Raw genomic sequence first — 233,665 nt, 5'->3', positions numbered from 1 at the left:
CGACATTGGCCTCAGTAAACTGTAAAAAAAATAATTCAAAAGGGCACTTTTTTGGACAGAGGGCAGAGGGGCAGGTGCTTGAGCACCACCTCGTGTCTATCTGTGCACGCCACTGATTAAATATCTTCTCTTTGTACTGCATTCAATTGAATATTGGTCAAAAAGGATTTGCAAATCATTGCATTCTGTTTTTATTTATGTTTTACACAGAGTCCTGACTTTTTTGGAATCAGGGCTGTAATTACTTTTTTAAATAATGGTTTGTTTTGTTTGTTTGTTTAAAATGTAGTTGCGAAAATTACTGACAGGTGATGAATTCAACTTAAAAGCATTGGTTCTGTTATGTTTGAGGCAGCGTTTAGCAGGAATGCTTGTGCCCACGTGCCCTCTTTGAGGGGAGGGTGATGGCAAAGCAATGCAAGGTTTTATTCTATGATAAAATATTTCTATTCTGATGGGAATGGTAGAAATGCTGCAAAATGCATATTCATTAAGCCAAGCACACAAAACAGACATGTTTTACTGTGCTCATACAAAAGCCGCAATTCTCTGTAGACTATGAAAATCAGCTTGCATGTTTTTTGTAAGATTTTCATGTTTTATATCACAATCCTCTCACTCCCCCGAGTCACTTATTAACCACTGCTTTTTAAAGGCACCTAAATGCACACACACCTGCTCCAAGTACTAGTCTTGGCCAGTAGGGGTTTTTAAACCCCCCCCCCCATGATGGTTTTAGGTTCCTTGTTTTACTTGGAACTGTTTAGTGCTCTTTACCCTTTGCTAAGCCCATCGTAGTCTGTTTGCTTTGACTGGAACTTTGCATCTTCTCTTTTTTTACTTTGCTTTTCGATTATGGATTATTTAGTTAAGATGTAAACCTGTCATATGATTGTATACAAGCCTCCTCTTGTGTGTTTCTCACACACACACACAAAATCAGTAAACCAGGGCTTTAGTGTTTTTACATTCACAGATACGTTATCATAAGTAAAAAAAAAAAAGTGTAATAAGGTATTCATAGTGAAAATTAATAGCTTCATGCTATAGCTTCCTCTGTGGACTTTTCTGTTAATTTTGAATTTTTTTTTTCTCCCAGGGCCAGTATCCACTAACCACTTCTCCTTCATATCAAAACTCTTTACAGAGCAATAGTGCAAGTATAAAGTGACACATCACAGTTCATGGCTGTGTATATCAGAGGTGGTTAGAGTAAGCAACTTAAAAGACTGAGTTAAAAAGAATACCATAGTAGTGAGTAGTCACATGACTATATTGAATGTATGATTACACTGAACAAATGCATTACATTCAAAGGTATCAGAATATTAGGTATAGCCAAAATAAAAATTGCTTGTCTAATAAACACAGCATAAAACAATGTAAGTATTATTCAAAACAAATAAGTTAAATATTTTCCAAATAACATAAATTAAGGCAATTTTGAAACAGGTTAGTTTCATAAATTTTCCAGGATAAAGAGGAGAGAGATGAGAGCTGCAGGAGAGAAAGAGCTGAACAACACAGAGCCGTGTGTGTGTGTGTGTGTGTGTGTGTGTGTGTGTGTGTGTGTGTACTTGCTACATATTGAAGACTAGAGTACGATTTTTCAACAACAGAGTTAGGACATTTTTGGGAAGTGAGGACATTTTGGCTGGTCCTCACTTCTTCAAAGGGCTGTTTGAGGGTTAAGACTTAGTTTTGGTGTTCAGGTTAGAATTAGGTTAGGGGTAAAGGATAGGGTTAGGCATGTACAGTGGCATGCAAAAGTTTGAGCACCCTTACTGAAAATATCTGTTACTGTGAATAGTTAAGTGAGCAGAAGATGAACTGATCACCAAAAGGCATAAAGGTAAAGACGAGACATTTCTTTTCAGCGTTTTCTGCAAGATTTGTGTATTATTTTTGTTTTGTACAATTGGAGAGTGAAAAAAGAAAAGGAACACCATGCAAAAGTTTGGGCACCCCAATACATTTGAGTTCTCAGGTAACTTTTTACCAAGGTTCCAGACCTTAAAGTGCCATTCCACCATTGGATGTATTTTTTTGGCATAAAATACAATATATTTTATGACAACATGACTAGACAGAGAAATCTTTTAGCTTCAAAATGATATATCAAACATAATTTTTTGACAACGACAAGTATATTAATTTTGCGACCAAAGTCACCTACCCTTTTAATTTCTGCGCGGTAGTGAAACGTGATGTCATCGGCAGGTTCCCCTTCTTGTGTACCACGTCACATGTGACGTGGCACAGATTATCAGCAATGGCGGATAGAACGCGATTGTCAGCTTCGGAAAAGAAGCGAAGGAAAATAGCAAGTGATGCCCAAAGGAGATGGTCGATGGTGAATATCGGCACAGCAATCGACAAGTGGAAATCGCGTTCTATCCGCCATTGCTGATAATCTGTGCCACGTCACACGTGACGTGGTACACAAGAAGGGGAACCTGCCGATGACATCACGTTTCACTACCGCGCGGAAATTAAAAGGGTAGGTGACTTTGGTCGCAAAATTAATATACTTGTCGTTGTCAAAAAATTCATCTCATCTCATTATCTCTAGCCGCTTTATCCTTCTACAGGGTCGCAGGCAAGCTGGAGCCTATCCCAGCTGACTACGGGCGAAAGGCGGGGTACACCCTGGACAAGTCGCCAGGTCATCACAGGGCTGACACACAGACACAGACAACCATTCACACTCACACCTACGGTCAATTTAGAGTCACCAGTTAACCTAACCTGCATGTCTTTGGACTGTGGGGGAAACCGGAGCACCCGGAGGAAACCCACGCGGACACGGGGAGAACATGCAAACTCCGCACAGAAAGGCCCTCGCCGGCCCCGGGGCTCGAACCCAGGACCTTCTTGCTGTGAGGCGACAGCGCTAACCACTACACCACCGTGCCGCCCTGTCAAAAAATTATGTTTGATATATCATTTTGAAGCTAAAAGATTTCTCTGTCTAGTCATGTTGTCATAAAATATATTGTATTTTATGCCAAAGAATACATCCAATGGTGGAATGGCACTTTAATTAGCTTATTGAGCCGTGGCTTGTTCAAATTCTTCGTTAGGAAAGGTCAGATGATGCAGATTTCATCTCATCTCATTATCTCTAGCCGCTTTATCCTGTTCTACAGGGTTGCAGGCAAGCTGGAGCCTATCCCAGCTGACTACGGGCGAAAGGCGGGGTACACCCTGGACAAGTCGCCAGGTCATCACAGGGCTAACACATAGACACAGACAACCATTCACACTCACATTCACACCTACGGTCAATTTAGAGTCACCAGTTAACCTAACCTGCATGTCTTTGGACTGTGGGGGAAACCGGAGCACCCGGAGGAAACCCACGCGGACACGGGGAGAACATGCAAACTCCACACAGAAAGGCCCTCGCCGGCCACGGGGCTCGAACCCGGACCTTCTTGCTGTGAGGTGACAGTGCTAACCACTACACCACCGTGCCGCCCATGCAGATTTCAAAGCTGTATAAATTCTCTGACTCCTCAAACGTGTCCCTAATATCAACAGCCATGGGCTCCTCTAAGCAACTCCCTCGCATTCTGAATAATAAAATAATTGATGCTCACAAAGCAGGAGAAGGCTACAAGAACATAGCACAGTGTTTTCAGGTACCTGTTTCCTCAGATTGTAATGTTATTAATAAATGGCAGTTAACAGAAACAGTGGAGATCAAGGTGAGGTCTAGAAGATGAAGAAAACTTTCTGAAAGAACTGCTCGTTGGATTGCTAGAAAGGCAAATAAAACCCCCTGTTTGACTGCAAAAGACCTTCAGAAATTGACCGTAGGTGTGAATGGTTGTCTGTGTCTATAGTGAACTGGGCTGAATTCAGTGCTCTGGTATTTCCAAACAGAAAAGCAAAAAGGTATCAATAAAATACTTTAATAACGAATAACATTCTTGTTTTGTGGTACACTGTCAAAAAATATATTTGGTTATCAACCAAAACTGTCAAAATAGTACTATATGTACTGGTATGTAGCATTAGTTTAAAAAAAAAAAGTTTCTGACGAGAGAAAGAGAGTATTAGCCAATCATATTACAGTTTGCTTTGTTGTCATGGTAAGTAACCAATAAGTGAGTAGATTGAACATGTAGGCCCCGCCTTTTTCCTCTGCCGGAAGTCAGCGGCATGTTATTTTGCTTGTTTACTTTCAGTATTTAGCCAAGTTATTTTTCGCACATATGCAGGAAGGTAGAGTTTATTTTATTCTTTCATTTCCATTCTTTTGGAAAAAAGACAATCAGGAAGCGGAACTGACAATCCGAATAAATTAATTGTTGTTGTTTTTGCTGGATCATCACAAGACTGTAAAGCATGTGATGGTGAGTGAGTGATTGAGTGAGTGCTGTAGCGGCTTTCAGGGATGATTAGATTGCACTCGGTGAGGGGGAACCGTGTCTGAACACCGATTAAACGTGTAAAGAGTGAACGCTGCTGAAATGGTTCATGTGTATAACTGCCACCCGTTCGCCTGTCAGCGGATCGTCCCGGCGGCGCAGGAGCCCGGGCTGGTGTGCTGCGGCGGGGGCGCGCTGTTCGTCGTCTCTGCTGGAGGATGTAAGATCGAGGCGTATCACATGCAGCAGGAGGAATGTCCTCTCATCTGCCGCTTCTCCACCATGGGAACAGTGCACAGTATTGTGTACAGTCAGATCGGTGAGTCCAGAGGCGATTCTAGAGTCTGTTGTGGCCCCAGGCAAAAATTTCCAGGGGGCCCTTTTGACCAGTGTTTATCACCAATATGTTATAAATAATCTGACACCAATGAAAAATGTATGAAACCAAAGTTTTTTAAATTCCAAATGTGAAAATACAATGGTAAAGAACAATAAAAACAATAAAAAACAAAATAAATAAGCCCTCGGGCCCCCTGGGCCAGGGGGCCCCAAGCAGTTGCCTGCCTTGCCTATTCACAAGCTGCACGTCTGGGTGAGTCCACACTTTCCCCTTCAAAATATCCAGAGTCAGACAAGTAGAAAAGTTTTTCACTTTATGTTCAATAAATCTGACCTATAACTTAGTTTTCTTTCCTCACCCACAAATAGATAACCTTCCTTCCTTCCTTCCTTCCTTCTTTCCTTCCTTCCTTCCTATATTCTTGTCAGCTTTTGGTGAATCCTGACCCTATCCCAGGAAAACTGGGCATGAGGCGACACCTTGTATAGGATGCCAGTCCATTGCAAGGCATGACACACACACACACACAGTAGTGGTTAGCACTGTCCCATCACAGCAAGAAGGTCCGGGTTCGAGCCCCATGGCCGGCGAGGGCCTTTCTGTGTGGAGTTTGCATGTTCTCCCTGTGTCCGCGTGGGTTTCCTCCAGGTGCTCTGGTTTCCCCGACAGTCCAAAGGCATGCAGGTTAGGTTAACTGGTGGCTCTAAATTGACCGTAGGTGTGAATATGTGTGAATGGTTGTTTGTCTCTGTTACCTCTTTTCCACCAAATCAGTTCGAGGGCTGGTTCGGGGCCAGTGCTGGTGCTGGTTCACAACTCGTTCAACTTGCGAGCCAGCTGAGAACCAGTTTGCTTTTCCATAGCTCGGGGTGCTAAGGGGAGCCACGTCATTACGTCACTGTATACGTCAGTTATGTCGCTGCGTTTGCATAAACCTTGGCATGAACATCGAAGCAACAACAACAATAGTGGATGACTTCGCGTTTGTACAGCTGCTGCTTCTGGCTTTACGGTGCTTCATTGGGATCAGAAAACGGCAAATCCAATATGTTTGTGTTGATCGACAGGTTTTGAGTGGACGGTGATTACGTTCTAGGAGACCGGTAATAACCTAATAACATTTTGACTCTTACACTGAATGTGAGATGGTTATGTTAGCCTTTGTTATGAGCTAACGTTAGCCGGTGTTATGTCGGCTTTCGCGGTCTTGTTATTGTTGTTGGTCTTAACAACTCCACCCCCCCGCTGACGTAAGCGGTTCTTTCCTCTGGCCCAGCAAAGAGTTGGTGCTAGCCTGGAACCAGTTTTTCTGGCCCCAGAGCCAGTTCTTTGTCAGTGGAAACAGAAAACCCGGTTCCAAACTAAGCACTGGCCCCGAACCAGCCCTGGAACTGATTTGGTGGAAAAGGGGCATCTGTGTCAGCCCTGCGATGATCTGGCGACTTGTCCAGGGTGTACCCCGCCTCTCACCCATAGTCAGCTGGGATAGGCTCCAGCTTGCCTGCAACCCTGTAGGGCAGGATAAGTGGCGACAGATAATGGATGGATGGACACACACACACACACATATTCACACCTAGGAAGGAATTCGGAGCAGTCAGTCTGCTTGACATGTTTTAGTAGGTCAGAGGAAACCAGAAAACCCAAAGGAAACCAATACAGCCCCAGGGAGAACATGCTTGTTAGGTTAAAACACCTGTGTGTTATTTTTAGTAATGTGCAAATTTTATTTCCCAGGTATTACAGATAAGGTAGGCAAGGTTGGAGAAAACAGCCAGAGCTGCCACAGCTAGATTTTCAAAGCAACTGAAAAATCTCGCCTCCTTCCAAAGCCACTCCTCTAAACCACATGAACACGCATTGCCTGACTCCTGCTGGAGGATGCATCCATGAGCAAGAATGTTGTTTCACCCAAAACCAAAACAAACCAGCTAATTATCTGTCCAACAGAATGTCAGAAACCACTGTTTTAATTTTCAGGTAACTGGAAACTTTGGCTGGTCTTTCTCTGCAATTATTGTGCGACTACCTCGCTCATCATCATCTCACATCGTCCATCAGAGGGCATAGGCTGCAAACAGGTTTTCGCAAGTCCTTCCGGTTCTGGGCCAATTCCTCTATCTGTTTCCACTTCTTAGATTCGATTCGATTCGATTTGATTCGATTCAACTTTGTCATTGCACATGTCACAGGTACAAGGCAACGAAATGCAGATTGCATCTAACCAGAAGTGCATAGCAGTCAATAACACAAGTGTAATATGCAAATATAAATGTACAGGAATTACAGGGTATGGAATGGTATAATGATATGATAGATATTTACAGTATGAACAAATGTGTAATATGAATGAACTATAGTGCAATGGTATGATTTAGATATTTGCAGTATATACAAAACACGGTATGAATAAACAGTGGTGCAAATGGTGATAGTGCAGTGAAGTCAGTTCAAGTCAATTCAGTTTGTTCGAGGGGTTGGTGTGTGTGTGGAGGGGGGGACCGGGACCAGGACTGGGGGGGGCGGAGTTCAGCAGTGAGACAGCTAAAGGAAAAAAAACTGTTCCTGAACCTGGTGGTTTTAGCTCCTGTAGTGCCTTCCAGAGGGCAGGAGAGTGAATAGTTTGTGTGCTGGGTGGCAGGAGTCTTTGTTGATGTTTATGGCTCTCCTGAGACATCTCTTCCTGTAGATGTCCTCAATAGCAGGAAGTGAGGCTCCCACGACACGCTGGGCGATTTTCACCACCCTCTGCAGTGCCTTCCGGTCCGAGACAGAGCAGTTCCCATACCAGACTGTAATACAGTTGGTTAGGTTGCTCTCGATGGTACAGTGGTAGAAGTTCACCAGGATGTCTGAAGAGAGGTGGCTTTTCTTCAGAGTCCTCAAGAAAAAGAGATGCTGGGGAGCCTTCTTGACCAGGTTGGAGCGGTTGGTTGTCCAGATGAGGTCCTGTGAGATGTGGATCCCCAGGAATTTGAAGCTGGTCACACGCTCCACTGCTGGTCACACACTCCACTGCCAAGATTAGAATGTTTTTAATACCATTGTAAAACCAGTCCTGATGTACGGTGCAGAGACATGGAGAAATACTGTCACCACCCTGAGAAAAATCCAGGCCTTCAGCGTCTTACCGATCCTCTTTACATCTCCCTCTAGGTCCCTTCGCCAGGTGTTTCTCGGTCTTGCCCTCTTGCTTTTCCCTTTTGGGTTCCAAGTGAGGGCCTGTTTTGTAATGTTTGTTGCATGTTTACGAAGTGTGTGGCCAATCTACCTCCAGCATCTTTGGAGGATTTCCTTTTGTATTTGAGTCTGGTTGGTCCTCTCCCACAATTCCTTGTTGCTGATTGTGTTGGGCCAGTGTATACAAAGGATGGTGTTGATGGGTGTTGATGAAGGCCTGGATTTTTCTCATGATGGTGACAGTATTTCTCCATATCTCTGTGCCGTACATCAGGACTGGTTTTACAATGGTATTAAACATTCTAATTTTGGTGTTGGTGGTCAGGTCTGTGGATTTCCAAACGTTTTTCAGCTGTTGGAAAGCTGTCCAACCTTGCTAGCTTTAGCAATATGTCTGTCTAGCCTTGTGGAAGACTCTGGTCACGTACAATGAATGCATGAGCAGTGTGTACGCAGGTAGGCAGGAATGTAGGCCATCCAGTCATTTCATGTAGATCGATTGAAATGATCAGACAGGCTTTTTACAGCCCTGTGATTACCACAGATTATTATTTTTTTTAATTGTCAGAGCATTTGATTTGTTTATCATCATTCTGTCGGGATGTAAAGAGAATTTCAAGAAATGTAACAAAAATACCTCTAAAATAAATTGTCTAGCCTAGCTTTAATATTGTGGCATTATGTAGTATCAAGCATAGGCTTAGTTAAAAACAAAATAGGGCCATCTGACAAGTACTGGCCAATTTTTGTTATTTTTCACATATTTGTTGCCTATTGTTTCCTTGCCCTCTTTGGCTATACCTTTTGGAATCATACCTCTGCCTTTTTGGCACTTCTAGTATCAGCTTTCTTCCTTTCTATTCCCTTTTTAGGGGATTACCTAGTCACCATTGAGGAGAAGAATGGTGCCACCTACCTGAGGGCCTACACCAACTGGCGCTACCAAGCAGCTGAGAAGAAGCGTGTAGGTGTTCGTTTGCTCGGGCACCTCATGCGTGGTCCGGTTCTCCATGGTACCCCCAAGGAACAGATGGAGATCGTAGAGATACCATTGTCAGAAACACCGCTCTGCACTGCCTGCTGCTCCATAACTGGTGCCCTGCTGGTGGCCTGTGCAAAGAGCCTGGTGCTGTTTGGTTTGAAGCGGCAGTCACTTAGCGATCAAGTCGACGCCCTTGACTTTGAGAGGCTCCTCATCCTGTACGTTTCTGGTTGGAGCCCGTTGCAGGTGGCACTCTGTGGTGTGTACGTGGCCTTGCAGACAGAGCTGGAGGTTCTGGTGGTGAAGCTGGAGAACCTAGAAAGGAGACGTACCTCAAATGAAGAGCATACACAGCTGCCTGGTGATGAATTGGCTGCAGCTGGTGTTACTGACAATATTGGTAGGCTTTGTTTTGTGTATTCTTTATTGCTGATGTAATTCTCTGATTTGCGCATAAAAGTAGAATGCAGTTTACTTAAGTATGCAACTATGGTGCATTAAATAATTCAAATGATCAGATGTGATGCTAAAATTTGAACAGTAATGTAATGCTTTTCAGAATTACAGGCAGTTGTTAACTACAGTTGTACTTTCTGAGAGGAATGTGTATCTTGGGTATTTACAGGTTTCATTTCATTTTTATCTAGATGTTAAAAAAGAACCACAGAGTCCCCTCGAGTCCGATGACTTCTTTATGTTCCCGAAGCATTTGGAGATGCTGGGAGATAAAGCAAAGGATTGTGGGGTGTCTTTGTCTTTAGAGTGGACTAGGATGGAGACAGAAGCAAGTGACAACGTGGGATTCACCTACATCCTGTACAGGTGGAAAAACACCAATGGCCAAGGATCTCCTGATCGATTTATGTACGTTATGGGAAAGTGGAAAGCATTTTTGTTGTTTGTCCTGTTTTTAGGAGGTTTGCCCCAGATTTCTTCCAGGGCTGCAGTGTGGAGGAGACACGCTTACACTCCCTACAGCTCCACCCCATGTACACTGGTAATCATTTTCCAGGTTACGCTCAGAAGACATCATGTTTATTTCACACACCATAAAGTTTTCTGGACTCTCCCTCTCATTTTGCGCAGGTAATCTGGATGTAAGCAGTGACGCTGAAAAGAGTGATCCTGCCTGTATGTTCTGTTTCTTTTCTCTGCCAAATGCTGGTTACATGTACAGCCTGAAGAACACCGTAGAGCTCATTTCTACTTACCAGTACCCGGAAAAAGCCCATCAGGCTTTGCTTTGCGACCAGTTTCTCCATGTCATCACACGGTAAGACAATATTGTTTATAGAGAAGGAAACCAAAGATTTAATCTTGCTGCAGAAGGGTTATGCAGCTCAATCAGGAAACGAGTTCATATTTTCCTATTATGGCACATTTCTGAAGTATTTAACTTATTTAATAATGATCTAATCAAACCGTTCATAGCAAACCAAGTTAGTTCATGTTGTCACTTACAGCACATTTATAGCAGCGAGTATAAGGCTTTCCCTCACAAACCTTTTCTTTCTCTCTCTATTAGTTTATAAGACAATAAAATGGAGCTTGTCATGTTACAGAGAAACCAGAAAGTGCAAAAAGTCCTTTGTCCTGAACACTTTCATATGGCAGAAAATCAGAGTTGGACAGGAACGAAGTACATTTACTTGAGTACTGTACTTAAGTACACTTTTTGAGCATCTGTACTAGAGTATTTTAAATTTTTTTTAAACTTATGACTTTAACTTCACTACATTTGAAAGGCAAATATCGTACTTTTTACTCCTCTACATTTCTATCAAGGTCCTCGTTACTATGAAGCAGCTTTGAAAGTGGATGTTTTTTTCTTTTCTTTTCTAAAACGTGATGGTTTATTCGCAGGTGACACTGAGACAGCCGGTCAGTAATCACTAGGGTCACGTCACGTCCATAGGCTGTATAAAATCAAGTTCAATGATTTCTCAGCAGTGTTACTGAACATGATCAGTTAATGGCAGAATGGAAGGAGGCGGTTCTTCTGGGGAATACACACGCACCCATGGCCCATGAACCCATCTCATCTCATCTCATTATCTCTAGCCGCTTTATCCTTCTACAGGGTCGCAGGCAAGCTGGAGCCTATCCCAGCTGACTACGGGCGAAAGGCGGGGTACACCCTGGACAAGTCGCCAGGTCATCACAGGGCTGACACATAGACACAGACAACCATTCACACTCACATTCACACCTACGGTCAATTTAGAGTCACCAGTTAACCTAACCTGCATGTCTTTGGACTGTGGGGGAAACCGGAGCACCCGGAGGAAACCCACGCGGACACGGGGAGAACATGCAAACTCCACACAGAAAGGCCCTCGCCGGCCCCGGGGCTCGAACCCAGGACCTTCTTGCTGTGAGGCGACAGTGCTAACCACTACACCACCGTGCGGCCCCCATGAACCCATGTTTCAGTTTTCTTAAAGGATTAAAGATTCGTTTTGTTTTAAATGTTTGCTTTGTTTGCCAAAAACGAACCACGTCACAGCCTACAAAAACTCGCTATCCAACCTGCGCAAGCATATTGAGGTCTGTAAATGTTTTATTCCAAGAGAAAGATTGCACTGAAGTTGTCTGTGCTTTTAGAGCTAGCAATAACACTGTAATAGCTATGCAGTCTGGGTAGTCAAATGACTTTCTATGGATTTTCCCGCCAAGCTGCCGTAGCCTTGTCCACAGCTAACATTAACACGTAGCTAGTTAACTTGGATACTGTTAGTTAGCATGTAAAAACAGAATTATACTAACATGAATAACGTTAACTTACCTGAAGTCCTTTCAGAAATATGTTTTAGCATAATCTTGCTAAATAGAATGTAGAAATCTTTCTTTTCTAGTAGCGTTAGCTACCCAATATGATTTTGAGTTTGAAAAGAGTTTGCTAGCATGTCAGGTGGAGTTTCACTGACTAGCTAGCTTAACATTAAACCACCATGGTGGCACAGCATGTGTTCATTTTGTGAATTCACATTTCTATCTTTTTAGTAATGGCATTAGATTTTGTAAGTGTTGTGGCAATAATACAACAATGCGTTGACAGAAAATGTACTTTTAATACTTAAGTATTTTTAAAAGCAAGTACTTTAACTTAAGTAAAAATTTGACTGTATAACTTTCACTTGTATCGGAGTAACATTTGACCAGTGGGATCTGTACTTTGACTTAAGTTGGGTACTTTGTCCACCTTTGTAGAAAATGTACATTTTAACATTTTAGTTTCCTGAACATAACTCTAAAACTATTAGGAATTTTTTCATGAAACCTGACAGTTATGCTAAGTGACTAGAGGAGTTGTGCCTTTTGACGTTTTGGAATTTCTGTGATTTTTTTTTTTTTAGTTTTTCCATATTTCCATGGCAACCAATTCAATTTCGGAAAATATGGAGTGGGGTTCCATGTGGGGGCCAAGGGGATATGTCATCTCCTGATGACTCTCTTGTTCTTAAAGCTTTACCTCTGATGGTTACAGTCACTGACGCTGGATATTTACTGCCATAAATGCTCAATAAACATATCCTTACAGAAAATTTTACCATCTCAATGATTTTATACATTTTTATTTGTTAAATAAGAGCACATTTTAAAAACATGTTTGTTTTTTTTTTATGTTCAGATTACGTGGATCGCCGACCATTCAGGATCTGCTGAATGAAATGATAATGTATTAGAACTAGCACATTTAATATAAACCTATGATTTGCATATATAGAAAAAAAAATCAAAGTTTTGACCAATCAGAATTGAGAATTGAAACAGCATTGTGGTGGGAAACGTATTATAGTTCCATCTTTAATCAGATTTGTATGTTTGCTGATGTATTTTTCGTATGTTACTGCTATCTTGGGTATATGTATTTTCATTATGTAAATTTCCCCCATGTTTGCAAGTTAATTGTTTTATTGGAAGAGATCTAAAGCAAAGACCTGAAGTCTCGCGCTACTCTTTTTTTTTTTTTTTTTTTTTTTTTTTTTTTTAGAAATGCTCTGCAGTGTTTCACTGTGAGATGCAGTGCCGTTGCTGCTCGAGTCGAGGACCCCTACATCGACACCACCATGAAGGTAAACAGGATGAGAATGTGGCCATGTCCTGCTAACTTCCTGAAGAGAAATTAGCAATGGCTGCCTCTTTGACTTAAGACATCTCTGTTTATTGGCTTATATACAGTAAGAGATGGATATCCCGTCATATGAATCACATATTTAGACCCATCAGTCACTTTAACATGTCTAGTTCACATTTAACATAACTTCAACATAATATCTGAAATATAAATACAGCTTTTCATGATCATTTGAAAAACAAATCAAGTACATACACAGGGGTCCCCCCCCAAGGGGTGTGTATTTGCAGGACCAGTCAAAAATTTGGACACACCTTCTAATTCAATGTTTCTTTATTTTTATCCTTTAAGGGACACTTCATGTCTTAAAGCAATGATGTTCTGTCATTTCTCTTTACTTAGTTCTTGACATAATATGGATTACTACAGTTGTGGAATAGGGCTATTTACTACATGTTTATTATTTACTGTTTGATCTCAAACACATTAAGAAGGCAAGAAATTGCACTAAATAACTTTTGACGAGGCACCTGTTAATTAAAAAGCATTCCAGGTGACTACCTCATGAAACTGGTTAAGATAACGCCAATCATGTGTAGAGTGACATCAAGGTAAATGCTGGCTCCTTTGAAGAATCTGAAATATGAAACACATTTTGTTTTTGTTTTTTAACACTTTTTTTTTGTTTGTTTGTTTGTTTACCAAATAATTCCATATATGTTCCAGATGTTATTTCATAGGGGAGGTACGGTGGTGTAGTGGTTAGCACTGTCGCCTCACAGCAAGAAGGTTCTGGGTTTGAGCCCAGCAGCCGGCGAGGGCCTTTCTGTGCGGAGTTTGCATGTTCTCCCCGTGTCTGCGTGGGTTTCCTCCGGGTGCTCTGGTTTTCCCCACAGTCCAAAGACATGCAGGTTAGGCTAATTGGTGGCTCTAAATTGACCGTAGGTGTGAATGTGAGTGTGAATGGTTGTTTGTGTCTGTGTGCAGCCCTGCAATGACCTGGCGACTTGTCCAGGGTGTACCCCGCCTCTCCTCCATAGTCAGCTGGGATAGGCTCCAGCTTGCCTGCGACCCTGTAGAACAGGATAAGCAGCTACAGATAATGGATGGATGTTATTTCATAGTTTTGATGCCTTCATTATTGTTCTACAGTGTAGAAAATAGTCAAAATACAGAAAAACCTATGAAAACCTTGACTGGTACTGTACTTGCGCAGCTCTGACAAGCTCCAGCCAGTGTTTGCGAATATCAGATTTTATACCACTCCACATCCTTCTGTATTTTCTGTCTGCCTGTCCAGGCCTGTCCTCCTTTCACTATGGAAGTTTGCGCCCTCCGTATTCAGCTGTTCATCGGTCTGAAGTCTCTGGGTCATGACGGGAATCACATTGTGCTGCTCACAGCTGCTGACGTTGAGACCAAAGAGGAGCCGGAACGAGCGACTAGAAGATCTGCGTAGGTCACTGACATGCAAATGTTGTCTTTCTCATCAACTGTAGTGCAGTTTATTAGGAAAAAAGGTCAGCAAAGCTGTAACATCTCTCTCTCGCTCTCGCTCTCTTTCTTAGCTTGGTATTGCCATTTTTTTCTTGCTGGCTTTTAGCTTTATTTAATTTTGCTTGGCTGGTCTGCAGGCCAATTCTTCAATCCAATAATGATTAATATTAAACAAATGATGGATGAAAAACAAATCTACATATGTAAGCAGTTTGATTTTATTTATTTATATACTTTTTTTAATTGAATCTAACTTTAATTTGCATACAAGCAATGCTTTGTAGTGTCTTTAATTATACCTCTCAGCATTCCTGACAAAATGGCAGTTTTCTCAACAATTCATGCAGATCATATGTGGTGTGATTATGTAAACAATCTCTTATTTCATGCTTCATGTGCATTGACACTTGGCGAATGCTCTGTATTGTAGCAAATCAAAAGAGCAGAATTCACTGGCAGGGATTTTCCTAGCGGTAGGTATAAATCCATCCACCAGCCCAGCTCTGGAGAGCTTCCTGTCCAGGTCGTTCCTGTAAGTCAGCCCTGTGTGTCCCCTCTAATCACCTACCGAACATAAAAACTTCCCCTGAAGTTAATGAAACGCTAATGTACTCCTGTCCGTGTGCTAATCCTGTGTGAACCTACCTAATCTAACATCTGTTATTTGGATTTGTTTTTTGTATGAAAATATTTTATTTTTGTGCAGAGGAAATGAAAACTGTTCTGGCACAGAGGTTTAATTGTGTTGGATTACATAGTGCAGTTGGATGACATAGATTCCAGAAAGCATTTTATTCCGAAAGAGAATAACAGCAGAAGACGAAAGGCAAACAAATTTAATTATCAGTAATTGCCTGAGTTGATTTAACTGGGTTAATATTATTAATCACGAAGTAGGACACTTATCAGCGGTTTTGCATTCACCCTGATGCAGCATGCTGATTTAATTCGGGGTCTTTAGGTGGGTGAGTCAGTGTTGTTTGCGTTTTAAAAAATTGGGTTGGTAGGTGTAGTTTGCTTAAAAAAAAAAATTGAACACTGAATTTGTTCGTAATCCTGGCTGTACTCTTCTAATGACCTGAAGCAATTTCTTTCAGTCATGCACGGCATAACTTCTCTTGATGAATTAACTTTTGTACCACATTATCCCTATAACTCAATTAACAATAATTTGCTGAAGACGAAGTGAATATCGGTGAATAATAATCTCGACTTCGTCTCGGTTATTATTCACTGAGCCTGAGGCGGATAATTGTCTTAGTATAAATACACAGGTGATCATTTAAAAAAATCATATTAAAAATAATTTATTTCAATCTTCAAAAGCAGCATGAAACGTAATCTGCTCAGACTTGTCACTTATCTATGCCAAGTCACATAAAATACAGGGTGTTTTCACAAAGTTTGATATTATTTGAGATGTAAATATCCCAGAAACTACATACTCTAGGAAAATGAAACTGAACAGGCTTAATCTTGAGTAATATAAGATTTATTCCTGAAAATTTAAATGAGAAATTCAAAGGTATGTGGATTCCATGAACGATTTCACAAATTTTCAATATGCGCGCCACCTGAGACACGGCACACGTCAAGTCGGTAGTCCAGCGCCTGCGAAACATGCTGCAGCATGTCTTTGGTAACAATCTTTTTTGGAAACTGTGCATTTTTTTTTTTTTTAGAGAATTCTCTCATAAATGCATGCTACACAGTCTTGTTCGACTGTGTTTGGGCGTACTCTAACACACACAACGCCTTTTCTTTTCCAGTGAATGGCATTTCTATACCTAAAAATAACATTAAACATAACATTTTAACCTGTTTCCACACATGCTGTTAAAATTTGAGGTCAGTTGAACTAGAATTGGCAAAGTTATTAGATTGTGAAATTATATCAAATTTTTTTGAAACACCCTGTACTTTTTGAAATCGATTTAAAAAAAAAAAAATCACAATTCCACCTTACCTTTGAATAGTTTTAGACCAAACTTCGTAGCATCTTTAGTGTTTTTAGGAACAGCATTTTCTTTCATAATTTCTAATTCTAATTCTTCCTCACTTACTGTGACAAAGCGATTGACCGCCATTTTGCTTGAGGTGATGATTGAGAAATCGTTTGAATTTCTCAACCGATTAGCACGCGCAATTTTCTATAATCACCTCCATATTTATACTAATCTTAAATATTAGAAGTAACTGATATGTGGTGTACAGTTGGGAAAACTTATTAAAGTCAGTGTGCTAATCTAGGTTCATAATTTAGCTTTTTACATCCATAGGAATGTGATCATGTAGTAAAAACTTTGTCAACTGGACTAAAATGAGAGAATACAGCTAAAGCAGCTTCTGTATAGTTTTTAATCAAAACATAGAAAATAAATCAATTAAAGGACTAGATCACCTTTGGACCAAATGGGTTCACCAGTAGAATTGTGCAGTGTGGCTTTAAAACCTTGAAAAGCTAGGGACTAGTTATAATGGTGCCAGATTATACTGAATCCAATGTTAGTTCCTTCCATAGAGGTGTCCTGATAGCTCATTGGTATTGTATTTATTATTTTGGTCCCAGATCCAAGAAGACCTCTGTATCAAAGCTAAAGGAGCCCAGTGAGACTGGCCACGGCTGGAACCTGTATGTGATAAGCACCGTGTCCACTTTGCAGCTCTACAGAGAGATGGTACGGTTTAACCCTGATCTGATTATGCTGTTTCTGCTTAATAGCCACTACATGTTTATTGTCATGTACATTGACAGACATGTACATTGACAGACATCAGGCACCAGGGCATGGCAATGCGTGAAAATACGCTCGGTCTTCTATTCAGAAAGTTCACCATCATTAAATCTCATCTCATGTCATAATCTGTAGCCGCTTTATCCTGTTCTACAGGGTCGCAGGCAAGCTGGAGCCTATCCCAGCTGACTACGGGCGAAAGGCGGGGTACACCCTGGACAAGTCGCCAGGTCATCACAGGGCTGACACATAGACACAGACAACCATTCACACTCACATTCACACCTACGGTCAATTTAGAGTCACCAGTTAACCTAACCTGCATGTCTTTGGACTGTGGGGGAAACCGGAGCACCCGGAGGAAACCCACGCGGACACGGGGAGAACATGCAAACTCCACACAGAAAGGCCCTCGCCGGCCACGGGGCTCGAACCCAGGACCTTCTTGCTGTGAGGCGACAGCGCTAACCACTACACCACCGTGCCGCCCCCATCATTAAATACCAAACATAATTTAATAAGAGATGGTCTGGGGCAGAGGTTCAGGCATTCGTATCAATGTTAAATAAGATGAAGGAGAATTTAGATATTCTCTATTATACCACAGCACTATTGTAGGTGTTGATTAATTTTCTATAACAGCAGCTCAGACAGTAGTTCCATCTCTAAGGTAAGGAAGATTTACTTTAATGACCTGATGAAAATATATTGTGACAACAAATTCACAGGGATTTGTGTGGCATCTCGAGTGATTTGTAATAGTAAATTTACTGCCATAGGAAAGTGTCCAGGACAGTTTCTCAGTAACATGGCAGGCTGCATTTTATTTATTTTTTTCTTTTATTAACCCTTATGCGCAATGGCGTTCCGTTCTGCCAGCGGGATTGAAATCAACTTATTGAACATTTTCAATCAGTATAAACAAATGAATTATTTTATTGTCACAAGTCTGTTATAAGATTAGTCAGAGCGCTGTTGGCTTTCTGTGTGTAGACTTTCATGACCCTGTGTTTAGCTGCTGATGAGCAGGGTGATGAGAAAACAATTAATGTTTAGTACAGAGATAAAATGGACAACACAGTTAAAGCTTGTTTGATAGTAAAACACTGTATACAAATGTCACCGTAACATTACCGAGCCTACTACAGTTGTGGTCAGAAGTTTACATACAGTGACATGAATGTTATGGCAATATTTGGGCTTTCAGTAATTTCTCTGAACCGCATCCATCTTTAATTTACAAAAAACACGAGAATTTGGTGCACAAGTTTTAATTTTCTTTGGGTTTTCTGAAATCAACACAGGGTCAAAATTATACATACAGGGTCAAAAATTTACATACGCTCACTTAGATTATTAATTCAGAGGTACTGAAACTTCCAAAGTGTCTCTTATCTTGCCAAGGCTGAGCTCTCTTAACTTCCTGTTAGGGATCATGATCAATTACAGCTGGTAGCTTCTCTATGGCTTCATAAAAAGGGTTTGTTTACAGCACTCACTTTCACAGTAAAATGGGAAAGTCCAAGGAGCTCAGTGCAGATCTGAGAAAGAGGATCACAGATGTACACAACTCTGGAATGTCTCTTGGAGCCATTTCTAAACAACTGCAAATTCCAAGATCAGTTCAATCAATTGTATCCAAGTTATTGTGAGGTGTAGTCACTTTGCCAAGCCACTTTGCTTTAAGAAAACCCAAACTGTCACCCTCAGCTGAAAGGAAATTGGTTTGGATGGTCAGGAACAACCTGGGAACCACCATGGCACAGCTCTGCCATGAACTGGAAGCTGATGGATCACTGTCTACAGTTCAGATCACCACGGACTAAGAGGCTGCTATCCAAGAAATAACCCCCTGCTCCAAAATTGACACCTTCAAGCTTAACTAAAGTTTGAAGCTGACCACACCGACAAAGAAAAAAGCCTTCTGGAGGAAAGCTGTATGGTCAGATGAGACAAAGATTGAGTTGTTTGGCCACAATGACCACCATGTACAGAGGGACACTGTGCCAGCTGGTGGTGGTGGTAGGATCATCATGCTCTGGGGCTGTTTTGCTGCCAGTGAAACTGGTTCATTGCACAAAGTGGATGGAATAATGAAGAAGAAGGACAACCTCAGAATTCTTCAGCATAAACCATCAGAAACTTGAACATGATTTGGGAGTTACAGGACAATGAACCCAAACACACATCAGAGCTGGTTGTGGAGGATAAAGTAGGCTAACATTAAGCTTAAAACAAGGCCTGACTTCAACCCTATTGAAAATATATGGATGGACCATGCTTATAAATCGAGTCCATGCCAAGAAAAAAAAAATTAATTGAACTCTACCAATTCTACCATGAAGAGTCGTGAAATATCCAACCAGAATTCTGCCAGAAGTTTATTCATGGTAAACAAGAATGTTTGGTCAAGGTGAATCTTGCGAAGAGACATTTTACCCAAATATTAGGTGTGCTGTATGTATATTTTTGACCCTGTATGTATAATTTTGATTTCAGAAAACCCAAAGAAAATTAAAACTTGTGTACCAAACTCTCGTGTTTTTTTTTTTTTATTAAAGCTGTATGCTGTACATTCTGCCACAGAAAAAGAACAGTTCAAAGAAATTACTGAAAGCCCAAATATCGCCATGACATTCATGTCACTGTATGTAAACTTCTGACCACAACTGTAGGTTTAAATATAAAAGAAAAACGTATGAAAAACTACAAATTCTTAAAGCCATGTCCACTTTCATATGAGCCAATAAGCATCATAGGAGTTAAAATCTGTTCTTTTTTCTCTACCCCAGTAATTTGAGACCAAAGGATTAAATATAAGGGAACTAGACAGGGACACTCTGAGTGCAAACCCCGCCTTTTCCCTATTAAAATACATTGGGCGAAAATTTCGAAGTTCTGCCATGACCTTGACCTTTGACCTCCAAAATTTAATGGTTTCCTTCCTGGGTGATTGGCAACACGTACAAAATTTGGTCCAAATCGATCCATTGGTTCTTGAGATATCTTGCAGACACACAGACAGACAGACAGACAGACAGATACACACACACACAGACTGACGCAGGTGAAAATAATAACCCCTCCGACTACTGTCGGCGGGGTTAATTAACGAGCTTTACATCTGGATATTTTACTTCATGTTTTATCACCTTTATAAAGAATGTTCTGTTTTCAGTCATCATATTAAATCTACACGGAAAGCTATGTAGGAAAAGAACAGCAATTTTTGCTTTCGAGCATCCATGTTTGAATCATTTTTTAAAAAAGCACTGGTTTCTGATTCTAGCACTCAAGCCATTTATAATGATGTTTTCTGATCGATCCTAAGATGGCCTTGTGAAAGCAGCCTAATTTACTTGTCATTCTCTCACATTTCTGAGAATTAATTGATTTACCAATCCTAATGATTGTTATACAGTGGTTAGTTCTGGTCCGCTAATTTGATTGGTTGAGTGTTGTACCAAGAGCACTGATATTCCAAGATAATAACACTGGAACGTTTCACTGTGTGTATCGCTGGGCTTGTCACATTACAACTCCACTTCCTAGTTCTAAACAGGTACGACTGTAATGTTAACGACCACATCAGTGGACATGGCATATGATACTTTTCAGGAATATCTCATCTCATCTCAGTATCTCTAGCCGCTTTATCCTGTTCTACAGGGTCGCAGGCAAGCTGGAGCCTATCCCAGCTGACTACGGGCGAAAGGCGGGGTACACCCTGGACAAGTCGCCAGGTCATCACAGGGCTGACACATAGACACAGACAACCATTCACACTCACATTCACACCTACGGTCAATTTAGAGTCACCAGTTAACCTAACCTGCATGTCTTTGGACTGTGGGGGAAACCAGAGCACCCGGAGGAAACCCATGTGGACATGGGGAGAACATGCAAACTCCGCACAGAAAGGCCCTCGCCGGCTACAGGGCTCGAACTCGGACCTTCTTGCTGTGAGGCGACAGCACTAACCACTATACCACCGTGCCGCCCACTTTTCAGGAATATAACTTTTGAATTAAAATATGAAAGCTCATTAGATGAAGATGAAAATGAAGAAGGGACAAGAATTTTACTGGAAGAATCTTTAATGGGAATGTACAAATCATTGTTAGCCAGTTAGTCAACGTGCTATAAAGTGAGTGTAGCTTCTTCGGGATCTGTTTCCGCAAAACTACAGTGGCACTGCGGTGGTCGAGTTCTGACTTCACGAGCAATATGTTATGTCAGTTGACATCAAAAAAAAAAAGTCAAAGTCCTTCCCACGCCTTACAGTACCTGGTATTCCTAGGCAGTCTCCCACTCAAGTACTAACCAGGCCCAACCTGTATGTGGCGCATCGGGCGGCGCCGATCTCCGTTTCCATAGCCCTCGGCCTCTCGCCTATTACATAGCTAGGGTTACAGTGGGGGGCTAGCCCTCTGGTAACCACGAGAGTTTAACTCCCCATGCACATCTGTATTGCAGCGTGCCTTGCCAGATGGCAGTAGGTACCATTTTTATAATGGTCTTTGGTATGACCCGACCGTGAATAGAACTCACAATCTCCCGATCGAGAGGCGGACACGCTACCACTAGGCCACTAGTCGGTCCTGTCAGTTGACATGATGTACATTAACAGGATAAAACTATAATAGGATCAGAAAAAATATCAAATCTGATCTAATACCAGGATGTTGTTTCGGGCTGGTGTTGGTGCTGATAACGATACTTAAATAATGGATTTGTTCAATCCTACATGTTGTTTTCATCTGGCAGGTGGAGTACAGTAAACGATATGAGCAGACCAACCCGCTGTCCCAGGACTGTGTTCATCTGCTGAGTGAAGCTCACCTGCTGCTCAGAGCCAGTCTGCTCTGTCCGACCGTAGACGGAGACCAGATCCAGGAAGCCTTCCAGGAGAGCTGTGCACAGCTGGGAGACTGCTTCAGCAGGTGGATCAGAGAAAACTGCTCTTTATCTGCCACACAAAACTATCATCTAGAACAGGGGGTTCAGATAAAATTTGTAAAGGTATAGCATGTTTAAATTCTTTATATACAATGGTCCGGATAAATAACCAACATGACTGAATGGTGACGGTGGTTACAACTTTTAGTGTTTAATGATTAGTTTATGGCTGTGGTTGAAGTGATTATTTTGTTTCCCACTGGAACTTCGTTTCCACTTTGGACTAGTACCACAGTCTCTGAACACATCGGTCATGAACTTGTCCTGAAACAGAGAATAAGAATACATCTCTGTCCAGTGGATAAAGGAAACATTTATAAATCTCTATGAAAATTCTTTCCTTTGTCATTGAGCTGTCTTCATGTAAATAATTTACATGAATGCATGATGGCAGCTGCAACAGAAAATCTAGAAAAGGCTGCAGTGTCTCATGATTTTAAAAAACTGAGCTGCCAAATGACGGCCTTTTTTTTCTTTTTTGTGCATGTTGATCAGTTCTGCTATGTTTTTCCCCACTGCTTGATTCTATCCACTGGAGTAATTTGCTTGGTCTGCATCCAGACTGCGGTTCCCCATTTGACTATCCCTGATCTAGATGTAGTTATGACGTGTGTGGTATGATGTTCATACAGTTATGTTCAAAATAATAGCAGTCCCTCAACAGTAGCAAGATAAATCACTGTTTTTGTTAAAATTTCAACCTTTACACCGCAAGCAAGTTTCTGGAGGGTATAGTAAAGGTATAGAAAACCAACCAACCCAACAGGCCTGCCGTGCATGCTACTGATTCTGTGAAATTGAATGATTAGCTGAAAGGGGTGAGTTCAAAAAAATAGCAGTGGTGAGTTCAATTAGGGAGGGCATTGATTTTGTGAAAAAAAAAAAAGGTGTTAACAGGTGGTCCTTATTTAAGGATCAAGGCAACTGACATTGCATATGCTGGCTGTCCTGCATTGGTCCTGAAAAACCAAGTAAAATGGGTCGTTCAAGACACTGTTCTGATGAAGAGCGGCTTTTAATCAAGAAATGGATAAAAGAGGGGAAAACCTACAAAGAAGTGCAGAAACTTATAGGCTGTTCAGCTAAAATGATATCAAATGCTTTAAAATGGCAGCCAAAACCAGAAAGACGAGGAAGAAAAAGAAAAACAACTTCTCGAATGGATCGGAGAATAACCAAACTGGCAAAGGCTCAGCCAATGATCAGCTCCAGGAGGATCAAAGAAGATCTAAACTTGCCTGTGAGTACTGGTACAATCAGACGACGTCTATGTGAAGCCAATCTACCAGCAGGAAGTCCCCGCAAAGTCCCATTGTTAAAGAAAAGACATGTGCTGAAGCGGCTACAATTTGCCAAAGAACACATTGACTGGCCTGAAAAGAAATGGTGTAATATTTTGTGGACAGATGAAAGTAAGATTGTTCTTTTTGGGTCTAAGGGTCACAGACAGTTTGTCAGACGTCCTGCAAACACAGAATTCAAGCCACAGTACACAGTGAAGACTGTTAAGCATGGTGGTGCAAGCATCATGATATGGGGATGTTTTTCATACTATGGTGTTGGTCCTATTTACTGCATACCAGGGATCATGGATCAGTTTGAGTACATCAGGATACTGGAAGAAGTCATGTTGCCATATGCTGAAGAGGAAATGCCTTTGAAGTGGGTGTTTCAACAAGACAATGACCCCAAACACACCAGCAAGCGAGCAAAATCATGGTTCCAGACAAACAGCATCCAACTAATGGAGTGGCCAGCACAATCCCCGGACCTCAATCCCATAGAAAACTTGTGGGCTGACATAAAAAATGCTGTTCATGAGGCAAAAGCAAGAAATGCAGAGGAATTGTGGAACATAGTACAATTGACCTGGGCTGCAATACCTGTTGACCGTTGCCAGAAGTTGGTCGACTCCATGCACCACAGATGCGAAGCAGTTATCAGAAACCATGGTTATGCAACTAAATATTAGTTTAGGATACTCAGCAAAGTTGAATTTTCAAGAATTTCTTAGTTTGTATGGTACATTTTTGAGTTTCCAAAGAAAGATGTCAACACTGCTATTTTTTTGAACATTACATTTCTTGACTTTCCGTGAAATATTATGAAATGTAATTACTTTTTCCAATTTTCTTGCTTTGAAATAGAATGTGCAGTATGCCCAATGCATTTGTGTTCATTAAAGTACAATTTATTTGAAGAATTTTGACATTTACTCGCCTTTTTAAAGACACTGCTATTATTTTGAGCACAACTGTATATGCTGTGTAACCAGTAGTACACTTGCAGTTTAGTTTATCTATCCATACACTCTATTTGTAGGGTCCTTTTTGAACACAGTTTGATGGTTTTCTTGATATTTCAAATAAAGCGTTTTGCAATGTAAGCACGTGATGGTGCCTTTTTTTAAATAGCACTTCTGGATGACTGCGTTTCTACTTGCTTTCTAGGCTGGATAAGCAGGATTGCCACTTGGCTCTTCCGTACTACAAGATGTCTGGCTTGTCAGTGACTGAGGTAATCAAGAGAAACACTGCCATATGCACAGGTCCTGTTCCACACTATGGGAAAGGCTTCCTCTTCTTCCTTAAGCACTCTCTCTATGAGGAAACCATGGAAGAGCTCAGTGAAGTAAGAAAACCACCATTTTTTCAATTAATTTAAAATAAAATTATTATATACAGTTAGGCATATAATGATCTATTGTGCGACGATAAATTGCGGTATAAATTTATGACTATTCAAGTCGATGAAATAATAAATGAAGCACGGTTCTTATCAGGCTACATAATGTCATAGTTTTTACTTAGATGTAATTCTGTTGTTTAGACAGCAGAGGGCACAATAACGTACAATCGAGGGAATGCGCATGACTTCACTGTAGGTGGAAGTAACACAGCTCTAATGCGGCGAAAACGCAAAAAAAGATCTAAAATGGGAAGGTGCTGTTGTGTGATTTGACTGGACAATAGGTTCACCAAGAAATCGGAGCACTCTTACAAACTGCTGAAAGCTAAAGAAAAGAAGAGAAAATGGAGGTAGTAGAAATATTTATAAAAGTTTATTAAGAAAATGCCTATTTGTCTCATCTCATCTCATTATCTCTAGCCGCTTTATCCTGTTCTACAGGGTCGTAGGCAAGCTGGAGCCTATCCCAGCTGACTACGGGCGAAAGGCGGGGTACACCCTGGGCAAGTCGCCAGGTCATCACAGGGCCGACACATAGACACAGACAACCATTCACACTCACATTCACACCTACGGTCAATTTAGAGTCACCAGTTAACCTAACCTGCATGTCTTTGGACTGTGGGGGAAACCGGAGCACCCGGAGGAAACCCACGCGGACACGGGGAGAACATGCAAACTCCACACAGAAAGTCCCTCGCCGGCCATGGGGCTCGAACCCGGACCTTCTTGCTGTGAGGCGACAGCGCTAACCACTACACCACCGTGCCACCCATGCCTATTTATTTTTAATAAAAGGAATATTTATTTAATAGGGGATTATATTTGACTGCAACCTTTACCAGTGTGAGCAAATTATTATTGTTGGTTATTAAGAAAATGAAATAAATGTTTTTTTCCATTTTAACAAAAGGAAAATGAAAGTTGATAAAGAATAGGAAAATAGATGTTGCATTTTTTTAGTAATAAAATTTTCTTCTTCTTTTTTTTATTTAATATAGTGGGAAATTCGAATCGTGAACCCAATATCGTCAACCGAAGTGTGAATTGAGTGAATCGTTACATGTCTATGTCCAATATATTCTATTTTATAATCTAATTAAAAAAAATATATATATATACTTATGCACTGGGTGCACATACAGCAGAAACCAAAAATCCACTGATTGTACGACCTTTGAAATAATATTTGATACCTTTAACTGGTTGAGAAATGCATGTGACGTTAAAGGATACCTGAATATACTGTATATACCATTTGCTTAATTTTCTACACTGCATTTCATTCAAATAATAACACAACAGAAACCGATATTAATGTGATAACCATTGCTATGACATTTTATTGAGAAGTAAAGTTGTTTGCGAAATGTAATCTTGCAACATTAGTTTTTCATAATGGTTGTAATTAAGGATACATCAATACTGGTATCAGGTATCAGTCTGACACTCTGCTTATTTATTCGTGTTTGTACTTTGTAAAAAATGCTCCGATACCAACATCTGATGCCACATGATACAGTCGGCTTTTGGGACATAGTATGAAATCACAGCCATCTGGACATATTTCACAATTAATGATGCTTTTCAGATGAAAGCAGACTGCAAACTATGCTCTGAGAAAGTATCAATAGGAGGTGCTACAGCATATTACTGCAATATATTTAACACAATAAAGCATTTTAGACATAAAAGTCCGCCTCATCATAACAGGATCAGGAATGTGTAAGGCAGATTATGAAAAGAAAAGTTTATATCTCCAGGAAACTGCTAACACCGTGTTGGAGATCTTCAGTAAGGCTGAGCCAGGCCAGCTCCCATATGTAGTGAGCAGCTCATTTATGAAGAACGCCAATCCCGCCTGTGCACGTGCACACCTGGAGCAGCTGGAGCTCAGTGGCGCCCCATCTGTCACAGTCACGCTGTGCAAGGCTGCTCAGGCACTGCGCTTAGGAGACTTGCACTACTACCAGCAGCAGATGGATCGACATGCTGAGGTAAGATTCAGCCTTCTGTCCAGTGTAAAAGGCAAGTCCCTGAAGGGGGAAGGATGTGACGCATGGAAGGCACACATTTGTGCTTACTTTTGCTGTTCATTCCTACTTTCTTTTGGTAAACTTTAGTCTGTGAATTTGCAAACCTTGTTTACCAATAGGTTCCAGGAATTTGCATTTCTGTGTTGCTTAACAGGTCAAATAATCAAAGCACAATAAAATGTGCCATGGTGCCATTTAATGTTTTATTTAAAGGACCCATGGCACAGTGGTTTGTTGATGCTTTAAACGGGCTCGTGGAGGCTTCCGGATGTTATATCCGCAGCCTTTCTTGAAATGAACCCTCGGCACGTAGATATAGCCTCCTGGGAGAAAGCCCCATTTCAGCCCTTTTCCCAGTGCGTCGTTTTGCTAATGAGAAGCATGGAGGCGGGGAAGGGTAGAGGGTGGGGGCGGGCCATGGGGGGAGGGGCTTGACCAAGCTGCACACACACATACTCGCTGCTATCAGCGCCTGTAGCCATGCTGCTAAGACAAAACCCCGTTCTCCCTTGGACTCCTTTCGTAAACTCAACGTGACACAGAGAAGAGAAAGTGAGAATGTTCGGAGTGGTAGTTTACGAACGTATAATACCCTAGGCTTGAACACACACTCCATAACCAAAGAGGATAGAAGCAGCAACTACAGCAACATATCGCTTATCCAACAGAAGACATGCATTGCGGAGCAATAGTCAAACATAAGCTCATAAGTTACAGTCAATTTCCAGACTAAACTCAGTTTAACAGAGCATGCTGCATGCTTTTTGGTTTTGTAGCGCAGAGTACCTGGCTAACTGCAGGAAGCGGTTAGCTGCACAGCTAATGTAGCCATTGCAAGGCTAACGCACCGATTTGAAAACACGGCAAAACGACTTAACAGTTATACACTTACTTGTTCGGTGTTTGTTGCTGATGCGGCAGGGATGCTTGGTACGGACCCAGGCTTCAGTGACAGTTGATGTGCAAAACCTGCCCTGTACTGTCCCAAGTTGTGGAAACATTCATCAGGAAAATGCTTCCGACAAACATACACCGTCTTAGGTAGACTCGACGGCGTATTATTGAAGTAAATAAAATTAAGCCACTGCGTCTTCAGGGGCTCTCCCGTCGGCAGTAAAAACAGACTCTTTTCTGTGTTGTCACATCCATGTACAGCGCAACTTCCATGTTTCGCTCGCTTAGGTGATGCCATGTTGTTGTGTCCTCTATGGTCTCCTCACTACAACTGGGCGGGCAATCCATACAGTGGGTGGGAATCCAGAGGGGGGGCGTGGGGATCATCTCCCTTGCTGACGTAGTAAAGGGAAGAGCTTATCAACGCGCCGTTTTGACGCGCCATTCTCAAATGTTGGGCAAAGTTTGGTTTACACATTATGAAATTTCTAGCCACTGGGGTGACTTAAGAAGGTCAGAGGAACTCATTTTAACATTTAAAAACCTCAGAAAGTGAAAATTTCATGCCATGGGACCTTTTAAGGGTGTATCTTGTTACTTTATAATAATTATTTTTATGTATTGAGTATTTTGTGTGGGGCGGCACGGTGGTGTAGTGGTTAGCGCTGTCGCCTCACAGCAAGAAGGTCCTGGGTTCGAGCCCCGGGGCCGGCGAGGGCCTTTCTGTATGGAGTTTGCATGTTCTCCCCGTGTCCGCGTGGGTTTCCTCCGGGTGCTCCGGTTTCCCCCACAGTCCAAAAACATGCAGGTTAGGTTAACTGGTGACTCTAAATTGACCGTAGGTGTGAATGTGAGTGTGAATGGTTGTCTGTGTCTATGTGTCAGCCCTGTGATGACCTGGCGACTTGTCCAGGGTGTACCCCGCCTTTCGCCCGTAGTCAGCTGGGATAGGCTCCAGCTTGCCTGCGACCCTGTAGAAGGATAAAGCGGCTAGAGATAATGAGAATGAGATGAGTATTTTGTGTTCCTATTTGGACAGGCAAGTTATTTGATGTGTCTGATTTCCTTTTGTAATTATGCATATATATATTTTTTTTTTTTTTGCAAAGTCTGCACATTATATTATGTTTTATTTTATACTGCATACTCTACGCACAGCATGACTGGACTGCAGGACAAACATGTACTTCATAACATTTATACAAATTATAAAGTAAGCTTTTGCACTCAGCAAGTTGCTTATAGAGCTGAAGACGGTCTTTCTCTACCCTTGCTGTTTTGGCTAGATGCTGCAGGTGTACGGCTTCATAGAAGAGCCCAAGCTTCTTGTGTATCGCAAAGGGAAGGCTGTGGTGCCCACTCAGCTGGCACGGCATCTGAGGGACACCCAGGATGGCCTGCTGGTGGCTGCCATCGTGGCACTTCATGAGAACAGCAAGGTTAAACTGGAGGAAGCTGAACTCTTCTTTCAGGTACAGCGACTTGAATATGAAGCAGTGTCTTCTTCAAAAGCACATTGTGCATGGATAATGCTTTCTGATCTTTCTCTGTATCAGGAGTTGTGTAAGGATGCCACAGAGCCTTGGAGCATTCCTCAGCTGCTGGTGGATTTTTGGGAGGCTCTGCTGGTGGCATCGTCTCAGGAATCGATCATCCAGGAGCTTTTGTTTCACCTCACCTCTGTATACATCGAGCGCGTCATGTGCAGAAAGCACTCGGGCATTAAAGCACTTAAAACAGCTGAGGACTTGGTGAGATCAGACCCTAAATTCACACTGATATGTATACTTAAGAGAAGCAAATACCTGCCTACCTTGATGCATTTTGCATAGGAGCTCTGTGTTTTAACATGGGACTATGGTGCTACTCAATACACCATAAATAAAAGAAGCAGATGAGTCAATCAGTATGTGAATCTGGCATGATTGACAGTGTAGATGTTCTAAACCCTCTGATATTAACTAATTATTTTGTTATAACTGTAGCCTTGTTTGATTTATCCTCTCAGAGTAACTCCTGGACCTTTTTTTTTTTTTTTTCTTCCTTTCCAGATTAACTCCTGCTCTCACTATGGACCACTGTTCCCATGGTTGAACATCCTGACTCCTGCTCAATTCAACATCACACATGACCACCAAGAAGACCTTCAGAAGCTGCAGGTCTGTAACTCGGCATGCTCGTGTATGGGTAATGAGTAGTTTCCCTGCATGTAGTTGCTGTACAGTACATTCACTTGAATTAAACTTGTGGAAGCTTGGGTGTCATCGATGGTTTAGCCATAGCATATATGAATTTTCAGCTGCTTGCTCTGGTGACACACATCTAAAAACTATACTTTTCTTTTTACTCGGCTAAAGCAGTTATAATTTGCCGAATGGAAAGGTCAGTTCTAACAAGCAGAAAAAAACACAGGACATGAGAGAAAAAAAAATTGTGCCCTGGAATGGAATGCCTTTGTCACTATATACATGTACAATGAGATTAAAGCATCTCCAATAACAGTGCAAACAGCGGAGAGAGAGAGAGAGAGAGAGAGGAAGGGGGAGAGGAAAAAAAGGGGGGGTGTAAGGGGGGTAAGGTGCACAGTCTGAGATGTATGTGTTGTGTTACACATTATGGAGTGCGGTATTGCACATATATAAAGTATTGCACAGAGACAGTCACATTATAAATTATTGCACGAGAGAGTGACATTATAAGATAAAATATTACACATTATGAATTATTGCAAGGTAAGGTAAGGTGCACAGACTTGAGGTGTATGTGCTGTGTGTAAGGTGCACAGTCCTGAGGTGTATGTGTTGTGTGTAAGGTGCACAGTCCTGAGGTGTATGTGCTGTGTGTAAGGTGCACAGTCCTGAGGTGTATGTGCTGTGTGTAAGGTGCACAGTCCTGAGGTGTATGTGTTGTGTAAGGTGCACAGTCCTGAGGTGTATGTGTTGCGTTTCACATTATTGAGTGAGGTATTGCACATTATAAAAGTATTGCATAGAGAGTCACCTTATAAAGTACTGCACATTATAAAATAGTAAAATAAATAGACTATAAAGTCAGAGCATAGCCGAGTTCAGGGCGGTTATGGCTTTTGGAAAGAAGCTGTTTTTTCATCGATTTGTCTTTGTCCTGATGCACCTGTAGCGCCTCCCTGAGGGCAACAGGTCGAACAGATCAAAGCCAGGGTGGGCGCTGTCCTTGATAATATTCTTAGCTCTGCTAAGGCAGCGGGAGGTGTAAATGTCCATCAGGGAGGGGAGAGGGCAGCCAATGATCTTCTGTGCTGCCTTAAATACCCTCTGGAGCCTCTCCCTGTCTACAGCAGTGCAGCTGCCGTACCATACTGTAATACAGTACGTCAGCAGGCTCTCGATGGATGAGCGGTAGAAGGTCAGCAGCAGGTTGGAGCTTAAGTTGTACTTCCTGAGGACTCTCAGGAAGTGTAACCGCTGCTGAGCCTTCTTAATGACTGCTGCAATGTTTGCTGACCAGGAGATGTCGGCGGAGATGAGGACACCGAGAAACCGGAAGGTGTGGACCCTCTCCACATACACGTTGTTGATGTAGAGGGGGGCTAGGTCGGTGCTGTGCTTCCTGAAGTCAACAATGAGCTCTTTGGTTTTCTTGGTGTTCAGAGTGAGGTTATTTTCTGAACACCAGGCTGCCAACTTCAGGACCTCCTCTCTGTAGGCTGCCTCATCTCCCTTTGAGATGAGTCCGACCACTGTGGTGTCGTCAGCAAACTTGACGATAAGGTGGTTGTTGTTGTGGGTCGGACTACAGTTGTGGGTGTAGAGGCAGTACAGGAGGGGGCTCAGCAAACAGCCCTGTGGAGAGCCGGTGCTCAACGCAGGGCTGTGTGCTGAGCCCCCTCCTGTACTGCCTCTACACTCATGTTGATTTTATATTGATCTTTATCCTGTGAACTTACAAGCCTTGTTCTTGTGAACCACCAGAAGAAAAGAGGACTGGGCTGTAATCTGTGGTCAGGTGATTGAATCCACTCTAAAGGAGATGTTTCCATGGAAGCACTTCTATTCAGTTATTCTGTAATAATAATATACCATGAATGCAGTTGCATTCATTTCATTTCATTATCTCTAGCCACTTTATCCTGTTCTACAGGGTCGCTGAAGCCTATCCCAGCTGACTACGGGCGAAAGGCGGGGTACGCCCTGGACAAGTCGCCAGGTCATCACAGGGCTGACACATAGACACAGACAACCATTCACACTCACATTCACACCTACAGTCAATTTAGAGTCACCAGTTAACCTAACCTGCATGTCTTTGGACTGTGGGGGAAACCGGAGCACCCAGAGGAAACCCATGCGGACACGGGGAGAACAATGCAGTTGCATACTTCTGTGAAATAAGAAGATCCAGTATAGGTGAACTGGCCCTTAACGTTCATCTAACAGAGCTGACTCATTCATGAATGACGCATAATTAGTAGAATGTGTTGTTTAGCATAAGTGCTGTTAGCATCAACACATTTCATCCACCAAGGTTTTTGTTTTGTTTTATTTATTTATTTTCTGCCTGCTAGGATTTTCATGTTAGCTATGTTGGCATGTACCTCAGCTAAAGTCATACTAAAGGCACATTGAGGAATCAGTGCTAATAGACTAGGAAAAAAATCTCAAAAGGGGCCTAGAAAATGAGTTACGGGGACTCGAATGTTAGAAGTGGTCAAGTGGGTCAGATATGTTTAACATGTCTTGAACAAATTTAGACTAGTTGACCGTTGATTTAAAGCCTATTATGCAAATAGGGGGCATTTTCCAAAATGGCTGCCAGCAAAACTAGAAAGGCCTGGAGATATAGAAGTGGTTTCTAAATATATGTTATTGAGCATAATCGATCCAGTAGGGGTAATTAAATTTGGCTGGATGTGTCTGACATTCTGGATTTAAAAATGAGGATGAGGATCAAGCTGTGGAACAAATTCTACCTGTCCACCCAGTATATCATGTAATTTCATCTTGAACCTTGTCTTGTTGTCTCGATAGTTTCCCCCATCAATCCCAAACTCAAAAAGAAGTTCACAGTATCTGTCCCAAACATCAAGAATTGTGTATACTGCTCCATTTTTCATGCCATCTTTCAGCTCCTCTGCAACTTTTGCAATGCAGATTTTTTTTGTGGATGGTCACTATCTGAAGAGCTGGCAGTGTCTTCATGCTTTCTAAGGAATTGCACATAGCATTGCAGATGATATCTTACACCTGCAGCTATAAGGTCATTTATTCCAGCCAGTCTGCACCTCGTTGTGTAATCATGTTGTGCTGCCTTGAGTACTTTACTTGAAAGACCTATTGTTGCGACCAAGCTTGTTGGTTGCTTTGTATCTTCTGTCAAGAAGAAACTGAGATCAAAGTTGACAGGCTTTACTACACTTCTCAGAGTAGAGGATCTAGCTTCTTTCTGGATACATGGTGTAGCTTCTGCTTTCTCCTTCCTCCGTTTTTCAAGGTCCTTCTGCAGTCTTTTTATGTGAAGTGCACCTGTGAAAGTAGCATAGCACTCTTTGTGATACACAAACTGCCTCTCTTGGAACACATCCTTTATGGTGATGATACACGGGGCAACTTTTTGGGCAATGTTGCCGAGCAATGTTGCTGGCAACGGGCAACTAGGTGAGACACAGGGCAACTTTTCAGGGCAACTAACAATGGGCAACAACAGTTAGCAACGGCAGTTTACAGTTAGCTAAAAAAAAATCAATGTCTTAATTTTTGCTGTGACCATTTAATCAAGCTGTCTGTTGTTTTTTAGAGCTTTGGTGAGGTAAATTCCTCCATATAGAATATTAAAATAACAACTTACCGGCATAAAAACAGATGAGGAGTCTCTCCATCTCTTCACTCCACTGACACTGAGCGGCCGCCATATTTGTTTGAAATTTCTGATCCGAACCTCACCGGAGGTCACATGACTCGATACTCGCATTCTGATTGGCTTATCTCAAAAAGTTGCCAGAGATTATCAAAACCATTCAGAAAGAAACAATGTTGCCCAATCTCAATAGAAAAGAGTCAAAACGCAATTGCCCAGCAACATTGCTCGGCAACATTGCTCGGCAACATTGCCCAAAAAGTTGCCCCGTGTATCATCACCATTAGGTTTGCTGCTTGAAGTCTCTCAAGTTTCTTCTTCTTCTTCTTTACCTTTATTTAACCAGGAATAATCCCATTGAGATTCAGAATCTCTTTTGCAAGGGAATCCTGGCCAAGAGAGCAGCACAGTAGGTCCACATGAAGTACACAATTGAAAAACAAAAACATGAAAACAGTTAAAACAAATTGGCAAATCACATCATTACATTATAATCACCAGCTGCGTTCAGTAAGAGGACATGTGCATTCAGTAGTCAAATAGTCCTTGATCCTAGCTTTAAAATCTTCCATACTTGGGAGGTAATCCAGTTTAAGATGACTCTGTAATTTATACTAGGACGAGGGTGCGAATGCTTTAAAGACACTTTCACCAAAGACAGTTCGCGTACGAGGAATGGCGTACATTATCAATCTATCGAGCCGGAGACTACAGCTTTGGGTGGTGACTTTAAGAGTCAAAAGAGAACATAAATAAGGAGGCAAGTCACACAGGATGGCCTTATAAGGAAAACTGTACCAGTGTTCCCATCTACGATTGTGCAGAGAAGGCCAACCAACACTCATATAGGCTGCAGTGATGAGTACGAAAACCCGAATCGGTTACAAACCTTAATGCTGCATGATGCACTGAATCCAGCATTTTCAGAGAGGAGAGATTTGCATGCATGTATAAGATGTCACCGTAGTCAAGTATTGATAAAAAAGTTGCCTGTATCAGTCTTTTTCTCACACTAAAGGAGAAACAAATTTTTTTTTAGAGTTTGTCATAGTTATCTTCATCATTAAGTCTCTATTTTTTTCGCGGTCCAAATCCTGCGCTCTGATTGGCCGATGAGCAGATCCGTATCCTACGGTACGGACCCCGGTTATGGACCTCTGGCGACTCGCTCGTTTACAACAACAAACATGGTAGCATTTTTTGTCAACATTTATCTTTTTTTTTTTAAGATTTATTTATAAGATTATCAAAAATCTTGTAAATTTTTGTGAACATTTCTCAGGAGAATAGCATTAATTTTACAGCATGGATAGCGATGACGACAGTGTTCACAGCGAAAGCGAGTTTTACTACCCTGAGGAAGAAGAAATAAAATAGAACATTTCAGGAGAAAGCTAAAAACCTGTAATTTGCTAAAACCGAGCAAAAACATGGCTGAATCCTGAATGACTCCTATTTGTATAAATAGGGACATAGGCGGCAAAATGTAGTTGTTGTTTTTTTTCCTGCCATGGAAGTGCACTTGTATACTGAGGAGAAAGCCATTTGCATTACAGCCGTGAATGAGGATTCAAAATAGCATTAATTTTACAGCATGGATAGCAATAACGACAGTGTTCACAGCGAAAGCGAGTTTTACTCCCCTGAGGAAGACAAAATAAAATAAAACATTTCAGGAGAAAGCTAAAAACCTCTAACTTGCTAACGCCAAGCAAAAACATGGCTGAATCCTGAATGACTCCTATTTGTATAAATACGGGACTATATAGGTGGCAAAATGTAGTTTTTTTTTTTTTTTTCCTGCCATGGAAGTGCACTTGTATATCGAGGAGAAAGCAATTTGCATTACAGCCGTGAATGAGGATTCAAAATGGCGGCTCAGCTCGGGTTTCCCTTTCGGCCGCTCTCGTTTTCTGTTAGAATTTGGTAAAGAAAAAAATAAATATATTATTTACCAGCTTAAGGTCGGTCCGTATGGTGAAATACTGTGACCTCGGCCTTGAATACTGACCTCGGCCCAGAGGGCCTCGCTCAGTACTTTCAAGACCTCGGTCACACTATTTCACGATACGGACCTCCCAGCTGGTAAATAACACATGTCTTTCCTCTAGGGCTTTCAATACTTTTTCTAGTCCCTTTGATCCCAATATATTTGTTGTCTGGTTCCTATGAACAGTTTGGCAGAGGAAGCAGAGTCCCCAATTTGTCCTGATATCGATGCTTCGTTTTCGAGATGTTAGTAAACTTGGCTCCATTGTCTACAAGCTATTATAATACTAGTACTTGAAGCCCACACGTAGACAAACGAACAAGCATACAAGCAATTACAAGAGCACACACTTACCAATTTGTTATAAGCAGCCTAGACTATTTAATATAACATGTACATGCATGTCAACACATCTACCTAGTGATACTGACCCAGAGCCTGTGTTTAGAAAGTATTTGTTAGTACTATTTGGATGAAAAAAAATCATTTGGCCTTTATGCATTTAATACTTGGTCAACAGGCCATTATAGAGTTGAAACAAATTGAAATAACAGCCCACTCCAGTAATTGAAAACTAAAACATTTAAGAGACGTTAAAACTGTAAGGTTTCATTGGCCGATTTTTTTTTATTATTATTATTTTATTTATTTATTTATTTTTTTAAATGTGAAGTCCTTTTGAAAATTTATAATGGCTGTCACTTTAAAAATAATATCCTTGATTCAGAATAGATATTGAATGATAAAATTTGAGACACTAACTATAGGCTAGGAACTTGCGTATTGGAAGTCTATAGACAGATAGGTATAGTTTTGTCCATATGGCAGCCATTTTGAAAATAATCAAGATGGCTGACATGTATAGACTACTTTGCGTAATACCATTTAAATGGCTCCCATTCACAAACATATGTTTAGACACCAAATTTATATTCCTACTGCTTTTAGAAGCTGAAATATAAGCATATTCCTATTTAAGGGTGGACATTTTGAAAAACGCCCCTTATTTGCATATTAGGCTTTAAATCAATGGTCAACTGGTCTAAATTTGTTCAAGACATGTCTCATCTCATTATCTCTAGCCGCTTTATCCTTCTACAGGGTCGCGGGCAAGCTGGAGCCTATCCCAGCCGACTACGGGCGAAAGGTGGGGTACACCCTGGACAAGTCGCCAGGTCATCACAGGGCTGACACATAGACACAGACAACCATTCACACTCACATTCACACCTACGGTCAATTTAGAGTCGCCAGTTAACCTAACTTGCATGTCTTTGGACTATGGGGGAAACCGGAGCACCCGGAGGAAACCCACGCAGACACGGGGAGAACATGCAAACTCCACACAGAAAGGCCCTTGCCGGCCCCGGGGCTCGAACCCAGGACCTTCTTGCTGTGAGGCGACAGCGCTAACCACTACACCACCGTGCCGCCCTCAAGACATGTCAATAAACATATCTGACCCACTTGACTGCTTCTAACATTCGAGTCCCCGCCTAAGCGATTTTTTTTTTTTTGAGATTTTTTTCCTAGTCTATAAAGTGTAATGTGAACTCATTGTGCTGTTCTCCATATTACATGTTGTAGTCTCTGCTGTGTGGCCCAACCCTGGATGTGTCCTCCATTGTACCTCTACTAGAACAGCTACCTGATGCAGATAACACGGGCCTTAGTGTGCATGTGCTCTGTGCCACCAAACTTGGTCATCATGAGAACGCCATCGAGAAGCTACTGAACCGCTGCCCTCAAGCCATCGTCTCCTATGCCAAGCACGAGTTACACAGTGACAAAATGGTACACAGCTACGATGCTTGCTCACACACTACAGCTACATAACTAGGAAATGATTGTAAGAATTAAAAAAAAAATATATATATATATATTTCAGGTATAAATTATAGAATTTTATTTGCTGTGGGATCTTGGATTTTAAGCTTACGCCTGTTGCTCTGTGCAGGCTTTGTGGTGGCAGAAACTCTTTCCTGAGCTTTGTGAGAGGATGCGGCTTTCTCCTGGAGATGATGATTTTCTAATCACTGCTCTCAAAGGTAGTTATTTACTATATATCTTATTAATATACTACAACAGGGCTATTCAGCTAACAGCTCATGGGCCATATCTGGCCTTTGAGTACATTTTTACTGGCTTTTTGACTTGTTTTTTATTAAATGATTAAACTGGAAAATTTGCGTATTAAGGGATTTTCACATGGGAGGCAATAATTGCTTGTCTCACATTTATTTTCAGTAAGAGGCTAAAGTCATATGATACCCCTTTTCCACCAAATCAGTTCCAGGGCTGGTTCGGGGCCAGTGCTGGTGCTGGTTCACAACTCGTTCAACTTGCGAGCCAGCTGAGAACCAGTTTGCTTTTCCATAGCTCGCGGTGCTAAGGGAAGCCATGTCATTACATCACTATATACGTCAGTTACGTCGCTGAGTTTGCATAAACCTTGGCGCGAATATCAAAGCAACAACAACACGGAGAAGAAGAAGAAGCAACAACAGCAATAATGGATGACTTCACATTTGTACAGCTGCGGCTTCTAGCCGCTTAAAAATGGCGACCTTTTGCGGTCTTGCAATTGTTGTTGGTCTTAACAACTCCACCCCTCCGCTGCCGTAAGCGGTTCTTTCCTCTGGCCCAGCAAAGAGTTGGTGCTAGCCTGGAAACGGTTTTTCTGGCCCCAGAGCCAGTTCTTTGTCAGTGGAAACAGAAAACGCGGTTCCAAACTAAGCACTGACCCCGAACCAGCCCTGGAACTGCTTTGGTGGTAAAGGGGCATGAGTGGAGCAGCTGGTGGTGCAGCAAGCAAGCTCAAGTCTGAGAATCTTCTAAATTCTTGTCCACACCCAAAAATAAATATAAATGAAAAGTAACCAGGCCATTAGCTTTCCTGCTTCACTAATAAACGAATTTTGTAAAAGCAGAAAATGAGCATATGATGTGCATAATAATCAGATAATTAAATCACCATTGCTGATGAAAGAAAGCTAGCGAACATCCCCTGAGCCTGCCTTCACTGCTGTTGTTAATTAAAAAAAAAAAAAATTCTCACTAGGTAACAAATACAGTTCTGGTCTAAGATGTAAAATAATATGGGAGAGTAGGGAGACTTGGGACAAGTTTTTAGCTTTTGTAAATTGTGCAAAATTCTTTGCAGGCAGCATCGCATTCATATTGCACAGGCTTGTAGTACTCGAGTCCGACTCGTGCCCTAATTTTAAGGACTCGTGACTCGACTTGGACTTGAGCACTGATGACTCGGACTCGTGCATCAACTGCATTCGGACTCATAGATTGGAAACGAAGACTCTGATTTTTTTTTTCTTTATTTTTTGTAACGTGCCATAATTTGGCATGATATTTATATCTACATTCGTTTTTGTACTAATTTCATGCAAGAGTTTACCTGTCTTCACTTGTATTAATAAACACACCTTCTGCACTTGCATCCGTCTCCCAGCCATCTCTGACCAGGGCTTTGAACCAGAATTTTTTTCCTATTGGTTCGTTCCGAACAGAAACGGAATTTTAACGTTTCCGGTTTTGGGTTCCACCATTAAATAGACGGTCCCGAACCGGTTAGAACAAAAAAAATTTCGTTCCCGGAACGGTTAATTATGTTCCCTGTCAGCTGTTTAACAAATGGCTATAAAATTATGTCTCTGTCTCATCCAGCTTAAGCCAAATGTAGGCTAATTCTATTACAACCTTCATTAAATAAGACAAGAAATAATTCAAAACAATTATTATTTCAAATGTTGGCGATTTGGATTCTCAGTATGTCTTCCCATCTACACAAACAGAAAAAGTGCCAAAAATGAAAGATAATTCATTTAGTGTGTTACCAAAGGCTAGTCAGGCCCTATAGAGGGCTACCGCATGACGTCACCGCGCCGCGAGATTTTGTTAGGCGCCATATTGGAAGACCAAGTACACATCTATGCAAGTACATACATACATAAAACAAACTACACCTGAAATGTAGCCAGGGCCGGTTCTGCCCTAATCTGGACCCGGGTGCAACATCGCGCAACCCCCCCCCCACCCCACCCCACCCCACCCCCCCAAAAAAACAGTCTAAATCAGGACAACCATCACATAACTATAACTATAAACATTTTATATCAACTATTTTAACTAAATGGGCTATAATAAATAAGCCTGCAGGCAGCCACGGCGGGCTGCCTCAGAAAAGTAACCATTCAATGACACAACTGAAAGCCTGCAGCCACGGCGGGCTGCCTTAAAAAGTAACCATTTGTCCTACCTTAAAACTCGTTTTGCATTTTCTGCCTCCTTTTTTGTATTTTCGACCCTCCGTTTATTTTCTTTCCTTTTCTGAAAACCCGATTTGTGTCCAGACATTTTGTTCTGCTACCAACGAACTAACTCGTCAGGTCTCGTCTCTCGAGCCCGCGATGATTCCCGTGGGAGGGGCAACAATTGATACATTATTACAAACAGCCAATAGGGAGGTTGCAACGTTCAGGCTCTTCTTTGCTCAGACACTCAGTAATGCACTTGCTCACTTATTATCATGTGGAGACGTGATAGTAGTCCACCTTCCCGCTCTCTCCATTCAGTCAGCGAACGTCACACAGGAAGTGAACCCCAGTGGGTCATAGAAACTTGCGCAGGAGAAGAATGACTTTTTTATTTGTAGGCTACGGAAACTTTGAGGAACGAAATAAAAACCGGTATTAACCGGTTACCATTATTTTTAATAAGCGTTTCTGTTCCGGAACATAAAAAATAATAAAGTTTCTGGTTTCGTTTCTGTTCCATGTGAAATAGAAAAAGTTCCCGGTTTTCGTTTTCGTTCCTTGAACTGGTTCAAAGCCCTGTCTCTGACAGAATACTTCACACTCCCTGACAAAGAGAAGCACATTCATCTGTTCATTTGTCATGTTCAGGAACAAACTAATGTTAATGGCATTAAAACAGCCACCGTCAAATGGTGCGGTTGGAGTCTTGTTTTCGGGCTCGACTCAGATCAGTAGTGGACTCGACTTGGGCTTGACTCTAAATTTTTTTTTTTATGACTTGGACTTGAACGCTGGGAACTTGAGACTGGACTTGGTGACTCGACTACAACACTGATTATTGCATTAGAGAGTATTTACTATACCCTCTTACCACAACATTGGTTTCTCAGCTTGTCTTTAGGCTTCACTTTTTCTGTTATTATTTGCAGGGAGACATGGGACATTATGTTGGGAGACTTGGGACATCGTGGGGAGACATGGAACAAAAATAAAATACCCAGGCCTACATCTCGTCTCTCATCTCATTATCTGTAGCCGCTTTATCCTGTTCTACAGGGTCGCAGGCAAGCTGGAGCCTATCCCAGCTGACTACGGGCGAAAGGCGGGGTACACCCTGGACAAGTCGCCAGGTCATCACAGGGCTGACACATAGACACAGACAACCATTCACACTCACATTCACACCTACGGTCAATTTAGAGTCACCAGTTAACCTAACCTGCATGTCTTTGGACTGTGGGGGAAACCGGAGCACCCGGAGGAAACCCACGCGGACACGGGGAGAACATGCAAACTCTGCACAGAAAGGCCCTCGCCGGCCACGGGGCTCGAACCCAGACCTTCTTGCTGTGAGGCAACAGCGCTAACCACTACACCACCGTGCCGCCCCCCAGGCCTACATGTTTAATTTTTATTTATTATCAAAAGTTGTAACATACGAACTGTCTGAACACACAATGCTGGTACAGCAAGAGAAAACTGTCAGTTTACCCAAAACCTGACTCGACAAAACAGTTCCATTCTCAAGAAGGAATGAAATAAGCTTAATCCTCATGCAGGGACACACCCACATTTTTAACAAACATTTTAAACAATTTTATATTTGTAAACCACAAGAAAAAAACCTATAACGTGAACTGTCCCAACTCTCTACATCTGGTCATTTTGAGGAAAAAAAAAAAAAGAAATCCTTAAATGGTTTTCCTCAGAATTAAAGTTTAATAAATAAAATACTATATCTGGTAACTTGAGGCTACATACTTTAATTTGTAACAAATCCTGAATTCATCAGCGTACATTACACCAGAGAATGGAGGTGGAGGCGAAGTAGAAAATACAAGTTTTGGTTGACAAAAATATTGAACTGCACAGACCTTATTGCAGTGTATAGCTTCATGGCTCCAAAGGAAGTCGGTTACTCTAAGGGGTAACATCTAACTTCTGATGTAATCTAAAATCTGATTGGTTAAAAATTAATTATTCATGAGAAGACAAACTGTCCCAAGTCTCCCCTGTCCCAAGTTTCCCCGCTGTCCTCCATGTATGTAAAGTTGTGAAAATGAATTTGGAAATAGCCTTGTGTGTGTTGATACGATATTCATATGGCTGTTAATACAGTTGGTTTCATGATTTGATTCACATTTTGGGCTTGCAGAAGTCTGAAAAATGGGTCTACAGTACTGAAAGGACAAAAGATATCTGCATTTTAATTTCTTGATCAAACATCTTGAGGCCTCTTGGATGATGATGTTTTTTGTAAACAAATTGAATAGTCTTTTACGTACTATAAAGAGCAAAAAAGTGGGCTTCTCAGTGGGGGAGGGGATTATTTAGCCATTTTAAAGGTCATAGGCAACGGTCGGAGGTGAAATGTAGAATATCAGCTTTATTGTCTAGAAGAACGACCCAAAAAGCGAATTAAATCTTCCTGGTGTCTAATTTGCACCCTAAAATTGAATAAAATGCTTAAACTATACTGTTTTGCCCAATTTCCGAAGGTTTGTTTACATCTCACTTACGTGCACTTTCACTGCCAGAGGGCGTCATCGTTATGGAATCAATTTTGTGCCAAAATGTTCATACAATACTTTTGAAATATCAAACAAAAACGACAAATCAAAATACAAAAAAAAAAGTAAATTTTTTTTAGACTGGAAAACAAATTATTCGTGTAATCGTGCAAAATATCAGTGTATTACTCTTCAGAAACCTTTTATTTTTGTTCTGCGTCTTTCTCAGTTTTGTTTGACGTAATTTATTTTGGTTGCGATTCCAGCTTTCTCGTTTGCGCTCCCTGACTTTTTGCTTGCAGTTTTGGCACAAACTTCACGTGTGGGTGGGCTGTCCAGGAATGCATTCCCATTGGCTAACTTGTGTTTGACTGACAGCTACGCTCAGCCATTTCCTACTCGGATTCTGGCGGACTGTTTGACGAGTGACCGATCCATTGACGGTAAACAAGGATCGAGTGGACTTCAGTGGCGACTATGATATTGAATTAATTCAACAAAGTGTAAGTACAGGACAAACGTGTTGTATGTGTTGCAGTAGTGCACATTATGCAGATGTTTCGTGGCAAGTCAAATGTTAGCCTTAGCTCCACTACCCAATATAATAGCTGTCTTGCTAACGTTAAACACGCCTGCATAATGTGCACTACTGCCACACATACAACATGTTTGTCCCACACTTACACTTTTGTTGAATTAATTCAATATCATAGTCGCCACTGAAGTCCACTCGATCCTTGTTTACCGTCAATGGATCGGTCACTCGTCAAACAGTCCGCCAGAATCCGAGTAGGAAATGGCTGAGCGTAGCTGTCAGTCAAACACAAGTTAGCCAATGGGAATGCATTCCTGGACAGCCCACCCACACGTGAAGTTTGTGCCAAAACTGCAAGCAAAAAGTCAGGGAACGCAAACGAGAAAGCTGGAATCGCAACCAAAATAAATTACGTCAGACAAAACTGAGAAAGACGCGGAACAAAAATAAAAGGTTTCTGAATAGTAATACACTGATATTTTGCACGATTACACGAATAATTTGTTTGCCAGTCTAAAAAAATTGACTTTTTTTGTATTTTGATTTGTCGTTTTTGTTTGATATTTCAAAAGTATTGTATGAACATTTTGGCACAAAATTGATTCCATATATCGTGACATCATTTAAGCCAAACAGACCAAGAGCAGCTCTGTGTTTACTTGCAAACCGAACACACGTTCATTTATTTAACCACTTTCTAAATATCCTTTTTTTTTTTTTTTGCTGGAGAGAAACATACAGGGCTAATTTTCAGCAATTCAATAATAACATATACCAGGACATTTAATGGGGTTACTCACTGATGCGCACAGGGGCGCGCACACACACAATCCCTATAATAGAACGTGGATTCGTTTATATTGCGAATATAATGTATTGCTAATATTAATACAAGCATTATACTATTTATAGCCTACTCTAAGCGAGGAAATAACCCTTTTGTCTTATTTCCACAATGATTGTACAGGATCCCTCAGGATTCTTTACATGAAAAATTGCAAGCAAAGGTAAAAATGTTTACCTCCAATCTTCTCCTTTTTGCTTGAGCATTGCTGCTCCGTTTCTTCTTTGACTACTTGCTTTTGTGTTCGAATTTTGTTGGAACAGCCTCAGGTTTGAGCTTCTCTGTCCAACACTGACACCTAAACTCTCCAACAGATGGGGATTCTTCAAAAATGAACCTCCTCGAAGTGATCGGAGCACAGAGCGGCGTATTTACCCGGCTGCCAACCCTCTCGCTTCACACGCACAATCCACTCTCTCCTTCTCTTCTGGAAAACTAAAAACAACTTCTTCCTGAACCAGTCCCGTTGTTACAGTTCACTGCACAACAAAAAGGCATGGGTTTTTTTTTTTTTGGAAATTCCCGAACGCACGTCTGTAATCAAGCCAAACGGCAATGCAAATGCACGGAAGTGGACTCAACTCAAGCGGTTTGTTTGGCTTAAATGACGTCACACGCCGAGTGGTCACGGAAATAGCCGATGGAAATTCACCACAATCCACGCTAACTTCATCTCATCTCATCTCATTATCTCTAGCCGCTTTATCCTGTTCTACAGGGTCGCAGGCAAGCTGGAGCCTATCCCAGCTGACTACGGGCGAAAGGCGGGGTACACCCTGGACAAGTCGCCAGGTCATCACAGGGCTGACACATAGACACAGACAAACATTCACACTCACATTCACACCTACGGTCAATTTAGAGTCACCAGTTAACCTAACCTGCATGTCTTTGGACTGTGGGGGAAACCGGAGCACCCGGAGGAAACCCACGCGGACACGGGGAGAACATGCAAACTCCACACAGAAAGGCCCTCGCCGGCCCCGGGGCTCGAACCCAGGACCTTCTTGCTGTGAGGCGACAGCGCTAACCACTACACCACCGTGCCGCCCCCACGCTAACTTATTTTAATTATTACTTATGAACAATACTTCTTGGGACCAGAAGAAAATTACAGAGGGTTTTTTAACATATAAAGTTTCAAACATGCATAAAATTAAAACCGTTGCCTATGAGCTTTAAGTTGCTTCATACCAATCTGTGTAATTTTATTTGATTTTTTTTAAGAACTTCTGACAGTTGGTGGTGCTGTTCTTGGTTCCACAGAAGTTAAAAATAATCCACCAGTTATTAAAAGAAAATAAGATTATGTAGATGTCAAAAATGAGTTGTTATTTTTATGGGGAGTAGAGGGAGGACTCGGTCCTGCTAAGTTCTGGCGGACAGAATCTGGTCCAATTGACCTCCCCCTACTCCTTCAGTTAGTTGTTCATATACTGATGCAGGTGGCTAGCAGTTGTAATTTAGTCATTTTGAGGTCATGTGATATTTCTTTATTGGTGATGTGTTTGTAACAGAGACTCTGATGGTGGTGGCCAGTGAGCTGAACCCAGTAGAGTTTTTGGACTTGTTACCAGACGATGGTACTGCACACTTCTTCCTGCCTCATCTTCTGACATGCAGCCAGAGGCATCTCCTTATATGAATTGCAGGACAGTATACAAACTAGGAGTGGAACGGTATATCATATAAGCTAACACATGGGAATAAGATTGTGTGGATCTTGTCATTTGTGTTTAATTATATATATATATACCAAAATATTAACCAAATAACTACTTTACAGTTCTTTATCACAGTATACTGTCATATAGGTATATGTTATACCTGTGAGAGCAAAACACTACAGATAGAAAATCTTCTGTGTAGAATATGAGTTCAGGACCAACACAACCTGGTTGTGTTGTGAGTTTTGCTCCTACTTGCTGGTGTTGGTTAATCAAGCTCAAGAAATAATTTAACTGGATGTTATAAGCTGGTTTTAACTGGATATGAACAAGATAATTGTATTAACTTCTGGTATATACTACATTTACAAGTCAAAGTCCTTCCTGCACCAGTCAATGGCGCGCTTGGTGGCGCCGATCTCCGTTTCATAGCCCTCGGCTTCTCGTTACCGGTATATTACATAGCTAGGGTTACAATGGGGGGGCTAGTCCTCTGGTAACTGCTGGTACATTTCCAAGTGGTATAATAAAGACATAATATTTTGTGCTGTTGTATAATGCACCTCATAACTGGGTCAATTTAGTTTCCACTTTCCCAGTTAGTTCCTGGCCTAGAATGTATTGCTGAGGTGCTGTAACTACTAATCTGAGTATCTTAGTTCATATCCCTTTTAAAATCACAAATGTAAATAGTTTTTGCCCATTACTGCCTTGGCTATGAATTTCCAAAAAACAGTTTTTTCTATATTAGTAGACAATTTACAATACATTTAACAGTTATTCCACAAAATTGAGTCGTACATGAGCTGATAGCCGACGAGACACGTAGCACCAAGTTGGCTATACGCCATGTACGACAAGATTGAGTGGAATAACTGTTTTATTCTATCCACATTCACTGGATTTTGAGAAACAGAGCATTTTTATCTTTGGCAAATTTGATAAATAAAAACTTTATACAAAACGACTGACAAAATAATTTCCACTTAGAATGTAAACAAATCGGCGAAATGACAGTAGAAATTTGTGAAAGATGCTATAATAATAATAATTCCTGAAAAATTTTAAGAAGGTGCATTCTTACCATCAAATACTTTTTATTCCATATTTTGTGTGTTTGTTTTCGAGTAGAGCTTTTATTTCATCCTCGGTTGGTTCAGCAACACACTGCCATTTTGATTTCTCTACTCGTGGTATATGAGCTGATAGTCTAGTAGTAGAGTAGCCAATCAGAGTGCACAATTACTTATATCCAGTGAAAGTGGATAGAATAAACTCTGAATGACATTTTAGAATAATGGTCTAAATAGTGAATTTTAGATTTATGTTTTTTAAGAGTTTGTTTTTGGTTTCTCCATATTTCTGGAAGTAAATATGGAGACGCATATCTGTTTCAAGGCCTCTATTTTAAAGGAGGATGCCATGACAACAGAGAAAATAAACTGAATCTTCCAGTTATAGTAACTATTTTAGGTTTTTCCATTTAGTTTGAACTGATTAACATTATACACTCAGGTGTTTAATGTTAGCCTAGTTATGTTCATTTTAGCCCTTGGAAAAGGATAGACATGTCCAGATTTCCATTTGAAAATACTGTACAAGGAAACTGAAGATCCTGTGTAAGGGGGGAGATGTAAATTTGTCACGCTTCTGCCATGGATCACATGAATTTCTAGGCCATAACAGACAACATGACCGGTCAAAATATCGATCTAAAATTCAGTATTTGGGCCGATATTCTAAAATGTCATATTCTTCATCTAAATTTACCACTAAAATAGAAAAATTAAGGTGTTTTTTGTAAATTTGTATCCAGTTGAGTTTTAACACACTTGCCTAAACTCATGAATGAGCTGATCATCAAATCAACATTGCAATCATGTAAACTCAAGCAGGAACGACACTGTAATTAATACTGATTACACTGGGAACCAGTGCTGTGTTTTGTTTTGTTTTCTATTAATCTATGCAGGGCTAAGTACTAATTACTGGATTCCTCATTTATAGCACTGGAGTCTTTAGCTTTATAGGCTAAAGCAAGAGATGATGAGCAATATATGCTTTGTTTAGTTGCCTTGATGGTTATCACATGCTGTTTCCAGTCATCTTATGACACGGATGTTCGTATTTGCACTTTTAGCACTTCTCTGTACTTTATCTATTGTGTGCTGATATTTAAAATGCATTTGTAATGTCTTCTTTCTCTTTTTATGCTGTTTCTCATTAAATTAAATGCAAACTGTCACAATATATCAGCTGTATTATATTGTTCAGTCGACATTAAGCCATTGCAAATATAGCCAGAGCTTTATATAAATATTTATGTCTAACTTCTGTTTCTGTTCTTCACCCTTGTTTTTTTTTTATTTTTTATTATTAATTCCATTTTTAAATATAATTTTGGCATACAAGTTCACTTTGAAACAAGATGGAAAGAGCAGGTGCTGTATTTTTCTAAACGAACATGCACAGTAGCAATCCACGATAATACACTTGTGTACAGTTACCACAAAGATTTATTCATAATGCATTTATTCAAATGCAAATGTTTCGATGCTTGCAGTAGGTATTAAAGGTTACAGTAGGTATTAAATCATAAAAATGGCTGTGTTGAAGTTCTTCAGCTCTAACCTATGAATGCAAAAAAAAAATAACTTGGTTAAATTTGTATTATTAATTATAAGATCAAATATATGATAACAATCTGACTCTAGTAGATGCAATTCAACTTTTTATTGATAAAAATATTTTCATTAAAAAAAACTACATTTTTAGCATGCTTTATCTACTCTGTGATACTCTCTTGGACATACTGTTCACTGTGTATGTGGTCTCCATGCCAGATAGTACATGGTCAGCAACGTGGCAGTGCAGGAGCCAGGTGCCCGGGTACTGAGGGTACATTTTGACTGTCTGGAATGTGCCAGGGAATAAGTCGAACACATCATTGCGATGGACACCACTCACCTTGGGTTAGAGCAAGACACTCCATTATACAGGCCATGGGATAAAGTTGGTTAAAATAATTCTCAGACACAAGTGTTACAAGTAGGCAATGGGTTTTGTGCATGGAAGTTCTTTACCTTGTACTCAAAGCTGTGGGCATGGAAATGGACTGTGTGTATGTCTATTTCATTTCCCATTCCTATCAGGTACCAATACACCTTATCTCCTACTTTAACATTCAGCCCATGAAGGTTGCCAAAGACCAGGCCATTTATACCTACAATACATAAGCAGTAGCTGGTCATTGTTGTACCACTATTGTTATCAGGACTAGTTTTTATAACTAGTAATTGTAACCTTCTTATTTGGTATTCTCTTAAAAAGCTTGGGTTGGGATCCAAAAGATGAATGTAAGAACTTCGTTTTGCTTGTAACTTCTCATCTCATCTCATTATCTCTAGCCGCTTTATCCTTCTACAGGGTTGCAGGCAAGCTGGAGCCTATCCCAGCTGACTACGGGCAAAAGGCGGGGTACACCCTGGACAAATCGCCAGGTCATCACAGGGCTGACACATAGACACAGACAACCATTCACACTCACATTCACACCTACGGTCAATTTAGAGTCACCAGTTAACCTAACCTGCATGTCTTTGGACTGTGGGGGAAACCGGAGCACCCGGAGGAAACCCACGCGGACACGGGGAGAACATGCAAACTCCGCACAGAAGGGCCCTCGCCGGCCACGGGGCTCGAACCCAGACCTCCTTCCTGTGAGGCGACAGCGCTAACCACTACACCACCGTGCCGCCTGCTTGTAACTTATAAAATGATATGTCCAATTAGTAAGGTACATACTGTTATAGGAAAATAATCAATGTGGGCTGATGGTGGTGTGATGCAGGGTGATGTAAAGTGCAGATAACCATCCCAAAGTTGATTATTTTCCAATAACAGCACATACCAAAGTGTTTTATTCTTCCTACACTACAGCAATCTGCCAGTGTTCCATTTTTTTTGGTCTTGGAGGAATTTTTTTCTCCCCAATTTGGTCATTTGCCAATTCCCGCCAACCAACCAACCAACCAACTCTCCCCATCATGCAGCAGCTACCTACTACAGCAGGTGAATACGAACACATGCTTCTTCCACATCTTTTTGAATTGCTTTTCATGCTGCATCACAGGGCTGCTTAACTCCGAGAGAATTATCTGCCCTCTTCTGTATACATGAGCTCACAGGTGCCCACAATTTGCTCATGTCAACATGATTGTGACCAAGAGCCTGGCTCTTTGGTGTTGTGGTTAGGATGCAGGTTTGGTACCCTGTAGACCTGGGTTCAAGGCAGGACAAGGTGACTGTTCTCTTGCTTCACTACAGATGGTGTCAGAAGTGGGATGGCTTGCTGGGAGGCCATTGGAGGTGTTCCCTGTGTGTGACCTGTATGAGGGACCCCCAGGATAGGTGGCCCCTGTGTGAAGGACCCCAGAGATGGGTGAAGCACGAGTGTGTGGGGCACCCTGGTATGGGAGAAGTACGGCTGGGGGATGTGCACATGAAGTGCATGGGTGCGCCTCTCAAAGGGGAGGGCAGTGTGACAGAGTGCCTGTTGCTACAGTTGAGTATGTGCTCTGACTGCCAGACCAATGAGCCTGGCTCTTTGGTGTTGTGGTCAGGATACAGGTTTGGTACCCTATAGACCTGGGTTCAAGACAGGACAAGGTGATTGTTCTCTCACTTCACTACAATGATTGATTGAGAGTCACAGATAGTGTCACCAAGATGGACAGCCCTCTCATCCAGAAAGTAGCCTTGGCTCCTAACACAGCCATCTGTAGCTACAACAGTTGTTCCTTCATGAGCCTTTTTTCCTCTCTCTCTCTCTCGCTTGAAGTTCAGAGGTAAAACAATTACAGTTTGTTGTGTTACAGAGAAAGCACAAAGCCCTCCATCCTGAAGACTTTTAGGTGTTGGAAAACTTAAAGAACAGCTTTCCTTCTGAACAGCTTTACCACTGTTACAAATATAATGCAGTGATTTGCCTTGCACTTTCTATCAACACCTTCCAACCAGATTTGAGAATTTAACAGCACTATTATATAAGCAAAATTACATTCTCATTTTTTAAATATCCATCCATCCCATCCATTATCCGTAACTGCTTATCCTGCACTGGGTCACAGGCAAGCTGGAGCCTATCCCAGCTGACTATGGGTGAGAGTTGGGGTACAAGTTGCCAGGTCATCGCAGGGCTGACACATAGAGACAAACAACCATTCACACTCACGGTCAATTTAGAGCCACCAATTAGCCTAACCACATGCCTTTGGACTGTGGGGGAAACCAGAGCACCCAGAGGAAACCCACACAGACACAGGGAAAACATGCAAACTCCACACAGAAAGGCCCTCGTTGGCCACTGGGCTCAAACCCAGAACCTTCTTGCTGTGAGGTGACGGTGCTAACCACTACACCACTGTGCTACCCATTTTTTAATATAAGAAACAATATCATATTTGTCATTTTTATATCAGAAGTAAGGTTGTTCTATACTCACCATGCATTTTGTTGCTTTCAATAAATTCTTCATCCTTCTGTAAATTACTGGGAGGATTTTTCACATATGTTTTTATGTTGTCCTCCAGATACCAGGACTTATTCTCATCAAACGCCAAGAACAGCAATGCAAATTCTTCAACCCTTTTCTTTAACCCTAATGTCCTCTTCCAACTCTTCTGACAGATCACCAGTGGCCCAATCAGTCCACTGAACAAATCCTGTAAGAAAATCCTGTAGCGTTACATATTCCAGCCCAAGTCGGCCACAATTAGTATATGCCCTTGATTCATTTTAAATTGGTGCTGCACGTTCTGACATCAAAGTCCTACCTTGTCAACATCTACAGTTGAATAGTAAGCTCCAACATTGCATTCCTCCTGTTCAGACGTTGGGCCAGCAGTCTTAGGAATATACCAGGTGTATGTCTGAGTTTGACCTTGGCAAAATGGTTGACATGTATATATTAAGCTTATATGTCCATGGCCAAAACATGCAGTGCACATTACAGGACCCAAAGTTTCCCAAACAAGTAACAAATCTCATTAAATGAAATGTATGTAATTGTGTAAACCTAAACCATACCACTTTGTAAAACCCAGCAGAACATCTCCATACCTGGTTGGGTTGGGGTGACTTGAGGAACGTTTGTCTTTACTCCATGGGCATGTATAGAGTATGGCCTCTTGGCCAAGTTCTTGAAAATCACTTTTACTTCGTCTCCTACATCTGCATGAATCATAGGACCTGCAAGGTTCAATTTATACACAATGTATATGACAATTTTCTCACCACCTCATTGTAACACCACAATTATAAGTTGTTTCAGTGTAGCACTAAATGTTTTACCCATAATTCCTAAGTGAACCATATCAGCAGGCCTGTCCTTCAGCTTAGTGAAGGTGTCATCAGTATACTCTCTGTACAGGACTTTCTTGTATTTGGAGCCAATAAATTTCCCCCCTTTATTCAGGAATACGTTACCTGGGCTGTGGGAAAACATCATGAGATCACTGATTTGTGGTTGGGGTTACATAACTACTAACTTTTACTCGTCAACCAGTAATTAAAAAAAAATAGTTGTCTTTTCCATAATTAAATAATTTTTTTCTTTAAGTCCATCACTATTTTTAGGCTGCTGCATAGAATGCATCAAACCGCATTTCAGTTAGTATCCATACACAGGTTGCAAATCAAATTTCCAACTTTGCTGTTTTATAGGCTGCATTGTTAACGATGAATGTAAATAATCTGGATCAATACACTGCCCTCCATGATTATTGCCACCCCCCATAAAGATGAATAAAAAGGGTTTAAAAAAAATCCAACTTTTGGTGAAATTGCTTCATCTCGCAATGAAAAAATTAGAAAAATCCAGCCTTTAATTGAAATAAATTTGTTCAGACGAAAACAAATCCTTTATCAAGAAATAATTATTTTTAAAGGTCCCATGGCATGGTGGTTTGTTGATGCTTTAAACGGGCTCGTGGAGGCTTCTGGATGTTATATCCGCAGCCTTTCTCGAAATGAACCCTCGGCACGTAAATATAGCCTCCTGGGAGAAAGCCCCATTTCAGCGCTTTTCCCAGTGCGTCGTTTTGCTAATGAGAAGCAGGAGGTGGGGAAGGGTAGAGGATGGGGGAGGGGGAGGGGCTTGACCAAGCTGCGCGCACACATACTCGCTGCTATCAGCGCCTGTAGCCACACTGCTAAGACAAAACCCCGTTCTCCCTCGGACTCCTTTCGTAAACTCAACGTGACACAGAGAACAGAGAGTGAGAGTGTTCGGAGTGGTAGTTTACGAACGTATAATACCCTAGGCTTGAACACGCACTCCATAACCAAAGAGGATAGAAGCAGCAACTACAGCAACATATCGCTTATCCAACAGAAGACATGCATTGCGGAGCAATAGTCAAACATAAGCTCATAAGTTACAGTCAATTTCCAGACTAAACTCAGTTTAACAGAGCATGCTGCATGCTCTTTAGTTTTGTAGCGCAGATTACCTGGCTAACTGCAGGAAGCGGTTAGCTGCACAGCTAATGTAGCCATTGCTAGACTAACGCATCGATTTTAAAACACGGCAAAACGACCAGTTATACACTTACTTGTTTGGTGTTTGTTGCTGATGCGGCAGGGATGCTTGGTACGGACCCAGGCTTCAGTGACAGTTGATGTGCAAAACCTGCCCTGTACTGTCCCAAGTTGTGGAAACATTCATCAGGAAAATGCTTCCGACAAACATACACCGTCTTAGGTAGACTCGACGGCATATTATTGAAGTAAATAAAATTAAGCCACTGCGTCTTCAGGGGCTCTCCCGTCGGCAGTAAAAACAGACTCTTTTCTGTGTTGTCACATCCATGTACAGCGCAATTTCCATGTTTCGCTCGCTTAGGTGATGCCATGTTGTTGTGTCCTCTATGGTCTCCTCACTACAACTGGGCGGGCAATCCATACAGTGGGTGGGAATCCAGAGGGGGGGCGTGGGGATCATCTCCCTTGCTGACGTAGTAAAGGGAAGAGCTTATCAACGCGCCGTTTTGACACGCCATTCTCAAATGTTGGGCATAGTTTGGTTTACACATTATGAAATTTCTAGCCACTGGGGTGACTTAAGAAGGTCAGAGGAACTCATTTTAACGTTAAAAAAACTCAGAAAGTGAAAATTTCATGCCATGGGACTTTTAACAAAAACACATGCGCCACGATTATTGACATCCCTGCATTGAATACTTTGTACACCCTCCCTTTGCCAGTAAAACAGCACTGAATCTCTGTGATGACCCCTTGTGGTGTCATCTAGGGGGTGTATGTTCATGACCTGTCTTTCTTATGCAGGTAATTAGTAGCAACTCAGGTACTCCTGGGTTCGGTGTACTGAGTTTGGTAAAAGCCATCTTCAGATTCACTCTCGCTCTGACTTGACGACTTCTCTTTCTCTCTCTTCCCTTCTCTCCTTTGCAGGTGCTCTGTTTAGTTTATTCTGTTTTGCACCATACAACACCAGCACATGCATCACTCATCCACACCCTACACCATGACTTCTCTGATTATCTATTTCATGTTGTTTTAAAATATAATTTGGCTTCTTGGTTTTGCTTAATTTGGATTAATAAAATACTTTTGTTAAATATTTATGGTGGTGCACTTCCCTTTGTTGTGGCCAATGAGCCAGGTCATAACAGCCTCGCCTATAACACTTTATAAGGTTGGAGATACAGAGCAGGGAATCTGAGACCGTTCCTCTTTACATAATCTCTCCAGATCATCCAGGGTCCTCGGCCTTCTTTTGTGCTCTCTCCTTTTCAGCTCAGCCCACAGGTTTTAATGGGGCTCAGATAATGGACTGAGATAGCCATGGCAAAAGCTTGATTCTGTGGTCAGTTAACGATTTTTCTGTTGATTTGGACATGTGCTTCAGATCATTGTCCTGCTGGAAGATCCAGTGATGACCCAGTTTTAGTTTCCTGGCAGAGGTAGCCAGATCTTGATTTAAAATGTCCTGGTATTTCATGGAGTCCATGATGTCATGCACCCTAACAAGGTTTCATGAGTCTTTGGAGGAAAAATAGCTCCAAAACATCACAGAACTTCCACCATGTTTTACAGCTAGGATCGGGTTCTTTTCATCACAGCCATCCTTCTGTTTACACCAAACACACCTTTAATGTTTATTGTCAAATAACTCCATTTTTGTTCCATCAGCCAGTCAAAGTTGTTGTAGCGTTTCGCAAACTTCAGGCGCTTATGTTTGTGGTTAACTGACAGAAAAGGCTTTTTTTCTGGCAAACTTTCCAAATAATCTGTTAGCATGGAGGTAGCATGTGATGGTGGTTTTGGAGATTTGGAAACCCCAAGATTTTGTAATTCACCAACAGTGATTCCCCCCTTTTTTTTGCCTCCTCCTCACTGTATTGGGGGGGTGATAAATTTGAGTCCTCAAAGGTCAGCACACTTCTCCCTCATTTGGTTTGTCCGTTCTCTTATCTTTCCCAGGTTGATGGATGACTAAAGGAATTTGGCTTCTGTGTCCCCTCGTATTTGTACTCCAGTTAATCAGGAAGTCATGGATTACAGCCTGAAAGTTCCTACACACTCCAATCAACTCAAACATCTCATCTCATCTCATTATCTCTAGCCGCTTTATCCTGTTCTACAGGGTCGCAGGCAAGCTGGAGCCTATCCCAGCTGACTACGGGCAAAAGGCGGGGTACACCCTGGACAAGTCGCCAGGTCTCAACTCAAACATGTACAATTTAAATAGGAAACATGTTTCAGTTACATTGGGCTCATCATAATTTCCAGGGATGCCAATAATTGTGGAACATGTGTTGTTAAAAATAATTATTTCTTGTTGAGGGATTTGTTTTTCTCTGAATAAATAAATTATTTTCCAGCAAAAGGTGGATTTTTTCTAACCCTTTTTGCTTACCTTTACAAGGGGTGCCAGTAATTGTGGAGGGCACTGTAGATGTGCAAAATGATGCATTTATGCATCATATTACACTACTTAAGGATGTACCAATTCTTAAAATGCACTCGTATGGGCAAGCTAGGGGTTCATTGAAATCCCTGCTGAAACTGTGTGCGCGCAGCACAAAAGCTCCTTATTGCTTATTGATGGATAGAGGATGTGGTGTTTTGAGCTGGCATGCCCCACTAATCGGACTCTGATATAACTTTCGGATGAGTTCCAACTGGAGCGAGCAGGAGTGGGATTTAAAAAATAGCATTGTGTACACCTCTCCACTTCATGACATAAAAGTGTTATTGGTTTACTAAAGCCAAAGAAAATAAAATCTTGTACAGTTGAGTGTAGAATTGGCTTCCTCAAGTATGAAATATTTACAAAGTACATTTATAGTGCTTTCTTTACTGTCTGCCTGAATTTTCTTACCATCTGCCAATTTTTACCAACTCCTTTTTTTTTTCCTCCACTTTTCTGATTCATCACATCTAGCTCCCTATAGCAGTGGCTAGTGAATGTGTTCATTGTCTAGTCTCTGCCACCTCTAGTGTGTCAGTAAACCTGCTGGAGACGAGCAGACTACAAACATGGACAGCTCTGACTACAACTCCCAGCACACAAAGTGCCCTCTATCTCCCGCCTTCTGACTCTCAGCTGACATTCATTTCCTCATCACCTGTCTCAGTATTTAAACCCCAGCCACACATTGCGAAGTATTGTTCTGGTTTTTCTGTACATGCCTTGTTATTCTCTGACTGCCTTTCTGCCTGTTTGACCTTTGCTAGTGCTTTCTCGATTTCTGTTTTGCCCACGTTACTCTGTTCGCCGATCGCCTGACCCTAGCTTGTTCTTTGACTACGATTCATGTCTCTCGTTTTGGCTTGGTTTGCTATTCTAAAGCTGTCTTCCGCCGCATGTACATCCGTAAGTGCCTGCGTACTCACATAGTGGGTGATACCAGTATGAGGGTGATATTGGTACATGTGTTTGGAGTGCTGTTCATGGAAAAGTTTAGCTAGACCCTTCTCAAACCTTTTCTCAAACTGTAAACTCACTGATTTTAGTCTAAGTTACCCCATTGCCAAAACACAGGGTGAGCTGGTAGACCCTTGCCAGATTATTTTCTAGATTCCTTATTACTTGACTAAATCGATCAATAAATGTTTGAGATTTTCCAATTACCTTATTCTTGTGTCTGCCATGTTGAGTCAGTCGTGGTAATTCAGAAACTTTCAATTTACGGTACCAACACTTACTGGCTGCCAAAAATGGTCTATTAGCTTAGCTCGCTCAGATTGTGATTTTGATAGCTGGTCAGACTAAGCTGGATTTTTCAGCATGGACAACTTCCAAGCCCTCAGGTTTGCACCTTGCAGGTGAGTTTTTGGACCATTTTTAGAAAAGCAGTCATGCAAGAAGTGGCTCCTAAAGAATTTATGTATAATCTCAGCTAGTCATAACTTATAGTCTAGGACTTGGCTTAGACATGTACTGTATGCACATAATTTAGGAGAGGATAACTCAACTGTTATAGGCTAATTTGACCCCAAGGAATAACTTGGGATGTGTGCCAAAATGACTACCCGGGGCGAGCAGCCTGAAAATTACCAATCCAAGATGGCCACCGGTATTACGGTATTATTATTGTGTTACTCTTCATGTTCCTGACCCTGGTTTATGTGACACAAACAGTAATAATATAATGTTAAATGTTGTATTGTTGGCTGTTAAACATTTAGGCTGTCAAGATATTGCTGCCTACTAAAGTAGTAAGTTTTGTTTTGTATTCTTCATTTTAAGTTAACATTCCATTGATCATAATAGTATGATTGAAAATATAATTTCCTTATATTAATCAAATGCTTGCTTTCTTATACTCTCAAATTATGTGCATAGGTCTCCCGATTCCATGATTTCATATTTGAGGTAGGGCTATTCTGTTTTTTTCATGTTTTCTGTGAAACTGCAACTTTGGCCAATTTGTGGTGGGTTTTTTTGTTTTGTTTTAACCTTGCCCTTGACCATAGCTTGTTCCCTTTTCCTTCAATCATGAAAATTATGTCACTAATGGATTCCCCATACCCAAAAACCCATAAAATGAGGTATTGCACATACTTCTGTGGTGAGTGGTTCAAAAATGGATATTTTCAATATGGCTACTGGCAGCCATCTTGGATTGGTAATTTTCAGCCTGTTTGCTCCATATAGTGATTTTGAAGTTATTCCTTGGGTTCAAATTAGCCTATCACAGTTGAGTTATCCTCCCCTAAATTATGTGCATACATATCTAACCCAGGGTGGCACGGTGGTGTAGTGGTTAGCGCTGTCGCCTCACAGCAAGAAGGTTCTGGGTTCGAGCCCCGTGGCCGGCGAGGGCCTTTCTGTGTGGAGTTTGCATGTTCTCCCCGTGTCCGTGTGGGTTTCCTCCGGGTGCTCCGGTTTCCCCCACAGTCCAAAGACATGCAGGTTAGGTTAACTGGTGACTCTAAATTGACCGTAGGTGTGAATGGTTGTCTGTGTCTATGTGTCAGCCCTGTGATGACCTGGCGACTTGTCCAGGGTGTACCCCGCCTTTCGCCCGTAGTCAGCTGGGATAGGCTCCAGCTTGCCTGCGACCCTGTAGAACAGGATAAAGCGGCTACAGATGATGAGATGAGATGAGATATCTAACCCAGGTCCTCTACTATTAGTCTTGGCAAAGTTTTTACAGTTGTTAACTGGGCATCTGTCTTTTAACGTTAAACCTGATCCCAAGCATATTCTCAAACAGGAACATTTAATCATCTGTGTATTCTATTAAATACTCCAATTTTACTGGAAGATATTACCTATCTTTAAGGGTGTGAAACATTTTCTCTTCCCAGGTGCGGCTGGGAGAATAATCCCAGTCCACCTCTACAGCAGCAATGTAATATTTCTTCCGATGCCACATGATCTCTGACTGCTTGTCCCAGAAACTGCACTTCTCCACTGTGTAGTTCGCCCTCATACCTGCATGCTGTTCATCGGCACTCTGACAGATCACTTCAAATTGTCCTGTAGGGACCAGAGATACCAAGACAGAAAAATGCTTACTGTTAGATTTCAGCAATGGGGAACAAATGTTCAACAAGATAATATTTTAATTGTCATTGGTAGTGATATGTAAGAAATAAGGCACGGCAAGGGCATGCTTTTATAGAAAAATAATCAAGTGTAATGCCCATTACCATCCTGATTATTTTCCAGTAATAGCCCATTCCAAAGGGTTTTGTTTCACATACCACAGCAATTTGCCAACAATTACAATTTTTCATTTATTAATGAACTTCATGCTTTTTATCCATTTATAGTTACATTTATAGTTGTGCAACGTCCACAAGACAAATTAGTTTTTACATTATAGCAGCTATAAACAGCTGTTCCTTCATCAGTCTCTATTTTTTCCTCTGTCTGGAAGTTAATAAAACACAGGAAGTTTACTGACCATTACCAAATGCTGACACTGGAGACTCCATCCATAAATATTAAATAAACACCTTTTTACTGATAGAGTCACCAAAACAATTATATATTTTTCTTTTTTAAATGACCACATATTTTTAGACCATTTACTATTAGGCTTAACTTATGTGGATCATGTGCTACACAAGTTTCTGTCAATGAGTTGTTACTAGAGAACTGATCAGGTATTAGAACATTAATATAAAGTTGTGGCTTGTATAGCCGCCAGCACTACTATCGGAATACTGCTATAGAAAATGAAATGGGCCAATCAGATTTGAGAAATATGAACAGTGTTGTGGTATAATAACATTTAATGGCTGCATCAGAAAAAAGTAATGGTCTGTTTAAAGGAAAGCAGAATGAAAGAGAGTGAGCACCCATGCTGTCTGGCTCCATGATGACTGTATGTGAGATATGAGGGAATAAACTGATGGTGTCTCTCCTTGTTCCTCTGTAGAGGAACCTGTTGCCATGGAAGTAAAGTCCATGAATGTCCCCCTCTGATCCCAAAGCTGAAAGATGCCAAGAAACCTTGTTTCCTTTGCACATAGTCAGGCCTTGGAGATTTCCATACATGTATCCATTGATTGCTGCAGATACAATAAATATGGTGTAGAAAATTTTGACTTTTGTGACAACCCACATTAGGTTAGTCATTCAACATTTTTAAAGACTTACAATGCATCTTATTAGACAACTGAAAATCTTCATCATCTTTATTAACAGACTTGGGTTGTTTTGTGAATCTGTTAATGTTCTCGTCTAAATACCAACTCAGGTTCTCGTCAAAAGCTGTAGCAAGCAGGTGGAATTCTTTGTCCACATTTTTCTGCAATGTGACCAGTTAGTACCAGTTAAAAGTCCAAATGTAAGCAAGCATATTGAGTAACACTCTTTTGATCAGACAGCAAGTACTTTGTACTTACTTGTTTGCCTGCTTTGAGGGTTCTTTTTTTACAGATTAGGAGCGGACCAACCAGGCCAGAGTTCGTGTCTTTTATCGGGTCCACAGCAGAGTAGTACAAGTAGGTGAGACAGTCGGGATCATTTTTAGTTGGACCGCCATCTTTAGGCACTACCCACTCATACTTATAGGTAGTGCCAGGACGGACCTGGGCAGCAGGAAGAGGTTCAACAATTCCTAAAAATGCAAGCAAAAAGAAAAAAAAAAGGTTTTGTTCAATGCAGATATACATGCACTGAAAACTAACTAGCCTACTTGTTAAATCCATCCTATTGTTATTGGTAATGTATGTATTCACGAAATGGCTTTTGTGCAAATGTCAATAGCTGGCTGGTTGGATGTCATTAATACTGAAATAATATGGTTATCAAGGTGGCTATATGGCTGGATACCTAGACAGATTAAACTAAAATTTTCCTATGAAACCTCTCAAAGTTTCAAATGTTTTTAATACACATGGCTAACATTTTGTACTAACGCATGTGTCCAGAAGAGGTCAAATAAGTAAGTATATGATAGAATTTACCATCATGAAGTTGGCTGGCTAAGAACTAACTAGATCACATTAGACTTGCTGAAAAAAAAAATTGCAAAGAACTTTGCACAGAGGGTCTGTTCATACAACCAACAATACAACAGGACATGACTGTCAAAACATTTAAATTTAACAGTTACAGTGTCTTGCAAAAGTATTCATCCCCCTTTTGTTTGTCCTGTTTTGTCGCATTACAAGCTGGAATTAAAATGGATTTCGGGGGGGTAGCACCATTGATTTACACAACATGCCTACCACTTTCAAGGTGCAAATTGTTGTTTTATTGAGTGTGCGTAGGTATCCCCCCCCCCCAAGTCAATACTTTATAGAGCCACCTTTTGCTGCTATTACAGCTGCAAGTCTCTTGGGGTATGTCTCCTTTAGCTTAGTACATCTAGCCACTGGGAGTTTTGCCCATTCCTCAAGGCAAAACTGCTCCAACTCCTTCAAGTTAGATGGGTTGCATTGGTGTACAGCAATCTTCAAGTTATCCCACAGATTCTCAATTGGATTGAGGTCTGGGCTTTGACAAAGCTATTCTAAGGCATTTAAATGTTTTCCTTTAAACCACTCCAGTGTAGCTTTAGCAGTATGTTTAGGGTCATTGTCCTGCTGGAACGTGAACCTCCGTCCCATTCTCAAACCTCTGGCCGACTCAAACAGGTTTTCCTCCAGAATTGCCCTGTATTTAGTGTCATCCATCTTTCCTTCAGTCCTGATCAGCTTTCCTGTCCCTGCAGATGAAAAATATCCCCACAGCATGATGCTGCCACCACCATGCTTCACTGTAGGAATGGTGTTCTCAGGGTGTTGGGTTTGCACTACACATGGCATTACCCATGATGACCAAAAAGATCAATTTTAGTCTCATTTGACCAGAGAATCTTCCATGTGTTTGGGGAGTCTGCCACATGCTGTTGGCAAACTCCAAACATGTTTTCTTAAGCAACGCCTTTTTTTTCTGGCCACTCTTCCAGAAAGCCCCGCTCTGTGGAGTGTACAGCTTAAAGTGGTTCTATGGACAGATACTCCCATCTCCGCTGTGGATCTTTGCAGCTCCTCCAGTGTTAACTTTGGTGTCTTTGTTGCATCTCTGATTAATGCCCTCCTTGCCTGGTCTGTGAGTTTTGGTGGGCGGCCTTCTCTTGTCAGGTTTGTAGTGGTGACATGTTCTTTCCATTTTGCTATAATGGATTTAATGAGGCTCCCTGGGATATTCAAAGTTTAGGATATTTTTAATAACCCAACCCTGATCTATACTTCACAGCTTTGTCTCTGACCTGTTTGGAGGCTCCTTGGTTTTCAGGTTGCTTGCTTAGTAGTGTTGCAGAGTCAGGGTCCTTCCAGAACAGGTTGATTTAAGTGACAGATCATGTGACACTTTGATTGCACACAGGTGGACCTTAATCAACTAATTATGTGACTTATGAAGTGAACTGATTGGACCAGCTCTTATTTAGGGGTTTCATATGAAAGGGGGTGAATACTGATGCATATTCCAGATTTCTGTTTTTTCATCTTAATTATTGTTTGTGTCACAATAAAACAAGTGTGCACCTTTAAAGTGGTAGGCATGTTGTGTAAATCAAATGGTGCTAACCCTCCAAAAATCCATTTTAATTCTAGCTTGTAATGCGACAAAACAGGACAAACAAAAAGGGGGATGAATACTTTTGCAAGACGCTGTTTATGAAATTAAAAAAAAGCAATGGTAGGTTGGACTATGTTGCATGACCATCTCGACTACAAACTTCGCTACTCCATGTAATGAACAAACATGGCATGATAGGTGCTGTAACCAGTCTCTTCCAGCCATATAGTACAACAATGTCCATAATAACAAAATATAAGATATAGTCGCATAAAAACTCAGGCAGCGGAATGTGCAGATATGAGCATAAGCAAAATTAACTGTTCAAATTAGACACTGTAGGTGGAAAGACTGTTTAGATGAGAAAAGCGACATGGAAAATGGGCTATTTTGTCAATGAAGAAAAAACCCATAGGTATCGGCAGTGCTAAAAAATGACCTGTGGTGGCTTCACTATTTAGAAACATTACACTGTCCAGGGTTTTTTGCAGTTCATGACCTCGCCTTAATGCCAAATCCTAAAATAAAATCTGCTGCATGCATTCGAGTTTTGTTTTTTCAGTCCCTTTTACAGTACATGTACTTACTTGCTTCTTTTTTGAGTTCTCTAAGCTTTTTCACGGTATATAATTCTGCAAAAGTAAAACAAAAACGATGCAAAGTTATAGCAAAAGTGGTTTGATTTAACTTCAACAATAAGGATGGTTTTGAGTAATCACTTTTCCAGAACCTTCTAGAACATTGTGGTAAAGTGTGCCATCCATTTCAATGTTGTACTGTACTCCATGAGGCTGAATGCTGTAAGGTTGGCTTGCTTTATTCTTAAAAGTGACCTTAATGGTGTCCTCCTCCTCTGCCCTGATGACTGGACCTATGAGAGAAATCACAGAGCTTTAAAAGATTCCCAAAGTCATGCTATGTCTATGCTATCAAGTCATGGAACTCTGTGCAAATAAATATTGAAAGTCTGTGCTTAAAAGAAATATACATCTATGCTAACATGTCATGGATATCTATGCTAACAAGTAATGAATCTATGCTAACGTAATATGAATGTCTCTTCTGATAAGTAATGGAAATTTATGCTAACAAATAAAAATGTCTGTGTTAAAAAGTAATGAAATCAGTACTAACAAGTATTGAAAGTCTACACTAACGTCATGGAAATCTATGCTAATAAGTAATGGAATCCCATACATTAGCCCTAGTTTGAAACTAAAGAAGTCATCACCAGACTCCTCTCTTAGCTAAACAGTTGCTTTTAAGATAAGAATAAATCTATGCAAATTTTATTTATTTATTTGGCTAAGTAATTTACAATTCCCATTGTAGCACGAAACTGTACACTGTGTTTATTCTGTGCTAACTAGTAATAAAAGACTATGAAATAGATATCAGACTTGTCTATACATACAGTATATCCATATAGACTACAGATAAACAAACTTGTTAGATATGCAGACGCCAGACTGTGGAATTTTTATTTATTTATTTATTTATTTATTTATTTAGCCAAACATATTTACATCTCCTCTTGTAGCATACAATATTTAGTGAATATAGTAGTTAGGGAATAGCCTACCCAGAATGCCCAGGTGTTCCTCTTCATGGGTTCTCTCTTTGCGCTTGGTAAAGGTGTCATCTGTGTATTCCACATACTGGACCTTCTTGTATTTGCCTCCAATGCGATCATTAGAGTTACTAAAGAATATGCCAGCCACACTGTGAAAAGTGTGGAAAATTTTGTCTGAGCCTGAAGCACTATACTAATCGTTTGTTTGAGAAGTGAGAGGATTTAGTATTAGGCATGATTACCTGTCATCCTGTAGCTTCAAGCCAGTGTATTGGTTGATCTGTGTAGGTCCATAGTCCCAGATAACCTCCTCGGCTGCAATGTAGTACTGTCTGACTTCACCAAACGGTCTGGGCTTATGCACAGCCGGAAAACATTTCTTGATCTCAAAAATGGCCTGCATGCCCGCTAATGCAAACAAAAATTGCATCAAACTATGTGATAACATGCAGCATATTCTGAGCTAAGACATGTTTTTTCTAGTCATAGAAAGAATACTCATCACAATATGTCAGTTAGCATATCAAAAAACGCTTTGTCTATATCAGCAGTAATACATTAGATGCTTGTGTGTATATATAACAGGAGTTCCATAATTCTGAATAATGCACACTCGGAGGAGACATGCTTTCATATCTTACCCTCCAGGTGATCATTAACCTGGCAGCTCAATAGCCACTGTCCAGGGTTGTCTGCTTCCATCTCGACACTGACAAATGTAGCTGGGAAGAGGCTAATGGTGTCTGTCCGGTGCTGCCTGTCCTTTAAGATCTGTCCATGAAAGAATGCAGAGTGGACGTCCACCTCATTCCCAACCCCAAACAGGTGCCATTGAATTTTATTGCCCACGCACATGCTCAGGTCTGGCAAGTTGCCAAAGACATAACCATTAATAGCTGCAAAACAATGGTGAATTGTAAGTGGTGAAAACATTAAGCCTTGCCATTTCTCATGAAAATAATTCCTTAAAGCTAGACTGCCTTTCAGATTTTTCAAGTGTAGGTCATAAAAATAATTTTCACTGACACCCAGTTATTTTTGTTGAGTGGATTGAAAGCGACTGAATTCGAATCACAGCCTTCCAATTTTATTAGTTTTTTTTTAAAGAGAACAATTAATGAATTTAGGGCCACGTGGCCCTAAATTCTCCAATATTTTTTCCTGCTTCACCATGACCCAATTCAACATACTATGTTGTGCATCAAGTGGCGGGCTTTCCCCATTCGCAAAAGCCATTCTGGGATACAAATTTGAAACAGGAGAGAAAAATGAAGGACGTGTGTGAATGAAATGTGAAAGACCGACTACAGTAACGGAAAGTGAGAAGAAAAGATGTTATGTTGTGAAGGAGAAGAAATGCAGGACCAAACTAATAAATATTGGCGGTCAGCGAGCACCTCGGTGTGATCAGCTGTTCGTTTAGCGACAGAATGATGTAACTGTCAGTGCACGGTCAAGGTAAACCTGTAGATGCTGCTGTAAAACCCAAAAGAAGAAGGTAAACCTGTGCATGCGCACATGGACTTCCTCTGTCTGTTTAACTGTGCAAAGCAAGTGATTTCATGCACATTATTTGGTAGGGAATCCCCTCAAATTAAATAACTTCCCAGCCACAGAATGGCCTGATATTTTGTGAGATATTACAGAAATACACGCGTCACAATGACCAAATTTCAGAGGGAACTAAATTTCACCGATTTTATGAAATCGAAAGGCCATCTAACTTTAAGGGTTATATGGTGACTTTGAATCATTGACAATGTTCTGCTCACAGTGTATTTTGTTGCTCTCCTGAAAGTCCTCGTCATCCTTGTCAACTTTGGCTGGTGTTTTGCAGTAATTCTTGATGTTGTCATCCAGGTACCAACTGAGGTTTTCATCAGAAACAGTGAACATGAGGGTGTATAGGTAGTCATGTGATTTGTCACCATGTACATCCAGAGTACCTGAAGAATTACACATCAGATAATGCACACATAAGCAATTTATATGTCATTTGTTTACTAGATCCATACGGATCTCATCTTATCTTATCTTATTATCTCTAGCCGCTTTATCCTGTTCTACAGGGTCGCAGGCAAGCTGGAGCCTATCCCAGCTGACTACGGGCGAAAGGCGGGGTACACCCTGGACAAGTCGCCAGGTCATCACAGAGCTGACACATAGACACAGACAACCATTCACACTCACATTCACACCTACGCTCAATTTAGAGTCACCAGTTAACCTAACCTGCATGTCTTTGGACTGTGGGGGAAACCGGAGCACCCGGAGGAAACCCACGTGGACACGGGAAGAACATGCAAACTCCGCACAGAAAGGCCCTCGCCGGCCACGGGGCTCGAACCCGGACCTTCTTGCTGTGAGGAGACAGCGTTAACCACTACACCACCGTGCCGCCCCCATATGGATCTATTACACTAAATGTTATAATGCATGTTTAGTGTTGAGTTACAGTGGCGCTTGAAAGTTAGTGAACCCTTTTGAATTTTCGATATTTAAATAAATTTAAATTTATATATATATATATATATATATATATATATATATATATATATATATATATATATATATATATATATATATACTTAAAATATCATCAGATTTTCACACAAGTCCTAAAAGTAGATAAAGAGAACCCAGTTAAACAAATGAGATAAAAACATAATACTTGATCATTTATTTATTGAGGAAAATGATCCAATATTACATATCTGTGAGTGGCAAAGTATGTGAACCTTTGCTTTCAGTATCTGGTGTGACCCCCTTGTGCAGCAATAACTGCAACTAAACGTTTCTGGTAACTGTTGATCAGTCCTGCACTGGAGGAATTTTAGCCCATTCCTCCGTACAGAACAGCTTCAACTCTGGGATGTCTGTGAGTTTCCTCACATGAACTGCTCACTTCAGGTCCTTCCACAACATTTCAATTGGATTAAGGTCAGGACTTTGACTTGGCCATTCCAAAACATTAACTTTATTCTTCTTTAACCGTTCTTTGGTAGAACGACTTGTGTGCTTAGGGTCGTTGTCTTGCTGCATGACTCACCTTCTCTTGAGATTCAGTTCATGGACAGATGTCCTGACATTTTCCTTTAGAATTCGCTGGTATAATTCAGAATTCATTGTTCCATCAATGATGGCAAGCTGTCCTGGCCCAGATGCAGCAAAACAGGCCTAAACCATGATACTACCACCACCATGTTTCACAGATGGGATAAGGTTCTTATGCTGGAATGCAGTGCTTTCCTTTCTCCAAACATAACGCTCCTCATTTAAACCAAAAAGTTCTATTTTGGTCTCATCCATCCACAAAACATTTTTCCAATAGCCTTCTGGCTTGTCCACGTGATCTTTAGCAAACTGCAGACAAGCAATGTTCTTTTTGGAGAGCAGTGGCTTTCTCCTTGCAACCCTGCCATGCACACCATTGTTCAGTGTTCTCCTGATGGTGGACTCATGAACATTAGCCAGTGTGAGAGAGGCCTTCAGTTGCTTAGAAGTTACCCTGGGGTCCTTTGGGACTTCACCAGCTATTACACACCTTGCTCTTGGAGTGATCTTTGTTGGTCGACTGCTCCTGGGAGGGTAACAGTGGTCTTGAATTTCATCCATTTGTACACAATCTGTCTGACTGTGGATTGGTGGAGGCCAAACTCTTTAGAGATGATTTTGGCCCAATCCCAATTCTAATTTCTACCCCTACCCCTCCCCCTTCCCCTCCGCCTTCCCCTTGGCCCTTCCCCTTGAAACTGAGCTACAAGGGATAGGGCTTGAAATTCAACCCTTACGTATTGGGATAGCCCTTCAACGATCGCATACGTCATCGCGTACCTCCGTCAGTGTTTACGTTAGCAAAACGCGACGCGTCATTGGCTGCGACCAGCCGCTACAGTCAGAGCCAGAGGCAGAAATCTCTGCTGGCAGGGTGTGATTTGTTAACTAACACCACTGAATGGGATATCTTTGGCGCTTCGTGCACCACATCCGACAGAATGAGGTGTCAGAACACTCATGTAAACAATAAAAGCGAGAATAACAGAACAAAACATACGCAGTAAAGCAACCGAAAACAATACTCACTCCCAAAGCTTTTTAGCAGCAGCTTGGATTTCAGAAATCGCTGCTCATTCTCAGCTCGAAAGCGAATCAAGCGGCGTGTTTCCTCTGGATAACAACTTAAAACACGTAAATAATGGAGAAAATACATTTATGACAATCTTTCGCCGCGGGAACCGCCATCTTTCTGAAATCCGCATGAAATCTCGCTGAAATCCGCATGGCATTGTGGGAAATCACTCAAACCCCTTCGTTCGGAGTCTGCTCCAGGAAAATCTCCGTTTGGAGGGGTACAGAAGCCCTACGCCTTCCCCTACCCCTCTGCGTTAACTGGGATTGGGATACCCCTACCCCTTCACGTGAACGCGCAAAATGGAGGGGAAGGGCCAAGGGGTTGGTCCAAGGGGTGAAATGGGATTTGGCCTTTGTGATCTTTTCAAGCCTGATGAGCATCAACAACGCTTTTTCTGAGGTCCTATGAAATCTCCTTTGTTCGTGCCATGATACACTTCCACAAACATGTGTTGTGAAGATCAGACTTTGATAGATCCCTGTTCTTTAAATAAAACAGGGTGCCCACTCACACCTGATTGTCATCCCATTGATTGAAAACACCTGACTCGAATTTCACCTTCAAATTAACTGCTCATCCTAGAGGTTCACATACTTTTGCCACTCACAGATATGTAATATTGGATCATTTTTTCAATAAATAAATGACCAAGTATAATATTTTTGACTCATTTGTTTAACTGGGTTCTCTTTATCTACTTTTAGGACTTGTGTGAAAATCTGATGTTGTTTTAGGCCATATTTATGCAGAAATATAGAAAATTCTAAAGGGTTCACAAACTTTCAAGCACCACTGTAGGTATCCAAATAAAGTCCTTAACACACCAGATATGACATGAAATTGCAATGTGAAAATGTGAAACATTTGTGTGAAATTTTCATACACAGAGTATGCACATCTAGTCTGAAGCAAATTTTAAAATATTTCTGTTTCATGCTTGTTTCATGTTGGTTTCGCGCTGTGACTGTCAGTGTCCTGAGTGAATGATGGAATCGTCTAGTAGTGATGAACACATAATTATGGACATGCTCTCAAGAAAGAGAAAGTCTTGGGTACACCCATTGTTAGAACGGAGATGACAACAGGGAGAGTTTCATAATCTCTTTCAAGAGTTGAAGCTGAGAAACAGGATGCTGGGCAACAAGAAAGTAAGCAACATTCACCGTGTTGTGCGTTCAGGAGTGAAATATAGTTGCTCAGCACCTGGATATGAGTGATACTGGCACATAGCAGAGGCTTGCTGCTACCTACATTCAAGGCCGTTTTTCTGACTGGCACCCATGTCATCACGTGATGTCTGTTCCATGCAACAGGATCAGCTGATGTGCTTAGTCATGGTGCTAAAACTCAGAAAAATCGACTTCATTGTGAAAATAAAATGTTGCTTTTTTTCGCTGCGTAATATTCACATACTGTGTGAAAGTTCACATGATAAAAACAGTTTGAAAAAATATATCTATATGCAAATTAATTGCATGGAGAAAAAAAAACTACCCCAAGTGTCTAAAGGTCTTAACAATAAATTCTTCCAAAAAAAGTTTCCAAAACAGTGGCTCAGACCTTTAAAATAATCGGAATAGCCCCATGTTATACTCTACACTGTAAACAATTTGTCATAAAATATTTTTTAGATTTTTATAAGTCCTGTAAGGGTGGTGCAGTGGTTAAGACTATTCCAGCTGAAAGAGCAAAAAAGTCCATGTACAGATAGGCTAGGTCGCTGTTACATTTGCTAGCATGATATTTCAAATACATAACTCATATAGCTTACATTTCTCATCTTTTTAGTACTATCACACTTATTCTGTTACTGTTCTTATTCTCACTGTTCATTTTAGCACTTTTTTTAATGCATGATCTGATATCTTAGGCTTTTTGCGATCTAAAATGAAATGATTGCTTTAATAAATACACTTCGACAAATTCATTGATTAACCTTTCAAATTATCTCATCTCATCTCATTATCTCTAGCCGCTTTATCCTTCTACAGGGTCGCAGGCAAGCTGTAGCCTATCCCAGCTGACTACGGGTGAAAGGCGGGGTACACCCTGGACAAGTCGCCAGGTCATCACAGGGCTGACACACAGACACAGACAACCATTCACACTCACATTCACACCTACGGTCAATTTAGAGCCACCAGTTAACCTAACCTGCATGTCTTTGGACTGTGGGGGAAACCGGAGCACCCGGAGGAAACCCACGCGGACACTGGGAGAACATGCAAACTCCACACAGAAAGGCCCTCGCCGGCCACGGGGCTCGAACCCGGACCTTCTTGCTGTGAGGCGACAGCGCTAACCACTACACCACTGTGCCGCCCGTAAAAATATGTTTTTATCTTAAATAATCTAGTACCATGTGATATTACTAATATCACAGACAGGTCAACAAACCTTTTTTACATATAATAAGTGGCCCGATGAGTCCTGAGGCAATGTCTTTTGGGGCATTGACATGAGAGTGGTACACTCGGGTTAGGCAGTTCATGTCATCTTTGTCAGGAGCTTGAGAGGAAGGCAGCGTCCACTGATAGTTATATATCGTCCCAGGAGCCACAACATCATCAAGGGTCTCCTCTTTACCGGTCATGTCAGGGTACCATGCCCCTGAAGGAAATAGCACATATGTGACGCAATTTAAATAACTGAGATAAGAGGCAACTACTGTAATAAAAGCATAACATTGGGATAGTTGGTCTTAATATGCAATCTGCACTAGATATATGAGCTATCCTGTGTCCATACCTTCATTTGATTTACTGTAATTAATTCCATGGGGATGAATGGAGTATGTGTGAGAGGCCATGTTCTTTAAATGTACAACCACAGTGTCATCCTCTTCAGCACTGATGATAGGGCCGAGAAATCCCAACCATTTGGGCTTCTCTATCTCCTCCCTGAAGGCAAAGTCTGTGTACTGGAGGTACACCGCCTTCTTATACACACGGCCAATCCTAAGGTCACCATTTTCCAAAAATGTTCTTGCATGTCTGAAATATAGTAGATGTTTGGAAATTAAAACTGGTGGAGCTTTCCTAATGTACTGTATGTCTTTAACAGTTTGTAGCCAAGTTTTCACAAACACACTGTCATCATATAGATATCCTATAACAGACTTTGAAATAATCCATCAAGGGTTCTTTAAGTTAGTGCTCTAAAGAGATTCTAGTTGGAATCTCTTGAAAGGTAAACCAACTGCATTTGGCATTTATGTAGGCATTTATAAAGAACTGTGAAGAATTTCCTCTGCAAGACAATCCTATTACCAATTTAGGACATGACAAATTACAGCAAATGGGTGTTTGTTTGGTTTTTTTTTTGGATGTAAATGTTAATTTTATATAATGCATTTACAAACCTCCAAAGTTAGCGACAGTTTCTTTAAACTAAAAATTATTTACTCACTCATCTTCCTGTAGTGTTTTGTTTTGAATCTGGTTCTTCCCACTAGGTGCGTAATCCCACTCAATCTCCTTAATACCTATGAAATACTCCCTTATTACACAGGACACAGTTCCAACACAGCACAAAACCCCAATCAGGTTCCAGTGCAACCTCGCCATGGTGCTCCTCTGTGATTTGAATGTCAGAATCTCTGAAATTGCATCCTTTTAAAGGTAACAGAGACATGGCTGCTAACCAATAGCAGTGAGAGAATGATTGATTGACTTGTTTATCTCAAATGACCTGACACCAGGTTTGGCAAGGTCCTGATGGGAAATTTCTTCTTATTTTAATATGTACTCAGCTTGAGAGTGGTTTAATGCAACCACAACAACAAGACCCACACTGTTATGTACAGTGGCACTTGAAAGTTTGTGAACCCTTTAGAATTTTCTATATTTCTGCATAAATATGACCTAAAACATCATCAGATTTTCACACAAGTCCTACAAGTAGATAAAGAGAACCCAGTTAAACAAATGAGACAAAAAATATTATACTTGGTCATTTATTTATTGAGGAAAATGATCCATTATTACATATCTGTGAGTGGCAAAAGTATGTGAACCTCTAGGATGAGCAGTTAATTTGAAGGGGAAATTAGAGTCAGGTGTTTTCAATCAATGGGATGACAATCAGGTGTGAGTGGGCACCCTGTTTTATTTAAAGAACAGGGATCTATCAAAGTCTGATCTTCACAACACACGTTTGTGGAACTGTCTCATGGCACGAACAAAGGAGATTTCTGAGGGCCTCAGAAAAAGTGTTGTTGATGCTCATCAGGCTGGAAAATGTTACAAAACCATCTCTAAAGAGTTTGGACTCCACCAATCCACAGTCAAACAGACTGTGTACAAATGGAGGAAATTCAAGACCATTGTTACCCTCCCCAGAAGTGGGCGACCAACAAAGATCACTCCAAGAGCAAGGCGTGTAATAGTTGGCGAGGTCACAAAGGACCCCAGGGTAACTTCTAAGCAACTGAAGGCCTCTCTCACATTGGCTAATGTTCATGAGTCCACCATCAGGAGAACACTGAACAACAATGGTGTGCATGGCAGGGTTGCAAGGAGAAAGCCACTGCTCTCCAAAAAGAACACTGCTGCTCATCTGCAGTTTGCTAAAGATCACATGGACAAGCCAGAAGGCTATTGGAAAAATGTTTTGTGGATGGATGAGACCAAAATAGAACTTTTTGGCTTAAATGAGAAGCGTTATGTTTGGAGAAAGGAAAACACTGCATTCCAGCATAAGAACCTTATCCCATCTGTGAAACATGGTGGTGGTAGTATCATGGTTTGGGCCTGTTTTGCTGCATCTGGGCCAGGACGGCTTGCCACCATTGATGGAACAATGAATTCTGAATTATACCAGTGAATTCTAAAGGAAAATGTCAGGACATCTGTCCATGAACTGAATCTTAAGAGAAGGTGGGTCATGCAGCAAGACAACGACCCTAAGCACACAAGTCGTTCTACCAAAGAATGGTTAAATAAGAATGAAGTTAATGTTTTGGAACTGCCAAGTCAAAGTCCTGACCTTAATCCGATTGAAATGTTGTGGAAGGACCTGAAGCAAGCAGTTCATGTGAGGAAACCCACCAACATCCCAGAGTTGAAGCTGTTCTGTACGGAGGAATGGGCTAAAATTCCTCCAAGCCGGTGTGCAGGACTGATCAACAGTTACCAGAAATGTTTAGTTGCAGTTATCGCTTCATAAAGGGGTCACACCAGATACTGAAAGCAAAGGTTCACATACTTTTGCCACTCACAGATATGTAATATTGGATCATTTTCCTCAGTAAATAAATGACCAAGTATTATATTTTTGACTCATTTGTTTAACTGGGTTCTCTTTATCTACTTTTAGGACTTGTGTGAAAATCTGATGATGTTTTAGGTCATATTTATGCAGAAATATAGAAGATTCTAAAGGGTTCACAAACTTTCAAGCACCACTGTATATGGAGGAAAATTTTTTCAGCCAATGGACTGAATGTCAGTAAATCTCCAATACTGACAGAACTTATCACAGCCGTTATAGTGGTATGATCAGATAATTTAAAAAAAAAAAACACCACCTTGTTAAATGTCAAAACATTTGGAATTATCTGTTATCACTTTATTCTCATCTGTCTGATCTTCATACATGTTTGTATTTGTGGTTTCTTCCAGTGTTGTGCAAATGTGAAATTTCCAGTCTGTGTAAATTATTAAGGGGGCAGAATTCAGCTCATGTCTGCTTACTGGTCCTCCCAAAATCAATGAGACTACTGATAACACTGGTCACAATGGTGCATTGAGTTGAGAGACTTACAGTAGATTGTGATTTAAAAAAAACAAAAAACAACAATAAAATGGTTATTTAACATTGTAAGAACAGAATGTTCTAAATACTGCTAACTGAATTAGGTGTGTTTAAGCGATTTGAGCAAATGGCTAATCTAGATATAAATTGGGGTCCAAAAGTCTTAGACCATACAATTTTTTTTTTATTTAAAACTGGATATAAAACTGGGTGGCACAGTGGTGTAGTGGTTAGCACTGTCACCTCACAGCAAGAAGGTTCTGGATTCGAGCCCCGTGGCCGGCGAGGGCCTTTCTGTGCGGAGTTTGCATGTTCTCCCCGTGTCCGCGTGGGTTTCCTCCGGGTGCTCTGGTTTCCCCCACAGTCCAAAGACATGCAGGTTAGGTTAACTGGTGACTCTAAATTGACCGTAGGTGTGAATGTGAGTGTGAATGGTTGTGTGTCTCTAGTTGTGTGTCTCTATGTGTCAGCCCTGCAATGATCTAGCGACTTGTCCAGGGTGTACCCCGCCTCTCGCCCATAGTCAGCTTGGATAGGCTCCAGCTCGCCTGCGACCCTGTACAGGATAAGCGGCTACAGATAATGGATGCATGGATGGACATAAAGCATTTTGAAAAAATTACAGCAAAAAAAGGAAATGTTCAATATCTGAATATTCTTGAATACAGTGGTGCTTGAAAGTTTGTGAACCCTTTCAAAACTTTTTCAAAATAATTACAAACTGACTGGAAGCAGCTGATATGATATGAAAATTTTGTACTTACAGTGGTGCTTGAAAGTTTGTGAACACTTTTGAATTTTCTATGTTTCTGCATAAATATGACCTAAAACATCATCAGATTTTCACACAAGTCCTAAAAGTAATTAAAGAGAACCCAGTTAAACAAATGAGTCAAAAATATTATACTTGGTCATTTATTTATTGAGGAAAATGATCCAATATTACATATCTGTGAGTGGCAAAAGTATGTGAACCTTTGCTTTCAGTATCTGGTGTGACCCCCTTGTGCAGCAATAACTGCAACTAAACATTTCCGGTAACTGTTGATCAGTCCTGCACACCGGCTTGGAGGAATTTTAGCCCATTCCTCCGTACAGAACAGCTTCAAGTCTGGGATGTTGGTGGGTTTCCTCACAAGAACTGTTTGCTTCAGGTCCTTCCACAACATTTCGATCGGATTAACGTCAGGACTTTGACTTGGCCGTTCCAAAACATTAACTTTATTCTTCTTTAACCATTCTTTGGTAGAACGACTTGTGTGCTTAGGGTCGTTATCTTGCTGCATGACTCACCTTCTCTTGAGATTCAGTTCATGGACAGATGTCCTGACATTTTCCTTTAGAATTCACTGGTATAATTCAGAATTCATTGTTCCATCAATGGTGGCAAGCCGTCCTGGCCCAGATGCAGCAAAAACAGGCCCAAACCATGATACTACCACCACCATGTTTCACAGATGGTTCTTATGCTGGAATGCAGTGTTTTCCTTTCTCCAAACATAATGCTTCTCATTTAAACCAAAAAGTTCTATTTTGGTTTCCTCCGTCCACAAAACATTTTTCCAATAGCCTTCTGGCTTGTCCACATGATCTTTAGCAAACTGCAGACGAGCAGCAATGTTCTTTTTGGAGAGCAGTGGCTTTCTCCTTGCAACCCTGCCATGCACACCATTGTTGTTCAGTGTTCTCCTGATGGTGGACTCATGAACATTAACATTAGCCAATGTGAGAGAGGCCTTCAGTTGCTTAGAAGTTACCCTGGGGTCCTTTGTGACCTCGCCGACTATTACATGCCTTGCTCTTGGAGTGATCTTTGTTGGTCGCCCACTCCTGGGGAGGGTAACAATGGTCTTGAATTTCATCCATTTGTACACAATCTGTCTGATTGTGTATTGGTGGAGTCCAAACTCTTTAGAGATGGTTTTGTAACCTTTTCCAGCCTGATGAGCATCAACGATGCTTTTTCTGAGGTCCTCAGAAATCTCCTTTGTTCGTGCCATGATACACTTCCACAAACATGTGTTGTGAAGATCAGACTTTGATAGATCCCTGTTCTTTAAATAAAACAAGGTGCCTAGCCCACTCACACCTGATTGTTATACCATTGATTGAAAACACCTGACTAATTTCCTCTTCAAATTAACTGCTCATCCTAGAGGTTCACATACTTTTGCCACTCACAGATATGAAATATTGGATCATTTTCCTGAATAAACAAATGACCAAGTATAATATTTTTGTCTCATTTGTTTAACTGGGTTCTCTTTATCTACTTTTAGGACTTGTGTGAAAATCTGATGATGTTTTAGGTCATATTTATGCAGAAATATAGAAAATTCTAAAGGGTTCACAAACTTTCAAGCGCCACTGTATTATTTGTCACAGTTTAAATTTAAGCAAATTTGTGATATTGACCATGTTAACGCCTTTGTACAACAGTTCAGATTTTCTCAGATTTTCACTAAACCTTACCCATTCAAAATATTCAGGGGGCACAATGGATTTGAGCAAAGATGGATTTTCAGGTTTTGCACAATTTTGTGTTTGTGCCAGCTCAGGTCCATGTTGTAATTATAGCAAAAGCAGCTGATGCTATGAAATTCTGAAATTCAGGCAAATATTTCTGATATTCTACTTTTCACTCAAGTTATTGCTCATAACATATTTATATAATATTGTATTAAATTAGAAAAGAATACAAAACAGAAGCATTTTCACTAATTGTGGTCTCAGACTTTTGGAATCTACTGTAAGATATCACAGAGCTGAAAGCTGCTTCAGGTGAAACTAATAGAAAGTAAACCTCACATGTTCACAAATAGAGCTGCTCAATATTCAGAGTTTGTGTTACACCACCCCAAATTGAAAAAGTTGGGATGGTATGATGAAATTGAAATCATAAAACTGAAAACAATGATTTGTAAATACTCTTTGACCTGTATTACACTTGGAACAATACAACAGCATATTATTTGATGTTCTACCTCATGAATTGTATTGGTTTTCTTCAACATAAACACTTATTTTAAATTTGGATTCTTGCAACACATACAAGAAGTCAGGATGGTAACGCATTTACCACTTTATTATGTTGCCATTCCTTCTCACAAGACTTGTACCATTTGTCTTGCAAACAGGTCTTAAAGTGTGTAACAGTACTCTACTTCTCTACTGGGAACAGAAGGGACAGGCACCCTCTCCTTCCACAGCCATGTCTTTGTAATGTGTGTGGAATGTGGTTTTCCATTGTCTTGTTGAAATATCCCTGGAAAAGATGTTGCCTTGAAAGCAGATTATGTTGCCCCAAAATCTCAGTTGTACTTTTCTGCATTAATGCTGTCATCACAGATGTGCAAGTTACCTTTGCCAAGGGCACTGACAACCCCATACCATGGGTGGTCCATTTCATCTTTCATTCAGAGCAGATAGTGTCCATTTCTTCTTATCTCATCTCATTATCTCCAGCCGCTTTATCCTGTTCTACAGGGTCGCAGGCAAGCTGGAGCCTATCCCAGCTGACTACGGGCGAAAGGCGGGGTACACCCTGGACAAGTCGCCAGGTCATCACAGAGCTGACACATAGACACAGATCACCATTCACACCTACGGTCAATTTAGAGTCGCCAGTTAACCTAACCTGCATGTCTTTGGACTGTGGGGGAAACCGGAGCACCCGGAGGAAACCCATGCAGACACGGGGAGAACATGCAAACTCCGCACAGAAAGGCCCTCGCCGGCCACGGGGCTCGAACCCGGACCTTCTTGCTGTGAGGCGACAGCGCTAACCACTACACCACCGTGCCGCCCGTGTCCATTTCTTATCATTAAAAAAAGACCTGGAATACTGATTTGTCTGACCACAATACACATTACTGTGTGATGGTCCATCCTAGATGCCTTCGAGTCCAGAAAAGTCGATTGGTGTTTCTAAATGCTGTTAACATAAGGCTTCCTTTTTGCACAGTACAGTTTAACTGGCATTTGTGAATATAACTCAGTATTGTAGAGCTTGATAAAGGTTTGCCAAAGTAATCTTGAGCCCATGTAGTTATATCAGCTATAGATGAATGATGGTTCTTGATGCAGTGCCATCTGAGGGATCTGGAGATCACAGGTGTTCTGCGCCCTTGCCCTTTACACACCAAAATTCCTCCAGATTTCGTGAATTGTTTAATGATCTTATGCACCCCAGAGGGTGAAATATCCAAATCCCTTCCTATCTTTAAGGAACACTGTTTTTATTTTTAAACATTTTTTCATGCATTTGTTGAAAAACTGGAGCTTTTGTTGCTCCTTAAAGACTCGGCCTTTCCTGGATACTGATTTTGCTTCAAATCATGATGAAAATCACCTGTTGACATCACCTGTTTAAAATCACATCATTATTTAATTCTTTTACCTCATTTCTAACACTAAATTTCCCCATCCCAACTTTTTTTTGGAAAGTGTTGCAGGCTTGAAACACAGGAATGGATGTATATTAACAAATGAAATGAAGTCAACCAGACAGAACATGAAATATCCTGGGTTTGTACTGTCTGCAATGAAATACATGTCAAAGTATATTTAGAAAATCATCTCATCTCATTATCTCATTATCTCTAGCCGCTTTATCCTTCTACAGGGTCGCAGGCAAGCTGGAGCCTATCCCAGCTGACTATGGGCGAAAGGCGGGGTACACCCTGGACAAGTCGCCAGGTCATCACGCGGACACGGGGAGAACATGCAAACTCCACACAGAAAGGCCCTCACCGGCCACGGGGCTCGAACCCAGGACCTTCTTGCTGTGAGGCGACAGCGCTAACCACTACACCACCGTGCCGCCCCTATTTAGAAAATCACTGCTTTCTTTTTTTTTTTAAATTATCTGTATTTTTCATACCATTCCAACTTTTTCTGATTTGGGGTTGTATTTGTGTTTCAAATAAATATTCTTGGGGGCGGCACAGTGGTGTAGTGGTTTGCGCTGTCACCTCACAGCAAGAAGGTCCAGGTTCGAGCCCCGTGGCCGGCGAGGGCCTTTCTGTGCGGAGTTTGCATGTTCTCCCCATGTCCGCGTGGGTTTCCTCCGGGTGCTCCGGTTTCCCCCACAGTCCAAAGACATGCAGGTTAGGTTAACTGGTGACTCTAAATTGACCGTAGGTGTGAATGTGAGTGTGAATGGTTGTCTGTGTCTATGTGTCAGCCCTGTGATGACCTGGTGACTTGTCCAGGGTGTACCCCGCCTTTCGCCTATAGTCAGCTGGGACAGGCTCCAGCTCGCCTGTGACCCTGTAGAAGGATAAAGCGGCTAGAGATAATGAGATGAGATGAGATAAATATTCTTGAACTTAGTAAAAGTCATACATTTGTTCATCTAGCCATGTGGTTCTCTAATGTACTTGCATCCTTCTAAACTGAATCTAATTCTAAATAGAGCTGTTTGTGAATTGGGTTTGTGAAAAAAAATAACACACTAGTTTGTGTTGCTGGAATGGTGCGCACACAATCACTTTTCCAGTGGTTTTACAAGAGCATGGTTCAGGGATAAAAGCTCTTATGAAAGAATAGTACTAGCTCCAACAGCACTAATAAGGTTCCTGTAGCAAAGCCATACAATCCCATTATTATTGTGCACCTCAGTTATACTGCACATCAAAGCAAAACTAGTATATAAATCTAAAACATTTATTCATTTTAAGGCAACACAAACATCATAAAAATAAAAATTTACATATGATACATAGCATCAGGATTTTTTAACATCGAGAATTGGAAAATAAGTTACATTTTTAAAAAAATGAAGCACAGAGAAAACAAGAAATAAATTTAACAAAATTGACAGTGAAGTCATACAGTGTATATTCAGAACTTATAAAGCACGCTAGAAAATTTCTTATAAAAACAAAATTGTCTTGATTATATTCTAAGAGATGAAAAATATGTTTCTCTATTACTGTCTATGAACAGAAAATGATGTTACTTACAAACTTTTTTTTTTGTAGTTCTAGGTATCAGTTGCAGGTCTGAGTACAAGACAGTGGTTGTGTATTGGGGTTGATTGTGTTAGAATAATACAAGACTGATAAGAGCTGCTCCTGGTCAAGGTTCTTCATGCTACACTGACCCAGTTCCCAGATATATAGTGGTTTATTCTGTCAGGTATTTTCAGAATTTTTTTCTTTTTTCATAGCAGCCTATCATTAGAATGTCAATGTTAGTTAGGGAGATATGAGACGGTCATCCATTATGTCTTCAAGCACTCAGGCTATATTGCTGCTTATAGCAGCAAGGCCTGCAGATGGCGCTGACCAATCCGCTGATAAATTGCACAAAGCAAATGAGGAACTCGATCAGGCTGAGGCCTAGCAGGATGGACAGCAACGTCACATTCCACTCAACAATATGAGTAGGCTGTTCACACCGAGACCAGGATTCACGGGCTAAAAGGTAGCTGAGAATAAGAGGAAAAAAGAGCCAGGAAAGTGTTTAGCAACTGTACTGAATCCAACATTATATTTAAGTAAGAAGGAAAAGAAAGATGGTGTTTTCATACCTCATCCCATCCTTCTGGAAAGGAGTTGTCCAATTCGAATTGCTCAAGCAATGTGGCCCCTCTAGCATGGCCATAGCTGATATAACGAAGCAATAAGCAGAGCCGGCCAGGCCGATGAGAGATGCTAGCACAGAGCCACACATCTGAGCAAACAAAATGCACAGTTAAACAAATGAAACAAAATGGTCACATTAGCTCAGCTAGGGGGCGGCACGGTGGTGTAGTGGTTAGCGCTGTCGCCTCACAGCAAGAAGGTCCGGGCTCAAGCCCCGTGGCCGGCGGGGGCCCCTCTGTGCGGAGTTTGCATGTTCTCCCCGTGTCCGCGTGGGTTTCCTCCGGGTGCTCCGGTTTCCCCCACAGTCCAAAGACATGCAGGTTAGGTTAACTGGTGACTCTAAATTGACCGTAGGTGTGAATGTGAGTGTGAATGGTTGTCTGTGTCTATGTGTCAGCCCTGTGATGACCTGGCGACTTGTCCAGGGTGTACCCCGCCTTTCGCCCGTAGTCAGCTGGGATAGGCTCCAGCTTGCCTGCGACCCTGTAGAAGGATAAAGCGGCTAGAGATAATGAGATGAGATGAGCTCAGCTAGGTAATGTTTGCTAGCTAGCATATTTCTCTTTCAGCTTACTTTCCTCCTGCTTTTTAGGAGTTTAACCCACTGCTTCTGTTATCCTATAATTTTGTAAACAGAAAATGAGCTGAAAACTGGTTGCTTTAATACACTGGTTGTATTTTTTTAATCAGATTCTTTTGTTAGTGTGGTTTTAGTATTCAGTTTATTTAAAAAAAATGTAGCATACCAGTCAAAAGTTTGAACACACCTACTCGTGTAAGTTTTTCTGTTTTCTGATTATTTTCTACATTGTCGAGCAATAATGAAGACATCAAAACTATGAAATAACATATGGAACATATATGAAATTATATGGTAAATAACAGTGTAAAAACAAAAACTAAACAAAATGTTTCATATTTTCATCTCTTGTTTACCTTGACACTTTGCACACTATTGGCATTATCTTAACCAGCTTCATGAGGTAGTCACCTGGAATGCTTTTTCAATTAACAGGTGTGCCTCATCAAAAATAATCAGTGCAATTAATGTGTCTGAGATCAAACAGTAAATAGTAAATAATAAAAATACAGTAAATAGCCCTATTCCACAACTGTTGTAATCCATATGTCAAGAACTGCTCAACTAAGTAAAGGGAAACAACATCCATCATTACGTTAAGACATGAAGTGTCTTTTTTTTTAATTAATAAAAATAAAGAAAAAAACATTGAATCTGAAGGTGTGTCCAAACTTTTGACTGGTACTGTAGTTCAGGAAAGTCTGTAGTTTTAAGAACTACAGTATATGTAGGAGAAAATGTAAAAATTTCACCATGTGAAGGGTTTTCCCAGGCTGCTATAGAAATACATATAGAAATAATTACAATGATTATCTGGCAGGGTGCCACAGTGATGCAGTGGTTAGCACCATCACCTCACAGCAAGCAGGTTCGAACCTGCAGGTTGGCCAGAGCCTTTCTGTGTGGAGTTTGCATGTTCTCCCCATGTCTTTCCTCTGGGTTTTCCGGTTTCCTCCCTCAGTCCAAGACATGCGGATTAGGTCAACTGGCTACTCTAAATTGCCCATCGGTGTGAATGTGAGTGTGAATGTCTGTCTGTCACCCTGTCTTAGCCCTGTGATAGACTGGCAGCCTGTCCAGGGTGTACCCTGCCTCTTGCCCAATGTCAGCTGGGGTTGACTCCAGCTCACCCACAACCCGCAATGGATAATCAGTATAGAAAATGAGTGAATGAATAAATTATCTGACAACTCTGCTTCCAGTAAGTTTCTATATAATTACCAGGTCATTTTTTTTTTATGATGCAGATATACCAGAATCATTTCAATGGGTATAAGAGTAGGCAATGGATAGTGCAGTACTCACAGCACAGTTCTCTGTTCCATAGGAATAAGCACACTTCCCCATACTCAAAAAAGTGAAAGCAGCTATGAGGATCTGCAATCAGAGTAAATCCGTGATTAATGTTATATCTGAAGTGTTTGTTACAAAGTCGTGTCAGGCAGGATGCTGAATACAAAGATGTTTTCTTTTGCTCAAGCTTCATCACGAGCCCCAAAGCGCATGTTGGACAAACCCTGCATTGTCCGACATTTATTTTTAGATGTCCAATACCATTCATCTTCTGCATTTAAAGCACATTTAACTAGCTCTTTTTAACACCATGTATTTTGACAAAAAAAAAAAGAATTCTTGGGCTCTTATTTATATATGAACTCAAACTATATAAATGCCAAAGTTTTAAAGTCGGTACGTATACATGCTTATAAATAAGGACTCCTTAAAGGTTCTTTACTTAAATGTTCTAGCTACTTGGAATCATTAAAAAAAAGGAAATCCTCTGTTGGTTGTACATAGAATATGTTAGCTTTCCCCAGAGACACCAAGCAAAAAACCCTTTAGAGTTATACAAAGTAAATGTAATCTTTTTCTTTCTTTCTTTCTTTCTTTCTTTCTTTCTTTCTTTCTTTCTTTCTTTTTAACTGTTGGAAACCACCAATCACTAGCCCATGTTCTAGTTATTTCCAGAAAGGAAGTAAAAGAGCAAGATAAAGCTAAGTTCTCCATACATCACCTCCTGCACACCAACAAACTAAAACTCATATATATATAATTTTTTTTTTAAGCAAAGGAATAATACTCACTGCAATACCACCACCTCCTATTCCCATAAAGGACCACACGTACACACTCAATTGGCCATTCTTGACAAAATCCACTTCTCCATCAGGGAAAAAGAGCAACACGTTGGCCACAATGCAGCAGATGGCCAGTGGGATGAGAGAAAACCCTAAAGATTTGGCAAAACCCAAAGAACACATTTTCTGAGAGGAAAGAGAGTAACCCGTAAGTCCCAAGCACAAGCGAGCAGTGGCAACTCGGCTATAATCCAGGAAGGAAACTGAGGGAGGCAGAAGAGGAGTGTAAGCTTTTTAAGAGACCCCCCCCCTTCCCATTTTTACACCCACACACTCACTCATCAGATGCCTGAGGACTAGTATAAAGGATATGACACAATGTCTTCCATCTTGGACAGCATGAGCTGAAGTGCAACAAAAGAGGTTGTAGTGACCAGGACCTATTTACATTCTCAACATGGACGGAAACCCTCAGACAGATAATGTAACCAAGGCCCAATGGTTTTGGGAGGGGGGCAGGGAGGGTGATACGGTTGAGGTCTCGAACTTCTCTTTTCCCTCTAAGCAGCTGCATCCTCTCTAAGTTAAGAATGGAAGAATCTTCACAAAGGTCATTTCATACTGTTTAAAATAAACATCACACAATACACAGTATCTCAATTTATGTCATGATGAGGAATGAAAAGTTTGATCTACGGTAGCACTCTACATGGTTCTTTGGCATGTCTCTCTGGTGAAATAGGTTCTATGTGGTATCCTAAAACAGAGGGTTTCACTTTGAAAAAAATGTTCAATGTAGAACTTGTTTCTAGCCCCATGATAGATTGGTAACCTGTCCAGTATGTATCTCACCTCTGACCTGAAGTCAGGTGGGATAGGCTCCAGGTCACCCTTGAACCAAAATAGATAAGCAGTATAGAAAATGGATGGAACAATAGAACCTGTTTCTTTGTAGAACCATTTAACAGAGAATTCCCACTTTCAGAACAACCTGTTCAGAACATCCATTTAACTTTCACGATTGTGCGTTCTTAAAGCTTAAATATAATTTTTTTAGATTGCTCTTTGAAACAAACCATTAATAATTCTCTGTAGAATTCTACAACTCAGTTGGTGTAGTGGTTAGCACTGTCACCTCACAGCAAGAAGGTTCTGGGTTCGTGGGCGACATTGCTTGTGTGCGTGTGTGTTCACTGCTTCAGATGGGTTAAATGCAGAGGAAAGTGTACATGTGATGAATAAAGTTGTTGTTCTTCTTCTAAAACCATTAACCATCCAAGGATCCCTTGGAGAACCCTTTGTTCTAAGAATGTAAGAACAAGATCTCATGATAATTTTGTACAAATTCAAACAAAATTTGGCGACATGGTTAGATTTTGGTAAATCAAGAATAATGCTAAACCCATCCTGAATCCGAGCCTTAACAAAAGTAACATCTCATCTCCTCTCATTATCTCTAGCTGCTTTATCCTGTTCTACAGGGTCGCAGGCAAGCTGGAGCCTATCCCAGCTGACTACGGGCGAAAGGCCGGGTACACCCTGGACAAGTTGCCAGGTCATCACAGGGCTGACACATAGACACAGACAACCATTCACACTCACATTCACACCTACGGTCAATTTAGAGTCACCAGTTAACCTAACCTGCATGTCTTTGGACTGTGGGGGAAACCGGAGCACCCGGAGGAAACCCACGTGGACACGGGGAGAACATGCAAACTCCGCACAGAAAGGCCCTCGCTGGCTACGGGGCTCGAACCCAGACCTTCTTGCTGTGAGGCAACAGCGCTAACCACTACACCACCGTGCCACCCCGAAAGTAACATTTCATACAAAATCATAACATTAAACATGCGCTTGATGAACCCTGATTTCCTGAGACAATTCGTGATGGTGATCATACAGTAGATGGCACCAGATTCTTGCCCAAGTTAATAGGATACCTGTATGTGCAGGTTTTTATTTATTTATTTTCAAGATTTTTGTGACCTGGGAATGGTGGATAGTGTAAACTGGCATTAAAATCAAAATTGGTGGTGTGAACTAGAGAACAAAAACAATTACTGACTGGGTTGGATAACCTGCAGAACATGGAAAAAAACATCTAGCTATTCATGTACAGTGGTGCTTGAAAGTTTGTGAACCCTTTAGAATTTTCTATATTTCTGCATAAATATGACCTAAAACATCATCAGATTTTCACACAAGTCCTAAAAGTGGATAAAGAGAACCCAGTTAAACAAATGAGACAAAAATATTATACTTGGTCATTTATTTATTGAGGAAAACGATCCAATATTACATATCTGTGAGTGGCAAAAGTATGTGAACCTCTAGGATTAGCAGTTAATTTGAAGGTGAAATTCGAGTCAGGTGTTTTCAATCAATGGGATGACAATCAGGTGTGAGTGGGCACCCTGTTTTATTTAAAGAACAGGGATCTATCAAAGTCTGATCTTCACAACACATGTTTGTGGAAGTGTATCACAGCACGAACAAAGGAGATGAGCAGATGAGACCAAAACAGGACTTTTTGGTTTAAATGAGAAGCGTTATGCTTGGAGAAAGGAAAACACTGCATTCCAGCATAAGAACCTTATCCCATCTGTGAAACATGGTGGTGGTAGTATCACAGATTGGGCCTGTTTTGCTGCATCTGGGCCAGGACGGCTTGCTATCATTGATGGAACAATGAATTCTGAATTATACCAGCGAATTCTAAATGAAAATATCAGGACATCTGTCCATGAACTGAATCTCAAGAGAAGGTGGGTCATGGAATGGACTAAAATTCCTCCAAGCCGGTGTGCAGGACTGATCAACAGTTACCGGAAACGTTTAGCTACAGTTATTGCTGCACAAGGGGGTCACATCAGATACTGAAAGCAAAGGTTCACATACTTTTGCCACTCACAGATATGTAATATTGGATCATTTTCCTCAATAAATAAATCTCATCTCATTATCTCTAGCCGCTTTATGCTGTTCTACAGGGTCCCAGGGAAGCTGAAGCCTATCCCAGCTGACTACAGGCGAAAGGCAGGGTACACCCTGGACAAGTCGCCAGGTCATCACAGGGCTGACACATAGACACAGACAACCATTCACACTCACATTCACACCTACGGTCAATTTAGAGTTACCAGTTAATCTAACCTGCATGTCTTTGGACTGTGGGGGAAACCGGAGCACCCGGAGGAAACCCACGCGGACACGGGGAGAACATGCAAACTCCACACAGAAAGGCCCTCGCCGGCCACGGTGCTCGAACCCAGACCTTCTTGCTGTGAAGCGACAGTGTTAACCACTACACCACCGTGCCACCCCTCAATAAATAAATGACCAAGTATAATATTTTTGTCTCATTTGTTTAACTGGGTTCTCTTTATCTACTTTTAGGACTTGTGTGAAAATCTGATGATGTTTTTAGATCATATTTATGCAGAAATATAGAAAATTCTAAAGGGTTCACAAACTTTCAAGCACCACTGTATTTGCTAAATAGTGGATCTGAAATACACTTAACTGCTTGAACTCCCAGGTGGGTCCAGACATCACTCACTTCTGTTACTACACACCGATTTAGTTAGTTTCACTATAGTGACTGAACAATATGGTTTAATTTAAATGACTGTGTAATAAACAGGAAATTGACGGGGTTATGGAACATAAAGGAGCTTCTGGCTTGGAAATGTTTCTCGTGTAAAAATAAAAACAAAATCTGGGGATAAATGTACAAACTTTCTGTTCTCTATCAATATTTTCTCAATTATCAAATAACATGATCATTAAAACTATGGAAAACAAATGTTGTTGAAATCAAATCAGAATTAAATGTAATAGTTATTTAAATGCATCAAAACTAAAATAGTACGAAGACAGCATGTATTAGAACAAACCTCAACTATAATTTGCATCCGCTTTGTGGTTTGTACTGTGAACAGGGTGTGACCCTAGAACTAAAAATAAAACACTATAACACACAGTTTCAATGCTGCAGTTGCCCAGTCTATTGCTTGTGTGAACACTTGCTGGGAAATGTCTCCATGGAAAGACATCAGTCAGGATCATGAAGAAACACTCATGGGCTGCAGCACAGGTTCCTCTCGAAAACCTGGCCATGAAATGACTTTCCAGAGTTTTAATTCACTCAAGGAATGGCATTTCCCAGAGTCACAATATGAACAGAGGATAACTGAGTCATACAGGAGGTCACATCCCTCCACACCCCTTCACACACACCAACGCATACACACAGTGAGCCCTCCACCCCTGATTTCCATGCTTAAAAATGGGAAGCAAATTCCAAAGTGCTGATACACACAGTGGCAGGCAATGACAATGAAATAGATTCATTACGTGTTGAAAGAAAATGTCATACATCCACTAAAAGTGAGAAGACACAAAGGAGCCATTTTTATCGTACAATATTAAATGCTGGTCATTAAAAAAAGGGACTTACTTGTTCTTTACAATTTATTGTTCCACTTTTATACATTTTACTTATTACTCTTTCAATAATCTGCCATACTATGCCTCTACACACACACACACAATTTTTTTTAAGTAGCCTGTATACAGATCTAATATTTCAAAGTTGAATGGTACAATCAGAGAAGCAACCTACTCATTTACAAATAACAGGGACATCAATACTTCTAAGAGGTTTTTTTTCCCCTTCAAATATATAAATGTCAAAATGATTGGCACACCTTTACACATAAAACCAATTTAAACTCAATTAGCGATCAATTCTACACTACAGGTGAACAGTGAATCTTCACTGCTAGTTGACTGCTGACATAATTTGTAGTGGAACTTTTTAAAAATATTTTTATTGGACAATCCTTTCTTTATTGCGAGAAACAGCAGACCATTCTGTTATTCTAATATTTGTCTTTTTTTGTATAAAATCCAACATAAATCCAACAATTATCTAGCCTGGCAAGCCAGACTAAATGTGAATATTTAGTCTGGCCTCGATCCGTAGACATTTCCGAAGGGTGTGGGAGGAACAACCCGCTGTCTTTCAAACTGTCTCTGTGCGTATAGGCCAACGCTCTGACCAATCAGCGCAACAGTGACTGTGACGTAGTCAGAGCGACAGAAAGCAGTGGGGGAGGCCTTGAAATAAATAATTTTTCAAAATGCATATTAATTAACAGGTTCTAGATATTAAGAAGTTTGGAGATAATGACCACAAGTTTGGAGTCTGTACCACATACTTAACATACACTTTTTTTTTCAAGTGTTTTTCAAGGGTTTGCTTAAACTGTTTGAGAGTTTTTATTTTTATTTAGTGGTGTTTGGTGAAATAATTTCCCTTAAATTTAAAATAACGGGAAAATAAGAAACAATCAAAAAGTAATGTTTCAAAGCTGTTTATTAATTCTTCGTACTGCACAAATTAGCCCCATCCTTTTGGCTACGAGCGGAGCCAGCTGGTAGATCAGACTTTTGCCATAGCCGGTCGGCAAAACAGCGAAAACGTCCTTCTTGAAAAGGAATGAGCGGAGAGCCTCTTCCTGCTCATGTTTCAACGAAAACTCCAAGTCTAATTCTTCTAAAACTGATTCCAAAGCGGAGTCAAACGTGCGCTGTTCACTAGCCGTAGCCATCTTTCCTGTTGTGCTTTCTCCAGCGTCGTGCAGCCTTGTCATCACTCCTGCAAAAGCCCGCCCAAAGAATCCAAACAAAAACCTTGTGTTGTGATTGGTGGGCACGATTTGATGCCCGGGGTGTTTTGTTGATATGGTGCGAGGCTAGGCCCACTCGTAGGTAAAAATATTTTTGGCCGCTAGGCGGGTGGGTCTAGTTTACTAGGCTAACAATTATCAGCATTTTGGGCAATTCCTCTGTAATATACTTCGAAGTAGGGATTGGAATGATACAAGGTGAGCTATATGACAAAAAAAATTATATCATGATTCTCAAAGGACTTTCTACAAAAAAGCAATATCACGTACATGTACGGTGGTGCTTGAAAGTTTGTGAACCCTTTAGAATTTTCTATATTTCTGCATAAATATGGCCTAAAACATGATCAGAGTTTCACACAAATCCTTAAAGTAGATAAAAAGAACCCAGTTAAACAAATGAGACAAAAATATTATACTTAGTCATTTATTTATTGAGGAAAATGATCCAATATTACATATCTGTGAGTGGCAAAAGTATGTGAACCTCTAGGATTAGCAGTTAATTTGAAGGTGAAATTCGAGTCAGGTGTTTTCAATCAATGGGATGACAATCAGGTGTGAGTGGGCACCCTGTTTTATTTAAAGAACAGGGATCTATCAAAGTCTGATCTTCACAACACATGTTTGTGGAAGTGTATCATGGCACAAACAAAGGAGATTTCTGAGGACCTCAGAAAAAGCGTTGATGCTCATCAGACTGGAAAAGGTTACAAAACCATCTCTAAAGAGTTTGGACTCCACCAATCCACAGTCAGACAGATTGTGTACAAATGGACGAAATTCAAGACCATTGTTACCCTCCCCAGGAGTGGTCGACCAACAAAGATCACTCCAAGAGCAAGGCGTGTAATAGTCAGCGAGGTCACAAAGGACCCCAGGGTAACTTCTAAGCAACTGAAGGCCTCTCTCACATTGGCTAATGTTAATGTTCATGTGTCCACTATCAGAAGAACACTGAACGACAGTGGCATGGCTGGGTTGCAAGGAGAAAGCCACTGCTCTCCAAAAAGAACATTGTTGCTTGTCTGCAGTTTGCTAAAGATCATGTGAACAAGCTAGAAGGCTATTGGAAAAATGTTTTGTGGTTGGATGAGACCAAAATAGAACTTTTTGGTTTAAATGAGAAGCGTTATGTTTGGAGAAAGGAAAACACTGCATTCCAGCATAAGAACCTTATCCCATCTGTGAAACATGGTGGTGGTAGTATCACAGTTTGGGCCTGTTTTGCTGCATCTGGGCCAGGACGGCTTACCACCATTGATGGAACAATGAATTCTGAATTATGCCAGCAAATTCTAAAGGAAAATGTCAGGACATCTGTCCATGAACTGACTCTCAAGAGAGGGTGGGTCATGCAGCAAGACAACGACCCTAAGCACACAAGTCATTCTACCAAAGAATGGTTAAAGAAGAATAAAGTTAATGTTTGGGAATGGCCAAGTCAAAGTCCTGACCTTAATCCAATCGAAACGTTGTGGAAGGACCTGAAGCGAGCAGTTCATGTGAGGAAACCCATCAACATCCCAGAGTTGAAGCTGTTCTGTACGGAGGAATGGGCTAAAATTCCTCCAAGCCGGTGTGCAGGACTGATCAACAGTTACCGGAAACGATTAGTTACAGTTATTGCTGCACAAGGGGGTCACACCAGATACTGAAAGCAAAGGTTCACATACTTTTGCCACACAGATATGTAATATTGGATCATTTTCCTCAATAAATAAATGGCCAAGTATTATATTTTTGTCTCATTTGTTTAACTGGGTTCTCTTTATCTACTTTTAGGACTTATGTGAAAATCTGATGATGTTTTAGGTCATATTTATGCAGAAATATAGAAAATTCTAAAGGGTTCACAAACTTTCAAGCACCACTGTAAATACAAATTTTTCATATCACGTGAGCTGCTTCCAGTCAGTTTGTAATTATTTTGAAAAAGTTTTAAAGATGTTACAAAAAGAAAAGATGACATCACAATATCTACAATATCTGAGAAAATCATACTGTTACAGTGTTTCTCAACCACTGGGCTGCAGCCCAAGCACCATCTAGTGGACTGCGAATTTTTCCAAGTTGAAGCTAATTTTTACTTGTAGTAGGGTACAATTGCTGGGTTGCATCCGACGTCGCATCTGCCTCATTTAGCTACGGTCACATTCCAGCTCGTGATGCTTTTGATGGGTTATTGATGAAAATGAGGCATTTTGGCGGCAATGCCTGGCGATATACACGTGAGCTAAAAGTTGTGGTCACACAGCAGGCGAACACTTGACTGTCATGCCTTCACACACTTGAGTCTGCTGCAGCTCGAGCGGCCATGCGTGCTCTTGGGACCCAGTTGTTTTGGGAAACACCTGATACTGATTTGAGCGCTATCAGCATACACAGATACACACGCCGTTTTCATAAAGACTTTGCGAAGTATCTTCATTATCACTATCACGTTTGTTTCGAGCCATGTTTATAACGCTGTTTAAATACCCTGCTTTCTGTATTGCTTTCATTTTTGTAAATATCACGCCTGCTAATAATCACTCTTCCTGCACTTAGATCCGTCTACTGCTGTCTATCTTGTGTCCTGATCCCCAGATCTTTAACTCAGCCACATAAAAAGTTGTAATCCTCCATGATCTTCCAGGTTTTCATTTGTTTGCCCGTGTTGAACGATGTCTGCAGCACCAGGTAGTTTGAGATGTTGGGGAACTCAATGGATGGATAATTTTCCAACTCATAGGAAAAATCCTTCACTGTTAATGTCTAAGTATCTAATCCCATTGAGTGGTTTCTATATCCACTTCAAGTGTACTTCTTGGTTTTAATAACTTGTGTTAATGGACCAGACTCCACTTTCGGATCATTAATCCCTTTTGACTGAGAATGTCCTGCATGCATGGTTTTATGTTGGCTTCTGGCACATTCATACAGTTTTAAATACAATACCTACAATTAAAAACAGTTTGTTTTACTGTATTTATTTAATTCCTGGACTCCCATCTGTAACAGGGAGTGATGTTGCATCCCATTAATATACTTTACAATAGATTTATTAGATTTTAATAGAATAGATGAGACAAAATAATTGGGGATCTTTTTAATGGGTCCTGACTTGTTACGAGTATAAATAGGTGGGCCTTACAGCAGAAACGGTTGAGAACCGCTACTGTAACATACAGTAACTGATCATGATACAGATATCATCATATTGTCCAGTTCTAGGAATGAACATGTCAAACTTCATGAATGCAGATAATCTAGAAACACTTTTCTGCATACAGGAAATACAATAATATATTTGAAATAATAAGATAAATCGGGGGGCGGCACGGTGGTGTAGTGGTTAGCGCTGTCGCCTCACAGCAAGAAGGTCCGGGTTCGAGCCCCGGGGCCGGCGAGGGCCTTTCTGTGCGGAGTTTGCATGTTCTCCCCGTGTCCGCGTGGGTTTCCTCCGGGTGCTCCGGTTTCCCCCACAGTCCAAAGACATGCAGGTTAGGTTAACTGGTGACTCTAAATTGACCGTAGGTGTGAATGTGAATGGTTGTCTGTGTCTATGTGTCAGCCCTGTGATGACCTGGCGACTTGTCCAGGGTGTACCCCGCCTTTCACCCGTAGTCAGCTGGGATAGGCCCCAGCTTGCCTGCGACCCTGTAGAACAGGATAAAGCGGCTAGAGATAATGAGATGAGATGAGAAGATAAATCGGCATTTAACAGGTTTTACAGGAACATGCCATGGCATGAATGTATCAGTGGGCGGGGCTTAAATCCTTCATCAAAGGCTTGATAACTGTATTACAAGAGAAGCCATGTTGTTGATACAATCCCATCAGAAATCTGAAGAATTACAAAACTGTCATGCCTATCGTGAAGTATTGCCAAGCAAATCGCTATCTTATGGAATCACACTATAAACGTCCTGTACTTTCTGATCTATAGTGGTTAAGTTGCACAAGTGTCATTTCCATTAACTTGTGTTAATGGACCAGACTCCACTTTCGGATCATTAATCCCTTTTGACTGAGAATGTCCTGCATGCATGGTTTTATGTTGGCTTCTGGCACATTCATACAGTTTTAAATACAATACCTACAATTAAAAACAGTTTGTTTTATTGTATTTATTTAATTCCCATCTGCAACAGGGAGTGATGTTGCTGGACAAAATTAGCTTCACCTTGGAAAAATTACTCCACAATCTTAAGTAAATCATTTAAAAACTAAACACCATCTACTTAAACAAGTGCAATCCTATCAGCAACAGAACAAACGTGCACATCCATAATTAAGTGATGAGGGAGAGAGAGAAAAATGCAAAGGGTCACAATTCACACGTTACAAGGCCTCGGTCAGAGAAGGCCCCAAAAATCATTACAAAACAAATTGTTAGGAAAAATGTATTAAATTATAGTTCTAATTATAATTCTGAGACAAACATGATTAATACTGTGCATTCAGAAACATGTATGTGCTTCCACTGGATACGTTTCAATTTCATAAAGGCTTCTGAAACAGCTAAAAAGGATTTTTAAATGAGATTTTGTTACATAAGGAAATAAAAATAGTTCTTCAGAGTAGACTTAATCCTTTAGATTCAGCTGTGTACATGCTAAATGAAACTTTGGCAGGCAACATGCTCACACACGACTTAATACAAATGAAAAGATGCATAGGTTAGGGTTCGGATTAGGAGAGAGATTACTGCTAATATCTTCTCTTACTGTCACTGGAAGTGAAGGAGAGTTTGAAATGATAATCAGATGGCTGCCAAACCCAGTCATTCCTGCCAGGAAATTATGGAAATTTAACTGAGGCAAGTCTTCCAACAAAACCACCATTTTAAACACACAAGAAGCAATTCAACCCCAAAATCTCTGGTGTACAAGGTAGAGGGGGGACTAGAAGCACAACCTTAGGAATATCACAGAACATTCTGTGTGGATGGATCATGAAAAATGCTGGAAATAAACTCTCCAGACATTACAGAAATAGTACAAGAAGTTTAATTTATATAGTGCCTTTCACCAACCCAAGGATAATTTACAGAGAAATGGGGAATAAAGTAACATAATGATCACTGGGGCACTCAGAAGCAAGTTTTAGTGTTGGTGCAGTGGTTACGGTTTTGCATTGGGCTTCTGAGTGGTACAACAGAAAAAGCATTTACCCCATCCTCGAAGACTCAAATCCTGACAATACCACAGCCATCCATTGCCAGGAGTCCAAGTCAGCAAAAGTGGCTATGCTCCCTTGGAGGGAGGGATTATGTACTCTGTCTCCCCTGTCAATCACAGTGACACAAGCCAATCATGGGCGTCTGTGAGCTCATGTATCTGAAAAGAGGGCAGATTGTGCTTTCCGGAGGAGTAATGTCTTGGAGGAAGCGCTTGTTAGCATTAAATTATATCTCTCATTGTACTGTATAAGGCTTGTTCATTTTCATCAGCTGTACCGATAAATATTGTGTATTATTATACATATAGGACACTTTTTCCATGGAATAAAAACGTATTTTATTCCCTTCTAGTGGGTTTATTGATAGCATGCAATATTATCATATTGCTCATCCTCCATGTATTATGCCACTCTCCCCAATGGAGAATGAGCATGCAATATTGTTATAATATTGCACGTTGTCAAGACAACACGATGTCACACATCAGAGCTCATGCGAAGATCCAATGACAAAACTCAATCATTTCTTTGTCGGCCGGGAAAGAGAGAAGACAAGGCTAATCCAGTGCTACTGCTAGGATTAAGCACCAAATAAATAAATAAATAAACTGAAACTATAGACGCGCTGAACACCCGAAAGGCTACTGAAACTTCATTAGATATTCTTCACGCCTATTTACAAGAGAAAAACATACCAACGGACATCGAAAAACTGGAAAAGAGACACGTCGGAGATATAAAACTTCTGTGCTAGTAAGTGACTGACAGTTTGTAAACAAACATGGCTACGAGGTTTGCTTCATTAAAAGTGGACAATTTTGAGAGTATTTTGGCTGCCAGTTTGATCCGTTGTGTGTAGTTGTTGATGTTGATTTTAAAAGTAACTAAGTAAATTACACAGGGAAAATAATAATATGGGTGGCACGGTGGTGTAGTGGTTAGCGCTGTCGCCTCACAGCAAGAAGGTCCAGGTTCGAGCCCCGTGGCCGGCGAGGGCCTTTCTGTGCGGAGTTTGCATGTTCTCCCCGTGGCTGTGTGGGTTTCCTCCGGGTGCTCTGGTTTCCCCCACAGTCCAAAGACATGCAGGTTAGGTTAACTGGTGACTCTAAATTGACCGTAGGTGTGAATGTGAGTGTGAATGGTTGTCTGTGTCTATGTGTCAGCCCTGTGATGACCTGGCGACTTGTCCAGGGTGTACCCCGCCTTTCGCCCATAGTCAGCTGGGATAGGCTCCAGCTTGCCTGCGACCCTGTAGAACAGGATAAAGCGGCTAGAGATAATGAGATGAATGAAAATAATAATATTCAGCTTGACTGCGCTAGCATTGACCTTCGCTAACACTACACCAACTGGAAGGTAACCGGACTGGCGCACTAACAGCACCGAGTCGCAGGTAAGCTAGCGTTGGCTTTCGCTAATACTATTGCTACACCGGCTGGAAGGTAACTGGACTGCCGCACTAACAGCACTGAGTCACGGGTAAGCGTTGGCCATTGAGAACGCTGATACGAAGAAAGTGTGTATGCATAATAATAATGGCTTTTTTGTGGTCTATCAGATATATTCCATTCAGCCACTCATCTTCAACTCGTTCAATATCATGCTAGCTGAATGGAATATATCTGATAGACCACTCAAAGGCAGTCAATATTATTTAAATATATAACAGCAATGTTAAATTCACAAATCTGATTGGTCGGAAGGTGTTGATTAATTTCCTGTAACAGCAGCTCTGAAATTCGTGTTGGCTGTACTTCAGATCACAGGTTTATATGAATGTGCTTGTTCTAATACTTTACTGGTTCTATAGTAACGACATACACGGGAACTAATTGCCTAATAATAAACAGCTTATAAAACATGCTAACAAATAAAAACATAATTATTGATATGGTGAGGATATCAGGAAGGAGATTTGTAGAAGGATTCTCCAGCATCAGCACTTTGGAGACAACATGACAGGCCAAGATGTTTTTTGGTTTTTTAAAATCTTTGCTTTGTTGACTATTTGAATGTGATTGGTCAATTCCAGCATTCTTCAGTCTCATAGTTCTGAATAGCAGACTAGGGACACAGTTCTGATTATAGATTCTGGAAGACCATGTCCAATCATATCAATCCACAGAAGGAAATCCGATCAATTTTGTTGCTTTAACAATCAATCAAACAAACAATGTCAGCTCACTGGCGACACTCTGCGGCAAGAAAAAAACATCAGAAAATACCATGGAAGATTTTTCACCATCAGTGGAAATGTTCAGTTTAATGTGAATTAATATAAATACACAGATGATTATAGAAAATCGCACACGCTGATTGGTTGAGAAATTTGGACTATTTCTCGATAATCCCCTCGAGCGACTCGGCAAAATGGCGGTCAATTGCTTCGTCACCGTAAGTGAAGTGTGGAAGAATTGCAAATTATGAAAGAAAATGTTGTTCCTAAAAGCACTAAAGATGCTACGAAGTTGGAAGGTGGAATTGTGATTTATCTATTTCGAAACAAAGTATTTTATGTGAGTTGGCATAGATAAGTGACAAGTCTGCACCATGCCGTTATTACATTTGCATCCTGCTTTTAAAGTTTGAAATTTTTTTTTATATGAATTTTTTTTTAAATAAATCACCTATGTATTTATACTAAAACAATCATCTGCCTCAGGCTCAGTGAATATCAGTGAATAATAACCTCAACTTGGTCTCCGTTATTATTCACCGATATTCACTTCACCTTTGGCAAATAATTATTAAATAGAACACTAATTAGGCTTATCTTAAGAAGGCTACCGAGTTTACATTGCTACGGAAGCAGTTTCAACCATAAAATCTAACAGACATTTTCAAGTGGAAGCAATAATAATCATTTTTAAAATCAGTAAAACCATTTTGAAACCAATATTTTGTCAAATTATTGATTTCTTTAGCAAGTAGCCATGTAATAATGTGTTAATGGATAAGGGATAACGTACAGAGAAACTGTTCAGTATTACGAAATAAACACTCACAGGGTGAAGCAGGATGTTTCTACATCACCCTGTCAGGGTTTGTTTTGCAATAATGACTGGTATATTATCCCTTACATAAGAACACATGCTCTAGTGTTTTATTTCTTGAATGGTAAGTGTGGAGTAAAATGCACCTACGTATAATGTAATTAGTGAGGACAAATACAGTAATACACATGCTATGCATCAGCCTTTGTCTTGGCTTATGTAAATTTTAACTGTTATTGTAGGACAATTTAAATTGTCTTTCTTTGTAATGTAATTTCTGTAAGTCGTAGCCAAAATGATGGATTACATACCACCTACATAGAAATTGCAAAATTAGAACAAATTAGTACATATTAAAACAACTGCACAGTTCCTGTATAGAAAAACAATTCATACAAGTTAGCCTCTGCAGTAGGTCCACTATAGATGTCTGGATACAAAATACGAAACAGAAGGAAAGTCCCATTTTTGTAATTCCCCTGTTCATCTATCCTTAGCTTAATCAATTCATCTGAATCATCCATCTGTCTTAGTAGGCATCTTCTGTTTTTTATGAATCACTGAATGTATTATTTACAACAAAATGGAGGAAGTCTAAATGCCATTCTTGAAATAGCACTGAAAATGAAAACACAGGAAATGTTCTGTTGAGGAAAATTGTTTAATCGGTTCCAGGAATACTTAAAATAGAATAATGGGATAAATTACAATCGGCGATATTAACTGAACGGAATAGGCTGCACTTCCTTAAACATTAGGGTTACTGTAACTCACATGCAAATCAGTAGCAATTTCAGCTCTACTAGTCTCATTTCTCATATACATCATCCTATATTTAAATAATATTGCCTGGCGTTGAGTGGTATATCATATATTCCATTCAGCTAGCATGATATTGAACGAGTCAAGGACAAGTTATGCTAGCTGAATGGAATATATCTGATATACCACAAAAAAGCCATTATTATTATTATTATACATACACATTCGATAGAATAATTATAGACTTGACAAAATGTTAAGAACAGGGGGGTAACTTCCCAATATTGAATGTAATTCAATGCTCTGTCAATCCAATGTACACTACCGTTCAAAAGTTTGGGGTCACCCAGACAATTTTGTGTTTTCCATGAAAAGTCACACTTTTATTTACCACCATAAGTTGTAAAATGAATAGAAAATATAGTCAAGACATTTTTCTGGCCATTTTGAGCATTTAATCGACCCCACAAATGTGATGCTCCAGAAACTCAATCTGCTCAAAGGAAGGTCAGTTTTATAGCTTCTCTAAAGAGCTCAACTGTTTTCAGCTGTGCTAACATGATTGTACAAGGGTTTTCTAATCATCCATTAGCCTTCTGAGGCAATGAGCAAACACATTGTACCATTAGAACACTGGAGTGAGAGTTGCTGGAAATGGGCCTCTATACACCTATGGAGATATTGCACCAAAAACCAGACATTTGCAGCTAGAATAGTCATTTACCACATTAGCAATGTATAGAGTGGATTTCTGATTAGTTTAAAGTGATCTTCATTGAAAAGAACAGTGCTTTTCTTTCAAAAATAAGGACATTTCAAAGTGACCCCAAACTTTTGAACGGTAGGGTACAAAGTCAAAGTTCTAACAATAAAAATGGTACAAGTCCAAAAAGCCTGAACAACCCAACTTTTATATACAAGCTATATCCAGGTTGACAGTTCAAGTTCAAAGTTACTTTTGGTCGTAGTTAACTGTTACACTGCAGTTGTTCAAAACAAAAGGGCTTTGCTGAGTGAAGTCCTCTTGTAAAAGCCTCCGTCACTTTTCCTCACTTCCAAGTAGAACTTTGACAATATTTCTGCTATTGCTCTCTTTTCCAGTTTTTCGATGTCCGTTGGTCAGTTTTTCTCTTGTAAATATGCGTGAAGAATATCCAGTGACATTTTGTAGCCTTTCAGGTGTTCAGCGCGTCTTTCTCTTTAAATCTTCCACTTTTAATGAAGCAAACCTCACGGCCATGTTTGTGTACAAACTGTTAGTCACTCGCTAGCACAAAAGTTTTACATCTCCGACATGTCTCTTTTCCAGTTTTTCAATGTCTCTTGGTACTGTATGTTTTTCTCTTGTAAATATGTGTGAAGAATCTCTAATGAAGTTTTAGTAGCCTTAAGTTGTATGAAACTCTAGGAAGGTTAAGGTTAAAGTTAGTGGTTCCTTCAGTGTTTGTGCTTTTCTCATTCCTTTAAAATGAGATGAGGTTTGTAATTATACAAATGTGTGGCAGCCCTGGAAAAGGAGATAGCTCTGAAAACTACAGGCTTTGTATGAAATATGTTTATCGTTTACATGCATCTCAACCAATCAAACATGAAAAAGTAAAGAGAGGACAATTACATTTAAAGATTCATTCTGACTATGGCGCAGGAACATCACAACATTTTTACAGCCTCTCTAAGACTGGGAAAAAAGGGGGGTATTAATTAGGCTTATGTACATTTTGCTATGGGCACATAAATATACAAGAACATGACCAAAACCTGACATTTAGTGTGTAAGGAAATGGCTGTTTTTACAGCCGTGTTTGTTAACTTGGCTCTTTAATCTTTGCAGGAAGCCAGTGCGAGACTGAAAAGTGCAACAAATAAAACCATTTTCCACAAATTGCTTTGGTGAAATATATTTATGGTTTCTTAAAGTTTAGGTATAAAAGTATGTTCTAGGCCAGTCTGTCTGGCTTTGTTAGGGGTGCCGTCAAAAGATTATATATTCTAACACTGAAATAAATAAAATGAATTAAAATTCCGGGCGGCACGGTGGTGTAGTGGTTAGCACTGTCGCCTCACAGCAAGAAGGTCCAGGTTCGAGCCCCGTGGCCGGCGAGGGCCTTTCTGTGTGGAGTTTGCATGTTCTCCCCGTGTCCACGTGGGTTTCCTCCGGGTGCTCCGGTTTCCCCCACAGTCCAAAGACATGCAGGTTAGGTTAACTGGTGACTCTAAATTGACCGTAGGTGTGAATGTGTGAGTGCGAATGGTTGTCTGTGTCTATGTGTCAGCCCTGTGACGACCTGGCGACTTGTCCAGGGTGTACCCCGCCTTTCGCCCGTAGTCAGCTGGGATAGGCTCCAGCTTGCCTGCGACCCTGTAGAAGGATAAAGCGGCTAGAGATAATGAGATGAATGAATTAAAATTCCAAAAAACAATAGTTACACTAATGCAGATCATCGCCGCCTCATGCATCATCAAAATTTGTCTCACGGCCCCCTTTCCCATGTCACAACGTCACTGCCGGGGTCAGCGTGACTGCGTATATTTTATATGGGGGTGCCTTGAGAATTTGCATACTTCTGAAGAGTGCCGTGACTGAAAAAAGGTTGAGAAACGCTGTTCTAGGCCAGTATATTTGCCAGAATTCTGCTACAGTGACATTTTGACAAGTGACACATTGAGGTCATAATTTATTTACTTTTTTTTATTGTAAAATGTTTTAAAAACAGGAAATTCAGATATATTTCATTTTCATATAAAAACATTAAAAATACTTATCTGTAAAACATTTCAGCATTGTCTAATTAAAAAGAAAATAAGTGAAAGCAAATGGACCTGTCGATTTTCTTAAAGGCACTTTACTGTAGGTATATTATTGGGGTTCACTTGTTTTTTTCTTTTTCTTTTTTTTGTTCCACTAACCCTAATATGACATTTCTCACTTCATTTTTCTAGTTAATATCCCACAGCACATCCATCTGCCCTGGGATCAGATCCAGCCCACAGTACTCTCTCTTCTTCTGTTTTTTCATCAGTTAAGTCCCACCACCACTTTCCTATGCTGATAATTTGACCACGTCCAAACTGGTCCCGCTCATGCCCTTCTACTGGCCAGTTCACCATATGGCCCCGCCCTCTGAGCTCATCGGCCACACCTTGGTCCATGCCCGCTTCCAGATTGAGCTTCCACAGCTGTGCTGCACAAAGAGTTTAAACTTCTTACATGAATGCTTATGTAATAAGGTATGCTACAATAAAACATACCTTTATACATTTCTGTACAAAAAAAGTCTTAGGAATGAACCGAGAAGTGAAAAAGTAAACAAATCCAATCCAGGCACGTGCATTAGAAAAGACAAGTGGTTCAAAAAACAAAATCTAGCACACTGTTCCTGTCTTAAAATACTTGAATAAACTTTACACCAGACCATGATGATGAGATTTGTGGCTCAAAACGTCACCTTCTGGTGAGCTGTTTAATAAAGTATTTTAAAAGAGAAGCAGTGTGCTAGATTTTGTTTGTTGATCCAAAACTCTTACTTTTTAGTACAAATTTTGTTACAGATTTTTATTTTATGACTTCTACATTATCAAGTACAAAAAACATTTTAGATTTCCAAGCATTAGTTTTTCAGCACAGAATTAAATATTACAGAAAAAAAATGTTTGTATATCAGTAAAGAAAGCAGCATATTACATAAGAGAGCACTTTTCAGACGAAAAAAGAAAACATAATGAAGGCTGCTGGGTTTTGGTGCAAAATGAAGACGCGAGTGTGACCGTCAAAGTGTCCAGAAGACCTGTGGCTGGTTCTGTAAGATGCTCAGTAAAACCTACAGCTCATTTCCTAATAAAACTGCACTCACTGTACCTGAGACTTTTTAAAGCAAAGGGTTGTCACTCCAAATATTGACTTGGTTTATTGCCCTTTACAATATTTTTTTTAATGTAGAAACATTTAATTTCATTATTTTTAAGGCATCTTTGACAGCAGCATTTCTCTGCACAGTACTGTATGTTTAGCATTACATAAAGAATGTACACCGAGTTGCTAATTATAGCTGTGCCTTATAACCCAACATAGTCTCATACCTACTAACTCATAAATTCGTATAAAAAGATATGTTTAAGCTACGGTTAGGAGCAGGGATCATGCAAGTATCATCGGTCATTTAGGACAAACCTACTGATCAATCCACTCAATGCAACCAAATCAGTGCAGAGAAATTCCTCATGAGATTGAGTTACATTTCAATCTACAGAAATGGTCATATTTACTTTTAAATGTCTGTAACATCCAAGATCAACCATGTAAATTGAAAAATCTAAAATTAGGAAAAGTCAGGAATAGAACAGAATATCTTTGTCATTGTAACATGTACAACGAAACTGGACTGCGATCCTCATCAGTGTAAAACAAACTAATAAAAGGATTTAAATTAAGCTAAAACTTAAACTATATAAAAATTATAAAAACAGTCAAACTCACAGAGACAATAAGTAAACTAACAAACTAATAAACTACAACTAATGTTAAAAAAAAACCTAAAACTTAAAAACACTGTAAAAATGATAAAAATAGTCAAACACCACACACGCACACAAACTACATTCAACTGGAAACATTGCACAAATCCCTTATAAGTATATGGGAACAGAGAAATATTTGTAGTGCGTGTGCGCATGCTTATATTTGTGAAACTCATCCGTTGTCATTATTAAAGCAGCTAATCAATACCATGCTATCCCTAAACATCAGTAAACAAAAGGAAACCTTTTACCCCCCCCCCCCCCCTTTTTTTAATAAAAGTTGCATTTTTAAAGCAGTTTTCTTCCTGGGAACCAGCCAAACATTCCCACAAGGTAAAACTTGTCAGATATATTCCTTTTCACCCACCCAACTAATATTAGAATGTAAGCACACTAAAGGGTTAAATATCTAATAAATTTGAAAAATGAATTGAGCAAGTACTTGAAGTGCGTCAGTTTATTTAAATCTTCCACAGATGATGTGGATTAGAAGTGTCTGTTCAAACAATGTGTCTCATAGTTGAAAGCTTGAGAAGTTCAACCTCAAGTGAGAAACTTACCAGCTTGATCATACTGCATGAACACACGTGGGGCGTCGAGTGCACGCTGAGGATTCATGCCAAACTCTAACATATTGAGCAATACCTGCAGACGGAATATTCATATTATCTTATCTTTAAATCATTAAGACAAGGAACCAGTTCAGCCTACAATCAAGTTGTCCAGCTGCCCAACTATGATACATTGATAACTTGTCTTTTTTTTCCATCATACCATCCAGTGGCATTCACTTCCAGCCTGGAACTGCTCTCATAGCACTGACGTCAAGATTGTGTTGGAAAATACATTTGTCAGGAACTGAGTTTTACTTCAGTTTAAATCTATTTTCAAAAACATCCACATGAATCAAGCCACAGCTTCAATCAGAACATGGCTGTATTATTTGGGTCCAAATCTAATACCTGAGGCCCAAAACAGGTTTGGATTTTACTGGATAATGGAGCTGGACGTACACTTACTGCTCATTCATACATTCACACAGTTACCTAATCAGCCTATCGTGTAGCAGCAGTGTAAAGCAAAAATCGTGCAGATACAGGTCAAGAGCTTCAGTTAATGTTCACATTAAATATCAGAATGAAGAAAAAGTGAGATCTCTGTGACTTTGATCATGGCATGGTTGTTGATACCAGACAGGTTGGTTTGAGTATTTCATAAACTGCTAATCTCCTGGGATTTATACACAACAGTCTCTAGAATTTATACAGAATGGTGGTGGGGGGGGGGGGGGGGGGGGGGGGAGCAAGCGACAGTTTTGTGGGTGGGAACACCTTTTGGACAACCGAGGATGGAGAAAAATGGCCATATTGGTTCAAGCTGCCAGGAAGGATACAGTGATTCAAATAGTCACTCTTTACAGCCATGGTGAGCAGAAAAGCACCTCAGCACACATGAAAAAACGAACTTTTAGGTGGATGAGCTACAACAGCAAAAGTCCACATTAGGTTCTATTTCTGTCAGCCAAGAACAAGAATCTGAGGCCATCATGGGCACAAACCCGACCAAACTGGACAGCTGAAGATTAGAGGGGGGAAAAGAAAAAGAAGAAAAAAAAAAAAAAATCGCCTGGTCTTTTTCCAGTCTGCAACTATCCTTAAGGTTTGATTTGCGTTACCTGCTCATAGAAAAGCTTTATTTATTTACATTCTATTTTCTACTATTTAATAATAATAATAATAATAATAATAATAATAGAGATAAAAATTATGAAATTTCACACATGTAATGTAATTATGCCAGCCAGGAGGTTTTTCTTAAAATTACCAAATAAGCCAAGCTCCTCGTTGTTTCTTCTAAATTAATATTCTAAATGAAAACTGTTATTTGGAGAAACAATTTAACTTTAAGCAAAGACTTCTTGCTACAAAAATGCTACAAATATTTCTGATTCTAATTAACTTCATTATTAACTTGCCTTCTATGGTAAATATGGTACATTTAGATTGGTCATATGATTGTACGTTATGTATTTGTTCATGCTACATGAAAGTTCGTGACCGACTGCTTTCCCACATGTTAGATGTTAAATATTAGTGAAGCTCACCTGCACATGACCCTGAGGCTGCATGAAGCCCCCCATCACCCCAAAGGAGCAGAGGAGGTGCCCTGACAAAGGATCTGTGAGCATGGCAGGGATTATAGTGTGGTATGGCCTCTTCTTTGGACCTATGCAGTTCACATGAGTGGGATCCAGAGAGAAATAAGCACCTCTGTTCTACCAGGCAAAGGAAGAAATGGAGGGGGAAAAAACAAAACAAAAAAAACCCCTGTGCTATAAAACAAAAATTTATTTTACAATGGACTGTAAATCTTACAGCTGGAGGTGAATGACCTCTTCAGAGAACTAATGACTTGTACATAAAAAACTGATCCAGAAACTGCAAAATCGTCTATCAATAGAACATACTGTTGTTTTTTTTAATATTTGAAAATAATAAATACAGTATGTAAAGCTAAAAGAATTATGCTCCTTCAAATCCAGGGAAGTCTCTGCCCTTTTACATAATTATTTTCATCAATAAAGGCTTAATCAAAATACTTATACTTATTATTAATGATTCATTATCTGAGATAGAAGTTAGGGACGCACTTGCAAGGAAAATCCACAGTGTCGGGGGACAAGGCCAGTGCCAAAGCTCATGGAATTGCTGTTCACAAAGGAGCAGGCGTTTCCCTCTCCGTCCACCACAGTGAAATACACCGTGTCACTTCCTGTGGGAATCCCAGGCTCGCACACAGCCCTGGCTCTGATAGGAAAGTGAGCAGATCTCAGGGCTGCACAGTGTCAGTCATGTTTACAAGGGCCAAGTTCTTAAGCAGGAAAACAAGCAAGTCTCCCACAGGGATTACAGTTAGCACTTGTGTTTACAGCCTGGCTAATTCTCGAATTAAACTTTATTCAAATGTCATCAAAATCAATCAGTTATTCAACAGAGAAAAAAAGAAACACGCTTGAAATAGGAAATTTACTGTTTTGAGGAGTGTCATGTGTCATATCATTTCTATCACGTCACGTGTGGTATCACGGTACTACTTCATTTAGTATATGGGTTATAAGTACAGTCACGGGTGTTATCTACCCCCACACCCACCCACCTACACACACACACACACACACACACACACACAGTGTTGCCTGTTTGGATTTCCTTTAATCAACTGAAAGTCTAAAGTCTGCAGATTATTACTCTCTCTCTCTCTCTCTCTCTCTCTCTCTCATCCTATCAGAGCATCATGACAGGAGCAACAGAAAGGAGGGTGAAAGCGGCTTACACATTAAACAATCCTATCTAAAGTAAGCACAGTGCCTGGCACCAGCAGGTACCACAGAATGAGGAGGGAGGGAGGGAGGGAGGGAGGGAGGGAGGGGGAGAGAGAGAGAACGCTGAACTCACTTATAAAACGGATCCAATTTGTTCTAGCCTTACTTGTCCATTTGGATGAGCTGGGCTCGCTGGAGAGCATAATCCTTGGAAAGAAGCCCCTCCACAGGAACGTTCACCTTGTCTGGGTCTGTGCTGAAGTGCATGGTATCAGTCATGCTCAATTTCAGTGACTCAACCAGGATGTGCACGTAGTTGGCACTGTTGTGACCCAGATCTGTGTGTGACGTAAATGGATTTTCAGTTTATCTAAAATCAAAGTTTAGGGGTTGAAAACCACTGAAAAATTGACCTCTATAAAATAGAGATTAGAAATGTTTTGCACCTTTGATAGGAACATTTTCAAGGATATTAAGGGCAATAAGAGCTGCCATCCCTTGACTGTTGGGCGGGACCTCCCAAATTCGCACTGTCTGCGGAAATTATATATAAAAGCCATCATTCAAATTTACCATGGTTGCTCTATCATGTATGCACAAGTAATAAAAGGCTAATAAAAGGACCTGGCTGCAGAAGGGGAAATATTGATACAACAGATGTGCCTTTCTCTCTAACCTACTTTGTAATCGATGTAAATAGGCGTGATCTCAGTGCTGACGTGGTCCTTCATGTCATCCAAGCTCATCACGCCACCATTTTCTCGTACAGCATCAACCACAGCCTGGGCAATCCTGCCCTCATAGAAGCCTGTTCTCCCATGCAACACAAGCTCCTGACAATACATTATTATGCATGCACCAGATAAATGAACAGAAAGAGCACAGACCTAAGCACTACTATATATGGCCAATGGGAGTGATACTGTATCAGGGTAAAAATGACAGATTCAAAAGTCAAAAATCATACCAGTACTGATCATTTCCTGAAACAAACATGAATAATCTGTGTGTTTCAAAAGGGAAAGTCACACGTAGAAAAATCTGCAATGTGTTTGTACATTGGTGCTTGAAAGTTTGTGAACCCTTTAGAATTTTCTATGTTTCTGTATAAATATGACCTAAAACATCATCAGATTTTCACTCAAGTCCTAAAAGTAGATAAAGAGAACCCAGTTAAACAAATGAGACAAAAATATTATACTTGGTCATTTATTTATTGAGGAAAATGAGCCAATATTACATATCTGTGAGTGGCAAAAGTATGTGAACCTCTAGGATTAGCAGTTAATTTGAAGGTGAAATTAGAGTCAAGTGTTTTCAATCAATGGGATGACAATCAGGTGTGAGTGGGCACCCTGTTTTATTTAAAGAACAGCGATCTATCAAAGTCTGATCTTCACAACACATGTTTGTGGAAGTGTATCATGGCACGAACAAAGGAGATTTCTGAGGACCTCAGAAAAAGTGTTGTTGATGCTCATCAGGCTGGAAAAGGTTACAAAACCATTTCTAAAGAGTTTGGACTCCACCAATCCACAGTCAGACAGATTGTGTACAAATGGAGGAAATTCAAGACCATTGTTATCTTCCCCAGGAGTGGTCGACCAACAAAGATCACTCCAAGAGCAAGGCGTGTAATAGTTGGCGAGGTCACAAAGGACCCCAGGGTAACTTCTAAGCAACTGGAGGCCTCTCTCACATTGGCTAATGTTAATGTTCATGAGTCCACCATCAGGAGAACATGGAACAACAATGGTGTGCATGGCAGGGTTGCAAGGAGAAAGCCACTGCTCTCCAAAAAGAACATTGCTGCTCGTCTGCAGTTTGCTAAAGATCATGTGGACAAGCCAGAAGGCTATTGGAAAAATGTTTTGTGGATGGATGAGACCAAAATAGAACTTTTTGGTTTAAATGAGAAGCGTTATGTTTGGAGAAAGGAAAACACTGCATTCCAGCATAAGAACCTTATCCCATCTGTGAAACATGGTGGTGGTAGTATCATGGACTGGGCCCATTTTGCTGCATCTGGGCCAGGACGGCTTGCCATCATTGACGGAACAATGAATTCTGAATTATACCAGCAAATTCTAAAAGAAAATGTCAGGACATCTGTCCATGAACTGAATCTCAAGAGAAGGTGGGTCATGCAGCAAGACAACGACCCTAAGCACACAAGTCATTCTACCAAAGAATGGTTAAAGAAGAATAAAAGTTAATGTTTTGGAATGGCCAAGTCCTGACCTTAATCCAATTGAAATGTTGTGGAAGGACCTGAAGCAAGCAGTTCATGTGAGGAAACCCACCAATATCCCAGAGTTGAAGCTGTTCTGTATGGAGGAATGGGCTAAAATTCCTCCAAGCTGGTGTGCAGGACTGATCAACAGTTACCGGAAACGTTTAGTTGCAGTTATTGCTGCACAAGGGGGTCACACCAGATACTGAAAGCAAAAGTTCACATACTTTTGCCACTCACAGATATGCAATATTGGATCATTTTCCTCAATAAATAAATGACCAAGTATAATATTTTTGTCTCATTTGTTTAACTGGGTTATTTTTAATCTACTTTTAGGACTTGTGTGAAAATCTGATGATGTTTTAGGTCATATTTATGCAGAAATATAGAAAATTCTAAAGGGTTCACAAACTTTCAAGCAGCACTGTAAGGGTGCAGTTCTGTACAAAAGGCTTTGTTAAAAGTTAACTCAGGAATTTGTTGATTCTAGTCTATGCACTACAGTATGGTCAAAAAGCTATGAATGAAAAGCGTCACTGTGTCGTACCATCATTAATCTTAGGCAGGGCTTGTAGGTGTGTTCCTCATGGCATCATGGTGGACATTGTACATGAACACATCCAATAGCCACTCCTAGTGATGCAAGTGTATCCAATTTCAGTTATAAACGGATAATAATCTGTATTTATCAGTGATGCCTGAACCACCTTCAGCAATTTGGATATCTTTCAGTTAGAGATCAGAGGTTAACTCTGGCCCATTTTATGCAGGAGTTTGTTTTTTTTTAAATCCCCCTGTTATAGGCAAAAACAAATTCCAAACACGTTTATTACAATCTTGGAGAACCCTGTTAAGACCTTGATGATGTATATCATATATAAACTGTGCCCAAGGAATTCTATGTACCTGGAAGGTGCATGCAAGGTTGGGGTTGGTCATGATCTGTCCATGTTTAGGTGGCTGATTGTTTATGAGTAAATCTTGACCCAGTTCTCTCCCAGCAGCCCTCAGGGATTTGGTACCCTTAGCCCACTGGTACGCTGAAATCTCGGCCACTGGGAAACCATTCTGTGCCAGATCTATAGCTGGCTGTAGCAGGTCAGCTAAAGGCAGCTACCAAATTCACAAAGCACAGGTATAATTAACAGGCAGCATACATAAATAAATATATGCACATTAGATGATCTGAGATGTTATAGTACTTCTCAAACAGCAAGATTACTGGGTAACACTTTAATCCAGAGTAGTGTTTATAGGAGCACCCTGACAGCTGCATAAGCCCTTCATAACTGATATAATCCTACATGAACATTTATAAAGACTTGTTCCAATTTTCATCAGCAATCATAATGACAGCGATCCAATCTGAGTTGATATGAACATAACTCCTGATTCAAGTGACAGATTTTCTAAATGTACTGTAGTTTTCTATTAGGCTTACGTTAGAATATAATAACAAATGATTTTGTAGCTCAGTGAACTTCTGGTATTAAACAAAATGCAAAATTATGATCATGTCAAACATCAGTCTAAATTAAGGTTTTATATATTAGATTTGTTGTTAGAGCTTTCTATTGTTCTTCATAAATATTTTCTGTAAAGTAGAATTAAAGTCAAATATTTGTTAGACGTATGTTCATGATATATTTCAGTCATAGCAGGGTTTTTAAAGTATTATAAAGCATTTTAGTATAAATACGGAGGTGATTATAGGAAATCAGGCACGCTGATTGGTCGAGAAATTTGGACTATTTCTCAATAATCACCTCGAACAATCTGGTAAATTGCCAGCCAACTGCTTTGTCACCATAAGTGAGGAAGAATTACAAATTATGAAAGAAAAAATGCTGTTCCTAAAAGCAATAAAGATGCTACAAAGTTTGGTCGAAAACTATTCAAAGGTAAGGTGGAATTGTGATTTATTTTATCCATTTCAAAACAAAGTATTTTATGTGAGTCGGTGTAGATAAGTGACAAGTCCACGCACATTACATTTGCATGCCACTTTTGAAGTTTGAAATAATTTTTTTAATATGATTTTTTTTTTTAAATAAATCACCTGTGTATTTACTGTATGCTAAAACAATTATCCACCTCAGGCTCAGTGAATATTGGTGAATAATAACCTCGACTTCGTCTCTTGTTAAATAAACAGAAATAAGAGCAACTTAAGAAAGGGCCAGAAAAAAAAAACATAAATATACTTTTTTTTTTTTGCAGGCCGGTTTCCATCAAATCGTGCGCTCTGATTGGCTCGCAAGCGGTCCGGAATCCTACAATCCAGACCCCGGTTACGGACCTTTGGTGACTCGCTCGTTCACAACAACAAACATAGTAGCAATTTTTTGTCAACATTTATTTTCGCATTTCACGATGATGAAAGCACCTGAAAGCACTTGAAAGCACTTTTGTGTCGCCTAGATCAAGTTTTTTTATTTTTGGAAAATTCTGACCTGATGTAGCTTGTCAAACAGGTTTTTGATGAGCTTGTAGCAGGTTTGTTCTAAATCTGGTTTCCCTTTCGGGCGCTCTCATTTTCTGTTAGAATTTGGTAAAGAAAAAAATAAATATATTATTTACCAGCTTAAGGTCGGTCTGTATCGTGAAATACCATGACCTCGGCCCAGAGGCCTCGGTCGGTATTTTCAAGACCTCGGTCACGGTATTTCACGATACAGACCTCCCAGCTGGTAAATAATATTTATTTTTTTCGCAGTCTGGTTTCCATCAAATCCTGCGCTCTGATTGGCTGGCGAGCGGGTCCGTATCCTACGATACGGACCCCAGTTACAGACCTCTGGCAACTCGCTCATTCACAGCAACAAACATAGTAGCATTTTTGTCAACATTTATTTTCGCATTTCTCAGGAGAATAGCATTAATTTTACAGCATGGATAGTGATAACGACAGTGTTCACAGCGAAAGTGAGTTTTACTACCCTGAGGAAGAAGAAATAAAAGAAAACATTTCAGGAGAAAGCTAAAAACCTGTAACTGTTGCTAATGCCGAGCAAAAACATGGCTGAATCCTGAATGACTCAATTTTATATAAATAGGGGACTACATAGGCGGCAAAATGTAGTGTTTTTTTTCCTGCCATGGAAGTGCACTTGTATACTGAGGAGGAAGCAATTTGCATTACAGCCGTGAATGAGGATTCAAAATGGCAGCTTGGCTCGTTTTCCCTTTCGGGCGCTCTCGTTTTCTGTTAGAATTTGTTAAAGAAAAAAAATAATACATTATTTGCCAGCTTAAGGTCGGTCCGTATGGTGAAATACCGTGACCTCGGCCTTGAATACTGACCTCGGCCCAGAGGGCCTCGCTCAGTACTTTCAAGACCTCGGTCACGGTATTTCACGATATGGACCTCCCAGCTGGTAAATAACATATATGTATCTTGTTACATTGTAATGTTATTGTTAAAACCTTCACTATATAACAGTGTTTTATATCAGAGTTTCATGTAACTGTAGAATTCAGGAGACACGACAGAGTATCTTCTGGAAATAGTCACTTCTGTTCATTCTGTTCCAGTTGAACCCTCATTTACCCAGCTTTGTCACATGACTACCATTTTCTAACTGATATTACAAAAGAACAGTGACTACAAAGTCACTTAGTATGAGGACTAAAGTATAATAAATATTTATGCAGATTTCTATGAGTTGTCATGAGGGATTCTGTACGTGCCCTTCCTTTAGCCCTATGAATCCTCCCCTGAAAAAAGTGTTACTGAATATTATACTGTATGCTGCATCATTTGTAAGTCCACTGAGAACAATGGGCTTACATCTGACAAAACATTAAATGTGAATGTCAGCACTGCAGATGTTTAGTGAGTTCAGGTTGAAATGGCAATCAGAAATTACAGGAAAGCAGAGCAAAGTGATGACTAGACATGGAGGAAGTGCATAAAAGGGTGAACGGAACTAGCAATTGAAAAAAAACACATGGAAATGCTGAATGCAATATCACGCAGGCCCATGGACTACAGCCAAGCATATGCAGCGATAAATATGGCTAAAATTAAAAACAAGGATGTGGGGCCATTAGCAACAGTCACTAGGGCCTGTATCTAAAACACTATTGTGCTGTGAAGCATTGAGGCACTTCAGATAATATGCCTACCATTTTGGCACTGAATACACGGGTGTGGCCTTCCTGAATATCATCATTTCGTGCCCTTAAGTTTGATCAGCTCAAAATGGCCCATTTTACATTTTACTGAAAGCACAATAACCATAAAGCTCGAGGTTTTTATATAAATACATGCAGCCAGTCTAACTGTGAGCATAGGTAAACACAAGGTTCATTCTCAGTGGAGGAAAATAATCAATGATCGTATGGTGTGATGCAACCTGACACAAAGTGGATTTAACGTGATCGTGTAATAGTTTTCCTAATAGGCTGTTAATATATAGTGGTTATTATTATTATTTTTTAAAGATACTAAATCACTACAAAAATATCTGCACTAAAACACTATTGGACAGGACATCCAGCTCGACATAAATATTTATCAGGATCACTTCCAGCTCAGGAATGGTGTAAACAAAGTACCTTTTTGCTTCCAAATAAGGTCACTGTGTCACACCAACATGCTGCAGCTCCAGGGACAGTGACATTGAAGGCATGGCAGCTCGGTGGTGGGTTACTCTGATTGAATCCACACCTCTCCATCAGTTCCAGAGTCAGAGCTTTAGGACTCCTTCCACTAAAACACACATAACCAGACAGTAATGTTAGTAATCAGCACCAGGGTGCTGCCCACTACAACTACCATACAATATATGTTCTTTTTTGGCCTATGTGTCTCCTCACCTCCCATTAAGTCCTCGCACCTGTCTGGTGGCAGCATCATAAAAGAGACAAAAGGCATCTCCTCCGAGGCCTGTACTTGCAGGCTCGGTTACATTCAAAGCCGCGGCCACAGCGACAGCAGCGTCTGCAGCGTTTCCGCCTCTTTTCAGGATTTCTGTGATGGAAAACCATTTAAGCTCTCAACATAGTCGCACACATAACTAAAAGCTAGATGGCCTAGTGGGTTCTGTTAATACACTACCGTTCAAAAGTTTGGGGTCACTTTGAAATTTCCTTATTTTTTAGAAGAAAAGCACTGTTCTTTTCAATGAAGATCACTTTAAACTAATGAGAAATCCACTCTATACATTGCTAATGTGGTAAATGACTATTCTAGCTGCAAATGTGTGGTTTTTGGTGCAATATCTCCATAGGTGTATAGAGGCCCATTTCCAGCAACTCTCACTCCAGTGTTCTAATGGTACAATGTGTTTGCTCATTGCCTCAGAAGGCTAATGGATGATTAGAAAACCCTTGTACAATCATGTTAGCACAGCTGAAAACAGTTGAGCTCTTTAGAGAAGCTATAAAACTGACCTTCCTTTGAGCAGATTGAGTTTCTGGAGCATCACATTTGTGGGGTCGATTAAATGCTCAAAATGGCCAGAAAAATGTCTCGACTATATTTTCTATTCATTTTACAACTTATGGTGGTAAATAAAAGTGTGACTTTTCATGGAAAAAACAAAATTGTCTGGGTGACCCCAAACTTTTGAACGGTAGTGTATATCCTCTAACAAAGCAGCTTAGAGAAGCTCTGCATGACCGTATATCAATATTCAGTTTCCCACCTAGTCCAATGCTGGATGCTAGAGGCTGACTGGAGGCCACACAGCCATTCAAGCAGACGACTGGTGAGCGGCGAGACAAGAATACCAAATCAGCTTGCATTTTCTTTCTTCAAGAGGGAAACAATCTCCTGATTTAAGGTGAAGCACTACAGGTTAAAAAAAAAAAAAAAGATTATTTTAGCCAAACATTTTTCAGATTTGTGCACAGTATCCACAACATCTTTTCTTAGCTACAAAAAAAAAAAAAACACCGCTAAAACTCAAGAGACATTTATTTCTACTCTAATTCCATTCGTGTCATATCAGAAAGTTTTATCAAATTTGAGGAAGGCTGATCTCTGCACAAGTCACATTATGTCATATCCCTAAAAAGCTTGTTTCCTGTTTTGTGTCATTATGGCATACATGTTCATTTTTCTTTATTAAAAAAACCCCCACACATATACACATGCATGCACGCATGCACAAAACACCCCAAACTGTATTTAAAAACCTGATTTTCTGAAAGTCTGTCATTATTTATATTCATAACCAAAAACCTATTTAGCGAGATATTCCTGAGGAATTTCTCAAAATGTTAATAATTGTATTTATGATCACTTTTATACCGCAAATGACAAATACAGACGGGTGGCAAATTAAAGGAAAAACAAACATAATGGCTCTTAGTAAGACACTGGGTCTTCACAAGCTACCAGAACAGCTTCATTGTTTCTTGGCACATATTCAAGTCTCCTTCTTATACTGGAGTGATGGACACATTCTTCCAAAAGACATTCCTGCAACTGGTGCTGTGATGGTGTTGGTGCAGGACGCTGTCTAACACGTCACTCCAAAATGTCCCGTATGTGTTCATGTGGGTTGTGATCTTGTGACAGGAGGTGACAGGATATAATCTACATCATTTTCATACTCAAACCATTTAGTGAGTCCTCACCACTCCCATCAGCATAGAAATGTTTCATCATATGATAAAGGTGTTCAGTCAGAAGAACTTTGAATCGATTTGCAGTGATGCTTTCCTCTCAGGAGACAAGTGGACACAAACCATGACAGAAAAATCTCCTCTGTGTTTTTTTTTTTATAGGTTTTCTACCTGCCTGTGCCCCAATACTGACCAAGAAACACTAGGCTTGGTCATCAACTGCTAAGAAGTTAATAATAAATAAGCATGCGCATTAACAAACTGCTGAAATAAACCGATTATTTGCTACTAGATAACTGGGTCAGAGCATCTCCAAAATGGTAGGTGTTGTGTTGTTGCCGGTATGCAGGGGTTAGTACCTACCAAAAGTGACCCAAGGAAGAACAACCAGTGAACCGGTGACAGGGTCATGGGGACTGATTCGTGTGGGGAGCAAAAACTAGCCCTTCTGCTCTGGGGTGGGTTTCCCGATAACATTGCACTTTAGGGCTAAAGAACAAATTTAAAGACAAACTTTGTCTCTGTACATGGTTTTCCACTGTTTTCTTCATGGTGGTTTTCTTACTCACTCATAAGAAAGATTCTTATGAGCAACTCTGCTAAGAGCTTTACAGTGCTCGTCCTCGCTAAAGGCATTAGTAGTTGCTAAATCCATCTGATGAGGTCACATGGCGTTTGTTTTTAACCAAACGCCAATGAACTATAAAGAGCTTAAAATATGTTAATATATTGTATTGTCATTAAGCATTACATACAGTTAGGTCCATATATATTTGGACACTGACACAAATTGTTTTTTTTACCTGTTTACTGAAACATATTCAAGTTATAGTTATATAATGGACATGGATATAAAGTCCAGACTTTCAGCTTTCATTTGAGGGTATCCACATTAAAATTGGATGAAGGGTTTAGGAGTTTCAGCTCCTTAACATGTGCCACCCTGTTTTTAAAGGGACCAAAAGTAATTGGACAATTGACTCAAAGGCTATTTCATGGGCAGGTGTGGGCAATTCCTTCGTTATGTCATTCTCAATTAAGCAGATAAAAGGCCTGGAGTTGATTTGAGGTGTGGTGCTTACATTTGGAAGATTTTGCTGTGAAGAAGACATGCGGTCAAAGGAGCTCTCCATGCAGGTGAAACAAGCCATCCTTAAGCTGCGAAAACAGAAAAAAACTCATCCAAGAAATTGCTACAATATTAGGAGTGGCAAAATCTACAGTTTGGTACATCCTGAGAAAGAAAGAAAGCACTGGTGAACTCATCAATGCAAAAAGACCTGGACACCCACAGAAGACAACAGTAGTGGATGATCGCAGAATAATTTCCATGGTGAAGAGAAACCCCTTCACAACAGCCAACCAAGTGAACAATGCTCTCCAGGAGGTAGGCGTATCAATATCCAAATCTACCATAAAGAGAAGACTGCATGAAAATAAATACAGAGGGTTCACTGCACGATGCAAGCCACTCATAAGCCTCAAGAATAAAAAGGCTAGATTGGACTTTGCTAAAAAACATCTAAAAAAGCCAGCACAGTTCTGGAAGAACATTCTTTGGACAGATGAAACCAAGATCAACCTCTACCAGAATGATGGAAAGAAAAAAGTATGGTGAAGGCGTGGCACAGCTCATGATCCAAAGCATACCACATCATCTGTAAAACACGGCGGAGGCAGTGTGATGGCTTGGGCATGCATGGCTGCCAGTGGCACTGGGTCACTAGTGTTTATTGATGATGTGACACAGGACAGAAGCAGCCGGATGAATTCTGAAATATTCAGAGACATACTGTGTGCTCAAATCCAGCCAAATGCAGCCAAACTGATTGGTCGGCGTTTCATAATACAGATGGGCAATGACCCAAAACATAAAGCCAAAGCAACCCAGGAGTTTATTCAAGCAAAGAAGTGGAATATTCTTGAATGGCCGAGTCAGTCACCTGATCTCAACCCAATTGAGCATGCATTTCACTTGTTAAAGACTAGACTTCAGACAGAAAGGCCCACAAACAAACAGCAACTGAAAACCGCTGCAGTAAAGGCCTGGCAGAGCATTAAAAAGGAGGAAACGCAGCATCTGGTGATGTCCATGAGTTCAAGACTTCAGGCAGTCATTGCCAACAAAGGGTTTTCAACCAAGTATTAGAAATGAACATTTTATTTACAATTATTTAATTTGTCCAATTACTTTTGAGCCCCTGAAATGAAGGGATTGTGTTTAAAAAATACTTTAGTTCCTCACATTTTTATGCAATCATTTTGTTCAACCCACTGAATTAAAGCTGAAAGTCTGAACTTCAACTGCATCTGAATTGTTTTGTTCAAAATTCATTGTGGACAATGTACAGAACCAAAATTAGAAAAATGTTCTCTGTCCAAATATTTATGGACCTAAATGTAAATGCAAGTGCATCTCAAATAATTAGAATACCGTGAAAAAAGTACATTTTTTTTGTAATTTAATTCAAAAAGGTAAACTTTCATATATTCTACATTCATTACATGTAAAGTGAAATATTTCAGACTTTTGTTTGTTTTAAGTTTGATGATTATGGCTTATAGCTCATGAAAATCAGAAATCCAGTATCTCAAATTATTAGATTATTATTAGAAGATCCATCAAAAATAAAATTACAATACAGAAATGTCCAACTTCTGAAAAGTATATTCATTTATACACTCAATACTTGGTTGGGACTCCTTTACCATGAATTACTGCATCAATGTGGCGTGGCATGGAAGCAATCAGCCTGTGGCACTGCTGAGGTGTTATTAAAGCCCAGGATGCTTTGATAGCGGCCTTTAGCTCGTCTGTATTTTTGGGTCGGGTGTTTCTCATCTTTCTCTTGACAATAGCCCATAGATTTGCTTTGGGGTTCAGGTCAGGAGAGTTGGCTGGCTAATCAAGCACAGTAATATCATAGTCAACAAACCATTTGGTAGTAGTTTTGGCACTGTGGGCAGGTGCTAAGTCCTGCTGGAAAAGGAAATTGGCATCTCCATAAAGCTCATCAGCAGATGGAAGCATGAAGTGCTCTAAAAATCTCCTGGTAGACGGCTACATTGACTTTGGACGTGATAAAACAGTGGACCAACACCAGCAAATGACATGGCACCCCAAATCATCACAGCCTGTGGAAACTTCACACTGGACTTCAAACACCTTGGATTCTGTGCCTCTCCACTCTTCCTCCAGACTCTAGGACCTTGATTTCCAATTGAAATGCAAAATTTACTGAAAAATCTAAAAAGAGGACTTTGGACTACTGAGCAACAGTCCAGTTCTTTCTCTCCTTAGCCCAGGTAAGACTCTTCTGACGTTGTCTCTGGTTCAGGAGTGGCTTGATATTAAGAATGTGACAGTTGTAGCCCCTTTCCTGAAGACATCTGTGTGTGGTGGCTCTTGATGCACTGACATCAGCCTCAGTCCACTCCTTGTGAAGCTCTCCTAAGTTCTTGAATTGACTTTTCTTGACAATCCTCTCAAGGCTGCTGTTATCCCTGTTGTTTGTGCACCTTTTCCAGCCAGTCTTTTCAGCAATGACCTCCTGTGGCTGACCCTCCTTGTGGAGGGTGTCAATCTATTGGAAAAATGTCAGGTCAGCAGTCTTCCCCATGATTGTGGTTGTGTGCACTGAACTAGACCAAGAGATACACTGTATTTATACTGTTTTACTCAAACTTGAAGTGAAATATTCTTATATTTTGAGATTTTTTTGCACTGTAGGCCATAATTATCAAAATTAAAATAGAAAAATGTTTGAAACATTTTAGTTTATGTGTACTGAGTTTAGAATATATAAAATTTTTACTTTTTTTAAATAACTGATGGAAAATATTGAACTTTTTCACAATATTATAATTGTTTGAGATGTGCTAGTGTATATTTATGAATGCCAAACTGTGGCAACATTTCTGCTACAACCAAACCTCCATATGGGCGTGAATCAATTGAATTGGAGTGCGATTCAGATTCTGTGTAAAGGAAATGACAGTAAGTGCGTAATCAAGTGTTGCCAATTTAGTAACTTTAGACCCATGTAAGAGTGACAAATCTCATGACTTTTTGAGCAGATGTTAGCAACTGTTCTACACTCAGTACATCCCTCCACTCCAGCTCACATCACAGCTGTTCATTCTGTATGGTCAGAGAACAAGTTCCGTGCATCTGCATATAAAGTTTGACTGAATTTGCGTGAGCCTATGTTCACAACAACCAATCACTGATCATCACTGCTCCCAACAACCAATCACTGTTCAACATTGCTTGTTCCACCCACACATTTTAGTCCTTCATTTTAAAGTCTCTTGTTGACTATATTTACAAGTAATAAATTAAAAGTTATTAAAGCGTGTTCCATCCGTTACCATTTCGTGTCTATTTCCCAACTAATAAGCACCACTGCTTTTTTTTTTGTATTTTTACTTGTAATATTTAATCACGATTAATCGCATTGTTGTCCATAGTTAACTCGCGATTAATCACAACTTAGTCGCACATTTTTTATCTGTTCTAAATGTACCTTAAAGGAGATATGCAGAACCTTTATTTTTAAATACATTTGAGTGAATAGTATCTCCATCCTTGACTCTTGTATGCTACATAAACGGGAATAATATAAATTTTTTTTTTTGAGAGTTAAAATTGACTGCAAAGTTGGCATTGGAGCTGCCCCGCTAAGCCAGCCAGCCCTGAGTGCGTGACGTCACAGCGGTAACCGGTTTTAAGGCCGAGGCCTTTGACAGCTAAAGACCAAAGTCATATCAATAAAAATTTATGGTGAAAGTAAGAAATAGCGTTACCGACTTGCTCAACTAAGACTGATTTGACTTCACTGATTGTGGGTTGACTCTCCTTAAAACAGGATAGGCGTTATAACTTCTGCAGCATGCATGTACATGCATGCATTTTCACTGATAAAACGTAAAAGGCTAATTAAGTAATCAGATGAACTGACAATCACATTCTGAAGCAAATTAAATAATCTTATACCAGTAACTTAAACACACAATACAAGTTACATGTATTAATCTAAATGCAGGTAAACAATGAGTGGTGTTTTTGTTGTTCTGTATCCAAATGAGAGTCGCAGCTTACCTGTCTGCGTTCTCGCTTCTTGAAGGCCGACTTTGTGGCTGATTGTTTAAAAACAATTTGACTTTCAGTTGTTCGTTCAGTTCTCTGTTCATTCGCTTCTTCCACATAAGGGCGAGATATTGCTGCTGAGGCAAGCATATCCAGCAGAGAAATCAGATGGCTGGTCCACTCGTTCTCCATTTTCTCCATATGGAGTACTCCACCATTACTGCTCAGCTCAGGCAATTACTAAAACCAGGGACAGGATGTCACCGATTTTAGCAACAACTGCAGGGAGGTCACTGCCCGAGCGATAACATGTCCCGTCCCGTTCCGTCCCGGGTTTTACCAACAACCCTCGGCTCACACACTGGGAGAACTGGTGCAACTGAACTTCATCTCATCTCATTATCTCTAACCGCTTTATCCTTCTACGGGGTCGCAGGCAAGCTGGAGCCCATCCCAGCCGACTACGGGCGAAAGGCGGGGTACACCCTGGACAAGTCGCCAGGTCATCACAGGGCTGACACATAGACACAGACAACCATTCACACCTACGGTCAATTTAGAGTCACCAGTTAACCTAACCTGCATGTCTTTGGACTGTGGGGGAAACCGGAGCACCCGGAGGAAACCCACGCGGACACGGGGAGAACATGCAAACTCCACACAGAAAGGCCCTCGCCGGCCCTGGGGCTCGAACCCAGGACCTTCTTGCTGTGAGGCGACAGCGCTAACCACTACACCACCGTGCCGCCCCGCAACTGAACTTACTTTTTTAAAATAAAATACTTTCCTTTTCTTGTAGTTTTCTTTTCCTTTAATTGTTGGTACTGCACCCTGTTTCAATACGGGCTTATAGCTAACGCTTCTGAACAGATCAGAGGTCTCGTACGAGTCTTCAGTAAAATGTGCAGAGCAGAGGAGAGACCACTTCGTAGGTGCCCAATGTGCCCGTGAACTTCTCACAAAACGTGTCCAAATCTTTGCAGTTTGAACATTCTATGGCCATGAATGCAGCATAAATCCACCTTCTGTCGTGTTGCTGCACCCGCCAGCAACAGATCGACATGGCATGGCGATAAATTAGCTCAAAATGGAAGCTCGAAATTGCAGTCAGCTCTGTGTTTTAGTATATAGCAAAAATGGCAATGAGACAGATAGACTTCCTGCGGTGACGTCACAGATGCCAAGGTGCCACTCAGACCGCTACCTATATGAATCATTTTAATTGTAAAAATGACTATATTAGATTTATTGTTAACGCTTAAAACTATTCCTATGCCATTCTTGAGGTCTCAAGGCATTTATAAGCAAAACATGAGGCCATGGTTCTGCGGATCTCCTTTAAAGGAACAGTCCACCGTACTTCCATAATGAAATATGCTCTTATCTGAATTGAGACGAGCTGCTCCGTACCTGTCCGAGCTTTGCACGACCTCCCAGTCAGTCAGACGCGCTGTCACTCCTGTTAGCAATGTAGCTAGGCTCAGCATGGCCAATGGTATTTTTTGGGGCTGTAGTTAGATGCGACCAAACTCTTCCGCGTTTTTCCTGTTTACATAGGTTTATATGACCAGTGATATGAAACAAGTTCAGTTACACAAATTGAAACGTAGCGATTTTCTATGCTATGGAAAGTCGGCACTATAATGACAGGCGTACTAACACCTTCTGCGCGCTTCGGCAGCGCATTGATACGGAGCTCAGATATCAATGCGCTGCCGAAGCGCGCAGAAGGTGTTAGTACGCCTGTCATTATAGTGCCGACTTTCCATAGCATAGAAAATGACTGCGTCTGACTGACTGGGAGGTCGCGCAAAGCTCGGACAGGTACGGAGCAGCTCGTCTCAATTCAGATAAGAGCATATTTCATTATGGAAGTATGGTGGACTGTTCCTTCAAAGTGCATATCACGGGTAAATTCAGGAGCAAGATCAATGTAATTCTATTTTATATTAAACTTTGGTCAAATATCTGTCACATTTTGCATTTTGTACATTTTTTTTTTTATCTTGCACAATACCAGACAAAATTCAGTTGAAATCAAGCCATTTGAGGCGAATTGGTCCGCCTCTGAAAAAACTTGGCATTTGGATTTCCCGGGAAACATTGATTTTCGTGACGTCACGTGCGGGACGCCTCCTTCTGAATCCTACGTCAACGTTGGTTTGTTTATGAGAAAATGACCTGGTGGTTTTCTGCAAATTTCTTCGTTATCACACAATTATTAAAATGGTTAACAGATGTATCATAGGAGGGTGTAGCAACACCAATCTTGATGGGATTAGTACTCATCATTTCCCAAAAGACCGGACAATGAGAGAGAAATGGGAGCGCTTGGTCTACACAGGCTGTGCACTGAAACCGTGCAAAGCTCGCGCAGCCTGCTGGCACTTCCGCAGGTAACGTCACGAATCTGGCTCCAGACTCCCTTGGGATTTTTCCAGAAGCGTTTTGCTATTTTATTTTTTTCTGCTGTAGACAGATGGCCTTGTGCAAAATTACCCTTCTGGATGAGTGTGTAAAGGGACATACTTTCATATAAAAAAAAAACGAAATTGGTCCAGAATATGCACTTTAAAGGGTTACTTTTCAAGGTTTGAGGGAGTGGGAGTGGGGACACATGCTTGCTTTCTGCAAATGTATGTAGCCAGGTCAGGAAGGATAATGCTGGACACAGCAAAAATCATTTTTGTGGGTATTTTATTCCCTAGGTGCATTTTAAAAATAAAGCATTGTTAGCTTTATCATTTTGAGAGTTGAGTACAATTTAGCATGAACAAAACAATATAGTATTTCCTCTGGTTCTGTCTTTAACTTCCAGCTTCACACTATGCAGTAAACTAAACTAAACAAAGTCAGTGATGTGGTCTCTGGACAACAGTAGTGGCTGTCGTTAAATAAAGAAAATAAAAACACAAAACCCAAATAAATACATTTGTTAAGCCACAGAGCACATAAAGATGTTTTACAGTAAAATGCAGTAACTCTGTAAACTGCATTTATAAACACTTTTACATCACTCACACATTTCTGAGAATAAAACAAACCCTCTCACACCAGTGTGCAGCCTACACACACACATCTGGATCTTAACATGTCTTCTTTTCTCCCCTGTGGACCATCAAAAGCATTAAAATACACACATTTTATGTAAACAGTCAGAATGCAACAATATCAATCGAGTCTGTACACAAGTGCACTTTATCACGACTTACGCCCAGCAGCTAGTCACCACGTCACTCGTTTCCGCTACGTCACTTCCTGATTTCGCAACCTATGGGGGAGGGGCGCAGAACTTGTGTTAAATGGGCTTTAAAAAAAAATTGTGGCGTTAAAAGGAAGTTGCGTTGCGTTAACTTCGACAGTCCTAATTTTTTACTTCATTATATCATGTGTGAGAAGTCATAATATTTTGTTAATATATCTTCTTTCTTCTTCTTTTGGCTGCTCCTGATTAGGGCTCGCCACAGCGGATCCTTCGTCTCCATTGAAAGAAAAGAAAGCACAACTTTATTCGTCACACACTTGTGAAATTTCCTCTCTGCATTTAACCCAGATTGTGAAATTTCCTCTCTGCATTTAACCCTGATACAGTGAACAGGGCGGCACGGTGGTGTAGTGGTTAGCGCTGTCGCCTCACAGCAAGAAGGTCTGGGTTCGAGCCCCGTGGCCGGCGAGGGCCTTTCTGTGTGGAGTTTGCATGTTCTCCCCGTGTCCGCGTGGGTTTCCTCCGGGTGCTCCGGTTTCCCCCACAGTCCAAAGACATGCAGGTTAGGTTAACTGGTGACTCTAAATTGACCGTAGGTGTGAATGGTTGTCTGTGTCTATGTGTCAGCCCTGTGATGACCTGGCGACTTGTCCAGGGTGTACCCCGCCTTTCACCCGTAGTCAGCTGGGATAGGCTCCAGCTTGCCTGCGACCCTGTAGAAGGATAAAGCGGCTAGAGATAATGAGATGAGATGAGATCTTCTTTCTTCTTCTTTTGGCTGCTCCTGATTAGGGCTCGCCACAGCGGATCCTTCGTCTCCATTGAAAGAAAAGAAAGCACAACTTTATTCGTCACACACTTGTGAAATTTCCTCTCTGCATTTAACCCAGATTGTGAAATTTCCTCTCTGCATTTAACCCTGATACAGTGAACAGGGCGGCACGGTGGTGTAGTGGTTAGCGCTGTCGCCTCACAGCAAGAAGGTCTGGGTTCGAGCCCCGTGGCCGGCGAGGGCCTTTCTGTGTGGAGTTTGCATGTTCTCCCCGTGTCCGCGTGGGTTTCCTCCGGGTGCTCCGGTTTCCCCCACAGTCCAAAGACATGCAGGTTAGGTTAACTGGTGACTCTAAATTGACCATAGGTGTGAATGTGAGTGTGAATGGTTGTCTGTGTCTATGTGTCAGCCCTGTGATGACCTGGCGACTTGTCCAGGGTGTACCCCGCCTTTCGCCCGTAGTCAGCTGGGATAGGCTCCAGCTTGCCTGCGACCCTGTAGAAGGATAAAGCGGCTAGAGATAATGAGATGAGATGAGATACAGTGAACACACACACACATACCCAGAGCAGTGGGCAGCCATGCTAACAGCGCCTGGGCAGCAGTTGGGAGTTAGGCACCTTGCTCAAGGCCGTCCCATATTAACCTCACCGCATGTCTTTGGACTGTGGGGGAAACCCACGTAGACACGGGGAGAACATGCAAACTCCACACAGAAAGGCCCTCGCTGGCTGCTGGGCTCGAACCCAGAACCTTCTTGCTGTGAGGCGACTGTGCTAACCACTACACCACCGTGCCACTCAATTGCTCCCTGTCTTCCGTGTCCTTCTCTACCACTTTCATGTCCTCTCTCACCACATCCATGTATCTCCATCCTCAACATTCTCCTTCCAACATGCTCTGCATCTCTTCTCAGGATGTGCCCATACCATCTCACTCTCATCTCTCTGAGCTTAATTCCCAAGCTCTACACATGTGCTGTCCTTCTGATGTGCTCGTTCCTTATCCTGTCCAACCTTGTCACTCCCATCGCAAATCAACTCCACCACCTCCAACTTTGCCTCCTGTCTCTTTGTTAAGGGTACAGTCTCCAATCCATACATCACAGCTGGTCTCACTACTGTCTTATACATCTTACCTTTCACTTTTGCTGGGACTTTCCGATCACAAATGACTCCCGAAATCCTTCTCCAACTGCTCCACCCTGCCTGCACTCTCTTTCTCACCTCACTATCGCAGCCCCCATTTTCCTGCACAGTTGACCCCAGGTACTTGAATTCACCAACTTTCTTTATGTCTGCTCCTTGCATCTTCACGACACTCTCATCCCTATTCTCACTGATGCACATGTATTCTGTTTTGCTATTGCTCACCTTCATTCCTCTTCGTTCCAATGCATACCTCCATCTCTCCAAACCCAACTTAACCCCCTTTCTATTTTCACCACATATCACAATATCATCTGCAAACATCATGCTCCATGGTGACTCTTCCCTCACTTCATCCGTCAAGCTATCCATCACTATGGCAAACAAGAAAGGACTCAAAGCAGATCCTTGATGGAGTCCCACCTTCACCTTGAACCATTCAGTTGTTCCAACTGCGCACCTCACAGCCAGAGGTTTGAGACTGGGATGAAGGTTCATGTTCCAGCAGGACAATGACCCTAAACATACTGCTAAAGTGATACTGGAATGGTTTAAAGGGAAACATTTAAATGTCCTGGAATGGCCTAATCAAAGCCCAGACCTCAATCCAATTGGGAATCTGTGGCATAACTTGAAGATTGCTGTCCACCAACACAACCCATCTAACTTCAAGGAGTTGGAGCAGTTTTGCCTTGAGGAATGGGCAAAAATCCTAGTGGCTAAATGTGCTAAGCTAATAGAGACATACCCCAAGAGACTTGCAGCTGTAATTGCAGTGAAAGGTGGCTCTACAAAGTATTGGCTTTTGGGGGGGTGAATACCTATGCACACTCCAGATTTTTTGGGGGGGGTCATCTTAATTATTGTTTGTGTCACAATAAAACAAAAATTTGCACCTTTAAAGTGGTAGGCATATTGTGTAAATCAAATGGTACTAACCCCCCAAAAATCCATTTTAATTTCATCTTGTAATGTGACAAAACAGGACGAACACCAAGGGGAATAAATACTTTTGCAAGACACTGTATCCTTGTGTGTGCAACCTGTTTAATATTTTATGCAGGTTCCATACACTCATAACTAAAAGTTTAAAAAAATAAAGGTCCTATTAGTTTCAACAGAGTTACTGAGTAGTTAATAGTAGAAAGGCCGACTGAAAATAATGCGTTAAGGTGAATTTCTGAGTAATAATAAGCTATAATCATAAATATAATAATGTTAATGCTAACAAAGTACATATATCTATCTAAAAATGTATGCCATACTGGTTATAGCATTTCCATCCAGTTAAAAATATCCTAAAGACATGTCAATTTAAACAAGCTCTGCTGAATAAAAGGTGACGAAGAATTATGTCATACTCTGCTGAATCTAAATCTCTCACCCTGAAAGTTATTTTGAGAGGCTCCACAGGAGTGTAAAACAATCTCAGCGTTGGGATGATCACTGCTAAACTCAAAGCAAAGTGACTAAAGTCTGAGGGCAGGGACATGCTGTGGTAGAACATTAACAGATAGGTTGTTGTCAGTGCAACAAATGTTGTAAATCTGACATGGAAGTGGTGACATCATATTGAAAAGGTGTATATATATATATGCACAAACGCGTGTCTCCCCTCAGATCACCGGGGACCAGAAGTTGGAAAGCAACCTTGGAATAGAGGAGAGTTAAGAAAAAGGTTTTGGACCCTGTGGACTGGCAATTTTTTTTCTGTCTGAAATATTTAAAAGAAGACTGAAACATGTGTTCTGGGAATTTTGCAAAGTGTTTGGGTATCACCCTCATTCCTTTAGCTATCCTTTGCTTCCTCTGCAACGTCCTGCTGCTCTTCCCTGGAGGTAAACCTGCGAAGAACAATAATGACATTACAGATGAGGCCTGGTACTTCGGAGGAATAATCGGCTCTGGAATATTGGTGAGTGCATTTCATAATGTGAAATTACACTGTAGATCAAGTATTGATTATGTACACCATTATATCTGATGGAAGTTCCTCAAAGTGAGCTAACGTCTTATTAGTGATCGATCTCTTAATTTCCCTGAGGGAACCCTCCCAAAGGGATCAATAAAGTTTAATCTAATCTAATCTAATCTAATCTAATCTAACAATTTCAGGTAAGGATATTTTCTTTTAAAATCTTACTTGTTACTAGAATATAAATATTCTGGAGATGTAAATGAAGGTTTGTGTCATGAGAAATAACATGTATGAGTCCATGGTTATGTTTTTAAAGATGATTTTCCCAGCACTCGTCTTCTTGGGACTGAAAACCAATGACTGCTGTGGCTGCTGTGGCAATGAGAGCTGTGGGCAAAGATTTGCGGTGAGGAGTTGCTCGATTTTTCATCTTCCATGGTTACTGTCCTCGATACACCGATTTCAAACACACACACACACACACACTGCCATAAAAAAATTATGTATTATACTTTTTTCATTTCTCATTTGTCATATAAAAGATGTACAGTCACATGTTGGTGTTTGTTGTGAAATCTTTTTTAAAATGTTCTCCAAAAGCAAAAAATATCTGAATACTTCTTATTTCTTCTCAAATGCCATAGAATAATGTTTCCTTTATTAAAATATGTTCCATATACAATACAATTCTTTACATCCTATCAATCCCTGGATTTTAATTGATGTCCTTTTTTTTTTTTTTTATCTCTCTCTCTAGATGTTTTTCTCCATTATATTTGCTGCAGTTGGCCTTTTGGGAGCTGGTTATTCTTTCATCGTGTCAGCGGTTGCCATTAATCGGGGGCCTAAATGTTTAACAAATGGCACATATACATACCCATTCAATGAGGGGTAGGTACTGAGGGGAAGTTATTTTTGCTCAAAGTGGATATTGATGGAGTGATCAGAGATGCGCTTCTGCTTAACTAAAAAAAGTTTTGTTTTTTAATTTCAAAAATAAGTCCAAAACAGGGCGGCACGGTGGTGTAGTGGTTAGCGCTGTCGCCTCACAGCAAGAAGGTCCTGGGTTCGAGCCCCGGGGCCGGCGAGGGCCTTTCTGTGTGGAGTTTGCATGTTCTCCCCGTGTCCGCGTGGGTTTCCTCCGGGTGCTCCGGTTTCCCCCACAGTCCAAAGACATGCAGGTTAGGTTAACTGGTGACTCTAAATTGACCGTAGGTGTGAATGGTTGTCTGTGTCTATGTGTCAGCCCTGTGATGACCTGGCGACTTGTCCAGGGTGTACCCCGCCTTTCGCCCGTAGTCAGCTGGGATAGGCTCCAGCTTGCCTGCGACCCTGTAGAAGGATAAAGCGGCTAGAGATAATGAGATGAGATGAGAAGTCCAAAACATCAAGCTTTTTCAATTAATCTAAGTAGTGTACAGTAGAACGGAATGAAGCTGATTGGTGCCGTTGATTTAATTCACATAAAATCCCATGCATTCATAGAATAGCATTCTTCAAGTACAGCAATTACAAACACTTTTACATACATTGGTCATTTGCATGTGTCTACATACACTACCTGTGTGATTTATAAGATAAGATAAAATAAGATAAGATAAGATAAGATAAGATAAAATAGCCTTTTATTATCCCACAAGGGGAAATTTACATTGTTACAGCAGCGTTCTCATTGTTATGAGCTATCCTTGTCTGCTTTTTAACATATTCTGTGTTTTCTATCCTAAGTAACTACCTGTCCAACAAAACAATTTGGGACTTTTGTGAGGGGCCTTCAGGGATCGTGTCATGGCACCTAACGCTCTTCTCCATGCTGTTGATAATGGGCCTGGTTCAAATGGCGCTGTGTATATTTCAGGTCGTCAATGGCCTAATTGGCACCATCTGCGGAGACTGCTGTGGATGTTGCGGGGTATGAGGAAATGCTTATAAACTCATCTATCTTCATCTATGCAAATCCTCCACTCCACCTCACTCTCAAACTTATGAATAGCACTATTGCTAGAAGGGTTTGTTTACGCAGAAGTGAAGATGGATACAGATGCTAGAGCAAAAAGTATAAATATATTGAATTATTAGATTACTGTAAGTTTATGATTAACTTTGAATCAAATCAGCAAGTGGTGTATTAACTCCACTAGTGTTACATTAACTCAGAAGCCCAAACAAGGCCATTGAACTGATTTCTGTGTTTTCTGCACTTTCTGCAGTAGTTCACTAACTTCTTTCCACGACTTTCTTTTTTTCAACAGGACTCTTGAACTGAACAAGACTCCAGCAAAGTGATGAACCAACCAGTGAAGATAACAGCAACATTAAAGAGTTGTTTTTATTTTGTTTTTTTGGCCTACATTTTCCAGATTTTTTTTTTAAAATGCCATTCAGACATTTTTGTACAGGTTTACCGTGTACACTGTGCCTCTTTTGCCTGATGGTGCTGCTTATGAAGGCAAAAGAGAAATGTAATATTTATATGAAATGTTTAAAGATCATTATCACTCACATTTTAATGCAAGGTGTGCTTTTTTTTAAGGTTGATTTTTATTTTTGCAAAAATATAGACAACAAATAGCTGCAGGAACCACTTTTTACACACTGAAATATTTACTGTAATTAGTGACAAGACTGTACTACAGAAAGTGAGAATTATATATCACATGTATGTTGGAAAGCTTGATCTTAAATAATTATTCAATAATATATTAATTAAAAAAATATCAGTGTTGAACACAGACCTCCTCGTCTTCTTTTCAATGCAAAGAAAAACAGGAAACAGTCAAGGCAGAGGAGCAGAATGATCGTACAGGATATAACCCCAAATTCCTTGGAGGATACGCAAAAGATTCAACTGAAAACAACATCTGGCCAATCTTAGAACTTCACAAGAGATGTGTTTCAGTGGATAGTGTGTAACAACATTCAACAATCCTGCACAATATCTGTAAAAGTGGTTTTTATCCCCCTTGGAAGTCCAAGCATTATTTTGGTATTTTTAACACGTAATTTTCTTTTGGTAATAAATAAAATAATTTTTTTCCTTATATATATAATTCATCACATTTAGGTACAACATTGAATAAACTTCATCCAAGAGCATATTTTTATTCTTAAAATTTTAACAAAGGATAGAGAGGATTCTATAGAATACAACACAACTCTATTCAGCAACTGCTTTTTTATGTTTGATTGGCTCTATCCCTTCTGCTCACTTAAAGTAGGAAACCCACAATAATTGAGACCACTTTGTCTTTTTATTTGAGTGTAGATTGGTTGTCAGGTGGTTATTTGAGTGGTTATCAGGGTCTTTTTTTAATAGGGTGCATAAAAAGGGTACACCATGCACTATACAAAATACATAGGAAGGATAGACTGTACAAAAAGAGCTCTGAACTTCCAGCTGTTAGTTGTTAATAAATGAGCAGTGTTAACATTAGTTTATGTTTTGGTTCTGCAAAATTGCATCTGAAGAAACCACAAGGTTCTGGAACAATATCCTTTGGATTGATGAGACCAAGACCAAGATGGAGATGTTTGATCCTCATGTACAGTGCCGTGTCTTGTGAAAACTCAGCACAGGGTATTACCACAAACACCACTTCATGGTGGCGGAGGGGTGACGATTTGGGTTTGTTCTTTAGCCACAGTACCGGGGAAACTTGCAGTCACTGAGACAACAATGAACTCCACTTGATACCAGAATATTCTTGAAACCAATGTGAGGCCATCTGTCAGGCAGCTTAAGCTTGGCCAAAATTTGGTCGTGCAACAGGACAGCGATCCCTAGCACACCAGCAAATCGACAGCTGACTGGTAAAGAAGAAAAAAAATCGAGGTGTTGGAATGGCCAAGTCAAAGTCCAGACCTCAACCCCACTGAGATGCTGCGGCAGGATGTTAAGAGAGCTGTACATAAATGAATGCCATCAATGAACTGAAACAATGTGAGAAGTGGGTCAAAATTTCTCATAAATGATGTGAGAGACTGATAAATTCCTATACTTTAAGTTATTGTCACCAAAGGTGCTTCTACATGTTACTGAATTACAGGGTGTATTTATTTTTCCCACCTGGTTTCTGAATGTTGGTTTACTTTTTTGGGGCGGAAAAAATGACTACAAATTGAAATTTGTTGTGGTTTTTGTTCACTGGAGGTTATTTGTTTGCTTATAGAAGATGGTGGGGACCACACAATTGGAATTAAAGCCTTGATAAAAACATAGAATTGAAGGAGGGTGTACTTTTTTCGATGAATGTATGTCAGGAAGGGGTGAGGTTATCATAGCTAGAGGAAGACACTCAAAATACTTTGAAGCCACTGATCACCAGCACAGTGTTGTTATATATATATATATATATATATATATATATATATATATATATATATATATATATATATATATATATATTAGTCATGTGACAAAAATTTATACACAGGTTCTTTTGATGGTTAATAGTTCTAACTTTCTACTAGGTTCGAGTTGGAACCTTTCCTGATGGATAAAACTGTCGTAGGGTTCCACAAAAACCCAAGATTTAATTTAATGTGTTTTTTGTTTGTTTGTTTGTTTGTTTGTTTGTTTTGTTTTTGTTTTTTTCAGACAACCAGTGCGCAATCGGATTGAGATCTGGGTAATTTGGAGGCCAAGTCAACACCTTGAACTCTTTGTCATGTTCCTCAAACCAATCCTGAACAATTTTTCCAGTGTGGCAGGGCGCATTATCCTGCTCAAAGAGGTCACTGTCATTAGGGAGTACCACTGCCCTGAAGGGGCACACCTGGCCGTCCACATGATGTAAAAGAAAATGTCATTCTTCAGACCAGGCCATCTTCTTTCATTGCTCCATAGTCCATTTCTGATGCTCACATGCCCAATGTAGGCGCTTTCAGTAGTGGACAGTAGTGGTCATCATGGGCACTTTAATGCATACACAGCAAGTTGCGATATATTGTGTGTTCTGACACCTTTCTGTCATAGCCAGCGTTAACTTTTTTAATAATTTGTCCTAAAGTAGCTCTTCTGTGTGGTCAGACCAGACAGGCTAGCCTTTGCTCTCCACAAGCATCAATGAGTCTTGGGCACCCATGACCCTGTTGGATTGTTTTGGTAGGTACTAATCACTGCATAATATTCAATTCAATTCAATGCCTTTATTGTCATTATACGTCAAGTACAACGAAATTATGCTGCTACTCCAACTCGGTACTCAATACCATCAATAAATAGTAAAATAATAAAATTAATAGAACGATAAAACAATGAAAAACAACAACATCTATACAGAATGCAATCAAGAATAAAAAGTACAACGTGAAGAGTTCATAAGTGAGAGGGTGGCTTAGGCAGTTGTCATTTCTGTTTGTTTAGGTATGTTATGGCATATGGGAAGAAACTGTTTATGAATCTAGTGGTTCTGGATTTGATGGACCTATAACGCCTGCCAGAGGGCAACAGTTCAAACAGATGGTGACCTGGGTGAGAATTGTCCTTGATGTAGGTTCGTGCTCTGGAGAGAATAAGGGAGTGTGCGATGTCTGACAGAGAGGGAAGGGGGCAGCCGATTATTTTCTCTGCTGTCTTTATGATTCTCTCCAGAGCTTTCTTATCAGCAGCAGAGCACCCCGCGAACCACACAGAGATGCAGTATGTCAGGATGCTTTCTATTGTCGACCTGTAGAAAGACACCAACAGCTTCTGACACAGATCGTTTTTCCTGAGTATTCTCAGGAAGTGAAGACGTTGTTGAGCTTTCTTTACAGTTAATAATAGGAATATCCCACAAGGCCTGCTGTTTTGGAGATGCTCTAACCCAGTCGTCTAACTATCACACTTTAGCCCTTGTCAGACTCGCTCAAATCTTTACACTTGCCCAGTTTTTCTGCTTCCAACACATCAACTGTGTGAACTAACAGTTTATTTGTTGCCAAATATATCCAACTCCTTGACAGGTACACTGTTAAAGAGATAATCAGTGTTATCTACTTGACCTGTCAGTGGTTTTAATGTTATAGCTGATCAGTGTACATCACTTCAACAACAATGTACATTTCAAAATTTAACCAGATTTAAATTCAGCCTTTGGGAATCTTTTATAAAGTCTTTACCAGTCTATAAAAAATTCTAATTTTTTTTTTAAATCTTGTAGCATATTCTAAAAAATATACCAAACCTCATCTCATCTCATTATCTCTAGCCGCTTTATCCTTCTACAGGGTCGCAGGCAAGTTGGAGCCTATCCCAGCTGACTACGGGCGAAAGGCGGGGTACACCCTGGACAAGTCGCCAGGTCATCACAGGGCTGACACATAGACACAGACAACCATTCACACTCACATTCACACCTACGGTCAATTTAGAGTCACCAGTTAACCTAACCTGCATGTCTTTGGACTGTGGGGGAAACCGGAGCACCCGGAGGAAACCCACGCGGACACGGGGAGAACATGCAAACTCCACACAGAAAGGCCCTCACCGGCCCCGGGGCTCGAACCCAGGACCTTCTTGCTGTGAGGCGACAGCGCTAACCACTACACCACCGTGCCGCCCCTATACCAAACCTATATATTTTTTTCTCAGAACCCCAAGTATTATTTTATTGTTTTTAAGTCACATATTTTACCTGCTGGAAGATGTAGTTTTTAGCCATTCTTCCTCAGAAGACAATATAAATAAGAAAAAAAAACAAGTCTTATAAATAGTATAATGATGTTTATACATCACATCATTGTATAGTCATACCATATTCCTTTACCTTCTTGTATGTACAACCCCGTTTCCAAAAAAGTTGGGACAAAGTACAAATTGTAAATAAAAACGGAATGCAATGATGTGGAAGTTTCAAAATTCCATATTTTATTCAGAATAGAACATAGATGACATATCAAATGTTTAAACTGAGAAAATGTATCATTTAAAGAGAAAAATTAGGTGATTTTAAATTTCATGACAACAACACATCTCAAAAAAGTTGGGACAAGGCCATGTTTACCACTGTGAGACATCCCCTTTTCTCTTTACAACAGTCTGTAAACATCTGGGGACTGAGGAGACAAGTTGCTCAAGTTTAGGGATAGGAATGCTAACCCATTCTTGTCTAATGTAGGATTCTAGTTGCTCAACTGTCTTAGGTCTTTTTTGTCGTATCTTCCGTTTTATGATGCGCCAAATGTTTTCTATCTGGACTGCAGGCTGGCCAGTTCAGTACCCGGACCCTTCTTCTACGCAGCCATGATGCTGTAATTGATGCAGTATGTGGTTTGGCATTGTCATGTTGGAAAATGCAAGGTCTTCCCTGAAAGAGACGTCGTCTGGATGGGAGCATATGTTGCTCTAGAACCTGGATATACCTTTCAGCATTGATGGTGTCTTTCCAGATGTGTAAGCTGCCCATGCCACACACACTAATGCAACCCCATACCATCAGAGATGCAGGCTTCTGAACTGAGCGCCGATAACAACTTGGGTCGTCCTTCTCCTCTTTAGTCCGAATGACACGGCGTCCCTGATTTCCATAAAGAACTTCAAATTTTGATTCATCTGACCACAGAACAGTTTTCCACTTTGCCACAGTCCATTTTAAATGAGCCTTGACCCAGAGAAGACATTTGCGCTTCTGGATCATGTTTAGATACGGCTTCTTCTTTGAACTATAGAGTTTTAGCTGGCAACGGCGGATGGCACGGTGAATTGTGTTCACAGATAATGTTCTCTGGAAATATTCCTGAGCCCATTTTATGATTTCCAATACAGAAGCATGCCTGTATGTGATGCAGTGCCGTCTAAGGGCCCGAAGATCACGGGCACCCAGTATGGTTTTCTGGCCTTGACCCTTACGCACAGAGATTCTTCCAGATTCTCTGAATCTTTTGATGATATTATGCACTGTAGATGATTATATGTTCAAACTCTTTGCAATTTTACACTGTCAAACTCCTTTCTGATATTGCTCCACTTGTCGGTGCAGAATTAGGGGGATTGGTGATCCTCTTCCCATCTTTACTTCTGAGAACCGCTGCCACTCCAAGATGCTCTTTTTATACCCAGTCATGTTAATGACCTATTGCCAATTGACCTAATGAGTTGCAATTTGGTCCTCCAGCTGTTCCTTTTTTGTACCTTTAACTTTTCCAGCCTCTTATTGCCCCTGTCCCAACTTTTTTGAGATGTGTTGCTGTCATGAAATTTCAAATGAGCCAATATTTGGCATGAAATTTCAAAATGTCTCACTTTTGACATTTGATATGTTGTCTACCGTATGTTCTATTGTGAATATAATATCAGTTTTTGAGATTTGTAAATTATTGCATTCCGTTTTTATTTACAATTTGTACTTTGTCCCAACTTTTTTGGAATCGGGGTTGTAGTATACAAATGCCTCAAAATACAACAAAAATATTATACTGCCACAAATAGGTGTTTTGTCTTTTTATTTTATTTTCATAATGCTATTCAGATTATTATGTTATCCTGGTTTAAGAAGGCACTAAGCAAACATTTGCAGGTTATTATACCTCACTGTTGAGCCTTTGTACTGCTGTTGTATCACTCATTTTATTGTTGTAATGATGTTCCTCTTTATGACAATGAGCTCAGATGTTATAGCACCTTTGAGCCAAACTCAAAGAAAACACAGCAACAACAACACAGTGTGCTTTTCATGTAGGCATTTGAAACGATAATTTCTTTACTGAGAAGATGTTTGTGTAATGATCTGCAATAAAGTAGCTGATATAGACAATGCAGTGATTAGATAATTCTGTGAAATCTCAGTAGTTTGGTTCACAGTCATAGTCTGGGCTCTAAGCCGGGAAAGACTTGATGTATGTTGAAATTACATGCTGCAAAATCCTAGTGAATATTTGAGTCATTCAAAAAAAAATTTTTTTTTGACAAGGTAATCCAAAATTTCACTTGTCTCACTTTATAGGCTGTAAAAATGCCCTGGTGCTCCGAGTTTCAAACACTCTGCGGATTTAACAGCTACATTATAAACACTCAGGATAAGTATGACCTCTGGTGGACAGCAGAACAACAAAATGAGAGTCCAGACCACACCTTGAAAAGGATGAGGATATTGTGGGTGTGCAATCTTTGTCATTAGCAGGGAATTAGGTTCCGTTATTTCCAGGTACAATAAGAAGTGGTACACACACACACACTACTAGAAATACTATACTGTACTGAGCCACACTTTCCTCTCAAAGCAGCCTTAATTCTTCATGGATTCCATAAGATATTGGAAAAATTCCTTTGAGATTCGGTCCATGTTGGCATGACTTTCATGCTGCAAGTCTCCTGTTCTATCATCCCAAAGGTGTTCTATTGGATTCAGATCTGGTGACTGGGAAGGTCATTGAAGAACACTGAACTCATTGTCATGCTCATGAAACCAGTTTGAGATGACTTTTGCTGTGTAGTCCAGGACCTGGCTATGGACCAGGACCATGTATGCACATCATTTAGGAGAGGATAGCTCAACTGTTATAGGCTAATTTGACCCCAAGGAATAACTTGGGATGTGTGCCAAAATTACAATACAGGTGAAAGGGTTCCCCCAGCTGGAACGGTCAACTTCTCAAGACCAATACCCTCGTGCCACCTGCAGAATTCTGGGGCGAAAAAACACCGCAAAAAAACAGAGAACCAGAGATCGGTTTCACTGCTGTTTATTCACAGTTTTCTCGCCAAAGATGAAATATTACAAACACCTTTTATAACAAATTATAATCTCTCTAAACGGCAGCTATGTTTATGTATTGTCTATCGAATATGTGTGTGTGTGTGTGTGTGTGTGTGTGTGTGTGTGTGTGTGTGTGTGTGTGTGTGTGTGTGTGTGTGTGTGTGTGTCCTTGGCGTGTAGAGGGTGAAAATGTGTGTGTGTTATGTGTGTGCGCATATAAATGTGCTAAGTCTTGTGCTAAGTCAGCAAATTACATCTTAATTTCATTAATATGTAGTAAAACAATCATAGGCAAAACATCCCATATCAAGAATATGTTCTTAACAACTCAGCATTTACCATTTTAAACAAAGACATGTTTATGTCTAGTCTAGCAAAGTAGGTCAGCACTTCTCTACTTCACTGGAGGAAGGTCACAAGCCTAGGATTCAGGATTAAACTCATAAAGTCTTAACATCTTAACAATCCTAAATTACACTCTGCAATTATAAAACTAACTTAAATCATGGCTTTAAATCTAACAACAGGGCAAACAGCCTGAAAATTACCAATCCAAGATGGCCGCCTGGGGGCCTCACAGCAAAAAGGTCCAGGTTCGGGCCCTGTGGCCGGCGAGGGCCTTTCTGTGCAGAGTTTGCATGTTCTCCCCGTGTCCGCGTGGGTTTCCTCCGGGTGCTCCGGTTTCCCCCACAGTCCAAAGACATGCAGGTTAGGTTAACTGGTGACTCTAAATTGACCGTAGGTGTGAATGTGAGTGTGAATGGTTGTCTGTGTTTATGTGTCGGCCCTGTGATGACCTGGCGACTTGTCCAGGGTGTACCCCGCCTTTCGCCCGTAGTCAGCTGGGATAGGCTCTGACCCTGTAGAACCGGATAAAGCGGCTAGAGATAATGAGATGAGATGGGAAGATGGCCGCCGGTATTACAGTATTATTATTGTGTTACTCTTCATGTTCCTGACCCTGGTTTATGTGACACATAAACAGTATTAATGTGATGTTAAAAGTTGTATTGTTGGCTGTTAAACATTTAGACTCTCAAGATATTGCAGCCTACTAAAGTAATAAGTTTTGTTTTTGTATTTTTCACTTTAAGTTAACATTCCATTGATCCTAATAGTATGATTGAAAATACAATTTCTTTATATTAATCAAATATAAATACCTTTTTTTGACACCCCCCCCCCCAAAAAAAAAGTTTTGGAACGGCCCAGCCAGAGCCCAGACCTAAATCCAATTGAAAATCTGTGAGGTGACCTGAAGAGGGCTGTGCACAAGAGATGCCCTCGCAATCTGACAGATTTGAAGCACTTTTGCAAGGAAGAGTGGGCAAATATTGCCAAGTCTAGATGTGGCAGGCTGATAGACTCCGACCCAAAAAGACTGAATGCTGTAGTTAAATCAAAAGGTGCTTCAACGAAGTATTAGTTTAAGCTATTTTGAAGCTATTTCGTTTATTAACTCCAATCGCAACCATGACGGCTGAATTACAGGCTATTGTGCAATTAATCATAACAATAAACAATTAAGCATAACAATAATCTAAATACTTGACAGTTACAAAATTCTTCAGCCGTTCAGTATTGCATACAGACTGTATAGCAGTCGTAGCCAATCTTAGATTATACCTTATATCACGCTCTACAATTCTCCTTTGTATCAGAGGAAAAAGGGTTGTATCTTTTTCATAAAATGTTTGCAAGATTCAGCACGACCGTTCGCAAGTGTAGATAGACCGGTTTGTGATAAAGCATCGCTATAATGTACACCCAGTAGAATTATTGTCAACGCGTGTTTTTGGACATCTTCTAGTGCCTTGGAGAGAAAATTAGGAAGAGCGAAATGAACGACGGATGCATATTCTAATATAGATCTTATGAGAGAGCAATATATGGTAACAATATCAGTTACCTGAAAGCCAAAACGTTTTAGATTCCTTATTACATAAAGCCGCTTGTTGGCTTACTTCAATACGTAGTCTACGTGGACGTTCCATGTCAAGTCATGAGAGACGTATACACCGAGTAGTTTAAATGACTTAACGTGTTCCACAGTAGTGCAGCCGATGGCAATCGGGCACCAAACGCAGCTGCTGTATTGAAGAAAGTCATCAACCATTTCCTTACACTTAGAAGGATTTAATTTCATGTCGTTAAGCTGAGCAAAATCTTGAATGTCCCTTACAATAAAGTTGGTCAGGGATGGAGAATTTCTTGGAACTACCTCAATGATAGATAAGTCATCAACAAACTTTATGCGGAGTGGCCACTGAGAAACTAGGCTATTGACCATAACCGCAAAGAGCAATGGTCCCAATTTTGTACCTTGAGGAATTCCTCTGTGAGGATATTTGGTAGAAGATACACTGTTACCGATACGCACAAATTAGGATCTGCCCTGCAAAAAGGCTGCTACCCACTTTAATAGACTGGAATGAATATCAAAGGTTGCTAGCTTCTCAAGTAGAATATGGTGGTTTATAAGGTCAAAGCCCTTTTGAAATCTGCAAAAAATACCTAATGCTAGAGTTACCTTTATCAAGTGCTTCTAATGTTAGGTGCAACAAGTAAACTATTGCTTGCTCAGTCGACCTACCAGAAACAGCGAATTGTTGGTTATCTAAATTATTGAAAATTTTAGGGAGGAGTCGAACGAAAGTAAAACTTTCCAACACTTTAGCTAATTGTGAAGTAAGAGATCTAGGTCTAATGTCATTCTCAATTGCCTTAGGTGGTCTCTGCTTAGGTATAGGGCAGACAGCAGCACACTTCAGGAGAGGTGGAACAAAACCATCCCTAAGAGAAAGGGTCTGCACACTAGGGTGCATCAGTTGCCCCCTAAAAATGAAAAGTTCCTCTGATCATGATGCATTTTTGTTTTTATGTTCCTTTTGGTAAGAAAACACACTGGGTGAAATATTTTGACAAAATTCAAAAGTTTAATGGTGGCACCAGGAGCTCAAAGTTATGGAAAAAGCTGCTATTTTATGACTTTTATGACAAAATTTCGATCACTTTTCATGAAACATTATTGCACCTTATAGAGTATACCAAATATCTTAGATACACATTTTTAGTACATATTCTAAATATATTATCAAGCACAGCTTGAGTTTTAGCTGTTCATTGATAGGGGTGGGCGATATGTATCGTCTGCGATGTCATCGTGAATGTTGTTTTGACGATGTGTAATTTTGCATTATCGAGTTTTTTTTAATTAAGCCGCCAAAAATCAATACAGAGCGGAGCAGACCCGGCGCCAGACACGGACTGACGGACGGGCCTTGAATTGCTTTTGGGGGGGGGGGCACATATTTTATACGCCAAGCCAGGGCAACACAACTGTTTCTAGCAACCCAGGAGAGCAGCACAGACGTGACGAGTTAAATATTCTAAGAAACCTATAAAGCAACCAAAACAACTTTCCAAAATGTATCAAACATTGCTCAGCATATTAAAAGTTTTTTTTTTTTTTTTTTTGCTCCGCTGGCCTCACAACGCACAAAGCTGATTTCGGGTATCTACCGGAAGATGTCGTGATATGATCCCGTCCAGCAATAAAACGTGATTGGCTGAGACAGCTGCTGATTTACCCAGATACCATCTGAAGAAAAAATGCGATTGGTCGGTTGGTTCATTCCATGTCATTAACCCATTGGTTCCCAAGAAATATTAGTCCACGTGATCCAGAAATTATTACTAGTGTTTCTGTACTCACAGATAATAATGAATGAACCGATCAGCCGATTTCGAATAGTTTCAATACATTTTAAATTGAGCACATTTTTCTTTATTATTGTTATACTGAAAAACTTTGACTTGTAGTTTACGGTTTTTTTTTGAGGGGAAAAAAAAAAACCAAAGAAGAAGCAGCTGTGACGGGCTCCTATCAGGCCAAGTGCGGTCACTCGCCGGCCACTTTCAGGCATCTTTTTCGGATGAGTGAGACCAGACCCTCTGAACATGAATGGGGAGATATCAATACTGGACTCTGTGAAAACTAACGGTCGCGAAGAGCATATGATTGAAATCGCCATGAAAAGTTGATTATAATTGAGTTGGTTCTCATGACTCAGAAAAAGCTTTAAAATCCACTTTTCTCGTGGATTATTTTGACACTGCGCAGGCGCAGTACTTCTATAACGGCAGGAGAGGGACAGCGGAGCACGAAGCTGCAAGATGATTGGAAAGCTGTTGGTTCAGATCGACATATGATTGGTTGTTGGCAGCGGAACAGGCGGGATATTTGCAGACCCGTACTGCCGTCAGAGACGGTTGATTAGAATGTTCGCTGCCGTTACGAACTGTCAATTGAATTATTAATTTTTATTAATTTAAAGTTGTTTAAGAAAATAAATATGGCTTTTCCTTAAATACTTGTGTCACTGCAATGATTATTTTATTCATTGTAATTATTGTAATCTTTAAGCAAGTGTTTTTTTAAAAATATCGTCAAAATATCGTTATCGTTAAAATCCTAAAAAATATCGAGATATTATTTTTTGCCCATATCGCCCACCCCTATTCATTGAATCATTGTTCAACTACTTTTAAACAATACAAATGTATTATGAATCACATTAATGCTTCTCAATCCCTTGCAAAGGTTCTTAACATGATCTCTGGGTCACAAGAAATCTATAAATGGAGTCCAACATTGTGATTCGAACCTTACGCGAAAACATAAAATAAACGTGGTTTTTTTTTTGGCAAAAAATGAACCTCATGGTGCCACCATTAGACTTTTTTTTTTTAAAGATTTTTTGGGGGGCTTTTTTTTCACCTTTATTATTGGATAGGACAGTGTAGAGACAGGAAATGAGTGGGAGAGAGAGATGGAGAAGGATTGGGAAATGACCTTGGGTCGGGATTGAGCCTGGGCCCCCGGATTTATGGTATGGCGCCTTATCCACTTGAGCCACGACACCCCCACCACCATTAAACTTTTGAATATGGTCAGAAAATTTTACAGGATGTCTTTATTGGTGAAAAGGAACACCCAAACAAAAATGCATCAGATTTTATGAAAGTGAAGGCAACTGATGCACCCTACTGCACACTTATGCAACCAGCTTATTGTACATTTTTTCCCCTCTAACAGATTTGTTTGTTTTTCAATTGAATTGTACAGGTTATAGGTCACATTAAAGGTGGGAAAAGTTTTGAAATTATTTATTATGGTCTCATTTTTTTTTTTTACATCAGAAAAAATTATCATTTTAACGGGGTGTGTACACTTTTTATATCCACTGTATATGTGACAAATAAAGGCTTCTTCTTCTTCTTGGCAACTGTGAACAAATGTTTTATGGCAAACTAAAAGGAGTAAAAAGTATTTTCAATTCACTAAAATGTATAATAATAATAATGCGGCACGGTGGTGTAGTGGTTAGCACTGTCGCCTCACAGCAAGAAGGTCCAGGTTCGAGCCCCGTGGCCGGCGAGGGCCTTTCTGTGTGGAGTTTGCATGTTCTCCCCGTGTCCGCGTGGGTTTCCTCCGGGTGCTCCGGTTTCCCCCAAAGACATGCAGGTTAGCTTAACTGGTGACTCTAAATTGACCGTAGGTGTGAATGTGAGTGTGAATGGTTGTCTGTGTCTATGTGTCAGTCCTGTGATGACCTGGCGACTTGTCCAGGGTGTACCCCGCCTTTCGCCCGTAGTCACCTGGGATAGGCTCCAGCTTGCCTGTGACCCTGTAGAACAGGATAAAGCGGCTACAGATAATGAGATGAGAATGAATAATAATAATAATAATAATAATAATAATAATTTATTCCACTCCATTAACAATTTCTGTAACCCTGAATCCTTCAAGCATAACCTTCCAAATGTTTCCAAATAATTCACACATACATTCTGTGGTACACAATTTTATTCTTTTTTTTTTTTTTTGGTTGCTCAACAAGTTACACTTCAATTTCAGATATTTCTTTGTGAGGTTATAGTTCTTACAATCGCCTCCATACATCCCAAAAATACAGTAAGCGGTCATTTTGTTTCAGTGTGTATGTGTTTTCAAAGCCTTCCTCGAACATCCCCAGAATCTAACAAACATAACCTCCCCGTGTTACCGTGACTAGGTAGTGTGTGTGCTACACAACCATGCTTTTACATAATGCTACAGAGAATCACTTTAGGTTTTTTTTTTTACACCACTCAATAAAACTAGTAAAACACCTCCTTTCTGTCCAACTTATTGCTTTGTGTAAATGTATTGCTCTAACATGCATAGATGATCAGATGCAAACACTGTGCTTATTAACAATAACCTACGCCATGCTCTAGCCCTGGAATAATCACTTTATGTATAGAACAAAATAACAGGAAGCCATTCAGGAACCACTCGTTTTTGTGGCTGACTTTAACCACATGGCCTTTCCTCTCCGTGGATAAAAAGAGAAAAAAAAGCACATACTTTTTTGTATCTTTTCCATCTTACACATTTAGAAAGTGGTCAGCTGGGTTCCAGCATGTACTTGCTCAAAAGATTCAATACTTAACCAATCAATCCTGACTAAAGGATTTCATGAGTTCAGTTTAACCCAGAAATAATGATGCATCACCACCACTGCTCCCCCACCCACCCACCGACAAAGCCTATCAGTTTATCCATCCATCCTTTGCCCATGAACTGTTGCCAGTATACAAAATAACGATATGCTACGTAATCAATATAAGGTGGCTTTATACACCACCAATGCTAGGAATAGCTAACACATCATTTAACATCCAATACAAAAATATTACAGATATAGAAAAAGGTCACTGGATTTCGGCTTAGCTAAAGAAATAAAGCAAGATCATGTGATCACCCACGCTCATCCAGTTCCGAGTGTTCGTCATTCGATACCCGAAAATTCAGAGACGATCATTTCTGGTTGCTAGAAAATACTCTTGTTTTGCATATTCCCTGCAGATTATTATAAAACCTGTTCACCGCTGAGTTAAAGGCAGTCCTACTACGCAGAAGACTCCAACACGTAGTCTGCTTCGGATTAAACGGATTAAAGAACCTCACAGTACAGTGAAGAAACACAGAGCAGGAACCGTCACATGAAACTTCAACATTTACTTACAAGATCCAACTCAACCCCGTGTTGATTTGTAGTGCTTTGAAATTTCAATTTCATTTAAAAAAAAAGAACTAAAACTATTTTAAAAAAAAATCATAGCTCTCGATAAATACTAAAAAGGCAAACTCTATATCAAAACTCATAAAATGCACCAGATGTAAAAGGACACATCTAGAGTATTTAACAGTAAAAAATAAAATAAAATAAAGGAATACTGAAGCAGTACACAAAAAGTACATGGTATAAAATGTAGGTCTACAGATGCAAACTGCTATATTTCAGAGGCATGAGCTTACTTGATACAATAGCTAAACTTGGATCAGCTTGAGTATAATCCTCTAAATGCGAATGAAATATTGTTGCTTTTGACACAAAACTGAAAATTGGAGTTATGACAAAGCTTTTGTGCTGAAATTCATTACAGTAGGAAACGTATCTGGTGTCTGCGAAGAAAGGAAAGTTTGTTCATAAGGCCGCTTGAATGTTAATTGATCAGTAAGGCTCCCCTTTAGTGCAGATAAGGTTGAACTGGCTAACATGCTTAATATGTGTACATCATTGAAGCCAACATAGTCTCCAGTTCATCATGGAGGCAGCGGCTCCCTCTGCTGGTGCCTACCAAGTGTCCCTACATCAACACTTTTTTTTTTTTTTAATGGAAACCGACAGCAACAAATAGCTGTTCAGTCCTGCCCAAAGCCAGAGGAATGACATTTTTGATCAAGCGACACTCAGTGACAGTAAAAATCTACTCTATCCTACAGTATATACAAAATACATATGACTTTTCCACCACACCTGAACAAATTTGATTGACGTATGCTTGTTCTTTGTTTTTAAGCTGAACACTTTGGTTTCTGTTATACTCTTCACTCAGAAAATTTACAGTAACCAGGATTTAAAAAGTAAAAAAAAAGGAGCAATATAGGCACATTACAAACGAGAGAGCGGAGAGACTGATTGAGTTAAAATTCAGAAAGGTAGCACTGCTGCTAAAAGTCTTTAGCCTTCCCCTTGGAGCCTCGGTGCCTCTTTAGAGCCAGGTGAGAAAAGGCTCATTCTTGTTCAGAACAGACTCCACATCGTTGAGGATGGGCATGAGGTCTGTGCCGTCCAGGGTGCCCAGGTCCACGTTAGTGCCAGGCATGGAGTCTAGGAAGTCGGGGAAACGGCTCTGCTGTGGCACGTTCATGTTGACTGGCACCATGTTATCACCTACAGAGAGAGAAAAGCCAGGCTGAGGAGTCTTTTAAGCTTCAAAAAGCTCCAAGTGTAATTAATATTGGTCACTCAATGATTCATACATCACTCGCATATTCATTTATAAAGACTGTCCTTTGCTCGTTCCATGCTCATGAACATCATTTCAACGTACTTGATATTGTTTGACAATACACTTCTACACCTGGATACCGTAATGATTTATAATTGCACTGTCTGGTGTCACGGTTTGTTCCTCATGTTGTTTCAGGAAGCTTGTACTTGCCACTGCCACCTCTGGCTTACTCATTAGGGATCTAGAGTTATATCCGAATTTCGAAATCTGCTTTGTGGCAAAGACTATTGTTAAAATGGCAATACGGATAAACTGGAATTGAAGTGAACATCAGACATGGAAAGTACGTATTTTACTCATTGTACCTCATTACAAAGTATCTCATCTCATCTCATCATCTCTAGCCGCTTTATCCTGTTCTACAGGGTCGCAGGCAAGCTGGAGCCTATCCCAGCTGACTACGGGCGAAAGGCGGGGTACACCCTGGACAAGTCGCCAGGTCATCACAGGGCTGACACATAGACACAGACAATCATTCACACTCACATTCACACCTACGGTCAATTTAGAGTCACCAGTTAACCTAACCTGCATGTCTTTGGACTGTGGGGGAAACCGGAGCACCTGGAGGAAACCCACGCGGACATGGGGAGAACATGCAAACTCCACACAGAAAGTCCCTCGCCGGCCACGGGGCTCGAACCCGGACCTTCTTGCTGTGAGGCGACAGTGCTAACCACTACACCACCGTGCCGCCCATTACAAAGTATCATTTAGGAAATTTGTGCTTTATTTGAGTATAATTTAAAAGTCATATTTGTGCTCTCCATGAAAACATTTCCATGAAAACACACACACACACATACACACACACACACACACACACACACACACACCCCTTTCATTTTCATTCATATCTTCCAAGAACTCGTTACAGATATCAAAAATAATGACTCTGGTTCTTTTCTTTACTCGTAATAGAAGCAAATGTAATCTACTAATTTAATTACATTTCTATGCACTTTTTTGAGTTAAAGTATTTTATTAACTAAATTTAAAACATCCAATCAAATCCCTACTAATTTCAATTCATACCATTAACTAATTTTCAATGTGCAAAGACTGTCTACTAGATTCTATTATTCTATTGGATTTTATTTATTATTTCATTCATTTTATTTTATTAATTATTTATTTTACTATCTATGAATTATTTATTCTACTACTAGATTATCTACTATAATAATAATAATAATAATAATAATAATAATAATAATGGGCGGCACGGTGGTGTAGTGGTTAGCGCTGTCGCCTCACAGCAAGAAGGTCCTGGGTTCGAGCCCCGGGGCCGGCGAGGGCCTTTCTGTGCGGAGTTTGCATGTTCTCCCCGTGTCCGCGTGGGTTTCCTCCGGGTGCTCCGGTTTCCCCCACAGTCCAAAGACATGCAGGTTAGGTTAACTGGTGACTCTAAATTGACCGTAGGTGTGAATGTGAGTGTGAATGGTTGTCTGTGTCTATGTGTCAGCCCTGTGATGACCTGGCGACTTGTCCAGGGTGTACCCCGCCTTTCGCCCGTAGTCAGCTGGGATAGGCTCCAGCTTGCCTGCGACCCTGTAGAAGGATAAAGCGGCTAGAGATAATGCGATGTGATGTGATAATAATAATAATAATACGTTCAATTTCTATAACACCTCTCACACCCAAGGTCGCTTTAAAATTTGGGGGGGGGGGTCCACCAAAAAAAGGATCATTATGTAATTCCAGTGGCGTAACTGCCCACAGTACCGCCAAAAAGCGCACGAAGACAAATCCCACACTGCCTGCACAGCTGCCGCGATGCCGCCAGGCAACATCACTCAGAACACCGCACCATGGAGCCACAAAGCGAGCACAGAAGCGCCACCACACAGGGCAATGGTATGTCCCAAATCACCTGCACTGCCACCGTGACACCACTGGGCAACATCGCTCAGAACACCGCGCCAAGCACAGAAGCACCGCCCCATAGACCGCTGGACAACCCTGATGTTAAAAGAGCAATGAGCTCACTGCAGTCCATATCGAGTAGCGCAGGCATCACCCACAGTGGACCAAGGCCTGAGGAAACTGATGTCCAAAACTGGGTCCAGAGCTACACCACAACTGGCGGACAAACCATTCAAACAAAAAAACTAACATCAAACTACGCAAACACAAAAAGAAAAACAAAGAGAGAAAAATAAAAATAAAAAGCGTCGGTGAGAAGCGGCAGCCAAAATGCACACAGCGTACTCTCAACCGGAAACGGAAATTACAAGTTATTGAACTTTATACTAAACTCAACAAAAATAAAAACTTTACACTCGTTTCAAAGTCAATAATTTGAACATTTTGGAAAATAGGTTTGAAATAACGATTGTATTCAATTATCTTGTCATTAAAGATGCTAAAGCATACAGATCATGTTTGTCATGGAATCGGTTCCACCGGAAATGCGACGACAATGTCCATGATCAAAAACTGTGAGTCACAACTTAATGCAGAGCAGAGCGCAGGCGATTTCGAATGGTTTGGGCAGTCACTCGACCTCCAAACAATTCATTCCCAGTGGATGTGGCAGTGACAAACCGATTACGCAAATGACGTAAGACAATCTGTCGGTCTTCTGTGTGTCGGTCTTCTGTGTGTGACGTCACACGTGGTCGACCAGGACGGGGGCGGTCGGCTGTGGTGCCAGTTTGATGGAGACGTGTCTGGAGATTATGGACGGTCTGTCGACTGCATCCCATAACCCTCGCAACGTCAGTGACGGATGTTCCCGTATTCAGCATGCCAATGGCAAGTTCACGCTGAATGTTTGACAGTCGTGGCATTGCAAATTAACGAATAATTAACCATAAAACCTTGTTTTTCTGAGATGACACTCTACTCTGCTACTGTGAGATCAATTGCACGTGTATCAATAGGTCACGTCACTTGTGTCACGTGGAAACGTGATTTTAGCGTGCAGTGCTCTCGCACGTGCCACGTAGGCCCGACCAGTAGAATGAATGTGTGACGTAATGCCCTTGACAATGCATTTAACCATAATCACAACAAGAACTCTTTCAAGAAAAGTTTCTAAACACTATTTAAAAAATAATGAGTGTCAAGTTTTTATTTTTGCTGAGTATAGATATAAAGATGCTCTTTATGTAATAAGTGCACAGTGGTGCAGTGGTTAGCACTGTCACCTCACAGCAATAAGGTTCTGGGTTTGAACCTCGCGGTCGACTGGGGCCTTTCTGTGTAGAGTTTGCATGTTCTCGTTTCAGTGTTAGCCCTGTGATAGTTCGGCGACCTGCCCAGGGTGTACCCCATGTCTCACCCGAAATCAGCTGGTATTGGCTCCAGCTTCCCTCATGACCCTGATGGATAATGTTATTGCTGTCCAGTGTAAGTAAGAAACCTCCACCATACCTGTGTCCATCTCCTCCATGTTGCTAAGAAAATCCTCAGGAGTGGTGGGGATGCTGTAGCAGCCCAGGCCCAGGCCGCTGTCTGTGCTCTGCTCACGTGAATGGTATGGCCCACTATGGGAATACATACACGCATGCTCTGATAACCCACTCCAAAATTTTGAAGGCCAAACATCAATCAACAAGCACTTCCCAGCACCAAGATGACACTCTGCAAAATGACCTCAAAGCTAGCATATGATTCCTCCTTTTAAAGAAATACTAATACCTAAAATATATTTCTTCAACTTATTCTCGTGCATCTGTAGTCTTTATAGATAAAATTTTGACACATCCTTACTATGTAAAGAACAGAAAAGCTGCTCACTGGAAACTCATATATAATGGAAGTTATGGAGAACATCTTACGAGAGCTATCTTTTTGTACTTTTATAAAAAAAAAAAAAAAAATTCACCATAGAAACAATAGCATTTCCAATGAATTGATGCTTGCCCTAAGGTTATCAAAACACATGCATGCTGGGAACGCATAAATCCCAATTGTTCCCTCTAAAAATACAGACTTAGGGCGTTATTTAAAAAATACCATACCTTTGCAAGACATTAAAACAAAACAAAAAGCCCCAAACAGATGTTCTTTCACTCGTACTACCTGCGAGTTTCAGGTAAACACATTTTTCATTCTTTTCTCAGTACAGGGAAATGTGTAGTAATCCCACATACACTGCAGGTGCTGTTTATACAGAATACTGGAGTGTTCCTTCAAGAAAGACATGGTTTGAGGAAATTTAAAACAAAGTATCAAGTATCCCTGAATCTAATACCTGTAAGCAAACTCCCAGCTGCATCATTTATACACAGGGTAAGTAATTCTACTCTCATCTAGGAAAATTCAAGACTAGATGTGAATACAAAAAGAAAATAAGAGAACTAAAAATCTAAATGGTGTAAAATAGCAGATAATCAGGGATCGAGGTTTGGAAAGAAGTGCTTACCTGTTCAGAAAGGGGTCTGAGCCACTGGTTGGAATAGTGCCTTGGTTCATGGCAGCTGGATTGATGGTAGGAGCTACGGATGCCATGTTGTCCGAATCCATGGGGATCTGTCTGCAGAGCGCCACCTCCTGGGAGAAAATAAATATCGTAACCTGATGGCATTTACCAAAAAGCCATAATCCATTCTGTAAAAAACATCTCATCTCATCTCATTATCTGTAGCCGCTTTATCCTGTTCTACAGGGTCGCAGGCAAGCTGGAGCCTATCCCAGCTGACTACGGGCGAAAGGCGGGGTACACCCTGGACAAGTCGCCAGGTCATCACAGGGCTGACACATAGACACAGACAACCATTCACACCTACGGTCAATTTAGAGTCGCCAGTTAACCTAACCTGCATGTCTTTGGACTGTGGGGGAAACCGGAGCACCCGGAGGAAACCCACGTGGACACGGGGAGAACATGCAAACTCCGCACAGAAAGGCCCTCGCCGGCCACGGGGCTCGAACCCGGACCGTCTTGCTGTGAGGCGACAGCGCTAACCACTACACCACCGTGCCGCCTGTACAAAAACATTCATTCATTAAACCTGCCTTAAGTCAACTTGAGTAGGAAGTCTTATTACAGCATAGCACCAACAGTTAGGGCATGTAACGATTCATCCAATTCACAATACTGGGTTGATGATTTGATTTTCCCACAATATTTTTGAAAAAAAATCAAAGGAAGAAAATTTTATTACCGAAAACGGCAACATTTATTTTCCTACTCTTTATCAACTTAAATATTAATTTTGTTAGCGCTGTCGCCTCACAGCAAGCGACAGGCCCAGCGGCCAGCGAGGGCCTTTCTGTGTGGAGTTTGCATGTTCTCCCCGTGTCCGCGTGGGTTTCCTCCGGGTGCTCCGGTTTCCCCCACAGTCCAAAGACATGCAGGTTCGGCTAATTGGTGGCTCTAAATTGACGGTAGGTGTGAACGTGAGTGTGAATGGTTGTCTGTGTCTATGTGTCAGCCCTGTGATGACCTGGCGACTTGTCCAGGGTGTACCCTGCCTCTCATCCATATTCAGCTGGGATAGGCTCCAGCTTGCCTGCGACCCTGTAGGACAGGATAAGCAGCTACAGATAATGGATGGATGGATATTCCTTTTGTTAACTATATATTTTTTTAACTTTGGTTCTATTTTCCTAATATCCAACAATAATTGTTTACTCAAATTTGTAAAAGTTGGAGTAAAATATAATAGCCTATTAACTATCCATCCATTATCTGTAGCCGCTTATCCTGTTCTACAGGGTCGCAGGCAAGCTGGAGCCTATCCCAGCTGACTGTGGGCGAGAGGCGGGGTACACCCTGGACAAGTCGCCAGGTCATCACAGGGCTGACAAGAGACAACCAGCCATTCACACTCACATTCACACCTACGGTCAATTTAGAGCCACCAATTAGCTTAACCTGCATGTCTTTGGGGGAAACCAGAGCACCCAGAGGAAACCCACACAGACACGGGGAAAACATGCAAACTCCACAGAGAAAGGCCCTCGCTGGCCGCTGGGCTCGAACCCAGGACCTTCTTGCTGTGAAGCGACAGTATTAACCACTACACCACCACACCACCCCTATTAACTAAAATATTAATTTTATTAAAAATAAAAAAGTTGATGACAAATAGGCCTTTTCTTTAAAAAAAAAAACTTTTACGAATGTTTCTACTACCTCCACCTGCTTCTCTTTTCTTTAGCTTTTGGCAGTCTGTAAAAAGAGATTATAGATTTCTTGTTAAATCTATTTGTATAGTCAATTGCAGAACAGCTCTTTCTCATTTTAGATCTGCTTTGTATGTTTCCAAAGCATTAGGGCTATGTTACATCTGCGCAGGGACGCAGATACGTTTTTTGAACTGGGGGGGACAAAAAACTGGGGGGGACAAAGCTGCCAGCAAACCAACCCCAACCCCGATATGCATGTCAAACTTGTTGTGGGTTACCATAGCAACCAAGCTCGAGCTCGCAACCTGTGCAGTCTGCACAGCTCAACCAACCGAATATCAGTCTTTGTTTTGTTTTATGTGAGTTGTTGCAACTATGTATACACTGCTGTGCACCTCAATAAACCGAAGGGTAATTAGTCTTTTGATTTTTCCGTGAGGTTTGCCTTATGCAAAGAAAGACAGCATAGACGTTTTTTCCTCCCTATAAGTGGGGGGGACCGAACGAAGTGAATTTAAATCTGGGTGGGACGAATCCCCCCCCCGTCCCCCCCTCTATCTGCGCCCGTGCATCTGCCTAAGGTGAAGTCATGTTCATTCTCTCCACTGTATGTCATTATGCCATCTGCTGTTTAAACAACCCTATTACAGTTAGGAAAATCTAAGCTTATGCAGCCTGAAAATCAGGATTTATTTGTTTTATTTCATTGATTCGAACAGTCATAAATTTGTATCGTGATTTACCATTGCACAATACATTGTTACATGCCTACCATCAGTAATAAAGTAATGTTTATTATTAAAAGCAATCCCCAATGATAAAGGTTCACCATAAATATTTTTAGATAAACACTCTGGTGTTGTAGTGGTTAGCACTGTCGCCTCACAGCAAGAAGGTTCTGGTTTCGAGCCCAGTGGCCAACGGGAGCCTTTCTGTGTGGAGTTTGCATGTTCTCCCCGTGTCTGCATGGGCTTCCTCCAGGTGCTCTGGTTTCACCACAGTCCAAAGACATGCAGGTTAGGTTAACTAGCGGCTCTAAATTGACCGGAAGTGCGAATGGTTGTTTGTCTATGTGTCAGCCCTGCGATGATTTGGTGACTTGTCCAGGGTGTACCCCGCCTCTCGCCCATAGTCAGCTGGAATAGGCTCCAGCTTGCCCACGACCCTGCACAGGATACACGGTTACGGATAATGGATGGATGGACTTTCAGGACCCAAAAGTGGTTTAAATACTATAAAAACATCTAGGATTATAATAATTCTCTTAAATATCAATAGACAGATTGTTCAGCTGACCCTACAGCTTGCAAAGTCTTTTAGTCAGTCAGATCAGTTACAGGAAATACATGACTCTTCCTGCCATGTAGAACTACACTCTCATTTGCATAACTTCATGCTTTCTGATAGAATTCCACTTTCAATCTTTGGGGTCTATGTGGTGATAAATTGTGAGTTTTGTTTGTCTTAGATTCCAGTACTGTATTTCCTGACGACAGTGTCAGGCAGTTATAGAGAAGAAAGATACTGGGTGAGACTTGCTACATTTGTCTCGTAGCTTCACGGCAAAACTCCAGAAGCAAATGTCAGACCCCAAACATGACTTAATTCCATTGGCTGTAAATCTCATCTCATTATCTCTAGCCGCTTTATCCTTCTACAGAGTCGCAGGCAAGCTGGAGCCAATCCCAGCTGACTACGGGCGAAAGGCAGGGTACACCCTGGACAAGTCGCCAGGTCATCACAGGGCTGACACATAGACACAGACAACCATTCACACTCACATTCACACCTATGGTCAATTTAGAGTCACCAGTTAACCTAACCTGCATGTCTTTGGACTGTGGGGGAAACCGGAGCACCCGGAGGAAACCCACGCGGACACGGGGAGAACATGCAAACTCCACACAGAAAGGCCCTCGCCGGCCCCAGGGCTCGAACCCGGACCTTCTTGCTGTGAGGCGACAGCGCTAACCACTACACCACCGTGCCGCCGCGGCTGTAAATGTACATTTGATTTGTTTTCTGAATAAAGCATTTCTTTATAGCAATAAGGGATTTTGGCCTGTGAGTTCTCAGCGTAGAAAGTTTCTGAGTTTATGAGTCTGCGTGAGGAGCAGTGATTGTGAACATGTGCAGGAGCTGTACGGTGCTGCTTGTGCATGTGTTTTAATGGTAATGTGGAGGAGTGCTCTTCTCTCAGCGCTGCCTTTAGGGCGTAGGCTGCTAACTGAACAGCTGCACTACCGCAGTCCTGAGGAGAAAAACAGTGGAAATCATCCAGTGCCAAAAGCCAACTTGACTTGTCTGAGTCATCAATTTTAACATGGACAGACTAGGAAAAGAAACACAGTTGTTTACATTACTGATCTCCTCCTCTCCCTCCCTTTCTTTTCCTCACATGCAGACAGCCACAGTTACGCAAAGTCCTCTGTCTAAAGCATGGAGATCTTGTTCAGTGTAGTACACAAAACATCTCAAAGACTTCTGGGTAAGCTAAACATCTCTGCTGGGAGGTTAACACTCCTGCACCTCAAAGATGACCATTTTGGCAGCACTTCATAAACAGTCCTGCTGATGAATTACTGAGTCTGACTGTTAAACACTCTTCTTGTCGATATGTCCTCTTTCTCTGACGTACACCACTGTTATGCAACAGAAGGAGTAAGAACAAACCACCACTAGAGGACACTATGATGGATTGTATATACCCCCTTTTTCCGGTCAGACCACTTCCCAGCACAGCTGATGGGAGGGACATGAGGCACAAAAATTCGACACAAACAAGGCCCCCTTTCAAAGCAAGACAAATCATGACCTTCACGTTTTCTGTGCCACTGTGATGAGCGAGCAATGGGGAAAGAAGGAGAAAAGGGTAAGCGATTACGATTAGGCCCCTGCTGTCTTGAACTGCAAAAACTTCAACAGGATGCCTCCTGACTCTCCAAACAAAAGCCATTTGGCTCACATGTTTTTATTGGACCCGTCTTTGTGTTTTTCCCCTTCAGACTCCAAGTCATCCCTTTTCCAGACGCACTGTGCTGTCTGATAATAGTCAAAGTGTGTAAAACACACACAGATAGACAATCGACATCAGCTCTATTCATCCAGCAACTAGCGCAAGCAGGAAAGCAAATAATGATAAAGATCAACTTCAGCTAGAAGGGACTGAAATGTTTGTTGACTTTAGCAAATGCAGAAAATGTTCAAGCACACACAAAAAAATTTCCTAGAAAATCATGAGGAGACAACGGGCCTCATTTATCACACTGGATATGAAGAAATGTATTTGTAAATTGTTCAGTGGAGTATTTACACAAGAAATGTGGCATTCATGAAAATATAGTTTGTTCAGAAACTAGTTCCTGAAAGCTCCTGGGTTTGTGTAAATAAACGTCTTTACAAGGAGACTCACCGTGACATTTTACTATACGAACTTAAAATCACTGACTTCTTTCAACTGTGCACACAATCTTAATGAAAATCTTGTTTCTTATGAATGACTCGAAGGAATACAATCCAAAAAACCCTATAAATGAAGACGAATAAGTCTGTCTGTTCAATTAGGCCAATAGAAATGCCACCATGTAACAGAAGGAAAAGTTAACATGTGCTTATCGTAGCTGATTCTCTACTATGGCTGAGCTGCATTACTGGAATATTCTCATCCCATTCTCATTATCTGTAGCGGCTTTATCCTGTTCTACAGGGTCGCAGGCAAGCTGGAGCCTATCCCAGCTGACTACGGGCGAAAGGCGGGGTACACCCTGGACAAGTCGCCAGGTCATCACAGGGCTGACACATAGACACAGACAACCATTCACACTCACATTCACACCTACGGTCAATTTAGAGTCACCAGTTAACCTAACCTGCATGTCTTTGGACTGTGGGGGAAACCGGAGCACCCGGAGGAAACCCACGCGGACACGGGGAGAACATGCAAACTCCACACAGAAAGGCCCTCGCCGGCCATGGGGCTCGAACCCGGACCTTCTTGCTGTGAGGCGACAGCGCTAACCACTACACCACCGTGCCGCCCTACTGGAATACTGGAATATTCAGCACACTAAATTTAAAATGTGCTTGGAAATTTACAGGCGATTGGCATTCATCAACATCACACATCACATCACATTATCTCTAGCCGCTTTATCCTTCTACAGGGTCGCAGGCAAGCTGGAGCCTATCCCAGCTGACTACGGGCGAAAGGCGGGGTACACCCTGGACAAGTCGCCAGGTCATCACAGGGCTGACACATAGACACAGACAACCATTCACACTCACATTCACACCTACGGTCAATTTAGAGTCACCAGTTAACCTAACCTGCATGTCTTTGGACTGTGGGGGAAACCGGAGCACCCGGAGGAAACCCACGCGGACACGGGGAGAACATGCAAACTCCACACAGAAAGGCCCTCGCCGGCCATGGGGCTCGAACCCGGACCTTCTTGCTGTGAGGCGACAGCGCTAACCACTACACCACCGTGCCGCCCTACTGGAATACTGGAATATTCAGCACACTAAATTTAAAATGTGCTTGGAAATTTACAGGCGATTGGCATTCATCAACATGTGAATATGAAAAAAATCAGCAATACAGAAACTTTGGTAAATCTGGTGGGATTTTTTTAGTTCATCTGGGTCTACAAAAACATTTATACACAACTTTGTTCAATAAATAAATAAATAAATAAATAAATAGCCCAATACCATAAGTGTATCATAATGTTTCTTGTTGCTGATATTTATCTTGACTTTATTGTAATTTTATATTTTATCCTCATGCAGGTATAATATTTTAAGCACCTCGAAGCCACATTTCATTTGAATACCAAATGGCTTCCCATCCACCATACTGTAAATGCTCACTACAGAAGGAACAACATAACAGTTTCATAGCACTTATGTAGTGTGATATAGTCCTAGTAGAACACTAATATTCAGCCACTGATAAAGTAAAAACTACCTATATTATAAAAACATACCTTTTTAACTTTGGAATACATAAATATCTTTAAAAAAATCAAGGATTTTTGTTCATAGAATGCAACTAAAAAGAAAAAGGAAAGAGATTGGTGTGTTGTATCAACTTATAGCACTGCTGTTTGTAGTAGCCTTACAGGGATAACATCTATCACAGCTTCTATTTATTACCCCATGATATTCACATTCGTCCAAATGGTTGAACAATCTTGGATGATCATATCAAAAGAGTAGTAGAAGATGCTGTTTATATTTCTAGCCCAAAATTCATGAACCCACACAAACATACAACTCTCTAGAGAGAAAAAAATATTCACAGTATGTAGTTTCTATATCGATAATTATTTTATATACAACCCCAATTCCAAAAAAAGTTGTGACACTGTGTAAACTGTAAATAAAATCAGAATGCAATAATTTGCAAATCATGGAAACCCTATATTTCACTGAAAATAGTACAAAAATAACATATCAAATGTTGAAACTGAGAAATTTTGTTTTTTGAAAAATATATTCTCATTTTGACTTTGATGTCAGCAACACGTTTCAAAACAGTTGGAACGGGCATGTTTACCACTGTGTTGCATCACCTCTACTTTTAGCAACACTCTGTAAATGTTTGGGAACTGAGGAGACCAATTGCTGTAGTTTTGAAAGAGAAATGTTGTCCCATTCTTGCCTAATATATAATTTCAGTTGCTCAACAGTTCGAGGTCTCCTTTATCGTATTTTCCGCTTTATAATGTGCCAAATGTTTTAAATAGGAGACAGGTCTGGACTGCAGGCAGGCCACTTTAGCACCCAGACTCTTTTACTATGGAGCCATGCAGTTTTAATATGTGCAGAAAGCGGATTGGCATCGTCTTGCTGAAAGAAAGAAGGCCTTCCCTGAAAAAGATTTTGTCTGGATGGCAGCATATTGCTCTGAAACGTGTTTATATCATTCAGCATTAATGATGCCTTCCCAGATGTACAAGCTACCCATGTCATGTGCACTAATGCACCCGCATATAATCACAGATGCTGGCTTTTGAACTATGCACTGATAACAAGCCGGATGGTCCCTCTCCTCTTTAGGAGGACATGGTGTCCATGATTTCTAAAGAGAATTTCTACTTTTGATTCATCAGACCTCGGGACAATTTTCCACTTCACTTCAGTCCATCGTAAAAGAGCTCAGGCCCAGAGACGGTAGCTGTGTTTCTGGAGATTGTTTATATTTGGTTTTAACTTGCATTTGTGGATGCAGTAATGAACTGTTTTCACAGATGATGGTTTTCTGAAATGTTCCTGAGCCCATACAGTGATTTCCACGACAGACACGTGTCTGATTTTAATGCAGTGTCTCCTGAGGGCCTGACGATCACAGGCATCCAATGTCAGTTTTCAGCCTTGTCTCTTGCATACAGAGATTTCTCCAGATACTCTGAATCTTTTAATGATATTATGTACCATAGATGATGTGATCCACAAATTCTTTGTAATTTTACTTTGAGGAACATTATTCTTAAATTGCTGCACTGTTTGCCCATGCAGTCTTTCACAGAGCGGTGAACCCCTCCCCATCTTTACTTCTGAGAGACTCCGCCTCTCTGGGATGCTCTTTTTATACCCAATCATGTTACTGACCTGTTGCTGATTAACCAAATTAGTTTGTTTTTAACATCATAGAACTTTTTTGGTCTTTTGTTGCCCCATCCCAACTTTTCTGAAAAGTGTTGCTGACATCAAATTCAAAATGAGCATATATTTTTCAAAAAACAATAAAATTTCTCAGTTTCAACATTTGCTATGTTGTCTTTGTACTATTTTCAGTGAAATATAGGGTTTCCATGATTTGCAAATCTTCACATTCTGTTTTTATTTATGCTTTATACAGTGTCCCAACTTTTTTGGAATTGGGGTTGTACAAATGATATTTTATATGTATTGCTTTAGATTTTATATTTTACTCATATAAATCATAATAAAATATAAATTAATCAAAATAAAATAAGTGAGATTCATCAGATTTACAGTGATCATCCAACATTTAAAAAATGAAACATAGACCTTAGGTACCTATAGTAGTACCTAAATCTAATACCTAAAATGATCTCATCTCATTATCTCTAGCCGCTTTATCCTGTTCTACAGGGTCGCAGGCAAGCTGGAGCCTATCCCAGCTGACTACAGGCGAAAGGCGGGGTACACCCTGGACAAGTCACCAGGTCATCACAGGGCTGACACATAGACACAGACAACCATTCACACCTACGGTCAATTTAGAGTCACCAGTTAACCTAACCTGCATGTCTTTGGACTGTGGGGGAAACCGGAGCACCCGGAGGAAACCCACGCGGACACGGGGAGAACATGCACACTCCTCACAGAAAGGCCCTCGCTGGCCACGGGGCTCGAACCCGGACCTTCTTGCTGTGAGGCGACAGCGCTAACCACTACACCACCGTGCCACCCCACCTAAAATGATCAATTATTGAAATCATTCATAAAATTAACTTCTTAGCAAAGATTAACCATGTTGTACGCTGCTAAGGGGTTTAGAAATATTTTAGAAATTTCATTCTCTCCACTGTCTCTGGCAAATCAACGTTGCGGAGGAAGAATTTCAACACAGCAGGTAAACTCGAATCATAAATCTGGGTTGTGCTTACTGTGCATTTACAAGCACGTGGCTGGAATTTTTCAAGACCTCATTCTGTGGAAAGAATAGCGTGATCATTTTGTCAAAAATACCTGTCTCCTCAGCTCCTCATGCCTCCTCTGAATGCGCTCCCTCTCAAGCTGGATGCGCTGCAGTCGCATCTTCTGCTGGTGCTGTTGCTGGGCGCTCAATGCGTTGCCCATTCCCATCATACCAGACTGAGAGCTCTGCTGCTGGGGCATGGAGCCACTTGAGCCCAGGGCCTGAGACTGAGCCTGTACCTGCTGCTGCGGCTGCTGCTGGTGCTGAGCATGCTGGAGATGCTGCTGATGGTGCTGATGCTGGGACATTGCTGTAAGGAGACACAAAAAGATGCACTTTTTAATATCATTACGCCTCCAGATAGACTTTAACGTCCTTGTACTGTTCAAGACTTCATGGGGGGTTCAAATGAACAGTGGACACCACAGCAGATGGATGATATGACATAGTTGGCCAGACCCATGCACTTGGGGGGAAAAAGGGTTATGTACAATGGAGGATAAACCAGAGACAACTCAAGGCGCCATGGCGCAGACACACAAACACTTTAAGACAACTCGCAGACACAGACAGCCTGGCGCTCGGCACACAAAGTGTTTACCATTAAGGATGACGGAAAACTCTACTACTGACAATTCTGTCTCACACATGCACACACAAGCACACACATGGTAATTCCCGGATGGAGAACAAGACTGAACTGGATCAGAACAGCTTCAAGCTACCATAAAAACAGTGAGCCCACTCTAAACAGCAACGTGGTAAAGCACGGAGACTTGGAGATAGCACAGGAATGTTTGCTACTGGTTTATTTACCACACCAGTATGGAAATTCAACACAAATATCAATGACGATTCTGCCACCCTGAAAAACCACAAATGTGTGTGCTTATGCAAAACTAGGGGTCCAGTGCTAAACCATTAAATATAAAAATAATAATAAATGTTTTCCTTTCTGCAACAGCCAAGAAACTACTAAAAAGGGCCGAGAAACATGTCTACACTTATCCCTTTAATAAAAAAGGAAAGAAACTATGAATATCAGGCCCAACCAATAAATTGACATGCTGAGATTATCAGCTAATATTAGTTGATTGCTGATAGATAGGTAATGGACAGAAGATGGATCCTTTAACCATGTTATGAGTGTTGTCACTGTGTAGTTTGTCCACCAGAGGGCACACTGCAACTCCACAGTTGGCAATATGTGTCTGGAACACCACAAATCACAACAATCAGCTGACCCAAGCAGAGTAGATACTGTGTGCCAAAGAGATGAAGGCATTCAACTATTTAAAAAAAAAAAAGTCAGTTTCAGTTGTACACATAAGTTAATGCCATATATGTACAAATCGTATTTTTTTAGTTTTAAATGAAATAATTTTTGTACAGTTCTTCTCATTCTCATTATCTGTAGCCGCTTTATCCTGTTCTACAGGGTCACAGGCAAGCTGGAGCCTATCCCAGCTGACTACAGGCGAAAGGCAGGGTACACCCTGGACAAGTCGCCAGGTCATCACAGGGCTGACACATAGACAACCATTCACACCTACGGTCAATTTAGAGTCACCAGTTAACCTAACCTGCATGTCTTTGGACTGTGGGGGAAACCGGAGCACCCGGAGGAAACCCACACGGACACGGGGAGAACATGCAAACTCCGCACAGAAAGGCCCTCACCGGCCACGGGGCTCGAACCCGGACCTTCTTGCTGTGAGGCGACAGCGCTAACCACTACACCACCGTGCCGCCTTTACAGTGTCTTACTATAACAAAATTTATTTAACAGTAGTTAAACTTGTCAAAATTACCATAAGAAAAATTTTGGCCTGTGCTAATACTATCTAACCCTGTGTCTGAAATCGCTCACTCGTTCCCTACTCTCTATTTAGGGAATTACTATATAGAGGACTATATAGTGAGCTCATTGGTAAAATGAAAAAACGCTTTTGGACATTAGTCCGTCGTGCTGGTATTTACATCATTACTGTTGCACAATTAAAACATGCCATATCAGCTGGCTGGTTGGTTTTCAAAATAATAAATACATGCATGTATTGTTGTGATAAATCCATATTATACTGAGCGTATTTCCCACATTAATCAATACAAAGTACCTGCATCTTTCAGTTCTTTTAAATGAAGGCTGAATACTTTCTTCTTTGCCGCTGCCTTTTATTAAATCAAATTTGAGACTTTTAATTTGATTTCTTTCAGCGTGACCGCAATGCATGATGGGATATATTGCTTGGTTAGTGACCATCAGTTGTACACTACTTTTCGTGATGCATTGTGGGATACTTTGAGTGCACTATATAGGGTGTAATAATCCTCACTATCGTTTCGGACAGCACTACAAAATGGCGTCCTCACTATATAGTGCCCTATATAGTGAATAGGGAGCGATTTCGGACACAGGGCGCGTTAGCAAGCCAATCTACTTTCCAGCTTAGGAAATTATCAGGCTAAAAGCGTCATGGTACCATGTCAGATATGATTACTGTAGTCCATGTAACTTAACTGACTCAAACATCAATCAGATTTTGAATGAAAATATTGAGACTGTGTGAATTTAGCGCCATGTTAACAAATTTGACCCTAACACCAATCTGTAGAGAGGAGTTAACTGTTTCAAATCCTGTTATTAATGGCAAGATTACAAAAAAAAGGGGGGGGGAGGACCAGACATGATTTCCCCCCCCCCACACTGACTTAATACAAAAAATACTTTATCATAAATGAATCACTTGTGGGACTGAAAGACGGGAAGATACAAAACAACAAGTACCAGTTTGAGTTTGTTCTGTTTCAGAATGAATGTCCTCTGATATACGCACCGCACAGGCAGTGAGAAAGACATCACGCTCCAAGGACAAGGCAGAGACAAAGTTCCAGGACAGGACAGACCTGGCCAACAACACACAGACCCCCCACAGCCCCACAGGACTATTCCACTCAGCCGCCAAGGCATTAGATTTGTTCCATCACATCCAGACCTCCCACATTCACTTCACCTCACATCAGGTTTATTTTATTGTCAACTAATAAGGCGAGGTTATTATTCTGAAGTAAGGGAGCTTTCCACTGAGAGGAACGTTCAGTATATGACAGTTCGTACAAAAAAACAAGTTCAGCTCATGTGTATGTCTCAGTGTGTGTGGCGTGTTTATCTGTTGTGTAAACTGCTCTCACATGGGGAAGACATTCCTGGAAACACCAGATGTGGATAAAGGGTGGCTGTGAGTACAAAAAGGAGCCTGTCTCTGAGTAGAAGAGCTGTTGGCCTGTTGCTACTGCTCCATCTTGGTAGCACCTTATGCTTGGTCACTGAGAATAAGCTGTCGATCTTTTGGACTAGCTGAAGTTTAGGACTCAAACCCTAGTGCTTCAATAGGATTTAGGTAGTTCTTGAGTAGGTTTTATTTTTTTCTCTCATTTTAACCTGCAACTTAACACGGAAAGAAGGGTGAAAAGGGCAACATGTCCATGTTCTTCCTCCGTTGTGCAGTGTAGTTATACTATAAATGGTTTCCTTCAGGGAGGCTTACATAATGCACTGAAGAGCTGCTTGAAAATAACACATGAACTGGCAGTTTACCAATTTTCTTGTTAGACTAAATGCTGTCGTCCCTCACACAGACTATAAAAAATGTTTCAATCCTTTTTTTTTTATTACTATCCTGCTCCTCAGGCAGGCAGACAGACAATCAATTATCTATTTAACTGGAACTGGTTGGACAATCATCAATGAAAGGTCAAAATGCCAACAAAACACAGATGTGTTTTGGACTTGTCTGTTTAACTTAGAAAAGTATCTGAGGCTGTCAGAATCAGTTCTGCTTTTTGTAAAGTCTTGTTTTATGTATCTGTAAATCTTTGTAAAACTTTGCAAAGCTAACCACAGGTATCATTCTTATTAATCAATTATTCAGATCTTGGTCATTTTTCTTGGTCATTTTAAGAACGTTTTTGAACATAAAAGGTCATATGGCCTGAAAATTTTGAATTAAAACTTAAGATGACCTTTTATGGCAACATGAAGGGACTTATGTAGTCCATCAACATCTCAGAAAGAAGCAAGAGGTGCTCAAATGCACATATGGGGCAGCCATTACACAGTGGTTAAAGTTTCACCCCAGGGTCAGCTCCCAGAAGACAAGATAATAAAGCACTTTTTCATTAAAAGGTCTTGAAAGAGAAATATAAAATACATCGAGCATCATTTACATAGTATGTTTCAGTGCTAGGTCACAGTATGAGTGAAAGTCTTTATTATAATTCTCATGCGTTTTTTGTTGTTGTTTTTTTGTCTGTCTTTGTCAACTTAGCATGGTTCAACAGTACTAGTTTGGTCAGATCTCCTGAGAGCACTTTATAGTGTCCTGTGTTAAGTAAGGAATTTGAGATGTTATATATGTCATATGATACAAACTTATACCATGAAAATTTGCCCAAAATTTTTTTTTAATTAAAGAACACAAAATTTTGTATTTGTTTAAGATATAATCGATGAAACAAGTTAGTTACTGTTATCAGTTGCATATATATATATATATATATATACACATACAGGTAGTCGTCGACTTACGACTGCGTTTGGTTACGACTGACCGGTCGTAAACCGATCTGGTCGTAAGTCGGCCTATATTAAATGAACGTAAGTATATTGTGATGTGTAATGATATTGTAATCATCTTAAAGTCTTATTTTATCAACATTTTCTTATTTCATTACCTTGGCTCATTATTTGGTTTAAGTCAAACACTGCATACTACACTGCGTACAGTACAATTCATTTAATATGTGCAAAACAAGAAATACGAAATACAGGTGTGAAAAATAGAAAACATTTTAGTTTGAAACATACCAAAATACAAATGTAAAACATAGCAAAATACAAAATTTAGTGACCGCTGGCATCACTGGTGCTTGGCTGTGGGTCGTCTACGTCATCATCAGCTGTTGCAGCACTCGGGCTGGCGGGAGCATTTGCTCGTTTCATAAACCAGGAGCTGGGGTGGAAACTGTATGACGGAGTGCGCGAGGGAGTGCAAGAGAGACTGCGCATGTGCCTGGAGCTGGGGCGGAAACTGTATGACGGAGTGCGCGAGGGAGTGCGAGAGAGACTGCGCATGTGCCTGGAGCTGGGGCGGAAACTGTTGTACGCTGCGAGAGGCGCTGCCGGGAGCTGGGGCGGAAACTGTCGTACGCTCAGCTAGCTCAGCTGGGAAACACTTGCCAGTCATAACCAGACGGTCGTAAAGTCGATCGGTCATAAGTCGCATAGGTCGTAAGTCGACAAATACCTGTGTGTATATATATATATATATATATATATATATATATATATATATATATATATATATATATATATAAAACAGTTCCCTCATCAGCCACTATTTCTCTCTCTCTCTCTCTCTCTCTCTCCAAATTAATAACACAAAAAAACCCCATAAAGTCACCCGTTCTGAAGACTTTCTAGTCTTCGAAAAGTTACAGTTTTACATCTGACTGTTACAAAGTGATGGCAATGGCGACTCCTTCAAAAATACTCAACTTTTCCTCACAATGAATGTCTGTGCTATAAACATTATTATACAATAGTTAGTTCTGATCCAGTCATTTGATTGGTCGAGCAGCGTTACAAGTGTGTTAATATTTCCTATAACCGCACTGGGAAGTTTCACTGTGTGCATCACTCCACTCGTCTGTGTTCACCACATAGAATCCCATTTCCTAGTTTGAAATAGTTAGTGCAGTAGTTTTCGTGACATCGGCAGACTTTGTGTTTTGACGTAAAACACGAAAGCTTGTCAGATGAAAATGAAAATAAAGAAAGGACACCAATTTTACTGGAAGCGCCTTTAATGAGAATGTATAAATCAATGTGAGCTTGCTAATGAGCTAACTTATAGGCTATAAAGTGAGTGTGGCTTCTTCGGGATCTATTTTCTCTAGTGGAGCAAAAATAAATAGAACATTTGGGCATATTGTGTCTGAAATATCAGTTAATCAATATTCATTTCTTGTTTACAGAACTCATCTCATTATCTCTAGCTGCTTTATCCTGTTCTACAGGGTCGCAGGCAAGCTGGAGCCTATCCCAGCTGACTACGGGCGAAAGGCGGGGTACACCCTGGACAAGTCACCAGGTCATCACAGGGCTGACACATAGACACAGACAACCATTCACACCTACGGTCAATTTAGAGTCACCAGTTAACCTAACCTGCATGTCTTTGGACTGTGGGGGAAACCGGGGCACCCGGAGGAAACCCACGTGGAGAATATGCAAACTCCGCACAGAAAGGCCCTCGCCGGCCACGAGGCTCGAACACGGACCTTCTTGCTGTGAGGCGACAGCGCTAACCACTACACCACCGTGCCGCCTGTTTACAGAACTGTTATATAAAATCAATTCCACACTCACAATCATGCAGTTATACTGGATATTGGCACAGCTGTGATTACTTACAGCCGAATCACAGCCGTGCTGATATTCAGTATAACCACACTCTTGCTCATGTGATATTGCTTATTAAAAATATGTTCTCAGGGGACCATGCTCTCTGGACATGCTCTTAGGTCACAATAAGTTTGTTTCAGTAGTCTCAGGCTCAGTGACTCTACATACAGCTCAGATTGTCTGATGACCTTTGCACACAATCTTGTGGGTTTCAGTGTGATTTGTGACCTGTACTTCTGTACTTCCTTGTATGTTTCTTGTGGGAAAGCTACATTTCTAATAGCATGACACAAAATACAGCGGCTAAACTGATAAAAGAAAATTAATTTGAAAGTTACTAGTGAGTTTTTAATGCCAAATGGTTTCTTCCAGCGAAAGTAGGAGGTTCTTAGCTACGTTTAGTGAAAAAAAAAAAATACCAGACCCAGTAGTGAAAGCCAGAAGTCTAGCTCACGAGACTAGCACATTTCTCCACCAGCCAATGCTAGCTCACACAGGCCACAGAATCTAGGCAACAGGTGTGAAAAGCCCATTGCAGGCTCACACTACCACACACAAATTCCTGCTCCACCAAGGAATCATTCCTTCCCAATAAGTCCTTCAACACTAGCTAGTACTAACCATCCCACTAACCACTATGATGGAAAGCATATGTTGGGGAGAGAAGCGCGAGAGCCTGCCAGCTCTTGTCTTCTTCTTGCTTAGTCACGAAAGCAGGGTGGGGTGTGCGAAGAGCAGAGAGACAGGAGAGAAATAGGAGAAAGAGAAGAAGGATGGGAGGAGGGGGACGGCAGAACGCTGGGGTCAGCGAAAGAGCAACAGCAAAATCATGGAGGAAAGAGCGACTGACAGAATGAGCATATGTGTATGAGACACAGAGGAGGAGGAGAAGGAGGAGTGGGGTGAGACAGTGAGGCCTGAGTAGTCATTTAGCACTGCCAACAAAGGCCTTCTTGTTTCATTTATTTCCCAGAAACGGCGTCAGCTGTCCAACAGGGTCACCAAAAAAACAAGTGAATGGAAAAATGCTTCCAGTCCCAAAAATCTGTAACACATTAAAACCTCACAGTGAAGCCATAAGTATGTACAATCACCATAAATGACTAGTTATAAACCAGATGACTTTGTATTTGCCCGTTTCATTAACCTGAAGTCACTCGGTTGTAGGTTTAGTCCTGAAAGTCTGTCGCAAAATCTTATGTCTAATAAAACACAGAGTGCTGGAAATATACGCACTCCATCGTGAGATAATGTACCTTCGAGATTAAGCAGCCTGAAGCAAGTGGCCGAGAGTCAAGAGGGAGTATGGGCGAGTTTGAGTGAATGTACTCAGATTCACTGGAGGGTGGGGCGGGAGGGTCAGGGCTTCAGCAGTAATGCTGTTTGCACGCACAGCACCCCTGCCTTCCCTCACTCTCCTCCTTTTTCCTTCATTCCCTCCATCTTCCCCTCCCAGATAAAACTTTGACAAAGGTCTCGCTTTCAGTTCAACCATTTTCGCCCCGCTACTAACTCTACTGAGAATAATGTCCTGGTAACGTTTTCATTAAGGGTACACTGTAAAATCGCACATGATGTTGGTTTACACAGAACACTCCAAAGCAAAATAATGACTGAGGAACTTTACATTGTCCTTTACACATAGGGTCTCCGTAGTTCGTGTAAACGAGGGATGTTTCTGGTACGCTCCCAGAGATCTTGATTTACATGATGTAGTTAGTAATGCTTTTTCTCAGTCTTCTAGGTTGGACAAGATGGCATGACCTGTATTACCTTCCCAGCAGGAAGCCATGAGTTAGGTTCGCAAGCATTCGCACAACACGCCTTTTATACACTATTGACATCTCATCTCATTCTCTCTAACCGCTTTATCCTGTTCTACAGGGTCGCAGGCAAGCTGGAGCCTATCCCAGCTGACTACGGGTGAAAGGCGGGGTACACCCTGGACAAGTTGCCAGGTCATCACAGGGCTGACACATAGACACAGACAACCATTCACACTCACATTCACACCTACGGTCAATTTAGAGTCACCAGTTAACCTAACCTGCATGTCTTTGGACTGTGGGGGAAACCGGAGCGCCCGGAGGAAACCCACGCGGACACGGGGAGAACATGCAAACTCCGCACAGAAAGGCCCTCGCCGGCCACGGGGCTCGAACCCGGACCTTCTTGCTGTGAGGCGACAGCGCTAACCACTACACCACTGTGCCGCCTCTGCTATTGACATTTGGTTGTTTATTGCTTCACAAGCTAGGGTGCATGGCTAATAAAGACTTTAAACACAAAGGGTAATAAATGTTCCCACACAATGTTTGTGATTAATAGGGGCTCAATACATTCAAAGCCCAGAGATATGTTGTCCGTTTTATCTTGCTCTGTCCAACACAGGCGGACATAAATTTTATTTTTTTATTTTATAAACAATATGTCTTAAAGCAGCAGTGCCTAATTTGGCTGTTGCAAATGTTTCAATGACATAATGGTGTTCCAGTCCACCATGACAAGAAAATCTGAAACTGTTACACCATAACATAAACAAAACAGTGTGTATTGGCACTCAAGTGAAAATTACCTCAGGAGCTATCCAAGTTAGCTAATAAACCAGTTCATTTTACTGGCGTGATATAGGGTCATTTTGCTAATGTGATTAAATAAAGCACTAGCAAGATAGCTAAGTATTGTATTGTATTGTGTAAAAAGAGCTATTAGCTAATGGCAAGCAAGCACGAGAACTAACAATATCAGGCTATTAGATTTAGTTATTAAAACAGTAGCTATGTGCACTAACAAGCTAGCTAACATTAAAACTAGTAGCCAAACTCGTTTACTCACTTCTTACCATTGCAGAAGATCAGAGGTGGGTTTCCCAAAAGCATCGTAGCACAAAGATCATCATTAAATGGTAGAGTGAGCACCACAATGAACACTCTCTCTCCTAGTTAAGATGCTCTTAGCGTTAAGAGGTTTTTGGGAAACCCACCCCAGATTAGTTGTGCATGTCTTATAGAGGGAGATATAATTAGCAAGTAGCAATGGGTAGTAATTAAATTGGGTGCAAATACTAAATCTTTCTATTTTCACCAGGCTGCTTAAAATAAAAGGCTAGAAAAAAGATCTTGCAAAAAAGTTATAGGTGCATGGAAGAAAACATATCAATTAGACTAAACACCAGTGTGGTAAAATACTACAGGCTAACATTTTGATAAACTACTAAAGGCTATGTTTTACTAGCCAAAGAGCTAATCCATTTAAGCGAGAACAGAAAAAGTAGGACGTTCATGGTTTCAAGTTTTGCAGCAAGTTAATCGAGGTGAACTTTAGTTCCACTAATACAAAAAAAAAAAAACCTGGAAGTGTAAGAAAAAAGTATGGAGCATGCTTTTCTTCTGAAATAATAAAATGAAGGAACTGATTCCTAATATGTGACACTGGACTTTTGATATGCTACTTTCTTAAAGGCAATCACCATTTTGAAAAAAAAAAAAAACGAGGTAGTTAGCTAACAAACGAGGTAGTTAGTTACTGGTACATTCCCAAAAATAAACCAGAACCACTTATTATCACCTGTTTTTTTTCCTTAACTACATTGAAGGTAGGCGGCACGGTGGTGTAGTGGTTAGCGCTGTCGCCTCACAGCAAGAAGGTCCGGGTTCGAGCCCCGTGGCCGGCGAGGGCCTTTCTGTGTGGAGTTTGCATGTTCTCCCCGTGTCCGCGTGGGTTTCCTCCGGGTGCTCCGGTTTCCCCCACAGTCCAAAGACATGCAGGTTAGGTTAACTGGTGACTCTAAATTGACCGTAGGTGTGAATGTGAATGGTTGTCTGTGTCTATGTGTCAGCCCTGTGATGACCTGGCGACTTGTCCAGGGTGTACCCCGCCTTTCGCCCGTAGTCAGCTGGGATAGGCTCCAGCTTGCCTGCGACCCTGTAGAACAGGATAAAGCGGCTAGAGATAATGAGATGAGATGAGACATTGAAGATAACAATGAACTAGTTAATAATGTTGAAAATGCAAACTTAAAGGGAGCTACCATGATATTAAAAAATAACTATACTGCTTTATAAGGTGATCATAAACTTTTCACCATTTCCTCCAGAAGAGAAGACGGTATTGGGGAAGACAATAGTGTTGGTTTAATGGAATGCTTGCCTCAGGCTCTCCTCAGCCATTCACTGCAGGAGATCCAAAATCTTTCATCAAAGAGACCACCATCCCAAAACCAATCTCCCACTCTCCCACACCCACACACATGAAACAAGGCATTCGTCTGTTATCAATAAATTTCACATACATGCACCCACACACACACACACACACACACACACTCACGTACACACACACCATGCAAATTAGCAGGCAACAGTAAACAATGTCGTAATCAGGGTTGGCTGTAATCATACTTGATTGTTAACATGATTCACTCTACAACACACCCAGTAACAGCTGTGATTTGGCCATGTACTGGATCAAAATAAATAGTGATCTCGTGATACTACGGGCTGCTGCAAATCATCTCCCATCTCCCATTTTTACTCCAAGCCCAGATCTAAGCATGCTTGAGCAAGTTCGTTAGCAGAAGCCTCCGTGTATGATCCTTTCTCACTGGATAGTGCAAAAGGTGAGACGGGAAGGATTCTGGAGGGGTGGAGACGGAGAAGTGAGATGGGGTTGGAGGGGTGTAAAGGCTTGTAGGAATGGGCAACAATCAATGAGCAGGCTGATCTGTTTCCAAAAAAGCTCTACAAGAGAGGGAACTTGGGGAGGGTACAGTACTTACTGAGGCGAGAATCCACCCGGGGGTCGAGCCACGATGTGCTCTGGGTTTTGTGGTCAATGAAGTAAATTTCTCCCTGAGGGGTGACTGCCTGCTCCCAGCCTTCCGGAAGCTGTCCTGTTTAAGCAGCAACAGCACAACAACAGCTCCAGATCAACCAGATGTGCTTTTAGCATTTCTTGCTTGAGATTTGGTGCCTATGTATTTCAGGGCTTAAGTTAACCAAATGAAGAACAGGCGTGAAATTCATCAACAGAAAACAGACAACTTTTATCTGAAATAAGATGCAACTTTGCACAATCCTGTAAACACTGCTAAAGCAAGCAAGGTCAAGCTATTCGGTTTGCTATTGTGTAAATCCATAGCCTAGCAGTGTTTAGAGTCTGGGGGGGGGAAAGGTAACGTGTCAGGCCCTGCACTGAGGAGAGGAGAACAAAGCAATGGAAAAAAATCCATCAAAACAACAAAGAGAGCAAGAAATCCCGTCTTGACAAGTGTGGGATGTCAGCCAGCAAGCTAGTATTGTTCTACTGGAAAAATGGAGGAGGGAGTTGGGGGATGGACTGTACTGAGAGAAAAAGAATAAGAGAAAAAGAACAAGAAAGCTAGAAAGAAAGATGGGAAAGAGTAATATAGGTCAATGGGCCTTGGGCTTTACATGGATAACCCATTGTACATCGTTCCCCAGGACTAAGGTATCCATCACAGTGTCTGAAGGCATCTGATAGAACACCACACATGGTCGTCAGGAGTGTCAAGACACTGTTGCAGGTTTATCTTGCCAAAATCAACACTCCATCCAGCAAGACAACTCAGCTTCAATTGAACTGTTACTTTCTTTGCCACTGGGGTGGTACTTTTAAGAATATGTCTTTTATACCCTTTATATATATATATATATATATATATATATATATATTCTTGACCTGCGAAGGTGAATGTAGTGCTCCTTACCTTAAACTCGATGGTACATACCTGGACTTCATTTGTACCTCAAATCAAGTGCTCAACCCAATTCTGGGGACCCATTAACTTGAAGAGTTACTTTCCCCAACTGTGGACACACCATACTCATGAGCTAATTATTAGGCTCTTCACAAGCTGGATCAAATATGTTGACAGCAGGGAAATACCAACTTTTTCAGGGCAGTAGGTGCCTAAAAGTAGCTGACACAAAAATGCATCTTAAAGATACCCTATATTTACCTTCCCAGGTGAAAGATACAGGCACGTCCTTGAAAGTACCATCCCACTAACAAATTACTTTTTTTTTTTTTTTTTGAGAGTGTAAATAATCAGGGATCCAAGGGATTATACTTTGATAGGTATAGGCGTAGGTTAGGTTCTATATATTTCAGCAGTACATTACTCTGAAAACAGTGATGTTACAAGCACAAATTTTAAAAGTCCTTTAAATTTGTGTTCCTTCAATCTGGACTACACTGGTAAACATCTAAAGTGAACACCTTTCTGTTTGACACATCTTCAGAAAAGTATTGTCTGAACAAGTCCAGCAGGGTGGTGTACTCATTGTTCTTTCAAGCTTAACAGCTCTGTTCACAGAAATGTGATAAGGCTGAGTAGCACCTACTTCCTCCTGCATCAACTAGAACGCATAGCCGGCATTTTGACAGGTTTGAGAACCAAACATTACTCAGCAGAAGTTCAGTTATTTTCATTGAAATGTTACCATGGTAACATTAGGCTTTGGACATGGTAAAGAGAAAAATTCAGGTTCTTCAGGCTGAGCCTGGATTTTTCTCTTTAACACATCCAAAGACAGTACACCTGCCATTTTATGCTTTTATATGTTTTGATACAAAAAGACAAATTAAAATGAACCTAACTCACAGTCTATACAAATTAGTCGGGCAGCATAGCTAACCTATTGTGCATTTTGTGATACAAGCACCAAATTTGGCACAAATGTACATTGACATATGGCGAACATTTTCAGATATTGAGCCACTCGGAATTCTCTCTTCATGTCCGCCATATTGGAATTCAAAATGGCCGCCATTTGAAATCTACATTTGCGCTTATCTGACCTAAACTTCACTTCCCTGTTGTTTCCATTCTGTGGACTGTTACATGAAGAATAGATATTTTTATATTCCAATTAAATTTAAAGTAATACTAGCACTGTGTTTGCCATCCAGACTGGTCCTATTGCAAGAGGATAGTGATGACCACATCAGTGGATTTTATACTTTTCCTCATTAAATAATATTTGGTGCAGGTGATGACCTAATCAGTACCTCATTAAGTAAAATGAGATGTGCTGGAATCCCAGCACAGACACTGGAATGAAATGGCTGCCGTACACAGAGATGCTGATTTAAGAAAAGATTTAAGTGGTCTCTTATTTCTTTTTTTTTTCCAGAGCTGTATGTCATGTCTCTACACAAAATAGCCCATATTATTGAGAAATGGATTGATCAGTATAGTTTGCAAAATTATTTACAAATAAAAAAATTAATTTGTCAACTATTCACCCTCCATTGGTGTAAAACCCCTAAATTAGTTATGGTTAAATCAGCTGAAAGTTTCCAGAAACTATGAGGTGATTTCCATTCTAAAGACAGTGATTTGATTGTAGAAAGCTCCAGGGTTTATTAGAGAGCATACTTAAGCAAACAGCATCATGAAAACCAATAACCTATGAAAACACATGCAGGACAAAGTTCTGAAAAAGTGTCAATTAGGGTTTGGTTATTAAAAAAATATCCCAAACTTGGAGCACCCACAGAGCAATATTAAATCCATCATTTTAAAAAAAGGAAAGAATTTGGTACAATCATGAGGAAGTCATCCACCAAAAGTCAGTGACTGAGTAAGTAACCAAGAGGCAGAGGACGGAATAGATGCTCATTCTTGTTCATCAGCATTATCTAGTTGTTCCAGTTAAACTTTCAGGAACACACACCTTCTCCTGCTTGACAATGCAGTCACCTTCACCCTTCCATCCATCCATCCATCCATTATCTGTAGCCACTTATCCTCTCCAACAGGGTCACAGGCAAGCTGGAGCCTATCCCAGCTGACTACGGGCAAAAGCGGGGTACACCCTGGACAAGTCGCCAGGTCATCACAGGGCTGACACATAGACACAGACAACCATTCACACTCACATTCACACCTACGGTCAATTTAGAGTCACCAGTTAGCCTAACCTGCATGCCTTTGGACTGTGGGGGAAACCGGAGCACCCGGAGGAAACCCATGTAGACATGAGGAGAACATGCAAACTCCACACAGAAAGGCCCTCGTCAGCCACTGGGCTCGAACCCAGGACCTTCTTGCTGTGAGGCGACAGTGCTAACCACTACACCACCGTGCTGCCCGTCACCTTCACCTACTTTAGGATAATTAGCCTATTGCTTAACTGTTGGAACTCCTTCGGGTTCCATATCAAACCTAGAACAACACAGAATCTAATCAATAACTCAAACTTGTCAAAACAATTTTTACTTCACAGACTTTGAGTAAAATGTTGTCTTGTCAAAAATACATGATGATGAATATTCATCTCTCATGAATTAAGTGGAGTACTGTAAAAAAGTATGTCATTTTGAAAAATGGATACCAGCAAATATTGTCATGTACTATAAAAATATTTGACCCAGAGGTAATCGCACATGTAGAATTCAAGTGGCGGCCATTTTGAAATCCAATATGTTGGCTAATTTATAAAGATACACAATGCAGATTGTAACCATCGGATTCCTTTCCTCCCAAAACATACATTTGGACACCAGAATCGAGTCAATAGCAGCATTAGACCCAAAGATAATCGAAAATGTAGATTTCAAATGGTGGCCATTTTGAATTCCAATATGGCGGACATGAAGGGAGAATTCTGAGTGGCTCAATATCTGAAAATGTTCGCCATATATCAATGTACATTTGTGCCAAATTTGATGCTTGTATCACAAAATGCACAATCCTTTTGAATATTCGAGCTAAACCGCCCCACTAAATACAATCCTTAACAAGTCTGTTAAACTGAACTTGGATATGAGTGCAAGTGATAACTGATGTGTAAAAGTTGACAGGAATAAGACTTCTTCTTACATCCTTCCCAGTTCCAGGGTAACATTTCTGGGAGGAAAAAAAAAATTATGGCAGACAGCTTGCATCTGATTTTTTTGCTTTTTATCAATGTACTTTTAAAAAGTCATTACATTTTGCATTTGAAGGTTGCCCGAGTGTAGTGATTTCTGATTTTGCGCATGTTTTATCAAAATGGCGGCGAATTTCTTGCCCCTCCCATAGCCACTGATGTCAGTGGTTCCAAATATGGGACCAGCAATTTTGTGGTGCCATGCCAGTGCCAGCTTTTTGGCACTGGCACCAGTCTTTTTTCGGTGTGAAATGAGTGTTACCGTTTCTAGATTAGGCACTGGTATCACATCAGTGGAAAAGGGCTAATAGTGCCAGCTCCTGTATTGATCCATGTAGCAGGATTACCACAATTCCTTCCAGTCTGAATACCTACACCTGGACCCATCACATTTAAAGCCAGTACAGTTATATCCCCAAAGTTTTGGCGAAAAAGACTGTGAGACTGAACCTTTTAGACTCTGTAAAAAAAATATATATATATATATATATATATATATATATATATATATATATATATATAAAATACACACACACACACACACACACACATATATATATATATATATATATATATATATATATATATATATATATATAAACAACTTAAGGTCATCTCATAAACATATGAAGTGGAAGATGTGTGGCTCTCTCCATGTCTCTCACACTCTTTTTCTGGAATCCCTTAAAAGGCTGGCAACAATATGAGACACACCTTTTTTCCATTTCATCACAAATCAGGATTTATGAGGAGAAAAGAGTCAAACAAGGCAAACGCATTTGGAAGTAATTTGCTGTTCTGGCTTCATGAGGAGAGAAAGAGCTCCAGCCTATGCCACTGGCCAGAGGCTCACTATGTCTGTCTCCAGAACAAACGAGACATCTCACGCTACAGAAAGACTCTGAAACAGCCGCTATTAGCACTATTCCACTGTGGCCAAACAAATACCATTAAATAAGTTCTTTTGAAAAGTAGTGTGCTAGTAGACCGTGGGATTTTCTCCCTCATCATTAATGGATGTCTCAGACATATTCCATATGCACTCGGTCAGTCCAAATATGACTGTACTGATAAAAGGTCATATTGGGATTTTGTGTTACTATGTGTGGAAGTATATTTTTGTGTTTCTTAGACCTTCTGGCATGCGCTACATTGGGGTATCATTTAGTTGCATGTAAATACACGGAGTAAAGGCTAATAAAAATTCTCTTCTTTCAGAATTTTTAATATTTTTTTAAAATCTGAATTACCTGTGAAAGATTAAGAATGACTGCAGCTGCTTCTGGGTATGCTTCTTAATTATCACACTTCTGTATTCCACTACTACAACCAAGTCTTCAAGTATCAGCGATAACCGTTGTGATACCTTGAGCTCAACTGTTAAAATTATCATATGAAATATGAAATCATTCAACAGAATTAATAAACTAAATAAAGTCATTTTCGTTTCATGTCTCTACTGATCCTAGAAAAAAGGAGTGGTTCAAACCTATAGCTAAGGCAGTTCTGTTCATTTATTGCACTGATATATACGAGAACTTTGAGGTAATATTAATCTCAGAGTCTTGTTCGAGAAAGCAAGATTCCTGAAAGAGAGCAGGTGGAATGGAGTTGAAGATCCTCACCGAGGTTTGGCTGTGACAGGGCCATGGAGCGCCCCTGTACACCACCATTATTGCTGGTAGCCTGAACGTGAAGACTCATCTGATTCATGCTGGCTGCCATGGTCTTGCGTGGATCTTGCCATGTGGTGATCTTCTCAACGTGACTACAAAGAGAAATACACACAAAGTACACAAAATAAGTACTACACACGATTGCAAACCTGCTCGACCTGCATCTCTGGAAAATGATCTTGTAATTAGCTGCAGAGAAAGAAAAAAATCTGTGACAAACTAGGGAGATTTTGGCTTTTGCACATGAACAGATTAAGCAAATTAACAATAGGAAATCCCAGCCCACCAAACAACTCATTTTCTCATTTTAAACTGACGTGAAACTTGAAATGATCAGCCATTAAAAAAGTGCAACATTATGCAAAAAAAAAGCACTTTGATCCACTGAATATGTTTTATACAAAAGGGCTGTTTAATTCTCGTATCTAACTGGTTAGAAGATGTTGATTACGTTTCTTTTACAACAGCTCTGGCAATCGTTTCTGTAGAAAAATCTAATTCAAAGGTGATGCAGAGCATTTTTTAACATAGTTACTGGGAGACCAAATGGTCTCCCAGTGGCCAGATTTGGTCTCCTAGTCAATGCCAAACCAGCTTCACTGGGAGACCAAATTTTAAACCAAGTTATATCTTATCATTTGGTTCAATCAGTTGCAATTAATTAACCAAGTACCATGTAAGTATACATTTAACAAGGAAAACGAAGATCTATGTTATAAGATATACACACAAGATCATGTTGGTTAAGAAAAACAAAACTAAAATTTGGTTACTGAGATGGCTGATGTCAGAATCCGATGTCATTACTGTGTAACTTTGAGTGTCTTTGACATAACATTTGTGCTTGGTAATTGCTCTTGATAGCTGTGTAGTCAATCAGTGCGTTTACATGCACATAGAGAAAATCTAATTTCTGCCGTAGCTCGACTGAAATCGAAGTTCTAAATGCCATGGAAACACCTTAGCTCGGCTGAAATCGAACCGAACTGGATTTCTCGTAATCGAGCTACGCGACCTAGATTATGCGATTGTAGCCGAGCTACTTAGTGCATGTAAACCCTATCGAGCTACGTAGTCGAGCTACTTACTTCAGCACTGCCCCTTCCGGAAGTGACGAGTGACGAGACCACAAGCGGGAAACACAACAGCCTCGGTCGGCATGACAACAGTAGTAGTAGCGAGCAGCAGAAGAGAACACGGAACACGGAACTGATAACTTTGTGAACACGGAACTGATAACTTTGTTTATACTCTTGAATAGCTCTTCTTCATGACGACAACCGGAAGTGTACCAACACGATGGGGCGTGTAGCGCCACCTGTGGCTCGGGTGCACAATGTACCTCACACAATAGCTCGATTTCCTTGTGTGCATGTAGGATTGGATTTCTTTGGCACCCCTGCTGGGACCCTTAGCTCGATTACTGACAGTAGCTCAATTTGGATGTGCATGTAAATGCACTGACTGTAGTGTGTTTGTCTGTATGGTGATTGGTGAACCATTTTGCATCACAGAATATGCCGCAGCGGTGCAGCCGCATGGACTCTGGGGCCTGTGATTGTATTGCCCAGAACAGTTGGTCTCCTAGTGGAAAATCCTTAAAAAATGCTCTGAGGTGATGTGTGGCAGATGCTCCACATGATATGATGTAGTAAAGATTTCTGTAATGAGACATTTATTTAATTAACATTTATGGATGGAGTGTCCAGTGTAAGGGTTAGGGCTTTGTAAGGGTTAGGGTTAGTAAGCTTTCTGCATTTTCTAGGTCACATAACAAGCTGTGTTTGTTTGTCTCGTTTAGTTGAAGAAAAAGAGAGAGAGAGAGAGAGAGAGAGAGAGAGAGAGTGGCTGGTTAGGGAGTGACTGTTTAGAGCTACTATAATCTGTAGCAAATGTATACAGTTTTTGTTGGGTTTTTGACCCTTTCAGAAATCCAGACGGTATTACTGGATAACAATAGGTATGACAGGATAATGAGACTTTATTTTCAGAACGTTAATAACCAGTTTAGCTCACACTGGGCCTTCTATCTATCTGGGCTTGGGACCGGCACTAAGTATGCACTGTCTTGTATAACCCTAGTGGCTGGGTATTTTTATCTAATCTCCATGTATTTGGGGGAAACCGGCACACCCGGAGCAAAACCACACAGGCACGGGGAGAACATGCAAACTCCACACAGAAAGGTCCCTATCAGCCATGGGGCTGAACCCAGAACCTTCTTGCTACAAGGCAACAGTGCTAACCACTACACCACCCAATTTTACATATGGATTTATGTTAATTTAACCCTTTACTTCCAGGAAAATCTCATCTCATCTCATCCCATTATCTGTAGCTGCTTTATCCTGTTCTACAGGGTCGCAGGCAAGCTGGAGCCTATCCCAGCTGACTACGGGCGAAAGGCGGGGTACACCCTGGACAAGTCGCCAGGTCATCACAGGGCTGACACATAGACACAGACAACCATTCACACTCACATTCACACCTACGCTCAATTTAGAGTCACCAGTTAACCTAACCTGCATGTCTTTGGACTGTGGGGGAAACCGGAGCACCCGGAGGAAACCCACGCGGACACGGGGAGAACATGCAAACTCTGCACAGAAAGGCCCTCGCCAGCCACGGGGCTCGAACCCGGACCTTCTTGCTGTGAGGCGACAGCGCTAACCACTACACCACCGTGCTGCCCCTTCCAGGAAAATAGGTTAAAAAAAAAATAAGGTTTACATCTTTAATCTCTGTTGTGGGCCAACTTTAGTATGGAACTACATTTGACACTGAGCAATATTCTAATCTAAACTTTAACTCAAATCAGACCATTACAACTGTGACATGAATCCTTTCCACAGCACATCAGTGAACTGTGAAAACATTACAATGTAGGAACGCTAGTATTTTAACTTCCTGCAGTTTATATGCATGAAGGCCATATATAGATAAATATAGTGAACCTTATAGTAAAGTTATTTACCCAGAAACAACACAAAGGTCACTTGTAGTCATAACCACCGTTGTAGTCATAGTTACACTGTAGAGTATGTGTTGGAATGCGTTTCCTTGAAGGTGATTGCTACACACCGTACACACTACAGTGTGTCCTACAGCCTCGTAGCTGTTTAGTTGTTTTTCTACTGTGGAATTTATGAAGCATTCTTTCCAATGACCCTTTGACCTTGCTGTATGAACTTCCAGGTTCACAATACACACATCTTTCACGATGCAAACTGCTCCAATACTTCATTCACATGTTGCAGTGATTCCTAATTACACAACAGTTCTACTAGAACTCTGTCCCAAACTACACCTGCAGGCACACACTACGAGCACCTCATGAACATTAAACATAAAACATAAAGGCACTAATCATGTGGCGTGAAAGGGTATTAAAGCAGATTAAGTTTCAACTGAAGGGCTGTATCCACAGGATTTAGATGCCTCAGCTGCACAGGCTTGTTTGTACACAAATCCTGTTGAGCACATAAATGCGAGGCGAGGCAGCGTCGGTGGAGGCAGACTGAGTCACCACACACACAAAGGGCCTCGGGCCCAGTGTGACTCACTTGGGCTTATTTACACTGCACTGGTAAGATTAGCCCGTTTCCTGCCACTCTGATGCCTGACCTTGGCAGAGCAGGAAATCTGCTCTCTGGAGCATCACAATAACAGTCAGCTTTCACTGCTTACACAACATGCAATTTATGGGTATTAGGTACTAATAGATGTAAAACAATGCATAAAGACACGCCACTAACTGATGGTAATTGTGTACCATGTGGAAAATAATGTGTCGTGACATCACAGTATTAAAAAAAAAAAAAGAAAAAAAACCCAGCAGTAACAAAGAAAGTGCCTAGGGGGAGTAATTACATGATTAATCAGTGTCATCGCCAAGAATTAATTTCAGGGAAATATGCTCAAGAAAATCATTGCGTGATCTGTAAAATTAAATTGATAAGCACTCATGGATTTGGGTGGATGCCATTTCATTTAATTATCATCACAGAACAGATTGGCTAAGTATTCTGGCTTCGCCAGTGCAGATGAAAACTTTCTTTACTTTCAATCATAGGGAAAATATATCCAAGTAATGGTATCCAATCACGTCTTCAAATGTGTTGTCAGCTTTAATTTGAAATTTCTTCGTTTTGGTGAAACATAGCTCAAGCTGTCACAGGACATGTTAGCAACTGCTAAAGTTTCTGCCCTCATCTTCTCTTGATCAGTTCCCATGCACACTACCACTCTTTGTTCCACGATAATTTTTTTTTTTCAGAACACAGCTAATTTAGAAGCATCTAAATTTTTACATTCATGTTGCCAACCAGTTAACTGTTAAAAGCGATATGCTTTTTAAAAATTAATTTTAGTCAAATTTAACAACAAAAACAGTCAAACCACTATGTTATAGAGTTTAAACCCTACTGAGCAAATGTGGCTGGGCTGTATACATCAATCTTGGAGTAAAGTCTGTAAACGTGTGCGCAAGTCAAATGGAAACCAACTTGTAAGTCAGCTTTCAACCTCTGAAAAAAAAAAAGAAATCATACCATATTTATCCTTTGCCTCCAATGGGCATCATGTGCTAACTATCAAGCAATATCAATTACCGGTACGACTAGCATCTGCACAGACCAGCACTTCCTCCAACTAAATGGCAGCATTTCATCTTAATTGAACAAGTAGCCATATTTGTCTTAAATTGGATTGGGTTCACTTGCTGTAGAAAAAATATTTAATGTGTGTGTATTTGAAATAAGTGATTTGAACTTGACTGAATCCATCCATCCATCCATCCATTATCTGTGGCCACTTATCCTATTCTACAGGGTCTCAGGCAAGCTGGAGCCTATCATAGCTGACTATGGGCAAGAAGCGGGGTACACCCTGGACAGCTCATCAGGTCATCGCAGGGCTACACATAGAGACAAACAACCATTCACACTCACTTTTACACCTACAGTCAATTTAGAGCCACCAGTTAACCTAACCTGCATGTCTTTGGACTGTGGGGGAAACCGGAGCACCCGGAGGAAACCCATGCAGACACGGGGAGAACATGCAAACTCCACACAGAAAGGCCCTCGTCAGCCACTCGTCAAACCCAGAACCTTCTTGCTGTGAGGCGACAGTGCGAACCACTACACCACCGTGCCCCCTTGACTGAATCCATCCATCCCTCCATCCATTATCTGTAGCCGCTTATCCTGTTCTACAGGGTTACAGGCAAGCTGGAGCCTATCCCAGCTGACTATGGACGAGAGGTGGGGTACACCCTGGACAAGTTGCCAGGTTATCGCAGGGCTGACAGAGAGACACACAACCATTCACACTCACATTCACACCTACAGTCAATTTAGAGCAGGGGGTCATCAAACTACGGCCCACGGGCTGACTCCGGCCCGCCACCCCCCTTTGACCGGCCCCCCAGCCCCCCACCACTTGAACCGGCCCTATGAGACAATCCCCAAAAGTGGTCATGGCCTATTTTTTTAAATTGCTTTTTGGCAAATAATATGTCTGCATCTTGTATTTTGTTGATTTTATTAATTAAAATTGATATTTAGTTATAAAATGAACTATTCATATTTTCCGAATTTTCGTTATATGCTCGCGATCAAGCAGTGACAGGCAGCGCACGCGCAGAAAACTGTCAGTGTTCAGGACAGCAAAATGGCTAGCGGTAAGCAAAAAGCTGACAGAGAGTGCAGAGTTTTTAAAGAACAGTGGACCACCGATTATTTTTTCGTTCAGTGTAAGGACCGTGCAGTTTGTTTTGTATGTAAAGAAAGTGTGTCGGTTTTCAAAGAATATAATCTGCGTCGTCACTATGAAACCCGCCACAAAGAGTATGCTAGTTTGCGAGGGCAAACAAGAGAAGACAGGATTCGGAGGATGAAATGCGGACTGGCTGCACAACAGAATGTATTCCTTCGCCAAACCCAGATCAACCAGGCTGCTGTCCGAGCTAGCTATAAGGTAGCTCACCTACTTGCTACCCATGGAAAGCCGTTTACTGATGGGGACTTTGTTAAAGTATGCATGCTTGCTGTGGCCGAGGAGGTGTGTCCCGACAAGAAGGATGTGCTCAACGCAGTGAGTCTCTCCGCACCTACAATGACCAGGCGAACTGAAGATTTGGGGGACAACGTGTATGACCAGCTGAATGAGAGAGCATCAGAATTCGAGTTTTTTGCTTTGGCCATGAATGAGAGCAATGGCGTGCAGGACACAGCACAACTGCTGTGATCTATTGATCTATTGCTCATATTATAATTTCACTGTTTTTTTAAATGTATTTATTTTATAGGCCTATTTATTTGACCTTTATTAAGTGCTGCACACAATTATTATTAATATTATTAATAATATCAACAGGCCTACCTACAATTTATAATTTTTCACTCACCTTTGCCAGTGTCAATCATCTCAACTAGGCAGATGTTTCTTACCTTGACAGCTTTGATGTTATTTTTATTAGAAAATAAATATTTCAATATTTATTTCAAATTAAAACAAAGTGTGAAGACTCGATTACTACTTTTGCAAACCACTAGTAAAGATAAACAAATATGTGCCAGGAATCAAGTGGGGATATAGTAGTGGGGATATAGTAGTGGGGGTATAGTAGTGGGGGTATAGTAGTGTTGATTATAGTGTGGATATAGTAGTGGGGATATAGTAGTGGGGATATAGTAGTGGGGATGGCTGTGCCAGGCTAGTAATCTCTACTACACAATGAGGCCTGCTGGTGGTCATATTTGTCTGGGTCGTACAATTTTATGTTATATAGCTGACCCAACCCCGGCCCCCCCATCACAGTCAGGAACGACAATGTGGCCCCCAGAGAAAAAAATTTGGTGACCCCTGATTTAGAGCCTCCAGTTGACCTAACCTGCATGTCTTTGGACTGTGGGGGAAACCGGAGCACCAGGAGGAAACCCACGTGGACACGGGGAGGACATGCAAACTCCACACAGAAAGGCCCTTGTCAGCCACTGGGCTCGAACCCAGAACCTTCTTGTTGTGAGGCAACAGTGCGAACCACTACACCACCTTGACTGAATCCTTATATAAAAAATGCAGTAACTCATCACAAATAATAAGATTCAAAGCCAATCAATCAAGGTCAACATTAGTTAGTCTAGTTTCTTATGCATAAATTTATGCACATTCAGAAGCAGGAGTAGGGCACAAAAGGTTTTCCAAATTTCATTCTTGTGTAAATGCTCATATGAACAATGTACACATAAATCAGTTTGTATCCAGCTGCATAACCAAGGCTTAATATTTGTAAAATGGAACATCGTCTTTGTGCAAAACTGCCTTTCAGCTCCAGCGTCCTGTGGTCGTGCCTGAGCTCAGGTGACCGTCTGCATGGAGTTTCACATGTTTTCCTGATGTTTGTCTAGGTTTCTTCTCACTGTCTGAAAACATGCAGGTGGATCAGCTGTGATAAATTGCCCATATGTGTGAATGTGTGTGCAACCCAGGTAAATTCTCCCACCTTGTTCCTAATGTTACTGGGATTGGCTCTGGATCCACTGTCACCCTGACCTTTGCTTACTGAAGGTGAATGAATGAATCAGTCAATCCAGAAATATGTTCCCCTTCCAAATCTCTGACCACAAATGCCTGTCAAAACTGCTAACTCTTGTTAAACAACAGAAGCAGCGACTGTACTTGTGGCGCAATGTTGTACACAAGTGTCCACAATTCTATCTCCATGTTTTGCTTTAACACTGAACTGGGTAACAATTCAAACCAGGATTTCCAAGAAAGAGGTCAACAGCGGCTGATTTGTTGGTTCTCAGGCCGGCTGCAGGGTGTTCTCATCCACCGGGGGAGATTTATGAGAAGCAGGAAACGGTGGGGGATGGGGCAGCAGGCTGAGAGGCCTAAGGGCCTGGGTGGAGCAGCTGTCCATCCAGCAGCTGTGAAATTATGACCCCAGGCCTAGAGATCCATACTGTGCAAATCAACTCTGTCCTCAGTCAGGACTAGGAACGAATGGGGAAATGGCTAGGGGGGTCATCGCAACACACAAAATTAGTTATGAATCGGTGTTTCTCTGATCGTTGGATAAATGTATAGTCCTGGACTGCCCTTTTTTTTGGGGGGGGGGATTGACGACACAGTTCCAAAGGCATAGCTGAGAGCTTTTAGCTTCCTATAAAGAGTCTGCTAGAAATGTTCTGATCTAGTGTAGAGACAAACCATGGAAACATTAAGTGGTCTGATTAAGATTGAATTAAGAATTTTTAAAAATCAATTCAAGAATATATTCTTTGGAGATTCTTGTGCGAATTTAAATGATGTGAATATCCTGTTCACACAGAGTTTTGCTTTATTCTTCCAAATTTCTGTAGGGCTATAGTCTGGCAAGCCAGACTAAATGTGAATATTTAGTCTGGCCTCGATCCGTAGACATTTCCGAAGCGGGTAGGAGGAACAACCCGCTGTCTTTCAAACTGTCTCTGTGCGTATAGGCCAATGCTCTGACCAATCAGCGCAACAGTGACTGTGACGTAGTCAGAGCGACAGAAAGCAGTGGGGGAGGCCTTGAAATAAATAATTTTTCAAAATGCGTATTAATTAATAAACAGGTTCTAGATATTAAGAAGTTTGGAGATAATGACCACAAGTTTGGAGTCTGTACCACATACACATTTTTTTTCCAAGTGTTTTTCAAGGGTTTGCTTAAACTGTTTTTGAGAGTTTTTATTTAGTGGTGTTTGGTGAAATAATTTCCCTTAAATTTAAAATAACGGGAAAATAAGAAACAATCAAAAAGTAATGTTTCAAAGCTGTTTGTTAATTCTTCGTACTGCACAAATTAGCCCCATCCTTTTGGCTACGAGCGGAGCCAGCTGGTAGATCAGACTTTTGCCATAGCCGGTCGGCAAAACAGCGAAAACGTCCTTCTTGAAAAGGAATGAGCGGAGAGTCTCTTCCTGCTCATGTTTCAATGAAAACTCCAAGTCTAATTCTTCTAAAACTGATTCCAAAGCGGAGTCAAACGCGCGCTGTTCACTAGCCCGTAGCCATCTTTCCTGCTGTGCTTTCTCCAGCGTCGCGCAGCTTTGTCGTCACTCCTGCAAAAGCCCGCCCAAAGAATCCAAACAAAACCCTTGAGTTGTGATTGGCGGGCATGATTTGATGCCCGGGGTGTTTTTGTTTATATGGTGCAAGGCTAGACCCATTCGCTAGGCAAAAAATATTTTTGGCCGCTAGGCGGATGGGTCTAGTTTACTAGGCTAGTAGGGCCAAATATTTTGACAAAAATGGTAAAGGTGTTGTTAAATGATTAAGTACACTACTTTAGACACTAAACGTTACTGAAATAGACTGGATGATCTTACTTCATTAGACACAATTATATGGCCTGAGTGAAGTATGACAGGATCTTGTTTGTGAGACATGCAATTATTAGTATTATTATTACAAATAGTACAATTTGGTACAAATATTACTTGGTAATAATAACAACAAGAGAAGAAGAAGAGAACTTTTATTCATCACACATACACTTGTGAAATTCCTCTCTGCATTTAAAGGAGAACTGAAGGCAAATTTTTTATTATCAAAATTCTATTTATCTCATTTTATTAAATATCGGAATGCATTGTTGATCGCTATTTTGTCACTGCTATAGCAAGTTATGAGTGTTTGAAACATGCTATGTAATATATCAGTCCGTATGTCAAAGCAATGGCCATAAACGAGATTCGTTGAGACCTGTGTGAGACATCGTAGGACGGAAGTAAAATGTACAGCAGAAATCAAAGTGACCAACGTCTGCCAACGTTGTCAAAAGACGTGCACGCCCTCTTTCGAACGCGGACATAATCAAGCCAGAACTTTTGTTTGTTTTGATAGCAATAGGGAAAGTTTGAAAGAAGTAGGCAGTAATCATCATTTAAACTCATTTTTGTGCAATATTTCATCTGGAAAACAGTTTTCAAAATGGCGGCACTGACACCTGGCTGACACTTCACGTTTCGAAGTCTCACACAAGTCTCGTGAAGATCGCACGGATAAGCGACGCCTGCTGTGGACCAAACAAACAAAATTCAACATGGCTAAAAACCGAATAGGCCGATAAGTAATATTATTTAATTGCAATTCGTTGCCAATATGAGTCATGATATAAGTTTACTAAAACCGAAAACGTAATTGAATAACACGTTAATTAAGAAATAAAGCAAGTTTAAAAATGACTTCAGTTCTCATTTAACCCATCTGAAGCAGTGAACACACACGATCACACTGTAGGTAACACAGTCCGTCTAAGAACTACAACACAGTCCCTTTAAGGACTACAATTCCCATCACCAGCTTCCGCGTTGACCTGCGTCACGCCGGGGCGGGATCACCAACGTCACATCCACCATGAAGGCATAAGTAACGGAACACGTTTCCGCTTCCTCCTCTTTCTGTCCGGACTCCAAGCCGTCTGGATACAAGGATGATCGCTTGCTCCGCCAAGCACCCAAGATAGACGTCTTTTCTTTTCTTTCTTGCAAGAGCCACGATTCAGCGCGATTTCTTTGTTTATCTTTGGCCACGGTAAAAATCCAAAAATCGTGCAATCTAACTCAAATGAGTTACAACCGGTTTTTATTTCTATTATTAAGTATGTACAAAACTGCAGCCCAAAGTAGTTTAATTTAAAGTTAAGAAGCAACCAGATCCTTCTAATTTTAAAGTGCTGTGCACATTATTTTGATCAGAGACTTTCTTTCATCACGAGAGACCACGCGTCGGACCAAGAGATCCTCTGCTTCACGGAGCGACTCACGTGCTTCACAATGGTGAAACTCCAAACGTCTCGGAACATCTCTTCATAATTTTGCGTAGAGGCAAAATACTGAGTAAGACTGGCAATTTTGGGCATAAAAACTAGTCTTAGGAATTAGCTTTTATTGAAGTAGTGTGAATTTAAACTCAGGAACTGTTTAAGTGTGCACACTGATTTTTGTGTTGAATTGATTGTTCTATTTTGTTTTGATCCCTCAATTGTTTAATAGGTTTTGCATGCTCTCTCTTTCTTTCTAATACTTTAATTTCATTATTTACACACATCTTGACCTCATCAAGATTTCAGTGGATTCAGTACTGTTATAAGCTAGTGAAATCAGCCTACGGCTAATTCTTTTGTCCCATTAGCATCCAGGGCTAATTGTATTGTCTCAAAGGAGAACACATGGCGGCCCTCCTCCACAGGCCTCACAAACACACCTTAGCTAGCATTCCTTTGTCTTAGCTAGCGACACAAGGCTAATCTGTGTCTCCACATGGTCAAACACACCTCAGTTAGCATCCCACGCTAGCCTTTCTTTTGCTAGGCCATAGGCCTTACCACGTGGTCACCAGGCCTTTCACACACAAACACATGCTAGCTAGCATCCCTTTGTCTTAGCTAGCAACACAAGGCTAATCTGTGTTTCCACACATGGCCAACACATCTTAGCTAACAACCAGAGCTAAATCCTTTGTTCTCAAACCCCACCTGGTGACACACCCTCTTTAGCTAGCAACACAAAGCTAATTCTTTTGTCTTAGCAACCAAAGCTAACCCCCTTGTTTTCACTTAGAAACACGTGGTCAACTCCCACACACACACACACACACACACACACTGCATGTTTCATGTTTAATGTTTAATTTCTTTTTTTTTCCCCACACACAAACACACACACTCACACACGCTCATCAAGTATATATCATATTTGTATATATTTCAACTGCTATTATTCAATTTTTATCTTTGTTATAATAAATTCATTTATTATTGAAACTGCGTGTTTATTTGTGTACCGATATTTCTGAAGTCATCCAATCTCAAAAGAATTCAAAGGTGCATATGATTTATGTAATATGGTAAGTGATCATAATAATTTGGAATATACCATAATTTAGATGTTTGGTAATTTATTATTAAGCACCAAAATTAATGGTATTAATTAATGAGACTGATTCAAATGAGACTGATTCAATTTAATTATTTATTAACCTTCAGATTTAATGAGATTGATCACTCAATTACCCAAATGCACCTACAACACACACATACCCAGAACAGTGGGCAGTCATGTTAATGGTGCCAGGAGAGCAGTTGGGGGTTAGGTACCTTGCTCAAGGGCATTTCAGCCCAAGGCTGCCCATGTTAACCTAACCACATGTCTATGACACTAATGTATGCCATTCTGCTCAAACCTGCTTTGTTTTAGCCTAAATATCTGCAAGGTTCATCCAAAAAAATACCATGTCCATTAAGATGGGGGTAAAAAAGATTTCTCTCTGCATGGATTTTGGAAGATGCTAGAGTAGGGTGACCAGACGTCCCGGTTTTACCGGGACAGTCCCGATTTGGGGTTGTGTGTCCCGAGTCCCGACAAAAGTCTGTCGGGACACGGATATGTCCCGGTTTTCGCCACTCGCCACATTTGCGACTGAGCAGCGTGGGAATCATTAGCGGAGAAATGTCTGCATTTACTATTTTGATGAATTGACAGGAATCGCAAATTTTCCTGGTTACTGCCCCCTGGCCCTGTGCCATGGGTGTTTATTTAGCCACATTATTCCAGACAACAGAACGTGTTGCCATGCAACAATAAAATAAACATTAACTGGCGCGAATGTTCTTTGTCTAGCAGCTAGCAGCAGTAATGCTGCAGCAATTATGCCAAAAAGAAAATGTACCTTTTCCAAAGATTTACAGGGCACCTACCCCTTCCTCCGAGAGGTGCAGAACAATGCGCACGAAGCCTACTGCACACACTGCAAGTGTTTTGTTCTTGTACTGAGTTGGGTAGCCTATGTTGCAAATGCTGTGCGCTCCTGTGGGGGCTTTCTTCGGGCTGTCGCCCCTCTCCTCCTTTACTGCTGTTTTGTTTGAGTGTATATTCTCAAATCACTTGTCTCTTTTTTGTTTCTGTTTAACATACCATTCTGATGGTGATGATACACGGGGCAACTTTTTGGGCAATGTTGCCGAGCAATGTTGCTGGGCAATTGCGTTTTGACTCTTTTCTATTGAGATTGGGCAACATTGTTTCTTTCTGAATGGTTTTGATAATCTCTGGCAACTTTTTGAGATAAGCCAATCAGAACGCGAGTATTGAGTCATGTGACCTCCGGTGAGGTTCGGATCAGAAATTTCAAACAAATATGGCGGCCGCAAGAGATGGAGAGACTCCTCATCTGTTTTTACACCAGTAAGTTGTTATTTTAATATTCTATATGGAGGAATTTACCTCACCAAAGCTCTAAAAAACAACAGACAGCTTGATTAAATGGTCACAGCAAAAATTAAGACATCGATTTTTTTTAGCTAACTGTAAACTGCCGTTGCTAACTGTTGTTGCCCATTGTTAGTTGCCCTGAAAAGTTGCCCTGTGTCTCACCTAGTTGCCCGTTGCCAGCAACATTGCTCGGCAACATTGCCCAAAAAGTTGCCCCGTGTATCATCACCATGACAGTTTGGCCATATTGCTGTGTTGAACAGCTTGTTGCACCTTCCATTAAAGTGTTCACTTTTGTACACATCTTGCTTTATTCATTCAGTTGTGGGGAATGGTTAGTAAGGTTGATTCTGACCTAGGCTATGTTGAGGTCACATATCTACTTTTTAAGTTCATGCTACAGTGCATACAATTTTAGAGATATAGCCTACATGTGCATATGCATTCTTCTTGGTGTTCTCACAAACAGGTGAAATAAACCAGTTTAAATTTGGCCTATGGACACAGCCTGGCCTATTCTCAGCCATTACAAAATCTGTTGTCTGACCATAATTTAACTGATCTGTATACCACTATGCTACTAGATAACAAAATGCCTGTTTGTTTTATTTCATGTGAGATGTTGATAAATGTGAGCTTCAACGAAATGATAAGAGCACCTCTCTGAGTGTCACGTTTACGTAAAAAAAAGGTGTGCGTGCACGAGCATGGTCGCGCGCAAAAGTGTCCCGGTTTCAGACTAGGGAAATCTAGTCACCCTATGCTAGAGAAGTAAAGTGGAAACGAAGCAGGCAACATGTTTCCATTAAAGAGCTAACACAGAGATTAGAAGAGAGTGGTGTTCTGTTTACAGATGAAATTGACACACACAGGAACAATAGCTAGGTGCTGGATCTGGGGCAACATCAGGGCTGAAAAAACAACAGCCAGATGGACACAACACCTCACAGCTGGGCTTGCTGTTAGTGTGCTAGCAGTGGAAAATAAAACACAGCACAAAGAGATCTAAACTTACACACACACACTTAAACCTACAGCCTGTGTGTGAATCCACTGACAAATGAGATTCCCCTCCAGCAAAAGTAATCACTTGCACCACACACTTAGATGTAAACATTCAAGTCATGCCTCAGTGAGAGGTGTTTAAAGACACAAGAGTAGGTGCAGTTCATGGTCCTGACTGTAGTGTTTCACTCACACCTTGTCACTCAACTCCAGAATAAGTTACTTTATCTCTCTCGCTACAGGCTGAGATAAACAGACTCCACACCTAATCGACAAGAAGCAACTGAGCAACCTGCTAGATTCTGGATGTCTTAGTTTTTCATGGAAATTATTAGCCTAGTAAACTAGACCCACCCGCCTAGCGGCCAAAAATATTTTTTGCCTAGCGAATGGGTCTAGCCTCGCACCATATAAACAAAAAACACCCCGGGCATCAAATCATGCCCGCCAATCACAACGCAAGGTTTTTGTTTGGATTCTTTGGGCGGGCTTTTGCAGGAGTGACGACAAGGCTGCGCGACGCTGGAGAAAGCACAACAGGAAAGATGGCTACGGGCTAGTGAACAGCGCGCGTTTGACTCCGCTTTGGAATCAGTTTTAGAAGAATTAGACTTGGAGTTTTCGTTGAAACATGAGCAGGAAGAGGCTCTCCGCTCATTCCTTTTCAAGAAGGACGTTTTCGCTGTTTTGCCGACCGGCTATAGCAAAAGTCTGATCTACTAGCTGGCTCCGCTCGTAGCCAAAAGGATGGGGCTAGTTTGTGCAGTACGAAGAATTAATAAACAGCTTTGAAACATTACTTTTTGATTGTTTCTTATTTTCCCGTTATTTTAAATTTAAGGGAAATTATTTCACCAAACACCACTAAATAAAAACTCTCAAAAACAGTTTAAGCAAACCCTTGAAAAACACTTGGAAAAAAATGTGTATGTGGTACAGACTCCAAACTTGTGGTCATTATCTCCAAACTTCTTAATATCTAGAACCTGTTTATTAATTAATACGCATTTTGAAAAATTATTTATTTCAAGGCCTCCCCCATTGCTTTCTGTCGCTCTGACTACGTCACAGTCACTGTTGCGCTGATTGGTCAGAGCGTTGGCCTATACGCACAGAGACAGTTTGAAAGACAGCGGGTTGTTCCTCCTACCCGCTTCGGAAATGTCTACGGATCGAGGCCAGACTAAATATTCACATTTAGTCTAAGGGAAATTAGACTAAATGTGAATATTTAGTGTGCTAAATATTCAGACTAAATATTCACATTTAGTCTGGCTTACCAGGCTAGGAAATTATGTGTTTTTTTTTTCTCAAAAGACTTTCTGCCATTACAGAGTTTGATTTATTGCTGTAAGAACATATTTAAAGACAGCTTAAAACAAAGTTAGGACTTTGCACAGGGTTATTGAGAGTTAAATGGAAGCTCCAAAATAAAAGCAGAAGAAAATGACAGGGGAAACCAGCACAATGTAAAAAAATGTATTGTGATAATAATGAGAAGAAGAAGAAGAAGAAGAAGGAGAGAAGAAACCTTTATTTGTCACATGCACACTTCAAGCACAGTGAAATTCATCCTCTGCATTTAACCCATCTGAAGCAGTGAAAACACGCACACATACCCAGAGCAGTGGGCAGCCATACTACAGCGCCCGGGGAGCAGTCAGGGGTTAGGTACCTTGCTCAAGGGCACCTCAGCCCAAGGCCGCCCCATGTTAACCTAACTGCATGTCTTTGGACTGTGGGGGAAACCGGAGCACCCGGAGGAAACCCACACAGACACAGGGAGAACATGCAAACTCCACAGAGAAAGGCCCTCGCCGGCCGCTGGGTTCGAACCCGGAACCTTCTTGCTGTGAGGCGACAGTGCTCACCACTTTGCCGCCCTAATGATACTCTTAATTATGAAATTGTTTGAAATAAATAAGAAAACTGAACCAAAGCATTATCAGGAAAGATACTGACTTACAATAATTAGACCAAAATTCATGCGGCAGGTGCGGCACGGTGGTGTAGTGGTTAGCACTGTCGCCTCACAGCAAGAAGGTTCTGGGTTTGAGCCCAGGGCCAACAGAGGCCTTTCTGTGTGGAGTTTGCATGTTCTCCCCGTGTCTGCGTGGGTTTCCTCCGGATGCTCTGGTTTCCCCCACAGTCCAAAGACATGCAGGTTAGGCTAATTGGTGGCTCTAAACTGACTGTAGGTGTGAATGTGAGTGTAAATGGTTGTTTGTCTCTGTGTGTCAGCCCTGCGATGATCTGGTGACTTGTCCAAGGTGTACCGCCCATAGTTAGCTGGGACAGGCTCCAGCTTGCCCGCGACCCTGCACAGGATAAGCGGTTACAGATAATGGATGGATTCATAAGGCATTTTTGATTTTAAAAAAATGTACAAACAACCCCAGAAATCTCACGAGAATTTCAGGAATCCTTCAGTCGAAGGTAACTGTAAGTTAAAGGAACCCGAACACACATTCAGAGTCTACTGATTCTGGTGCAAATTTGTTGGTTGATTCTGTATTTTTGTTGTTCACGTGAGAATTTAGCAGTTCTACCATGATGACATCTCAGGGGGACATTGCTAGCACAGTTACAATGGTGTTTACAGGAGAAAAAAAATCAGTAGAAGGGCTCACAGTCAGGTATTTCTATTAGCATAGTTTGCGCATGGCTGGATAAACGTATAGTCATGGTTTTCTTTTAGAAAAAAGGGGTTTCCTTCGGCAGAGTTAAAGTTTTAGCTTCCTATAAAGAATTTGCTAGCAACCTGGTCTGAGCAAACGTAGAGACAACCCAAGGAAACCTGAAAGGTTCTAGATTAAATCATTTTTTTGCTGAGTAAAAAAACCCACCTCAGTTCAAGAATTAATTATTTGGAAATCTTCAAATGAATTCAAATAATCTGATCAGAAGAGATCGTCGTCAGGTTTTTCTGTTAACTCCTAAAAACAAGAGCAAGAGCTACTCATCAGAATTTAAAAAACCAAAAAAAACAAAACAAAACCTGATCACAATGAAGCAAAGGAGTTTACGAGTGATCATGATGAACAGAGGACAAAACATTTAACGTTTAGCTGAGTAGTTTCAGGGCTAATACATGTACAGCAGTGTTCGGCAATATCAGTATTAATATTGTGATATCTTTTAACAAAGACATGCAGTCCTAATGAGTGTACAAGGTTGTAGGATAAAAGGTAGAAAGTGTTCAGGGCTGTAGGATGAGAGAAATGCAGTCCTGCAGGTAAAGCAGTCATACACAACAGAATTACAACACAAGATTACAAAAAGGCTACTTATGCAATAAGAAATGCTCTATGATGTTGCAATCTAATCTCCACATTCAACACTTATCACGTGGCAATTAATATGAATAACGATTCTAACATGCTTTGCGGAATTGATTAAAAAAAGAAGAAATTAAGGAAAAAAACTGAAAAGGGCGGCACGGTGGTGTAGTGGTTAGCACTGTCGCCTCACAGCAAGAAGGTCCTGGGTTCAAGCCCAGTGGCTGGCGAGGGCCTTTCTGTGTGGAGTTTGCATGTTCTCCCCGTGTCTGCGTGGGTTTCCTCCGGGTGCTCCGGTTTCCCCCACAGTCCAAAGACATGCAGGTTAGGCTAATTGGTGGCTCTAAATTGACCGTAGCTGTGAATGTGAGTGTGAATGGTTGTTTGTCTCTATTGCCCCTTTTCCACCAAAGCAGTTCCAGGGCTGGTTCGGGGCCAGTGCTTAGTTTGGAACCGGGTTTTCTGTTTCCACTGACAAAGAACTGGCTCTGGGGCCAGAAAAACCCGTTCCAGGCTAGCACTAGCTCTTTGCTAGTCTGGTTAACACCAGACCATATCACAAGTGAAATATGGTCTGGAATCCGCCTATTGAATTTCTCGTAGGGGAGGTGTGGTTTACGATTGTCAACGGCCGTTTATTGGACGTTGCGAATGTCTATCATTTGGCGTATACGTAGCCCATGGCCAATCATGGCAGTTGTACCCGGTGACGTAGTTAGAGCGACGAAGAAGACGAAGAGGCGAAGAAGAGAAGGAAAGAGAAAGAGAAGGCAAAACAAAAATAGGAAAACAATGGCATCGAACGATTACTGCCGTTTGTGCAAGACAAAGCTTGATTGAAAGTTTGGTTCGTATCGTTCGCCGCCATGTTAAATGTGATCTGTAAACAGTCCCAAATAAACTACAAGCTTCCGTTTGTCGAGTAGTACGCATCACCGTCTTTCCACCCCTCCCCACTCTCTGATTGGCTCCCTAACTCAGGCGAGCCTTTAGACCATAGTTTCTATACTGTCTTTTCAGATCGGAACGATTGTGCAAAGCAGCATGGGATTTCCCAGGCTAGCTCTTTGCTGGGCCAGAGGAAAGAACCGCTTACGTCAGCGGGGGCGCGGAGTTGTTAAGACCAACAACAATCGCAAGACCGCGAAAGGTCGACATTTTTAAGCGACGAGAAGCAGCAGCTGTACAAACGGGAAGTCATCCATTATTGTTGTTGTTGTTGTTGTTGCTGCTTTTTCTTCTCCATGTTGTTGTTGCTTCGATATTCGTGCCAAGGTTTATGCAAACACAGCGACGTAACTGACGTATACAGCGACGTAATGACGTGGCTCCCCTTAGCACCACAAGCTATGGAAAAGCAAACTGGTTCTCAGCTGGCTTGCAAGTTGAACGAGTTGTGAACCAGCACCAGCACTGGAACTGATTTGGTGGAAAAGGGGCATATGTGTCAGCCCTGCAATGATCTGGCGACTTGTCCAGGGTGTACCCCACCTCTCGCCCATAGTTAGCTGGGATAGGCTCCAGCTTGCCCGTGACCCTGCACAGGATAAGCGATTACGGATAATGGATGGATGGAAAACCTAAAAAGCCCATTTACTCAAAATTGACTTACAATGGCTGTCTACGGGTGGTAAAATGAATTCTTGAGTCAAAGGTCTTTGTAAATGAAAGGACACATCCAAGAGTTTCTTTTCTCATTCATCATGTTCAATGTCATGTACACCGATCAGCCATAACATGACGACCACTGACAGATGATGTGAATAACATTATCTCATTACAATGGCACCTGTCAAGGGGTGAGAAATATTAGGCAGCTAGGGAACAGTTAGTTCTTGAAGTTGATGTGTTGAAAGCTGGAAAAATGGGCAAGCGTAAGGATTTGAGCGATGTTGACAAGGGCCAAATTGTGGTGGCGAGATGACTGGGTCTGAGTATCTCCAAAATGATACATCTTGGTTAATGCTGGCTAAAACAGAAAGGTGTCAGCATTATCTTTTTCAGCAGTTTGTGCTACAGTAGCTCTTCTGTGGGATTGGACCATATGGGCTAGCCTTCGTGCCGCATGTGAATCAATGAGCCTTCGATGCCCATGACCCTATCACCGGTTCACCAGTTGTCCATCCTTGGACCACTTTTGGTAGGTACTAACCACTGCATACCAGGAACACCGCACAAGATGTGCCATTTTGGAGATGCTCAGACCCAGTCAACTATCCATCACAGTTTGGCCCTTGTCAAAGTCACTCAGATCCTTACGCTTGCCCATTTTTCCCGCTTCCAACACATCAACTTCAAGAACTGACTGTTCTTTTGCTGCCTAATATATCCCACCCCTTGACAGGTGCTACTGTAATGAGATAATCATCTCATCTCATCTCATCATCTCTAGCCGCTTTATCCTGTTCTACAGGGTCGCAGGCAAGCTGGAGCCTATCCCAGCTGACTACGGGCGAAAGGCGGGGTACACCCTGGACAAGTCGCCAGGTCATCACAGGGCTGACACATAGACACAGACAACCATTCACACTCACATTCACACCTACGCTCAATTTAGAGTCACCAGTTAACCTAACCTGCATGTCTTTGGACTGTGGGGGAAACCGGAGCACCCGGAGGAAACCCACGCGGACACAGGGAGAACATGCAAACTCCGCACAGAAAGGCCCTCGCTGACCACGAGGCTCGAACCCGGACCTTCTTGCTGTGAGGTGACAGCGCTAACCACTACACTACCATGCCGCCCCGTGTTGACGGTAGGATTAGCATGAAAGTTGAAGCTTTTGAATCATCCATGCTTTCACAGAATGTACAGATGAGGAGGTGAGAGAGCTGAACAGACTAAAGGACTAAAGCACTGCTACTTCACTCTCTTGAGGTAGAGATGAAGGGGAGGGCCATTCCTGCTGGTGCCACTATCATTGGGTAGTCGGGTATGTAGCTGTATATTTTAATCATTTATTGACAGAAGGCTATTTGTTGAATGCCAAACCTGTATTCTACATTCTTCATTCTGCAATATTTCCACTTTGTTTATTTGCCAAGTTAACACTGGTGCTGCTCATGGGCTGGTACTCAAGCACTGATGCAGCCTGTTGTCTTGTAGTAGGCTTGCAGGTGCAGTTGGGGTCTAAAAATAAGCAGCAAACTGGAGATCCTGGGAATAATCCAGCAGCTGTCACCATTTTCACAGACCCTATACTGGGATTTGCTCTTTGTACACACACATCATTGAAACATAAGCTTAGATGTAGATTATTTATACCCAAACACAAGATATAATTCTCCAATTGAAGCTACATTCATGTAGTGTGTACTAATATATCTACATGTAAGGAATAAAGCTCAAAAGCATGTGTTGTTACAGGAAAATAATCAACAACAGGGAAGGGTGACTACCACCCGAAGTTGATTACTTTCCCATAACTGCACATCCAGAAATGTTTTATTCCTCTTATACCACACAGTTTGCCAACAATTCCATTTTTTTTAATCGATTTGAGAACACAATGTACGTACAATATCCAAACTGCTGACACTAGAGACTCCTTCCATAAATGCTAAATATGTCCTCAAAGAAAACATCACCATATCAATGATTATATATGAATTTTAACTTGGCTGCTATACAAGTCTCTGTGCTAAATGTTTATATAGAAATGATCATGTATTTGAGTAAGTGCATGAAAGCCATAGAGCTGAAACTATGACCAGAGCTGCAGATATAGAAAATTAATCAATACCTTCTGATCAATCAAATATAGGAATACACAGGACTCTAATGACCAACGTAAGTCATGATTACCCTTTAACCCCAAACACTACACTGGTAACTAAATGGTTAACTGTTCAGCATTCCTCGACTGAAGCTAAAGCGTCCTGGCCTGAGTCATATCTTAGGGGAAAGATTTTTAAAAATCTAATACACACCCAAAAGAAGGAGCTGGAAGCATCATAATCCAACTCAAAGTTCACAGAAATGTGCCCAAGCACTTCAGGCCAGGTGCAAATTTCATGCAGTTATACATCGACTTAATTGACTTCCACCAGACAGACAAAAAAGCAGACACTTTTCTATCCCGTTTCTTTGGGGTAAAACTGCCAGAAGAAAGCTAAATCCTGGCCTCCTTCCCACATCTGACAGTACTTCTGATTTCTAATTATATGCTGCAGAACCACAGCAGACATAAAGGCACGTCTTACTTTTATCCTCGCTCAGGGTCCAGACAGAGTCCAGACTAAGAGCTCTGGGAACAACTATAGCTTCAAGACAAGGCTGGTTCAGTCTGGAGAAGTGAGAGAACTTAATTCAAGTCAGAAAGATATTACAAAAAACTGAAGAAACTACATAATCTGATCTCAGGAAATTATCTATTGCTACACATAGGCTACGTTCACACTGCAGGCTGAAGTGACTCAAATCCGATCTTTTCGCCCATACGTGACCTGTATCCGATCTTTTATTGACAATATGAACGACACAGATCCGATTTTTTCAAATCCGACCCAGGCCGTTTGGATATGTGGTGCTAATTCCGATTCCTATCCGCTCTTTTCATATGCGACTTCAGTCTGAACCGCCAGGTCGCATTCATCCGACTTACACGTCATCAACAAGCCACAAACGTCACTATTCTGCGCTGAAGTAGGCGGCGGGTCTCTCAAAAAAGTTACAACAACATGGCGCATAATCACGGGCGCAGATAGAGGGTGGGACGAGTCATATTTAAATTCACCTTGTTCGGTCCCCCCTACTTATAGGGAGGAAAAAACATCTATGCTGTCTTTCTTTGCATAAGGCAAACTTCACGGAAAAATCAAAAGACTAATTACCATTCGGTTTATTGAGGTGCACAGCAGTGTATACATAGTTGCAACAACTCACATAAAACAAAGACTGATATTCGGTTGGTTGAGCTGCGCAGACTGCACAGGTTGCGAGCTCGAGCTTGGTTGCTATGGTTACTAACAACAAGTTTGACAGGCATATCGGGGTTGGGGTTGGTTTGCTGGCAGCTTTGTCCCCCCCAGTTTTTTGTCCCCCCCAGTTCAAAAAACGTATCTGCGCCCCTGCGCATGACATCAATGCGAGGGACGCTTCGGGCTGTGAAGGTTCTGAATCTTCTCAATGGAAGGACGCAGAGGTTAGGGAGCTGATTTCCATTTGGGGGGATGCAGCTATTCAAGCTAGATTGGATGGGTCATACCGCAACCGGGCGGTTTTACTTCCGTAAACACTGGCCATGCTCACTGCGTGTGACGTCGTCGTATCCTGCAGTACGCATGCGGAACACTTTTAGGTCGCTTTTCGTTCATACTGAGGATCACATACAAGTCGCATATATTTGTTAATGTGAACGACCTCACAAAAAAATCGGATTTCACAAAAAAATCGGAATTGAGCATTAAGCCTTGCAGTGTGAACGTAGCGATAGATACACGTTAGGGCCACTCATTTTTAAAAATGGCACTGGTGTGGATAAAAATCCTAACTTCAGGTGCTGGACCTCCCTGTCCTCACCTCACTATTAGGTTCCCAGTTACAAAACCTCTTTCATGCCACCTGCTGTGTTTTATATGAGTGGTAACTGTAAAAGAGGGAGTGTGCCGAATGTAATGTGGCTTCGCTAAACCAGTGGCATTCTCCACCTCTCAAAAAGTGACCAGAATGACACCACAGCAGTGGTATGAGGGTTCTCGCAGCTACTGAAAATGAGAACAAAAAGCAGAGGATCCACTTTCCCAATTAAGCCATTCTCAGGTTACCGGGGGTTTTCCCCCCACTGTTGCTAGCACAATAGCCTCTCCACTCAAAGCACAGGGACGCCGAGGCAAAGGGCGTCGTGAACCTGTCTAAAAGACGGATCATGAAGGGTCAGATTCAGATGCTCCGAATTGTTGTAACACAGCAAGAGGCACCAGCTGGAAATTCTGGAATTAGAAATATTTAATTGAATTTGAAAATGCAAAGGAGGGGAAGGGCAGGAAGTGGAATGCACTACTAATTATAGTCATCTCAAGTGCTGCCATGCTGCCAGTGCTGAAAATGAAGCATTAGTTTGGAACCTTCCACAGGTCTGGGGCAAGTTCTGGCTAGTGCTGTCAAGCCTGATCTTTAAAGTTATAGCCATCGAAAACAGGCTACTGTATATTATAATCTGTTGGTTTATTCATGCTTTAAATGAATAACACATTTAAAAGGCCTTGTTGCGGAAGGTAATAACTTATGGTGTGACCTGAAGAGAAGGTTGTAAATAAATAAAAACCTACTCTGAGAAGTGGAAAAAGTATTTAGTAGATAGAAGATTGTTTGTGTGTGCCCAAATCACGAAATACTTATATGGTTCAGTGGAAAGTTGAACCAGTTCCCCGTCAGATCTTCTTCAGCTGTTTTAGAGAGTCTGTGGGTGTCTCCTCTTGTTACTAGTTAGGACAACTGGCTGGGCGAGAGCAGCCAGACCCAGGCAGCAGCTGTTGATGGGTAAGCTAACTATAGATCTGGCAGATTTGCAAGAGTTGCTTATAAGAGAAAGAAAGAGAGAAAGAAAAACGCCTCCTTTGCCCAGCGTCAATGACAGTGCTGTCATTCACCTTGCCAGCCTAATGAAACAAGAAAAACAAGCTCCGGTTATGAAACCCCACACATTAGTGCTTTGTCTGCTCATTAGCCTCCCTGAACACTACAGGTATCAAGTCTTCACTATTGAACTAGCAAAAGGCAATCTGCTCTCCAGAGCTTAAGCGAAACCTACCATCTAAGACAGCTCTTTTATTATCCCAAACTGGCAAAGGCCTCATTTTAAGCCAGAGATAATTTAGAATAATTACGATGACCAACTAAAAATACATGGTAGCAGAATACTTCACTTACTTGAAGCTCCATTTTTAAAACAATTAAAACACACTTGGGTCATTATGTTATTACAGTTAGAAGAGTTTTAATGATTGTTGGTCCTTGAAACTAGAACAATAGTGCATCGGATTTTTAAAACTATCCAAACATCAGTCTGTCTCCAATATCTGTCTTGCTTGCACTGCAATGACAATTGATACAAACGCTTTATTTAGAAATATTCTATTAGGACCAATAATGTCCCAAGGCTGGACTCTCTCCCAGTTTCTGAGACAGGCTGACCCATGACTATAGTCCAACAACAAGCAAATTGTGCCATGGCATAAAAAGAGCAGTGATCTGATCCCAATTGCAACTAAACCTCTTTGCCAAGCACCCTTTTCACATACCCGGAGAACTCACTCACGGTCCATCTACAAGGCACTTGAAAGATACAACCAAGGCTTTTCTTGACGTCATTCTGTGGGGGGGAAACGGAGCAATGAGGACCTTTTTTGTTTATTCATTCTGACATCTGATCTATATGAGGGTGAGAACTTCATGGGAAGTCAGACTGATTTCAGTCTGACTGACAGTGCATTTCATTTCAGAAACAAGGTTTTAATAGACATCAATTCATCAACTGACTCATTCACCTTTAGTAATTGCTTTATTCTGGTCATGGTCAGTGTGGATCCAGAGTGTGAGTCCATCTCAGGGCACTATGCACACACTCATTCACACCGATGGGCGATTTAGCATTGCCAAGTTACCTACTAGGGTGACACGGTGGTGTAGTGGTTAGCACTGTTGCCTCACAGCAAGAAGGTTCTGGGTTCGAGCCCAGTGGCTGATGGGGGCCTTTTTGTGTGGAGTTTGCATGTTCTACCCATGTCTGCGTGGGTTTCTTCCACAGTCCAAAGACATACAGGTTAGGCTAATTGGTGGCTCTAAATTGACCGTAGGTGTGAATTGTTGTTTGTCTCTATGTGTCAGCCCTGCAATGATCTGGCAATTTGTCCAGGGTGTACCCCGCCTCTCACCCACAGACAGCTGGGATAGGCTCCAGCTTGCCCGCAACCCTGCACAGGATAAGCGGTTATGGATAATAGATGGAATTCACCTACTAGCATGTTTCTTGGAGATGGGAGGAAACCGGAGAACCCAAAAGACACCCATGTGGACCTAGGGAGAAGACACAAAACTCTACACAGATAGTAACCAGAGTTCATGATCAAACCAGACACCATGGAGCTGTGATACATAACACTGCACATCCGTCTTGCCCCTAATGAACACACCATTTACAAAACACTTTTTCTGGTTATAAAGGGTTTAATAATTATGCAAAAAATAATAAAAAGGAGCTTTCTATAATATCATTGAGCCTTTCAGAGTGCAAAAGTTGTCCAGATTTACCCCTAAAAGGTGAAAGTTCCCAAAAGCTTGATTACAGATCAATCCATTGATTAGGCCTAGTACCAAAAACAGGAGTGTGTGTGTGTGTGTGTGTGTGTGTGTGGTGGCTGAGTGACCTTGAGGGAAAGCTGGATCTAAATGAGTAAGGAGGAATGTTGTGGTGCTGTGGCATGCTGCAAGAGGCCAAGCCTGAGCTACATTTTCAACATCACCCTGACAACAAGGCACTACCAGTCGCAAATTCTTGGATCAGACATTAACATAAAAACAGCTCTTATACCTCCAGCACAGAAAAGGCTTCAGCATTGCTGAGTTAATTGTTAACTGGTTTTTACATGAATTACTTTTGAACTGCTGTATGCGCAAAATCTCAATTGGCCCAAATCAACAGAAGAATGAGTCCCAAAATCAGGTTAAAATATCGTACAATTGGAAGTAATGAGTCTGGGGAACAGCACCTCTGAATTTGAGCATGTAGTTGAATCTGTTAAACTTGGAAAAGCAAGTATTTGAGACCTTTAATTCAGCCAGTGTGCCAGGAGCGTGCTGAATCCATCAACAATCTCCACAGAGGATGGCTGCCAGGGGGATCTTTGGCCTAAGCCAGGCTGCCAAGACAGCCGCTTTTAGTGGACGGGCCAGAAAAAAAATGCTCCATCTGCCATGGAAAACACGGTGTGAGTGAGCAGCTTTGTGGGCCATGTGGATATATTCTCTCCAAGATAAAGAGCAAACCGTCTGCTGCCTGTGAAGTGACCCCGAAGCTGGAAGACGCTTGTGCACCAGGCCCCAAAAAAACACCAGAGGCAGCACTGCAAAAACTAAACACGACTCTGGAGTTGAATTTCGAGAACGTGTTTGAGTTCAGCATGTGAGCTGAGCATTTGACCTGATTGTTTGAGCTGAACTTTTGAGCTCAACATTTCAGTTGTTCATTTGAGTTGAGTACACATAAGCTGACCTGAACCTTTGAGCTGAAGGTTTATGCTGAAGGTTTGAGTTGAAGGTTTGAGCCAGAGATCTGCACTGAGGGTTTGAGTTGAAGGTTTGCACTGAGGGTTTGAGTTGAGGATTTGTGTTGAAGGTTTGAGCTAAAGGCTTGAGCTGAAGGTTTGTACTGAGGGTTTGAGTTGAAGGCTTGCACTGAGGGTTTGCGCTGAAGGTTTGAATTGAAGACTTGTGTTGAGGGTTTGTGCTGAAGGTTTGAGCTGAAGGTTTGAGCTGAAGGTCTGCACTGAAGGTTTTGAGTCTAAGGTTTTGAGTCAAAGATTTGAGCTGAAGGTTTGCGCTGAAGGTTTGAGTTGAAGGTTTGAGCTGAAGATTTGAGCCAAAGATCTCCGCTGAAGGTCTGAGTCGAAGGTTTGAGCCAAAGGTCTGCGCTGAAGGTTTGAGTTGAATATTTGAGCTGAAGGTTTGAGTTGAAAGTTTGAGCTGAAGGTTTGTGCTGAGAGTTTGAGTTGAAGGTTTGCGCTGAGAGTTTGAGCTGAAGGTTTGCGCTGAGAGTTTGAGCTGAAGGTTTGAGTTGAGTAAGCATTTGAGTTCAGCATTTGAGTGGAGCTTTTGAATTGCCTTTCTTGTACCCTGCAGTCAAGTTCTGGTTAATACATTCTCATAAAATAATTAATACAATCTTTCCATGATTCAACGTCTGATTTGTGGCCTTCTACCAGCCATTTTCTAGGGCTGAAGTGCTCTGTCTCTTCACATCCATACATATGTTAGCCAACAGGGAAACAGAACCAGCTGAGAGCCACTACTCCGTGGACTGTGCTACAATACATCCAGTGAGGGTTGTAAAACAAAAGAGCATTTCACACGAAACCCCCATTAACTTTGGATGGCACACTAGCCCCTTTCTCTCATCCAGAGAAAGTACAAATAAAAAGAGTGGATTGATATTAGCCTAATGCCCCCATGCACAAAGCACTCATTGTTAATAATCCCACAGCAGACATGGGAATGAACCCTGGCTCTGAGCCAGTCTCCCACCTCGCTCTCTCCCTCTTATATACCCACACACCCTCGCTTTCTCTCCTGCTAATTCACCGCCTAATATACTCAACCTGCCATTATTGACAGCTCACTTGCATTTTCTCCATTTGCATTTGCATTTTCAAGCTAAAACTATCTTTAAAGTTCCTCTTCAGGACACGACAGTTTTCTACAGCTGCAGGTGTCATATTTTTATTGCATCTTATTCTACTTTCTAAATTATTTCTCAGAAGGAAAAAAGAAGAAGAAAAGTTTCCCCTCTTGTGTGGCCTGATCTTCACAGCAGAGCACTATTTAATTTTATAGAACAAACAGAAATTGCATATTTATTAATCTGACACACCGCTGACTGCAAACTTTGCAACAGCACAGGAAATCTGATTTATTTCTCAAATCCCATTTTTACATCAAGCATTCACACGTCCAAAATTGGTTTTATTTTATTTATTTATTTATTTATTTTTTTTTTTGGGGGGGGAAGCTGTAGTTACACTTTAATTTGCATATCATTCTTGGTTGTTATAGCAACCATGCAAAGGTGTAAACACCAGAAGTGAGAAAGTTAGAAATCACCAACTGGGAGATTTTGCAATGGATTAGACCCACCAAACTGTTTTATTCCTTTTACAGTTTTAATCAGTGACAAGATTTGATATGCAAATGAATTTGAATATTGTTTAGACTGATGCAGATGGAGAATATTAATTCAAATGATACCACAAGAAGTGAAAACTGTTTCCTTCCAAAGCAAACAAATACAAGACTGTCAGTGATGGCGTAGCTCACTCCGGCCCCCTCTAGTCCAGAAGGAATGATCTAAAGTGCGCCACCTTGTGCAATAATTGTTGCAAGCTATATACAATATATATACGAGTATATACACACACACACACACACACACACACTATATATATATATATATATATATATATATATATATATATATATATATATATATGCTGTATACACCCTAGGAATACCTAGCTATTTGTCAGAAAGAATCCAAAACAATGAAGAATTGACCGAGAAGAAGCGATTTTTGTTGAACTGCTCATTAAGGCTTAATTAGTCCATAACTTCATGAATCATTGTAATTAAGCAAATCTGGGTAGAAGTTATATACACCCTAGGTACCCCTACCTTCATGCCAGAAAGAATTAAAATCAGTGAAGAACTGAGGGAGAAGAAGTGATGTGTGTGGAAACTGCTTGTTATGGTTTAATTACTCCATATCTTCATTATTAATTGCAATTATACAAATTTGGGTAGAAGCCATCTGCACCCCAGGCAGACCTACCTTCCTGCCAAAAAGAATAAAAACTGGTGAAGAATTGAGAGAGAAGTGATTTTCGTGAAATGTGGACGACGACAGATGGATGACAGATGACACATGATGGCATAAGTTCATCGCCTGTTGGCCAGATGAGCTAATATTCTTGCTAAAAATAGCTACATTTTACATTTCAAAAGTAACCCTGGATCATACAGCATCCCAAATGACTTCCTATAACACCAAGTTATACCTATGCAGTGAGCACATATAGTGAATATCAAGGTATTCCCAATGTAGTGAGGAGTTATAGTGAATAGGAAGCCATTTGGTATACACTCTCTTATACATATACTACTACACATTATAGTGAAGCTCCCTGCACACAAAGTGAAACTCCATACTTAAGAGAATACTGTATGTTCATGCATTGATTTGATTTTTGATGGCTTTTGTGACTGTATGTCATCTATACATACGAACAACTTACGTGTATCAGCACAGGAAACCCAATCGTAAGTGCAAGGCAACGTATCTCATCAACACTTGACCACCGGAGAACGAAATTTGTATCTTTATTTACGTGAGACAGATGTATTTTTATCCAGCGCTTATTTTTAATTTGCTTTTTAAAAAATAATGTGGGATTATTTACTAACGCATTTTACACTCATCAGGAGCTCCACTTTTAGGCAGTGCCTAAATATATGCATTACTATTATACATATATTATACTATTGTACAGTCTATTATACGATTATACATACTATTATACCATCCTGTTCTGGTGTCCATTCATAGTGCCCGCTATATGCTTCGTAAAACTGCATTTGAGATGCAGCTCCAAAAAGGCCAAAAACTTTATCGAACTCTTTGTGTCAATATGATTTTGGATTTTTTTCTGACTTTGAGTATATTGCTTGCCTTTATGTTGGTTTTCTTGTTGTCGCAAATAAACGTCAGACAATGTCTGAGGTCTGATCACCTCATGAAAAACAAAAAGCTCAGCATGAAATCCACATCAGTCTAACAGGTCAGTCTGAGTCGTACATCCAAATCTGATCTGAAACCCCTTACAAGTGTGGGAAAAGTCAGACTGCAAAAACTCATTCCTGCTCAAATTGGATATGCCAAAAAGACTGCATGTGAGCAGCCTGTCTGAACATAGCCTTATCCATAACGGAGACCGGCTGAGACACGTCCCACCCAGAGACTCCATGGCAGCTGACGCCAAATGTTATACTGACAACAACAGCACAATGACCTATACTCTAACAGTGTACTGGATCATTATGGAAGAAATGCTGCAGGCTTGAGTTCGGGATAAAGTTGGCACTTTTCTGTGCCTTGTGGGGGGAATCTGGCTGTGGCTTCAGTAGGCCCATAGGCTGTGAAAGCTCAGAGATTGTAGCTATGGTATGCAGCTGTACTGGTTTTATTTGCAACACTTGCAGTTTGGACGGGTGTCCTGTTATAATAAAGATGAAGAGGAACGTGGATAACACTGATAAGCATTGTCTTCTTGTAGCCTCTGTGTGAGGGGGATGAAAAATTCCTAAGTGTTACCTGCCAATCAAATAATTGCCATCCAATCAAGTTTGATGTGTGCGTGCTAAATGGTGTGACTAATCAGATTCCGGCAAAGTCAGTAAACTCAAGGAATTCCGTCATCCTCAGCTTTTCACCGACTTTATGGCCAACCCTCATTCATAACTCACACTGTGGTGACTGGAATGCAGCTGCCTTAGTTTGGGTTCAGAGAGATCAGGAGCGTGTCAGGGCCCCTCCACAAGAGCGCATTCTCACTTCACGATGGCGTTTATTTGATCGGACAATAAGCATTAGCTCATGCTCAAGTTGGCCCTCAGCGGCATGTCCTGGGTAGTCAGAGACACATCACACGTGACAGGGTGACAGTTGCGTGAATCAGGATGAACCTCTGTCTGCACCCTGCTCTCTGATCAGCTCTGAAACAAATGCGGCCGCACGCATCGGCGTACTGAATGAAATGCCTGCGGTATAGAAAAGCAGGCAAGGGGTCGCCGAGAGCTTTTCTGTGCTGCAAGAACAATACACCCACATAGCTGCTGCTCACATTCCACAGCTTATGAATAGGCAGCAAAAGAGAGAGAGAGAGAGAGAGAGAGAGAGATGGAGGGAGGGAGGAGTCAGTATCAAAGGCTCCTCCCACTTACAGGAAATACCATAGAAGGGCTGTAAGGGGACAAACCTCTGATAACTTCTGATGGTATTCAGCAAAATGTTTAGGCTACAAATTTTAGTTCTCCCTAATATTTGATGAAATAAGAGCTAAAACTAAATATACGACTAACTTCTTCTACACCTGTTCTTACACTGAAAGTGCAGAAAACTGACGTTCTTTGAAGAAGATATACTGATAAAACAAAATGCTCAACCAAGTTTTTCAAGAAGCTCCGTTTTCCAGACAGATATCTGAGGCTTTCCAGGAATGCAAAGTGTTTTCGGATAGTTACATGATTTTGACTATTCCAGCAGCTGTGAAGGCTACAAACGGCCCGACGTTATTTAGACTGGCAAAGAGTGGCACATGGAATCTTTTTGATGTTTCGTTCGCTGTTCAAGAAGTTCTCTTTGAGCTTGTTTTATGCTGCACAATTGATACACTAAGCCCAAAACGCAACACTTTTTGCAGAACGTCATTCATCAACGTTTTCAATGACGTAATCAGTGCGGAGTTTGATTCGAATAATTTTCTTTTCCAAAGACTAAAATGAAACGTGGCCAAAAAAATAGCTGTTCTGATCAAACAAACCACTTTCTTCACAGATGGCTGGCCTAGTTACATGTGATGCACTACGAAAATGTACTGTGTTTCATGTCAAACATGTGTTTCAAGGCCAAAAAACAAGGCCTGGTGTTTTAATTTCTTCGGTAAAGTTAGTCATATTGTCCATTTTTCCCATTTTGACTGCAGTCTTTGAAGTGACTCATGTTTGTTGTTTTTTTACTTCACCAAACCCCAAAAGAGAGGCCGCCATGTCCCTCCAGCCATTATCCAGGCAAACAAAAGGAAATGAGTGGTTCCATATCCTGTAGACCGAGCCGTCTCTTTCAACTGCATATTGGGAAGGGGAGGAGGGAGAGTGTGGAAAGCACCACTGAGAAAACAGCTGAGTGCACATGACGCACATTTTACAGCCCGTGTTGATGATTCGGAAAATCTGTACATAAAAAAAATAAGTAGCAACTGTGTCTAGTGGTCTTATGTAATTTAATGTGACTTGTGAACAAAATAGAAACATTTCAACTAAAAGTGAACATACACAGACGTAACTGAGAAAGCAAATAAATAAAATAATAGCGACGACAGATAAACAGGTCCTGCTTTTAAACTACCCGTGAACTCAGACAGTGTGTGCAGCCAAGTTTACATCTACTGCATTATAATGATCAAAAGCAAAAGTTCTGGAAGAGCTTAGACTTGACTGTTCCATGCTCTGCACTAAGGTCTGTAAACTGACAGTGAGGTGAAAGCATATGAAATGCAGTCGAGCACGTACGTGTGTGTGTGTGTGTGTGTGTGTGTGTGTGTGTGTGTGTGTGTGTAGTAATCTCCCATCTTCTCTCCAGCTAAAGGCTTCCAGCTGTCTTCCCGTAAAGGGACGTCTGCTGAAGGTCAGCAGCACCATGTCCGAGAGCTGATATGTGGCCAGAGAGCTGCTTCCTTATTTAAAAATTATAAACTACGTCTGCGTATGATACACAGGAGCAGCCACTTAAACAAAGCTCTCTCTGTCCAACACCTCCAGCTCCTACACAGCCGTTTAAGCAAACTCACGCATATCAGATTATTGACTGATCTGAGCACATAACTGTGCAGACTGCAAACACAAACACACAACCTTCTTTACCCTCTCATCCAGCTCGCATTAATTCAATCAAAGCTGCCTCTCAGTGAATTATGAATAGATCATCTTATCTGCCAGGGTTTAACACTCCACGGAAGAGATCACACGTCACTCTGAAGGGTCTCTTTGTTTTAAAAGTGTTTGTAGTGATGGCAACATGGCTCAAGCGACACCCCGAGCCAGAACAAATCACCATTAAAACTTTGTATTATAAAACAATAGGCTCTGACTAACAATGAGCTGTTGCTCCAAAACCAGCTTTTCATTTTAGTGAGGCGGCAAAGGTCAGGAATTAAGCAAGCTGTGCGTCTAAAGTCTAAAGCCCATAAATAACAAGCTGTTTCTATATATTATATGTCAGCATGCTAGAGGCCCTGGCTTGGGGGTCTCCTGAGAGCAGTCCATCAGCTGTTGTGAACGCGAGCAGCAGCTACATTGGTATTGTCGGCTTTGTCGAGCGCAGTAATGCTTTGGAAACTCAACGCTTCACACAAACAATCCATCGTGAATCACAATCATTAATCACAAACAATCTATCGTGTAAATAAAATAAAACGATCATCAGCATTTTCGACACAATGAAATACCAAGCACTAGAAAAAGTTGAGGAGGCATCTCCTTCTTGGAGTCATACTGCCTCAATGTCTGAAGACTTTTGTTCAAATATCCACGTCGCAAACCCACATGCCATTCAAATTTAATTGCGTTCACACAATTACAGTTAACATCACTCTGTAATGTAAGGCCCTGAAGCACTTCCAAAAACGAGTGTCCTACAAAGACCCTCTTTTCTCGCAGTGGTCGATATCAGCAGAGGAGAAGGTGGCAAACGTGAGCCATCCAGTACAGAACAAACCCAGTTTCATAGCCATCTCCGTATGTCACAGTGGTGCACAAGTGGTGCAAGAGCCTCCGAGTTTTGGAACGTGTTAAGACAATCATCCATCCCAATATCACCCGTTTCCACATGTCATAATATCTGCTTACAGCTTACAACATAATTAAAGAGAAGGACAGCTATAAGGAAAACCTTGATAAAATAAAATACTGTTGTTGTTTTTTTCACTGAATCCTGGTACGACTGTTCCTTAAAAAGCAGATTAACCAAATGTAGATTTCGAAATCGTAGCAAATTCCACAGGAATATTTGCTCTGATGATATGCCGAACTGAAAAGTCTTGAGCAAAACCAAAAATCATAGCACTCTGATGCAAAAACCATCCCAAAAAAAAGAACAAAACCCTGTTAATTTTTCTTTTTTGATCATTATTATACATTTTTGTACTGTTGCATCAAAGACAATAATTTATTTAGCTTTTTCTGACTTGAATTGAAAATATTAATAAACATGTCCAATTATAAAAATAAAAGATACAAAAAAAAAAAGCAAAAACACTTAAAGGGTCAGTCCCGTGTTGTGTTTTTAATCCGACAATAAATACAACATATAATTAAAAATACAAAACTATTCTAAGCTGTTTGTATCAAGGCTTTTATGGCATTTTTCAGCATTTTTATTCTTTCTTGCTCATTTTTGTGGAGTCATTATTTATACCATTTACTGTATAATAGTAGGGCATTTACAGTACAATTATTTCTGATTTTCTGAAATTGTTTCAATGCCATAGTGCTATAATCTAGTTCGTTATATAATGCTACGTAAGGCCAGCACCCTGTAACCCCCAGAACAGATGAGAAAAATACAGACTGCCTGTGGCCGCCACAAACACATCTGTTATGACTACTTCATAGACAGAAGCCAAACCAAGGTCCCATTAGAAACTCTCCGAAGCCCTACTTCCATCGGTTTTCCACCTGCTTTATTGCATTTCTATTGTCTCTATCCAATATTCGTCGTGCAATAGTCCAGATGAAAACAAGACAGTGGCTTGTACTTCGTCAACTTTTAGGTCAAACGGATCAAAACATGTCATCAACCACTAACTCCAACTAAGTTAAACTTAGCAAAAGCCTATAACGTGACCCATTAAGTAAAACTTTCTGTCTTTAGTTGAATTGTGCAACACAAAAGACATTAGCAAAGACAGTCTCTTGCATCACATGTTCCCAAACCTGCTTATCCATTCATTTGCTGTGACGTTGGAGAGGCCCGTCCCAACTCTGCTCAGATAAATCAACAAAAACAAGTCAATTTGGCTCCCAGAAACCATGCTGGCGTGCCACAAAAACTACTGCCATGTATTATATGAAACATTTGCGTTCAATCATATTATCAAACTGCAGGGTCAAAAGCAAATGAAAAAGCAGTAAACACGGGAGAGCAAACGCATTTCTCAACTGGTTGCAATAAAGCAAAGAACAATTTACAAGGCATGTGTCTTGGGCAGAGCTTAAAAGGAAAATAAAGTACAGAATAGCAAACAATGAAGCCAAGCTTTCCCTAATCTATTCTTAATTACAGGCTGCGTCAACGTGGAAAAGTTTGTGAACAAATATTCTGTAGTCTTCTCTCCTCTTTTTTTTTTTTTAACTCTTGCAAACAGCTAATAATTCTCTCGTTGACTCACTGAACCAGAAAATCCAGCTGCTGTTCACGGCAGTGATTTCATAACCATCATTGCCTTTTGTTAAACCTGTGCTCGTGGATCTCTTCTGTCCTCGAAGTCTTATGTCTTAGTGCTGTTACTTTACTAAACATTCAGAACACAAACAGGTTCGGGGAGGTGTGAGGAAGTGCGATGTCGCATGGTGACAGTTTTTCGAATCAATGATAGAGGAGATGACACAGCACTAGAAGAAAGAGAAACATACTTTTGGAAGCGTACAGGGTGGACTAGCTGTTCCAAGTCATAATGGTTCTGTCGGAGTGAGTGTGCACCATATTACAGACGATACTTACTGTACTTTCTGAGGATAAAATGGGACAGTTACATTTTCCGGTTCTTTTCTTATAGTTTATTGTCCTCCATAGGAAATAAGGTCATAGACAATTGTAAAATAAAAAATTGTGCATAAGAAGCATGACCTAATAGCATGGCCTAATTCTAGCACCATTATTTTTAAGTACTAATCAGTTTCTTCAAAAGGCACCGGCACACGGAGCCAAAGAGAAAGAAGGGGTGGGGGCTTTGGTTGGTTAGAGCAGAGGGGGCTTTTACTTGAGAGAATAATTACCCCTGACAGGCAGACTTTTGTCTTCTTGACTGCTTAATTGCAGGGCGGAGGGAAGCCCAGGTCTGCAGCTTTGTTGATGGTGGATGTGCCAACTGAATGCATGGCAGGCACTAACATGTTTATCTTAAAATGCAACAAGCCAGTTTGGAAAGAGGAGGAGAGAAGCAGGAAGATGACCACGACCACGGCCATTCCCACATCTGAGTCAAAGTCTTACTTCCGGACAAAGCAGACTTTGTGGTGTGCGTCAGAGCAAATCACAAAATCCCATACTGCTCTCATGACAATTCAAGATCAAAATATGGTATTATTTACCACCCAGTATTGCTACCTTGGTTACACCATAGTCAAAATCCTTCCCATCCCATTCATGGTACGTTTGGCAGCGCCGATCTCCGTAGCCCTCTCACCTATATTACATAGCTAGGGTTACAGTGGGGGGGCTGGTCCTCTGGTAACTGCAAGAGTTTAACTCTCCACTTGCATCTGTATTGCAGCATGCCTTGCCAGTAGGCACCATGTTTATAACGATCTGTGGTTGGTAGAAGAGAGCAACTGGACTTGCTTGAAAAGTCTTGAAGACGTTTCGCCTCTCGTCCGAAAGGCATCATCAGTTCTGTCTGTCTAATAGGGAGTATCCAGTATTTATCCTCTCATGGATCATAATAGAATCCAAATCAGAATGCTGATGGCTGCATTGAAGGTGGCTGATAGATGTCATAGACCCCACCTCTGTTCAGTGATGGTCGTTCCAGGCTGACAAAATTGAACGATCCTCTCTGGCTAAGATGTCTGCCAGTTTTCTGGAAGTCCTCTCATACTCCCGCACTAGTCGAAGGGAACTCATCCCAAAGTGTGTAGAAACATATCTGTGAAGATACTCAGACAGATATGTTTCTACACACTTTGGGATGAGTTCCCTTCGACTAGTGCGGGAGTATGAGAGGACTTCCAGAAAACTGGCAGACATCTTAGCCAGAGAGGATCGTTCAATTTTGTCAGCCTGGAACGACCATCACTGAACAGAGGTGGGGTCTATGACATCTATCAGCCACCTTCAATGCAGCCATCAGCATTCTGATTTGGATTCTATTATGATCCATGAGAGGATAAATACTGGATACTCCCTATTAGACAGACAGAACTGATGATGCCTTTCGGACGAGAGGCGAAACGTCTTCAAGACTTTTCAAGCAAGTCCAGTTGCTCTCTTCTACCAACCACAGATTACTATGTACCTGGACGACTGAGTATCTTCACAGACATGTTTATAACGATCTTCAGTATGACTCAACCATGAGTAGAACTCACAATCTCCCGCTCAAGAGGCGGACACGCTAACCACTAGGCCACTCGCTGGTCACGCCATAACTAGCTACAAATACACCAACATCCAGATGTCAGTAGTTTCTTTGTTTTGTTTTTATTTTCCTCTCATGTAGCATATCTCCAGTAGTCAAATTCAATCTGGAAAGAGCGAAGGTATTGATAATACAGTGACAGAATATAGGCTATTATACAAATTTGCATTCAAGGACCACCCAGTCAGTAGTAATGAGCAGCTGAGGAGAACGCCCACAGATTTAATTACCAGATGCCTTTTGGAGAGGTATGCAGCGCATATTCTGGACCAATTTCGGGGGTTTTTATATGAAAGTATGTCCCTTTACACACTCATCCAGAAGGGTAATTTTGCACAAGGCCATCTGTCTACAGCAGAAAAAAATAAAATAACAAAACGCGTCTGGAAAAATCCCAAGGGAGTCTGGAGCCAGATTCGTGACGGATGTGCCAGCAGGCTACACAAGCTTGCACGGTTTCAGTGCACAGCCTGTGTAGACCAAGCGCTCCCATTTCTCTCTCACTGTCCGCTCTTTTGGGAAACGATGCGTACTAATCCCATCAAGACTGGTGTTGCTACACCCTCCTACGATACATCTGTGAACCATTTTAATAATTACGTGACAATCTCATCTCATCTCATTATCTGTAGCCGCTTTATCCTGTTCTACAGGGTTGCAGGCAAGCTGGAGCCTATCCCAGCTGACTACGGGCAAAAGGCGGGGTACACCCTGGACAAGTCGCCAGGTCATCACAGGGCTGACACATAGACACAGACAACCATTCACACTCACATTCACACCTACGGTCAATTTAGAGTCACCAGTTAACCTAACCTGCATGTCTTTGGACTGTGGGGGAAACCGGAGCACCCGGAGGAAACCCACGCGGACACAGGGAGAACATCCAAACTCCGCACAGAAAGGCCCTCGCCGGCCACGGGGCTCGAACCCGGACCTTCTTGCTGTGAGGCAACAGTGCTAACCACTACACCACCGTGCCGCCCAATTACGTGACAATGTTGAAGAAATTTGCAGAAAACCACCAGGTCGTTTTCTCATAAAGAAACCGGTGCTGATGTAGGATTCAGAGGGAGGCGTCCCACACACAACGTCACAAAAATCAACGTTTCCCAGGAAATCCAAATGCCAAGTTTTTTCAGAGGTGGACCAATTCGCCTCAAATGGCTTGATTTCAACTGAATTTTTCTGGTAGTGTGCAAGGTAAAAAAATTGCACAAAATGCAAAATGTGACAGATATTTGACCAAAGTTTAATATAAAATAGGAGAATTACATTGATCCTGGGGGCGGCACGGTGGTGTAGTGGTTAGCGCTGTTGCCTCACAGCAAGAAGGTCCTGGGTTCGAGCCCCGTGGCCGGCGAGGGCCTTTCTGTGCGGAGTTTGCATGTTCTCCCCGTGTCCGCGTGGGTTTCCTCCGGGTGCTCCGGTTTCCCCCACAGTCCAAAGACATGCAGGTTAGGTTAACTGGTGACTCTAAATTGACCGTAGGTGTGAATGTGAGTGTGAATGGTTGTCTGTGTCTATGTGTCAGCCCTGTGATGACCTGGCAACTTGTCCAGGGTGTACCCCGCCTTTCGCCCGTAGTCAGCTGGGATAGGCTCCAGCTTGCCTGCGACCCTGTAGAACAGGATAAAGCGGCTAGAGATAATGAGATGAGATGAGATGCACTTTAACATCTAAGATATAATGTGCGAATTTGTGTGAGAACACACGTTATAACCAAAGATATCTAACTTTACACATCTAAACCATCCACCTGAGTTGTGTCAGATGAGGTGTGGAAGAACGAAAGTATAACATAGCATAGATTAAAGATTAGCAGCTGATGAAGCACACATTTGGCATCAGGATATTTAACTATGACACATTCCAGCAATGTGGATTAAAATCGTAATCCTGGCTGCTACTGATAGACATAACAGGAGATATATCTCTGATAAATCATGAGTCAATCTCATATTTAATAGCTGCTAGTAAAACAAGACATTTAGATCAAGGGGTCTTAATCTTTTTGTAGACAGGAACCTTTTAAGCTGTTAAAAAAAAAATCCTCCGACACCCCAGTACCAATTTATTTGATTATATATTCAAACATTAGGCTCATGATTCAAACGTGCACAATAATATTTTGGATATTTATTGGAGTCCTAAAGCTTTATATTCCTGAAATATTCCTCCAATTATTTACAGGCCTGTTTGTTGTTCCAGTTATTAGGGTTTGGGTTAAACATGTCATTCAAGTAACTAAGCTCTTAGAGTTATTGGCTCTGTGGTGCAATGGCTAGCGTGTTGGACTTCTAGGGTCATCAGAGAAGCAATTCCAAGGTTGTGGGTTCAAGTCCCACCAGAGTCATTTGCTTTCATGGGTGGCATGGTGGTGTAGTGGTTAGCACGGTTGCCTCACAGCAAAAAGGTTCTGGGTTCGAGCCCAGTGGCCGGCGGGGGCCTTTCTGTGTGGAGTTTGCATGAGTTTGCAAGTTCACTGCGTGGGTTTCCTCCGGGTGCTCTGGTTTCCCCCACAGTTCAAAGACATGCGGTTAGGTTAATATGGGACGGCCTTGGGCTGAGGTGCCCTTGAGCGAGGCACCTAACTCCCAACTGCTCCCCAGGTGCTGTTAGCATGGCTGCCCACTGATCTGGGTATGTGTGTGTGTTCACTGCTTCAGATGGGTTAAATGCAGAGAGGAATTTCATAAGTGTGTTATTGATTAATCATAAATACAATTTTGTTAATGGTGGTTTATGATTTTCACTACTGTAAAAAAACAAAAATTTAATCGGACCCCTGGGGGTTCCTGGATCACATTTAATGAATCACTAATTTAGAGTCTCTAGTCAAATTATAATGCCCTAATCTTATTCTTTTGTCACCCTGATACAAGCTGCGGGTGCAACACCGGTGGAGCTTCTCAGTTTACAAATCCCATCCAAACAGCAAACACCCTTCTGAGCTGAACACAGCCCAAGTGACTTATCAACTTTCTACCAACTGAGATAACCACCACGTCCTCAGGGCCTGGGAAGAAAAGATGTGCTGCTTATCCTCACCCCCTTCATTCCTAAACAGAGCCTGCTCAAAATAATTATGTAAACGGAGCCAGACTTGGGCTTCACTTTAGGCATATCTCAAGCTAGGCAGTCATCCTTATCACATGATCAAGATGAGTCTTGATAATGGATTTACTGTGAAAAGTGTGGCACATGCAACAGAAAAAGAAAAAAAAATCACTTCTTCATTTGTCTGACTCACACCCTGATACTGCCAGAATGGTTCCTGCATACTCACCTTGATCCTGTGTGCCTGAACACAGATCAGTGAAACCCCAGGTTAGGCATGAAATGTAAAACGAAACCACTTTTGAATAAAGTATCCCGTTCTTGTTAACAACTAACTTAACTAAATACAGAAGTACCGTAGCAGTGCTCCAACATGAAAGTTAATGGGTGTATGAAAATCACAGTTTCCTAAGAAACACAGCAGAGTTATTGCGACCTATATGACCTTTAGGGTGATTATTTATAGTACGATATAGACATTCTGTTTAGGACATGAGGTATATGAGGTGCAGCTTAAGAGGCTATCTACTTGTGTTGTGTATATACACAAGTAAATAATATCCAACTTGAAATAAACGTAGGTGTGTACCAGAGTGTGTACAAGATTTTAAATTGCTTTTAAAAACGTGAAAAGGTTCCAGAGAACCATATAGACATTCTGTTTAGGACATGAGGTATATGAGGTGCAGCTTAAGAGGCTATCCATTTGTGTTGTGTACACTGTAAAAAATGATTTGTTGTTTTAACTTAAAAAAGTTAGCGCCCGGGCTGCCTTAACATTTTGGGTTCATTGAAATTCATTTAGTAAGTTCAATTATTCGCCTCATTGTGTTAACTTACTATATTAATTTCAGTGAACTTGAAATCTTAAGGCAGCCCGGGTACTAACTTTTTAAAGTCTCATCTCATCTCATCTCATCTCATCATCTCTAGCTGCTTTATCCTGTTCTACAGGGTCACAGGCAAGCTGGAGCCTATCCCAGCTGACTACGGGCGAAAGGCGGGGTACACCCTGGACAAGTCGCCAGGTCATCACAGGGCTGACACATAGACACAGACAACCATTCACACTCACATTCACACCTACGCTCAATTTAGAGTCACCAGTTAACCTAACCTGCATGTCTTTGGACTGTGGGGGAAACCGGAGCACCCGGAGGAAACCCACGCGGACACGGCGAGAACATGCAAACTCCGCACAGAAAGGCCCTCGCCTTCTTGCTGTGAGGCGACAGTGCTAACACCACCGTGCCGCCACTTTTTAAAGTTCAAACAGCAAATTATTTTTTACAGTGTATATACACAAGTAAATAATATCCAACTTGAAATAAACGTAGCTGTGTACCAGAGTCATCACAAGATTTTAAATTGTTTTTAAAAAGGTGAAAAGGTTCCAGAAAAGTTTCTTGAAACTGATAACATATTAGAGGTTTGGTTGTTGTTTGTTTTCTACAGTAAATTGATGATTCCTCATCACCGTCGTCATTATGTAAACATTAATGATGTAAATATGGTTCTGTATTTCTTCATGGCAACAACAAAATAGTCTCAACTGACAAGTTTGATAGATAGATAGATAGATAGATAGATAGATAGATAGATAGATAGATAGATAGATAGATAGATAGATTCTTTATTGTCATTGCACATTTTTCCATATTAGAACTTTTTTGTTGGTGCCCCAGTAATCTAAATGGAATAATACATTGAATAAATCATTTATTTCTGACCTCCTTATAATATAAATAGTGACACAGGAAAAAGATCCTGCACTTTTCTGTGGCCCGAATACAGAATGGTTAAAGAGCCATATCAGGCTTTATGCAACCAGTAGCCCAATTGTATCTGCTTTCTGGCCCCTTTCTTTTAGTGGCTGTAAATCACTGCACAGATCATTTCTGATCAATCCCAGTGAAGGCGCGCGCTGCAGGTTCGAGCCCGGTGATGCCACATCACGGATCAAAGCAACAACTGGCACTCACTTGAGAAAGTATTTCTGGCCGGTGGATGTGTACGCCATCTCCCATCCGGGCGGCAGCGGCAGCTCGTCGGTGACATCGAAGGACTGGTGGCGGCTGTGCGCGTGCTGCACGGGGCTCGCGGTGACGGCGGCGGAGGCGGCCGCGAGCGCTCCGGGTCTGAGCTGCAGTGAGGCGGGGGAAGAGTGAGAGCGCACGTGCTGCGGCGGGAGTCTGGGCGGCTGCTGGCTGCCCGAGTCCGTGCTGGATTGGCGAGAGTGGGAACCGGAGTCGGGCTCCTTAAAGAACGACTCGGGCAGGTGTTTCTTCCTCCAGGAGCTCGGCCGCGGGTTCAACACGGCGTTAAAGAGCGCCTCGAGGTCCGTGTCCGGGTCCTTGGCGACATGGATCACTTGCTGGCCCGGGAGAGGCTGAACTGGGTTGGTGCTCATTTCTGTTTGTTGTTTTCTTAACTAAATAAATTAATAACAAACTAACGGTTTGCTTTTCACCAAAAAAAAAAAAAAAAGTAAGAAAGTTTCTCAAACGAGGCCCGTTTTTTCCTTTAAACTCGTTTAAGTCCCCGGTACTAATTCTTCTTCTTATAATAATAATAATAATAATAATAATAATAATAATAATAATAATAATAATCTCTATTTTATCCCAACAAAGTTTAAGAAAACCATCTCATTTGTTTCGCCCTGTGAAAAACTTCCGAGATAACTTTCTTCTCCTCTCCTCGGCCGACTCTCTTCTCCCGAACTTTGTAAACTCAACTTTTCTTCCACAGCGCCTGTGTCAGCACTGCCTCATGAATATTCAATTAGCTCCACGCGCCCGGGTCAACACTCTGTCATGAATATGTAATAAGGCCACGCCGATCCTTCATGAATATGAATATGAACTTCAGCTTTCATAACAAGCGGGCTGCAGATAAAATAATATTGTTTGGGGGAAAAAAAAAACTTTTGTTGTTTGACAATTTTGCTCCGGCAAAATTAAACATAATTGTGAGTCATGATAACTGGAAATAATTAAATGTCATAAAGTTAAAGCAAAATAATAATAACTAGACTGCATTTCTGCAGAGAAAATGCAAAGTGTGCTTGCTGAGCTGTAGCGGAACAGCCAACATGCTAACAACTAGCAAGCTAACAGTTAACATACTAACATGCTAAAAGCTAGCATGTTAACATGTTAATGCTAACAGCTAGCATTCTAGCATGCTAATGATTAACATGCTATTTGTTAAAATTCTAACACTTTAAAGTGCCATTCCACCATTGGATGTATTCTTTGGCATAAAATACAATATATTTTATGACAACATGACTAGACAGAGAAATCTTTTAGGTTCAAAATGATATATCAAACATAATTTTTTGACAACGACAAGTATATTAATTTTGCGACCAAAGTCACCTACCCTTTTAATTTCCGCGCGGTAGTGAAACGTGATGTCATCGGCAGGTTCCCCTTCTTGTGTACCACGTGTCGGTCTATTTTTAGACCAGGAAACCCCCAAAGTGAGAGAGTCATTTCTCCTCGTATATGGGGGCCAAAAAAAATTGCGAAAAATTTTGAGTTAATCTTTCAGTTAGCTAGATTTATTGGTATTATTTTTATCGCGTTCTATCCACCATTGCTGATAATATGTGTCACGTCACACGTCACGTGGTACACAAGAAGGGGAACCTGCCGATGACATCACGCGCGGAAATTAAAAGGGTAGGTGACTTTGGTCGCAAAATTAATATACTTGTCGTTGTCAAAAAATTATGTTTGATATATCATTTTGAAGCTAAAAGATTTCTCTATCTAGTGATACCATTTATATATGTTGTCAAAATATATTGTATTTTATGCCAAAGAATACATCCAATGGTGGAATGGCACTTTAAGACTAATATGCTGACAGCTATCATGCTAACAGCTAACTGGCTAACATACTAATGGCTAGTATGTTAACTTTTAGCATGCTAACATGCTGAGGGTGACATGCTAACATGCTAAGAGTTAGCATGCTAACATGCTCAGGCGAACTCGCTAACAGCAAACATATGAACTCTGCATGCTACCATGCTAATCCTAACATGTTAACAGCTCTCATGATAACATGCGGGCAGCACGGTGGTGTAGTGGTTAGCACTGTCACCTCACAGCAAGAAGGTCCAGGTTCGAGCCCCGTGGCCGGCGAGAGCCTTTCTGTGTGGAGTTTGCATGTTCTCCCCGTGTCCGCATGGGTTTCCTCCGGGTGCTCCGGTTTCCCCCACAGTCCAAAGACATGCAGGTTAGGTTAACTGGTGACTCTAAATTGACCGTAGGTGTGAATGTGAGTGTGAATGGTTGTCTGTGTCTATGTGTCAGCCCTGTGATGACCTGGCGACTTGTCCAGGGTGTACCCCGCCTTTCGCCCGTAGTCAGCTGGGATAGGCTCCAGCTTGCCTGCGACCCTGCAGAACAGGATAAAGCGGCTAGAGATAATGAGATGAGATGATAACATGCTAATGGTGAACATGCTAACAACTTGCGAGCTAACAGCAGGCATGATATTGTAATGGATAACATGCTAACAGCTAGCATGGTAACACGTGAATGTTCATATGCTAATTGCTATCGTGTGTGTATTCCTAATAAAGTGGCCATTGAGTTGAAGTTGATTTGCTGTCAAAGTCTCAAATGAGCAGATCCTTGCCAAATGCATCATCACCTATGGGGGAAGGGAGGAATGACTCAGTCAAGCTTCCATTGATTAGCGGCAAAATGGAGAAAAAATGGACGGATGAAAGGCAAGACAAAGACGAGTGCGGGTCAGAACCGATATCATGTGTGTGATGAGTGATTTGGCCTGAGGTGCCATATGAAGTTTGGTGGATGTGTGGTGAAGTGTTACTGAGCAAAACTCCATTCATTTGAATGGGGCCAAAAATCAATGGAAGCCTATGGAGGTAAAAAGAGATGTGTGAAAACCAAGGAAAAGACGAGTGCAGGTCTCAGATGAGGGGATGGATCTGTGCGGGGACTTGGCCTGAGGCATCAAGTGAAGTTTCTTGAAGTTTGGTCACTTGGTTAAAAAAATTGATGGAGTGTGAAAGTTTTTCTCCTGAAACACCATTCATTTTCAATGGGGCCAAAAATAAATGCAAGCCTATGGAGGAAAAAGGGATGAGCAAAAAGAAAGGAAAAATATAAGTGCGAGTCAGAACCGATTGCATGTATGTGTCGGTGGAGTTGGCCTGAAGTATCACATGAGGTTTGGTGCATCTGCAATGGAGCGTGTTCGAGTAGGACGATTCGATTCATGAGCCCTATTCATTCTCTATGGGAAAAAAAAACAAAAGAAAAACGACAAGAACAAGAGAACGAGCACGTTGATCCAAAAGCTGTATACAAGCACACTACACCACTTCGGGCCAGACATCTCAGAGTTGGAACGGTGTTTCAATTTCGAACGCCGGAGGAGGAATAGTGGATCCAAAAAACGTGTCAGAATAAGGCAGAATAAGTAAACTTAAGATGAACAATAGTGTGCTTGCCTTTGGCAAGCACACTAATAATAATAATAATAATAATAATAATAATAATAATAATGAAAAGTTAGAAGTAAATAGTAGTTTAAATACATAATTAAAACAGTGATTTATTTGTTGGCGGCACGGTGGTGTAGTAGTTAGCGCTGTCACCTTACAGCAAGAAGGTCCTGGGTTTGAGCCCAGCGGCCAACGAGGGCCTTTGTGTGGAGTTTGCATGTTCTCCACGTGCTCCGATTTCCCCCACAGTCCAAAGACATGCAGGTTAGGCTAATTGGTGGCTCTAAATTGACCGTAGGTGTGAATGTGAGTGTGAATGGTTGTCTGTGTCTATGTGTCAGCCCTGTGATGACCTGGCGACTTGTCCAGGGTGTACCCCGCCTTTCGCCCGTAGTCAGTTGGGATAGGCTCCAGCTTGCCTGCAACCCTGTAGGACAGGATAAGCAGCTACAGATAATGGATAGAAGTAAATACTGTAGTAATTTAAATACATAATTAAAATAGTGATTTATTTGCTGGCGGCATGGTGGTGTAGTGATTAGAACTGTTGCCTCACAGCAAGAATGTTCTGGGTTCGAGCCCAGCGGCTGACGAGGGTCTTTCTGTGTGGAGTTTGCATGTTCTCCCCGTGTCCGCGTGGGTTTCCTCCGGGTGCTCCAGTTTCCCCGACAGTCCAAAGACATGCAGGTTAGGTTAACTGGAGGCTCTAAATTGACCGTAGGTGTGAGTGTGAATGGTTGTTTGTGTCTCTGTGTCAGCCCTGTGATAACCAGGCGACTTGTCCAGGGTGTACCCCGCCTTTCGCCACATAGTCAGCTGGGATAGGCTCCAGCTTGCCTGCAACCCTGTAGAACAGGATAAATGGCTACAGATAATGGATGGATGGATTTATTTGCTATTACATTTTCATCCAGACAGAACCTTATGATACCGAGGTTACAAATTCATTCTCATCTCATTATCTGTAGCCACTTTATCCTGTTCTACAGGGTCGCAGGCAAGCTGGAGCCTATCCCAGCTGACTACGGGCGAAAGGTGGGGTACACCCTGGACAAGTCGCCAGGTCATCACAGGGCTGACACATAGACACAGACAACCATTCACACTCACATTCACACCTACGGTCAATTTAGAGTCACCAGTTAAATTAACCTGCATGTCTTTGGACTGTGGGGGAAACCAGAGCACCCGGAGGAAACCCACACGGACACGGGGAGAACATGCAAACTCCGCACAGAAAGGCCCTCGTCAGCCACGGGGCTCGAACCCGGACCTTCTTGCTGTGAGGCGATAGCGCTAACCACTACACCACCGTGCCGCCCAGGTTACAAATTATAAAACTAAAAAGCATACCAGTGTGTACAATAAACACAACGTGTCAAATCACAGTGACTTTATTATAATTTAATGGCATGGTTCTCAAAGCGAGAAGATTTTTTTTTTTGGAATCACAGTACTGGCGTTTACTATCAGTGTTGTTCAGAGGTGGACAAAGTATCCACCTTCATTACTTAAGTCAAAGTACAGATCCCACTGGTCAAATGTTACTCCGATACAAGTGAAAGTTGTAAAATTTTTTACTTAAGTTAAAGTACCGAAGTACTTGCTTTTAAAGGAACAGTCCACCGTACTTCCATAATGAAATATGCTCTTATCTGAATTGAGACGAGCTGCTCCGTACCTCTCCGAGCTTTGCGCGACCTCCCAGTCAGTCAGATGCAGTCAGACGCACTGTCACTCCTGTTAGCAATGTAGCTAGGCTCAGCATGGCCAATGGTATTTTTGGGGCTGTAGTTAGATGCGACCAAACTCTTCCGCGTTTTTCCTGTTTACATAGGTTTATATGACCAGTGATATGAAACAAGTTCAGTTACACAAATTGAAACGTAGAGATTTTCTATGCTATGGAAAGTCCGCACTATAATGACAGGCGTACTAACACCTTCTGCGTGCTTCGGCAGCGCATTGATACGGAGCTCAGATATCAATGCGCTGCCGAAGCGCACAGAAGGTGTTAGTATGCCTGTCATTATAGTGCGGACTTTCCATAGCATAGAAAATCGCTACGTTTCAATTTGTGTAACTGAACTTGTTTCATGTCACTGGTCATATAAACCTATGTAAACAGGAAAAACGCGGAAGAGTTTGGTCGCATCTAACTACAGCCCCAAAAAATACCATTGGCCATGCTGAGCCTAGCTACATTGCTAACAGGAGTGACAGCGCGTCTGACTGCGTCTGACTGACTGGGAAGTCGCGCAAAGCTCGGAGAGGTACGGAGCAGCTCGTCTCAATTCAGATAAGAGCATATTTCATTATGGAAGTACGGTGGACTGTTCCTTTAAAACTACTTAAGTATTAAAAGTGCATTTTCTGTCAACACATCGTTATATTATTGCCACAACACTTACAAAACCTAATGCCGTTACCAAAGACAGAACTGTGAATTCACAAAATGAACGCATGCTGTGCCATCATGGTGGTTTAACGTTAAGCTAGCTAGTCAGTGAAACACCACCTGACATGCTAGCAAACTCTTTTCAAAATTAAAATCATATTGGGTAGCTAACACTACTAGAAAAGAAAGATTTCTATGTTCTGTTCATTTGGCAAGATTATGCTAAAACATATTTCTGAAAGGACTTCAGATAAGTTAACGTTATTCATGTTAGCGTAACTCCGTTTTTACATGCTAAGTAACAGTGTCCAAGTTAACTAGCTATGTGTTAACGTTAGCCGTGGACAAGGCGATGGCAACTTGGCAGGGAAATTCCATAGAAAGTCATTTGACTAACCAGACTGCATAGCTATTACAACGTTATCGCTAGCTCTAAAAGCACAGACAACTTCGTTACAAGCTTTCTCTTGGAATAAAATGTTTGTATACCTCAATATGCTTCCACAGCTTTGACGGCGAGTTTTTGTAGGCCGTGATGTGGTTTGTTTTCGGCAAAAATTTAAAACGAAACGAATCTTTAATCCTTTCAGAAAACTGAAACATGGGTTCATGGGCCATGGGTGCGTGCATTCTCCAGAAGAACTGCCTCCTTCCATTCTGCCATCACCTGAAAAACTGAACTTGATTTTATACAGTCTATGGACGTGACATGACCCTTCTGATCACTGACCGGCTGTCTCAGTGTCACCTGCGTAAAAACCCATCATGTCAAAAAAAAAAAATTCACTTTCAAAGCTGCTTCATAGTAACGAGTAACGAGGACCTTGACAGAAATGTAGTGGAGTAAAAAGTACGATATTTGCCTTTCAAATGTAGTGAAGTTAAACTCATAAGTTTCCAAAAAAAATAATACTCAAGTACATCCATCCATTATCTGTAGCTGCTTATCCTTGTACAGGGTTGCGGGCAAGCTGGAGCCTATCCCAGCTGACTACGGGCGAAAGGCGGGGTACACCCTGGACAAGTCGCCAGGTCATCACAGGGCTGACACATAGACACAGACAACCATTCACACTCACATTCACACCTACGCTCAATTTAGAGCCACCAGTTAACCTAACCTGCATGTCTTTGGACTGTGGGGGAAACCGGAGCACCCGGAGGAAACCCACGCGGACACGGGGAGAACATGCAAACTCCGCACAGAAAGGCCCTCGTCGGCTGCTGGGCTCGAACCCAGACCTTCTTGCTGTGAGGCGACAGTGCTAACCACTACACCACTGTGCCGCCCCCAAGTAAAGTACAGATACTCAAAAAGTGTACTTAAGTAGAGTACTCAAGTAAATGTACTTCATTACTGTCTACCTCTGTTGTTGTTATACTTATTATTTAATTAATATAATAACCCTAAATGACTGGTTACTTGAAATGAAATGGGTTAAATTAAATCTCAACATCTAAAATAAATACAAAAATATTAATTTTATCTCCAATTTCAATTTTAACTCAATGCAATTTTAGCTCACTTTTAACTCAAACAAATTCTAATGATGATACATACGCTATATGGCCAAAAGTATGTGGACACCTGGCGATCACACCTATTGTTTGAAATCCCATTTCAAACTTATGGGCATTAATATGGTGTTGGCCCTCCCTTTGTGACTATAAGAGCTTCCATTCTTCTGGAAAGGCTTTCTACAAGACTTTGGAGTGTGTCTGTGAAAATTTGTGCCAATTTAGTCAAAAGAGCATTTGGGAGGTCAAGCACCGATGCCTGGCTCGCAGTTGACATTCCAATTCATCCGAAAGGTGTTAAATAGGGTTGTGTTCAGGTCACTGGAGTTCCTTCACAACAAACTCATCAAACCATGTCTTTATGGACCTCACTTTGTGCACAGGGGCACAGTCATGCTGGAACAGGAAAGGGCTTTCCCTGAACTGGTGCCATGAAGTTGGAAGCATACAATTGTCTGAAATGTTATTGTATGCTGTAGCTTTAACCCTTTACTGAAACTTAGGGGCCTAAACCCTGAAAAACAGCTCCAGACCATTATCCCTCCTCCACCAAACTTTACTGTCAGCACTATGCATTCGGGTAGATAGAGTTCTCCTGGCATTCACCAAACCCAGATTCGCCATCAGATTGCCAGACAGGGAATTCACTGATTCATCACTCCAGAGAACACATCTCCACTATTTCCACTCCAGCTGAAGCTTGGCATTGCACATAGTGATCTTAGGCTTGTGTACAGCTGCTTGGCCATGGAAACCCATTTTGTGAAGCTCCCGACGCACAGTCTTTCCACTCAGAGGCCCTGGTCTGTGAGTTTTTGCATGGTCTAACACTGTGTGGCTGAGCTGTCGTTGCTCCTAGATGCTTTCATTTCACAATATTAGCACTTACAGTTCACCAGAGCAGATCTAGGAAGGCAGAAAATGACTTGTGGCAAAGATTGCATCTATGACAATGCCATGTTGAAGTCACTTCAGTATGACCGAGTCTGCTGCCAAAGTTTGTCAATGGAGATTGCATAGCTGCGTGCTTGATTTTATGCACCTGTTAGCGATAGGTGTGACTGATACATCCGAACTCAGTAATTAGGACAGTGGGGTGAGGGGGCACATACTTTTGGTCATATCGTATATTTGCCCAATAGTTCTTAAAATTAAACCTGTGCTCTGATTATAAAGGGGGTTCTTGGAAAATCTTTCACTGTGGAAGTGGTTCCTGGACACAAAATATGAAGGCAGAACAATTAGCATCTCATCTCATCATCTCTAGCCGCTTTATATTCAACATATTTCAATTAACATAATTATAATATTTAAACAGACATAGGAAACTAGTTCTCATCTCATTCTCATTATCTCTAGCTGCTTTATCCTGTTCTACAGGGTCGCAGGCAAGCTGGAGCCTATCCCAGCTGACTACGGGCGAAAGGCGGGGTACACCCTGGACAAGTCGCCAGGTCATCACAGGGCTGACACATAGACACAGACAACCATTCACACTCACATTCACACCTACGGTCAATTTAGAGTCACCAGTTAACCTAACCTGCATGTCTTTGGACTGTGGGGGAAACCGGAGCACCCGGAGGAAACCCACGCGGACACGGGGAGAACATGCAAACTCCGCACAGAAAGGCCCTCGCTGGCCACGGGGCTCGAACCCGGACCTTCTTGCTGTGAGGCGACAGTGCTAACCACTACACCACCGTGCCGCCCGGAAACTAGTTTGCTGGGTTTTTTAATAATTGATTATGATTGACATGAGTGACAACTGAATCACTAAATCTGAGAGTGTTGCTTTTCTATTTTGAGAAAAGCACTTTTTTCTCAAACTTCCTTTATTGGCATAAATCCAGTTTAATGATACACGATGCATAATGCAATCCAGTCTGTTCTGAGTTTACGAGCCATAATGAAACTCACTGCAGCATATACGTGTCTTGTTATATTCAGAGACCTGTTCCGAAAAAAAAAACCCCACACACACACTTTCAGCCTGCAGTGTTCGGTGCTTAATCCAGCACTCCAATAAGCCTGCACTATTAGTGTGTCCAGTTAGTTGGGTAATGGGTCACATAGTCCAATCAGTTTCAAGTACGCCAGACCAAAAAAAAAACAGTTTAGTGACGTCAAAAACGCCTGGCATTTATCCGAAAGGTCCATTCTGAATGCACAAACAGATTAAATGCATTACCTACATAAACACACTGCAATTCATTACCAAGAGAAAACATTTTTCAAATTATGTTGTTTGTTTTTTTTTACCTTCCAGTCTCATGTACAAGTATTCACCCCTTGAACTTTTCCACATTTTGTAGTGTTACAACCTGGAACTGAAATGGATTTAATTGGGATTACATGTCAAATCTTTAGCTTGCTAATGAAGAATGACTTATAATTCGGACTTTTTGCCAGTGGCTAATATTACAGGCCGGGGGGTTATCACTCTATTTTGCTCCCTAGTGGAATAACAGAGACACAAATCCTCCAATTTAATTATGAAGAACAACTTTATTCATCACACGCTTGTGAAATTCCTCTCTGCATTTAACCCATCTGAAGCAGTGCACACACACATACCCAGAGCAGTGGGCAGCCATGCTAACAGTGCCCAGGGAGCAGTTGGGAGCTAGGTACCTTGCTCAAGGCCATCCCATATTAACCTAACCGCATGTCTTTGGACTGTGGGGGAAACCAGAGCACCCAGAGAAAGCCCATGCAGACACAGGGAAAGCATGCAAACTACACACAGAAAGGTCCCGCTGGCCTCAAACCCAGAACCTTCTTGCTGTGAGGTGACTGTGCTAACCACTACACCACCGTGCCGCCCACAGAATTTTCAAGCCAGCCAGGAGTTGAACCTATAACCTTCTGATCCGTAGTCAGACGCGTTATCCATTGCACCACTGGCCTGATAATAATCCATAAGACAATATTAATTTAAAACACAGACTCTAAATTAATTAGAACCTTTATCACACCAGTCGCAGCCCATGTGCTGTATGTTTGACAGCTTGGTACAGTATTTGGGAATCGAAGACCAGGCTTTTGTATAGACTCTGAAGTAAGAGTCCTTCAGGAACTTCATATTTAACATTTAACTTTACTTTTAGTTAAACTGTTTGGAGAGTCTAAAATGATTCATTCATCTTCATCCTGGTTGGTGTCATGTTGGATCTGAAGCTTATCCTGCGAATGCTGGGTGTGAGGTAGGAAATCCACTCTGGAAGTCCATCGCAAGGACAGCACATACTGTACACGCACGCACGGGCAATTTGGATACTTGCATGTTTTTAGGGGGAAATGGGAAGAAACTGGAGTTCAGAGAGAAAAGCAGACACAGGGAGAACATGTATAGAAACTCCCCAGTAACCTCAGCTCAGGATGAACCAGCTGTAAGGCAGCTGTACTACCTGCTGCACCACTACACTACCGTTCAAAAGTTTGGGGTCACCCAGACAATTTTGTGTTTTCCATGAAAAGTCACACTTTTATTTCCCACCATAAGTTGTAAAATAAATAGAAAATATAGTCAAGACATTTTTCTGGCCATTTTGAGCATTTAATCGACCCCACAAATGTGATGCTCCAGAAACTCAATCTGCTCAAAGGAAGGTCAGTTTTAAAGCTTCTCTAAAGAGCTCAACTGTTTTCAGCTGTGCTAACATGATTGTACAAGGGTTTTCTAATCATCCATTAGCCTTCTGAGGCAATGAGCAAACACATTGTACCATTAGAACACTGGAGTGAGAGTTGCTGGAAATGGGCCTCTATACACCTATGGAGATATTGCACCAAAAACCACACATTTGCAGCTAGAATAGTCATTTACCACATTAGCAATGTATAGAGAGGATTTCTGATTAGTTTAAAGTGATCTTCATTGAAAAGAACAGTGCTTTTCTTTCAAAAATAAGGACATTTCAAAGTGACCCCAAACTTTTGAACAGTAGTGTATGTCACTCAGTAGAAAGATAATCCATCCATCCATCCATCATCTGTAACCGCTTATCCTGTGCAGGGTCACAGGCAAGCTGGAGCCTATCCCAGCTGACTACGGGCGAAAGGCGGGGTACACCCTGGACAAATCACCAGATCATCACAGAGCTGACACATAGAGACACAGACAACCATTCACACCTACGGTCACTTTAGAGTCACCAGTTAACCTAACCTGCATGTCTTTGGACTGTGGGGGAAACCGGAGCACCCGGAGGAAACCCACACGGACACGGGGAGAACATGCAAACACCGCACAGAAAGGCCCTCGCCAGCCGCTGGGCTTGAACCCAGAACCTTCTTGCTGTGAGGCAACAGTGCTAACCACTACACCACCATGCTGTATCTAGAAAGATAATCGTCTCGTCTCGTCTCGTCTTCTTCCGCTTATCCAGGACCGGGTCGCGGAGGCAGCAGTCTAAGCATGGAAGCCCAAACTTCCCTTTCCCCAGACACCTCGGCCAGCTCCTCGGGAAGAACACCGAGGCGTTCCCAGGCCAGCCGAGAGACATAGTCCCTCCAGCGTGTCCTGGGTCTTCCCCGGGGCCTCCTCCCGGGGGGACATGCCTGGAACACCTCCCCAGGGAGGCGTCCAGGAGGCATCCGAAAAAGATGCCCGAGCCACCTCAGCTGGTTCCTCTCGATGTGGAGGAGCAGCGGCTCTACTCCGAGCTCCTCCCGAGTGACTGTGCTTCTCACCCTATCTCTAAGGGAGCGCCCAGCCACCCTGCGAAGGAAACTCATTTCAGCCGCTTGTATCCGCGATCTTGTTCTTTCTGTCATTACCCAAAGCTCATGACCATAGGTGAGAGTCGGAACGTAGATCGACCGGTAAATTGAGAGCTTCGCCTTTTGGCTCAGCTCCTTCTTCACCACGACGGACCGGTAAAGCGACCGCATCACTGCGGAGGCTGCACCGATCCGCCTGTCGATCTCACGCTCCATCCTTCCCTCACTCGTGAACAAGATCCCGAGATACTTAAACTCCTCCACTTGAGGCAGGACTTCTCCACCAACCTGGAGAGGGCAAGCCACCCTTTTCCGGTCGAGAACCATGGCCTCGGACTTGGAGGTGCTGATTCTCATCCCAGCCGCTTCACACTCGACTGCAAACCGCCCCAGTGCATGCTGAAGGTCCTGGTTTGAAGAAGCCAACAGGACAACATCATCCGCAAAAAGCAGAGATGAAATCCTGTGGTTCCCAAACAGGATTCCTTCCGGCCCCTGGCTGCGCCTAGAAATTCTGTCCATAAAAATTATGAACAGAACCGGTGACAAAGGGCAGCCCTGACGGAGTCCAACATGCACTGGGAACAGGTCTGACTTACTGCCGGCAATGCGAACCAGACTCCTGCTCCGTTCGTACAGGGACCGGACAGCCCTTAGCAAAGAGCCCCGAACCCCATACTCCCGAAGCACCCCCCACAGAATACCACAGGGGACACGGTCGAATGCCTTCTCCAGATCCACAAAGCACATGTGGACTGGTTGGGCAAACTCCCATGAACCCTCGAGCACCCTATGAAGGGTATAGAGCTGGTCCAGTGTTCCGCGACCAGGACGAAAACCGCATTGTTCCTCCTGGATCCGAGGTTCGACTATTGGTCGAATTCTCCTCTCCAGTACCCTGGAGTAAACTTTCCCTGGGAGGCTGAGAAGTGTGATTCCCCTATAATTGGAGCACACTCTCCGGTCCCCTTTCTTAAAAAGAGGGACCACCACCCCAGTCTGCCACTCCAGAGGCACTGTCCCCGACCGCCACGCGATGTTGCAGAGGCGTGTCAACCAAGACAGCCCCACAACATCCAGAGACTTGAGATACTCAGGGCGGATCTCATCCACCCCCGGTGCCTTGCCACCGAGGAGCTTGCAAACCACCTCAGTGACTTCGGCTTGGGTAATGGACGAGTCCACCTCTGAGTCATCAGCCTCAGTCTCCTCAGTGGAAGACATGACGGTGGGATTGAGGAGATCCTCAAAGTATTCCTTCCACCGCCCGACAATGTCCCCAGTCGAGGTCAACAGCTCCCCACCCGCACTGTAAACAGTGTTGGCAGAGTACTGCTTCCCCCTCCTGAGGCGCCGGACGGTTTGCCAGAATTTCTTCGAGGCCGACCGATAGTCCTTCTCCATGGCCTCCCCGAACTCCTCCCAGTTCCGAGTTTTTGCCTCCGCAACTGCCCGAGCTGCAGCACGCCTGGCCTGCCGATACCCGTCGGCTGCCTCAGGAGTCCCGGAGGTCAACATGGCCCGATAGGACTCCTTCTTCAGCTTGACGGCATCCCTTACTTCCGGTGTCCACCACCGGGTTCGGGGATTGCCGCCACGACAGGCACCGGAGACCTTGCGGCCACAGCTCCGAACAGCTGCGTCCACAATGGAGGTAGAGAACATGGTCCACTCAGACTCAATGTCCCCCGCCTCCCTTGGAAGCTGGGAAAAGCTCTCCCGGAGGTGGGAGTTAAAGACCTCCCCAACAGAGTGCTCGGCCAGACGTTCCCAGCAGACCCTCACCATACGTTTGGGCCTGCCAGGTCTGTCCAGCTTCCTCCTCCGCCAGCGGATCCAACTCACCACCAGGTGGTGATCAGTTGACAACTCAGCCCCTCTCTTCACCCGAGTGTCCAAGACATAGGGTCGGAGATCAGATGACACGACTACAAAGTCGATCATCGACCTCCGACCTAAGGTGTCCTGGTGCCACGTGCACTTATGGACACCCCTATGCTCGAACATGGTGTTCGTTATGGACAAACTGTGACTAGCACAGAAGTCCAATAACAAAACACCACTCGGGTTCAGATCGGGGAGGCCGTTCCTCCCAACCACGCCCCTCCAGGTGTCACTGTCATCGCCCACGTGAGCATTGAAGTCCCCCAGTAGCACAATGGAGTCCCCAGTCTGAGCACCCCTCAGTACCTCTCCCAGGGACTCCAAGAAGGCCGGATACTCTATACTGCTATTTGGCCCGTAGGCACAAACAACAGCAAGAGCCCTCTCCCCAATCCGAAGGCGCAGAGAGGCGACCCTCTCGTTCACTGGGGTAAACTCCAACACATGGCGGCTGAGCTGGGGAGCTATAAGGAAGCCCACACCAGCCCGCCGCCGCTCACCACGGGCGACTCCAGAGAAGTGGAAAGTCCAGCCCCTCTCGAGGAGCTGGGTTCCAGAGCCCAAGCTGTGCGTGGAGGTGAGCCCGACTATCTCTAGCCGGTACCTCTCAACCTCCCGCACAAGCTCAGGCTCCTTCCCCCCCAGCGAAGTGACATTCCATGTCCCAACAGCCAGCCGCTGTGTCCGGGGATCAGGTCATCGAGGCCCCTGCCTTCGACTGCCACCCAATCCACACTGCACCAAACCCCTACTGCTACCTCTGTGGGTGGTGAACCCACAGGAGGTCGGGCCCACGTCGCCTCTTCGGGCTGAGCCCGGCCGGGCCCCATGGGCAAAGGCCCGACCACCAAGCGCTCGCATACGAGCCCCAACCCCGGGCCTGGCTCCAGGGTGGGGCCCCGGCTGCGTCCTACCGGGCGACGTCACGGTCCTGGATTTTTTCTCCATAGGGGTTTTTTTGGTGAACTGCTCTTGGTCTGGCCTGTCACCTAGGACCTGTCTGCCTTGGGAAACCCTAACAGGGGCATAATGCCCCCGACAACATAGCTCCTAGGATCATTCAAGCACACAAACCCCTCCACCACAATAAGGTGGCAGTTCTAGGAGGGGTAGAAAGATAATATGGAATCTAAATTAATAAAACTGCATTAAAATGAATGATCTTCAGATTTTTTTCCCTGAATTTATTTGTTAGAAATAAAAATTGACCAATACCCTGCCCTAAAACCCAAAGTGTATCATCTGTTTGTGTAAATATCAGTTAAGCATGCAAAGAATCCCATAAAATATGGGCAAAAATGAATGAAGCAAAAAAAAGTTCAACAAACATGACAAACCCCAAATATATAGCATGTGTCTCTTGTATAGCCATTTCTCCCTACTACACTATAGAATTAACGCCTGTGTGGGTTTTAATCCTTTTTACACACCACTTAATCCTGTTTACTAACAAACTCAAGAGTGCAATTGTCTGAAGGCCGGTACAGGCAATGAACCTTGCTGAGAATTTGGCACAGCGAACGCTTTCGTGTCCTCTTACATACCCTTACTTTTTTTGTTCTTTTGTTGTTACAGTGCACATGATAGGTGCAAATCTGCTGAGAAATGGGCACGTTCAGGCTGATAACCTTTCTTCCACACTTCTCTCCGATGCGAGATTAATGAATGATCAGTAAATTAATCATTATCCCAATTCCAAGGAACTTTTTCTAATGTTAACCGTGAGATAAAATGTGACCTTTTTTTTTTTTTTAAATGATACTCGAGTTTCTCCAGGGCGGCACGGTGGTGTAGTGGTTAGCGCTGTCGCCTCACAGCAAGAAGGTCCGGGTTCGAGCCCCGTGGCCGGCGAGGGCCTTTCTGTGTGGAGTTTGCATGTTGTCCCCGTGTCCGCGTGGGTTTCCTCCGGGTGCTCTGGTTTCCCTCACAGTCCAAAGACATGCAGGTTAGGTTAACTGGTGACTCTAAATTGACCGTAGGTGTGAATGTGAGTGTGAATGGTTGTCTGTGTCTATGTGTCAGCCCTGTGATGACCTGGCGACTTGTCCAGGGTGTACCCCGCCTTTCGCCCGTAGTCAGCTGGGATAGGCTCCAGCTTGCCTGCGACCCTGTAGAAGGATAAAGCGGCTAGAGATAATGAGATGAGATAACACAAGCTAACAGATACTCCAAAGATATGAATGTATTTACATAACTGTCAGCAAGAATACAGCG

General features: G+C 41.4%; 6 protein-coding genes and 1 non-coding gene across 15 annotated transcripts; 3 read left to right on the top strand and 4 right to left on the bottom strand.

Moving 5' to 3' along the window:
* Positions 1-4,156: 4,156 nt before the first annotated feature.
* hps3 (HPS3 biogenesis of lysosomal organelles complex 2 subunit 1) lies at positions 4,157-47,662 on the top strand. Of its 4 annotated transcripts, XM_060941515.1 has the most exons (19): positions 4,157-4,361; positions 4,518-4,695; positions 8,769-9,278; positions 9,526-9,700; positions 9,793-9,875; positions 9,965-10,151; positions 12,873-12,954; positions 14,257-14,411; positions 14,884-14,985; positions 17,023-17,131; positions 21,956-22,131; positions 24,598-24,778; positions 26,599-26,832; positions 29,052-29,237; positions 29,322-29,516; positions 29,817-29,924; positions 37,175-37,381; positions 37,545-37,635; positions 45,265-47,662. In XM_060941515.1, exons 1-19 carry the CDS (start codon positions 4,359-4,361, stop codon positions 45,390-45,392), a joined length of 3,090 nt encoding a protein of 1,029 aa, XP_060797498.1. In that variant the 5' UTR covers positions 4,157-4,358; the 3' UTR covers positions 45,393-47,662. The 4 variants fall into 4 exon arrangements, with proteins under 4 accessions (XP_060797498.1, XP_060797497.1, XP_060797499.1 ...); XM_060941514.1 differs by having other exon boundaries at positions 4,157-4,695; XM_060941516.1 differs by lacking the exon at positions 14,884-14,985 and having other exon boundaries at positions 4,157-4,695.
* A 299-nt stretch (positions 47,663-47,961) lies between these two features.
* cp (ceruloplasmin) lies at positions 47,962-71,246 on the bottom strand. Its single transcript, XM_060941518.1, has 20 exons — positions 71,080-71,246; positions 70,420-70,664; positions 70,069-70,281; positions 65,312-65,485; positions 64,181-64,435; positions 63,782-63,947; positions 63,549-63,688; positions 62,697-62,837; positions 62,554-62,598; positions 59,803-60,017; positions 59,555-59,705; positions 59,254-59,466; positions 58,219-58,426; positions 51,766-51,905; positions 51,535-51,663; positions 51,249-51,355; positions 50,918-51,137; positions 48,498-48,637; positions 48,228-48,381; positions 47,962-48,045 (listed from the first exon to the last, which is right to left on the bottom strand). The coding sequence occupies exons 1-20, from the start codon at positions 71,235-71,237 to the stop codon at positions 48,041-48,043; spliced, it is 3,219 nt and encodes a 1,072-aa protein (XP_060797501.1). The 5' UTR covers positions 71,238-71,246; the 3' UTR covers positions 47,962-48,040.
* Positions 71,247-79,150: 7,904 nt separating this feature from the next.
* On the bottom strand, positions 79,151-83,077 carry tm4sf18 (transmembrane 4 L six family member 18). Its single transcript, XM_060941513.1, has 4 exons — positions 82,680-83,077; positions 81,901-81,972; positions 79,961-80,103; positions 79,151-79,858 (listed from the first exon to the last, which is right to left on the bottom strand). The coding sequence occupies exons 1-4, from the start codon at positions 82,854-82,856 to the stop codon at positions 79,660-79,662; spliced, it is 591 nt and encodes a 196-aa protein (XP_060797496.1). The 5' UTR covers positions 82,857-83,077; the 3' UTR covers positions 79,151-79,659.
* Positions 83,078-100,014: 16,937 nt separating this feature from the next.
* Positions 100,015-122,591, bottom strand: LOC132899538 (glutathione hydrolase-like YwrD proenzyme). 6 transcript variants are annotated; one of them, XM_060941509.1, is made up of 15 exons: positions 122,241-122,260; positions 122,050-122,136; positions 115,232-115,348; positions 115,022-115,097; positions 113,015-113,160; positions 112,185-112,338; positions 111,924-112,077; positions 108,270-108,476; positions 105,808-105,960; positions 105,574-105,661; positions 105,294-105,465; positions 104,456-104,612; positions 103,910-104,080; positions 102,366-102,450; positions 100,015-100,472 (listed from the first exon to the last, which is right to left on the bottom strand). In XM_060941509.1, exons 5-15 carry the CDS (start codon positions 113,112-113,114, stop codon positions 100,231-100,233), a joined length of 1,683 nt encoding a protein of 560 aa, XP_060797492.1. In that variant the 5' UTR covers positions 113,115-113,160; positions 115,022-115,097; positions 115,232-115,348; positions 122,050-122,136; positions 122,241-122,260; the 3' UTR covers positions 100,015-100,230. The 6 variants fall into 6 exon arrangements, with proteins under 6 accessions (XP_060797492.1, XP_060797490.1, XP_060797491.1 ...); XM_060941507.1 differs by having other exon boundaries at positions 122,050-122,254; XM_060941512.1 differs by having other exon boundaries at positions 100,383-100,472; positions 103,910-104,075; positions 122,050-122,254.
* A 3,303-nt stretch (positions 122,592-125,894) lies between these two features.
* Positions 125,895-127,989, top strand: tm4sf4 (transmembrane 4 L six family member 4). The gene is made up of 4 exons (XM_060940667.1): positions 125,895-126,068; positions 126,388-126,477; positions 126,829-126,962; positions 127,800-127,989. The coding sequence occupies exons 1-4, from the start codon at positions 125,895-125,897 to the stop codon at positions 127,987-127,989; spliced, it is 588 nt and encodes a 195-aa protein (XP_060796650.1).
* Positions 127,990-141,599: 13,610 nt separating this feature from the next.
* Positions 141,600-218,181, bottom strand: wwtr1 (WW domain containing transcription regulator 1). Its single transcript, XM_060941506.1, has 6 exons — positions 217,418-218,181; positions 174,896-175,038; positions 157,958-158,217; positions 148,527-148,654; positions 147,533-147,645; positions 141,600-144,033 (listed from the first exon to the last, which is right to left on the bottom strand). The coding sequence occupies exons 1-6, from the start codon at positions 217,843-217,845 to the stop codon at positions 143,852-143,854; spliced, it is 1,254 nt and encodes a 417-aa protein (XP_060797489.1). The 5' UTR covers positions 217,846-218,181; the 3' UTR covers positions 141,600-143,851.
* On the top strand, positions 214,642-214,731 carry trnar-ucu (transfer RNA arginine (anticodon UCU)). The gene is given in 2 exon segments: positions 214,642-214,678; positions 214,697-214,731. It is a non-coding gene; the product is annotated as a tRNA-Arg (tRNA).
* Positions 218,182-233,665: the final 15,484 nt, after the last annotated feature.

This window comes from Neoarius graeffei, chromosome 15 (genome assembly GCF_027579695.1).
Source record: "Neoarius graeffei isolate fNeoGra1 chromosome 15, fNeoGra1.pri, whole genome shotgun sequence".
Classification (NCBI taxonomy): domain Eukaryota; kingdom Metazoa; phylum Chordata; class Actinopteri; order Siluriformes; family Ariidae; genus Neoarius; species Neoarius graeffei.
The sequence above is the reverse complement of the archived record's forward strand: the minus strand, read 5'-3'. Positions and strand labels throughout refer to the sequence as shown.

Bases quoted from the DNA above. Each gene is read 5' to 3' on its own strand.
- tm4sf4 (XM_060940667.1), top strand. From the start codon at position 125,895: ATGTGTTCTGGGAATTTTGCAAAGTGTTTGGGTATCACCCTCATTCCT. The intron at 126,478-126,828 runs GTGAGGAGTTGC...CTCTCTCTCTAG, and splicing joins GCTGTGGGCAAAGATTTGCG to ATGTTTTTCTCCATTATATT. The intron at 126,963-127,799 runs GTAGGTACTGAG...TTCTATCCTAAG, and splicing joins ACATACCCATTCAATGAGGG to TAACTACCTGTCCAACAAAA.
- hps3 (XM_060941514.1), top strand. From the start codon at position 4,479: ATGGTTCATGTGTATAACTGCCACCCGTTCGCCTGTCAGCGGATCGTC. The intron at 9,701-9,792 runs GTGGAAAAACAC...TCCTGTTTTTAG, and splicing joins TTCACCTACATCCTGTACAG to GAGGTTTGCCCCAGATTTCT. The intron at 17,132-21,955 runs GTACGGTTTAAC...TTCATCTGGCAG, and splicing joins TGCAGCTCTACAGAGAGATG to GTGGAGTACAGTAAACGATA.
- cp (XM_060941518.1), bottom strand. From the start codon at position 71,237: ATGGCGAGGTTGCACTGGAACCTGATTGGGGTTTTGTGCTGTGTTGGA. The intron at 64,436-65,311 runs GTGAGCAGAACA...ATTGTTTTGCAG, and splicing joins GGAGAGCAACAAAATACACT to CTATTAATGGTTATGTCTTT. The intron at 62,599-62,696 runs GTTCTGGAAAAG...TTACTTTTGCAG, and splicing joins TTACCACAATGTTCTAGAAG to AATTATATACCGTGAAAAAG.
- tm4sf18 (XM_060941513.1), bottom strand. From the start codon at position 82,856: ATGTGTTCTTTGGGTTTTGCCAAATCTTTAGGGTTTTCTCTCATCCCA. The intron at 80,104-81,900 runs GTGAGTACTGCA...TTGTTTGCTCAG, and splicing joins ATGGAACAGAGAACTGTGCT to ATGTGTGGCTCTGTGCTAGC. The intron at 79,859-79,960 runs GTATGAAAACAC...TCTTATTCTCAG, and splicing joins TTCCAGAAGGATGGGATGAG to CTACCTTTTAGCCCGTGAAT.
- LOC132899538 (XM_060941511.1), bottom strand. From the start codon at position 113,114: ATGCAAGCTGATTTGGTATTCTTGTCTCGCCGCTCACCAGTCGTCTGC. The intron at 105,466-105,573 runs GTGCAAAACATT...CGTCACACACAG, and splicing joins TGAAAATGTTCCTATCAAAG to ATCTGGGTCACAACAGTGCC. The intron at 102,451-103,909 runs GTGAGCTTCACT...TTCCGTCTGCAG, and splicing joins AGCCTCAGGGTCATGTGCAG to GTATTGCTCAATATGTTAGA.
- wwtr1 (XM_060941506.1), bottom strand. From the start codon at position 217,845: ATGAGCACCAACCCAGTTCAGCCTCTCCCGGGCCAGCAAGTGATCCAT. The intron at 175,039-217,417 runs GTGAGTGCCAGT...TTCTCTTTGTAG, and splicing joins GGCCAGAAATACTTTCTCAA to TCACGTTGAGAAGATCACCA. The intron at 144,034-147,532 runs GTATGGTGGAGG...CTCTCTCTGTAG, and splicing joins CATGGAGGAGATGGACACAG to GTGATAACATGGTGCCAGTC.